The following is a 288,358-nucleotide window of genomic DNA, read 5'->3' as shown; positions in this document are numbered from 1 at the left end:
TAGGGCACTTACACCCTCTGGAATTAACAGATTGAGGCGAGCAAGATCATTTAAGCGAGCAGCTATTTCAGACTCCGTTGTTCTCTTGTTCTCCTCCATCTCGGGATAACGTTATAAAATGTCGTATAATATGTCGTTACAGTTTAAACAGGATTGGCATGATATGCGCACTGATACACCTTCACTGTACATGTTATGTGGTTTATTTTGATAGGTAAACTATCTTTTTAGTGTTAAGAGATGGACAGGTATGGGTGTTTTTTTTTTTCACCTTCACCGAGTGTGAGATAAATGGTAGCATTAGAGAAAAATATAAATTGCTATTTTTCTGCACTAAACAAAGGAATTTTGTCAAGATACTTTCAGAGATAAGAGTCAAGATGTTATAAAATAATAATTTAATGAAAAAAATAATAATTTTGACAAGAAACTGACATACCCAGCGTGACATCTGTTTTCCCAGATCGTATCACAATTGGTTTGGCAAAATGAACACTGTTATTTCACTTTGTAATTTTTGTATTATTATAACTGTGAAGCTGCTTTAAAACAATCGGTATTATAAAAGGTTCAATATAAATACATGTAAAATGGAAATAATGATTGTTTCCAAACAGTACCCTAGTTTAAAAAAAAAAAAATACAGATAGCCCTGCCAAATCAGCCCATTGGTTGCCCAGTGTTGCTATGCTGGGATGCCCAATTAAACAATGCACTGTTTTAAAAATGCCAGTGCTCAGACTTTTTTTTTAATAAATCAGCATGCAAATGGCTTAATTCCAATCATCTATGCATATTCAGGAAGAACAAGGTAAAGTATTTAACAATTAAAACCTTTAATTTTTCATTGTGTTCACTATGTAAATAGCCACATTGATGAAGAGACTGAAAAAGAAAGGCATCAACAGCAGATGTAAGTACTCGCACAGGCTCAAAGGTAGATGGGAAGAGGCAAGAACATTTAGAGGAAGAGGAGGAAGGAGAGAAAGCCGGAAAAAACATCAGAGGAAATTCAGGGGCCACACAGTGGGAAAGTTTGTTCTCTGTGGAAAAAAAGAGGATAGATTGGAGCGACGCTGCAGTCATATTCCACCCTGGTGACATTGTTCGTGGAAAGCAATAGTCCGCAGAACATAGAGGCATTTATGTCAATATTTACACTCTAATGTAATTTTCCTGTGGGCCAAGACTTTCAAAAGAGCTCTACAGAGTGCTGACAGTGTCTGGCCTCCATGTCAAACCCCTGCTATGATACTAATTACACTCCTTGCAAATTGGTTTAATATGCATAAAGTGTCTCGACTCATTATCCACAGGGTTTTGCTTGCCCTGACCAGGCGGAGAACATCTCGGTGTGAGCCGTAAACCAGCGTTACGTGCCACACAAAGCACTTTGTTGTGACATTTACACGACAAGGGGCAGGGAAAGGGAGTTAAAATGGGTCAGAGATGAAAACGGAGCTGAGAATAAGATGGATTCGTACATACGGTATATGGTTTGTAATGCATTTAGTGATGTAAGTGAATAAACAAGGTTTTATAGCACTGGCAACTGGAGGCAAGCTCTAGGAAAATTGTGACAACAGAGAGACAGGCAGAAACGGAAAGTGGTGAGTGAGGGAAATTAGAAAGACAGTGGAAGACATGGAGGAGAGTCCAATTTGGCACTGTCCTCCTGTCAATGTGTTGCCCTACGACTTTCTGTGACGGCTTCTGTTTGTGTGTGTATGTGTGTGTGTGTGGGGGCTTCAAATCTCATTCCTCTCCTGTTAACGCATGACACCTCAGCGAAGGATTTTGCACCCTCTTACCCCACCATCCTTACTCCTGACATAATGACTGATGAAAATTCCTCAGGAATTATTCCTCATCTTCAGTGGAATAATGCAATTAGAGAGAGAAAGAGGGCGAGAGAGACAGGAAAGACCTGAGAGGAAGCAGCAACTAGTGCTGCTGACAGCAAATTATGTCCCTGCCCCGACCCATAAGGTACTGATGCAAGACAGGGTTTTTTTTCTTCCCTTTTATTATCATCGTAGTTGAATTATTCAGCAGGGCCCATTAGCGTTAAGAGCAAGACTATTTTATATTTAGTCGGCTGTGTTGACTGCATCAACAGCTCTCTTCTGAGACCCTCTGTTAACAGCTCTGACAAGAAAAGAGCGCAGTGACTCAGAACTGACTGCAATTAAAGACCGAGAAGGGAGACGGAAGACCTCTGATAGGTCCTTTTTCCTAAATCATCACCGATTTGCGCAAGAGCGCATGGCCTACCATGCGTTTCTATAATGCCGTCGCATTAGCTGCAAGAAGAATTCTTTCTTTCGATGCACTGACATGATTGTTTAATAAAAACTTAAAGGGATAGTTCACTCAAAAAAATACATTCTGCCATTATTAATAAGTCTCGAATTATCGTATGATTTCAAAAGACTTGTTATATAGTGTACAAATCCAGCAGACTGTTTTTATTGTCCTTTTATTGTGTTTTTGATCCCTTTTCTTCCAGACACAGACACTGTCATTGTATTGAAAATGGCTAAGACTTTAAAATTCTCCTTTTGTGTTCCACTAAAAGTCTTACAGCATATGGGGTTGGAAAAACATTGGGCTGCTGAATATTGAAGTATTAGGGAATCTTGAATGATGTATAAAAAAAAAAACAAAAAAAACCTGACTTCATAATTTATAATCAAAATATCACACATCTATATTCCATTAAAACGACTGATGACCCGTATTGCTGGACATCATTAATCACTTAAGTTTTTTTAAACTCCACCCCTTTCTTACAATCAACTCACATTCAGATTTTACTCCATCCAATCAACAACCGATGAATAGATAAGGCCATGTGTCCAACATTTTTCTTTTCGCGGCAAGTGTTTTTTTTTAGGGATTGCCGCATTTTTAAAACGTCAGGAGGGTCACAGGGTGCTGAGCGTCTTTTTCCCGCTGAAGCCCCTTGCTTTGGTCGCAGAGAGTTGAAGAATGTTCAACTTTGGGTAAAATGCAGCGCTCATCACGGTCACGTTTTTACCCAGCCATCCAATCATAGTGGAGGAGGGGCGGGACAAATACAACACCGACCAACAACCACATTCTGCTTGTACAAAGTCAACAGATGACGACGACAACAACAACAAGCATAATAACGGAACAAAATAATTTAAAACAAGAGCCAGAGCAAACACTTTACATTGTATCAACATTTTTATATAGAAACAATACAGAAACTAATGAGAAACTAATAACACTTCCGCGGATATTCCGTATTCCATACCAACCAAAGCGTCTCAAGTAGAATCGAGTATCGATTGGAACCGAGACTAACTTTTCGTTTTTCCCGGAATGGTTCAAAAGTTAAAATTTCGATTCCTAGTTTCGATATTCACAGTCCGCCGAGCGGAAGAAGAAACCGCTGAACAACACCAACGAAGAAGTGTCTACCGGAAGTGTTGGCATAATCACGCGAGTCGAACATGAGTACCCTACGTTGGCGATGCAAAGTGTGGCTTCACTTTTCTAAAAATAACGATATCTCGGCAAAATGCAAAATTTGTGACAAAAGGAGTATTTTTACAGAAGGAGTATTTCCTTCAGAAAGGCTGTTGGCTAAACTTTTTTGACCCTGCCTCTTAAAAGAATCGGAATCGAGAATCGTTAGGAACCGGAATCGAAACAACGAATCGGAATCGTTCGAATTCAAACGATACCCAACCCTAGTCTCAAGTGAAAAAAAACCCGCTGTGCTGCCAAAACGCTCTCAAACGCCCACAGCTTGGCGTTTCCAACAGTGCGCCAAGTGTTTTCAGCTGGCTAAAATCGCATTGGTGGACACAACGTTTTTTCTTTTCAATAATCCGCTTCATTTGGATTTACTCACGAAACGACATTACGTCACTACCTCAGTTTCAACAGGAATATTAATATTTAATGTTTTTTTTTAGTGTTGATTGGCTTACAATAGAGAATAGAGTGAGTTTGTCATACTAACTTCCAGCTAAAATTAAATGTGCTTGTTTGAAACGTGACGATAAGGCTGATAAGCACATGTGGCCATTATTTGAGTGACATGGACCTCTATTTGTGAGTGTGTCTCTGCTTTGTCTCTATCCCCACCAGCTGTGCCCTTTGACTGGCTCCAGACTTTGATGAACTGTCATATCAGCCAGCTCATCACCTGAAAAAAAAACTAGCTTGTGAAGAAAAGGCAAACTTTCTCAAATCTCAAACAGAGAACGGCTCCAATTCACTCCTGAAGAGACCACTTGGAAATTGCAACATATCTCTTGATTTTATTTTATTTTTTTTACCAACATTTCTTTTTCCCCCAACATCCATTGCATTTTTTTTTTCAGAGCTGAAAAACAAAAAGGATCATGCTTTAAAAACCCTTACTGACACAACTCACAGGAGACCATTAAAAAACAATGCCCTGATATCAGAGCTAGTTTGACAGCAAGGTGATGTTACACCATTATTCGTAAGTTCTCAGCAAATCACACCAAAACCAGTCAAAACCACCAATGCGGTTCTTATTTGAGATTTTAACATAGCTTTTATAATTTTTAAAGCTGTGAAACAGGAATGGCTCTTCCCACACTGTCACATGATATTCAGATATGGCAGATTATTTATGATGAGAGTAGTCTGGCTGTGGGTGGAAGTGAGATGGTGCTATAGCTCTCCATGTCTCTTAGGAATAAGTGTATAAAAAAATCTGGTTTCACTTTATTTTGATGGTCCCTTTAACTCATTCTGTTGACTATATTTTTTAACTAATGTTGCACCTACATGTCTACTAACCCTCATTAGAGTGTTAGTTGAGTATTAATAGACTGGTAGGGTTAGATTAAGTTGACATGTAGTTGCAAAATTACTTATAGTCAGTAGAGTGTCTGTTGGAGGACCATCACAATAAAGTGTTTGCAGATATTAAGCAGAGAACAGCTTCTGTCATTTTAGAGTGTCTGTGTGAGGAAATTGCAGCTGCTAACACACACGAAACCCCGCCCTCTGCAGCCGCTCATTTGCATTTAAAGGGCCAGGCACAAAACGGTGCGTTTTTGCACACCCTCAAAAAGTGACAACTGTAACATGCTATATAAAAATATCTATGGGGTATTTTGTGATAAAACTTCACACACACACTCTGAAGACACCAGAGATTTATTTTACATCTTGTGAAAATTGTATTTTACCACCCCTTTAAAATGAAGTGTTACCAAAAATCTACAAAGTGACTCTCCAAGACTCTCCAAGGCTCTCTCACATATAGTCAGACCACTGCGAAAAAGTTTTAGATGACAACCAAGAGGTGTTGTTATCTGAGTTACAAGAATATAAGGCAGTGCTATACGGGATCCATTTAGTGTAATGTTTCTTCTGGAGAATCAAATCAAATCAGATTATTGGGATAAAATATTGTCTTTGTGAACAGTGTGAACATATTAGTTTGAATTTACACTATTTCTGGGTATACTAGCTGTGCCCTTTGAAGCTTTTAAACGTAGTAAAAACAGCCTAAAAGAGTATTTTAACATCTCAAAGGACTTATTTACAAGAATCATTTCCATAGGGAATGTATGGACGAAGTGAATATACTTTATGAATTTTGTGTTTCAGAAGTCACTGCACTTCCCTTTGAACTGTTCTAGAGGCTACTGATCTTCAAGTGACCTCTTGATGTAGAATCATTATGCTTTACGTTTCTCTTTCAGAAGAAGATTTACCCTTTTTCTCTTTTTGAAAATCAGCTTGGACAAGGTCATATATTGTTGCAAGCATCTTTCGTTGATATGGGATTCAATGTCATACCATTCCAAAAGCAACACACACATCTAGATGAAGGGGCTAATTGTAACACAGTATATCACTTAAATGGTTTTATATTATGCACCACTATTCTAAAGTTTAGTGTCAGTATGTTTATGAAATAAATGAATACTTTTATTCAAGGATGCACCAAATTCATAAAAAGTGAAACTAAAGAATTTTACATTACAAATTATATCTATTTCAAATAAATGCTGTTCTTTTGAACATTCTACTCATCATAGACATTTCCACAAAAACACACTTTTTTTTAACCTTGATTAGGTTAGACTTTATTTCAATAGTCCACTTTAGACATTCTGCTAACTATACACACATTTTAAACAACATCTTAACTAACTCTAGACTGACTGCTTAATATCTGCTAACACTTTACAATGATGGTCCAGCAACAGAGAATCTACTGACCCTAAACCAAACCTATCAGTCTACAAATATTCTAATGGGAGTTAGTTGACATGAAGTTGCAAAATTAGGCAGAATGTCTAAAGTGGGCTTTTGAAATAAAATGTGTCTTGCATCAAATCAGCATACTTCAATGATTTCTGAAGGAACAATTATTTAATATATAGTATATTATAAGGGTATAAAAAATAAACTACATACGATAAAATGTAATCAAATAGTAAATGGACAAAATGATTTAAAAAATGATAAATGTAAAAGAATCAAAATTGTAAAAAAAAAACAGTAAGCTTCTGCCTAGCATCCTTCAGGTTTGGTAAAGGGCTCTCGAAGGGCGGCGAGTGAAACACCTCCACATCCCTCTTAGAGTTTAACAGGGAAGTTCTCTTCTGCCCTGAGCAGCCACTCAGTCTGGGGTTTGTGTTGAGTGACAAAGAGCGCTTTTACACTGTGACACATGTCTGATAGGAACAGCCACAACTCTCCTATGACATGTTTCTGTGTGCTTCAGAGCACCCAACTCTCTTCCACAATCCACCCACAGAATGCCAATGATCGGAATAAGGGTCTCAGCTACAGAAACAGCCACTCAGGTATGACTGGATGTCAGGAATCAGTCTCACAAGCTGCAATTACACTATTTTCCTCTTCCATTGGCAGGTCCTTGCTAGCTCCAGACCGATGCCCTCATTTACATGACCTTTGAATGGGGTGGTTCGTATTCAACAAAGGCCCTGTACCAGAACCGCAGAGGCTGCGAACGCTAGCTGTTATTATATCCTCTACTGCTCTCCCACATAATACGTAATGAATATTAATACACTCACAATACAGTACAGACTGATGGGTTATTAAAGGTAATTATGGGTAAACTTTGCCAATACCAAATCATTGTACTGCTCTCCAGTGTATAACAGTCTGTTGGAAAAAATCCTGCCACTTCTGCCATCTCTTACAGCAAAAATGAAAATTCTGTCATCGTGTACTCACCTTCATGCTGGGGGTATACTTTATTAAAGACTGTAACACCAAGGTTTGCTCAAAAAACTCACAAACCTACAAATCTACAGCTGAGGGGAAGGCTAATTAATCATTATAAATTATTAATGAAAATGCAAAGCTATTGTACCAACTGGTGTGCTTTATTTTATTTATCGATTTTTTGTTATGCATTTATTTGTTTCTAATTAGTTCAATTTAGTTAGATAGATGACTGGTCACTATTCACTTTTATTGTATGAAAAAGAGCAACATTAACATTCTGCGAAATATCTAATTTTGTGAACAAAAAAATCTTTTGAGTGAAGGTGAGTAAAGGATAAGATTATATTTTGGGGAACAATCAATATGAATCAAGTAACAAAATACAATAAACTGTCTCTAAAGCCAAATAACAAGAACCAAACTTGGGTGTAAACATAATATAAACTGAATTAAATGTAGCTGAAGCATTATTAGCATAGCTATTTAAAAAAAAATCTGAGCGAGTGCCACAAACTAAGTGCGACAGATCAAAGATATTTTCTTAAAATTTGTATTCTTTAAAGTTACAAAACTAATATCAACGAAATGCCTGATAACACAGAGTTTAACCAAAAGAATTGTATTAGCAAAAAAAGCTAACTGATTACAGAAACCAGCAATGCTAATTTGAAACCAACTAAACAGAAATAGGGTTTTTGCACGACCCCATTTATGTTGTCTGACTGCATTAGAGTTCTCCTAGGAAGAGCCTGCAGGCTTCCTGTACATCTGACATACAGCAGCCATATGAAACGTTCACCAGGAATAAAATCTGGAGCCACAGCCTCAAAGGAATCCTCACAGAATACATTACTGAAAAATAAAACTGACTTTTCAAAGTATTACCAATGTCAGGTAAGAAATTAATAAGCTTCAAAACCGCAGCATTTGAAGATGGTTTCAAGGTAGCAATGTTTCTTTCATTTGACACTTTCCTTCATTTCGAATGCTCCGGTGCATATTAAGGAAGAGACGTCAAGAAGATCGATGGATCATGTTTGCATCCACCCAAATTTCCACAAAACAGCCATGTCGCGTTTAACTCGTCAAAGAAAATCAGATATAGCCATGCATTGTGGAATTGAGACGAACATGGGACTAGATCGGAGTGCCGGTCCTAAAAGACATGGACCTGCAGGGTTTGGCTTTCAGCTTATGTTCAGAAATACCCACACATTCAGCAGGATTTGTGCATAAAGAATAAGAGAAAAAAGCCACGAGAACGAAGGAGGGCTAGTGCTGAGAAGTAGAGGAGGGGTTGCGGAGGAGCTGTGAACTCCAGAGGCAGGGGGTACTGGAAAGAGAAGGATCACACAAAGTATAGCGAGGGCGGTAGACCTGGAGCCGGCTTAATTTGAGGGGTGCTCAGCTCGGCCCTTCTTCTCAAGAGCCATGGAGAGGTCTCGCGGCAATCCACTGATCATTATGGAAAAGGAGCTGGAGAGGTACAGCTCAAACATAGAATATCAATCATCCATGGGTGAATCTGATGCATGTGCGAATGGTGCAACATGATTCTTAACAAGTGAAAAACATTTAAAAACAAATGATAATTCTGAATAGCAAGCATGCATTCAGTGTCAGGTCACACTTTGTTTCCTGCACGTTCCTCCTTGTGATTCGTTCCTCCCTGCAGAGGAAGGGGAAACATGGGGTCGGCACTCCTGTTCCCATTCCTCTGTTTCTGTCTAGCTGACTCACCTCGTCACAGGCCGTAATTAAAACCACAGGTGGGAGTTGCAACACTCCCGGTCTCCTCCCGGCACAGAAGGACACCATATGGTTCAAAGGAAGGTTATTTATTCAAAGAAAAAGAAGGGGTTAAAACATCAAAAGGAGCTAACTTTTGATCAGACTGAAAAGTGCAGGCTGGAACAAAGGGGATCACTGTCCTTCAAATCATTCTGCAACATAAAGCATGAAATCTGAGTTGATGTCCAGCATGGCCATGCTGTGATTGTAGTTGGACCGGACTTTACCCTTAGAGGGATACTCCACTGTTTTTTCATTTTAAACTGTGTTATTCCCTTAACTAAGACGAATTGATGCATACCTCTCTTGTCTCAGTGCGCGCACTTAATCCCATTTAAATACAGATACATGAGTAGTGTAACTCGACCAAGAATGATGACTCAAAATAAAACGTTGCGCTTTTCTAAACATGTAAAGTTGATAACTATAATGTATGGTGGAATACCACAGCAAGTGCTGTTCTCTAAGCAGCATATACCCGTATGTTATACCAGTTCCCAAACAAGCGATTTATAGACTATCATGACGGAAATGACTTGTGAAAGAAAACCGGAGCATGAGCTTTTGAAGCTCCGTCTTCTTCTTGAAAGAGGGCTGGGAGCACCAGCTCATTTGCATTTAAAGGGACACACACAAAAATGGCACTTTTAACATGCTACATATATATGTGGAGTATTTTGAGCTGAACCTTCACAAATATGCTTTGGGGACATTTTACAACATAAACTAACCTTGGCTTATCATAAAAATGTCAAACTTGACATTTTAAGATGTAGTCATTTTAATATTTTGATATTTTAAGATGTAGTCAGATTCATTTTTGTTTTTTAAATATTGATAAAGCATTTTGTTAAAATATTACATCAGCTTTCAGTAAGCTACTTAAGATTTTTTTTTTAGGGAGGGGGGGGGGGTTAAATTAATTAATTAATAGGATTAATACAATCAATGTCATGTTATTAACTAAATAGTACCATGACAAATCAACAATCTGCCTCAGATGGTGAAGCAACAAGCCAGTGCTAAATTTAATCTTTTTTTAAAAAATCTGCATAATTAGTTTAATATTTTGTTTATGAATTTAAGCACAACAGGGGGAGCTGTTATACACTCTTGTAAACATGGAGAGCAATGCTCCCTTGTAAAAGCATCATTTAAAAAATTTGTCTCAATGGGATGATAAAGAGCCATCCAATGTGCTCCAGTTTAAGCTTCCATGAAATCCCATTGTTCTTAGACCAGTGATGATAATCCCAGCTGTAAGAGTAGAGAGCATTTCCTCCAATGAGATAAAACCCATGCTGGAGTTTTTCTGTTGTGTTTTCTCATGTAGGGCCTCCAAGGCAGTTAGTGTTCAGAAAGCATAAACAGAAACAGAATGCTTCATCTGCTGGATTTATTCAATGTGTCTGCAGCATCTGTTAAGGCCAATAGCAAATCAAGAGCTTGTGGGAGCAAAGAATTTTCCTAATTTTTATGTGAAGTGATTTATTGTATTTCTGTAAATAGGAATGGTTTGATTGCATCAACATCCATGTTTAGCACATGACATTTGTGAATTATAAAGATTGGCAGTCACCCACGGATAAGACCTAGAATACCAAATGGATATTCCAAAACGTATCTTCGGTTCTCTCTAGAAGAGAGAAAGAATATTGCATAAGTTAGCTTACGCTACAGAAAGATTAATCTTTTCGAGATACTGAAGCCAAAAATTATCCTTAATTCGTATATCCATTTTCAACGTAGTGCAGCAGATAGCAGATCAAGAGCAGGCTGTCTAGCATGGACAGTTTAGTTAGTTTACGCTACGCCGGGAACCCATTGTCAACTCCGTTCGAGCCAAGCATTCAAGATTTCCCAAGGAAACCAGATAAGTGGGAAAATAAGGTGGCCAGCAATGCGGGTCAACACTTGTACATAAGCATTCATAGAGAAGAAAGAGCAGCGGAACGAGCCCTGATGCCCAAGGGGCATTGCAGACCTTTTGACGCGTAAGCAGCTGCTATAGCACGTTTGACTGATGACAGAGCAGTCAGAAAAAACGGTTATGAGTGACAGGTACTTTAACTAAACGGAATCTTGTGGTTCAAAGGGAAAAGCTTTAAGGGTCTTGAAAACCAATGAAAGATCCCACATAGGAACCGACGGGGGCGCAGAAGTTTCATCCTTCTAGCTCCTCTAAGGAAGCAGATGGCAAGCTCGTTTTTCCCTAGTGATCATCCACGCGTTAACTTTGCGAACGCTGCAATGGCCGCCACAAAGACTTTAAGCATAGATGGAGACCTTCCCTTATCCAACAGCTCTTGTAGGAAACTGAGACCCCACATGTCCGTGAGTCCAGATTTTTGTCGGTGCACCATTTGGAGAACACAGACCATTTAGATGCATAAAGCTTGTGGAGGGAGCTCTAGACTGCATAATTGTGTTCATCACTCCTTCTGGCAGGGCAATGGGTACCCGTTGATCAACCATGCGTGCAGAGACCAGAACCTTGGATGGGGATGACAGATTGAGCCGCAAGCTTGAGAGAGGAGATCTTTTCTCACCGAAATCGGCCACGGGGCTGTTTGAGACAGCCGTGTCAGCTCCGGGAACCAAGTCTGATTCTCCTAACACGGGTCTATAAGGAGCACCGAGTGGCGTGTTTCCTTGATCCTCTTGATTACTTGTGGTAACAGAGAGATCGGAGGGAAGGCATACAGCGGGCGACTGGGGCAGATTTGGGCCAGCACGTCCTTGTTCTTTGAAAAGAACATCGGGCAGTGAGCGCTATTTTTTGACGCAAATAGGTCAACTTCCGCTTTGCCGAACAGGCGCCATAATTTCTGGACTGTTTGGGGGTGCAGGGACTATTCCCCTGGATAATTTGCACATCATTGCACTTTTGCACAAAAGTCATTGAGGAAGGTGGCATGCTCAGATTCCCTCATGTCAGCAAGCTTCAACCAGAGGTGCTTCTCTGTGATGGTTAACACAGCCATAGACCTTCTGATGGCTTGAACTGCAATCTTAGTAGCGCGGAGTGAGAGATCCGTCGCGCTTCTCAAGTCTGTGATGGCAGAGCTGATCCCGGCCCTTGTTGGCTTGTAGGATCTGAAGTACAGCCATCGAATGCAGGACGGAAGCGGGCTGTCAAGCCGACAAGGGCGGATGTGGCTCTGCAGGCTTTAGACGGGAAGGCAGACCTTGAGCGCCATCTCGCGGAAGGCGGACAAAGATGCACTCCGACCGCCTCTTCCACAGGGGGAATGGCAGTGTATCCCTTCTCGGTGGCGCCATCCACTTGGGAGAGCAATGCGGAGAAGTGGGAGTGAGGCCTCGTGGAGAATGCTGCATTCCAAGAGTTAGCCAGTTTCATGTCGAGTTCAGGCAGAAACAGGGCTTGACAGCGGCGACTCTGAAGAAAGCAGCCGTCAAGTGTTCAGTGCGGGCTCCTTCAGTGGCGACTACTCGAGCCCGAATCGCTCAACAGCCTGAGACAGAAGGCGCATCAGCTCAGTGTCCACTCCAGCACGGGTCCTGGATCGAGGAGGAGGAGGAGATTCCTGGATCGAGGAGGAGGAGTGATGAGAGCCCGGCCACTCCTTGTTGTCCGATGCCAGGTTAGAAGAGCAGTCCCCCTTGTGGCATTTCCTTCAGCCTCTTCATCAGAAATGACGGCAATGCGGCTTGTGGGAGGCAGCTGCGCGTCTGTGAGGGGAGATGGAGAAGGTGAGACCGAGGCTCGAGGGAGAGAGTCCGGCGAGCACATCGCTGTGGTTACAGGCTCCGGCGGGCTTTGAGAACGGCGGCCCGTTTTGCGCGGTCCTGCAAAGGGTGGAGTGTGAGGGTTGAACACTTCCAGCCGAGCCCGCAGGGTCGACATCGGAAGTGCATCGCAGAACTTACAGCCCCCTGACAAGAGGGTGAGAGCTGCGTGTTCCTGGCCCAGGCAGAGAGCGCAGATCACATGGTAGTCTCCGTCGCTGAGCGGGGCACAGCACGAACCCCCAGAAGTGCGAAGCATCTTGAAAAAGACACTTGCTGCTCTTTTAGGAGTGAGTTTGCAAAGAAAGGATATGTCACTGGATAGCTCACACAGATGGCTAAAGAGGGCGAAGACGGCCGGCTTCTTCAGGTGCCGTCCTAAGCTGGCTTGTCGCTTTCCTCGATGATGGTGGCGGCTTCTCTCTAGATCCAGCGATGCGGAGAGCTTCGCTGAAGAAATGAAAATCAGAGAAACAGCCTTCGAGCCCCTGCTTATATATGCTAAGCCACGCCCATCCTGGCGGGCTGTGATGCGATGAGGGCGCAACGTCATGCCGGGCTAAGTGGTAGGCTTCTGCAGTTGGCGCAGGGCAGCCAATGACCTATCTCAGGTTGCTACACAGCCTGCTCTTGGTCTGCTAGCTGCTGCTCTGCGTTGACAATGGATACACAAATTAAGGATAATTTTTGCCTTCAATATCTCAAAAAGATTAATCGTTCCGTAACGTAAGCTAACTTACTCAATACGAGAGAACCTCTGGTAAGAGAACAGATTTATTAGTAGATTTTTAATAGATCCCAATAAGATCGTGACGCTCTTCCCATTATGACATCACCACCACATACACAATAATGAACCCACACCCACTCAATGTAGTTGCTTTTTACTTCAGGTTGAAAATAATTGTTTCTAAATGAGCAAAATTCTGTTCAAATCTGTATATTTTTGCCCCTATTTTGGACCTCATCTTGCTGCTCAAATGCTTATATGCAGGACGCAGAAGCCAAAACCGCAGAATTCTGATCAGCCTGTTACCCTGTGACCCTGGCGAGGCAGCGTTCACATAAATCAATATGTCCATTTGCTCATGGTAACACCCTAACTCAACTCAGGGTGGCAGCTGTAAAAATATTATAAATAAGGATTCAAAAATAACCCATGCATTTCAATATCTGATTCTGGAGCATGCATTTGAATAAATATGATCCAAGTGAAGAGGAGTCATATTTATTACAATTGCAATAAAAAAGAGTGATATTTGTTCCTAAAATAGTTTTCAAAGCTTTTTGCCCACAGTCCCAAAACCAATATGTTTCAATTGGTGGGAAAGCTGTTCTGAGTTTCAAGGCTTTTCTAAGTTCATTAAGTGCCTTATTTGCATGAGGTAACTTCATGTTAAACATTTTGAATAAATAAACCAAAAACCTATATACAAGCATACATAAATAGCTGATATAACAGCTTCTGATTTTAACATGGTGTGAATGCTGCTCTTTCAATAGCTTTTGATCAAATAAAAAGCTTTTCCCCTCAACAATCAGACTGCACCTGGTCTTGTAGCCTATATACCGTCTTTGAAACTATACTGCACGACAGAGACCATTAAATCACAACAACAAGAATATCTATCTCAGGTCCCATATGGTTTACAGCTAGCTCTATGAATCCCAGCACGGTTCTACTGCCTGGATGAACTCCCATCAGATTAAGCCCATTCTCTCTGACTTTAAACCCGTGAACTCATCCCTCACCTCGCCTTTCCCCACATGACCAAGCCAGTCCCTGGAGTCCTAAACTCACCCATCTATCCACCCCTCATCTAGCTCACAATTCTGACAACTTTACAAACTCAAATTTCAGCCCAAATAAGCATGCTATACAACCATTGTGCCCTTGATAAAGAAACATAACCCCTGCACCATGCCTGCAATGATGATAGTAGGGTTCGTTCACACAGAACTCATTTTCTCCATTCCACTGTGCTAAAGGGTGTGTTATGCAGTGTATCGTATATGACAGGTTCTAAAAACACAGTTAAAAGAAATTCAACTTTAAAAAAACATGTCTCTAGACCTAAATAAAATGCATCTGTTAGGTGCCGTTCATAGAACATGTTTTTGTATTCAACTGTGCTCAACTGTACGGACACATTTCACTGATGCGTTTGTGGCTTTTGTAGCATCTTGTGCATGACCTGGCTTTGTGCAGGACTGAAGTTTATTAAGATTTCGTAAAACGAATCTATATGAATGAAGCAGTTTAGTCCTTACAGGTGTCCACCGAGCAAAGACACCTGCAAGACACTTAAGTATCTTATTCACCCATTCCTTTCCCACCTTTTCTTATTTCACTTAATCAACATGTGCTTTCAATACATTCCTGTTGTCTCTCGACAACGATCTCTCATCATGCACAGAAGGCAGCGCAATACTGCTAATCTGTGCCGTTCTCTCATCCTCACACTCGCCTCTCTGTCTTTCTATGGGACAATGGAATTGTCAATCAGTAGTAAAAAAAAGCTGACTTCATTCCAGCCTTTGTATCTCATTCTACTCTTAATATCTTGGGCTTGACTGAGACCTGGATACATCCAGAAGACTCAGCAACCCCTGCTGCTCTCTATTCTCTTTCTCTCACACCCCTCACCAGTTGAGGAGGGTGGGGGTACTGGTCTTCTCATTTCTAACAATTGGCTTTATGCACAGCTGCACTACTTCCTGAACGTAAGCCAGCTCCTTGTTTCCTGTCTGCCATTATTGGACAAACTGATTAATCCTGGTGTGCCTGACCTCAGTATTCATGGCAACAATAATCAGACACACCTGAATTAATCAAGTTCGGCCAATAATTGCAGATTTTCAATCTCTTTAGGAACTTTTTGAAGCGTCAAAGTGTCATTTGTGTAGCTGTCTATGGAGGGACAGGATCTTCATTTGTGTTTGGAAGATGAACAAGAGTCTTACTGGTTTGCAACAACATGAGGGTGAGTGATTAATGACATAATTTAAATTTTTGGAATTTAAATTAACCCTTTACATGCCAGTGGTGGTGATGGACTCGATTATGTTTTGAATTTGATCATTGTTCTGAAGTCTTTGACAAAAATGAGATTTTCTCAGCTTTTTGTGGAAGCGTTGTTATGACGACAACAGCGTCGTCTAATAAGGTGTGATGTTAGGCAAGATACCAATGCAAGAATCAAAGATTATATGAATGATTGATCACTAACGGACGAGTGTCCAATGCTCATCAAGAACAGGATGACAATTTTGTGTATTATTTTAGATGTTGCATATATAGCTACCACATAACATCAAGGCCTTAATAAATGAATTTCATTTAAAATTCACTGATAGTTGTTAGGTATTGGAGCAGATTTTATTTTTAAACATTTTTTTTTTCTTACTATAAATCTTTAGTGGTGCGATTCAGGGCTGTCTGGGTGATGCTGCACATCAGTAAAATCACGTAGAAACATTTGAAAACCTGAAAAATATCCTGACAGCTGGACAGGAAGAATGACATCTGAGAAGTCCTTGATATGAAACAGAATGTTTGCATATAGATAAAACTTTTTCAACTTTGAGAGAAAAATAAAACAATATAATGCTTTGCATTTCTACCCTTGGCAAATCTGATATAAAGGTTGCAACATCAATGTCTTTGTTTTCTTGTGGTTTGAAGTGAACATTCAACAGAAAACAGGCTGAGCTTTCAAATAACTAAGACTAAACGTCACACGTGAATTGAGTGGAGCATTGAAATCAAGTTGATAATTAGAAATGTTTTAATAATGAATTATGAACTAGACATTTCAACAAAAACATTTCAAATTACAAAATAGGCCTAATCAATCTCCCCCCAAAAATTGTATGCACTGCAGTCAAAGTAACACAAATTGATTGAAGTATCTATAATGTAGACAAAGCAGCTTCCAACACACCATTTACATTCATACTATGAAACGCTCGATTGTCAAATACTGTATTTTATTTAAAAGATGAAAGTTTTATTTCACTGGTGATAAGTAACTTCACCATTCACACTGCCCTAAGCGCCCTCTTTCAAAATCTGACAAGGATTACAAAAAGCATAATATTATATCCACATCAAGGCCTAATTAATTAAAATTTATTTGGCTACAGTGTCTCAAATGCATGCCTGCTAAAGATTTCTAATTTATACACAAGGAGAACCGACAAACACTATTGAGAGGAGATACAATTCAAATAAATAAATGAGTAATGTTACTGTTATTCACTTGTTCATGGCGATTCACATCTCCTATTTCTTTTTAAACCATAGATCATCTTCCTTTGGTCTCCTCGGGATTGTCATGAGCCGTCATCAACGCCACTGAACCTTGAACCAGTCTGCAGATAAGGGATTTCAGTCTACTGCATAAGTGCATGGCACCCTCCGACTGCAAATGAAGTCTGACGAGACTTAAAGGCTTCCGTGTCAAATACTCATCAGAAAACATGACACATGTCTTTTCCTTGAAAAGGCCATCAGCTCTGCTTTAGATAGATAGATGTTTCGGTTTCATTCCATGCCTCTTGCTAAAATCAATTTGGTTTCATATTTAGAAATATTGGAGAGGAAAAATTTGCAAATGTGAATTGCACAAATCTGAGTGAACAGCAAAGACACTTTTATGGTAAGAATTATGTAGTTTTCTCCCTGATTACTGAACCACACATTTGCCGTCTTTGCACTTTTTTGGCACCAGAGATACAAATGGAAATCTACCCCTGAAATCTCAAGAATAATCAACTGTGATTGGCCCATCTGATCAGCATGTGTTATTCTCTTTTCTATTTCAATGACTTGCACTCAACACTCAACGCAGCAATTTCTTTACTGCCATGTGACAAGAAGGATAGAAAGGATTACTTGTCCATGGAAAGCAGGGTGGATGTATAAAACAAAGAAACAAAAAATGAAAGAATACAAGGAAGGTAAAGAGTGAAGAAAGGATGGGGGAAACGGATGGAAAGAATGATGGCTGTATAGAACATGAAAACAAAAAAATGGATGGATGGATGATAAAGAGTGAAAAAATGATGGGGAAAACAGATGGATGGAAAGAAGGATGGATGTACAGAACAAGGAAACAAAAAAATGGATGGGGAAAATGGACGGATGGATGGATGGAAAGAAGAGATTAATGAAATAAAAACAGACCGATGGATGAAAAGAAAGGAAGGAAAATGGAAAGAAGAGATTAATGGAACAAAAAACAATGGATGGATGGATGGATGGATGGAAGAAGGGTTGAATGGAACATAACAAAACAGGAACAAATGATGGATGGATGGGAATAAAAATTAAGAAAGGAAAGATGGATGGAAAAAAGAGGAAGGGATGGATGGATGAATGGAAAGAGGGGAAAAGTGATGGATGGGTCAAAAACAAATGGCATTAAGATGGATGGATGGATGGATGGATGGTAAAGAGTGAAGAAAGGATGGAGAAAATGGATAGATGGATGGTAAAGAGTGAAGAAAGAATAGAGAAAATGGATGGATGGATGGACGGTAAAGAGTGAAGAAATGATGGAAAAAATGGATGGATGGTAAAGAGTGAAGAAAGGATGGAGAAAATGGATGGATGGATGGTGGATGGATGGAAAGAAGAGATTAATGGAATAAAGATGGATGGATGGATGGATGGATGGATGGAAAGGGGAAAAATAGATTAATGGAACAAAGAACAATGGTTGGATGGACGGATAGATGGGTGGAAGGAATAAGGGTTGAATGGAACATAATAAAACATAAACAAATGATGGATGGATAGAATCCATGGAGATGTATAGAAAAGAGGAAGGGATGGATGGAAAGAGGTAAAAGGTGATGGATGGGTCAAAAACAAAGGGCATTATGATGGATGTATGAATTTATGGATTAAAAACAAAGGAAGAAAGGATGGAAAATGGAAAGAAGAGATTCATGGAACAAAAAACAATGGATGGAAGGATGGATTGATGGAAGGAAGAAGGGTTGAATGGAAAAGAACAAACTAAACAGTAACAATGGATGGATGGCTGGCTACATGGGAAAAAAATGAAGAAAGGAAGGATGGATGGATGGAAAAGAGAAGAAATGTTGAATGGATGGATGGATAGAATGGGGGGAAAAGTGATGAATGGGTCAAAAAACAAAGAACATTGATGGATTAAAAACAAAGGAATAAAGGAATGATTGATGGAGGGATTAAGGATGGAAGGAATGATGGATAGATGATCCAAAAAGTAAAGAATGTAGCAGAGTGGAAGAAAAGATGGATGGATGGATGGATGGATGGATGGATGGATGGATGGATGGATGGGTCAAAAAACAAAGGTAGTAATGAAGGATGGATGGAAAGAGGGAAAATGGAATGGTTGGGTCAAAAAAACAAAGGAAAGGATGTAGGACGATGGATGGGAGGAAAGGTGGAAAGGGATGGATGGATTAAAAATAAAAGAGGGATGAATGAATGAATGAATGAATGAATAGGAGGATGGATAAAGGGAAAGAAGAGATTAATGAAACAAAAACCAAAGGGATGGCTGGATGGATGGATTATAAGCAAAGGAAAGAAGGAAAAATAAATAAATGCATGGATGATGAATGAAAGGAAAAGAGGGGGAAGGGTTGCATGGGACAAAAAAACAAATGAAAGATGGAAAGACAGATAGACTGATGAATGCAAGGATAGGAAAAAGAAATGAGGGAAAGAAGGGTGGATAGAAAAAGTGGCAGATGAATGTAAATGGGCTGAAAGAAAGAAAGAAAGAAAGAAAGAAAGAAAGAAAGAAAGAAAGAAAGAAAGAAAGAAAGAAAGAAAGAAAGAAAGAAAGAAAGAAAGAAAGAAAGAAAGAAAGAAAGAAAGAAAGAAAGAAAGAAAGAAATTATTTATCCTGTCACAGCAATACTTTGTCAGTGTGATGCATCTGTCTTGAGGGTTCATGAGTCTCAATGACTTCATCAAAGCCTGCAGCGTCTGCTGATAGAATATTCATACACACTCATTCCTGGACTCCTGTACCCAGAGTTTTTACCTTCCACCAATTCCCTCCAGAAGAGAACTCCATATTAGTCATGTGTTCCTGGTACCCTTACCACTGGCATCAATAAAGCAGTGCTTGCAGCAGCCTGTGGGTATAGAGTCACTCTGAGCTGTCATGACACACACTTCACGTGTCAAAGTCCTCCAGCACCAGACACATTCCTCACTTAGCCACATCAACTGGAGGATTCCTCCTGAGCAGAAACTGTGCCTTTGTCACCAGCAAAAATGAATGACAGGGTTGGAAAATTTTGACAATAAAGACCACCGTTTAAGGCTTCAAATTTATAAATGCAGATTTTGAATATATTTTTACTTGTCACAACCAGTTTATAACTATCCACAGTGGGAAAATCCTGAACAAATCACAGTTAAGGGACAGTTCACCCAAAAATGAAAATTAGTCCATGATTTACTCTCCCTCAATTTTTTTAATATTTCTTCAATATTTAAAAGTCTCTTCCAAGCTTTAAAATGGCAGTGAACTGCTGTTTCTGTTAAGAAGTTCATAAAAGTGCAACAACCAAACAAACATACTCAGTCTAAAGCGCAACTCAACTTGTGACGTCATGGCGTAAAGCTTAAATATCAGCAGTACGCTACATTACTCGCATAAGTTGCACTTTAAAATTAAAGCTTGAATATGTATTTTTTTTCCTCGCTAGGGGTTGCTAACCTCTTATACTACGTTCACACCGGACGCGAATAGCGCGTCAGGCGCGAATGATTTCAATGTTAAGTCAATGCAAAGACGCTTTACGCGCGTGAAAAATTCCTGCGGCGCGAATGAGGCGTGGAGCGAGGCGCGGAAGACGCGAATACGCCTCGTTCGCGCGAATGGCGCGAATTGAGCGTCTGGCGCGTTAAGCGCGTTACGCGCGAATGATTCAGTTAGTGCCATTTGTGCATTCACGCGTTTGACGCGAATTCGCGTCTGCCGCCCGAGTTGAAAAATCTGAACTTTGGCGTGAATTCGCGCCGCGTTAACCAATCAGGAGCCTAGCTGCTTGCTCACGTGGTGAAGTGTCTGGATGCTTCAATAAATTATTTTGTTAATATGACTAAATGCATGGTGGGATTATGCACAACAAAGCAAATGTTTTATCACTTAAAACATTATTTCTATATACGAGACATGTTCATTTTGTATTGAATGTTATTCATTCCAGCTAGAGTATATGAAATAGTATTAGGCTATGTTGTAAAGACAATCAACATATGTGCATAAATTCGTGTCTGGACGTGAGAGAGAGAAAAAAAAAAAAATCACAGGACAGGTTATAACTTTTGAAGGCTGGCTCTATTTATCATCAAAACAAAAAATAAATGACAGCTAGATTAGATGGATGAGGGCGAGGGTGATCCTCGCTCCGATGCGGGACAACATGTCATCAAACTGGGCACGGGACAGGCGGAAGTACCGCTGACAGCGTCCGTCATCCAGCGCAGCTCCTGGAGCGAGCAAATGGTGAAACTCGCCAAACGGTTCGGCTCTGAAGGGTCCGGTGGACACAAATATACGGCGACGATGATCCCCACGCCGCTGTTCTGCTCTCCAGAGTAAATACAGAGCAGTAACTCTCTTGATGAATGCTCGGTCGACATAAAAACAATGGCCGCCAACGGATTTCGATTCTGACGCGCGTAAATTTCGCTTCAAACTTTTGTTTTTACACGCGCCAGTTTCGCTCTTGACACGCGAATTAACACAAAGTGGTCAAGCGTCAAACTAGACGCGTCAGGCGCGAATTTGACGCGCGATTCGCGTCCGGTGTGAACGTAGCATTACAATAACAAAGGCGTAGATTGATGACCCATATAATTATGGAACTTGTCGTCATGCCGATGGATCTAATAATGTTTATGGATGAGTGATGACATTGATGTTTTAAACATGACACTGTGGTATGAAGCAGATCACGATTGCTAAGGAGAGAACACTATTAGCGCCACACGCGAGTCCCGCGGATATAAAGGAATATGGACATTTCATTCTACCGAACTACAGACAAGTGCTGAATTAGGCTGTGTGTCCACCAAAGCCTTTTTCCACACGCCTGGCGTATGCTTTCAAATGTTTTCAATGGGAGCGCCACGTTTTTTAAACGCCATGAGCGTAACGAGTTGCTGAGCGTTTTTTTCACACTGAAGCGCCGAATGCCCACCGTTTTTTACTGGTCGTCGAGAGTTGAAAAAATGTTCAACTTTGGATAAAACGCAGCGCTCATCACTGTCACTTTTTACCCACTCGTCCAATCACAGTGGAGGAGGGGCGGTACTAAACCACACTGCTCAACTGTCATAACATTCTTTCTGTCACAACATTCTTTCTGTCCACCGACATCAACCAACAGATCTAACCGAACAATATGGTTGAAAAATACATTTTTAGTAAGAAACAATTTATCTGCGAAATCAGTTTCAAGCAAACTGTGCTGCAGATATTCTGTATCATAGCAACGAAACGTCTCAACGGAAAAAACGCTGCGCTGACAAAATGCTCTCAAGCGCTCAAGTCACGGCGTCTTCAGCAGAGCGTCTAACGTTTTCAGCTGGCTAAAAACCCTTTGGTGGACACACGGCCTTAATACTCACAATGGTCAGTATATTTGACAAATTTAACTTGTGAGGTAATGCAACGCTTTTTCACTTAGTCTACATTATCATACTAAACTGTATTTGTAATAAGTTATAATGTTATTCTATGTGTTAGTTTGTTGGCTGTATGAGACTAGCAGTAAGCTAGATCAACATTAGAATAACATACTCATATTCTAACATTTCTCATTGTCTAATAAAATACATGCAAGAGCAGCAACCCCCATCAAGTCCAAGTTAGTCGCGGATGTGGAGGTCTTGGCATCTTGAAAATGCCATGCTGGTTTTGATCCTCGTTTTATTTCTCTTTTGTCGCAGAGTCTGCCTGCCATGGCCCATTATGTTTTAACAAACAACAACAGAGTGTCGCCAGAGTTACTATAGCAGTACAAGCGGAAACCAGAAATAATGCGAATATTACGCCATTGACAGGCGACAATTACCAGGGATGAACCATTTTTTTAAAATTGGAATTTCTCTGAAATTAAAAACCTTTGCCAACTTTTGAGATAGTGTAAATACACAACTGCAGGAAATATATCACACTGTGCAAGTGACTTTTTGATATTTTATTATAAAAATCTTTTATTTTTATCTTTTATTACAAAAATCTGTATTTTCGTTTGACCAGAAGCTAGTTATTTTACTTTAAAAAGTTTTAAATAAGGATAATTATTATCATCTTATACAAATGCATCGTTTCCTTGCAGAAGGCCTTTATTAACCCGCCAGAGCCGTGCGGAGTTCGTTTATGATGGATAGATGCGCTTTTACGCTGGATAGATGCACTTTTATGATGGATAGTTGCACTTTTATGATGGATAGATGCACTTTAATGGACTCCAAAACAAAAACAGCCATTTTACTTCCATATATAAAGCAGAACCGGAACTGTTTTTTAATATAACTCAGATTGTATTCGTCTGAAAGAAGAATGTCATATACACATAGGATGACTTGAGGGAGAGTAAATAATGGGCTAATTTGAATTTTTGGGTTAATTTATCGCTTTAATTCTCCCCCACATATCACTAGCCTTCTGTTGTGCGTTTGTAAAATTGCTCGTGCCCATTTTCTTTATGATGTCCACCAGTGAGTAAATGGTTTTCTTTTTATGTTGACATTTATGTGCAGGCTTTCCACAAGTTAACGTTCAGCACTAGAACTCTTCAGCGTGCTCATTTCTTCCACCCCCTTGGTGAACTTGACCTTGGGACCTTTCTATGCTCTGGCATGGCTTGCCAACAATCTCCTTTTATTGAACTCAATACTGCAGTTCTTTAGAAGCACTGGAGACAGGGAGAGCAAACCAGACTAAATTGGGCATCAATATTTAATCATAACAGACTCAATATCTGGAGCAATATTTTTAGATCAAGAAAACACTGATGACAAATGGATAACTTAATAGAATGTTTTACTGGAGCAATTATCCTCAACACCATATAACAAATTCTCATCCATACTAGACTAAATGCTGGACTTTAGCGAGTAAGAAGTCGTCTTCGTACAAACCTACATGAAGAAAATTAATTCTAATGAGAACATTATTCAAATATGAATGAGTCGGTTCATTTTCAATGCACTCTCCATTGCAGAATTACATGTTTGTGCCTTTCATCAAATGCAGCACAATAAATAAAATGTGACTGTGGCACTTTTTATTAGGTTATGAAGGCATTAATATTTGATGTATATTCTGAATACAGACACACACTACAAGTCAAATGTTTGGACGCAGGTCACTTAGGTTTATGTTATGCAATTTATGTTTTCAGTCTAAAAGCTTATGGTCAAAATGCTTGAAATTAGTTTTGCAAAGAAATAGAAATTGTGCATACATGCACATTGGATCGAAAAATGAAGGAATGTGAACTCTAAAGGATGAGAAAATATTTTGAACAAAATTGGACAGTCTATGAACTTGAGTTAGTATTAGAGGAAAGACACACCAAAAGATACTGAAATGGTTACAGCTGACTAAGTTACATAGATGAATATAATATTCCTTTAAAACAGTCTTCTTCTTTTTTCTTCCTCTCTTTTTTTGAACCAGTCTTTTTTGAATGATTTGTTCTTTATTTATGCAGGCACTGCTAGCTAGTCTGTGCATATAAACAGGATTTGAAATTGTCTTTTTCACTTACCGGCCAATCTGGCTACTACATTTTTAAGTTACCGGCCATTCAGAACTTCCAACTAGCCTAAAAAAAAGGACCAAAATTAAACCAGATTAACTATTTTAGACCTTGGGCCCTATCTTGCAACTGGCGCAAAATACTTTATACACATACGCATGTGTCATTCCTATTTTGCACCCGTGCAAAGCGGGCTTTTCCCTCCACAGACGCACATAGGTAAATGGAAAAAGGAAATGAACTTGCGCTCCCTGGGCGGGTCGGTGCCTTTGGAATTATCCACCCAAACATTTTCCAAACTGCTGGTCCAATATGGGTACAGCGTAATATCATACAGGGATAAATTCCTTTTATTTGATTAGGAAATTGTTTAATTAAGGTTTATACATGACAGAGTTCAAGATACATCTTTTCATTTTACTACTGGAGCTGCCAGTTTTCTGGTCGGCGCAAAAAGGAGGCGTGTTTCAACGCAAACATTCTCTAGTGCTATTTTGCAGTTCCAGAAAACAATTGCGCCACTCACCAGAAAAAAACTGGTCTAAAGTCAGAGGCGTGTTGCGCGTTGTTCATAATGCCATTTTAAGCGCGCATGCTTGGCCATAATGTAGAGGGTACACAACGCACATACACTTTGATTCTCTCATCAACACAGATGCAGCAGTTTTTACTTTTGCAAATCATACATTTTTTCATTTCATGTATGATTTTTTCATAAATCATACATGACTGAAATCATTGTGGTGTCCATGAAGAAAAATGTAGGCCTAAATCCAGCTTACACATTTATCCAAATTTTTCAGGCTAATTGTAGTACTGAAGGATCAGACCTTGCCCAATACTGGCAAGACACATAAGGACATCTGACAAATTAATTTGTCCGTCAAGAACCAGGAAAAAAAATCTCCCATGCCCATTCAACGTCACTTCTGTCTTTCACTGCTCTGAGAAGAACATCGCTCTCCTCGGCTCTGAACCGCTCCTGGCACACTCTTATTACCAGCCATAATAATAACAATCCGCCATGCAACATGCGCACCTGCTCTTAAAGGGTATGTTGGGTGACGCTCTGATTGGTTTATTTCACATTACGCCCAAACCACACCTATGAATAATGAAGCTACTTCAGACCAACCCCTTTTAAACTTGCGTCGGGCGCAAGAGTCATTTATCCTGCCGGTAAAATAGCAACAGCACCCAAGACCCGCCCACAAAGTTACTTGCGCTTCACGCTAGATACTTGCGTTTCAGATCCTTAAAAAAGGGCCCCTTATGTTTTTAGTATAAAATTTTTATTTCATACATTAATTTCTTATTCAAACAAAATCCTGTCATCCAGCCATCTCACTTGCTTTTTCATCCTCGTCACCACAAATGTATTTTAGGTGGACAGATCAATACAGTATAGAGAACATAAAAAAAAATTAGGTTGTTGGAAAATAATGGATTTTCTGAAACCGAATTGCTTTTTAATATTCGCTAATCCTTCAAAGCAAATGAACAAGCATGCCATTATTTGTTGCGTAGTGATGTAAGTAAACCAGATGTGTGCAGATTTGGATTACACAAACTTCCCCAGCAAAGTGAGTAAAAATAATAAGTAATCTGCCACATTGGCTAGTGATTAGACAGCGTTATCCGCCACAGTTGATTTTTACACATACTTGGCGAGTGTTAATTTCAAACCGAATAAATAAATATATAATAAATATCACACCGCTATTATCTAAACTCTCCCTGAATATCAATTAGAATTAAAATAAAGGCCTTTGTGAAATAATTAGTATGCTGAAAGCTATGAAATACATAAACCTGGTGTATATGAAACCTCTTAACGTTCTCTCAAACTTGCACATCTTCCACATATCCCACAATTCTCTGCAGATAAGCCATGCGGGATGTTGAGGTTTTCTGACAGGCGCTTGTTTGCAAACTGAAACCGTTATAAACACCATCACAAGCGTTGCACCGCCACTGTTGTGACAAGCTGTGGCAAATATAACATGACATGACACTGTGGATGTGATAACATGACATTCTCCTTCTGGTCCCAGTGAAATCACCTGATGTGTGGCCGGTAATGAGGGCATGCCTGTGATGCACGGTGTCATGCCGCAGAAAAATCAATTGTCAGGATCTCTAGTGTATGTCAAAATCATTCGTCATAATGCGCCGGAGCTCATTGTCTCTGCTCGCAGGTTCTCTGCTTCCAAATTTCTGACTCAAAATGTCAGCCCAGGTATATGCACTGTAAAAATGGGTTGAAAGGCTTTAAGTCATATAAGTCATATTTAAATCACAAATAAGTGGGTTTGTTTCAGGGTTAACTTGGAAATACACATCCTAAAGAAACACAATTTTTCCTTTTTTGCATGTAGCTGACGACAAAGCATGTCAGTGTAATTTACCATGACAGACAAGAAGTCGTCAAGCTTTCATGAGTTATTCCCAGGAGCACCAAGCTCTTGAGTCTTGCATCCATTTTACTTAATATATCAAACTACATCTCAAAAAGAAAACATAATGGCTGCTACTGACAAGTCATATCTGTCAGTGTGTTCGCCAAATGTTGGAAATGCCACCACCAGCAGAGCAATTGTTTGTTTTGAGAGAATAATGTTTTGGGAGTATGCAGAAGCAAGTCACAAGAACTGAGTTTTGATGCATATTTTCTCATTCAATCCTGGTTTGTTTTGAAGGATAATGAGGAATGTAGTTCTGTGTACAACACCTACAATAATCTCATTTTTATTTATTTCCGTACTGTATAGACCATTTCACAATATGTAAACAACACTGGTCAAGAAGCACTTCCTATTTCAGTTTTTTAACACTACATAAAAGTTGGGATAAAATACAACCAACAGAACATTTAAAACTGAATCAAAAAGTTAAACAAACATCTTTAAGATGTTTTCTTTACATGTAAAATAAAGAAAACAGTTACAAACTGAAAACAGGAAGTGCTTCTGGACCAGTGTTGTTTACATCTTGTGAAATGGTCTATAGAGAATGTAATGTTCATAGCTGTTAAAAACTAGCATACAACATACATACAACCTGCAAAAGGCATAGACTAATTCTGATAGGTTTGTGTGAACAGCTAAGGGTTTAAGGTGAGAAGCGCATGTGCATTTGATGTAATATACCATATCCCTACATGAGGAACAGCATATGTGCTGTTCGTGTTTTGTAATTTCAGGTAAGAAATAACTGCAAATACATGCGCAAACTATGTTAACTAAGTTAAATATACGCAAACAGCTGTGAATCGTTCAATATAAGTGTGGGAATCACCAGATCAGCACGCTCCGCCCTCTTGTTCACTCTCCCCGGACTTCTGATTCACCGCACCTGGCTGCACATCATCATTCACCCTCACTATAGAGACACTTCCCCTTCACTTCCTTGTCTGGTCTTGTCCTTGCGTTGCCACACAGACTCTCACCTATCCTTACCTGAATATTCACCTAGAAGATCCCGTTCCTGTTCATCAACTCTGATGTCATCATCTCCTGCTGCTTATTCATCTGCCATCTGTTGTCTGCATGCTGTATCCAGCCCGTATCTATAACAGAGATATCCAGTTAACCTTCATCATTGCAGTTCACATCCGTGCCTTTTTTCAATAAACACTGTTTAAATTACTACTCACCTGTCTGCTTCTCTCTATAACCGTGACAATAAGTGTGTTAATCAGATCAATCTGTTAATATAGCCTATGCGGAAATGTGTCTGATGATACACTCTCCATATTCTGGAGTGTCACTCTCGCTATGTCTGGAGTAACCATCAGCTTCTTCGTCACTACTCTAACCATCATTTGCTCAGTTTGGCGAGGAGGCCAGCTCTAGGAAGACAGGGGCGGCTGGCCGATAGAGGGTGCTAGGGCGCCGCCCTCCCCCTCGATGAGCCAGACCACAGTTTATGAGCCAAATGCAATAAATAAGTAAATACCTAAATCATGTATACAAGTTGTCAATATTAGTGTGTTTGTGATGTTAAATGCACCCAGTATATGTGAAAAATAAAATATAAATTCAAAATGTCTGTTTTTTCTACACGTCCCCTTCCTGCAGTGCAAGTGATCAGCTCTGGGGCGCAGCTCTGGAGCAGCTTAGCCAATCTCTGATTTAAGATATAAATCTAGTCAGCTATGGGCAATGAATTTTTCATAATATCCACACTTTGTTTGTTATAATTAGAGGATTTGCTTGCAAAAAGTCAGCTTTGAGCGGTATGGGGGGGGGGGGGATCTATCTTAAATACTTCTGATTGTCTGATGTCTGTGATTGGCTATATCGCTCAACGCTGCAAACATGTTAAAAACAAAAACTCTAGCCTGTAAATTGTTTCTATTTTGTTTTAGTTGTTCTTTTTGCTTTTATGCAACAGATGAATACAAATCTATTAGTTTTCATATGTTTTATTCATAGATATTTCTAGTTTGAAAACAGAGTGAGTGCATTACCGCCCGTGCCCGCGTCCGCAATTGGCCAACAAATCTAGTCCCGTGCCGCACTCTATTGCGTTGGGACCCGGCCCAAGGGTAGCGTCGGGAAATATCGGCCCGACGCGGTCCGCGGATCAGATTGGGTTAAGTTCGGCAGAGAATCTAAGCTCTAATCCCTGTGATCGGCTTGCTTCGGCAATTTTCGAAGCAAATGCCGGTTTGCACCGGATTCATTTTTATTACTTCCAGGTCATGACGTCACCCGCCCGTGACGATCATTCTTTCCATTGGACTAGTTGACATAGATGCTTCAGACGCATTCACGCTGGGGGCGTACCCAAAGCGCTGTTGACGCGTCTCATTCCCTTTCTCTGGGAACTATGGTTACAGACGTTTTCACGGATTCGTGTGAATGGGGATCGTATTGAAAACGTTGACATATTTACAAATAAAAAAAACGTTTCGGCTTTAGAACATTGTTGTCGTGTAAACGTACCCTAACACAAACATGTTTTTTTCAGATGCATTTCTAAGAAGAAAAAAAAAGAACACTGTCTTATAATCGGAACAATATGGTAGGCCTAAAGCTACATAAACACCTGTGATATGTGAGGTTTTATTCATTTAATATTTATTTATTTGATCAGTAATTCAATTAAATATTTGTTAAGTTACAAGAGTTTATCTGTTATGGTAAGGTGCAAGTATGTTTTTACGCATACTTTTAAAGTTGTCTTAGGCTCCACTAGTTGATAGAGTTTTATAACTCTAATAAAATGCTGACTGAATGTGTTTGTCATATGTGGTGCCAGCATTACTTTACCTTATGGTCAGTTTAATTAAACACAATGTTTTATCTCTGTTATTCCAAACATTTAGCATACCCTAGGGGTGTAACGGTACACAAAAATCACGGTTCGGTACGTACCTCGGTTTTAAAGTCACGGTTCGGTACGTTTTCGATACAGCAAAAAGAAAGAAATGCCAGAGAAATTTACTATTTGTTTAAAGAAAAAATATTTTTAAATAAGTGTGAGTTTTCCTAGATCTTGAAACTTTCAGGTTTATAAATGGGTCATCTTTGAAGGATGAACAAATAATGTTTTGGTCATCACATTAAAAATAACATTTAAATATATATATTTATTTATATAATATTTGAATTTTGAAGTGCTGGAAAAAGATGTGTGAAGTACTTGAAAGCATTTCACCATTCCAGCCAAACTGGTTCCAGTTAGTGTTACTACATTAAATCCATGGTGAATTGTACATTTAGTACAAAGTGTGGGTATGTGTAAAGCTGTTGACTTATGTTATTCATACAATACCACAAGAAAAAACAAAAAATATTTAAAGTTGTAAATATATACTGTAGATACAATATAAATACAATGTAAATAAATACAAGCAGTTCCTTACTTTATGGCTTTTTTTAACTGGAGTAACCATGTGATGGCAGCGTGCACATAATGACATAGGCACGTAGGGTTATAAAAGATAACGTAAGAGTAAAAGATGCACGCGCGTGCACAACTATCACCCCTGCGCTGGGTGCGCCCCTTCCCCTTTAACCGAGGAGCTAATGCATCTGTGTAAAACACGCATAGGAAAAAAAGAACGACAGAAAGAACGGCTCCCCTCCAGCCGCGACTCGGCTCCCATCGTTCGTTCATGTTTATGAGCTGTTCAAAAGAATCGGTTCGTTCGCGAACGTCACAACTCTAGTCCGAACTGATAAACGATCCATGAAGCACATAACGAGTAGCGCAGTTTTGTTCTGCTTTCATTACGCTTACCATTTGATGTTGCGCAACGTTGTGTTGGCCGCGTCAGCTCGAATTTTGCCGGCAGGAAAAATGGTCCAAGCAATCGTTCGGTTTGTATGCGTACCGAACCGGAAGCCTCGAACCGAAACGGTTCAATACGAATACATGTACCGTTACACCCCTAGCATACCCCTAATGTCTGAATATTTTTCAATATTTCTACAAATTTGTAACAGAACATTTGTGGGTGGGGGCAAGAGTGGGTGGTAATGGTCAGAGAAGTTTGGCGGGATTAAGAAAACAGTCCCGTGTAGGGCTGTACTGTGAACGTTCAATGCAGCAAAATATTTTTGTAGTCATCCTCAGATCTGTGTCTCAACACAATCCTGTCACTGACCACTGCAGGCTGTTCCTTTGACCTCATGGCTTGGTTTTTGCTCTGATATGCAATTTCAGCTGTTAGACCTTTTATTGACAGGTGTGTGTGCCTTTCAAAATCGAAGTGTATAAACATCTCAAAGATCCTCCAGCCAAACTGGAAAGCCCCTGAGCATTTTTTTTATTTAATTATTTCAATTTTTTACTTGTAATACATTGATGAAGATACTCAAATAGTATATAATCCAAGAATAAAACAATAAACAGGAGAATAACTCAGAGGAAACACAATAACGAACACATTAACATCGAAAAATGCAAGAAAAGGAACAGACTGAAACTGAGGGCTTAAATGCAGGGGCAAACAAAAGAGCTAAAGTGATGGGTTAACATGACACTCCAATCAATCAGAAACCGTGCAAACAGGCAGGAAACAGAGGAGAACTGAACTAAATAATCTATATTAACAAAGAAACTCAGACATGATCAGGACAGAAAGTCCTTTGGTGACATGTTTGCATCACCACTGATAAGCAATCAAGGAAACATTAGAGTAAAGATTTGAAGGATTTCAGCAATTGATAATGATAAGGTTCAAATTAAGATTGCAATTAACTGAAAATATATATATATATATATTTATAAAAGGAATAATTGACGACAGACCGTTTAATTATTAGAAAAATAATGCACACCCGAGGTGGTAATACGGTCACAACGCGAAGCACACTTACAATTCGCTGAAATATTCGAAGACCGACTGTTTCCATCGACTGTAACTTAGCAAGTCTTAGTAAACACCAACTGTGTGAACACAGACTGAACGCATGTTTGGGCATGATCAGTCAGAAGTATCAAATTACATTCATAACTGGCCTTACAAAGGCAAAGTGCAGTAACTACGCAAACAAAGAAACGGAGAAAAAGGCCATTAAAGTTTTTATACCATGCCAGTCAAACATGTTATGGGTAGATTATGTGGTAATGCATCTCCGAAACGGGACATCATTTAACCCAGATATTTTTTCACAATACAGAACACTTCATAAAGCCCATTGCAAGTCTTAACTCATTTTTGACCAAATGTGTAGTGCATGCGCTTTGCCTTTGTCCTAAACTAGTCTGTCCCGGCTTTATGCAGTTATTAATGCAGTTATTAGAGAGAGGAAGAAAGAGAGAGAGAGACGCGAGGATGTGCGTCAATATTATTATTTATTAACTTCGTTTTAATTAATTTGTTCATTATTGCTTTCTATAATTGACAGTAGATAACCCAATAAATGAAAAACACAACGCCCTTTTAACAAGTAAGCCTATCAATAATTATTTATTTGTTATATTATCTGGAATAATTACGAAAATCTAAAAAGTTGAATTTTCTATTTAGCCTATTATAGATAGGACTATACTTTATTTATTAAAATTAAACTGTATGTGTCAATTGATTGTGAAGTTAGACATCGAAAATTGCAGATCAAGCGCATGGTGCTGCATGTCTTCTCTTGTTATGAATTGTATCCTATTTTCTGTTACCCTGCGTTTCCCTGAAAATAATTGCATACCTTTAGAACCTTCTCAACCAATCAGAATCAAGCATTCAACAGCCCTGTAGTATATATATATATATATATATATATATTATCCAGCCTTAAAAGTCATTATATTTGACAAAAGACAACAAATTCCTAAAAATCTCAAAAGTCAGACTACACTCAGTCCAATAGCGAGGCATATTCTTCCAATTACAGCGGTAAGATATAGGTATTTCTCTGTAGGGTATGTGTTCTTTAACCCAACTGATTTGACACAGAGGAGCTAGCTTTCAGCCAAAACAAGGAAGGGCTATTTGAACCAGGATATGTCTACGAATTAAACAGGAGGAGGGTGGAGGACAATGCCTGGCATGCTCTCAAACTCTCAGTGGGGACCCCACACTTTTCTGCGAGAGCTGCCGTCTCCCACTGCACCTTGACGTGGGCTGAAATATTGGTTTTCACATTAGCGGCTAATAAGGAGCAGCAGCACTAGCGAAGCACCCTACTTGTGTCTTTCATGTGTCCAATTACCGACAGATCCCCACAAAATCATATTCACCTTTTCCTGTCTTTAATTACCTCTTCATCACTCCTCTTTTCCCATGTGTCAGACTCAGGCACACCAGCCCTCATTCACTCCTACCACCATGCCTGAGATTGTGGCTTTAATAAAGAATAACAATGCTTACAGAAACATCAACCCGTGGATCTGTGTGGAGGCTTTTGGCTTAATGTGTGACGTGTCTTTGTCAAAGTCACACAAACATATTTAAGCACAGCGGCAAGGATATGTCAAGAGACAAAAGGTATATATTTGAAATCTCTTACGCTATAGATGCGTACAGTATTTCAAGAGAACGTGTGTAGGGGTCTGATAGCTACAAAAGATGACAGTGCAGGTGATTTATGAATTATTAGGCAGAGAAAACCTTGTTCGTAAGCAGAAACAAGAATATCAAGTAGATCCAAATCTATAAAAGATCAAAAACACTCCTCAACGCTTCAGATTACTGAAAAATCACATCAGATTCTGGATGGACAGCAAAATCAAACTGTTGCCGACAATGCTGGACTATAACTACTGTAAGTAAAGGTAACAACTACATTTGGTAACAACCATTTTTTTTCCTCAAGTAGGGGTGTAATGCGACAAACACACGATTTGTATGTCAGATTGTATTTGGCACACAATGGCTACGTTCACACTTTTTTTTGCCCCTATGAGACTTGTATCTGATTTTTTCATGACAGTCTGAACGACACAGATCCGATCTTTTCAAATGCGACCCAGGCCACTTGGGTATGTGGTCTAAATCCGATATGTATCCGATCTTTTGAAATGCGACTTCAATCTGAACGGCCAGGTCACATATATCCGACCTGCACGTCATTGCACGCACCTGTAGCCAGCCAATATACGCTAACTCCAACGCGTTTCCTCACTGTTATGGGCCACTGCAGATGTGTCTCTTCCCCAGTGTTGTGCCTGAACGCGTTCAATGAACGATAGTGCATGAACGCGTTCATATTTTCGTGTATCATATTATTCACGTTCGCCCAAAATAAACATACTGTATTACTGCCTGATGAACATTACTGTGAACACGTTCATTCTGGTGTCTGTGAACGTGCGCTCTCTGTCAGTATAACTTTGTAGGGTGCCATATAGAGCCTTCCAGGCGCAAACCTGGCTAAAACACATGTAAACATGGCTTAAAATGTAGCGAATAACCACCCAATCTGGCAACACCAGCCACCAGTGTCGCACTGTGGCCGCCGGTGACAAAGCAAGGAGCGCCGCGGACACGCACTATCAATTAAACGGGTTTATGACGAGGTCGGTGAGGATCGGAAAAATCTTACATTTATGTGCAAACTTTGCCCGTTGATAAAATTATTGTCTGTGTTTGTATATGGGCTGTGGCAATAATAATAATAAAACAAAAGCTCGCAACATATGAAAAAAAAGAACTATTCTGCAAACAACAAGTGACGTCGTTGACCGTTGTTGATTACTATTCTGCGCATGCGGGTCACTTCTGGGTCATTTCACTTTCACACAGGAGATCACAAAAGGTCGCATTTATTTGGAAATGTGAACGGCCTTGCAAAAAAATCGAATATTTTCCAAAAATCGGAATTGAGCATTAAGCCCTGCAGTGTGAACGTAGCCAATGTTTCTGTAGTTTTGAAGAGATCAATTACGCTCTCCTAAAAAGTCCTATCTATCATATAGCGTTAAAACATCGTAGTCATGCTTGTGAGTGAGATTGTTCATGGTGTTTATGTAAACTACCAGATTAGAAGGCATTAGTTCAAGCAACAACTTGTCAGGATTTGTTCTCATGTTGTGTGTGCAAACACATGGCCTGTATTTTGGGCTATGTGTTTGCGTTGTCTTGTGTTGTTTACCATGCCCCCTTGTTCTCCTCTTTAGTCTTGATTGTTCATTGTTGTCACCTGTGCCCTGGTGATGTCCTTTATTTAAAGGGTTAGTTCACCCAAAAATGAAAATTAAGTCATTAATTACTCACCCCCATGCTGTTCCAACCCCGTAAGACCTTCGTTCATCTTCGGAACACAAATAAAGATATTTTTGATTGAATCTGAGAGCTGGATCAGTCCTAGATAGACTGCCTAAGGGACTGGCTCTTGACGGCCCATAAAGTCATTAAAGAAAAGGTTTAAATATTCCATGTGACTACAGCGGCTCAATTATAAGTTTATCAAGCGGCGAGACTACGTTTTGTGCGAAAAAAACATAAATAACGACTTTATTCCACTATTCCATTACTTCCTTATGGGCGCATGCGCGAGAACTGAGACGAGGACGTTCTCATTCGTCTACTTCTTGTTACCGGCTGCTCACCGCTTAGGAGTTTTACCGCCACCTACCGTATAAAATGATGATCCATATATAAGGCGCTCCGGATTATAAGGAACACTGTCGTTTTTTGAGAAGATTAAAGGCTTTTAAGTGCACCTTATAGTGCGGAAAATACGCAAATTGAAAAGCGTATGTACAGCGCGCATCTTCCTCTGCTTGTAAACAGAAAGTTTTGCGCTTCCAGCTATATCAGCACATCATCTTATACGGTAGGGGGCGGAAAAACTCCTAAGCGGTGAGCAGCCGGTAACAAGAAGTAGACGAATGAGAACGTCCTCGTCTCAGTTCTCGCGCATGCGCCCATAAGAAAGTAATAGGCACATGGAATATTTAAACCTTTTCTTTAATGACTTTATGGGCCGTCAAGAGCCAGTCCCTTAGGCAGTCTATATAGGACTGATCCAGCTCTCAGATTCAATCAAAAATATCTTTATTTGTGTTCCGAAGATGAACGAAGGTCTTACAGGGTTGGTACAGCATGGGGGTGAGTAATTAATGACTTAATTTTCATTTTTGGGTGAACTAACCCTTTAAGGTCCTTGGGTTTGTTACTCCGTGTTTGTTCGTTGTGTATTTTGTCATCCTGTTCTGTGAGCTGTATATTCCCGTGATCAGAGTTTGTTTCCTGCCTGTTAGTTCTAGTCTCATGTTATTGTCAAGTTTATTAGTCTAGTCTTGTCAATGTTCGTTTGCCCCCTTGTGGGTCTTTGTTTTCTGTCTGTTAAATAAATCCGTGTTTTATTTATAACTGTTTGGTTTGGGTTCACACAACTAGCCAATATACTATGCATAAAAAGCCTGAATTGTTTCGGCTCTGATTCAGTTAAAAATGGCACATAGCTTCAATGTATTGTAGTGTCGTGACTTGCCAACCGCTGCCTTGACTGTAGGTATACTGTAGGTTATGGGTAGTGTGTAGATAAACTAGCCTCCCCAACAGTGGTTGCTCTATAGCCAATGCAAATGTAGTTGGCATGGGCAGTGTGCTGTGACAATGCATTCTTCCTACAGCATGGTTTTAAATAGTAAGGAACCTAAGATTTGTCAGTGATATTAAAAATGGCATTAAAAATCCACTGTCTGATAATTATTGTAAACAAGATTTGCAAGAATTGGTGCAAAAACACATCGACATCCTTGTATGCACCCTATGGACAGCCAGTATTATTTCTATCCAGATTCCTTTTTTGGAAATAAAACATTAACTATGTCTCTTTGATTTTATTTTTCTTCCAGAAGGAACTGACTTTGACAGTCCATCTAAATGAGGTGATTATGAGCGGTCTCATTGGTATTCTATTGAGTTAAAGCAGGTTGAAGTTACTATTTCAACGTTGTGAATAAGGTGAGAATCATCATGCAGAAAGTTGATTCAAGGGCATGCACTACAATGAACATGTTCTGCACGTACTTGAAAGTGTTTGTCAAATTATACAGAAAAAAGGTGTTTCCATTCTGTTTTAAGGTGACACAATTGCTTTATGTAAAGTCAAAGGCTATCCAACAACTCTGTCTTGTTCTGGTGAAAATATCATGTCTTTCAATCACCCTATCAGCTGTAAGCGGTGATGAAGGATTGACCTTTTCCTGTTCTTTACCTTCGTTTTGCTCAGGTTTCTGCTGAAATGAAGCTGATGGTGTGATTAAGATGCACACGCTCAGAATGAAGGATCTGGACAATTCTGGGAAATGGAAATTGACACAGCAGCCAGAAATAAAGATGCTCTATTTCGACAGAGGTGACTAAAGAGACTTTAGACATTGTAACTCATATTATTTATACTGCAGTTTAAGTGAAAGTGTGTCATTATCTTGATGTTAAATTGCTTTCTCCTATCACAGTTGAATATGCAGAGACAACTAATAACTACTAGTAAGCCATTTTTTGTATGAAGGCTGAAGGAAATGCATATTCAGTAACAACACAACACACAATCAATTAATTAAAAACAATATAAGGACAAGGACAAAAATTTTAAATAATGCGTCGCTGACGATACAAGGCATGTAACAGTGCAAGTATATTTTTTCTGCACACCAATAATTGAATCTTTAACTGAAAAAGTGCAACTTTATTCCACAAGTTGGCAATGTTTGATGCACAATGATGAAGTGACGTTTAACGCATAGTTACTGCAGGCAGAAAACACAAGTATCATCAGTAAAACTTGAAATGGTTCAGCGATTTACTGGAGAAAAGAACTGAACGCAAAAAAATATTAGTGTCACTGTCAAAATAATGATTTTTGAACATGTTGAAAATGATAGTTTTCAGAATTTGTTTGAGATTGCAAATAAGAGCCAGATGCTGAATGTACTAGCAAATGAGCTTGAAAACAGAAATGCCGTTCATCACAGCAGAGCTATCGCTTTCAATGCTAAATTAAAGCGAAGACACGTCATCAAACTTCTTCCGGTTGCAAAATTATTAATTTCTCTTAGAAAACTTTCTCTTAGAAAAACATTTGCGTACTACGGAGCCCCCCTAATCCCACTTTGGCAAAAAAAAAAAAAAATTATACCTATCTTGTGGCCTCAAGATAGTAACCCGTGGCCTCAAGATACCAACCCGTGGCCTCAAGATACCAACCCGTGGCCTCAAGATACTATCTTGTGGTCTCAAGATAGTAACTCGTGGCATCAAGATAGAGTTAGTATCTTGAGGCCACGAGTTACTATCTTGAGGCAACGAGTTACTATCTTGAGGCCACGAGTTAGTATCTTGAGGCCACGAGTTAGTGTCTTGAGGCCACGAGTTACTGTCTTGAGGCCACGAGTTAGTGTCTTGAGGCCACGAGTTACTGTCTTGAGGCCACGAGTTAGTATCTTGAGGCCACAAATGACTATGTTGAGGCCACAAGTTAGTATCTTGAGGCCACGAGTTAGTGTCTTGAGGCCACGAGTTAGTATCTTGAGGCCACGAGTTACTATCTTGAGGCCAGGAGTTACTATCTTGAGGCCACGAATTACTATGTTGAGGCCACGAGTTAGTATCTTGAGGCCACGAGTTAGTGTCTTGAGGCCACGAGTTACTATCTTGAGGCCACGAGTTAGTGTCTTGAGGCCACGAGTTAGTGTCTTGAGGCCACGAGTTAGTGTCTTGAGGCCACGAGATAGTATCTTGAGGCCACGAGTTACTATCTTGAGGCCACGAGTTACTATCTTGAGGCCACGAGTTACTATGTTGAGGCCACGAGTTACTATGTTGAGGCCACGAGTTACTATGTTGAGGCCACGAGTTAGTGTCTTGAGGCCACGAATTACTATGTTGAGGCCACGAGTTAGTGTCTTGAGGCCACGAGTTAGTGTCTTGAGGCCACGAGATAGTATCTTGAGGCCACGAGTTAATATCTTGAGGCCACGAGCTACTATCCTGAGGGCACGAGTTACTATCTTGAGGCCACGAGTTGCTATCTTGAGGCCACAAGTTACTATCTTGAGACCACAAGATAGTATCTTGAGGCCACGAGTTACTATCTTGAGGCCACGAGTTACTATCTTGAGGCCACGAGTTACTATCTTGAGGCCACAAGTTACTATCTTGAGCCCACGGGTTAATATCTTGAGGCCACATGATAGTATCTTGAGGCCACAAGATAGTTATTATTAATTTTTTTGCCAAAGTGGGACTGGGGGGCTCCGTAGCTTCCTTTAGCGAACTCCAAATGTAGTTGCTTTGCTGGGGACATGCCCGGGACAGCCAAATGTGACATATCTATGACTATAACTTTGTGTTTTTCTGACGGCAACAGTGAATGGAGTCAGAGGTCATTGCTTATTATGTATTCACGATATTCTGGAAAGGCACTCTAATATCAATGCATTCCCTCGGCTTTGCTTTCTTGTCTTTCTGTGTGTGTATTGAATTCAGACATTATGGATACAATGTATCACTGCGTTGTTCTGCTTTTTTCTCTTTATACTTTCTATAATATCTACAGTATTTTTAAACACTGCACAAATCATTGACAACATACACTGAGTGCAGGCACTGTCCGATCTCACAATGTTTCATCGAGCTGAACACGCTAGCATTCAGATACTATCCCGCATTTCTGCCATTAAAAAAGTCCAGAACAATTTTCTAATTAAAGTGCCAAGGACCTACTTGCACCTGCAAATTATTAAAATGAAACAGCCATAGTCTGTATAATTTGCACGGTCACGGATGTATTAATTTCATCTCTGTGGACATCTGCATATTCATAACACACCATGACTCAAGGGAAATGATAATGTTCCTTAAATGCAGACATTGCAAAATTTGCACAATTAACAAATGTGTGTGTAGAATCAAGGTTTAGTAATATCAGGGAGAAGGCTTGGAAACTACCTTTGTGAGCTGTGTGCCAAGATTATATATAGACATCATGAAAGCCTGTGCACTAGGAATGGGCCATTCCACTTATATTCATTTTGATCCTACGAAGGCTAATACCGATACCAAAATGATACGGCTATTAAACAGAACTTCTGATGATACATACAATATTCACACACATATTCAAAATATATATGCGTGTGTGTGTGTGTGTGTAACTTACATAAAATGTATTTTTAAATGTATATATCCTTTGACTGCATTACAGTATATGATCACGCTTTTCAAGTGCATTCAAGTAAAAATGAGAGCTTAAAGGGATAGTTCACTTTAAAATGATTTTTTGGTGTGTTTTAGCTTACCTCAAGGGGATCCGAGATGTAGGTGTCTTTGTTTCCGCAGTATATCATATTTTTATGTTGTCAACCCACTCTTGTCTGTCAGTCATATAATGCAGGTCTATGGTCACCACCTCAAAGAGCATGAACAGAGAAGTCCAAATTAAACATGAAATGTTAGTTACAATCCTTGATTCTTATTGGTCAATAGTTGTGCTTTATTCATGATAAAACTAAGCAGCAACATTCTAATCTGAAAAATGAGTCTACCCGGAAGTGCGAAAAACTGCAATACATCGAAAATCCGCTGGAGGGAGGTCCCATAAAGGAGCAAATATCCATAGACCCCATGTTAAAATGTTTTCACAACATAAATTTATGTTTTTACAGGTTGGTCCCATGAACTTTTATTGTATTTTTCGATAGGTTCTGAGTGCCTGACAACTGTGAGGGGGGTGAATTTTTTTCTAACTCGTTAGTTTAGATCGTATTTAGATATAAAATCTATGACAAATAAGGGCGTGGTTAACTTTGAATGACAGCTTGATTGACAGCTGATAACGGGCTGCGCTGAGTGGAATTCCGGAAATTTGACGTCTCGACCATGATCTGACACAACACATCATACCACCTCTGTATCCTTTCTGAACATTTGTATTGAAATATCATACATAAAATGGGTTGCTCTGCTATAAACTAGTGGTGGCCAGATCGAGGCTTCGTGAAGCAATGAAACAGTTGAACCAAATGTGCCAGATTGAGTCGAGGCATCGAATCAATTTCGAAACCTGTCTCAACGGCAACACCTAGTGGTCGCTTGAAGGTGTTGATCTAAAACAACCTTGACTGTTTTATTTTATTATTATTATTATTATTATTATTGTAGCTTTTTTTCTAATATGTGAAGTCTTGTAACCTGTAGGTGGCTCACTGTGCAGAATGTTATTTTGGTCCTGAAAAATTAATATTAATGAAAGAAATAAAGCCACAATGTCTAACTTTTTTAGAGATTCTTCTAATATTAAAAATATTAATTAATCTTCTATGGAAGCACTTAGCCTACTTTTTTAACAGATAATTTATCCAGTCTTTGAAAAAATCATCTCACAAAAGCCCACGAGTTCAAGATGAGTCGACTTCACTTTTATACAGATGTGCGATTGTGTGTTCTTTACTAAGTGACATTCCACTATTCACATAGTTAGCTATTCACATAGTTAGCACTATTTAGCATCAATGTTTGTGGGTAGCGGCACTGCAGTATAATATAAATCGCCTCATATAAGCTAGTGTCCGAGGTACTTTTCCTTTGGTTCTGACGTTTGAAACGATGTAAATGCGTCTGCCAAATGAATAAATGTAACATAAGAATACTGATCTGCGAGCTAGTTGGTCGCCCATCAGAGGCGCATGATGTCTATGCTCGCGCCATGTGCAGTTGCCGCAGCACAGCCTATGAGCGAGCTATGCAGCTGCAAATGTGTTTTACAGGCTTCAGTAAATCGAGGAAAAGGATTTTCAACATAAGAATGATACTTACTACAAAAGGTAGCCTAGTCTGTTAGTCGATCTTGTAACGTTACAGATAGCTGAGGCTGCTTGGGTGAAGAGGTGCGAAGCTGCAGACTTCCCCCACCCATTCTCAGACCCCTCGTTTTTCGAGACAGCGCCTCCTGCTGTTGGGAATAACTTATAACACCCACACACAATGCACCCTATCTAAATACAATTGAAAACAATAGGACGCAATATTATGGTCTTCTTTTATTTAGTTCATCCAAACAAATATTTGCGTATCCTGCTTAATGCATGTGCCAAAAAAAACTCTTGTGCTAAATTGTGTTACTGATGGAAGGGATAGGCTACAATTACAGATTGAACTATCTTCTGAAAAATAGTATGTGATATTATATTACTACAATGTTTTGCTTTGGGTTTTTTTTTTTTTTTTCAAATACCAATTTTTCTTCCAGTTCAACCTAGAATGGTCTAATTAACATTACCATGCTAACATTACAGAACCTGTTTTTAAATTTTTGAATGCGAAGCAAAACAAATAAGAATAGAAAAAACACCAATAATAACAATTCTGTAATTTATTTAACCATCACCTAAACATCATCTTGCTGTAAAGAAAAAAGGAAGTAGGAAAAAATACATTCTAAAGGGGAATGAGATCTGTTTGATTAAAACATTCTATCTTCCTTTCTGTTCAGCAGAACAAATAAACACATAGAGGTTTGAAACAACTTGAGGGTGAGTAAATACTGACAGAATTTTCATTTTTGGGTGAACTAACCCTTTAAATCATGTTTAATTTGGACTTCTCTGTGCATGCTCTTTGAGGTGGTGACTATAGACCTGCATTATATGACTGACAGACAAATCAGGTGTCCCATACAGAGGGGACACAGTCGACAAGCAGCCATTTTTAACACCCTCAGCAAAAACTTTATTTTAATGAACAAAATACAAACAAGGCCCTCCTTTTATAATAATTCAAGATAAACTCGCCACTTTCTTGGGAAATTAAGACTGTTTGGATTTTTTGCGTTTGTGGCAGAATTTCCCAAACCTGAATTACAGAGAAATGTGCAACGTTTTTGATGTGGTAAATATAAGGCCTTGCTGAAAAATATACAGACTGCAGGGTAAAAGTGATCAAGGCTGCTCCACAGCAGAAAACACAGAACTGGAGTTTGCTACCGGGCTTCCTTTAGTGCAAAAAAAAAAAAAAAAAAAAACTGCTTAGATCAGAGTCCAAAAGCATCTTCATCTGCTTCGATTATACCACTGTGGATAGAAAATTTGATGACTATTTAGGAGCAAAACTAGGATGCTGACGTGGTAACCTCCAAACGAGGGATGGGGCATTGTGGGAGGAAGGCCATGGGGGTGATAGACATTCTAATGAGGGGATACTGCACACATTCATCTCTGGATGTTTGGCACTTTCTTCTATGAGCTGATCAGCGAGCCTGCTTTTCCTTCAAGTAGTTAAATAAAGCACATTTTTAGATAAACACTGATGGATTTGTTGATCTTTTGTGTGCTTTTTAATACTTTTATGAATTGTTTTCCTGTTTGTGACTTGGTGTTGTTGCGTCAGCACTGAGCATGGATCTATCAGGAGAATTTGTGTTATTACTGTCGATCAATAGGGGCTGCTCTATTGGTGAGACACTTTGGTATGGATGACAGGGCATGGCAGTTGTTGGGAATTAAATTAGGGGGAGGAGAGAGAGAGGCCGGGTGATGAAGAGTATCAATCATCCTGTCTCGCATGTGAAGTTATTTGTGGGTTAGACAGAATCGGCAATAATGAAAGTTCACTTGTTTTCACACAAAGGGTTTGTGGACAAATTCATTTCTCTGGGAAATGCGGTGTGTGTGGGTGTTATTTAGCTATAGATTGGGAACTAAATCATCCCCAGAAGTTTACTGAAAACAAAGCCTTCTATTGTGAATTTTCTCAATTGGAAATTACTTGGAATAAAGAAAAAGGTATAAAACATAATATTTAGAAAAATGATTAAATAAAAATATTTGGGCCAACTTTAGATTGTATTTAAAGCGACACTCCACCCATTTGCATTAAGCTTTCCATTGTTAGAAACCCAGTTATACTATTGAATGGTCATGCAACACTCTCTCATTTTCACCTGAGACAAGAGAAATCTGCTATTTAACATTTCACTTCCTCTCTTATCCCTTAACCTACCCATACCAATAAACCTCTCGAACCGCATCCAAATCCCACCTAAGTAGCAGCAAAATGCTATAAAACATGAAGACAATAAGTACTGTACATTGTAACAAACATTTTGTTTTTTCTTGATTTAGAAAGTCCACTTTAGTCATTTTACTAACTATAAGTAACTTTGCAACTCAATGAACATCAAAAAGCACAACTTTCCATAAATGGTCCTGGACAGAGTTTTGGGGCTCTGCAGCTGAGTGGCTCCCCCTTCACTGTAGGAGGTTCATTGCTTAGACATTTTATTTTTATTTTATTTTTTTAGGCAAGCTCCAGCTGCAGAGCTTGATACAGACGCCATCACAGTACCGTATACCATCATTAGTCTCAGGGTGGAAAAGACTGAAATCCAATGTGGCAGATCTCCCGCTGATGTCGGCACGAGCAGCTGGCATCCCTGGTATAAGTTCCCAATAGGCTTGTTCGGCTTGAACCGGCAAAGCACAGACCGATCAGTTTATGACATCAAAATACCACAAGAGCGATTCAAAAACATACGAGCCGTCTGCTCTCTAATTGCTCTCGCGGTACTTTGACATCATTCACCGATCGGTCTGTGCTGTGCCGCTTCAAGTTGAACAAGCCTAAAGTCTTGTTTGGACTCTTCCTGTGTGGTCTCCTTTTCGAAGTCTGATTGTAGTTCTTTTGTCATTGGTTTTCCTTGATTTTATCCCTAGGTGTGTCTTGTTCCCTTGTCATCTTGTTAGTTCCTCTGTGCATAAATAGATTAATGTTTCAGTCAGTGTTTGTTAGTTGATGTTTGATGTTTCTTGTGTGTACCTGCCTTCAGCTAATACACTAAAGTTGTATTAACTGTGGTATGAAGCAGGGTGGGCCAAGAGCCATAGGAGCGAAACGAAGCCACTGGAGCAAATGCTGATGAGAGAATCCAGAGGTTTTATTATGCTTATGCTGCAGTCGGCCACTTTTCATTTCGCATGCAGGGTAACACAGCGCTGTTGGCAGTATAGTGCGAGCCGACTGCCATTTTGCCCGAACTTAATTTTATTGTGTTCAATCTACCTAAATCCACGAACAACTTAAGTTCACTTAATCCGTTTGTGTTGGATTACATGATTGATTTGTGTTGCATTAACCGAAACTGGGCAGAGCTTTTAGTTCCCAGCATGCTTTGCATATGGTTGAATTAAAGTCCCTATGAAATCAAAATTGACCATACTTACTTTGTTTGCCTAAATTGATCGTTTTGTGGTGAACAATTCATACATGCAAGTCAATCCACACAAAAAAAATGTTTGGCTTCGTAATCTTTAATCAAAGTTTGAAAATGCCCCTCCCCTCTGCATTGGAGGACCTTGCCCGATGACGTAGGCTTTACGGTTTGGGTGTCTCCTTAACATCCATAACCACGCCCCTCCAACTGACAGCTGCTGTGTGTTTGCGAGCGCCGAGCGAGCATTGATTGACAGCGTGTGTAAACTTGCATTCTAGATCCAATCAGGTGCTAGTTAGAAAAAAAGCCACGCCCACTATTTTGCCTCATTTAGTATTCCGTTTCTCTCCGAAATACGTCACAGCACTGGAGAAAAGTCGTTTGCAACTTCCAGTTCACGGGGACTTTAAGAGAGAATAAATGTTAAACTTAAGTGTTATTTTGTTGTTGTTGTTTTTTTTGTGTGAGAAATTTAGAAAAGGGGGAGACTTGATAGTGTGTAATAGTGTTTAATGTTAAATTACATTTATTATTAATTAAACCATTTAAGTGACAGTGGGTTACCATTGTGGAGAAGAGTGGAGCATTTTGTTTGGCTGTCGACTGATTTCATTATTTTCTATTGCTTTGGATGAAGGAGCATGTAAATCTTAGCATTCAAGATGCTAATATGTGCTAACAAATAGCAAGCTAAAGTATATCAATTTAATTAAATGTCACTGAATCAAATGAAATATAAGTGGATGAATGAATATAATAAAATGCCTACAAAAAAATCATGTCAGGAAGCCTTTAAAAATTCACGTTGAGACTACTTAAATTGGGTAATTTAAAATGACATAATTCCATTATGTTGAAGTTACATGAACAAATTACGTTTGTTTAACGCAATCCAGTTATGTGGAACCTGTTGACAAAAAATATATATATAATTTTTTTGAGTGTACTAAATATATTTGAGTGTGTTGAAAGTTAATGTTACTCTTTGCGTTCGCTCGGTGGCTGCAATGAGAGACTTGTTGAACTTTGCAGTTAGCTAGATTGATACTAGAATATCATATTAATAAAGGCTGGATTACTTGTGATGCTAAATGACATGCAATTCATTTTAAATTTATTGTATGATCGAGAAAGCTCTCTCTGATCATGACATGTTAGCCACTTGACAACATAGTAGTGTCTCTGAGACATGGTAAAAACATGGTACTCGTGTTAAATCATGAAAACAAATGATTCAAACTAAGCTATAGTTAAGCTATAAAACAATGATTAGTTTGCTGTTGACAAATGTGTCCAAACAGTTGCTCACCTGTCTAATAAAACATAATATATTAAAGTGTCTTTGGTGTTTACGCATGTTCTCCAAAAGAAAAATTGGAAATCGAGGGTATAACTTGGATATGACAGGTGACAAAATGACCCGGTCCGTGTTCTAGTTCAAATTGCTGATTTCTCTGGATTAAAACATTGTTGGAAACATTTGGGATAATGCAAGTACAGAACTCAGCAAAATATATAATATTGTTCTAGTGGCTTTTGGATATTAAAATCTTACATAATGCGCCTTTATAACAGACACCTAATATACGTGTACTAAAATAGTCTATAATAAATATGAAAATTAATACTATATGTATAAAAATCTAGTTAGGATAAAAGTACACATTTTCTTCAGAAAGGGCTTAGATTTAGAGTAGGCCTTTGTTAAATTAGGACATTTAAGTAGGTTTGTTTTTAAATGCGCCTTTAAAAAATAACATTACTGATGTGCTTCTTGAGACAAAACAATGGAAATGACATATCTTAAAATATGTCAGTGTGAGTTGCTTTCAGTTAAGATAACTCAATCATCCATTTTAGTCTCGGACTAAGCTTAAAACCGGGCACTAGATTGGACCTTGACATGAGTGTAAAAGAAGAAATGAAGATATAAAGTGAGAGAGAAAATAACCAACTTGCTGCAAAAAGTCAAAAAAGCTATTGTCAAGTTTTAAGTGTTCTTTTTTATGATCTCTGAGGGAGATGCCCTTGTTTCCCCACAACAAGCACCACTAGCTTTACTCCATAGGGTCTTATGGCATCACTGCTTCCAGGGATAAAGACTACTGTGTCAAAAGTTTGTTTAATGACACAGGAGAGCAGGATCTCTGGCAGTTATTTTGTTTCTTGAACAGAGCATTTCTATGGCATCTGTTCAATATCTTTCTGCCCCTGTGGACTTATCAAAAACCGTTTTACATTCGCATTAGTATAATGCAATCTGTCCACAGATATATACTGTCCTATTTGTATGACATTGTATGAAAAACTTATCAAAATTTTCAAAATTGTAAAATCATTTAAGAAAAAAAGAAATCTGCTGTTTCTACATGACACATGTTATAAATAATCTGTTCTGTTTCATCTCAAGCTCTTCACTGAGCTCCTTATAAACCAAGTAGGCTACACCATGTTGGTTGTGATGGAAATGAGGGCAACAACTGAGTAAAAGTCGTAAATTGTGTTTTTAAAAAGTTTTTACATAAAAATGTAAATGGTGTATGTTTATTTAACTGTTGGCTTAGATTATCTGCATTTTTATTTTTTTACAAGGGATTTTCATAATTTAAGCGCGGAGATTAAAAAATCGATGTCTGGGAGATCTAAAATAAGAGATCCAGAAAATCTCTATATAAAAGACGAAATAAATGAAAAACGAATGCAGCACTTTTATTCTGACCTTTATAGACCACCGTTCAAATGTTTGGGATAATTCTTTTTTCTCGATTCTGTGATGAACTGACAGATAACAAAACAGCATTTATTTGAAATCCAAATGTGTTGCAACATCATAAATGTCTTGACAGTCACTTTTGATCATTTTAATGCAGTCTTGCTGAATAAAATTTTCCCTTTGTTCAACACATTCTCACCCCAAGGCGTCACCTTTGACCATGCTTCAATATTTGACGCTTTAGGCGCCCTTTAGCATCAGTTACATGACGCGATCCTACGTCACAGGAAAAAAAAAAAAACAAAAAAAACAGACCAAACATTTTAATATAATATTTGAAATCTATCAGTTTTAATGAAAATTCATGTTCTGTTAAGTGGAGAGAATCCAAGTGCAAACATCCATTTAATAAACAGGTAATCCAAGGCAAAACAATAGAACATGAACTCAGGAAAGGAACAAGAAACAGCTACAAACAATAACGACCACAAGCCACAACTTAGGCCCTGTTTACATGAGAACGCTCGCGGGTGAAAACGTAGAAATATTTGATCGGATGTGCCTTTCGTTTACTCGGCGACAGCGTTTCTGAGGCTTAAAAACGCAAAAAAGTGAAACCACCCTCCAGAGTGGAAATTTTAAAAACACTTCACTGCCGCGTTCCCGTGTAAACGTTAAAAATGCAAAAGTTTGCTTGACAGTGAAGGTTGTACGCAGGCGCGTGGACTTGGTGTTGTATGCACTCCTAGCCGCCTGAAGTGCATACTACATTGAATTTAACACACTTTTGCGTCACCATTTGCACGCGGATTTCCCACACAAAACGCTCGTCTAAACGCAGAATAAAAAGTGATGACGCAACGCCACTTTTGCGTTTTCTCTTCAGAATCGTTTCCGTGTAAACATAGCCTAAAACACAGAGGTATAAATACACAAGCAGACAAGCTATTCAAGATAACAAGGGGCACGGTACATCCAAGACACCTGGGAATAACCAAGACAAGGAACACCTGTGGACATTGAGGAAGTAATTAAAAAAAAGACAAGACACATGGCAGGATCACATGACAAACAGGGAATCACTTGACAGACAAGAACAAGGAACAAGACACAAAACCCACACCGTGGCACTATGTGCACATTATTTGAAGAAACACCCACATACAAGATGCAATTCCCTGTTCAACATATGGCAATGAATGCTTCTGTCAGGCCCAGCTCCTCCTCTAATGAGTTAAAGTGGCTCAATTATGCTTTTCTAATATTACCTTTCTTGTAGTGTGCAAGCTATTTGTGAAAGTAAAAGGTCTGCAAAGTTTTAAAGATCAAATAAGCTCCTTAAAACACAAACCTACACATGTTTGAAACAGATTTGCATAATGCTGGCCTATGGTCTTTATTGGCTGCCTGTGAAAATCATCTACTTTGACCCACCCTCAAACACTGTAGTTGTAGCTGAGGCCTGGAAGTGTTCGGTTTGTGTTGTCGAAGATGCTGAGAAGACACTTTTTCTGCACTGTGAATCCACTTTGCATGCACTTCCAAAGGATGAGAACACGCGCTGGAAATGATAGAGTGCAACACAGTCTCATGAAGATGCGTATCTATACCACGAGTGTCATTTCTCGTGGCATTATAATACGCCAAAAGTGTTTTTTTTCGTGTGTATATGGTACGCACTAAAAAACCCTGGGTTAGGTTTAGGGGGGAGGGGGGTGGGGAGTTCGTGCGTATTATACGCAAAAAAGTGCGTATCATATGTACGCGAAAATCGGCTGTTTTTGGCGTATAAATGCCACGAGAAATGACATTCGTGCCATAGATACGAACTTTCATGAGATCGGGCTGGTAAAACTGACGACATTGTTACTGTTTGTATCTATACAAATGCTGATGAAGCCTGTTAAAATTCACATATGGTAATAGGAGTTTCATTTCTGACACAAGCTGTATGTGGTAGACCAATCACAACAGACTGGACCTTCTGACCAATCAGAGCAGAGTAGGCTCTCGGGAAAGGAGGGGTTTAGAAAGAAAGGATCTTTTATCGAGCCATTCCAGACACTGTGAAAAAGATGTGATGTGCTATGTATATTATGAGAAAATGTAAATGTTTTTTGACCTTGTGTGCATGTAAACCTGTTGTAGGAGACCTCCAAAACAAAATTAAGAACTATTAAAATTGCAAGTTTAAAGAGATCCAATCACAATCTTTCTCTTTTAAAAAAGATTATTTGTGGCATTAATGTTTAATTGCTTATGAAACCAAATTATATGTCAGTGTTCTGTGGAGGTTGGTGATATAACGTTTATCTCAAAGTGATTGACCCCAGGATGCCAGATGCCTCAGATTTCCAAAGTTGTGGAAGTGGATGGAGACAATGAATGGATCAGAGAAATGCTGTGAGAAGAGAAAAAGGAGGGAAGGAAGAAGAGATGGGGAAGCTGGCTAAATACATTTGAAAGGAGGGGCCATAGGCTGTTCATCCACCCTTGGGTCTAAAATGGGATTCTGACAGCTGGGTGAGAATGTGACGTCTGACAGCAGAAAAAGTGGCGATATGGGAAAAGCAGCTGTTCAAGACTAGGAGCACAAGTGAATCTCATAAAGCAACTTCAAGGGTTAGTTTACCCAAAAATGAAATTCTGTCAGTATCAACGCATTCTCACCCCAAGGCGTCACCTTTGACCATGCTTCAATATTTGACGTTTTAGGCGCCCTTTAGCGTCACTTACATGACGCGATCCTACGGCGTCATCTAACTGGGGCTAAAGGAAAGCGTCAGTTAGAGGACGCGGTTAGGTTTAGGTATGGGGTGGGGGTAGGGTACACGCGATCCCAGGGCGTCATCTAACTGACGCTAAAGGGCGCCTAAAGCGTCAGATATTGAAGCATGTCCAAATGCTTCCCAAGGCATCAGTTAAGTGACGCCTTGGGAGTGAGAATGGGCTGTCAGTATTTACTCACCCTCATGTTGTTCCAACCCCGTAACACCTTCGTTCATCTTCGGAGCTCAAATTAAGATATTTTTCGATGAACTCTGTGAGCTGGATCACTCCTGCATACTAGTCTAGATATCATATAGTTACTTTTTAACATTGTAGTGAAGTGCCATGTCTGGTTATCTATCAACCAACTCTGTCAACTCAAGCTACTGTCAAATGTGCATTTCCAAGATACACAACATGTAATATTGTTGATAGTATATGTGCAGTGCTAACAAATCAGGTTCTGGTTTCACTGGACTGGTCTCAAATGTTAGTCCCTGTATATAAATTTGGACATCCTGCCGTAAACAGAACAAATGAACCACTATCCCTGGTAATGCCACCCCGGAGAGGGGCTTAAAATGGCTTATAAACAACCGGAGGTGGATAGAGGAGAAGAGGAATTACAGGAGTGTTTTAAGAACAAAAAATGCTCAGTAAAAGGGATCCACAGCAGAATCTGTGCCATCAGCAGTCTGTTAAGTTAGAGCGCTAAGTGACACCTGAACACACAGAAGATGAATGTTGCAAACATTACACACGAGCCCAAATAATAAAACGAAAATGTGTTCTGCTATTTTATCCACGGTGATAAATTGGCGTGTGTTTATGAAACCAAGTAATATTAACAAACAATGTTGCGTTTTCAGAGCCATCCACCTAATAATTCGGGAGTATGCGATGACGAGCAACTTTCTTCCCAAGGGCACTTCAAAAATTGCACTTGATAAATTAGTCTGACTGCCACATTAATACAGAAGAACGAAAAAATTGTGGAAGTGCGGGAGGAAAAATCACTTTCTTTTTTTCAGGATCTCTTGACACGCCGCCTGGTGCTTTCTGACGTCCACAGAATCAATTATTATGGAAGCTAATCGAATGGAGATAATTGGTCACAGTGTATATTAAACAGTCCTACACAGGCTCTTGTGGGGATGGATCCAGAGTCAGGGGCTGAGGGGCCACTCCAGGGCCAGAGGGCGAGAGGGGAGAGGGGATGACGCACTTGGCAGTGCCAGAGAGTGGGAGGCTCAGCTTGCGGAGAGCGGCTCGCTGCACGACTTGAACACTTCTCAAAGCTGGAGAGGGGCTCGTTCGGAGTGTGTGTTTAATAGGATATGCAAATCTCTTACAGTCAGAGAGCATGTGAGCTTCTGGGTGTGTTCGGGGTTTAATGATCATCATCAGACTGAAAATCATGGCAAAAAATATAGAGCTAAAGTCATTCTTTAGTTCACCCAAAAATGAAAATTCTGTAATTAATTATAGCCCTCGTGGCTTTCCGAATTCGTGAGACCCAAAACACAAATTACGTTTTTTTGATGAAATCCGAGAGCTTTCTGATCCCTCCATAGACAGCAACGTTACAAAAGGCGTTTTAAATTAAAGTCGGCATGAAACGGAAGTTGAGATTTTTTTCCTTGTTGTGACGTCTATCCGAGTAAAAGGGCTTCTGAAATTAGAAAAAAAATGTAGGGCGGGGCTTGATTTCATCCTTCGGGAATTGATTGGATCGTTGGAGGTTAGGTGTTGCAAACAAAATGGAGGCAGATTTGAATGCGATTCTCTGAGAGGCGGTGCACCAACCCGGTCTCATCCCAAATCGTCATATAACTGACGTTTTGGGACGTCTTTTGACCATACGTCAATATTCGCCTTTTTAGGGCCCCCTTAAACGTCGGTAGATGAGGTTATGGGATCCTAACTCTACCCCATACCTAAACTTAACCCTAAACCTAACCCGTCACCTAACTGACGTTAAAGGTAAAGCGTCAGTTGTATGACGGCCCGGGATCGCCATCTACCGACGTTTAAGGGGGCCCTAAAAAGGCGGATATTGACGTATGGTCAAAATACGTCCCAAAACGTCAGTTATATGACGATTTGGGATGAGACTGTGTTAGATGCACCGATAGCCATGGCACGTGACCGAAAGAGAAGAGAGGTCGTCTCGATGGGGGAGGAGAGTGTAATGTGTTTGATTAAAGATTTGAAGGGTACATGAATTAAAAAAAAATAATGAAGTGCACAGATAAATCCTTAATAATAAACACTACAATATTACATATAAAACGAAGATTTGTCAAATTTGATTTCATGCCGACTTTAAGATAGTTCATGTGACTACAGAGATTCAAATTTAATGTCACGAAGCAACTTTATTGAACAATCTGTTCTCTTTCTCTGACGTAGAACCCGGAAGCACTGCACTGTGTTTACTATGCGAATTGTGTAGGAGATCTGACATCGAAGAGAAAAATTTGTTGAATATAACAAAAAACGGTCGTTATTTTTGCACAAAATGTATTCTCATCACTTCATAACATTACATTTAATCCTCTTTATTTATTACATGGACTATTTTAACAATGTCTTTCTGGGCCTTGAAAGTTGCAATGACGTTGTGGTCTATGGAGGAATCAATCAATCAATCTTAATTTGTGTTCTAGAGATGAACGTCTTATGGGTTTAAGTAAGGGTGAGTATAAATAGACAGAATTTTTTTATTTTTGGGTTAATGAACCCTTTAAAATATTTTTTTTAACATAAGGTAACAGTTGATGAATTTACTGTTGTATTTTTATGGTATTTCCCTTTACAATAACAACAAATTTTAAGTAGATCCATCTTTGCCACAAAGTCTTGGCTCTTTTCTCTCTCCCCTTTGTTTCTACCATAAAGCAGACACAATTTACCAATAAAATAAGATTGAATAATCTTATTTAAATGCCATATGTCCTTTTCCTTACAGTGGATAAACAAAGAACCAGTTAAAAGTAATGTGTGTAATTTTTCAATGTTAAAATACTTTCTCCCATCCCATCTTAGCTTTAAGCAAGCAATTTAAACCACCTTTTCACTACTTACAGCAAACAGCTAGACACCAGAAGCCAGTCATCTCCAATGGAAAGCCACACTCTAATTTGATGAATGTGATGTATTCTGATCAAAATTATTAATTTGTGACAAAGTGAGAATCATCAATAGTTCATCCAAAATACACACTGAATGGACAGCTAAATAATTATTTAAATTGTTTAACATTTTATCCTTGGGGAATTCATAATATATTCCCTCCAAAACTAGTGGCTGTCATTTGTTCTGTATGAATAATTTATTCATGATTATTTATTGATAAGCAGAGGGTAAATGCTCCTGTTTTTAAGCACCTTTAGTGTAAATCTATACGCGTAAAAATGCGTTCATCTTTTGGTGGGCGAATTATGACCCATTTGTATCTGAAGATTGCTGTTCAGGAAAACCTGTTTTAAAACACTTGTGATTTTAGCAATTCTGTTTGTTGACACTGTAGTGGCACCATTGAAATGTAAAGGAAAAATGCTCTTAATATTTAGAGGGAAAGGTCCACTATGAATTACCATGCAGAACTTTAAAATAATATGACATGTTGATGAAATATTAGTGCAGCTAATAATTATAAAATAAAATGTTAAATGATTTGTTGTTTTAATTGTGGTGCAAATGAAATGGTTATCAAAATGCTGCATAATGAAGAAACATTTAGAGAGTACAGTATAGTACAGCTGAGAATGGTGAAAGGTGCCCTTATTAATTTAAAGCTGTACACACACAGAGCCTTCTGGGACACTATCCCTTTGTATCCTCCGAGTGCAACGTTCTCTGCATCCCATAAAAAAATATATATACATATAACACCGGGTCCCCTGTAACAGAGACGGGAGTCTCCTTGAAATTGTTGTTTGTGACTCGTGAGAAACGAGAAAGAGAACAGCTTGGCAGCTTCCCCGGGGACAGACATTCATGCTATTTACAGCTGGTGGTTGTTTTTAAATACTCACATATTTAATCAGCACAAACATCTCTCACAAGCAGGCTCAAAGTCAACATTCTGGCCAGGTGTAAAGATATGTGTAGGTGAGGATGAAGAAGCATCTGTAGAATGAGGAAACATTATGGTTAGTGAGTGATATTACTGTATTTTTTCTGAATATCAAACTAAATCAAGGAGAAGGGATTTTTAGACATTTATTTAGAGCTGTCAAATGATTAAATTAAAGTCAGTCAAATTAACCCTTTAAGACCGACGGGAGCGTCGGCGCTCCGGTTTGCGTGTGTCTGTTTAACAGCCTATAGAAACTGAAACCAAGTGGCTAGCTCAATCATTCTTTTTGCATACAAAACCAGAGATGTAAAATTGTCAGATCAAGCCTCCAACATGCGCATGTTGCGTTGTTTTCACCCTCTAATGAGTCTGTACAAAATGCGCAAAATGCGTTTCTCAAAAAAATCACAAAAATGCATTGCACGTCTTTGCACACATGATCTGTAGATCTGCGATTGATAGTAACGCCTTCCGATGGCGCATTGAGGTATCACGTTCGGTGCACATGGCAGATCAAGCCTCAACATGCTCATGTTGCGCGGTTTCCACCCTCTAATGAGTCTGTAATAATGCGCGTTTCCAAAAAAACACACAAAAATGCATTGCACGTCTTTGCACACATGTGCTATAGATCCGCAATTGGTAGTTGCGTCTTCCGATGACGGATCCATGGACTGATCACGACATCACTTCCTGTGCACTTTGACCCCAGCTTGTGTCGCATGTAGTGACGTCAGAAGCAGCGTCTTTTGGCCATGCGTTTGACTGAATATATAATAGGTTTGACTCGCACTTGACTCCCATCTGCTATATGTTCCTTCTTATCATTATTGTCTTTTTACCATTGCTTCATTCTATCATTTCTTTCTCGTTTATACACTCGCAAATACAAGCACATTCACACACACACACGCACCCCCCCCCCCCCCCCCCCCACACACACACGTGTGCGCATGCGCGCAACGTTATGTCAAAATGAAAGTACACGGACGCACCGAATTCCTTCTGCTCATCGCCTTTATTTATTTATTTTATATTTATTTTATTATTAATTGTTCTGACAGGGTCTATTTAATTTATATTCTAACCAATTCAATGTTTAATCAATGTTCAAAAGCAAAATGTTATCTGTTTGACCACAAATGTAATTGAATATTTTACATATGGCATTTTATTCCCCTTTTTTAAATGAGTGTATCTTAAAAACTAAGTGATGTAAACAGTTCAAATCAATTCTGTATAGTTTTAAACTGTTTTATGCACATTTTTCTCATTGACAAGTTTGAGGTTTACATTTATCATTTTTTTGTATTGAATAAAATATGGAGATTTTTTTTCAAAAAAATTGTTTTTCTTTTTGTTTATTGCATTTTTGAGATATTTATCTAGGTACTATTGATTTATTACAAACATAGCCTTCAAGTAGAGAAAGTAAGGATTATTTTGATGTATGGCATGTGAAAATGCTCAAAAGAATGACAGCACAGCATGTAAAAATAGAAAGATATACTCTGGTGGAACTGTTCTATGGCAGGTCATAAAGGGTTAAATACATGATATGTAAATGAATATAAATAGCTCACAATTCTGAATATTTGCTTATAAAACAATAATGTAAAGCACTGAGTAAACAAATAAGAGCCTGCACTGGCCACGACAATCCAATCCACGTATGTCATTTAAACATTTTCAGTGCAATTGTGTTTAGATTAATATTAATTAATGTACACATCCAGACTTTTTTTTGACAGTTGATTTTTTTTTTTTTTGATGCCATAAGCAGTTAAAGCATGGCGTAACCCAGGGGTCAACACTGAAAATAACCTCTCCTGCCTATAGCCTTAGTAATCCTGAAGACATTGATTAGTTTGTTTAGGTGTGTTTGATTAGGGTTGGAACTAAATTCTGCTGGACAGCAGCTCTCTAGGACCATACTTGCCTACTCCTGGCGTAACATAATGAAATCTACAAATTAAAGAAGGACCCTAGTGTTTTTTTTTATTTTATTTTTTATGCATTAGCCGTTTATAATAACTCTTAGGCTACATATTCTATTCATTTATTTTATTATTTTTCAGGAATAATTCAGTTGTTCAATACAATAGTACACATTTAATTGACATCGTCCTATCCAACCACTAACCCTAAACGTACTGGTTTGTATATTTTTAACCTAATTGTTTCAATATATGCAACTATTCTGGTTTTAAAGAAAGACTATTTTCTGTGTAGGCCTACATGCAAGACTTAAAATTCAGTAAACAGTAAAACAATTGCTCTACAATGGTGTGTTTATTAGTAATAAATGAAAATAATTCGAAAACAAATACCAGTTTACAGCATCCAGCAGCTCAATGAACTGTTTTGGCATAGCTAAATAATAATTGGAGACTGCTGCCATTAAATAAAAAGAGAATTAATATATATATATATATATATATATATATATATATATATATATATATATATATATATATATATATATATATATATGTTTGAATCAGGTCTCCACTGTTTGAATAGAGTTGGCTAGTGGTGCTATAAATATAAAACTATAGGGTACTATGCAGTTATCAAACTGCAGCCTCCTACGGGACGTGGTGAGCCTTGTATGCTCGGACAAACACTTCCTGTTCGATGTCCCGCTGGCAATATTTCAGACAGCTCTGTATATGTTAACATTGGAGTGTATCATAGTGTTTGAACTTGGACTCAGATACTGATAACAAGGATTGATGCTGTAATTACACATTTAAATGCATTTTTTTTGCAAAAAAAAGTTACATAGTGTACCTTTAAATGTATTAATCCCGTCATTTCATAATAAATTCATTTATAATATTTAAATAAATTGTTGTTAATTAATATCTCTAATTTAAAAATAAATGAAATTAAAAAGAAGTTAAAATCATTATTCTTAATTCCACATGCAGTTGAAAACTGTGTAAGGCAGGAAAGGATAGTGTCTTTTAATATGATTTTGGAAGGGGAAAAAATCTCTCCCACTTCAGATCTTTCTCATCTGCATTTCAGTTGATTCCTCAAAGAAGAAAAATCTAAAAATATTACATCAGGTTGTCATACCTGTGACAGACAGGAGCTACCACTGAATTATATTTGATTTAAGATGAAAAAAAAAATATCTCCAGAGCAATACATGACATAAATTTGCCCAGAACCGGCCAAGCCACTAAGCGACCGTTGCATTGGCATATAGTCAGGGAGCCAAAGTCTCAAAAGCTCTATAAAATGGGTTGAACCTGACATGGTCTGCCATACTTTTTATTTGTGTTTTTTCTGTTAAATTTGACCCTAAGAACAAATAATTGGAGGGTCTGCTCTGCCGGAAATATTGCGAAAAAAAAATTGTGGCCATTTTAGTGTACGCACCCTTTATTTTTTATCAGAAAAATGTGAAAAAATATTTTTTTCATCAAATCCTTAGTGGGTTGGGTAGGTTATCAATAAATGCATTCCAGATACACAGAACACATGTGCGGACAACATACACTGAAAAAATAATTCTTAAAACACATTTCTACATGATTTTGCATCAATTTAATGCAAAAAAACAGGCGTTTTTTCACTTTTTTCCACTATTTTCATCTTTACTTCATTGGCAATCAACTATTCCATTAAGTTATGACATCAGGCAATATGCCATTCTTTTCACCAAACGCTATACTCATTCCACAGAAAAAATGATAAAAATCCAAACAAAATCAATGGATCTGTGATGATTTCACTACTAGTTGGCGATCAACAGGCTCAGAATTTCAATAGAATTTTAGACTACTCTCAAAATTCTTAAAAACATGCTGTATATTTAGCATCATGGCTCACTTACAAACACACACACCTCATTTCCACGACAACGGCGTTCGGGGGCCCTCAAAACACAAGGTTTTGAAAACGGGTTTCAAGCAAGGCTTTTAAAAACGATCCCTTTACCGTCATCGTGTAAACAACAAAGACTTTGTAAATTTGTGAAGACGATGATGTCATGCGCATACGTACATATGCGACAGTGACATCACCGACTACTGGCCTGGCATACAGCCTTTCAAGTCATTTTCACTAATCAGTGTGAAACATTGTATCATTTCTGTGTAAAACATACCCGTAAACTGCACACACTCACACCTCAAACATATCTAGTTACTCATTACAAACATAAATTCAAATATAAACAACTACTTCCTACATTTTCGTTATGGGAGTTTGTAATTTAAATTGTAGACCAAAACGTTAAGTTATGTTTACAACAAGCTTCATTTTACTCATAAATTGAAAAACCCATAGGAAAATCTCAATGGAACCAGTGGTGAATTGTTTTTTTGTCATCCCTACACCACTCTATAGTGGTGATCAAAAACACTTTAAGGAATGTGCCTACTGATTTTCTTTCCCCCTGAGAAACATTCAATGAAGTGAACAACTGTGACAATTAACCCCGGTGTCTTCTATACAACAAATAATATATTTTACAGCATACAGTAACATTCAAACAGTTTCCCCGGGATGCCACCACATCTGAAGTGGAAAGACAATGTGAATAAGGTCTGAGTGATTACTCGTGATATCAGGTTTTGCTGGCAACCTCACTATACACAAGACCTCACTCCGGGGAATAAGATAAGCGTACACTAACGAAATGAATATGAAATAATATGAAACTCACAAAATCTCTGATAGGGCAGCGTGAATCTGAGGCAACGTCAATGATTTGCGGGTTTAACCTGTCAACAGGATGTCATAACAGCTTTTATCATCGTGCACACTGTTGAGTGTGAGAGGCATCATATTTAATCATGCTCTCCCTCGCTCTTTCCCTTGCTTTCTTTCTCTTTTTTACTTTTTTTCTTTTTTTTGGAGTAAAAATATGTCCCCGTGCAATGCAAACTCCCCAGACACAGTGTTGTTTACTGCAGATTAACAAAGGGGAGGCAAGATGAGTTTCTGACACCAGCTCAAGTGAACAAGCAAGGAAGTATTTTTAAGCAAAAGTTGGGCTGCATTTGGGGAAACTGTTTACTTTTTTTTTTTTTTTTGCTTGTTCGTCCTCCCTATCTTGGGCTTTATTTATTTATTCATTCATTCATTTGTTTGTATATTTATGAATCTATGCAAGTGTGGTAGAATAAAAGTTCAGCTTTTGACCTCACAGTACTGCAGGAGAACTAGATTTCTGTGGGGCTTGGTTAACTGAAATTTCCGTCAGCATCTGCATCTACTGAATGAGTACACATTTAAGTGGATATATATATATATATATATATATATATATATATATATACCACATTTAAATGGAGATAAAAAGAATACAAGATGCATATTCATGAAAAAAAAATGGGGCATGAAACTGTGTAAATGAGCAAAAATGCAGGCGGTAGCTGGGAACTTTTTTTTTTTCAAAAACGCTGGCGGGGAAAGAGTTAAGAAAGCTATCCGTGTAGTAATCCATAATAAATAAATAAATAAAGATAAAAAAAAATTGCAATGTCAGTGGCTTAGTGTTTTTCAGAGCAGAAAGCATCTGATATTGTGTACTCCTATGGGAACAAATGTAAGAACTCATCCTTTAGGACTTACACATGACGGAATACGGTTGTGTTGGTAAAATAGCAGCATGTAACGTGACAACATCCTCTAAAGATAAATGACTTTTTTATTGAAAATTATGGGTTGCTTACTTGCTTTTATTAAAAATGTTCCAAGAGCAAATGCATAAATTTTAAACTGTACCAGACAAATAGGATTTGTGGACAAGACTGCTTGTTTTATAAAGTCACCATGAAATCAAAATGGACAATTGTATTTTTAAATGGAATATTGCTGTATTTATTATAAATGATTTGTCCGTGCACATTATGTGCTGTTGTAATCTTTAATCAAAATAACATCCACTCCCTCTAGCAATGACATCTCTTTTTTGATGATGTGTTTTTGGTGTGAGGGCAGGGCAAACTGTCCCTCACATGACATCACAGCAATTAGCAAATGACAACGATCCAATGATCCAGTCAATTCCCCGTGGACAAAATAAGTCCTACCAAGTCTTAGGAACAATTGCATTGCCTGCTAATGTTCCCAGCAAGCAATAAAACACACATATAGCCTAGCTCTTGTGTCCACATGGGCAGACAATAAACAACACTTCATTTCTGTTTAAATTCAATACCAATACCTTTTTCCATGGTGCACCATATATATGAGCTCCAAAAAATGCTATAAGATTGGATATATTTAGAAAGCATTAAAGGGATACTTCACCTCTGGAAAGATGAATGTGTATTTATGTAGAATATAGGTCATGTTGAAGAAATGTGAAATTATTTTTGAATTTAGAGCTTTCTAGACTGAGAAAAGCCAGAAAAATGTATTTTTTTGGCTTATGTGGATGAAAGACAACAACTCCCAGAATGCACTTGCTTCGCTGCCCTAAGAGGACCATGCCTACCGGTAACAGAGCGCAGTAGTTAAACAACAAGTCTACTAGTGAGTCTCTGTGATGAGTCTGCCCGAAAATGTGTTTCGAGCTCTCCCAAAAAGTCCGGGATTCGGCTTTTGCGTTCTACAGTCGCCATTCATTATGTTTACTGTGGCGAGCAGAACGAGACTGAGGGACGCGGGAGAACGGCGCGAGGCCGGTGGCGTGATTACCGTTGAGCGACACCTGTGAGACGCACTGGTCTCGTATCTCTCACAGAGGAGTGGGAATTTTCTTAGCAATGTTAAAACGTACATCAACCGTTCACTTGTTTAGCGTTCATGTAAACACTACATTCAGATTCACCAATCGGAATGAATTCAGTTAGATTGAAACAAAAAGCTATAAATGTAAACGATGAATGGCGACTACAGAAAGCAAAAGCTGAATCCCGGACATCGACGGCCGGACATGTCGGGAAAACAAGGATGGTAACCCCTACTACTCAGCTTTCTCCACAGAACAAGAGCCTGCTAGCTCAGCTTTCAAAAAAAAAAAAAAAAGATGTCTTACACTATGTGTACATTCTCTGAGGAAGATCCCACCCTCAGAACGGTTGAAAACATTCGGGACAGCCCTATTGGCTGTAGTCTTCAGCCTCTGCATGGCCAAAAAAAACCTCTGATGATGCAAAATGAAGATTTTTGCAAACAAGGAATAACATGACAGACATGAACAAACCAAAATGTGACAAAGACCAAATCATGACAACTGGCCACCAGGGTACCAAACAGATTTTAACAAATAATTTTCTGTCTTTCTATCAGAACTAGTACTGGCTGTAGATAAAAGTCCTGAATGTTGGTGATTTTCATATTCTTGTAGATGACAAAAAAGATGCTTTGGGATTGGTATTCAAAGATATTCTTAACTCCATTGGAGTTAGACAACACGTCACGTGTCAGGACCTACTCATTTTCGTAATCATACTCTAAATCTAATATTACCATAGAGAATCAATGTTGATGCCACTGAAATTCTGCAGCAGATCTCAGATCCTTATCTAGTCTTGTGCCGACCCAGTGTTACAAATATGTTAGACCTATCACTTTTACCACTAAATTTAGCTTTATTAATAATTTTCCTGATCAGTTTCATCATCTCAGCATCCCAGATAGCTTAGAAGAACTCGACATTGCATGAACTCTCTTTTCCAGTACTTTAGGACACAGTTGCTCCATTGCGCTTTAAGAAGATTAAAGAAAATGGACCGACACTGTGGTAAAACCAGCACAGGCTCTTAAGAGCGCAGCCATAAATATAGAGCGAAACTGGAAGAAAACAAAACAAGAACTATTTCGCATTTCATGAAAAGAGAGCTTGATTGCATATAGAGGCCTTAAAGGGATAGTTCACTTTGAAACTAATTTTTGATATGTTTTAGCTTACCTCAAGGGCATCCAAGATGTAGGTGTCTTTGTTTCCACAGTATTTTCAATTTTGTTATTTTTAGGTCAAACTATTCTTGTCTGTCAGTCATTTAATGGAGACCGATGGGGTCCACCTCAAAGAGCATAAACAGAGAAGTCCAAATTAAACATGATTTAATGACTCATAAATGTAAGTACACATTGATGGCCTAAGACACGAAACAAGTGGTTTGTGAGAGAAAACGAAGAGTATTTATATTGTTTTACCTCTTGTAACCACAGCCACGTCCAAGTGATCTAAGTGCGCGGACGCTTTCGGTCTGCGCATGCGCCGGAAAGCGCCGGAAGAGATCTCTCGCGTGGTTGCGAAAAAAAATTCTACGTTGTCTCTTAGAAATCATCTTCCATTGCGGTTTCCTCTATATACATAAATATGTTTAGATCTTCACAGTGAAAGATAAAACTTCCAAAATCTCTGTGTAAACAATAAGTGACGTACACGCGTGAGACGTTACAAGAGGTAAAACGATTTTTTTTTACCGTTTTTGCCTGCGGTATTTCAATGATGTTGTCTCATATTTAAACGTAGCATATACGTTTATATTTTCAGATATTTTCAAGTACAAACTCTTAGATTGTCACATCTGCCTGTTGTTTTTTGTTAATCTAAAGCAAATCACTTTATAATTCCATTCTGGTTAAAATTCCATCAAAAAATTGGATATTGTGGAGATAAGTGGAGCTAGCAGCAGGCCACATACTGTACTTCATTGCATTGTTATTGAGGAGCAGTAGGCAAAGTCCAATGTAAGAATAGCTCCTTATATCGGGCTATAATCTAAATTAGCCATTGAACACATCTAAATGACATGAGTACAATACTTCAATACTTCCTCCACTGGTATCAATGCTTTTCGACCTGTCAAGCCACTTCATGGAAATGCACTTACAAGAATGTAACCCGTGAATAAAAAGAAAGTGCTGCAGAAAATGAACAGTTTTTCATCCAAAACGATCCAAAGATTGAAATCAATTTTCATAATTTGTTCAAAAGTTCTTTTGTGCTTCACATAAGTGTTTTAGAAAAGACGGGTGAGTCAGCCTGGCCGTTTTGTATTGCCACTATATTTCACCATCATCAGTCCACTATTCATACCATGTCGTTCTTCAAAACCTCAGTTCTCGTCAGTTTAGGGATTCATTTGAATGACCTATAAACGTTTGCTTCATGAAACAACTGTTGTTGTTGTTGTTTTTTTCTCTAAAAGTCAATAATATTAGTCCTTATTTAGTAACTGTAGATATACACAATCTATCAGCTCGATGCTGAATTATTTATTCCTCTAAACACCACCTACGCCTGCTCCAGATTTCCATTCTCTCTTCTTTTCATTTTCTATTTCTCTTTGCATCTATTTCTCTCCCTGTCTCTTCCACGGCGCAGTTGCGGGCGCTCATGGTGCGAGATGACAGTTCTTCTCCGTAGTGATTCATGGATCCAAATGCTGCACATATTGCATATTTTGCATTGTAAAATCAAGTTTGTCAAGCAGAAAAGAAAAAGTATGTCTGACAGGAAGTATAAGCATTCATTCTTTCCTTCTCCCTAAAGCTTGGTTCTTTTCAGCTGCAAAAATATAGAAATAAACAATTGAAGGAGGCTAAAAAATATATATATGACAGACACCAGAGTAGTAGTTAGACAGAATACTAATTCTTGGAAACAGCACTCTTGATTTATACAGCTTGGTGAAATGTTGCATATTCTGTTTTATAGACTACTATATATATATATATATATATATATATATTTAATATCTATAAGTATTTAACCCTTAAACAGAAATGAGTGGAAAATGCTTAGCAAAAAAAAAAAATTTCAAGTCATTTTTTATTTAATCTGGACTTAAAACATATCCAGCAGATTTTTTTAAAAAAATGATATTTTTAATTTTAAGAGTTGTGTCATTAATCTGTTAACTGTTACTGCCACTGCATGTTTAAAACAATTATATCCCAGACTTCACCTGATCTAATGTTTACAAAGGATATATCATTCGAAAGCTTACGAACTCAAGATCCAGCCTGTGAAACCCGTTTTGAAATTGGAGGTTGCGTTACCATAGAAATGGTACTCTAAATTATTTTATCAGGCTCCTCCCCTTTTGGGCATCGCCATGTTTTAAAATTTATGATCAAAACCTTTTCTAATCTTGTCAAAACACATATTGTCAGAAAGGTCTCACAAGGTTCCATATTTTGTGACAGAAGTGACATTTGGACAGAAATGTATTAGTTTGTTATGGCAGAATGCATACACTTTCAATGGAAAGTTCAAATTCACAAATTCAATGGAATGTGTGTCACACGGTGGCTATTTTTTTTTTTTTTTGGTATCATGCCTAGACAAAATCTCATGGGAACTTCAATTTTTGTGATATCAACTTCAAATTTGAAACAGAACTTAGTTAGATACATGGCTTTGATTTTATAGCAATTTTATAGAAAAAAATATTTTGTAAAATACATATTTTATAAAAAAGGAAAATATTAAGTACAGCATAGACCATTTCACTGGATGTAAACAACACTGGTCCAGAAACACTTCCTGTTTCAGTTTGTAACTGTTTTCTTTATTTCACATGTAAAGAAAACATCTTAAAGATGTTTGTTTAACTTTTTGATTCAGTTTTAAATGTTCTGTTGGTTGTATTTTATCCCAGCTTTTATATAGTGTTAAAAAACTGAAACAGGAAGTGCTTCTGGACCAGTGTTGTTTACATCTTGTGAAATGGTCTATATTTGATTTATTGTAAATTTAAACTTCAATAACTTTTTCATACTTTCATTTTGAAGTGCTTTCACTTCAGCAATTATCTGCTGACTGTTTTCTTTAAAACAAGACCAAACTTAGGTCTATATTCCAAAGCATTCTTGAATTACAATAATTTAAGTTTGAATAGTGAGTTTTAAATAGAGCTAGTTTAATCCCTTTTTTATGCCCTAAACAGGCAACTCTGGAGACACATGCATTTCAAAACGTGCTAAATAACAATATAACCACATTACTTAATTATCTCCTTTTAATTACTTTTTAGAAACGTTAAATATATATTTACTTATCTCAAAATATGAATGTTCTGCACCACTGGAAGCCATGTTGGATCAGGCTGATAAATTGACAAAAAAAAAAAAAAAATCATGTGACCAGCATACTCAAGACAGACCAGGCTGTCATAAGTGATAAAAAAAATTTCACCCCTCTCACAGTTGTCATGAAGGGCAAAATAAGCTATAAAGACCAAAACCACATTTTGCTCCAGGCTGTAAATTTGGGCATTTTAACAAGGGGGAGATGCAAATTTGACTCACTTCTGCAGCCTGCCTCAAGCCGTCAGTAGATGAATTACAGTTTAATTCACTTTCAAGAGAGAGACAGGGAGCTGCCGCTTGGTTTAAACAGCCTTTTTGAATGGCGGGTGCTGGGGTTTTCGCGTGCGTTCAGCCAATCAGGGTATATTACTTCACTATTCCTATTGTGCTGGTTTAGACCATACACTTAAGTAGGAGCTAAATTAGTTTCTCCATAAGGAGTTCCTAAAAATAGTACCTAGATGCTAAGGTGTGTGTAGCAAATAGGGCTTGGGCGCCGCGTTGCATTCTGGGACGTGGTTTCAAGTTTCAAGTTTCAAGACGTTATTGGTCAAACATGACCATCCATTGGAAATGAATTGACGAGATCGAAAATGATGATAATTTAGTTCAGGAGCATGTTCATCATGTTCATGTTCACACATGCGTGCTTTCAAAGATAAAGTGGACCTATGTGTGCGAGGATGTATACTCGTGCTACTGCACACACACAACCACACACACACACACACACACACACATTAAACAAACAAACTATTTTGAGTATTGGGCTTTCTTTTCACAGAGATGAACTTATTTTGTTGAATATTGATAAAATTATCCACAAAAATGTTGTTGTTTTTTTTCACTCAAAAACTAAGGTAAGCTCAGAGCAACGAGGCCTATGATCAATCACTTCAAAAAGAAATACAAAACCTGTCCAAAGAAAACAAGCTGACAATATTTGGAGATAATATAGCGTATCAAATGCTTATGGCACATTCTGAGTTTCGTAATGTTACAGCAATGCATTTGTTAAGTATAGCATTTTACATCACAATATTGTATTAAAGTCAATGGGAATTTCATGTTTTCTTCTATTATAGTCCTCAGAGTGAGCCCATACATCTGTGTGTCAATTTTGGTGAAAATATCGCACTTTGCTATAGACATTTATGTGAAAAAACCCGTAAAAAATGACTGACACGTGACTTTGATTGAATTTTACTACCCCTTTCTATCAATATTTTGACATTTGAGCATTGGTGTATTGCCAGTGACATATGATGTCAAACTTCTGATGGTGGTTTCATCTCATTTGGACTAGCGGTTTCGAAGATATCGAATGTTTTTTAAGCGCTAAATTACAACCATTTGCCGAAACCTGGCAAGTCTGGTATCGTTGGATTCGGCAAGGATGGTATGACTGTGAAAATAGGTCAACCACAGCCAGAGTTATAAGCGTTTGAAAATGTAATTTTTTCCACTAGGTGGTGCTGTTTCGGAACTTCTCAAGCTCCTTCTTGAAAATGTTGCTGAGATACAGCCTTATGTCTGTTTTTGCAAGCGCTACATAAAATTAGTTTGTGCGTTTATCGAAAACGGTTAGACGAATTAACTTGAATTCCATAACTTTTTTTCGGCACTGCCTGGAGATGATCTGGTGCAATTTTGGTGAAAATCGGACAAACCGTCTAGGACGAGTTTGCAAAAGTCGGTTTTATGGACAGTTCAAAATGGCGACCATTTTTTTATGACGGAAAATGACGTAATAGGGTGCAATCAAATTGTCATGATAAAAAATGTTCTGTATATAGGCCTTACTGTTCATTAGTTATTAGCGTGAAACTTGCATAATATGAGTGGACAGGTGGTGGCACAAGAGGCAATGAGTTAGAGACACCAAAATTGTATTTAATGTTGGTAAAGTCCTCTATCAGAATGTCAAACCAAAACAACTTTTGCGCAAACGGTTCTATGGGCTGCCAATTGGAAGAAGAAGGAAACGGAAGAATAATAATAAGAACCGGAACAGATGCAATAGGTGCCTCTGCACCTTCGGTGCTTGGCCCCTAGTAAATTAAACCTATAGTTGAAGAAACAACAACATGTGTGGCATAAGAAACTTCCACAGCCCATAATCCCTGTCAATCAAAACAAAAAGGAGCTTCAACATTAAAAGTGAGACTAAAGACTAAGATGTCAGCTTAACTTTTTCCTAAAATTTTAATGAGAACACCCTAACAGAGGTCTCCGTTTAGTGCAAAGTCTTTTTATTTTTCAAAGAACAGCATAGCTATTGCCTAATTTTCAGCCTAATTTGATAAAAAAAAAAAAAGTTAACTCATGAAGCCTCTGGTTTCAAGAGAATATATTCCACAGTAAAATTAATTCATCAGCTTTTTTTTTTCACCAGATGGATTAAAGATTCAGATAAATGCTGGTAATGTAACATCAGCACACAAAAATGGTTACATACCTCCCATTATCTTGTTTTCTTTCTTCTCAAAATAAGGTTAAAACATCACCATGATTTCAGATCAGCTGACAGTTTGTGAAATAAATAAACCACATGCATTCTTTTATCTAAACGACTCCCCGTAGATGCAATTCGACAGCTGTAGATATTTAACAGTCATCCTCAAACAGAATTATTTCAGTTCTGCACAAGCCAGCTCCCAAAGTTCATTATTATTGCATAGCTTGTGGCTACTCCTCTTCATCAAGGCTGAATTACATTATTTACAAACTGAAAACAATTGTGGGAAAAGTATAATACAAGGCCAGGGACGCAGTTAAAAAAGCAGTTTGCATAATGGATGGAAAAAAAAGTCATTTCTCATGCATGCGTTTCATAATGAAAGTGTTGAGGTATTGTAGATTCAAGGAAGCAGCACTTCCTAAACTCATCTATTTGTTTTACGAGGGAAGTAAATGGACAGATCTAGGGCAACCTAAGTGGAGTCTCTGTGCTGAAAAATGGTGCTCCGTTGCTTTACACCCCTAATGGGAAGACAATTTCATAGCTGGTGTGTGAGAAAAAAAAAGGGCAGAAATAGACATAAATGCACTTAAACAGCTGATCAAGGGAAAAATACAAAGCAGTAGATATCTTTTCCTTTTTATGTTTTTTTTTTTTTTTCTGTATTGCTGCAGAGCTATTTGGGAACCAGCAATCCATTACGAGTCAGGGGAAAAGATGAGACACAACTAATAATCGACCGCTTTACTGTAGTTCGCTCTGGTGAAAAGACCCAGAGGAGAGATGTTTAGGAGAGAAACATTTCACACAAAACCAGTTGCATGATGTTCCAATGCGTTCATATTTTGCCCACAGCAAACTGGACTTTTTTTTTCACAGGGTGATAGAATTAAAATATCAACGGCAAAAACACTGGTTGCTTTTCATGTTCTTTTTATGTTTGTTTGCAAGCAATACCCAACAATCCCATGTGACACAACACTTGCTGACGGCTTTTGTCAGAGCTTACTTTTGAATCAACTTCACAAATCTCATAAACTATCGTTCAAAAGTTTTGGGCTGGTAAGATTTTTTTTTAAATGTTTTTATGTTTAAAACGGAATTTTATTACAATTTAAAGTATGGCTAACTGTTTTCTATTTTAATATGCTTTATAATGTATTTTATTTCCGCGATGGTAAAGCTGAATTTTCAGCATCATTACTCCAGTCTTCAGTGTCACATGATCCTTTCAAGAAATCATTTTTATTTGCTGATTTGCTGCTTAAGAAACAACCTCGAAAGGGAACTTCTCAGGCTACAGTCCCTGAGTTATAGTTCCCTGAGAAAAGAACGAGACGATGCGTCAATTAGGCTTTGGGAACGCTCCTTCGTGATTGCGTCTGAAGCACTTATATCAACTAGTCCAATGACGAGAGTGAGTGTCACGGGCGGGTCACATCACGACCAGGAAAGGATAAAAGCCCATCCGGTTTAGAACCGCGCTAGCTTCGAAAAAAAGCAGAATGTAGGAAGTATATGGCAAAGTGACACATCATCTCGTTCCCTTCTCAGGGTTACAGTCGTAACCTGAAACGTTTACTTTCCAGGGAACTTGTGATGCGCCAATGACACTTTGGGAACGAGAATGCCCAACACACCATACAAACAAGAACTGTCTCTTCCCTTCTTTTTCTACAAACTGCTCTCTTATGGCCTACTTCCCTTTGTACACTATACATGCCTACCTTTTCGCTTCTTATCCCACATTCCTTTTATTGTTTTTTTATTAAAGCTTTGATTTTGAATTTGCTTGATTAAATATTTAGTCCTATTTGTACATTTTCCAAGGTCTTCTTGGCTAAAGCATCTGCTTCCTCTTTCCCTTCCAACGCTACATGAGATTAGCCTGGGTTTCCCCATGCTGCCTTGCCGCAGTGCGATTTTATTCACGCTGCTAGGCAGCCCGAACACCATGAACCAAATTTTTGCCTGAGATAGCAAGACGATGATGATGTATATGCGACACACCGAAGTCGTTTATAGTTTGTTTATATCTATGGATCCCTCTTGGCAGGGGACAGGAAGTTACCTTTTGATACAGCCTTTGTGTATACATAAATCGCTCTACATATGTCATCTGGTATAATTGAAATGATTGGCTAAGAGCTATGTACAGGCACAGACATTCATAGAACCCAATAATACGGCTCTGGGCATTCGTAAACCATGCCTCAAATATGAGAAAATGAACATGTGGTTTCCAGACTACGTCTCATTCTCAATATAAGGTGGTCTGGCGTTAGCCAGGCTAACATGAGATGGTACTCATACTAAGAATGTTGTAACCTTGTTGTTTGTAGGATTTCAAATAATATATGTTGTCTTGATGTTGATTTCATAGAATATTATTATTAACACATAATAGGAGTCTTAGTTGATCATTAAGCCAAGCTAATTGCAATCATCTCTGTAAACAGATAAATTATTTGTTGTCCATTTATTATTGTGACCACTGCTGGAGTTCATCCAGATTCTGGATCTTTTGACTCATCTGGATATTAGATTGTACTATTTCCTGTACATCTCCTTTGAAACACATCTTTGTTTATCCAGAATTATGTTTTTCAACTAAAGATCACCTGAAGTATAAGGATATAAAGCAGAAAACTGAATGATCTTCTCATAATATTTTTAAATATACTTTGTCTATACAATTGCTTTTGACATTTCTATTTTGCAATCCTTTGTTCTTGGTCAACATACAGTATATATTCACGTTGTTCATTATTGTATGAAAACAGTGTCATGCATTTGAATTGGTGCCTTGTTGTCTATGTAGTCTTTAAGACTTGGGCTACATGGAATTTTGTTTTTTGCTCTACAATATCCATAACAAAGGATTTTCCACAGCTGGAAAGCAAGTTTAAAAGTTCCTCCTCTCACCCAGATGTATCATCCAAGCTTTCCTCTAAAATGATAGGCATGTTTTATCCTTTATTTTTAAATCCGTTCAGACTTTTTAGGATTCTCAAAACAGACATTTACATATAAGTCGATGCACATACAAGTAAGCCCTTTCTAACCTAAGGGTTGACATGTTTAACATACAAGATTTTTTAATTTAACACACTGGCATACATGGCTTGAGGCTGTCTGTGCCACAATAATTTGTCATTATTTGCTGTAAAAGCATATAGTATAGAGAAATAGTAAGCCACATTTAGAACAGCAAACAGGTAAATGCACAGCATGCTAAACAGGGCAATGTCTGCTGGTTCAGAGCATCATTAATCAGAGCCGCATAGCTGGTAGAAAGATTTGCAGATCATGTAAACGCTGGTGAGACAAAGCGGCAACGATGCAGAAAGGTAATACAGAGAAACACTGCCTAGAGGATTCACGCACACTTTGTGGTGTGAAGGCTTGTTGGTGAAGTATGTGACATGCTGATAAGGAATATAGGGACACAAATTGTGAGAGATACAAGCAGGTGGGACCAAACTGTGAGGGATAAAAGTGTATTGCAATTAAATCCCAAAGCAAATTTCAAGATTTTTGGTAGTGTTGTCATAAATTATGCAATTTCATTAATAGATGCGTTTTATTTAGTGCTATGCTGAAAAATTAGATCAAACTTGATAGCTGAAAACACATAAACCTCTTATTCATATAAGTTATAGAATTAAAATTCGAATATTAGTGAAGAACATTTAAAGGGATATTCACACACAAATTAATATCCTATCATCATTCAAATGTGTTTGCCCCTGTGATATAGCTTTAAAAGGTGTATTGAAGAATTTTATTATTAGATACTTTAAAAGAAATGTGATTTCAGACACTTAATCGGCCATTAATTACAATTAAAATAAAAAAAAATATTATAGTTTAAATTTATACTAAATTAATTTAACTGAACTTTTAGTGCTTTTTGACTGACTTACTAACATATATATATATATATATATATATATATATATATATATATATATATATATATATATATATATATATATATATATTTATGTGTGTGTGTGTAAATTCAGAATTCCTTCTGAACCACCGAAGATTCAAAGAAAGGATACAAAAGCACCATGAAAGTGGACCATGTGACTTGTGTGCTATATTCCAAGTCTTCTGAACAGACTGAGAAAAAAGAAAAAGGTTTGGAATGACATAAGGCTGAGAAAATGATAACAGAATTCAAGTCTATCCCTCTAATAGATAATTCATTTGTCACTGCTACTAATTTGTTAATATGGGTACTATGTAAAGTGTCAACAAGTGTGACATGGCATTTCATATAGATTAAGAGTGGTCGCGCAATAAAAAAAAAAAAAAAAACAGTCTTGGCTTCCATCAGTGGTGTGGTGAGAAACAAACTCTTTGGAAAGGTGCAAAGGGAACATATGCCAAAGATACCTGCTCCTGAGACTCTATCAGAGACTAACTTGACAAAGGAACACCTGCTAGGATTTTATATTTCTCTTCTAACAGTATGGCTAGGATTTTAAAGGACCAATAGTGGGGTGCTCTTCCTTGAAGTATGGCTACAGAGAGTTCTCCCCAACCACTTCCTGATGGGCGCCACCTGTTCACTTTGCCACATGAGGATCTGTGGATCATTGGGGGAAGAGAATATTGTCACATAACACTGCTGGAGCCTCCTCTCTCTCTTTATTCTCTGTCACCTGTTGTCCTTCAGGAACCAGATGTGACTGTTTGTGCAATAAAGGCGGGATTCCAGCTTGAATGACTTTAGTTTCTCATACTTAAAACGATAGTCCTAATAAAAAATGAAAATTCTTTCATTGTTTACCCTTGATGTTAAAAAAACCTTCATGCTTTTCTTTCTTCTGTGGAACACAAAAGAGAATATGTGAGGTCCAATGTTGTTTTGTAACCACATTAACTTTCATTGCATGTACAAAAGCAGTTGAAAGAAGAAGCAAGCCAAATCTAGTGACTTAAGACATTGGACTCTTTTGATAAGCAATCAAGCACCTAGCAACCACCCAGAACCGCCTAGCAACCATATATTATCAACATACAAAAAAAAAAAACAACAACTCACTTACCAACCACTTATCAACATCCGATTTTTTGCAAGATACAATTATATTTTTTCTTTAAATGTAGTTTATTTTAGTCTTTTACAAAATTATCTTTCTGAAATAATTGTTAGGGGGCATTCAAAATGGGGCATTTTCTGCAGATATTCCATGCAAATGTCAATTGGTATGCAAATCATTGGAATATATTGACTTCATTTCATGACTCATTCATTGACTTCAGTTATTGATGATATATATATATATATAATGATTTTACTAACTCTCCATTGTATTAAATCGACTTAAAATTAAGGCAACCAGGTTACTTACTTTTTTAAGTTAAACCAACAATATTTTTTACAGTCTACATACACTGTAGAAAACCATTTTCAAGGTTTGTTATCACAACATTTTTTCTTTTGTCAAATCAACTTAAATAATTTATTTAGTTCAGATAACTTATTATAATAAGTTTCTGATGATTAAATCAATCTCCTTCATTGTATTAACTCACTTTTTCCAGTTCAATCAAATTTTAAGGCAACCAGGTTAACCCCAGAACCAAGTCATTGTCTACAAAAAAAAAAAAAAAAAAAAAAAAAAAGGCATTAATTGATTAATTAATTCTGCTCAGTAAATAAGTTATGAGTGCAGGTTACCCATAGCTTCAGTGGTGATTAGACCTTTGGCATGGGATCACAGTCTATTCTCAAAAGTGAACCTTTAGTACCCCACAAATAAAAACATCTGGTGCCAGCAGGCACTTTGGGTCTCATCATTATGCTGCAGACCAAAGTTCCTTCTGCCGTGTCATTTTAGAGCGTGTTCACTGGGTAATTTGAGTTGTCTTCATCATCCGCTGACAAATGGAACTTCATGCAGAGGACCAGATGGCAAGGCTAAGTCATAAATCTACGAAATAAGACATTTGATTGATGACTAACGGGATAAAGAAACACTCCCAGTAAAAAACAAACCGAACAGCGATTCTTTTCTCTAATTGAAACTGACGTAACACCAGCAAATCTGGAGCAATTCAAATTTAATTTGGGCTTCTCAACAGTATAGCTAATGAAGTCCAAGTCATGCATATTTTTTTAGATAAATCAGTTTTTGTACTCAGGACAAAAATTGCCCCAACTGTGTGTGAAACACATATTAAACAGTATTGAAGTTCTTAGCTAAACAATGGGAGGATAACAGACGGAGGCTCCATAATAGCAACTGTATCCTGAAGCAGAAGATAGCTGAATATCAAAACAAACCTACTCTTCTTTTCACACAGAAAGTTTGACTCACTTGGTTTGGCACATTTAAAAGGACGTGCTATTTCATGAGGGTGGCATATAGTGTGACAAGTTATCATCACCTTACCATGAATAAAACATCTTGCACCCTGAAACAGAATAAATATGTGCCTGTTCCTTAAGAGTCCACATTGAAGAACTAAGTATTCTTTTTTAGAATAGGAGCGCAAACTGTACAAATACACCCCTAACTTTTGTCTGACCTAACAAAACTTAGCAGAGTTCAAAATCATTGGTCAACGATATATATATATATATATTTTTTTTTTGAGAAACAAACAAAAAGAAATGACTTACAAGCCTATATAAAAGGGGCATGTAAGGGGGCGTTTACACACTAACTAAAAACGGAAAACTTTTAATGCGTTTTGGCCAATTCATTTCAAGCATAGAAAACAATAGCGTTATAGTCTCCATGTAAAAAAAGCGATACATATACATATTAGTATTCAGTCTATAGATGCATATAGCGTTACTTTACAAATTGACATAGCCAACTATGGCCATTAAAGGAGTAGTTCACTTTTAAAAAAAACTTAAAAAAAAAAACTTTTGCTGATAATTTACTCAGCCCCATGTCATCCAAGATGTCCATGTCTTTCTTTCTTCAGTTGAAAAGATATTAAGGGTTTTGATGAAAACATTCCAGGATTTTTCTCGATATAATGCACTTCAATGGGAACCAAACGGTTCAAGGTCCAAAAGACACTTTCAGTGCAAACTATTCAAATGATTTCATACGTTGAATAAGGGTCTTATCAAGCGAAACGATCGCTCATTAAAAAAACAAAGTTTAAGTTTTATAAGCTCAAATGGTCTCCTTGCTCTGTTCTGTGATGTGTGTTCGTGTCTCTCCTGTTCGAACTCATTCATCAAAATGAACGAATATTTTTTCGTGTCATTTGGTTCATTCAATGAATGATTTGACTTGGGAAAATATTCGATCATTTTGAAAAAATTGAGTTCGAACAGGAGAGTCACGAACGCGCATCACAGAACAGAGCAAGGCGACCATTTGAGCTTATAAAACTTAAACTTTGTTGTTGTTTTTTTTAAAAAATGAGCGATCATTTCGCTTGATAAGACCCTTATTCATCGCATGAAATCGTTTGAACAGTTTGCAGTTTGCACTGAAAGTGTCTTTTGGACCTTGGACTGTTTGGTTCCCATTGAAGTCCATTATATGGAGAAAAATCCTGGAATATTTTCATCAAAAACCTTAATTTCTTTTCGACTGAAGAAAGAATGACATGACTATCTTGGATGACATAGGGGTAAGTAAATTATCAGCAAAAATTTTTTTTTTAAAGTGAACTAAGCAAAATACTGCATTTTCAGTAATTTTTGCTGATGTGAAACATTTGTTTTCAGTACATTATCATCATAAAAACATCTAAATGGAATACAGTAAAAAAATATTTAAAGCTGTGTCCTGTAATATATCATTTTACCAGTAGATAGAAACTTTTAATGTGTTTTGGCCGTTCATTTACATTACAGCAGCGTTTTTGAGGCCTGAAAACACAAACTTTTGCAAACGGATTTCAAAGTGCAAGATTTGTACAAGTGCAAAGTACAAGTGTTCAGTCTATAGTGTTTCTTTAAAGTGACATCGCCAACTATTGGCCTGGCATGTGTCATAGTATTTTTTGTCGTTTTCGTGGATCTGTGTAGACAAGGATTGTTTTGACAAATTACCTGATTCACAGACCACCTGTATGTGACGCAAACGAAAAACATTTCCTTTTTCAGCGCGTTGTAGTGTAAACATAAATGAAATACAGTAAAGAATAAATATTTGAATAAGTTTTTTATTCATAATTTATACCAGCAGATACAAAAATGTTAACTGTATCCAAATGTGCAAGAAAACACTATTGGTACTTTCATTAACTCAACTTAACAACAAACAAAAACTGACTTTGGAAAACTGACCATGTAAACTGGAGCGAGCAGACCCTTTTCAACAAAAAGGACTGAATTCAGAGCATTATCATCACGGATTAAAAACGTTGACAATTTTTGCATCTGACTTTCTCAAGACTATACCAAAATCATTGTGAATACACAGGCCTATATCTAGGTGACATTCTATCTTCCCCATTTTGTAATTAAAAAGGCAATCATAATCGTAAAGCAGCACAAATGTGTATGACACATTAAAGAAATACATCGGTAAAATTGTACCAAGATGTTTAAGAAAGAGATATAAACAAAGAGAAACTAATTTGTACTAAATACATCATGTAAACATTCACCTTCATTCGCAGCACAAGGACAACAGAACATGGATCAGAAAAATAGATATTTCAGTGAAGCTTGTTAAGTGCTCAACTGTCATCGGTTCAAAATACTTCAGCAATCCGAACAAGAGACATCTAACGACATACAAACAAGGTCATGAAAATGATATTGAATATGATGGAGTCCCGGCAACTTTTTTTCCTTTTTTGAAACATGCTCACACACACACACTGAACATTTTCAGCGTTTATCTAATTATGCCACACGTCTGGGAAAAACAAAAGAAATTCAATGTACATTGCGGTCAAACACTCAAGTTCACATTTATTTTTTGCATCAGTCAACTTCCACATTCTGGTAAATGCATTTTCAACGGACTGAAAATCTTGTGCCTTGCCTAAGACATTCCTCTTTGTTGCTTGTCCACACTCTCAAAACACACAATTTAGGCAATTCTTCTGAAATCCAACAACCGATTAAAAAAAAAAACAACAACCTTCATTTAATGGGAAAATGGCAGTTTTTGCCCATTCAAATACAGCAAGATTCAGCATTTAAAATAAGCTTCTTTCAGTTGTGTAATGAAGCGATTCACATCTCAAACTGTTCCCTCATACGCATCACATAAAACATTTTTACTAAAGGAATGGAATATGGGTTCTCTTCACTAATAAATAGTAAAGATGGCAAACTGTTTATTTGACAGCTAACCTTCAAAGTCTCCCCAATGTGTCTCACAAATACTTTCCGCGGCATTGTTCACCAGTTTATGTGAACGCCACTTGGCACTTAAAAAAAAAAGGCCCTTAAAAGCCTTGGACCATGTGTGGTGTGAAAACCGCAAATAGAAAGATCTGGCTGATTCACACACATTCAATATGCCAGCTAAAGAGACATTTATAATCTCCCGTTTGCTGATTATCCCAATCTAGTCCAAAGCCAACCAGGGCCGACCTGTATGAGGACAGAGCACATGCAAAACCATTTTATATCAAATTTATCCCAGCAATAAACAAACCACTAACTCTCACAAAATATGAGCTTCTAATGACTGACGATATCTCCTATCCAAAGCCCTCTTTAAAGGTCCCCTTACATGGGTTATTTTATTATTTTATAATGTTTCCTGGGTTGCCCTTATAATGTTAGTATGTTTTTTTAGATCAAAAATAGTCATCATTTATAAATAAAAGGCATTTTTCCTAGCCTGATTTTAGCCTCTGCTTTGAACGTTCCGTTTGAAGGGGCGTGTCTGCTGTGGGATTCAGTGTAACCGCCCACTGCTGTGATTGGCTGACATGCTTGCATATGAAATGTGAAACTCTCTCGAAAACTTTTACTACAGCTATCATACATTTTTACTATTACAGCTATCGAGATTAACGAGTCGTGAGACGTTTTAAGTATTTAGATCTATTCCCATCTCATAAAACGTTGCCGTGATCATTGAACAAGCAGTTGACAGCCTGTTGATCGCGGGAATGAAGATCTTATCATTGTAATGCAGTTTCTGCACTCTCTCTAATGCTTTCATCAATGCAAACAGGATGATGTACACAAAGTAAGTAACTTGCGTCATTGATTTCATAACGAGTTGTCCAGATAAACTAGCGCTGTGTGGAAAGTTTGTTCTTTGATCGCTTTCCAGATTATTTTCATCCTACTAGAAGAAACGATGTGAAGTTGATATTTGAAACTTAACTTACTAATGCATAAACAGTATTGAACGATTTTGAGAGAAAGATTACCTGTCTGAACTTGAACAATTAGGCTACACATCAGAAATGGTTGCTTGGTAGCTCGATCGATTTATTTTCAGACGTTCATCGAGGCTAGATCTGTACTGGCCAAAGTGAGGAAACAGTCGTCGGTGAAATGTTTGCACCATACAAAACTTTGGGATTTCTAGAGAAAATAAAATGAACCCATTGTTTCTTCAGAGGCTCGGATGAAGGAACTAAAAAAAAACTTTTGGGTTCAATTTGTACATCCGAACACTGATCAACTGCAAATTGCGCTAACGTGTTCCTATTTTCTCATGGCCGAGCCACATTCTCTGGGCGGGGAGGTAACCTTTCCCCTGTATGATGTCATACAGGGGAGATTCAAGATCAGCGCATCTGAACTTTCATTTTCAAGACAGCCCAAGCTCGGCTCACACCGATTGAAATTTCTAGCCCCCGGGGACCATATACAGGCTAGGGGAACTCATATTAATGTTAAAAATAATACTCTAGAAGTGAAAATTTCATGTCGGGGGACCTTTAAAGGATAGATGAGCAACACATAATTCCCTTTCAGGTGACAGAAAAGAGGATAGGTGGTGTGGGGAAAACAATGCACCACAGAATTCTCAAATATCTGAATGCAACATTTTTGGCTTGAAGCAGTGTTTATGGAATATTGACAGGCTGCCATGCTGCTTTTATGGAGGGCAGAGGGTCAGGAAAGCCTGCTGTCGGTTCTGCGAGGGGGGGGGGGGGGGAATCTCCCATAATCACTCAAGAATTTATGAATGCATAATTCCTTTGGGATATTTTAAGATTAATTAAATGCTTGGTTGTGGTTGAAGAGTAAACAAGCCATTTAAGGTGAAATGTTTCTAAAAAAAACCCTGTGCTTTTGGGTTTGGTAGGTTGTTGTTGCGAACAAATCTAAGCATTATTTTCTTCTCTCAACCAGAAATTTTACAACAACGACTGATGGCAATCATTCCAGCACTAGAATATGAAATACTCGAAAGGCTGTTTGAAAAAAAAAAAGTTTGTGAACCATTACAAATCTTTACTTAATGTAAATGAGCCAAAAATGATTTAGACAGAATAGACTACTGTGAACCACATATACAATGTAAAAGTGAAAAAAAAAACCTATTTTGTTCATACCTGCTCCCTTTTTGTATAACATCACAGATTTGTAACATTCTGCATGTATTTTTCTATGACATTTGTTTTAGATGTGATTCACAGTCCTTTCTTTCTGGCCTTCTCATACCTGACTGACTGAATTTGTTGTTGCACAGACCTACAAAAGACAAATTAATTATCTACTGTAACCCTCCAATAAATGTAGAATATTAAAGAGCATATTGCAGGTAAAGAGCATATTGCAGGTAACTTGTATGAAAATACCATATGAAAAGTTAATGCAGGATTTAAAATGTTTTAAATAATTTAGTAGATAAAGTGAGCGTTTCTTGTACTTCTCGTAAACACAGCTTTTTTTCAACATCGCATCATTTTACGTCACGTTAGGGAGCCTCAGCCTCGGCTCAGTGCAGACTAGGCTGGTATTCAGTGAGAGCGGTCGTAGGTCAGTGTGCTTTCAGTAATTTTTGTATTTTAATTTATCATCGTCATGGTAAATTATTGTGTTTGTGGAGTTTGCAAAAACTCCGGCCTGTAAGGAATTCAAGATCGAGTCCACAAGTTTCCATTACAAGAAAAGGGACAGTGCTATAGCCCATTTTTCGTTCCTGGTGCGGTTTGTGCAGGTGAAGAGACGGGATTTCTTTTCCGCATCGGCTTCGGAAAACGCGGTCGTGTTTAGCGTTCACTTCAGATCAAATGATTATCATCCCGGCTATATGATGGAGTTCAACATGGGATGCGGAAGCAAGAATATTGATCGTCGTAAACTATACCAATAATGGCATCAAATAGTGTGATAAAGGTAACTTAGTCATGCCCTAAATAGAGGCAACCTGTAATTGAAAAACAAAATTGGTTGTTTAAATACTCAAATCTTTAATTTTCTGTTTGTTATAACCCAGGTGAAAAATATGTATTAAAAATGTACCTGTATGCTTTTAGTACAATAGAAATATACTCAAGTATAGTTTTTATACATTTAATAGTATAAATCTACCCTAAACATGGTAATGTCTGCTGGCCTGTAATATGATCATAATAATCTGTACAATATTGTGAGCACAGAGTATATCATTAGCGAACGTGTATATAAGCACGTCTCTCACCTAAAAGACACCTGCCATGTCCTGTTCTCCACTGGTTCTCTTCACACCACAACTCAATTTGTCTCGGACTGTTCTGTCTAACATTATCCTGGCCTGTCCCTGCTTTCTTTAGCATAGCAGGCTCATAACTTTATGGCTTGGTCCATCATACGAGTATTTCCTCAGCGTCCGAAATGTCATTGCCATCCATTGTTTTCCTGTTGTTTGAATCGACCGCTCTCCCGCTTGTTTCATCACGCCAACCACACCCATTTTCAGACACGGAAGTAACATTTTCTCTCAAAAACGACTCCAGAAGCTTCTGTAGCGTATTTATATGTATATTTTAAAGAAAATCTAGTTCCTACATTATTTTTCTATGCATTGACCCGTTAGGTCCTCTAACCTGCAATATGCCCTTTAATGCTAAATGAATACTTATTCTCTTACGAGAGTTGTCTACTGATATTTAACGATAACTGTATTCCACTAAAATTCTGTCATCCAGCATATTCACAAATTTCATTAAAAGTACCGATTTGTAGAAGAAACCTGACAAAAATGTGGCTGACATCATATTTCTAGAAAGGAGTGAGTTCTTTTTAAAGGTGTAGTCACATTTACCATTGTTCGGCAAATTTTTGCAGGGCGAAATCCAAGCTTTGATAATAGTATTAGCATTACAGTCATTATGAATACGTGTATTAGGCATGACATCAAAAATCCTGACTGGTTTTTGAACATTTGGAGCCTTGCAAAAGGTAAAACACTGAATCTGAGCAACAACAAATGTACTATTCATTTCTGTGGGAAGATCGGATAATCAACTTATGCAACTCATCACTTGACCTCCATACATGTAAACTGTTTTAAGAACGCGTCACTAAACAAAAAGTGCAATTTACTACCATATCCCACTGCAGTCCGTTCAGTAGTGCTTCTCCTGCAAATAATCTTTCATTTTGTTTGGTAAAGGCAGTTTCTGAATGAGATCTATCCGTGTGTACTGTCGAATGACGAAGCGACAAAGATATTGCAGCGAACGGACTTGCATGAAACGCGAGACCGGATTGGTCAACCGAACGGGGTACGTGGCGGACCCCGGCAGACGGGATCTGGAGTAACAGAAAGCGCCATTTTCTGAGTCTTTTATAGAGTGCTCGATGAGATCTACGATGGAAGTGTGACCTTCTACGTCAGGCTGCTCATAAAAGCTAAATCTGCCATTCGAGTGTTCGATCCTGGTGTGAAGCGTCTTTCCCTGTGACCGAAAGCTCAAACTGAGGAGATAGCGATCGTCTGAACTGTCCCTCACCAAAAAAGAGCCATCTGGAAGGTTGATGAGCTTCTCCTCTGCCTCCCATCGAGTTATAGGTCCCCAGTACCAACCCTGCTTGGCGAGTTTTTTAAGTTCCTCCGTAAGGCTTGTTACAACCATGGGTCCGCTGGTTTGGAAAGAATCGTACACCCTGCTAACACCAGGAGCGGAATTGGGGTCAAAGTTCAGGTGATGCCTCACTCTCTCGACAACATGAGAGTCTGCACCACTGAACCCAGAGAGGGTTCTTGGAATATCGTTGGTGGAAAGAGGTGACAGTGAGGGAGAAAATAAAGGTGTGTCTGCTCTGGAATTGGACAGGACCATTGACGGACTACCAGGAAGGTGTCCGTTCACCGCCTGCTCCATGAGCATGTCTGGTGGCAAGAGATTGTGGTCATCCGGGCACTGGTCCACGTGCAGAGAGTCAGATTCGACCTGATCGACCACTTCCATTGGCGAGGGGCCATCCAAGCAAAAGGACTGGGACGAATTTGGGTACATTCCCTCATCTAAAGGCATTGTGTACTGGATGTAGTCCTGAGGTGTGAGTCCAATAGGCACGTGATCCTCAATGTTCAAATGCAAGCTACCACTCGGAGTCTCCATGTCCTTCATAGACTGGCTCTGATCCTGGAACAGACCTTCCATTTGGATGTCATGGAACTCCTTTCGGATGCCATTGAGGGAGGGACTGGGGTTGGGGGAGTGGACCATAGCTTTGACCTTCACCTCCATCTTGATGCAAGCCTCCTCTGAGCTGACAGGCCGGAAAGGCCACGGAGAAGGGCTGTAATGATGGCTTCGGAGGGACGAGGATCTTAAGGGACGCTGGGCTTTGACTTCATTAAAGCTAATCGGGACTGACGAGGAAGAGAACGTGTCATCATCATCAGAGCCTACCGCAGAGGAACCTCCTTTGACTTTCGCTTTCTGTTTGGTAGACAGTCTCCGCTTTAGAGTGCCCATAAGAGACTCGCTCTTTGATCGGTTCTTATGACCCTTCTCATCTTCACCATTAAGATCACAACCGACCAGCCCTTTGGTGTAACATCCTCCAAAGAGAGAGTCATCCTTGGCAAACTCAGCTGCTAAAGATGGCTGCTGAAGCATGACGAAATCACCATCTTCTTTGCCCTTTATGTTCAGTGATTTTCTGATCGTCTTCAGACTGATCTTCTTCATCCTTGTACACCCCAGGTGAGGGCATGGGATGGTCTTATCTGCTGACCGATGAAGGCTAACCTAGTCCGGCCATGTGACTTGGGAACGTCAATCATGTGAACGCCAAGCCTTTGTCATCTGCAAAAGGTGAGATAAAAATAAATATCATGAAAAAGTGAACCAACAACTAAACATGCAGAGTACTCACTTTTTATTTATTTATCATGACATTTATAGTTATCTGTGAAAGTGGTTGACCCATAAATGGCATTTTTTCCAGTTTGGTCAAAGTGCCGTAAACGGGACTTTTATTTTGACAGTGCTGAGAACCCAGCACCAAAGCGCAGATACACGACATTAGCACCCATTTTAAGTCTTCATTAGTTTTCGGTAGTGATGCACCGATGTAAAAATTGTGGCCGATTTGCCATTTTTTAGGTCATGTTAAACGAATGACTAAAAATAATCATGCAAACTAATATAGTTTTGTCTAATTTTGCCATTTTAAACCGAAAATAGGCCTATAACATGACTCATGTAATGTAATAATTAGTTTACTGTCATTGTACGGGGACAAGAAACATTAACAAAGCCGTTTTAATCATTTTAGGCACAAGAGTAATAATGAATGTAAACATATTGAGAATATAATACGAATTGTAACGTTAGCCTTTAGTGCATTAAAAAAGCTCAGCCTTCGGAGGGGAAGAGAAAGGGATGAAGAGACTGAGAAAAAAAGAAAGAGAAATGGAGATGAGGAGAGAGCAGGTATTGACAAATAATATACTGCCTATTGATATGGTGTTAAAGCTATTTCTTATCCTTTTTTGGTCTTCAAACATCTTGCACATATCAGAGGAATAAAAATGTGAAGCGCCTACTCAAATTTAGAACATCTTTGATTATAAAGCCCTGTCTATGGCCCTGTATTAGGCATAATATCAATAATGAATGTGTAGCCTACATGTTGTGAATGCATTTAATAAAATGAATTACCTAGCTTTAGTAGCTTTCAGTAAATAAACGCGTCTGAGAAAAAAATATTCAAAGGCAAAAATCAACCTATCAGTTCACCCTTTGTTTACTTTCTTCACTGACAGACAAAAATAAAAAGCCAGTATATCAGTCAAAGCTCAGCTTTAGGAGGGGAAGAGACAGGGCAAGATAAAAACAAAGAGAAAAAGAGGGTGATGCTGATGAGGAGAGAAAAATAATCAGCTGCCCACTGACATGGTTTTAAAGCTGTTATGCACTATTTTTGGCCTTCAGAACATCCTAAAATGCACATATGTAGATCAGACAAATCAAAATTTTCTCGGGGGAACCCTGAACCCCCCTAACTAACCTACCTCAAAAAAACACCCATTATAATATTTTGTTTACGTGCATATCTGCAACATTTATCAAGTTAACAGATAATTGTGCATGCATGTATTAATCATTATGACACTAATAGCATGTTTAATTTGGCTTAATGCAAATAAGATGTTTTGATTTTTTTTTTACCATGTGGCTCAGGACTTCCATAGAATACAGCCTGACAGGGAGCTAACAGGGAGCTTTGGTCTTTCTTGGGGGCTTTATTTCTAGCCCCTCCCTAGCGCCATCCATGCATATGTCTATCCATTAACAGGCATTTCTCCATAAATATTCAAAATTTTGATAAATGCATTACACATTTATGGAATTATATATGGCATTATGCATAGTAGAACTTTATATAGGCGGCCAACACATTTAAGAACAGATATTGGGTTCTGCCCAAAGTCAAGCAACATTAAAAGTAACAAGTAACATTAAAAAGTTACTTTCCATATGGGTTAACTACGTAAAGTAACAGATAACATTTTTTTGAGAAGTAACGAGTTACACTACTTTTTAAAAGTAACTTCCCCAACACTGTTAGCGAATAAATTTCAGGTGGTGTGACATCAGGTCACATGACCAGGAAGTTAATTGGATTAGCGCATTTCAAAAATTCACAAAAAAATAGACAAAATTACGTTTTCTAAATCCAAGTCGTGTATGATGTGTTCCAAAGGTTAGTGAATGAATTCCAGGGGGTGTGACATCATCAGGCCACATGACCAGTAAGTTATAAAGATTTCCACATGTCAAAAATTCACTAGAAATAAACGAATTACATTTTCTAAATCCAAGTCGTGTATGATGTGTTTCAGGTTAGCGAATAATTCCAGATGACGTGACATCATCAGGTCACATGACCAGGAAGTTAATTGGATTTGCGCATTTCAAAAATTCACTAAAAATAGACAAAAATTACGTTTTACAAATCCAAATCCCAAGTCGTGTGTGTTCCAAGGGTTAGTAGTGAATAAATTCCAGTTGGTGTGACATTACCTGTCTCTATCTGGTAAAATGTAATTTTGTAGTACAAAGTAATGGCCTACAAATGTTGTTATAGTGAATATCCCAAAAATATCTAGTTCATATTTGACAAAAAAGAGAAGGTTTTCCACTTAATTCACATCTTTACATTTTATGCTTTTGCATACATGCTTTGCATGGTTTCGCACATTGTAATGAATATTTGTATGTGGTGAATTTGCTTGGCGACTGTCTAACGAATGTCGAACATAAAGCCTAATTAACCCCACCATCCTTGGTGTTCATCAAAATCAGCAGTTTACAGCAGAACTGACACAGGCCTTTATCAACACACTTAAGTTAGCCTGCTAAATAAGTTACAGCAGCATCTAACTCAATAATTATAGAGCAACATAGAACCAAACACTAAAAGGCGGAAGTTTAATCAATTATAAAAAAAAATAATAATAAAAAAAACCGTTAGGACAATCAGATAAATCTTTATAACTTTGTCTCGCACAATAACAGGCCTGACTGGAGTGAGCTGAGCTGAATTAGCTAACTTAGCAGGCTATGGGACATTTATAGTGTCCGACACAAATAGGTGTAAATATGCACATTCAACAAATTACGTCCACTTACCACTTTAAACAGTTGAATTCCCCTCTCTCGTTTCAGAAAGATGGATCTGGGTCGAACATGTCCGTAGATCTGACGACGAGGGTTGCATTTAGCATTAGCGTGCCAATAATAGACTGCTAGCTGCTAAGCTAATACAGCAACAGCTCCCTCATTTGAACAAGAGCTGCTTTACTACATTAAAACCAACTACTCGTTGTCTGTCATCATCTCATGCACGTAAGGAGCCGAGGCTGTTTTCTCCTCATTGGTATTTGCCTGTTTGATGAAAGAAACATTCCTTTAATTTTTCAAGACAGCTCCATTTCTTTCTTCCTCTTTTTTGTGCTAGCTAGCTAGCCACTTTCACTACAGCCTGTCCCCCTGTTCCTCTCCCTCTTCCTTTGTTGACTGTTGCATTATGGGAAAAGACTCTGAAAGGAAAACAAGAGGGAGGAGGTTGTCTGCTGGTCCACTTACCTAAATAAATTTATATAGATTAGTGGTCTGGACTAAGATTTATTTATTTATTTGTTGATTGTGAAATAACCAACACAAACATGTAAATCACATTTGTTGTGCAACTAACCATGACTTTTACAACACTGGCTGCAGCAGATTATTACTTTATATTCAAGTGCTTATGTATTATCTTAATTCTGATAATATATAAGATTTAACAAGTCAGAAAGGAATATTGTGGTGATATCATCATCAATGTCATACACTCGCATCACCTTTTTGAGCTCATAGGAGAAGTGGTATGCGGCTGTGAGCAACATTGTACCTTTTATGACCAAAAAAAAGGACAGTAAATATTTACTATTAAGATTTTTTTTTCTTGCAATCAGGGACGTGCACAGGAATTTTGAGGGGCAGTTGCTCTGACCTGAAAAAAGGGCACCCCCCCCCCCCTCCCTCACGGGCTATATGAAGGAATATATTCAGTTGAATTTGTCACCTTCCAAATTGCCTTATCTGGCCATGTTTATGTCCAAACGCAATGCCTCATCTTATGGTATTATTATTATTTATAAAGATTGCAAAATGTCAGAGATGAGACAAATGAGCAAAAGAGTTCCTCATATTGTTGTTTATTGTTTTTTAAAATTATTATTATTTATTTATTTATTTGAAAAGAAATAATCTGGATTGAATGGAAAAACTCGAAAAAATAAAAAACGCTTAGATTTCGGGAAAAAATACAATCCTTTTTTGCCAATCCTGACCTCCCCCTGGGGCCCTGCAAAATTCTGCTATGGGGCCCTCTACCTGATCTGTGATGCCGTGAGCCATGTAAACCATTTGCCATTGCCACTCAATACCGCCCAATACAATCCTCCCTCCTTTAAACAAAACAGTCAAAGAATAAGTACAACAATATAGAACAGAATGAGGATCAAACAAACAATATTTACTGAATAAAGCATTTTTATAGAATGTTAAGATAACAAGTGAATGTTAACGTAAACATAAATAAGAAGAAAATAATAAAGTACAACCCTGAACTTTGGCTTTTGGGATTAATTTTGATTCACTCTACAGCCTGGGTATTTTTCGGAATCAGTAGCCTATGATTTTTATTTATTTATTTTTTTTATGCATGTTGAAGCAAATCTTGATTTATTGTTATTTACTGAGGGATTTGCATTCATATTGACCAGAATGTCCAGCTAATCATCATTTTAAATTCAATATAGCCTATAAATCAATAGTCAATCAATGTCAAATTGCCAATACATTGGTTTCTTGCATAATTAGTGCAGTTGTTTAGAGTTTTTAACTACACTGAGACTAGATAATCAGTGTCTTTATAATGTGTACTTTGATTGGGAGTGCCATCATTCACGTATTGTACAGTATTTCTGGTCTCCACATTTCTGCTTGAAAAATGCGAGTTTCATTTCGTGCACGCGCATATGAACGCAACACACGCGACGCGGTTATGTTTTCCGAGCTGTAGTAAACAAACACTGTTGTTGCACTTTGTCGTTTATAAAAAACAAAACGTAATAAATAATGGTATTTTACTCTCACTTTTGTCAGGCAAAAAGTGATGCAAGAGATGCACTGTCTGCCCAGATAGGTTAGGAAGACCAAAAACCATCAAACTTTGCTGACCTCAAACTAGAGAGGAGAGAACACAAGTTTCATGACTGCTGTTCCCGCAATTCACTCTCATGTTTTTCTTCTTCCTCTTTTCGTGACGAGAAGGATAGTTTCGCTTCATTTTGTCATGGACTTCGTACACATTAATTAGCGCGCGACACGAGATGGAGGCGCGGCCTGAGTAATTTGCAGTGCCTTACACCGGTCGCGTGCAGTCTATGCTATGGTCGCGTGCGGCACTGCAGCCACGTAAACAGTTTGACTTTCCCTTTCAGTGCCCGAATGGAAGTGAATGAGGCTTTGCGATTTTTTGTATTATTTTTTTGTCTAGGCCTACGTGAAATTCTACATCCATTGTACGATTTTTTTTTCCTCGGAAGGGCAAGCTGAGTCGAGAAGGGCATATGGGCAGTTGCCCGGGCAACCTGAGCAACCCCCCTGTGCACGTCCCTGCTTGCAATTGCATTATAGATTAAATTATTTGACTTAAGCTGTTTGTAGTTTAAGTTGATACTTTGCGTTCATGCTAACATGCTACAGTTATGTTATGGCTGCTTGGGGTGGTTGTAACAGTTCATTAAAAATGTTACAACCAACTTAATGATTCCAATTATCAATCACAATCTTTTAAAGCAAAGTCACATTTTTTTTGTTGCGCATCTGTATGTGGCGAATGTGCTTTCATCGTGGTTTATGGATGCCGTCTTATCAGATGAAAAACATCCACCTCCACCTCATCCACCTCATAAATTGCATCCTTTTTTGTGGGCATATTTTCTGAATTTACGTACCTCTCAGTCTTACATCTATCCCCATGCTAGTTTTACAACGTACACATGTGGTGAGGTATGCAGATTGCAACAACTAAACTCTTTGTATTTGGCATTTACTCTGTGGTTGTATTACTCGTCCAAGTGAGTTTTATTTTGTAGTTGATGTGGCTATGGTGTATCAAAGTTTGAGAGATCTAGCACAAACAACCATTGATATATCTGTCTGTCTTTTTGTCTGTCTGTCTGTCTGTCTGTCTGTCTGTACTACAGATGGACAGATGTCCATACTACAGACTCTGTCCATCCATCCATCTATTTAGCCACCTGCATATTTATTTAATGTGAAATAGCCAAGTTATATATGCCTATGTACATTTACATTTGTTGTGCATTAAATCACAAAAATTGACTAAGTTTGACACTTTGAATTGGCTAGCAGATTATTTATTACCTATGTTCAAGTATTTATTAATGTGTATTATTAAACGGTGTATCCATTATTTACGTATTATGTAAAATATGCTATAAAGAGTGTCTTACACATCTGCAGATTTAGTGGATAACACATCTATAACAGAGTTCACAGAACAATATATTCACAGAATCTAAATCAAATTAAGATCCAATCAAATAAGAAATTGTGTCAACCATTAACAGTTATATTATATTGTGCAAGTTAATTATTTGGGGAATTCTGAAATGTGAATTCATGCTAATGTTTCACTCAAATTGTAATGCTAATAATAAGTATTTTTTTATTATTATTTAAAAAAATGGAAAACAGAATCATTTTCATTAAATTATTCTCAGAATTTATTTAATAGTTTTTTTTTCCACAGTAGTGTTGTGTTATGTTCTGAGGGTGGGTTTTAAAATCACATACAAAATCAGATTATGTTTCTAAGCATTTTTTAAAATAGTATAATTTATTTAGCCTATAGCCTATTTATGAATATTTTGTCAGATAGCTATCTCTTTTTCTAAATGCTGCAGTGTTGTTAGAGACAAAGCATGAACTTTAAGTAATTCATCGGTGGCCTAATTAGTGTCAGTGTTGTTTTAGAGTGGGTAATTGTGTTTATTGCTGTCGGGCTAATTTGAGCCTCACACTCTGAGATGCTGTGTTTCCCCCTCCCTTTAAGTTAACCTGTCAAGTTAATAAAATGCAGTGGTGAACCTGCTGGAGCTCTTTGTGCAGAGACAGCCTCAGCAAAGTGTCTAATACATGCCCCTATTAAGGCTTATCAAGCTGAACCATATTATATCCAGAGAGGAGGAGAGAACCTGTTTTGTTAAAAGAGCACAGGCATGCTTATAAAGTGGTTTTAGAAGACGAATCCAGATCTTTATATAAAAACAGAGTTTTTTTAATGCACATTGCATGCTTTCTATGTTTTTCAATAGCAGGAGATTATCATTTCTCATATCTTATATGATTTTTCCCTATTTTGTATGAAAGCTGCTTGAGCCAGACATGTTTTGCTCAATATGTCTGTAGCATCTCTCACATTGATTTAGTCCATCAGCTTGACTGTTTTAGCTAGGGGGGTGGTTGTCAGAGGTCCCTCGGTGCCCACCCTAATATCTTGAACACTTGCAGTGGAGCGGAAGACGTGTATTACAGACATGTCAAACAGTGATGGTACCAGTGGGACCACTTGGGTTTTTGTTGTCTGAGATTACTTGGCTCTTGCTCTCCAGTCAGGGGTCATTTATTGGATTGATCATGTTTACCTCTTTAGCGTATGCCTTCTTCCTTTCCTTTCAAGTCAACAAGTGCATGCTTCGGATGCATTAGCATGCAGGAAAGGTGATCCACAAGCTAGTCCTTCAAAACCTCTGCTGGCTCTACATGGAGAGTCCTTAAAGGATCTGAGAGAGTTTGCATTAATTGCACCTGAAACAGCTGGAGCCGCACTGAATGTAATGAGTTGGCTATAGTACGACTCAAACTGAATGCAATTACCATGTGCTCTATATATATATATATATAAAAAAAAATTCTATATTTAACCTACTTTAGCTTGAAAAGCATGTTTTGCTCATTGTCTTTAAACTGAGTCTATCCTTTTTGGGTCGTTTGGGTGTTAATGTGCTTTGAAGAAGTCTGAGGATTGTGTTGGGAATGAACTCTTTGAATAAGCGTGCTTATAATAATGATGGCCTGGTTGTGAAATGTTAAAGTATGATGTGCTGGAGGCATGAGTCTGTTATGTAACTTTAACATGCACTTTCTGTTTCTACTTCAGCCTTTTTGTCTAGCTTTACTGAGCCACTTCATCAACATCAAACTAGAAATGTGTCTCTTTTTACATTCATGTAATGCTGGATATTGTATAGGATCATTAAAATAGCCTTTAACTGAAATCATGTATGGTGCGTTCAAAGTCTGTTTTCATGTATAATAATATGTTCCATCCACAATATTCTTATGTGCATTTTGGGATATCGGATAAAAAAAAATCCTGGATGGACATAAATAAAACAAACAAAAAACAAAATGTGCACATATGATGGAAAGACATTACCGAATAAATTTCTTGATGCGCATCAAAAAAGTAATCTGTCTGCGCGATGGGATGGCATAGAGGTGTGTTCACACCATTTCGTAATTACCGTAACTATTCTGAACTGTAAAAAGCCTTCATGTGCTTGTAAAACTTGAAATTACAACATGCAAACTTGTCATTTTCTGATAGCTACGACCACGTGGCCGCTGTACCACCTGACCACTACAGATTAAAGCAACGCGTTCTCATCCCAAAGCGCCATATAGGACGCTTTTGCAAAAGCGTAAATATCCAACGCACATGGCACCCTTTAACGTCTAATGAGACGCTTCGGTTAATGGTTAAGTTTAGGTATGGTGTAGGGTAAGGGTTAGACCACTAGGGGGCGCCTTCTGCCCAAATATATCTGCGTCTCATTTCACGTTAAAGGGTGCCATGTGCGTTGGATATTTACGCTTTTGCAAAAGCGTCTTTTATGGCACTTTGGGATGAGAACGAAGCTGTGTTTGACTTGAAGCTGCACTGTGCAGACTGATCGGGTTTATGTACTGTGAAAATGATTTGAAAGCATACAGAGCGTTATTAACGGAATCAAGACATGGCGTGAATGTAGCATAAAACCGCATTGACAAGCGGACTGATCTCGTTGCATATCTGAAATTTTGTTTTTGGTCATTCTGAAATGTCTTTGGTTTGGTATAATTACCTACTAGAACTGTCTTACATGATTGCATTCCCAAACAGCAGACATTCGTATACAACTGATGTATGCTTAACAGAGAATACGTAATGCACTGTGAGAGTGAATGAATTCGCTTGTCTGACCAGAAGATGGCGCCCGCAGCTGAATTATCCACCCAAACGTTTTCCAAACCGCTGGTCCAATGTGGGTACAGCGTAATGTCATACAGGGATAAATTCCTTGTATTTGACTATGAAATTGTTTAATTAAGGTTTATACATGACAGAGTTGTTAAATCTATAAAGATAAGATCTTTTCATTTTACAACTAGAGCTGCCAGTTTTCTAAGTTTCAAACGATTATTAAACAGCAAGCACAAAAAATGCAAAAGGACGGCACACTCAGTGTCCGAATTCACTCACTGGTTTTAAATCACTCCCTCAAGTCAACAATGGGAAGAGCAATTTCGAACACAGATTTCCCAATTGTTTCTTTAAAACGGGTCTCTGAATTGCAAATGCCGCCTTTGAGGGAGATGTAGATGTTAAAATCATTGAAATTAAAATGTACAATTGTTTTTTTATGCAATATTGCAGTATATTTATTATAAATGATTTATCCATCCACATCATTATATTTTTATTTTTCAAATCATGTCCCCTCTTTGATAGAAATAACCTCTTCTCTTCACTGATGATGTGTTTACTGATATGAGGGCGTGTCAACCTGTCACTCACATGACATCACAGCAATATCAAACCACAATGATCCAATTCCTGATGGACAAAATCAAGTAGTACATTTTTTCTTGTTCGAGAAGCCGTTTCGCTCAGACGTACAGATAATAATAATAATGACGTACAGATAAATTATTTATAATAAACTGCAATATACCATAAAAATAATAACTGTACAGTTTTTTTTCTTGACTTTAACAAAGCAAAATTCAATTTTTTCCAGACACACCCTGAAACCCGCTCACTGTCATATAGACACCCAAGTATTTCAAAATAACCAAATAAGAAAATCCAAGTTTCTAGGTGTTTGCGATATCAAATGTGTTTGGGTTATGTTCCATATTGGACTCTTAGTGTGGAATATTCATGATGAGCCCGGGCAGGAGCACGGGTGCAAGCCAGGGCGATAGATTTGGTTCATCAGCCAAGCACTTTATCTCACAGTGGGAGAAGATGCAGAGCGATCCTCTCGGCAATCACAGGTTCGCATATCCGAAAGAGACAGCCATGCGGAAAATAAAACAGGGAAATCAGTCCAAAGGTCTCCAGGTCAGGGATGTGCTGAGAGTCATATCAACCGGTCAGACTGCTCAGGGAGGAGACCGCTGCACTGAGGTATTTTAGACAAATAGAGTGATTTGGACAGTGAAGCTTCAGTATACCAGAGGAGTTGATGAATCATACAGAACCCAGGACACATTCATCTGAAGGTGCAGTCTGTTTCCTCAGGCTGGAATGCTTTGAATGACTGATCTCAGATCCAGACTGATTACCAGCAGGATCTATCACAGTGAGCACATGGTGAACATTTAGGTGTTTAAACCATATTTCATCCGCCGCATACAGGCCTTTAGTTCATATATAAAGACAGATGGAAGAGGAGAGAAAACTCGTCCAGTGCTATCCTGAAGACCTGTCAATGAAATCAACTAAAATTGTTTTAATCAATCTTTTGTGGATTGTATAGGCTCATCAGTAGAACGCTTTGTGTGCTATTCAAGATTATTAATAAATAAACACAGATACAGAACGTCAGTTTCGGTTTATTATAGTAAAGAAGGACACTGGAAATGTCTGTTAAGGACAACATAATAACAAACATGGCATAACAAATAAGTGTTAAAATAACAGATAGCCTATACAGTAAATGGCTTTTGTATTTTTCTTTTTTTAAAGTCACCATGCAACAGATTTTATGATAGCATAGTCTTTTCTTCCCTAATATATTGTGATGTATATCCGAGTGAAACGGCTTCTGGAGCAAAAAAAGGTAGGAAGGGACTTGATTTTATCCATCTGGAATGTCCATTTGTCCATTTTAAAATTTTATAACACTGTTTATCTCCAGATTCAAATTAGATTTTTTTTTTTTTAAATATAGCCTTCAGTAGGCTATGACTTGTTTTGATCCCAACGCATATGAAGTTTTTAATTTTCTGGTAGTTTTCTGGTAAACTAGCAATGTCTTGATCCTTATCTTTCCTGAGCATGTCCTTTTTGACGTATATTAGGCCTACACGGTAAAAAAAAAAATATTTTCAAGATTTGTTATCACAACATTTTTTCTTTTGTCAAATCAACTTAAATAATTTATTTAGTTCAGATAACTTATTATTTTGAGTTTCTGATGATTAAATTAATCTCCTTCATTTTATTAATTCACTTTTTCCATTTCAATCAACAATTTTAAGGCAACCAGGTTACTTAATTTTTAAGTTAAACTAACAATATAATTTTACAGTGTAGCCGATGTTTTAAATCTACTTAAAATTAAGATAAATTAGGCTTTGCCTGTTATGAAACTGCACATCTATTATTTGTAATAATGATAATAAAAAAATATTCCTGAAAAATAATTGTGCTGACATCTTGGTCAGTATTTGAAACACACTGTCTCTCGTTACCTACCGCTTAAGACCATTTTTAAGTAAAAAAAAAAAGGTGCATACAGAGCCATCTATCAAAATATAGTCTTTTAATTATCACTTTTGTAGGATCCCACTGTGTTATCATATGTCACCAACCAGAGTGTGAAAATGTTAGTCACTGACTCACCAAATAAATATGAACTGCAAAAGCCTTGTAGCCTAGCACATTTAGTGTATTTGCACACGTTAGGCTATAGCCTAATCCACTATAATTTTTGATTAATAAAAATTGGAAAATAAAATAAGTTTGAAAATAAGATCACTGTACTCATCTCACTGTATTAAATAAGATTATTTTTCTTGTGTGTAAACATTGATAAAGGTATCCGTGCTGGAATAAACAGTGACATTTCTAGCTGAAAAGAGTCACAGTACAAATGCCACTAAGAAATCAATTAAATACACATCCCAATCCTCTAAAATATGCTCTTCGTCGTGGCTAGATCAACATGAGAGACTTCATGGAGATTATTTAGTAATCTATACCTTGCAACAACAGAAAAAGTTCAACAGTGCATGGTAGCCTACTATCTATGGCAAATTTTACGAAGCTACAATACTTTTCACAAGGGGACAATCAGATAAATTATATCAGAATACAATTATTGATGTGCTAATTTATTTTGCAAAACATATCTTTGTTTCAAGCAGTTGTGAAGTTTGAGCATACTCAGTTTGGCACAACATTTCACTGACATAAACCGGAAGTGCCTGACAGTGGCGCGCTAGTTGAAAACAGACCCGCGATGCCAGCAATGATGACGAGGATGTGACGTTCAAGTTAACCGAAACCTCCTCCGTTGATCACAGTTAATGTTGTCCTTTTTGTTTTCCACCTGTGAGATAAACTATGGAGTTATCATCACTCATAAAGAAAATCGGTAAGACGCTTAGTACAACAGACAGCCGACTTTCGGAAGTTAAACAACAAACATTTGATTTTGAAGTAGCTTGATAAGCTAAACAAGTGAAGCTACATGATATGTTTTGATCAGTTATTTGAGATAAACATGTGTACATCATTATCAGTCGTGGTAATATTGTTATCGTATTTCGCAAAAACGTCATGCCTTATTTTGTTGAAGTCATATAAAGGCTAACGTTACTGTGATGTTGCGCGTGCATTTTGAATTTGATAGCTTTATTATGCTCGCGAATAATCTGTCGAACCTCTTTTTGTTGTTTACTTTATGACAATAACATCCAAATGCACTTTTTTTGTAAATTGGATAGTTGATCTGTAATCTGTGTTTGTGGCATTATGAAAATGCATGTCACAACTGAGATATTTACACGTTGCATAGTTTGTTGCATTGTATAATACAGTATTATTCATACATCATTGTTTTTTTTTCTCTCCATAAGGACACTCCTTAGTGGAAATCAGAGTTCGGGCTCTTAAAAATATCAGAAGTAAACTGGATCATGATCTCATCGCTGTTCCTGATCTGGTCCAGGAAAAGATGCTGTTTGTTTTCCTTCTGGAATGGTTTAATTTTCCAGAAGTTCCAATGCAGGAGGAAGTTCTGGACTTGATCAGCATGCTATCCAAGGTAGATAAAGTTCAGAATGTATGTAAAATGAATCGAGTGTCGTTATATTGTCAGGCTGCGTTTAGTGATATGACAGGAAGTGATGTTTTAATGGGCCTAGTGCAGTGACACTATTCATTACCAATCAGTTCGGGGAGAAATAAAGTACATGGGGTGTCAGCATTCACACAAAGAACCAGCCAGATTATTCTACTGTGGCATATTTTGAGTAGTATCCAATTTTGGTTTCCCTGTCATGTCAAAGCACCCGACCGGAGCCCAAATGCTACGAGAGGTTGGGGCTGTCGAATTCCTAACACAGCTCTCGTCTAATGTGGATCTTCGCCTCCGAACAACCGTAGACGGCATCTTCGATCAGCTCTTCCACCTCCCAGAAGCCCTGCCTGGTTGTCCACCCACCACCTCCTACGAGCCACACTCTGTTCCCGCACTGCAGACAGGTATAAAAGCATTACATTGATTTTATATCCGTCTGTTCTGCAGATTACTGTAGATATCGATGTCATTATAACCAATGTCAAGGTTACCACATGGTCCTTTTGAGTAGCTGTCTGCAGCAGCTTCGGCAATGAACATGAGTAGACTGTCTGATTCAAAGCAGAGAAGAGCTTGAAAGTGCTGGTTTCTGATTTGCTTTTCAACTACAGATGCTTTTTGTGTTCTCAGAAGAGGACACGTCGGCTAGGGGATATTTCCAGTGCAGTAAACCCAAGCAGACAGATGCTCCCACCCCCAGAGGATCATGTAGGTGACATCAACATCAAATTACTTTTTGTTTAACTAACTTTCAGGGAGAACTTAAACTCATTAAATCTTCACTGTAGAATGTATGTTAAAAATCTAATATCAACACCGGTGTGAATTGTCAGGACATGCAAGGTTAGACCAGATTTGTAGAATAATTTGAGCAATTTATCTTTATGCCTGTCTTGTATATAATTTATTTCTTAATTTTACATGCACTACTAACCCGAACTGTTTAAAAGTTTGGGGTTGGTAAGATTTTTAATGCTTTTGAAAATATATAATTCTCACCAAGGCTACATTTAATATACTGTCAAAAGTTAATATTGTGTAAAATTGTTACAATTTAATACAATTTAAAAATAGTTTTCTATTTTAATATGTTTTTAAATGTAGTTTTTGTTGCGTTTAATGTTTAGCGGCCATTACTCCAGTCTTCAGTTTAACAAAAATCATTTTGATATGCCGAATTGCTGCTCAAGAAATGTTAAAACATTTATGGAAACTATGATTTTCTTTTTTTTTTTTTTGGATTCTTTGAGTAGAATACTCACAAGAACAGCATTTATTTGAAATACGTTTTTTGGTAACAATTTAAAAGGCGTTACTGTCAATTTTAATCAATTTAATGCATCATTGCTGAAGAACAAAACTACTAATTTCTTTAAAAAAATCATATTGACCCTCAACCTTTTGAAGGTTAAATGGGAGTATATTTTTAATTAATCATTCTAGTTTCAAAAAACAGGAATTCATTTATTTTCACAGACTGATGCTTTTAAAAATGTCAAATCATTTTCGCTATTCTTTCAATCTTAATCTGTTATCTAGCCATAAAACCCTGCTGATATATTTGAGTATTTTAAGATTTTAGATCCATACAATGAGGGTCAGTAGGGTCTAATGTTGTTTGGACCTAAATGTTCCTCAAAATATTATCTTTTGTGAAGAAAGAAAGTTGTACAGATTTTTTCCATACCTTTCAAACTCTTTCAAACGGGGCCTGGAATTTTTTTTTTTTTTTTTTTTTAAATTTGGCCTTGTTTGAAGTCTTTAAACTTATTGAAGATCTTTATATCTTTTATTTCTTTACCCCGCAGTCATTTCTTCTGTTAGATGCTTGAAGTTCTCTGTTTTTCCATGGCTGTCTTTGAACACAACAGATCGACATATCTTGTCATCAAATGAAAGGTATTTGCACACTCTGCTTCACTGTTACCATCCAATGTATGTCGTATTGTCAAAATGACCTGTTGCTTGCTCAATCTTAAGTTCCCTCAGAAGCGGCAACCCCAACTTGGTACAAACCACATGTGAGTTGCTTCGTGACGTCATCATGCAAGACTTCCCCGCTGAAATATTCCTGCAAAGGCCAAGTACAGTTCAAGTAAGATTTAAATTTAATTTCTGTCTTCAATCTGTCAGTTGTTTTAACCGCTGATGGGAGCTTCACAAGTTGAGTGACAGTGATGAAAGTGATATTGTGGGCTCCGTAATCCCCATTCCGTTCTATGATTGAATGCCACGGAATCTGATTGGTCGTACAATAGGTTGAAGTCCTGAAACTATTGGAATGACAGTGGAAAATCATGTCTTATGTCTAGGACTGTACCGTGATGATTAGCTGGCAAGCAGACACTGGCCATTTTAGTTCTAGCATTTAAAACCAAGCGACAAGCATTGCTGTATTTCTGTCAAAAATGTTTTGGCGTGGGTGTGTTTGAGATCATTTTTCTGAGATATGTCTCAATATCCTCAATGAAAATGAATTATTCATCATTCTGATGTGCTAGAATAAAGCTTTGAATTGTCTTGCAAGCGTTCTCTTTGGGTCTTCTTAATGCTCTTGATCTTTTGTCTAATTGATTAAAAATTGAAAGTGCCACTGATTCTGACTCCGTGATCAGTTCAATTAAGGTTTATTGAATCACCCTGATTCATCGGCATTGTTTCGGTACCACTGGAGGGGTAGTGAATTTTAAATTGGTACAAATTACACAACATAAAAGTCAGTATCTGGTGGTGGCCTTTTATTTAGTGCCTAATTGAATGTCCAATCACTGCTCTTAAAACACTTGGACCATTTTGGATCAGTTGTAATGTTATAACAGTTCTACACATGTTCTGGTAGATTTACAAGACAACATCAACAACATTCTGTTTTCATATATTGCTGTTTTCCCCTCTAGAGTCTGCTGTCACTTCTCGGCCTGAATGTTGATGGTGATGTCAGTTACCTGACATTGCAGGCATTGGCCTGTTTGGAACAGCTTTGTAGGAACTTGAGGAGTCGCCTACGTTTCTACAGAGATCCAAGCTTTTGCTCAGCCAAGCAAGGTACCCAACACCATCTTTTTTGTATATATTAAAGGAACACTCCGACTTTTTGGGACTTTAGCCTATTCACCTTACCCCCCAGAGTTAGATAAGTCCATACATACCTTTTTCATCTCCGTGCGTGCTATAAGTCTGTTTGACGCACCCACCGCTAGCCTAGCTTAGCACAAAGACTGGATGTGACTGGTTGCAGCTTTCATACTAATCCAAATGAGTGACAAAATAACGCAAACGTTTTCCTATTTACATGTTGTGGTTTGTATAGTCACAGAGTGTGCAAATATCAAGGCCATATGAGACACAGACATCTTTTGACCGTATAAATACTATATTTTCTGAAGGCGAAGCACTGCTACTTGAGCAGAGTGATAACCATCACCTGAGACGCACCGTGACGAGGAGCAGAGTGTTCGCTCAGTGTTGGAGTAATAAAGAGTCAGCAATTACTATAACGTTAGATAGAAAAGCATAGTTTATCATGGGTGTTTGCTTTATTGTATGAGCTGTGACAATAAACAGGGGAGATACAGTACCATGTTTCATTGATTTCCAACCAAAAACGCACCCAGATTTATAAATATCACATGAATAAATAATTATTATTACAGGAATCAATATATTTTAAATGCAATTTATTAGCGGAACCAAATGTATTCAACAGTAGCCTATATAATATACAGTATTGCATTACTATAGGATAGAATAAGGGGAAAGTAATAGCACAAATTGTTTTTGCACAATGAACTCACAGCCTATCGTACCATTTTGCACGCTCAAGTTCGTTATTTCCATGGATATTTCAAATTTAGGCTACTAGGCGCGCCGCGCGCAGGGTGCAAGTTCAACGCGGTGAACGCGCTAGTTTTTTTTCCAAGCGCGTCCGCACTGCATCAAGATAAAAACATATTCATACCCTAATCATATAATAGTGTCACTAACGTTACACTAGATCTGGCTAATGGCACTGTTACAGTAGGTCATCTAAAAACATAACGGAACACTTACCTCAGCCGCAGGTGATCCACTTGTCCTGTCTGTGCTGTAGATGGGATGGCCGTATCCTTCAGCACATTATGGTCCGTGTGGCAAATTCCATTTTTTCAAAATAGTCGTCCATTGAAATGTACCGAGCAAACATAATGTCCCTTGATAATCTATTTAGGTGTGTTTGGATAAATATCCAGGGTAAGTTAGCCATTTCTTCATCCAGTCAGCGTTTTTAGTTGGAATTCTGTGAAACATGGTTACCTCCCCTGTTTACAGTCGCAGCTATTTACAATAGAGCGAAAACACATGACTCTAAACTACGCTTTTACTAAATTGCTGACTCTGTTACCCAAACACTGAGCGAACTCTCCGCTCCTCACCACGGCGTGTCTCAGGTGATGCGGTTATTACTCCGTCAAGTAGCAGTGCTTTGCCTTCAGAGAATAGTTCCCAGGTTTTATACGGTTAAAAGATGTCTGTGTCTCATTTGACTTTGTTATTTGTACATTATGTGACTATACAAATCACAACATGTAAATAGGAAAACGTTTGCGTTATTTTGCCACTCATTTGGATTAGTATGAAAGCTGCAACCAGTCACATCCAGTCTTTGTGCTAAGCTAGGCTAGCGGTGGGTGCGTCAAACAGACTTATAGCACGCACGGAGATGAAAAAGGTATGTATGGACTTATCTAACTCTGGGGGGTAAGGTGAATAGGCTAAAGTCCCAAAAAGTCGGAGTGTTCCTTTAACTTGTCCTAATGTAGAGGTTCACTCTTAAAGGACAAATTCACCCATTGCAACATTAATCTTTATTGAAAGTGGATCATATATGTAGTCGAAATGTAAAATCATTTTTTAATTTGGTGCCCTTTTGACTGAGAAAAGACAGAAAATAACCAAGGGGCGCCTTTGTGTTAAAAAACTACAGTTCCCAGAATTCCCCAACATTGCACAGCTCCGCAAGACACACCCACTAACCCACCCACCGGAACAGCGCAAACAGAGACGCAAACACACTCTTCCGTCTACAACGCTAACATTAGCTGTTACCAGAGTAAGAGTTTGAAATTCATTTCAAACAAAATGTCTAGTTAGTTGGCTGTGGCGAGCAGGACGATCGAGGGCGAGGGATGTAAGAGGACGGCGCGCTGCGCGAGGCCGGTAGCATGAGTGATAATGAAAGACACCTGTAACGGCGCGCGCCGGGGCGTCTCTCACGAATAGAAGGAGCGAATGCATAAAACGGGGAGCGACGACGGCAGAACGAGAGAGAAACAGGCCTGATTTTATGTTTTGTTTCTGTTGTGTGTAACGCTGGCTTACTTTCGTTTTGTATTTGTTCATTTTACTATTAAAATGTTTAAATGTTCGCCGGTTCATGCCTCTTTCTTCCCACAACATCAAACCCCGTTCACGTTACATTTGTAAACACATTAACGTTAGTGAATTACTCCGCGTTTGTATTTAATTCTGTATGGTGAATTACTGCATGATACCTGGATGTTTTGAAGGCGAAACTATCACAACACAAACGTCCGTGTGCTCGTCTGATTCAGAGATTTCCTCCAGGAGAAATTGCCATCGTTGAAATTCTCTGCAGCAGACGGACTCTGTGGCCGTAGGCCATGACACGCAGCGAGAGTACAGGCAACAGCAGGCCGCCGAGCTCGACCCAGTCCGGGCGTCTCGACCGACAGCCAGGCGCCTCCTGCTCCTCCATCAGCCTCAGCTGCTCTAAACTATACTGCAGCTCGTAAAAAGATCGGATTCGAGCAGCAGACTTTCAAAACCCTCTTCTTCCATATCATGTTTAGTTTCTTCCATTATCATAACTTCATATCTCCACAGGGCTTGTTAGCTTAGCTTCCAAACAAGATGGCGGATATTGATTTCAGTTTCTGCAAGTGAAGTCCCACCCACTGATCTGTAATAGGCCTGTGGGTGAGTGGGTGCCACACCCTTGAATAATAATGAGCTAATCATTGTAGTCTGTTGACATTTCAATGAAATGTGACTTCCTGCTTATCGTGACGCAAAATGACGATTTTTACGTCACGATAAGCAGGAAATAAAACACTTAAATCCTTATTTCTCCCATCTCAGGGGAAAATAAGGGAATAAACCATGACCATTCAAAAATATGACTGGGTTTCTAAAGATACAAAGCTTAATGCAAATGGGTGAAGTGACCCTTTAAGAACTTATTTGATACATTTTTTTACATGATTAAAATCATACAATACCACCAAAAATTTTGGGATCAGTAAGATGTTTTTGAAAGAAGTCTATCATGCTCCTTGTACAGTAAAAACAGTAGAGATGCACTGATTGATCGACTGGTGACCTGAATTGACCGGCCATGATCGGCAACCGGCCATTTAGATAATTTAGCTTTGCTATCACAGGAATAAATTACTGTTTTAAAATACTGTTTTTACTGTATAAACAAACACTTTAACAGTAGTGTACATCTAAGTGGACTTAATATAAATATATAGTGTGCAATATGGCTTTTTAATGACGAAATTTAGGTTTATGTTGGAAAAGATAAGAACTAAACAAATCTATTTTTTATGCCAAAACTTGTTTTTGTTATTTAGTTTGGGTAAAAGTATATGGTATTTTATAAATAAAAAAATATATAGAAAATAAACATTTGTTTTATTGAAAATAAAAAAGTGGTTAGAAAAAATAAAATCAGAATCGACTAAAATCGGTATCGGCAGGTCAAACTCTATGAAAATCGCAAATCGGAATTGGCCTAGAAAATTGTAATCGGTGCATCTTTAAAAAACAGTAACACTCTGATATATTTTACAATTTAAAATAACTCTTTTCTATTTTAATATAGTATGAAATGTAATTTATTCCTAATGGCATGGCTGAATTTTCAGCATCATTACTCCAGTCTTCAGTGTCACATGATCCTCCTTGAATCATTACAATATGCTGATTTGGTGCTCAAGAAACATATATTATTATTATTGGAAACAGCTAAGAATTTTTCATGAATGGAAAGTTTAAAGAATATCATTTATTTTATATCGAAACCTTATGACATTTTAGTTAATTTAATGTATTCTTGCTGAATAAAAGTGTACATTTCTTTGACCCAAACTTTTCGAAATGTGATTTTTAAACTTGGATACTTTTCTAACTGCTGAATCAATCTGTCTTTTTATTTAACCCCTTTAGACCCTGTTTCTCAGAACTCGTCTATCTCCTACCCTCATGAGGTGAGGGGTACCCAAAGGTCTGGGGTTTCTTCTCCAGAGGAAAGTTCCCCCAGACCCTCTGTGGTGGGCCGACCCGTTCAGCGGGCACGTGGGGATGGCCAGGACGGAGATGCTGCCTCTTCTAGGTGCTTACTAAGCTTTATTCTCTACCTTTAAAATAGGATTTTCTGGATGGATCTGTTAGACATAATGTTCATAACACAAAGCTCCCTGGAAATTGTGTTTTTAGGCCTTGAAAAGTCAGGGAAATTTCTAGTTAGTAAAAGCTATAAGATATTTAATTGGATAAATTGCTCTTTGAACATACAATAATTTTTTTATTATCATGGTTTTATATATTTATTTTTGTGCACCCAAACGAAGAAATCAAAAACAGCCTGTTTAATTCTAGAGATTTAGAGAGGGGTGTGGGAAAAGTCATGCTATGCAGGATTTTCAGGTGCTGTTTGTAAACACAACAGTCAAACTTGTCAATATAGAGCAGCAAAGCGCTTATGCACATCCCGTGCGCAGCGGCCCAGATATGTTCAGAGCACAGAAATTTAAGAAGAAAATATGAAAGTACAGGCACAGGGTAATGTCACTGTAGACACAGATATCACTGCATACTTCTAATGGACCATAAGTAATGATTGACAGGCACTACTTTTGTATGAGTCTATATATATATATATATATATTCTTTTTTTTTAATCCTGCATAGTGCACCTTTTTAATGTTCAACTGTTTGGGGTCTATAATATTTTTTTTATAATTAATACTTTTTTATGCAAGGATGGATTAAATTGATCAAAAGTAACGGTAAAAACGTTTACATTGTCACAAAAAAACGTAATCAATAAATGATTATATTTTCAGCTATTTCTTTCAGGGTTTTTTTCCCCAAAAATATTAAGCAGCACTGTTTTCATCCATAATAATAAGTTCTTGAGCTGGAAATCAGCATATTAGAATGATTTCTGAAGAATCATGCGACACTGAAGACGCCGAAAATTAAGCTTTGCTACCACAGGAATTAATTACTTTTTAAAATACAGTTTTTACTGTAAAAACAAACACTTGAACAGGAGTGTATATTTTAAGTGGACTTATATATAAATATACAGTGTGCAATATGGCTTTTTAATGACTAAATTTAGCTTTATGTTGGAAAAGATGAGAACTAAATATAGCGAAAGTATTCATCACTGCCTTAAGCTTTTTCATAATTTTTTTTTAAATATTGCTCACAACCATTCACGTCGTTTGCAATTAAGGATTCTTTTTGATATGTGTGGTACAGCGGTAGCAGCAGTCAGAGAGGGGCTCCCCCCAGGCCTTCCCAGCAGTCTCCGCTCCCGCAGCCCCACCCGGAGCTCCCCCCGGAGATGGAAGCGGAGGACTCGCTGGAGCTGCAGCTGCAGCAGTGGAGCCTGGCTAGATTCGCCGTGGCGGCCGTCGAGCACGCGCTCCCTCTCATCAGGACAGGTGAGAGTCCTCTTAAACCCTCTTTCCTGCTTCCAGCTGCTGCTGTTCCCCTCACACGTGCGCTTCCATCGCTCATCATATTCCTCTCTTCTTTTTTTCTCTCATCTCAGAGAGCCTAAAGGTTTTCCAACGGGTGCTAGAGCTGTTGGCAGAGGCACAGGGCCTGCTGGGAGACAGCGTAGCCCCCGAGGTGTGGGACGAGCACAACCTGACTGCGACAGAGCTGGCAAGTGTCTTCGATTTTCAACAGCACTCCTCCATGGTGCAGATCCACAGCCATAAGGCTGATGTCTGCATTAGTGCACACAAACACACACCTGTGGTCCGCTCCATCTCACCCACTTCACTTACTCTGAGGGACAGATGCTCATCGTAGAATGTTAAGCTATCAGCGCAAATCAGTCATGGCACGACCGTTGTTTTTTTAGGCCAGGTTCAACACTTAGTCCCTAAATACATCTGCTTTTTCAATCTAAACAATTTGCATTGGTTAAAAAAATAAAATTTGCTGTAAGTCGCTTCAATAATGCTCTATTCAACAGCATTAGGTCATGCAATAGCTAACATGGGATAACAATGAACAATCATTTTAGAGTATTTATTAGTCTTAATGTTAATGTATTAAAACATTTTTAACATTTCAAGTTGTATAGTTTAACATTAATGTATTAGGAATGAACATTAAAAATGAAAAATACAATATTTATAAATTAACTTGGATTAATAGATTCTTTAAAGGTGCTAAATGTAGTTTTTAGCAGCCTCTATCGTTGATTTTTCAGATTGCAACCAATTTTTACAAAAGCACAAGAGCGAGCACTCATGGTACACGGACACACTGAGACTTTCGACACACTGGAGAAAGCACCACACAACATGCTGGAAACGTATGTAAACTCCCACTGCAACGTTCCAATTATAGGCTACTTTAATCAGCTTGACGTTGAACTAATGCTCCATGCTCGTACCATGATCACGTTACATTTGTGTTGCTATATGGTGATAAACTATTCGTGTATCTCACAATCAGCAATGTCAACATGGGTGAATGTATAACATAACGAAAATTATTAGTGAACTAGACTGAACAATTTCAGTGTAACAGTAAGATCGTAGGAAGTAAGAATACTTTAGTGAACGTGTCTGGAAATGTGCATTATAAACAATATGATAGTAGTGCGTTGAGTGATCTAACGAAGGTCTCTCCATAATTCAAACACTCTTCCGATGTTGAATCATGTTTTCGTCTAAGTCGATCCGAATCACGTTTGGCCTGATGAGCATCAGCAGATACATTTTTGTTTTTTTATATTTCTGTGGAGTTTGTGTTGGAGTGTGTGTTGTGCTGGAGGCAGGAGTTTTGGTGTTATTATCAGACTCATGTCGTTCGCTGCAGTGCCGTCGCATAGACTATATAAAAAGGAGAGAGGCTCGGGAGCGCACATGCACGTCACATCCGATGGCTTGCGCAGAAAATCCGACCCGGAGACTTCACATAGAAATAGCAAAACCCGACAAGTGGATCATTGTAATGTGTGATTACAACCCCTTCACACTCATGCAATAAAAGAAAGGGTTCATTTTAGAAGAAAAGTTACATATAGCACCTTTATGTAATTTTATTTATTCATTTTACCTAATACATCAGCTAATGTTAACGTTTTTTGAGCTTTATTTTTAGCGTTTCCCCATTACCATCTATATGTCAACATTTAGGTATAATGAACTTGCAATCTTTGTCAGCATTTTATTATCATATTATATTACATTACATTACATAAATGAACACTTTTCAAATACATGTTTGGTCATAATGCAAAAACTAATGTTAACATATGTAGCGTTCTTATTGTAAAGTTTAACTATTCTCATTATGCTAAGTTTATCTCATTTCGTGTATGTGTATTTATACATAAAATTACACCAGTGCATTGCATACAAAGGATTATGTAGGTCGCATTACACTGATATCCAAATTTGCCTCGTCCAATGATGTTGATTGCCTGTAGAAATCTTTTTAAACAAACTCATTGTGCTTCGTGTGTGCGCGCACACCTATGAGAACGTTCCCCGCCGCATCTGATTATGCATATTTCAGGGCATGCATCTCTCCCTCATTGATCTTTAATACACGCTCATGGCATTTTATCTTGAAAAACTGCTGTCATCTGAAAACTTTCTTTGAAATGCACAGGACTCTTGCTGCCCCCTGCTGGCAGAAAAAAGACATGAGATCAATAAGTCTCTTTGTAATTTAGTTGTTTTTTTGTCTCATAAAAGAGGGAGAAATTACTGGCACGCATAGAGACGTTGGGAGACATTATGTGCCACCACCATGGCATGACTTCCTCTGAACAGCCAGAATCATCTGTGATCCACCACCGAATGGTCTTCACGGGCACTGCCATTTTCACAATACGTCTTCTGCAAGCCTTGTTACCTGTGGAGAAGGTGAGAGCATATGGCTGTGCCATTCTTAGACATTAATAAGCCGTGCCACCGTGGACATATGGCCGTGTCCTTCATGGTCATTATTAAAACAAATGAGAGTGTGAAACGCACCAGAAGTCGCTGTGAAAGGGTCAATTGTTCAGTTAAGCTGCAGACCTAAGGACAGCACTGTAATTATAGACAAATTCATTAGGGTGTGTGCTTGTTTACTGCACATGTGTGTTTATTACCTTATGTGTGTTGTCTTTACAGGCTGAAGATAACCTTCCGGAAAGTACAGTGGCTGCCATTTTCCTCTTGTGTCTTGACGCATCCTTCTGTGTGGCGTACCCCCTCATCCATGAGTCAGCTGTGGCGTACCTAGAGCAGGCTTGCTTTGAAAGATACAGTCTGTATCGTAGAGTATACCGTGTTTCTCACTGCATGGAGGCTACATGCACCTTTTTAAAGGATGCACAGGCTGAGGTAATGATTGGGAATTTTCAAGAGCTGCTAACATGTTGGATATCTGCTTGAAGAATATATTTCTTCTAGTTGATTCATTATTAAGACTTGTAGTCAATATTTAAACTCCACCTTACTAAATGAGTCAAAGGAATATTGCATTATTTACAGATAAACGAGTTATCTGTACACATCTTTTATTTTATTCATGCAGCCCTTGCAATTTTTAATCAAAATAACTTACCTTTCTACATTTACATTGTTTAAGAAGCTGTTTCATTTGGAAATACTTCACAAAAGAGAAGCTACCGCAACTTTTTTGTTTTGAGATTTTGTGATTTGCTTATGATTGGGTCTTTCAAAAATTACAAACTTGTAGCTAGAACAGTTTCTTGCAGTGCATGCCTTATTCAATGAATCCACTGGTATTAAAATATTGGTCTATACCAGTAAGCGATAATTATTTTATTTTGTTATATTCAATATTAAAATTCTACACTTATTGTCTAAATAAAAAAGAAAACGCAAACTGAAATATATTGACTATTGACTCAAATTGAGATTTGCTAAAATTTTTATTTATTAGTGTTATTAAATTATAAGTGAAAGGTAATATCTAATTATGAAAATAGAGGAAATGGGCATGAAATCAAAGTAATTAAATAATTGAATCAAAGTCTCTTAAATCATCTCTTCTCTTCTCTGATGACATGTTCACTGCCGAGAGAGCAGGACAACCTGCACGATTTGGGCCAGAAAATCGTTAATCACGATTATTTTGATCAATATTGAGATCACGATTAATAATCAGGATTGTTTGTTGATTTTAACTAAAACTAATTTTATTGTCACATTGGCTAATTATAACTGCTTTCACATCCATTGTGCTATATTCCTGCTAATGTACAATTATGTGCATAAAAATAAAATAGGTCCTCTTATTCACCAAAATTCAGTGCATCTCCTTAAAGAATAAATAAAAATAAAGAAAACAATAAATAAAATGTAGCAACTTAAACAGGGCACTATTTTACATTTACATTGTGTAAATATATTTTAGGAAGCAAAATATAAACTTGCATTGTACCTGCATATGGATGTGAATAACAGATATTTCTGATATTCTGATAGAACTGATATTTCGTAACAGATTGGCTTTGGAAAAAAAACCCTTTGAAACGGAGCGTTCTGTGAACGGAACGACGCATTTTAAATATTGCTCGATCACATGAATTTGATCGTGGGAAGCCAAAATCGTGATCGTGATTAAAAATTCGATTAATCATGCAGCCTTACCACAACAATTCACTCAATTCCCAATGGATATAATCAAGCTCCACCCTACTTTTTTTTTTGCTTGTTCGAGAAGCCATTTCACTCAGATATACATCACATTAAGGAAGAAAAGTGTATCACAATTTCCATTTCATGCCAACTTTAAAGGACTAGCCCACTAAAAGATTATTATTTTCTCAGCCATATGTCGAATTGCAAGTAGAAGTGTTTTCAAGTGGAATTTTTCCTTTACAGGGCGATAAGAATTGGCATGAGCTTTTGGAGCTTGCTGACCAAGGAATAAATGCTTTTCCGTACCATCAGCACCTACCGATGGTGAAGGAATGCATCCAAATTTGCTCCTACCTGTAAGTTTCTCACAATTATAGCAACCGTAAAAACACCATTGACATCTGCTGTTTTGTCTGGCACTGTGGAAGAAGTGTCATCGTATAAAAATCTGTAAAAATCGTGTCTGTTCGTAGGTGGAAATTTGCACAAGCAAGCCCGCTCCTGCAGTCGGAGAGTCAGAAGATATTTCTGAAGCTTTTGTCTCACCCTCTGTCCCAAGTGAAGGTGGAAACCTACTCCTGCACTCTGAGTGTTTTGAAGGTACAAGATGCGCAGTGGAAATTTTGGAGCTTATTTTTAACCACTTCCTGCAGAAAAAGAAAAAGGAACCTAGGCCAAACCTTCACCTATGTTTGGAACTAAAAATTCCAACTTAACCATCTGATTTTTTGATGGAAGCATATGGTTGTATGCGGTCAAACTTATCTAACATTCTTTAGGTGGTTGATTTGCTGGACTAGTACCTGCTAGGGCAAAAGATGACCCATTAATCCAGTGTTTCCTGCTCCGCAGATCAGTGTTGACTATCTAAAAAGAAAGGCCACTATAGATTCAGGAACAAATGATTTTTGTGAACTGGACTGGATTACACAATCCAATGTGTCCAACTAGAAATTAAGTTTAAACTGTTTTGTGTGTTTAAGATTCATGCAATTAAAATAGTTAAAGAGTTAAAGAGTTTTTATATATTATATAATTGTTATATTATATTATAATAAAAATGATGTATTTAACATTTTTAGAACCAAAAAGTGATGTAGGTTTGGTTCACTTAAACATAAATTAACATAGTCATAAAGAAATTCATAATCAAAAGAGAAATGCATTTATAATGTTGCAAAATATTTATATTTCAAATAAATGCTGTGCTTTCTATTCATCAAAGACCCCTGAAACAATTATATTAAGCTATTATAACTATTTCTACAATAATATTAAGCAGCACAAATGCTTGTGTAAATGTTTTTACTGCATCTTTGAATAAATAAATGCAGCCTTGATTATAGGGCAGGGACAATAAACCGTGATCGTTAATGCATCGTGAATCGAGAAATTATTCGAATGCATCACGATTCTCTCTCGAATCGATTCTGAGCTTAGTTTTGCCTTAGACACACCACTTGAACCTTCTAGAATCAATCATAAAGTTCAAAAAGGTTCAAGTGTATTAAGGGTGTTTGCAGCGGGCTGTTTACTTTAATCTCGTGCCATAAAAGCATTCGGTGCTAGTACATTCTCAGACTCAGCAGAACGCACTTCTTCGTGAGCATTTGAGCGTGTGGTTAAGTCGATTCGAAATAAAATATTGTAAAATTCCAAAATATTGGAATCACATTGCGGTGAATCGATTTATTGTCCCAACCATCTAAGAGACATATTTTAAAAACATAAAAAAAGAACCTGACCAACCCCAAACCTCTGAACAATAGTGCATATATTTAAAATTATACAAAAATCTTGTTTATATTCCAAAGCATCTTTTGGACTAGTTGGCAAGCTTGACCACCTGATGACCTGGTACTTCCAGCCAGAAATATTTTAGTTAAGAGTTCTTCCTTTTGCAGGGGCTAAAATGCACTTTTACCCCTTGCAATTACACTTCCTAGCAATTCTATTACACTCCACATAGGGTGTTGGTGACCCTTGAACCCTGTAGACGGTAATATCCCCACCCTAACTTGCTGCTCTCACCCCCACAGGAGTGCTTGGGAGTTCAGAATGTGGCCAAACCGGCCTCATCCATCTGCAACGGAGTGCATTTCTTGCTTCACTCCCGTGTCCTGTATGAGATCAGTGTGTTTGGCCTTCAAGACCAAGCAAGAGAGGTGAATAATTCATCTTCCTGTTTCCAGCGAGACTCCAAGTAATGCACAAAGAAGAAATATTTTGATATGCCTTTACACAGTTTGCTAATAAATAATGTATCCACGTTTTATGTTTAATGGGTTATTGAGGTCATGCTAAACAAATGATTGACACTGGAAATGCCCCCGTCACATTGCTGCAGGTGACGTTTGGTGGATTTGGATGAGGTAGCTTGTTGTAAGTGCAATATCATAGCGCCATCAACTAACTTTATGTGTGATCCAAAGGTGAGTGCTGCTGCCAAGGATATACTACTCTATCTGCTGAAGGGACGATTGATGATGACAGCCGCAAGTTGGAGCAGATTTAATGAGGCACTTTACCCGGTCATTCCTATATTACAGGTGCGAACACTCTTTCCTTTCTCCACATCTCTATTCTCTCTCACACACACACACACACAAGCGCATATAGCAGCAATATACCCATCAGACTTGGCTGAAAAAATAATCTCCAATGTAATATTAACGTGTTTGCGAGATTCCCGAGGCTGTATGGTAATATCCATGTTACGCCGCATTCTATTTTAAACATGGTTATCTTGTACTTTTCAACTACAGAAGCTGCGTTTCAGTTCAGCATTGAATATTCATAAATCTTGTCAAGGTCATCACATTTGATTCATTTTAGCTGAAGCCTCAGTAATTGGTTTGTGCTGTCAATAAAGTAGTGGTGAATTGTGTGTTTGTTTATTGTTGTTCCAAGTTGTATTTAGGTTTTGGAGGTCTATTTTAAAGCTTTGTGCGTTAATGTATATTAGAGTTACGCCAGTACTGATGACGCCCTGGGAAACTGTGTCTTGCTGTTAAGTGAAGCATCTGCTGTGAAGGAAGATGAGGTTTGTTCACCGCCTACCAGACTACGGATGGCCCTCCGGCTTCTGTTCACCAAGCATCACACGTGAGTATAAAGTGCACATAAATTTGGATTTCTTCCATCTTCTTCTCTATGGCAATAATTACCAAAGGATGAAAATTCTGTCATCATTTACTCACCTATATCATTTTCTTCTGTGAAACACAACAGGAGATGGTTTGTAGTATTTTATCGCTGCTCTTTTACAACAAAATGAAATGGGAACTGTGAAAGTCAAGGTTAATAAGCATTGTAAAAGTAGGTCCACATGGATATATTCCAAGTCTTCTGAAACTATACAGTACCGTAGCTTTCCCAAGTGAAAAAGAAGTGCCATACATTGTATTTTATATGCACTTGTAGTCTACAAATAATAAAATTATATATAAATAGTGTTCTTGCATGAAATAATATTAATATATTGTAATGTCTAATGAATCAAAAGTCTACCTAACTTGCACTTTTAGTACGGTTTCTTTACACAATCACACTATAAAAAGTGTACTTTGTAATCGTTGTTTTAATAATCTTTTGTTGTGCTTTAAAATCTGTTGACTAACATACTAAAGCACTTGTAAAGTACTTGATCATGTAACTAGTATTTGATAATTTAAAGTAAATATATTTTATATGTATTAAATTGCAACCTCATCATTACAAATGTTTAATCACAGACATATTTAAATACCTGAAATATATAAAAAATAATAAAAAATAAAAAAGTTTATTAAAAAATATTTTAAAGGAATTAAAGGATTAAATTTAATTTTGTTTTACCATTAATGGTTGTTGGTACATTCAGCAGTGAAAAAAAAAAAAAAATATATATATATATATGGTATATATATATATATATAAATTTTTTTCCCCCAAAAGACAATAGAGTTAATTATGAAATTACATTAAAAAAAAGCACTCAAGGTCTGCGAATTGCATTTAATATAAGGTTAAACTATTTAATTGTAATAAACATTCAATTAATTGTCAGAAAAAATACATTAATTTTTCACTATATTATTATTCTTTTAAACTGTATTATTTTGGTAACACTTTACAATAAGATTTGTAAACGTTAGTTGATGTATTAACTATTTAACATGAACAATGCATTTGTTACTCTATTTTTTTAATCTTTGTTAATGTTAGTTAATACCAATAAACTGTTCATTGTTTGTTCATGTTAGTTCACAGTGCATTAACTAATGTTAACAAATACAACTTTTGATTTCAATAATGTATTTGTAAATGTTGACGTTAACATTAACAAAGATTAATAAATGTAGAAGTGCAGTTCATTTGAACTAATGCAGTTAATTAATGTTAACTAATGAAACCTTATTGTAAAGTTGTAACATTATTTCATTTTAAAAGTATCACAAAGGCTAACTGACTGAAAGTTATGTTATTCACTGAAAACATTGCTGGACAGTCATGATCAGCATTCACTTTCATTGAAAGAAAAAGAGCAGCTTTGACATTGAGCTTAATAAATTCTTACCAAAGTTTGTAAATGTTGTTGCTCTGTTTGCAACTTTTAGGGTGAGGAATAAAGCAGTCCAACATCTGCTACCACACCTGACCAGCTCTGAGGGAGCCAACAACTCCAGACCAACCCTGGACAGCTCCACATTGTCATGTTTACCAAATCTCTATGTTCTTAATAAAAGTGTGGACATAAAGTTGAGCAATTCAGAAAAGTCATACGTGAAGGTAAAACGCTGCTCCCTCACTCAGCAGCCTATTAATAATACACTCTTGTGTTACTATTGGCATTGACACCATGTAATATTTTGCTCTGTTTTTAGTGGCCTTGACTAAATCTTCAGTAAATGTTTTTTTTTGTTTGTTTCTACAGGTGGAGTCTGTAAATAAATTGTACAATATCCTTACATCAGACACGGTAGATCTAGTTTTGCGGAAATCTGCGGCTGATCAGTTGGCTATTGTTCTGCAAGGTGAGGAATCCATCTGTGCATCCCATTGGTTTTATCATTAACTAAATCTAAAATTAAAATTTAAACTATGGAAAAAAATGCATTACTTGGATGCAAATCCTTAAACTTAATAATAAAAAAAAAACTATTAAAAATGACAACACTTTAACTGAATACTACAAATTAAATCTAGTTCAAAATCTTAACTAGATTTCTGTTTTTTGTTATAGCCAAATTATAGTATATCAGTTATACTATTCATCCAAATTAACCTTAGGCTGAGAAGACACCATATTTAATTTATTTATGTTCAATAGATTTGTTTTTCCTGTTTTTACACTCCAGATTTTTTTGACCTTTAGATTAATTTAGACATTATAACCTTATGAGTGAACTTCATCAAATTAAAGAGCCCCTATCATGGATTTTTGAAAATGACTGTTCATAAGGTGTGGAATATAGCTCTAAGGGAATGAAAACATCCTGCAAAGATTTATATCTGAAAGTGCACCGTATATAAAGTTATTGTCTTTCAAAGTGAGAGTCGACTCTGAGTCTATGAAATGAATTGTTTTTGAAACGAGTCATTAGCTGGTTCGTAGTGACGTAGATACATATTGGCCGTGCGCAGACGGAAGTGTAAACTTGAAGTCTAGAACACATTCAAATACTTCATCATAGCATCATGTCGAGAAGACGCTGTGTTCAAGAATGCAAAGATAGTTCAGCCACTTTGTTTTCATTTACCAGGGACGAGCATGTGAAGAATCGGTGGTTAGAGTTCATATTTGCAACGGTACCACAACAGTATAGCACGATTGTGTTCTCATCATTTTATTGACGAATAACGTTAGTTCAAAAACATAAATGAATTCAAATGTGGATTCGCAAGCGGTTGTTCCTGAAGGAGGGCTCAGTATTACTTACCCAGTGTATATGGATCAGCTTCCTTCTTCGAATCACAACCTGTAAGTATTAATAATAATTGTTGCTTTTATGGGTTTTGAACGGTTTTGTAGCGTCGGGGCGCGAGGAGGGAAGGCGCAATAAGTATGTGTGTGCGCGTGTGTGTGTGTGTAAGTTACGCTCAGCGCAACTTCTAGGTCTCCAATGTCAATTTTTTTAAATATGTGAAATGTTTTTATTTTATTAAACATTTCACATATTTTTTTAAATATGTGAAATGTTTGTCGCTGTTATTGGAGTTGTCATAAAGAATAAAGCGTCTTGTAGTACTGCAGTGCTTTATCAATATGTTTATGCGTTATGCTAACAAACAATAACTGACTGGGTCTGTCGTCTGACCAATCACCGCCGATTAGCGTCACGCAAAGGAGTGGTTTGGTAAAATGAGTCTTGTATGAATCATTTGGGAGTCGGTGAGCAAATCAGTTAAAAATAAATGCGTATGATAAGACAAATAAAGTGTTTTTTATCCTTGCATGCATTTTAAACTGTTTTTGGGAACTCTTAAAACAAAAATAGGAACATTTCAAATGCTATGATAGGGGCTCTTTAACACGTTAACACGTCCATTTCTCTTGAGTGTTTTTAAGTGTTTTGAATAATGCTTTTGATCTTTGAAACATAAATTGACAAAGCAAATAAGACATATTTCAACATGTTCTAGAAACAAAGCCGGTCTTGATTTATTTTTAATTATGTTCTTTATAGATTCATCAATGCATGTGGTGCTGAAGGCCTTGGGCTTATCAGACAAGCTCATATCTTTCATCACGGAGTGCGTCAACAACAATGTGGCGGTAAACCTCACATTCTCTTTTGTTCAGTGAGCCTTTTGTCCTGAATGAATTCAGGAAACTGGTATCTGGGCATGATGCTTGAGTAAATGGTTTCAGTCAAGAGTGAGTCAGTTTTAATTCACATCTATTGCATGATCTCTGCATCCCTAGGCTGAAAGCTGCCAGCTTTGTTGAGTATTCCAGCCTGCTAATATGGCTAATTAGCGAGAATTATGCACAGAAATGTCTGGCAATTTACGCCATGAGCAGAATCTGACACGTCTCCTCCATTTGCCATGCCTAGTTAGTGCTGTTACTGTCAATTACGTCACTGCTTTGCCTGTTTGTTTTGACTACTTGTCTAACTTTTTGCGTAGTTGTAGTTTGACTGTGAATGTTATGACACTGTGGTTGTGATTGTGTTTGTGTAAACACTTCTAGACTCAGTGGTGATGAATTACGACTTTTTCCTCTAAAGCTATGGCATAGGACCACTCCAAACAGCTTAACAGTGCAGTAGTTTATCGCAGATGTGTGGTTTTTCCTAGGGTCAACTAGAGATGGGAGAAACAAAAACAAAAAGTTGAATCACTTGTTGATTGATGACCAAAGTGATGATTTTTTTTTTCTCCATCTTTTGAAACGACTCATGTGGGTGGGGGATCTATTGACACTAGAAGGTTTTGCATTCAGGCTTTGTATTCATTATCCAGAGCATGGATTGCATGTTGGAGCCCAGCATATGCATGCTGAGGAAGCTGGTGTTTGCAGACCCCTCTCTGCGTCACAGTCTGGCTCAGCAGACATCTCTTCTCATCACGCTTCTCAGAGGTATGGCATGTGAAACATCCCTCTGACCTTAATTCATTCAGCCTACTGTAGATATTTGGTTAATTAGTCCCAAGAACCAAAGTTTTGTAGATACCTTTTTTCTTATTATTTTTCATGCTCTTTGAGTTTATGTCAGCTCCTTTGACACAGTGATTGAGAAGGCCTTCAGTGTTCATGGTGCCAGTTTTGGGGTCCTTCTCTCAATCTCTCTAGCGCCATTAACAGTTCATAGTTCATTGCAATAGCATGTACACTACTGTTCAATATTTTGGGATCGGTACGTTTTTTTTCTTCTTATCATCTTTAAGTCTCTTATGCTCACCAAGGCTGCATTCATTTGATCAAAAATACAGTAAGAACTGTATAGAATTTAAATTAACTGTTTTCTTTTTTTATAAGTGTACAGTATTTTATTCCTGTGATGCAAAGCTGAATTCTCAGAAGCCATTACTTCCATCTTCTCTTCAGTGTCTGTCACATGATCCTTAAAGTCATCTTCATGCTCAATGAAGTATTTAAAAAAACAAACTACCCCAAACTTTTTGGATTGTTACAATTTTACAGGAACAAAATAGTTATCATCAGTAAAATCAGCATCATGCTGATTTATTTGTCAGTGATCTTCAGATGATGGCCCTGAAAGCTTTTTAAAAATATATATAGTTTTGGAAAATAGGTTAAACTCATCTTTCTCACCATATTTTTGAGAAGGCTTTATTTTCAAGGTCTGTAATCTTTCATAAAACTAACTCAGATCTCTAGACCAAACCTCAAAAATATGATGAAGTGGATTTTTGATTTTTCAAAACTTAGTTAATGGCATTTTTTTTTAAACAGTCTGTCATTTCTCAGAGTTCTCTAGTCTAGGGTGTGTGCAAAGTTTGAAGTCAGCACCACATACCAGTCATTTGTTACAAGAAATAACATAACTTCTAGCCTTTTAACCAAAAAGAAAATATCAAAAGATCACACACAAGATCCACTGGTGTTTTTGGCCACTTAATTGCTGCTTGCAGTTGCATTTTGTTTGTTTACTGCTGTAACTTCAGAGATATTGACCTGATCCTTCCAGTTCTCTAGATGCATGCTTTATGCATGTCCCGACATTTAGAAATGTCCGGTGAAGAGCTCCCCGATAAGCTGTTTGCAAATGTTTGTGATCGTCTGGAGTACGGCTATGTAAAATTAGCTTTCTGACTTGAGCTCTTTTTGTTTTGTTTTTTACTTTCACATCTATTATGGATGAGTTGTGGTGTTTTCCTTGTTATAGTTTTGTGTTCATGTTTTATTCCACCTCGGTCCCAGGATGCAGCCCTTAAAATCTGTTTGCCACTATGCCTCAATTAACCATTTTTAATGTGAACACATGGTGTACAATTCATTCTATGACACATTTTTACATTTAAATGATTGCTTCCCTGGCCATTTAAATTGTCTTTTCTTTTTAAGCATCTCTGTTGATTAAGGAGAGTCAGGGTGATGTGAGCGAGGCTGCCGCATTGATGTGCATTCTGCTGTTTGATGAAATCGCACAATTGGACGTTTGGTAAGTTTTCTTTGTTGTATGATCTTACACTCAATTGATCGGAAAATATCTGCAGCTGCTTTCATCAAACCCTGTAAGTTAAAAAAAACCCTGTAAAGCCAGCTTTCCACTATCTCCGTTGTCTGAAACTTTCTATTTCAAGCAGTCTGTCACTAAGATGAATCACTTGTTGTATTCTTCAACATGTAGTTGTTTGTTTCGATAAAAGCGTCTGCTAAATGAATTAATGTAAAAGTGATGTAAATCTTCGACATTCACATACAATTGTCACATTTCAACCCCTAGTGGCAGTTGAATGGAACTGTGTCACAGACAGCCCCGTGGCCAATTCCAGTGAGGGCAGATCTCCTCTCTCAGGCTCGCAGCTCGATCTGGCATCCCCATCCAGAGCGCTGATCTCTGCATGTTTGGTTGATCAACGGATTCCTGTTGCCCTGCCAGACCCAGTAATGAACACAATCACTCAGTCTCCTTCTCCAATGGTCTGTGTTCTCCAAACGGTGCACTGACAAAAACCTGGAACCATGTAGGCGTGTGGTGTCACGGTTGCTTAGTTTCCTTCAAGAGCTGCTGGATTCGGGAAGGTCTCCTTCCATGCTTAAAGTCTATACGGCAGCCGATGCAGCGTTCTTAGAACCGATGCACAGCCAGTCAATATGAAGGAATGAGCTTATCCACTTCCTTAGGGGAGCCAGGAGGATGAATCCGCGTCCCTCCTCTGTTCCTATGTGGGACCTTTCTTTGGTTCTCCCTGAAAGAAACCCCTTTGAACCTTTAGACTCTGTGGATCTAAAATACCTATCACTCAAAACCATTTTTCTGATCGCACTGTCATCAGTCAAACATGTAGGGGACTTACACGCGCTGTCGTGTCTTGAGTTTGGACCAAATGGCTCAAGTCATCTTCAAACCTAGACATGGATATGTTAAAGTGATTGGCTCTCGTTCAGAGCACAGGTCATTTCCCTATCGGCTTTGCCAGCATCCAATAGTGAGAGTGATGTTAATCTCCTCTGCCCGATCAGGGCACTGAAGGTTTACATTACGCGCTCTGCTCCTTTCAGGTGCTCGGAGCAGGTTTTCGCTTCATTCGTAGGCGCACCAAAGGTCTCGCCGCCTCGAAACGGAGCCTATCTAGATGGATAGTGGATGCTATTGCAGCTGCTTATCCGTCAAAAGGTCTGCAATGGCCTTTGGGCGTCAGGGCTCATTACACCAGAGGCATGGCCTCTTCGTGGGCATGGTCCAGCGGAATTTATATTCATGACGTGTGGCGGCGGGCTGGGCGTTCCCGTCCACTTTTGTCAGGTTCTATAACCTGGAAGTTCCCGCCCTGCAGGCTAAATTGCTGTCAGTTTAAGTGAGATGTCAGTTCTGTCCAGGTATTATCGTGCGCAGGCTACTCTCATATGATTTAGCTCTTCTGGTTGAGCTGCACTGTATCAGGTTGTGTGCTATATACGTATACATTGACCAGCGTCGCCGCTCTGTATTCCCTGTGAGTGCTTCTGTATTCCCGCTTATCTGGGATCCCCGGGCTTCTCTGGGACCCATGAAGTGGATGCTGGCACGCACGGTGTTGACAAAGGGTTCCTGTAGGGTAAGCTAAACTTGCGTAATACAAGAGAACCTCTCGTAAGAGAATGAATTGGTTACCTAACGTAACCTCGTTTCTTTCTAGATGAGAGAACGAGTATTGCGTAACCTGCCGTGCTCACGCCACAAGCGCTATTTCGTTTCAGTCAACAAAAACCAGAGATTCAGCCTCCGAGCCCCGCTTATATGTGCTAAGCCACGCCCTTTCTGGCGGCCTAGGATGTGTTGAGAGCACGAGCGCCCTTCATTGGACGTGACGTCACGTCGGGCTCACTGGTAGGCTGCGACAGTTGCTGCAGGGCAGCCAATGGGCACGCTAGACAGCCTGCCAGCTGCTGCACTGCGTTGACAATAGATTAAAAATTAAGGATAATTTTTGGCTTCAATATCTCAAGATGATGCATCTTTCCCGTAGCGTAAGCTAAACTTGCGCAATACTCGTTCCCTCATCTAGAGAGAACTGAGGTTCGTTTTTAGAATATATCACATCGGAAGCTCAAATCAGTTCTGAAATTTCCATGCATATGGTCAGAACTCCATGAACCTCTCATACTACTCTGCATTGAAAACGAATGACTTCTGGTCTTTCGCTTGTCGGATATAGTGGAAAGGCGGCTTAATAGTGAATACACTCTTATAATTATTATAGTATAATAAGTAAGGGTTTTGTTTAACTTAAAGGGATATTTAAACCAAAAATGGAAGTCAATGGGGTCCAGTGTTGTTTTGGTCTCCAATGATTTTCATTATGTAGATAAAAAAAAAAAACAGCTGAAATATGGTTAAAAACCAGAATGCTTTGGCTCACGTTACATTTCACCATCTTTGTGCCCCGATAAGGACTGACAAAGCTGGCTCAGACACAGGCCCGTCTTCCTTCTCACTGCCTGCTGCTATTATACGAAGGTAAATCACACCCATTACGACATTCTAGCTGTGCAGAAACGGCCATTTAATTCCCCCATAACCTGACTTTTATAGGTGTCGTGGGAAAATTAAATGGTAATTTAACTATTATTTGACAGATTAACTGTATATGAAATGTGTTAAATCTCATATTTTCGTACAGGTATAGTCTTCCGTTTCAAGCGCCCTCACACCATGCAGTGAGTCCCTACTGTTCAGTTCTCCCTCCATATTCAGACCTGCTAAGTCTGAAGCCTGCCTGGGAAGCACTGCAGATTACCTGGAACACAGCATGGCATTCTGGGATTGATGGACTGCTAGAGCATCTGAAGGGTTTTAGGAGTGATGTACTGGAGTAAGTAGAATTTACTTGCATGTTTGTATAAGTTCATTGTGGTGAGCGTTTTAAGGTCAAATTTAATTTAAAGTACCCCTATTATGCCACTATTATGTTATATTGCGTTTCATGTGGTGTGTAATATAGCTGTTTGCAAATGTAAAATGACTGCGAAGTTTCAAATATCAAAGTGCATGGAGGTGAAACGAGCCTGAAACGAGCCAGCAGTAAGTCCAGCCTGTACTTCCTGTACGAACCCAAATAGGTATAATAATTTGCATAATGCCAGCCTTTGGTCTTCATTGGTTGCCCGTGAACATCTAATTTGACCTAAAAAAATCTGTAGTTGTAACTGAAACCTGGAAAAGTTTGGTTTGTGCTGTTGACATGTTGGGACAGAATCCTTGATTGAACGGTTTCAGACACTGTGAGAGATGCTTCAATGTATATCATGAGAAAATGAAAGTATTTTTGGACTTGGATGCATGTAATCCTGTTTTAGACCTCCAAAACAAGAATAGCAATCTTTAAAATAGCAAAATATGTGCACTTCTGACTTTCTCAAAGCCTTTTATTTGTTTTCAATGACTCAAATTATATTGAGCTCTAGGAGATTTAGGTAGTAAATCTGTATCATCTTAAGAGTTAAGATAGATAGTTTTTTATTGCTGAACTCTTCGGAAACTAACTTTTGCAGTTGAACTTATTGTCATTTTAATACACAGAAGCTGTTGATTTGTTATCAAGTATAAAATGATTACAGATCTGCTGGCAGTGAACTTGTCTGGCCTCCCTAAAGGAATAAATGAAAAAATAAAAATTGTCATAATTTACGGTTGCCCCAAACCTCTATGCTGTAATTTATCTGTGGAAGAAATTTTTTGTTTTTATTTTTCAAGCTTTATGCTTCTGATACACTGACCATCTGTGTCAAACTTCAAAAAACAAGAAGGTGATAGCATAAAAGTTGATTTTTGCACTGTTCCAAGTCTTCTGAAGCCATATGATAGTTTTGTGTGAGTAACCGAATACGTGTTTTAAAATAGTTATTCATTAATAATCATCACCGGGGCTCATAACACGCTTGCATCCAGAATTTAAAAAAAAAATAAAAATATGACACATGCAAGAACTAGTGACATTTGGCTTCTGTGACTTAACCATGCCACATGGGTGACCCCTCGTTTTCTGCTTCCTCCTCACCCTAAGGTTTCATGGTGATCTGGTGCTGTCCGAATCTCAGGTGGTGGTGTTAAGAATAAGCAATATAAGGTCCGGGTTAAGTGACTGCATTCACGGGGTCCGTGATGCAAGCTCCCACAGCAACGTGACCTTTGCCTTGACCAGAATGCACCTGTACCTTTTTGCTGACCGCCTTGCACTCAAATCCACTGCCCAGAGTAGCAAGCACATCCTGCAAACCCTAAGCTGGCACAACGCTGTCGAGAGGTAAACACAATGTGTGTGATCTATACATTTGTTTTCTGTATACCTCCAGATATGTGATTTGTGATAGCCAGGCATGAGTTTGATGGAGTGCGCCAGTGTTACACAGCCTTAAACAATGAATGAGCTGACACCTTCAGACACAAAGGAGAACGATATTTTATTTTGTCAAACTGAGCTTAGAAATGACTCTGAAACTTAAATATAGTAGTAGTACCGTTCAAAAGTTTTGGGTCAGTAAGATTTTTTTAAAGAAATATATTATTCAGCAAAGACGCATTTAATCAATTAAAGGAATGTTCACTTAAAAATGAAAGTTCTGTCATAATTTACTCGCCCTCAAGTTGTTTCAAACCTGTATGAATTAATTTCTTGTTTATTTTGAAGAATGTCGGTGAACTGACAGTTGATGGACCCTGTTGACTTCCATAGTATTTTTTTTTTCCTACTATGGAAGTTAATGGGGCCCATCAACTGTTTGGTTACTGACATTCTTCAAAAAAAGACAAAATATATTCATACAGGTTTGAAACAACTTAAGTAGATGATGACAGAATTTTAATTAAGTGAAATCTTCTTAACTGTCCTAACCTGTTTCTAACCTGTTAAAAAGTTGTAAAATATACACTACCGTTCAAAATGTCTGGTCAGTAAGAGTTTTGTCAATACTTATTGAGTAAGGATGAATTCAGTTGATCAAAAGTGACCGTAAATGCAGTTATAATGTTACAAAATATGATATTTCTAATATAAATGCTGTTCTTTTGAACTTCCTGTTCATCAAATAATTCTGAAAAAATGATTCACAAAATATATTTAGCATCACAACTGTTTAAACATTGATAAGAAGAAGAAATAATTAGATAATTAATGATTTGTGGGGGATCATCTGACACTGAAGACACTGCAGTTTTAAAATGTATTAAAGAAAACAGTTGTTTTAAGTTGCATTTTGCTACAATATTGCTGAAATTACTGTATGTTTCATAAAAGCACACATATAGACATGCGCATAAGCGACTTCTTTCAAAAACATTTTCAAATCATACCAAGACCAAACTTTTGAATGCCAAAATTAATTCTTCTTCTTTTTTTATTAACATAACAGATTTATTATGGTACGTCCAGCTTGCCGTCAAGATGAGAGGCTCTTGGTGGACATTGTCTCATTCCTCAACACCTTCTTCAAGCAGAATCAGTCTGAATTGGATCACCAGGACCTAAAATGGCTCCTAGAATTACTCCTAAACCAGGTATTTCTGAATAAACCCATGCCACATACTACAGCCTGTTGAATCCTGTATGGAGTGCTTTTATTTCTCTTTGGATCCCTTGTAAAAACAATAAAGAGACTTATTGTACCTTGATAATTAAATTAGCTTGCCCTCCTGCCTCAAATGAACCCAGTGTGGTGTATTTATTAAGAGATGCTGAAATAAATCACACTGCGGAGCAATACAAATACATTAATATTGAATTAACGCTCGTAACGGAAAGACGTTCTTCGGCTGTCATTGTTTTTGTTTTTTACACTGGAGAAGAATGGCTTTATTTACTAAAAATCTATTCCTGACTTACCTCACATTATGTATGTATGCAAACAAACCTGCCTTGACGCTTGACAGAACGCTGGGTTTGATGAAACGCCTGGTGGGGGAGGTGGTGAAATGCAGAGAGCATCCACAGTCGCTGGAGTGTTCCTCAAACATCTGTGCCGTCTAAATGAAACGGGCACAACCATGTGTTTTTTTTTTTCCAGTGGTGCCTGTTGAGACAAGCACATGCTTATTAATATTCTTTTGCACAAAAATTTTGCTGCATCATTAGAATTTTGTACATGAATGATTGCTCAAATTAAAAAATCCCATAGACTTGCATTGAAAAGAGACCACACAAATATATAAGGAGAGGAATATCATAGAGAATTATGGGTGGGTTAAAAGCAATCACTCATAATGTCTTAGCAACCACCAAACACCATAGCAACCACCTAGCAATGCTTTAGCAACCATCTCTAACCCCCTAGCAAATGATTAGCGATGCACAAGGATCCTTGGAAAACCCTCTTTCTTCTATACAAACAAAAACACCTAAGCAACCACAGATAACTCCCAACAGCAACTTCCCAACAGTTCCTGAGTAACCACCAAGACCACCAACTAGAACAACCCACACACACATCTCACTATTTTTTTTTTATTTACCTGCCCAACAACTATTCAGAACATTCTAGCGATCTCCACAGTGATTCTAGCAATTAGTGGCTGCTCACAATTCGGATCATAGCACGTTTTTTTTAAATCACGGATTCGACAATTTTTCAGATCAACAACAACAACAAAAAACCCACAATTATAACCATAGATAAATGCAATATAACAAAGCTACAATAACTAAGTTCTAAGGTCTAACAGTAGTATTTAGGTACATAAATGCAATCATTAAATATAATATAGTGTTCACTGTATACATTTCTCTTAAAATTTTCTCGTTTTAGACTTATTACAAATTACAAAGCTTGGAAGAGCCAAGATATATATATATATATATATATATTTTATGTATGTAACTCAGATTGTGTTTGTCCATGTTAAAATATCCGTTTTCACAGCATAAATTCATGTTTTACAGTTTGATCCCATGGACTTTTATTGTAATCTTCAATATGTTCTGCATGCCTGACAACTGTGAGGGGGTAAATTTTATTCTAACTCGTTGGTTTAGATCGTGTTTAGATGTAAAATTTATGACAAAAAAGGGCGGTTAACTTTGATTGACAGCTGATAACGGGCTGCGCCGAGTGGAATTTTACGTCTCGGCCATGATCTGACACAACACATACCACCTCTGTATCCTTTCTGAACATTTGTATTTTGTATTTCCCAAGATTTTCCAGTATGGCGCCGCTCATACCCCCCATAAACAGACTCAAACCCGTTCTTCAGAAAGTCTATGGGTGACGTAACAGACGCTTTGTCCATATTTTTTACAGTCTATGGTGTGTGCAGCAGTACACTCAGATAACATCATGCAATTGAGTTCTCTTTCGCCTCTTGTGCTTGAATGGTTTAAAATCGCGTAAATGTCGAAATTGTCAAGAAAAGACATACAAATGATAAACTTTTACTCTATGATGGTTAAACTTATCCGTGAATCACGTGTGACGAACTGTGTGGCCTGATCCGTACAGATCACAAATCAACTGCGATTCATTGCACCCTTACAAGCAACTAGCCAGAATGCCTTAAAAATCACACGAACCCCCTAGCACAGCAACCTCCCAAATATTACAACAGTGGCTTTAACATGGGGATCTCCACACATATTTTCTTCAAAATATATACAATGTACTGTGTAAGTTTGTAGGTAAATTATATGCACGATTAAGATTTCAAATGTTGCTGAATGAGGAATTTGTAATAAAGCTGCTGTTTTTAGTTGTCGTTCCTGTGGAGGATAAGGATGGGGTCATCAAATTGTGTTCAGCTGAATTAGGAGGTGTAAACTGGCTGTAATTGACAGATCACATTGTTGACTAGATGTGTATTCATGTGTATAGGAGTCACACACCCTGCTGAACTTGTTGCTGAGTGCTGAACTGCAGACCCACACACAGATCCAGTCACAGGGGGAAGCGGGCAAGCTTCAGGCCCACCTCAGTCACCGGCTACAGAGAGAACTGACAGGCCTCTTCAACACTCTGCTGCTTCGAATGTCACACACTTCTGACAGGTAACACACACACTGTGGTTGGTGACACGTGACTCACAAACTCAGGGACACTGAATGAGTCACTTTCACACCTACACACACACACACACACACACACACACACACACACACACACACACACACACACACACACACACACACACACACACACACACACACACACACAATTGACTCATTTAACAACAGACCCACACTTACTGACTCACTCATATTCTTTAACACATGGAGTCAACCATCAGACCGCTCTATCTATAGAACATACCCACACACACACTGGCACCTGAAAATTGACTTGGACCTATTTCCTGTTTGAAGACTATAGAAATTAAAGTTCTTCAGTATCTCCTTTGACTGATAAACCTTAATACACTAGTACTACCAACCAAAAAATACGGATTGGTAACTTTAATTTTATTGTTTAAAGAAGTCTTTTCTGGTCAGTAAAAATATTGTAATATGTAATATTGTGACGGCTAAATTTTAATATTTAGCATCATTATTCCTGTCTTTAGTGGCACCATGGTCCTTCAGAAATCATTCCAATATGTGTATTTTGTGCTCAAGAAACATTTATTAATAATATTGATGTTTGAAAAGTTTACTCATACTTTAGTGGATACAGTGATTGGGCTGTCATGATCATGAATTTTGTGCTGATTAATTGGCATAGAAATAATTGTGATTGATGATTTAATTCTGTTTTGTATATAATATAATATAATGCATTCTGATTAAACCCACAAGCCTTTAAATCTCTTGAAGTCCTTTTAAAATAGTTTTTTATATTTTTTGGCAAAATGTGAATGAAATATAAATGGGAAAATTATTGCTGTTATCTGAAATAATTTCATTTAGATCAAATGACCACAATCAGGCGATTAATCAATAATAATGACATGCCTAACAAAGATACTTCATTAATACTTTGAATAGAAAGTTGTAATAGAAAAATATTTACTGTCACTTTGGATCAATTTAATACTTTCTTGCTGAATAAATGTTTTAATTTTTTTTTTTTTAAATAACTGACTCCAAACTTCAGAACTCCAAACGTTTCCTCTTTCATTGGATAGTTATGTAGTTAGAGAGATTTTGTGAAGCTCAAACCCGTCACCCACATGCACACCGCAGCTCAATGTGCCCAGAACATGTGCGTTGACCCCCAAGCCATGGCACCAAGAAGCTTCTAAAAACTTTATGAAGTAAAATCGATATCCCTTTTTGGATTCTGGTCTTTTTTTCTATCAAGATCATTGGTTTGCAGGCCTCTGTGTATTTTAATTAAATCTTCAAATGTATTCAAGAGCCGTAGCATCTATTGAGTTTTGCATGCACCTGTGGTTAGTGAGGGTGCTAAAACACTCTGTCACATCTGTTTACTCCCCAAAACACACTCATTGAAACCATTTAGACCGACAAGGCAGATTTGTTATTCATAAAACACTCTTCCTTTTCTTCCTCCTGCACATGCATAAAATGTTTAACTATCCTCATTAGGAGATTTCTGCTTCTACCTGCCATCTGGGGGAAGTACAAATCTAATGATGCTTTTGATTTAATTTTGTTATTTATGGAATAACTCTTCTGAAAACACCTTAAGGGATCCGTAAATTGGAAACTCCCACTGTTAGTTGTTGATGTGTCAAGGCTCTGTAATGCAAATCTGATCTACTAAGACATTTCCCTGCATGCATTTTCAGTTTATGAGCAGCAATCTAACATTTATCGGTGCTTTTTATGATCCTTCTATGTTATGAAATGATCGTTTTAGTGTGTAATTCTTCCATAATTCAATAAACTTAATTTAAAATGGCATGAATGTTATGCCATAAAATGTTTCTTTGCAAAAAAAAAAGTATACTATAGGTTTAAACATGAAATGAGTGATCTGATGTTGCAAAAAGAATAGAAACCATCAATTATTTTAATAAAAACAACAGATAATTTAAAAATTAAAACACAATCAGAATAGAAACCATCAATTATTTTAATAAAAACAACAGATAATTTAAAAATTAAAACACAATCAGAATAGAAACCATCAATTATTTTAATAAAAACAACAGATAATTTAAAAATTAAAACACAATCAAGGCATTCAAAATCTGCAAGTTTTTGGTTACTAGCCCTGATACTACTCATACTGCTAAGCTACTTTTATAAATGTCTTTACTGTCATTTTTGGTCAATATAATGCATCCTTGTTGCAATAAATCGTATTGACTCCAAACTTATGAATAGTGACCAATTAGTGTCACAAAGTTGACAACATAGCGGAATCAAGCCCCGCCCCGAACACAACAGAAACAAGCCACAACATAATCAAACCAAAACACAACAGATCAAGCTACAAAGTAATGGAATCAAGCCACAACCTATCAGAACCAAACCACAACGTAACAAAATCAAGCCACAACACAAGGGAATCAAGCCACAGCGTACCGCAATCAACCCACAACATACTGTACCGGAATCAAACATTTTTGGGAGTGTGTAGCAGCCACCAAAATCAAAATTTGTTGTTCAGTAAATCACTGAAAATCTTTGCACTTTTTTCAGTTCAAGTTGAAAGAGAATTAACAAATGACAGATTCTTCATTTTAATTGCATTATACAAAATGTCCCAACTTTTCTTGATTTGGGGTTGTATTATGATGCATTTTTCGTCTACTTTTAAGGATGTGTGGGGTTTTGTCCGGACCGTTTGCTTCTGAGCTGTCTCTGCGCCTGCTACAGTGCCTGCGCGTGTCCGACGCTCCTTGCTTCTACGGCCTGCCCTCTCTTGAGCGCACGCTCAGGACTATGGCCCATGTGACCGCACTGCCTGGCTGGAGCACACACGCACCCAGCATGGAGCCAAACACACTCTGCCTCAAATACCTCAGTGGCCTCTTGGAAGTATGCATACACACATGTTCTCAAGTGCTACGCAGATTATAAACAAGCTTCATGTTTCTCTCATCCAGACAGAACACATTAAACGCACACTCATACAGGGTCAAAGATGTTCCCAAACACTTGAGCATGAATCACTTCATGCAAATCAGCCGAGTCTCAGCTATATCTTGGGTTTTTCTTTTTCTTTTTTTTTTTGCATCAATATTGCTCCATAACGTAATCAAAGTAGGAATAGTTCACTTAAAAATGAAAATTCTGTTATCATTTACTCAGGCTCAAGTTTTTTCAAACAAAAGGAAGATATTTTGTAGAATGTCTGTAACCAGAGAGTTGATAGACCCCCATAGTAGGAAAAAAAAATACAATGGAAGTCAATGGGGTCCATCAACTGTCTGGCATACTCGAATATACCTTGATATCTAGGTGGTTTTATAAAAAAAAAAAATAGCAAATGAAAATATGTAATTCAAGCACAAATGATACTTATTCATCTCCCAGACAGCTAATTATGATCGTGTTCCTATTTGACTGCTCTTCCCAGGTCATCTCTTCATTCTACGTAGATTTGGGAGGAAATTCAATGTCCTTCATGGGCAAAGGAGTGACAAAAAATGCTGTTATCTGCCTGCTTCACCTGTCACATGAGATGATGAAAGAAACCAAAAATGAGGTCAGAAATGCCTTTGCAATTGAAAACGATATCATAAGGCTTTGAAACTGACACAAGGGGGTGCTAACACTTCTTCTAATCAATTCAGTAAACATAATATTGGTCGATTATTTTAGTTTATCTCTAGAAACCGGTTTAAAGGGGTAGTTGAAATGAAAATTCTGTCATCATTTACTCCCCCCTCATGTCATTTCTTCTGATGAACATAAAATATTTTTGAAGAATTTGGTTACCAACATTCTTCAGAAGATCTTCTTTTATGTTCATCAGAAGAAAGAAACTCGTTCAACGCTAAGTTTGATCATTACACTACCAATTATGTATCGGTTCCATTAGTACAGCAGTTTTACGCTCCACGTTTTGTGTGTTGATTAAGGACTGGATATCCTTGTGGTCTTTGGGACGAGAGCAAAGTTCTGATGAGCAGAGTGCTGCCCAGCTTGGCTTGGCCTGGTTAATTCCCCTGTGGGTTGACCGAGACCCTGAGGTGAGACCTTCACGTCTAAAATAAACATTGGGACATCATACAGTAGGTACTCAACATGAAGTATTGTTTTGAATAGTTGACATGAAATACTTTTGTGAAGTTTACGTCTCCTGTGATGTGACATGCTAAGTGTTTTAAACAGTTTTTGCTAATTATTTGATTCTCATTATGAATTCAGCTTTCCTGTACATGTTAATTGAGACTACATTGATGATATTTTTAATGCATTTTTACATCCTAGGACCATTTAAAATGAACTAATGGGGAAGTTAACTATTCTGTATACTTTTTTCTATTTATTAACATTTTGAATTAGCTTAGTTTTATATTTTCAGTTTTCATTTTAGTAATTTTATATGCTTTTTTCTATTTCACTTTCGTTTTAGAATTAGTAATTTTGATACCATAACTTAATAGTTGCCAAGGCAAATTTCTATGACATATTTTCCCATATACATTTATATAAATGTTAAACCAAAAATTATTTTGTCTAAAGTCCATGGACATGAAATACATGAAAGTTGAATCAGTTGAGTTGTTAAAAGATGTACATTCACTGTACATTGGTGCTGAATGCAGTCATAGTCGATGTAAAATGATTAAATGTGTCTGTAATTTTGATGAAAACCTTATCTAGCAATTTGTGTGCCTTGGCCCTCTGTTTTGGATAGTTTTCCCAAGTACCCGTGCATGTCCAGGCCTCCCTCAGATCAGCAGATGCTGAGCACTGAAAATATAATGGGCATGATAAACACAAATTCGTGCCAGTGCTACACGCCAAAGAGCCCATGGCAGTTAGCACTGCCAAGCACATGTGCAGGGTCTGAACACAAGTGTGTGTGTGTGTGTGTGTGTGTGTACATTTGTCTGGCTCTAGGTGCGCTGTGCCAGCCTGGCTGTGGGTGCGGCTCTGAGTTCGCTAGAGAGAGGGTGTGTGGTGCTGTCTGAGAGTTGCCAGAACATTTCAGGTGGCCTGTGGGCCACGGTACTCAACATCCTGCTGGATAGACAGGAGTGCAGTATGGTGCGCCGAGAGGTGAGTCCATCCAACTTCAGCTTGAACACAACACAAAAAACTTAGTGTTTACCCAGACTGAAAGTCTAGGGACCGGCACTCTGTCCGTTCATTGGCCATCTGATGCATATTGAACTCTAGAGAGTGTTGGTTGAAATCAACAGTTTAAAACTGACAGGGAAATTTTTCTTTGTGGTACAATTTATTCCAGATAAACCTGCCCTAGGTCACATATAATCAAATTAGTAAGGGCTAATGTAAATCCAGCCTGTCCTGATCACCATGTCAGGGTTTCATTTGCTTTAACAACCAACTGGATTTACATTATCTCGCTTATTACACAGCTACTTGACTCATAAGTGAATAATAGACATGAAATATTGATTTGAATTGAAATATTTTATTAGCTTTCTGATCAAGCAGATTTGAGCCTAGATGAATGAACAAGTTCAAACAAAATGGACATTTAAGGGATAATGTACAGTCATGCCACTTATTATATAGCTTTTCACAATATAAATGATGAGAGGGACATAAAAATATTGAGTTGAGAGAGAAGAAAGTGCTTATAAGATAATAAACCGGTAAGATTTTACAGTGTGCAAAACAAACAATCACAAGAAGATCGCTTCAACAATATTACCATTGGCCTACTATTTGTACAGAAGTCCTCTGGTTTCATTTTACAGTAAATGCAGTCGGTACTCTATTACTGAGGTGCAAGATGGCACCAGATGCGTTGAAATGAAACGAGAGAGCACATCTGTGGTGTGATACTGGAGACATGAAAGAAGCGCCGGCCTTTTATATTCGGATATATCGGGCGATGTTTACTTTTTGGGGTTTGTCGCACCTGCAAACTCTTTGCATTTCAGTGAGGAAAGTTTTGATGGCATTATCTTATCTGTATAATGCCTAAAAGTAGTGTTTATAAGAGCAGTTCTGCTTTGTTAACAGGGGTAACAGATAATTTTTTACTGCCTTATAAGGGCCATCTGTCAACGAGTGAATTCGCATTTTCATTCAAAGCATCTGCTGTTTTTGTTCAGAGTCCAATGTGAAGATTGACCCATTTTTCACAGGCTTACACTGGAATGTAAGGCTAAAATGTTAGGTTCATAATTTTATAAAACTTGTTTTTGTCAGCTTTGGTTTGGACAGTGTTTCTTAACTCTGAATTGAGACTTTTTTTTGAAAGACATGCGTGAAAGCTGTTGACTCTTAGCACAGAAAAGAATCTTAACTATTCCTCAGTCAGAGTTTAAAAGGATTGTGTTTGCATTTCTCTTTTGAAAGAATTTGCCTGCTCTCTGAGATTCCACTGAGAATTCAACCAGCATGCATTTCCATTCATTTGCAAGAAGATGGCAGTGTTTCTGACTTTTATGTTTCCTTTCCCTATAGGCAGCGTTTATTTTGCAAAACCTCCTTGTTATGCCAATGCCTGCTAATGCAGAAGAGGCCAAAGAGTGTGCCTGGCAGGTATGTTTACATGTGAATAAACTTTGAGAACTGAATATCAATATCACAGCCGGTCTTAAAAGCTCTGTAGACATAACAAATCTGTCTATGGTGATTTCTGGTTTCCTCAGTATTAAATTTCCCCCTTTTTAAACATTTTATCTTGTGTCCCTTTCTTGTGTCTCCCAGAGCCCCTGCGTGCATGATGAGGATTCAGGACTGTGTCTGGTCGGGCTTCCTGCCCTGCAGGCTCTGTTGTACCACTGCCAGTTTTTTGAAAGCGTGGGCCAGATGGTGAAGAGCTGTTACATGGGCAGACATGCCTTCACCCTCAGCCCCCCTCCGCCAGCCGATGTCACCCGGGGTACGGCGTCCACGCGCCCAGAGCACTGCCAGCTATTAGTGGATGTCTGACTCTTTGGCATCCATATGCTTAGACACATTATTAATACTTTTCTGTGCTAGAGATCATGGCGGGTGTGCCACATATTTTAGATGATGGTGTTTATATTTGTCATTCTTGTTATAACAAAATCTTCATGTTAGTACACTGTAATTATTCCAGTGCATATAATTTAGTTGTAAATATGACTGTTTTATTTGTAAATGAAGTGGTCTGTGTTTCTTTATGTTCGTGTAGAGACCGATCTGAATGATTCTCTGAAGCACTGGAGAGAGATGCTTGCTCCTTTAAACCAAACTCGAGGCTCGGGATCCATGTCCACCTCCAGTACTCTGGTTAGTAGACCATTTCACTTGTGGTTGACCTTTTTTTTTTACCAATATGTTTTTTTTTTTTTTTCTAGTGAATATCCTGAACAGCATGACAGGAAGGCTGATTTAATGTCCATAAATTGTTTGTGGTCGTTAAGATTTCCTTTTTAAAAGAAATTAATAGTTTTATACACATTTAATGTGTATAAATGTGTAAGGATATTTAATGTGTAAGGACACATTTAATATCAACAGTGACACAGTAAATACATGAATTATCTTAATAAGATTTCTTTCTCAAATAAATGCCGTGTTGTTGTACTGTCTATCATGTTATATTCATAACTGTTTTCAAATTGTTATCATGCCGGTTTGTGTTCTTCAGATTCCATCAGGAAGCTCTAGTGGGACACATTCTCCAGTTCCGACCTCAGGTGTTGCTGGAATCCAGGACACTCCAGTTAACAGACTCACTGCTCAGGGTATGACTTTTTTTAGGGGGAGGGGAATTTTTACCAACTGACAGTTTGGTCTTAGTTTCTTTCAGTCTTTAGTGATTTGAGTCTTTCTGCTGTTAATTCTTTGTGTTGTAGGTCAGAGTGACACGGACAGCTCAGACTCCGCCCTCACTCAAGAGTCCCACCCAGGGGGAAGGACCGAGCCTGTTGCTATAGTAACCCCTCACCTGTTGCTGTCCGTGTGCGGTCTATTGGAGAACCTGCTGGCTGTGCTTCCTGAGTTTAGTCTCTCTGCCCTCAAGCACAACCACATACTTCAGAGCATGGCCAGGTTAGAGAGACATGTGAAGACAAACAGATATTCTGCAGAATTCTGGGATTATTTATATACAATCTTCATACTAACGCCTTATTAGTCAAGTCACCTTTATTTATATATGCATTGTTTCAAAGCAGCTTTACAGTAATAGACTGGAAAATTATTAAAAGCCGCTCTACAGAATAGCGTAAAATTGTTGACTTTATTGTCACTTATATAAATGTTTACTAAAAAAATATAGTTAATATTAGCAGTTCATCACAGACTCGCATGTATGACATGCAGACCTGTGCACCAATACAACTATTAAAAGCTTTTCTGTTAATTGAAATAAAGCTGATATAAATATTAGCTGCACTTTATTTTTCAGTACATGTATTTAAAGTGTACTTACAGAACATACTGGGTAATATAAGGTAAGGTTGATGTGTAGGTTTAGGGTTAGTACCTAGTTATTACCATTTATTGTAATTACTATAATAAGCACATAGTATGTACATGGGGTACAGGACTGTAAAATAAAGTGCTACCCAAATATTAGTTGAAAAACAAAAATTAGAAATGTTGCTTTGGCAATAAACTGAAATAAGTTTACGTTAATGCACTAAAATTATTAACTGGAAATAAATAAAAACTATAATGAACTAAAACTGAAATCTAAATAAATTAAAATAAAAAAAAACACTAAAAAGGACAAAAGCACTTAACGAAATTACTAAAAATGAAACAAAAATTAATATGAAAACTAAAAATATATATTTAAAAAAGCGAATTCAAAACATTAATAAAACTAAAATAACAATGATGAGCTCATCTCTTACCTTATTTTCGTGCACACTCATAATTAACCTTCAAATGGTCTTCGTTTCCTGTTTACACTTCTGGGCTTCGGGGTCTATACGACCCCAACAATTGATTGAGTAATTGTACAAAAAATATACATTTTTAATCATACAAATAATATATCATTATTTTGGTTTACTTCTCATCTATTCATTAATGCTGTGTTTTTGGAGATATAAAGTACTTTTGTATTCATATACCACACAATTCCTCAACTACATCATTAGCTTGCATTTGAAATATTATTTTTTTATGATACATTGCATTTATGCTCTAGTACTAGGCCTTCCTTTCTGTGTAAAAAATTTCAGATTTATGCTGGATTTTTTTTTTTGTTTGTTTTTTGAACACATGAAGAAAATATATTTATCTTCACATTTCTCATTCATTTCAATGTGGGGTCATATTGGCCCCAAAGACCAGAAGTGTAAACATTTTTTTTACATACCTTCAGAACAACCGAATCAAGCCCAGTTTTTTTTTGTTTGTGTGTGTGTGTTTAGATAGATAATGTATAAAAAGTCACAAAATCGTATTCCACTGAGATTTTTTATTTTTTATTAAGTAAAAGTCAATTGGGGTCATATAGACCCCATGACCCGATTGAGGGTTAAGTATAAATGAATTTTCGTGGTTTACCTAACAACACTTTAACATTAGATATTCATCTATTTAGACTGGGGAAAAACCCTGTGAGCTCAGCTGCATGACTTTCCTGTTGGTTGTGTGCTGTCTGTTTCAGTGTGGTGGATGCTGTGACCATATCTCAATGTGTCAGTGAGTTAAGGACACCTCTTCTGCCAGCTGCTATGGAAGATGCTAGGAACCAGGTGCATTATGGGATTTTTTACCTCCACTTAAACACCAATCTGTCATAAGGGAATGTGCGCCTGCAGAACGCCACTGAAAGCTCAGAAAATATCCACAAAATTGGAACACAAACCCATTCACAAACTTCTATACGCCCTCCAGAACATGCATGGTTTTTTTTGATGAATACTTTTAAGTAAGAATATAGTACTGTTAAGGTCAATTCACACCGCCCCAACAGATGGCACACCGCCCCAAACAGGCACTTCATCAGGTTTTGTCGAAACAGTGTGGTACCTGTCAGAGCCTGTTGCCGTCTGTCTTTCGTGGATTGAACATGCTGGTTCGGAATTAAAATGTCTGAGAAGTGACGTGCTGTAATCTGCTGACTGTTGGTGTTGGTCTGCTTCTGTTCGTACAGTGTGAATTGGTCTTTAGTGGTATCTCACACATTTTACCATGAATAAATCCCTTCCCCTTCAAAATCTACACATTAACAGTAAACATTTTAACATTTTTCTTCAGAAGTTATGACTGATAAAAATGTCTTTAAACTCATTCAAACCAGAATTGCGATATATCTTAAGCAGTAAAAGCTAACTTAACTTACTTAATGCTTAAAGGGGCGGACGATTATGATTTCACTTTGTAATGTTGCTGTTTCAGCATAAACAACATCTGCAAAGTTACAACGCTCAAAGTTCAAAGCAAAGGAAGATATTTGCTTTTAAAGAAATCATTTTTTTAAGGACCACAACAAACGGCTGGTAGGGATCACATGACATTCCTCCCTAAAATTTACATAAACCGGGAACACTCAGTCCATGTTGAGAAGACCTGTTGTATTAGAGCACATTTGTAAGTCTTTTCACATGCAATATCACTGTATCATGTCACTGTAGGCATCTTCCAACAGTTCCCACACTAGTGATTTATGATAATCATGACAGAATATGCTAATTGAAGATAGTTAACTCCACATCAGCAACATCAATTCATCAACTAAACATTCAGAAACGTCCTGTTGCATTCTACACGTTATCACTTCTTCTTGAGTCTCTCCATCATTGTCCGACTCCATTTTAAACATAAAGGGCTGCTAACACATACACACTTGTGCTTAATGGGGTAGTACATCAAAACGGAAAATTTCCAAAAAGGTCATTAATTTAGGCTTTTATTCACACAAACACATGCAACAAACTTCATTGGTTCTCGTGCATCAAGCACGAACGTTTGAGCTTCTGTGTTTACCAGGTTTGATGTGCTCTATGTATGCGTGTCTCATTAAGATGTACATAAAAAAGCCTAAATTAAATCTGATTTTAAAGCGATTAAATCTGTTCACAAGAATTAGATTAAACTGAGCTTTTATGACCTTTTTAGATCCTTGACTTTCAATGGAAGGGCAGAAACCCGTCAGGTTTCATTAAAACATCATCACCCATCATAACCTTTTTAATTTAAGTACACACACTCATGCTAGAAAAATGCTATTCTACCTCAAGTACAATAAGGGCATCGTAGTTTCTGGTTCAGTTCCAATTAGTCGGCTATTTGTTGTCGTTTAGGGTTGTGAAACCAAAGTGCTGCATGTGGGTTTTTTTTCACAGGTAACTCGCCACTCGTTACCACTGACTCTCTCTTTCCCACCCATCACCCCCTTGTTTCTCCCTCAGGTGCTGAGTAGCTTGTATTATGTGCAAAGTTTTTGTAAGCTCCTCCAGTCAGCAGCAATGCACAGTGAGGATGCGCCAATCCACCGAGAGCTCTTCAAACCCCTGCTGAACAACCTAATTTCCATCCTCACGCTGTCTGTCGCTGACTTGGGTAACACGCAAAGTCCACAGCAAATCCAAAACCTTCCAAACAAGACCTTCAAATGAAAGAAAATTGTTTTTAGATGAGTGTGTGGTTGTTTTGGTCCTTAGATGCGCAGGCCCAGGGTGCAGTGCTCAACACCTGGGCTGATGTGTTGATGCTCCTGGCTACTCTGCTGCGCAGGAACCAAGCTGCGGTCGGCCCATCTGTCGGTGTGGCACTGGGGAAACACTGGCAGTGCTTTTCAGGTGACGCACACAAACACACACACACACACCAAAGTGTGTTACAAAGGGTAGAGACAGGCAAATGGAGCGAGAAGGCAGACGAGTACAAAGAAAAAATGGTGGCAAGCCTGATGAAAGTGCATAGGGACGGAGGGGAAAGAAAGATTGAGGAGTTTAGATGCAAGATCCTCTTATGCTGGATAGATGTTGAGAATGGAGGAGACAGATGGAGTGGGAGGCTAGCTCATTATGCTTGTATATGTGGATGGGTGTCCCTGCTGCATATGACAGACTGGGACAGAGACAGGAGGAACAATCCGCCTGCTTTAGATCTGATGGATGTGGTAGAAAATCCTAAAACAGGTGGGTGGGCAGTAGACTCGCTGACTTGCCTGCAGGTATCCAAGCTTTGGAAGCCCTTTTTAAAAGCTTGCGAGTTTGGAGAGACTTGACGTCAGATGTTCCCTTGTGGTGAAGATTGTTTGTTGCGAAGTTTTGTATATTTTGCATCTTCTTGTCTCGAAGTTGGAGTTCGAGAAAAGCTCTGAAAATGAAATATTAGGATTCTTTGTTTAGTCTTTGCCTTCTCTTGTGACAGATACCATCCGTGTGTGTTTGAACCAATCGGGCGCAGAGTCTTCTCTCTACACGTCGACCCTGCACTTTCTGTGTGTGTTGTTCACAGAGGAGGCTAAGAGGAGATCGGGAGGCCACGCTGAGGATCTGACCAAAAGCTCCTCACTAACAGCGGTCTTATCTTTTGAGCCTGGAGAGGTCATGTGTCAACTATTATTAGAGGTAACTGATTTAGTTTAGGTTGTGAATGGTAACAGATACAACTTCTGTTGGCTGTTCATTGACAAGTTCCATGGACAAAATTTGGCAAGCACTTTGACAAAATGGCAATATCAAATATGATTGGATGACTATAAAACATGTGACAAGTGCAATTGTAATGTCTATTTATTTTTTAAGGGAAAATGCATTTATGTTCTCAAATCTGATTGAGAATGGTGTGTATGTACAAAGGATGTGTCCAAAGCATGTGTTTCAAAGATAATGTCTTTGAAACGAATAACGAATTCTGCCAAATAACATTAAAAAATATTAGTCACTCCGCCTGTTTGCTGGATAGCAGGTGAGCCAAGGGATAGTATGGTATTATAGCTATATAATTATTTTATATTTATAGCTATATACATCACTATACAATATAATGAGTGTGTAAAATGAATGAGTGTAAATTCATGAGCACAAATCAAGCTGCCGTCTCTGTGTGTCTCTCAGAAATCAGCGCTTGGCGAGAGTAACATCAACTAAAATACTTCATTAGAGTTGTCAAAAAGTACAGAATTTGGTACCAAGTCGGTACTGAAATTTTAAAATTGTAACGCTGTTGAGTGGAATCGTAAACACTTCTGATTGGCCATTGTGTTCACTTGCTCATCGTTTATTTCTATTATTGGCTACAATGATCAACACACAGATGTGTTTGAAAGTGTTTTGAAAGCAGGAGCATTTGAGAGCGCTATGCTGAAGACGCCTGCATTCAAAAGCTCCTGTCTTTTTCTGTGTAAGCCATCTGTGAAGAGCGTCACAGATGTATATTTGCAACATGTTTTTGAAGTGCTGATCATTGTAGCCAATCACAGACATATCCGATGTGACGTTAGTACAATGGGCAAACAGAGATGTTTACAGTTGATTCCGCTCGACAGCGCTCCGTGTCACAGTTATTAAATTTCAGTACCGACTTGGTACCGAACTCTATACTACATAATTTTCTACTATTTAATACGTGTATTTCAATTATTTAAACCTTGTACAACATGAGCTGCTACATGATATTTCTCTGTCTTACTCTCGGAGATGGCAAGCATATTCTTTTATGTATTCTTTATAATTTGTTCAGATTTGCATTTGTATGCTTAGTAGTTGTTTTAGATTGGTAGCTATTTAAAACTATTTGCTTATTTGAGATTGTGGATGATTCCTGACAGAACTCGTACACAAAGCTCCTCTGGAAAAAAAAAAATAGCATTATTATTTTAATTAAAACATTTTCAGGATCTGGAAAAGTCCCAGAGCCGGGACTTGAACTCGGATCGCCCAATAATTAGAATAAATGATACATTTTTTTAATATATTTTGTAATAAACATAATTATTTTATGAGTTATATTAAGGTATCTTTGTTGTTTAAAAAAATGAATATGATTTTTTTTTTTATTTCGTATAATAAACTATTCAAGATTATTATTATTTTTTTCAAGATCCAAAATGTATCAAAAAAAAAATGTATTTGTTTATTGTTTCATTTACAGCAATATGAGAAGATTCTGTTCCAGGATCCTTTCAAAAAGGTGATGGCCAAAACGTTCATGTCTCTGTTAGCCTGTAGTGCCAGTGCTCAGAGTTACGCATGTAAAGGTAAAGATCTGTTCATTGTTTTTCAACATTACACAATGAGGAACTATATGCATACGCTGAATGCAAAGCGCCCTCCCCATTCCCCTCAAACCATTTATGGAAATGATCAAATCACACTGTTTTGTTTAACAGAGAAATCATAGGTTTGGTGTCATAACATTTGCTTGTTTCCCAATTTCCATATTAATGCATATTCGTAATCGGCATCCTAAATGTACAGTAGCATAAAGAAGTCTTAAAGGTACAGTAGCATAAACATCCTGTTTTATTCTTTTAGGATTTTATTCCTATCAAAGAGGGTGGAGAATTATAATGTATAATAAATTGATACGCATTACTTGCGTAACATAAAAAGTAAACTTCAGGTGGGAAAGATGCTACATAGTGTAGAAAATGGCCCCCTTAATGCATAGCTGTTAAAAAGGTGCTATAACCTCAACTAGGAGGAAATCTTGCATACACACATTCGTTTAAGTCCCAGGTTACATTATGTTTGTGTTTAATGCCTGATGTCACTGTCTGATTGATGAGTACATACATAGACTGATGCATGTCTCTTCTCCCTCTTCAGCTGGCGTGATTGACAGCTGTGTGGAACGCATGAAGCACATTTACGCAGAGCTTCACCTGGAGTCTGTGAAAACAGGCAAGAGCACTCACAGGAGGAAGGTACATAGGGTTCCAGCAACATGACAGACAGATTCAACATCAGAAACACTGAAAACCTGTTAAGAGGGAGGAGGGAGGTAGAGGGGGAGACTACTGTCACAGATGTGACAACACATCAAAACTGAAGCAATCCTTTGGTTCAGTTGATATAACCAGTTGATTTCCTATTGGTTACACTTTATTATAACTTATAATAACATCAACACTCATTATTGCTTATATAATGCAGATCATTGGTAAAACTCCATTAAAATGTATACAAACTTGATTCACGTATGGGTCAGTGACAAATATGTCCAAAATGGTCTTTTAAAAAAATAATCTGATGTTTTATTTTATATATTTTTTTATTTTAAGAAATAATTTTGCCAAATTGTTCTTTCATTTAGCCCTTTTAATAATACTTTCTTTGTAATCTTAGGTTTTTAAATCACCTTGGCCATTTTATTATTATTTTTTTTTTATGTATAAATACAGGCACTAATTACTGTCATGTCTTTAACCATTATTTAGATTAGAAAATATGGGAACTAATCTATGTGTTTAAAGTAAGACATGTTCCTGGATCGACATCCTTTGTTGGTCCTGGATCGACAAGACTATTAAATAATCACTGCTGTCTAAATTTAGAGGTTGCGTTACGGTTGAAATGAGTGTATTTCTAGACATAACAAAAGATGCTGATCCAGGAACATGCCAAACTTCAGTAAATCACAGTGTGCTCTGTGAATTTGTTATGTACTGCAATTTTGGTTAAGATTTATTACCTTATTATGACGTGTTTGGAATTATAATTAACACAAACAGGGAAAATACAACATAAATGTATGCATTTACAAATAAGATGGTATCAAAATTTCCATTAACAGCATGATATCCTGTTCTAACCGTTTTGTCTTTGTTCAATGTCAGCAGGTGGAGAACAGCATGAGAGAACTTAAGATGATTCTAGAGATTCTGCGAAATTGCCTATATCAACATAATGAATGCAAAGTACGTCATATCAAATAATGTTCCCTGTGATTATTATTTAAGTAGTTGTATTCATCGTACAGTATCCGCAGACGTTCTCAAAAGGTGGTCTTGTGGGTTTGAAACACTGTGGGTTTGCATGCAGATTTTCTTGTAAGGACTGAGATGCAGTCTTTACAAGAAAACCTGCATGACACCCAGCAAGATGCTTGTGTGCGAATAATGAGTCGTGATCATTTCTGTGAAGTACAAAGGAAAGTGAATATTCTACCGGAGAGCTGTTTTAACTGTTTTACCTATTAAGCAGCCTAATTTACAGCCTTTCAATGAACGTTCGAACAAAAACCCTGTAATATTTTTCTACTTTTGTAATTAACGTTTTCTACTCAAGGGGTGTGTTCACACTTAACATGTTCGTTTTGATTACGGTAAAAGGACCCCTGGTGTGATTGCTCTGGAAACAGTTCTTCTAAACCTAATTGATGGAGTGTGTAACTTTCCCTTTCATCCAGAGTGCTTGACTTTTGCATTGTCGAGACAAAATCTTGACCCAAAATTGACGCACTTCTTGATGGATAAATAATAAAATAATAGCCAAGTACTCTGTAAAGTCTGTTCCAGCGCATTCCCAAAGACTTTCTCTGAATTTAAGGTCTGGACTCCATGCTCCCCCCTAGTCATTCTTTCACAATTTGACCCTGATGAATCTTGACATTGTCATACTGGAATATGGCCATGATATGTCTTACATGGTTGTTTAGAAAATGAAAATCTATACACATCAATTTGATTTGAAGAATTGTTGCCAAACATATAACATTCTATAGAAATATAATAATAACTGCAATAAAGATTGAATCATACACTTAAAGGTGCAGTCTATTAGCCTGGGAAAACCCAGACAACTTCCAGCAAATTTAGATTTGCTCTGAAAGTTAGTCTGGCAAAGAGCTCATTCAAGCCCATTTCCAATCCTTCAAAATCGCGGCACCAATCAGAAACGTTGGGGAGGGCTTTACACGATGACGACAGCGCTGCAGATTTTGTAGCCTACATTACAAAGATGGATGCCGGCGTCGAACATCACTCGTTCGAATCAGCTAACGCGTCTGTTTTAAGTGATTTGAACGTTTCCTTTTTGTTAAAAAAACTAGCAAAGAACAACACTGAGATGTTTCTCCGCCGGCCGCCGCTCTGCATACGTCATCTCCTTCATCGCTCTGATTGGTTTAAGGTCTACCCGCGACGTCCGTTGGTGACGCCCCTCTGGAAATGATTTGTCTATGACGCTTTGCCACAACTGAGAATGGTCTGGTTTTAACCAGGCCAACAGTCTGTGAGAATGATGGGGCAGCAGTGGCTCAGTGGTTCATGTGGGTTGTCTACAAACCGAAAGGTTGGTGGTTCAATCCTCGGTTCCACCTGACCAAGTGTCGAGGCTGGCGCCTTGCATGGCTGACACCGCCGTCGGTGTATGAATGGGTGAATGTGAGGCAAATGTAAAGCGCTTTGGTGGCCATTAGGTCTATGAAGGCGCTATATAAATGCAGTCCATTTACCATTTAATGATGGCTAGTGGTTGAAATGGGTACTGCAGTCTAAATTCAAAATATCTGAGATCGACGTTTCCCCCATCTCCTCCTCCTCAGACTCGACGCTCACGTAGGTTGCCAGTTTAAGGACACGCAACAGGAACGAGCGCAATTGACGATAAAGGTTTAGGAGACTTGCACACTGATTAGTTGATTTATCAGTGTTTAAAAATGCTCTCGTTCATAGAGATTTTTAGTTGGATACAGAGGCTTTTTAGGTTGGGTAGAATCTGCAATCTCTGACCCAGTTTGTTTGCTTGCTGCGATATGCTGTGTTTCCTGCCAACTAGCATCCTGGGGTGTCAAAATACTTTTGGGTGAACTGGCAGTGGGTGAGATCAAGTGTTTTTCAGAGAAACGAGTATTGTGAACTCAGCATGTTCTCTAACCTTTTATGGTATTTTTATGCTTTAGTAGAGTGAAAAAGTTACATATAGCACATTTAAGCATTTGCCCATTTAAATCTAAAACGTAACTTTTTGTGTGTTCTAGCATATGAATTCATTTCCAAATAAAATCAATTTTGGGATTTACTAGTGATTACTAGGGATCTTTTTAGCGATTACCTTACAGCTAACACTGGCTTAAGTTTAATGTAAATGTTATAAATTAGCATGAACAATTAAATATCCAACATTGACTGATTACGACAAATGTCATCTCATTTGATTAATGCGTGAATAATTTTCTCCTCACAGACTGTGGCTACAGAGCTGCGTCTGGCAGCGGTGCTGTTGGCCCTGTGGCCCTGGTTCCTGCTGGACGACCTCACCATGACTTCAGCTCTGGAACTGCTCTGTGTCTACACTGCTAACTGCACAACTGGTCAGTCCTCTGAGAGGTGGAGAGGAACGAGAGTGAGAAAAGGGGAATGGCCGAGAGAAAGAGGATTGGAAAGTCAGAGACAGGGTGCTGAGATAATGTATAAGCTGTGTTCTCACTGTAACTCTCTCATGAGTCATGTACTGGTACAGTGGGAGCCATTGTGTGCCAAATGTAAGGCTGACATGAGCCCGACAGCTACAGAAAGGATTGTGTCATAGTTTAAGTCTGCTGCCAGATTACGGGAAGGGAAGCTAGGATGGAACATTTGTGTTAAGGGGAGGTTCTTCGGGCACAAATGCTTACTTTCGCTGGATTAAGTGGTTTTGGAGCTATATATATATACCAGTATCTACACAATCTACACTATATCGGTGATATTAGTGGGTACTATTTACATTTGACGTGATTCAATACGACGCTCGCATCCAGTGTAGGCAAATGTAAGCCATTAAGCGATTAAATACCTGTGGGCGGGTGATGATGGTGTGACGATTCGTCAATGTCTTGCTCTGGAGGGAGTCATATGCAAATGTACTTCATAGATCAAGCAATATCAAAATGAGCTTGATTGAGGAGGGTGTTTATGATATTGAACTTGGAAGATGTTTTAATGGTACAAAGACCTCTTATATGTCAAAACATCAAGTCAAATTTGATTTCTCATGCTATGACCTGTGGTCCGTCCTTCGGATGAGACGGTAAACCGAGGTCCTGACACTCTGTGGTCATTTAAAATCCTGTGGCACTTCTTGTAAACGGTAAAATTTTAGAATTTTGCCTTAAGTTAGAACAACCTCAGAAGAAAAGGGTCTGACAATTACCAACCACTGTTGATTATACTAGACAAGATTGTTAGCTGTAGTACCTCCATTTTCTGTAAACATTATGTATTAGGAAAAATAGAAAGAAATTCATCCTTCAGACACTAAAAAAATAAATCTGTACGTTAATCTTTAAAAAAAAAACTGCATTGTGTGTGTGAGAGCAAGACGGTTACACATGAAAGCTTTTGCACGTGTGTGTAAGTGAGAGAGACTATTCGTGAGTGTGCTTACTTAAACACAATGATTGCTCAATGTCACATATCTGAGCTCATGGAAAGCTGTGTTTAAGGCAGCACAGGATGTGGCTTCACACCTGTGAAAAGCCAGAAATGCATGGGTGTATAGTCAGTTTGTACGTATACGTCTGTGTGTGGGTTCCCATGCGTTTTTCTTTCGCCTATATTTGTGTGTGCGTTTGGGCTGTCACTATAGTTTAATAGCACTAGGCTACATAGATTGCTTCATGTGTGGTGTTTCTGAAGATATGTGCTTACAGCAGGTGATGTTTAAAGTTCATGAGCTTGGTTCATCAGTTATGGAATCAGCCCTCCAGCAATTTTCCTTCCCATCATACTCTGTCCTGTGTCACTTTTTATTGTATAATTCATTAACCTGCAACACACAACCTTGATTCTTTCATCTGGCCGATTAATATTGGATTTATTCTGCAAAGGAAAACCCTGCTGAGTTCTCTCAATAATCCAGTAGAATAATGTTAAATGATTCACCCACAGCCATTCTATTCTTAAAAATATGTCTTGTCAACTTACCCAGAAGTGGGACATTTAGTGGTTTTGACGCTGTACTAAATGCAGCATTGTTAGATCTGGAGGAAATACATTTTTATCTGGATATATTTAGAATTAAAATACAATGGAAGTTTCCATTGAGTTTCCAAGCTCATTGTTACACAACTGCACATGATGCGTTGAGGCAGCACAGATGGATAGATAAAAAAAATGGTGAAAAAGGGTTGTGTGGTTTTATATCACCGGTAGTATTTCCTGTAGCACTATTCTGCAGCACCAATATATACACTCACCTAAAGAATTAATTAGGAACACCATACTAATACTGTGTTTGACCCCCTTTCGCCTTCAGAACTGCCTTAATTCTACGTGGCATTGATTCAACAAGGTGCTGAAAGCATTCTTTAGAAATGTTGGCCCATATTAATAGGATAGTATCTTCCAGTTGATGGAGATTTGTGGGATATACATCTAGGGCACGAAGCTCTGGTGACTGTGGGGGCCATTTTAGTACAGTGAACTTATTGTCATGTTCATTTGAAATGATTCGAGCATTGTGACATGGTGCATTATCCTGCTGGAAGTAGCCATCAGAGAATGGGTACATGGTGGCCATAAAGGGATGGACATGGTCAGAAGCAGTGCTCAGGTTGGCCGTGGCATTTAAACGATGCCCAATTGGCACTAAGAGGCCTAAAGTGTGCCCAGAAAACATCCCCCACACCATTACACCACCACCACCAGTCTGCACAGTGGTAACAAGGCATGATGGATCCATGTTCTCATTCTGTTTACGCCAAATTCTGACTCTACCATCTGAATGTCTTAACAGAAATCGAGACTCATCAGACCAGGCAACATTTGGGGAGCTCCTGCAAATTGTAACCTCTTTTTCCTATTTGTAGTGGAGATGAGTGGTACCCAGTGAAGTCTTCTGCTGTTGTAGCTCATCCGCCTCAAGGTTGTGTGTGTTGTGGCTTTACAAATGCTTTGCTGCATACCTCGGTTGTAACGAGTGGTTATTTCAGTCAAAGTTGCTCTTCTATCAGTTTGAATCAGTCGCCCATTCTCCTCTGACCTCTAGCAATAACAAGAAATTTTCGCCCGCAGGACTGACTGCCGCATACTGGATGTTTTTTCTCTTTTCACACCATTCTTTGTAAACCCTAGAAATGGTTGTGCGTGAAAATCCCAGTAACTGAGCAGATTGTGAAAACTCAGACCGGCCCGTCTGGCACCAACAACCATTCCACTCTCAAAATTGCTTAAATCACCTTTCCTTCATTCTGACATTCAGTTTGGAGTTCAGGAGATTGTCTTGACCAGGACCACACCCCTAAATAAATTGAATCAACTGCCATGTGATTGGTTGATTAGATAATTGCTTTAATGAGAAATTGAACAGGTGTTCTTAATAATCCTTTAGGTGAGTGGATGGATGGATACCTGAATATGGTACCGTGTGTGTGTGTGGCAAAGTTGTTTAAAGCTAAAAATTGTGTCATGTAAGGGGTTTGGCCTAATTTTAGGGTTTTGGATGATTTTTGATAAGAAACACTGATCAACAGTTCTGTTTCCTTAACACTCTTATATAATCTTTCTGAGATAGTAACTTGGTTTCTTTGTATACGTTATAGTCTTTGTACATGTGCTATTTTTCCATTGTCAAGTTATCTCTTTCTCTGTCTGTCCCTCATTCTCTTTCAGCATGCAGTGCTTTATGTAGCAGCAGCAGTTGTAGCTCTGGTTCAGTTCAGGCTGTTCTTCCTAAGACTGCGGTCACAAACTCACTGATGCATGGGTTGATGAAACTGGCCTCCCAGGTTGCCCCTGACAACAGCAGCATCCAAAGTCTGGCTTTCTCATTGCTGGCCAACCTGGCCATCTCGAGGGACTGCAGAGGGGCACTGCTGAAGGTAACTCACTGGCCAATGTTTAAACAAGACAATTCAGGGGAGACATCAATAGAACCACTTGAGTCTGTAAATAATAGAGTTGAGAACTTCTGGTTGCAAATCCACTTTTTAGTTTCATAGAGAAATTCACAAAGAGAAGTGTCAACAAAAGCTTCTTTCTTGCTCTTTCCCTAGAGTAACTTCCTGCAGCACTTCCTGTCTCTACCCATGCCTAAGGCAGGTGCTCGAGGTGGCTTTTCGACAGGGGATCTTCTGTCCCTGTGGCTCAGGCTGCTGCTGAACGTGTCGTTCGGGGAGGACGGACAGCAGATGATCCTCAGGCTCCGAGGGGCTTTGGAGCTGCTGGTCGAACTGGCCCAGTCCAAACACTCCAGCACTAAACCCACCATCCTGCTCATTCTCCACAACATCTGCTTCTGCTCCGCTAACAAGCCCAAAGTCTTAGCCAATGGTATGAGCGCTGGATTAACAGGGTTTTAGATGTTAATGGTCCACCAACATGTTTCTTTTCGAGTGGTTGATGCCAATGCCAGTCTCTAATAAGGCTCAGCAGGCATGGTTTACAAAATAGCCAAATGTTGTCTGAATAATTGGCCTTGCTGATATTATATCAACCTGTTTTTTCCCCCAAAATTAACATACACTTTACAATAAGGCATTATTAGTTAATGCATTAACTAACAATGAACAATACATTTGTTACTGTTTTTATTCATCTTTATTAATGTTAGTTAATAGAAATAGTGTTCTTTGTTCATATAAGCTCAATATTAAATATTAAAGGGCTAATTCACCCAAAAATGAAAATTCTTTCATTAATTATTCCCCCTCATGTCATACAAACCCATAATACTTTTGTTCATCTTTTTGATGAAATCTGTGAGCTTTCTGTACTCTCCATAGTACTACCACTTTGATGGTTCAAAAAGTTCATAAACCGATTATAAAACTAATCCACGTGAATTAAGCGGTTTAGTCCAAATCTTCTAAAGAGACTCGATCAATTAATATGATAATTTATTTAGACTTTTATTCGCATATTAACATTGATCAGTGAGCATAAACAGAAGCTCAACTGAACCTGCTTGACACGCGAGAATGAACCTCATTGGTTCTTTCTGAAGTTCAAATGTGCGTTGGACAGAAAGCTCTCAGATTTCATAAAAAAAAAAATATCTTCATTTTGTGTTCTACAGGTTTGGAGCAATGGGGTTGAGTAAATAATGACAGAATTTTCATTTTTGGGTGAACTATCCCTTAAACAGATACAACTTTTGATTTTTTGATTCACAGTTTCACACTTTTTTATGAGTACATTCACATAATGTCAAGTCCATCATCCCTTTCTTTTGCTTTCTATAAAAAGAAATTGGGCGGAAACGTTGGTGTAATGTGTAAAACTTTTATCACTCCATTGCGGCTGTTGTGACACATCTGTACTTTAGTGTGTGTATGTGTTGCCACAAGTGTTTGTGTGGTGGATCACTCTTTCACAGGGAGTGTTAAATTCATATATATATATATATATATATATATATTAACATTAGAAACTAATAACGAAAAATATTTTTAAAAAATAACGAAAAATTACTGTTTATTTATATCGACAGTGAGTGGCTGCCATTTTTACTTTCATTTAGTATTAATTTATTAAAGTCTTTAAATGTTTCTTCCTTCCGGTTCCCGCCTCCTCCTCCAAACAACGAACTACGTCACACATTAGAAGTATTTTTCGTTATTAGTTTAACTAATGTTGTGTTAACAAATTAAACATTATTGTAAAGTGTTACCAAAATAGGAATAATGTTATTATATATTATATATTTTTTTGTTTTGTTATTTTTTATTATTTTATATTTTATTTATTTTTTTTTTCTCTATTTTTCTGTGACGGACTCCAGCATGTTCAGATGAATTTAACACTACCTGTGTAGAAGTGATCCACCACACACAAACACTTATGGGAACACATACTGCACACACACACACGCACATGCACACACTGAATCACGGATGTGTCACAACAGCTGCAACGGCGTGATAATAGTTTTACACATTACACCAACGTTTCCGCCCAATTTCTTTTTATGGAAAGCAAGAGAAATGAGATGATTGACTTGACATGATTTGAATGTATTAATAAAACAGTGTGAAACTGTGCAAATCCACACTACCAATAATGTAATTTTTATTAAAAATAAAAATGAAACAACTTTTTTAAGTTAAACATTGATGTATGTATGTGTGTGTATATGTTTGTGTGTGTATGTCATATTTACATTTAACATATGTATATATAAAAATGAATGTCTTTGTATTTCAGATAAAGCTGTTGAGCTATTAGTCTCTTGTTTGAGTTGTAGCTCGTCGGATATACATACCATAGGAGCTTCAGCACTTTGGGCTTTATTGCACAACAATCAGAAGGTAACATTTATTCAGTGGCATTCAGTTGTTATATAATGCTTTTTACAAACAGTTAAAGGGGTAGTCCACCCAGAAATGAAAATGTTGTCATTTACTCACCCTCATATTGTTCCAAACCCAATCATCTTTTAAACACAAATAAATGTATATATACATTTTTTTTTTTTAATGAAAACTGAGAGCTTTTTGGCCCTCCATTGACAGCCTGTGCAACTACCACTTTTAAGCCACAGAAACGGGTTTGGAACGACATGGGAAAAATAGTTGTACTAGATTCAAGGAACAGTTCTTTGGCAGTAGGATGTGAAATATGACACTGTTCATGATCATTTTTATAAGCACAAATTACATGTGAGTCACACACTTGGAGATCCGTCTCACCCTTTATCTTCCCATCCTGCATGTCTCCTCTTGCAAAGGCAAAGGCCACTTTGAAGTGTCCTTCCATCAGACTGAAAGTGGAAGAGGCGTACGTGTCCGCCAGGAAAGGTGTGAATATATTCAGTTTGATCATAGGAGAGCCTCTCGTTTTTACTCTTCAGATGATACTACAGCAGTAGATGCATAGGGGATTGGATCGTTTTCTGTGAGTCTGTGGTAATTGTCTGTTTGTTTGTTTGTGTGTTCGTGTAGAGGAAGAGCACAGAAGTGACAAACCCCTGAACATCTATCTTCTGAAGTGCCTGAGAAATCTCACACACATCTTCAACTCTTAAGTGCCTCACTGGTGATTGGAGGTCATTGAATTCACCTAATAATGTGAATGTATATTTATGTTTTGGTACATATGAAACAGTTTTTGTATATTTATTTTTTGTAGCAAATCAATAAATGAACTGGTTTTACAGTAGATGCCTCTCCATTTTCCAGCTGTCAGATGATGAAATCTCAATTATTTATCACAAGCACTGCAAAGGACTAGCACATCCAAATTTTATTTCATTTTAGGGTGTACTATGCGATCATGGACGAATCACGTGAGGTCGTTATTTTTGTTTTACTTTTATTTTGATGTATTCTTATCATAGGGGAATTCAGAGATATAGGTTTCAAATCCGCTCTTTCAGTTAAAGTAGAACAACAACAAAAAAAAAAAAACTGTGTGGGCTAGAAGTCTGGCCATTGTATGTTGGTGAACTTAACACCTCCTCTGTTTAACCGCTGGTTGAGGAGGTGATTGCAGACTCTTGCAGCTGAACACAGATAGTGCCTGTGGTCGCCTCGGTCCTGTCAATGCTGTATTCATTCTGTCTCAGAGGAGCAAGATGGTGGCAGTACAAAAGGATTACTGGTACTTCTTGGTACTCATGATGCCGCTCTGTTTTCTGAAAGGTAATGTAGTTTTTTAGCAAAGGTAGGAACTTTCGGCTGTAGTTAAATGGTTTGTTATAAGCAATTGTTTGTGCATTGGTAATTTATACATATTTAGGGACGCATAAGCATGAATGGCTGTTCTCTTGCATTATAAACAGGGTTCCTGTTTACGTACGAGTTGAATTGACTGTTTATTGATGACGAATATGAATTTTAAAAAAAAGTTTTTCATAGACTATTATTGAAGGAAACATCTGCAGTTATGCAGAGGATATGTGGTTACATTGAAAGTAACTTTCATTTCACCAACAATTGTTTGTTGATGTACAGTAGCCTGGAAAATGTATATACATATGTTAATAATATATGAATAATTTATAATACACACAATACTGTATTTATATAAAACAGTTAGAATGAGTTAAATTTATACAAATCTGAAAAAAAACATCATTTAAATATTTATATAATAATATAAGAGTCTACTGTCACCTTTGAAATATTTCATTTCCTCGTAGAATGTTACAGAAAATTCTATTCAACTTTTTAAAAAATAATCTTAAAGTCAGTTTTAGCAAAAATATTAACACCACTGTTTTCAATGCTGATAATAATAATTAATGTTTCTTGAGCAGAAAATCAGCATATTAGAAAATAAAGTTACAAAAATACAGCTGTGCCATTTTAATATATATTTTTCAATGAATAATCTTTCACAATATCAACGTTTTAATCTATTTTTGATCATATAAATGAGCTCAGGGTGTGTTTCTTTTGTTTTTGTTTTTTTGCAAAAACTACAATTCTTGCCTACCTCAAACTTTTGTATGGTAGTGTATTTCAAAAATATTTCATTAACTTCTTTGCAAAACCTCTAACAAATTAGTTTTGAAATCTATTATAACACAAAAAATGTAAAATTATGTCTATCTTTGAGATGGTTTTGTATTCCAAATTCACAATAGCTTTACTGGCATTGGTGTAAGTATCACAAAATTCCTACTTAATATTCCTCCTATTGTGTCTTTTTGTTTTAAATCTGTGTCTGCCTTCCTACATTTCCACAATGATCTTCTAGGCTCTGTTCAGATGAAAGCCCCAGAATCAACAGTCACACTGCAGGAGGGAATGATATTGGACTGCCTGTGTCCGTGGACTGGCCAGCTCACTATGGTCTCTTGGACTAAAAAGTCTCTTTCACAACCTGTAGCTATTTATCATCCCCAGTATGGCACCAACTTCGAATCATCTTATGACGGTAGAGTGGAGTTTGTGAAAACCACCCAGATGGATGGGAGCATTTCCATAAGTAACGTCACAGAGGATGACATCGGCCAATATCATTGCTCTCTGCAGACATATCCTCAGGGGTCATGGACAAAAGACACATTTGTCAAAAAAACAGGTGATTGAAACCATTTCACTTTTGCCATCTTCAGCATTGCTACTCCAGATAAAGACACATGAGCTAATTAGTGATCAGACAATATATACCACCAAGGACAATATTGTTAATTTTTTTTTAAAATTATGGAACCACATTGGTTTTTAAAGTGTCAGAAAATACTTATTTTAACAGTGTCAAGAACGCAGCACCTATTATCTGACTTCGTTAGTATATCTAGAACATTCAGCATGAGAAGCAAGTTGTGATAGTCTTTTCTTTCCTATTGTAACATATTTCCAAGTAAAACTGCTACTCGAACAAGAAAAATATAGGGTTTGATTTGATTTTGTCCATCAGGAATTTGTTGGATTGCTATTGCTGTGATGTCATGTGATTGCCCCGCCCTTGTGCCAGTAAACACATCATCAGAGAAGAGATATCGTTGCTTGAGAGAGGGGAAGTTGTTTGGATTAAAGATTATGAGGGCATATGAGTTAAAAAAAAAATATGTGCACAGAAAAATCATTTATTTAGCAGTGACAAACACTTTATCACATAAATATACATGTATACCATCTAAGCAAGTCTTAGAATATGTAATAGACATTTAATTTCACAGACCCCAATCTTTGGTAAAAAAAAAAAAAATTAAAAATAATCCAAATAGGATTACAGAATTAAGATGTTCTGTAAAACATATAAATCTGTATTTTACAGAGTTTTACAGTTTTTTTGCGTATGGATATAATTTTTTTCTAATTTAGTAAATATGTAAAAAAAATAAATGTAATTACATTTTTAATTGCAGCAATTGTTATCCATGTATTTTTTAAAATGAAATGGAGTGATATCACATATAGCCAATCTGCTTTATGTCGACCATCCTGCTCTCTGAGATATCAGCCGAGCAATAAATTCAATAGGTATAACCTCGATATATTCTGTTTTTGCGATGGATCTGTATATTTTTATGGCATCGCTGTCGAAGAGTATGTATTGTAGCAGGTTTAGAGGATTTACTAATGGTATGAGTTAATAAAGTAATGAGCATTGTAATGTTTGAGGAGGATGTCAAAATGAGCAGTTCATTCATAAATCCATACACTTTTAACTTCATGCTGTGCAAATACAAACTGGAAGACAGAACACATAACATACATAAGGTTTATTGATCTTGTATAACATTTCTTCAATTTTTTTTTCTAGCAATGACCACCCCCATCTCTATTCAACCCGACACTAAGTTGGTGGTGGCGGAGAACGACAACCTGACCATTAAATGTGACCTTGTCCACAACGGTGAGGTTTTACAAGTAAGCATAGAGAAACTGAACACTGAGGAGGGCAGTAGCAATATTATAGCAACGTGTCAGATGCTGGACGAAGGAGTGGAGCTGAATGAGTACGACAGTAGGGGACGTGTGAACTGCAGTGATGCTATGGAGGTCAGTCTACACCTCACCAGCATCGTTAAAGAAGACGCAGGATTCTACCGCTGCAACTTCAGCACAGACGCCGGTGTGCAGTCCACCACAGTCCTGCTGACCACTCTGCCTGCTCAAGGTAGGACAAGGATGGGACTGCTTCAAAATCTTACTTTCCACACGGAATGACCAGTACCAGTCAAAGGGCATTCATGTGCCCAAACTTTTGAATGGTAGTGTTTGTAAGTAAAAACCCTATCATGCAATCATTTACTGTTAAAAAAGGATGGACCGAGAACTAGTCATGCAAAATTTCTGTAAATTTGAGAGCAGTGTCACCAGCACCTGATTTGGTAGCACCACACTGCATGTGTAACATTACATATTTTGTCTCTTGGAAATGCACATTTAGCTTGAGTTCACAGTAGCAGTAGCTTGAGTTGAGACGCAGATTTATTTTCATTAAAGGCACAATATGTAAGATTTTTGGATTAAAATATCCAAAAACCACTAGAACAATAGTACTTGCATGAACCCTAATGTTTAAATCCAGAGAAATGTAAGTGTCATACAGTATTTCTGCTTTTACTTCCATAGAAAACACCAAGATGCTTTGTTTTATTAGACATGCGAGCAACTTTTTCAAAACCTTTATCAACAGAAAATGAATCATTGTTATATAGTATGGTAACAGTAATACAGCATTTTCTCCACCATATTTTGAATTGATGCGATCTCAGGCATAATACAGCGCAGTGATTGAATTAAAAAGTGAATTCTCATGAATAAATGCAGAGAAATGCTCTGAAACTGATGATGTAGCCAATCACCTCTTAGAATTAACACATATCTCTTTTTTCGTGAATTTGCTTGTCTGGTTTAAACCAGAACGAAATTGCTCCAAAAAAACACTTTTCCCATAATGAGTGCTATTGTGGTTTTCATTGATGTGCAACCTGTACATATCAGTTGACATTTAAAAAAAAAGGTGTTTTAGGATTCAGTGACCCTTTAAATTTGTCTCTCATTTCAGATTTACAGGGTCTTCATTACATGCTGTATGTGTATATTGGAGGAGGGCTGGTTGCTGTCGCTTTTCTGATGATTTTATTAGTGACGTGGCTGAACAGGTATGTCATCTTACTTTATTAATCATAAAGATGTTTTTTCACTTTTCGTGAAAAAACATGGATGATAAACACAGCCAAAAGCATAATTACTTATTTTTTATATGGAAGTAATTAGAGGTTACATTTCTAAATGGTAAATATGAACAGATTCATTGCTGGTATAATAGCGCAGACTTGTGTTCTGTTCATGTTGTGAAGGTTGAAGAACAATGCATTTCCCATAGCTTTCATTAGGTATGAAGATCTAAGCATCTGGTTTGAGAAGAGGTCTCTCAGATAATTGGCTGTGAAATCCCGTCCCCTTTCTCATCTTCACCATATGTCCAGCACACTTGCTGCCAGCCTCATACAAAGTTTTATACTGAATGTGCAGTTTATTTTCTCCATACGGCAGTGTTTGCTTTGCTGCTCCTTAAAAAAATGATTAAGTGGCCTTTAATGTCTGTCATCTAGAGTAAACAGTCACTCAATTTCTAAACTGGTTTTCACAGGATGAAAAGGAAGAGAGAGGACTACAGAATCAAACTGCACCCTGCCAAAAGACAGGTAAATATGTCCATTAGTTTTGCTAGACCCACAGCTGACCATGTGTTGTTGATTCTCATGGAGAAATGTCCAATCAAAAGTTCAAAAATTATGATTTTTTTAATTTATTTTCATCACAATGAATCGCATTACTCCTCCAAAATTGTAGTGATTAACAATCCTCTTTTTTTATTACTCTGCTAAGGCAGTAATGTATCATCGTGCCCATACTAAACATTTTATTAGTCAACAAATTAAATTCAATACAACAAATATTACCATGAAATGTAAATAATTATTCAATATATATATATATATATATATATATATTAGGGCTGTCAAAGGATTAATCGCATCCAAAATAAAAGTTTGTGTTTACATAATATATGTGGGTGCACTGTGTATAATTATTTTATATATAAAAATACACACATATTCTTGTATATATTTAAGAAATATTTTCATATATACTGTATATAGATAAATAGATTTATATATAATTTATATTATATATAAATATTTTATATATAAATAATTTTTTTCTTAAATATACATGCATGTGTTTGTAGTTATATATACAAAATAATTATACACTGTGCACCCACATACAGTATGTTATGTAAACACAAACTTTTATTTTGGATGCGATTAATCGCTATTAATCGTTTGACAGCCCATATATATATATATATATATATATATATATATATATATATATACTTAAAGACAAGATATTAATTATAACAAGATATTTTTAAAGATATTAAAAAATATGTGTCTTAGTTTATATATATATGTGTGTGTGTATGTATGTATATATAAACAAACTACAACAAATTATTTAAATTAACAAAAAAATATTTTTAATGGTATTTTAGTTGACAATAAAAACACATTTAAGTATGACCTGGGGCCTCATTTATAAAACTTAGCGTAGGATTTGCGTCAGAAGTGGCGTACGGATGAAACATAGGACGTGCGTACGCACAGAAATATTCAGATTTAGAAAACCGTGAGCACGCACATCCTACGCAGTTTTCCCTTAATAAATCACAATCAATTCTAAATGCATCACAGCTTTTGCGGCTTTATGTCCTGCCCATGGTGCCCATAAATAGTCCGTGAAACGTGAAAGTTAATATTCGTCGATTGCGAAATCATGGCAAACAGAGAGGAAAACCAAGAAACGTAACTTCTAGTGCGTCATTACGCATTGTGATGGCATCATGGCATTTTATTACCATCCATTTGATTGCATCTGAAAAGCTACAGATGTGTTATGAGCAGGGCCTGAAGTTAACTTTTTCGGCCACCGGCCACTGTGGCAGGTGGATTTAAAAATTCACCTGCCACAGAGACTTTTTACCAGCCATTTTTTTTTTTTTTTTTTTGCCTCATAAACGTAAAAACCGGGAATTTCACTATATTGTTCTTTAACTTGCTTAACTTCTTTAACTTCTTTAAAGTGCTGTCAAGTAATAATAACTCTAACAACATACATTTAAAAAAAATCTTTTTATTCATTGATTTTGACAGACACAAACACAACAGGCTAGCTATAATATAGTATATAGGCTACTCAACAGATAGACCTACCGCAGCTCGTAAACAAATCACACGCGGCTGTGTTGATGGCGGATTTATTCACGTAGACAGGTCTTACTCTTAACAGCTTTTAGTTATAGCGTTCAGGAACCGTTAAATATTAACTAAATTAATACTGTTATTACTGGTAAAATTACCGGGTACCGGACATTTTCTCACCGGTTCCCAACTCCTAATATGCACAGTTGCACACGCACACACATCTGTGCAACTGTCATTGTACTGTAACATACGTCAGCGTTACATTATCTCATCCCATCTCACCAACAGTTTAATACTCGCACATCCAAACGTAGTCAGAAAAAGGGTCTCATCTTCTTTCTGATCGCATGAACGTTCCGAAACAACAGTCGCTGTCATAAATCAGCCGCTCACGAACCTTGCCATTGCCGCCGATTGTTCACTTTGTATTAAAATGTCTTCTTTACTTTTCTTTTCCTCATCCTCATCTTTTTATTGGCTGTTTGTTTCAGCTGGCCTCTTTACCCCAGTAATGTGCCGCCACATTTTAGCTAAAGTCCAACGCAATAGCGGACTTTGTTGAAATGTAAAAATCGTAATGAATCACTCACAATTCTCATTGGCTACCTGCTAATGTGGCAGGTAGATTGACAGTGTTACCCGCCAATAGAAAAATTCACCCGCAGGTGGTCGGGTGTTAATTTCAGGCCCTGGTTATGAGGATGAATTGCATAACACATCAAGTTTTCTTTTTATTAATACCAATTATTGCATAGAGAGCACCTTCTTTTGCGCGTACGTAACGTTTATAAATGAGGCCCCGGGACATATTTCATGAAATTCACCCTGCTACAGTATATTATACAGTATACAGTATAAACATATGGCTGTTCATGGGACATTTTTCATTGTTGGGATCAAAACATCATGACAAAATTCCAGTGTGTCCACTGTAAAAACACGAGGCAAAGCAATTATTATACTTATATCAGTATCCAATCTCTCCTGAATCCATTTTCACTTGACAAAACAGTTCTGAGAAAATCTGCACTTTATGTTCTCTATTAACTAGTTTATTATTTTGTATTGAAAAGTGGTGTCATGTCCTTGCAGCAGCCTTCAATAAATTCTGCCGCATTCTCCTATACTAATGAAAAACTCTTAACACAGATGTTTTGCTGTAGTACTAATGCTTCTTTTATTCATAACTCAAACTGAATGTTTTCTTTCTGTGGCAGCGTAACCCATATGATCATGGCTGTGTCTATGACAGGATGAAAAAAGGGACCAAAAGTGGGGCCAGAGATAAAGAAATATATGTTAACTTTCAGATAGTGAGGGCTCATAAAAAACAAAAACAAAAGAGATGAGACAGCCCCACTCAATAGAGTTCAAACGGATAAATTGGCATCTACGTGAAAGAACTAGCTTTGGCTGAAGAGCAGAAATCATAAAACACAAACCAAACATCAGTGCCAAGAAATGCTTTCGCACCCGAATACTAATGGATGGATCAGAGGGGAAATTCCTAATAATGCAGAAGATTAATGGAGCCGTGCGTATGACTTGTCATTTGATGAACCACTACCACCATCATCGTCATCTTCATCAGTGCATTAACCATTCAAGCCTGGCCCAGAACCCACATTTCATGGCATTTCATTGCATAATGGTGCTGGATGTTTGCTGCTCATGTGCACATTGTGGAAAAATGTCCTCTCTGCTCCTCGGTGGAGTCTGTTTGACAGGTAATCTGCTTAACAAGCTTTCTGGACTGCATCAAAGCCAGATATAAGCCAAGCACGGTCACTCTGAACAGACACCGAAGCAACGCTTTAGCTTGAGTGACTCTAATTATCAAATGATTGGATCTCGGAGAGATTTTGAGTGGATGAATCTTCTCAGATTCACATCCTTTGTCTCCTGTCTCAGTTTGAGCCTGAATGCTTTCTCTCTGCAGAAATGGACGTACCAGCCTCACGAATGAAATCGAGGATACGGAGGCTTCATTACTCATAGGTCGAACTGACAATGCTCAGCTTACAGGTTTGCATTGTGAGGAATAATGACTTTCAATGATTCGGATCATTCAAGAGTTCAGATGTGGTGTTTGAGCACAGGGCACTTAACAAGTACAGGAAGAAAATGAATCACATTTTGATGCTCCTATTCTGTCCTTGATCTCACAAATCGATCTGTATTTGATTATGAATCAAAAATTAGGCTTGGTACTCTGAAAAGACCTGGGATTTGGCTTCATGAGACTGTGTTATGCATGAATGATGGTGTTCTTTAAGACTTATATAAAGATATTAACATTTAATGTAGACTTTGTGCTTTTCTTATTTTTTTAATATGCTCATTTAAATATTAAAGGAGTAGTTCACTTTTCAAAAAAAAATTGCTGATAATTTACTCATCCCCATGTCATTCAAGATTTCTTCAGTCGAAAAGAAATTAAGGTTTTTGATGAAAACAGTCCAGGATTTTTCTCCATATAAATGTACTTCAATGAACCAAACGGTTCAAGGTCCAAATGACACTTTCAGTGCAAACTGCAAACTGTTCAAAGGGCTTTAAATGATTCCAGATGATGAATAGGGGTCTTATCAAGCGAAACGATCGCTCATTTAATAAATAAATAACAAAGTTGAAGTTTTATAAGCTCAAATGCTCACCTTGCTTTGTGTGATGCACGTTTATGACTCTCCTGTTCGAACTCGTTCATCAAAATGAACAAATCTTTTTCCGAGTCATTTGGTTCATTCAACGAACGAAACAAACGAATTGACTCGGAAAAAGATTCATTCATCAAAATGATAAGACCCTTATTCGTCGTCTGGAATCGATTAAAGCCCTTTGAACAGTTTGCTCTGAAAGTGTCTTTTGGACCTTGAACCATTTGGTTCCCACTGAAGTCCATTATATTGAGAAAAATCCTGGAATGTTTTCATTAAAAACCTTAATTTCTTTTCGACTGAAGAAAGAATGACATGCACATCTTGGATGACATTGGGGGTGAGTAAATTATCAGCAAAAGTTTTTTTAAAAGTGAACTACTCCTTTAAGTATGAAGGGAAAGATCACATCTACATTTCTAAAAAAATTTTTTACTTGTATAATAAATGAATTTATTTCTTAAAGTAATTTCATTTTAAATAAACTCTGTTCTTTAGAACTTTCTATTCACCAAAAAAGCACTTTTTTCAATATTGATATAAGAAATGTTTCTAGAACACAAAAATCTAAATATTAGATGATTTCTGAAGGTAATGTGGAATATAGGAATATAATCAGCAATGTACTTTCACAATATTACTGTTCTCACTGTATTTAAGAAATATATATACAGTATTCACACATATACATATTTGTGAATTATTTCTGTCACAGACGCATACTGTATTCAGGGTTTTCTGTAAAGTCCATTTTATTTTACTCAGTAAACATTGAAACATCCACACAGGACAAAATCTACTTAATGCCTTAAAATAAAACATGGATTAAAAACAACATACAATTACAAATAAGCATACACACAAACCAAAACTGGTGTAAATGCTATAACACAACCAGAAAGACATCTTACAAGAAATGATATCTGGAAAATCCCAAAGGGAAATTGATTATCATGGTATTAAACAACAAAGTGTTTGACCAAATATCCCTTAGAAACCTCCTTGAGAAGGACATTCCCTTTTTAAAGACATTTTTAATTGATGTACAATGCATACTGTAAGAAAACAGGTTTGATTCACATTCAAGTGCTACTAAACGCTGCCAAGAATGAATTCTGAAGTATTAGCAAATAATTACATGTGGAAAAGGGGGAGGAAACAAATGACCATTCATAATGTGCTTCTAAAACATTTAGCTCCACATCATGACATATGTTATTATTCTGGAGAAATCAGGTTTTTCTACCACGATGAGACAAAAGATCAACAGTCATTTAAAGATATTTTATGGTCAAGTTGTAAAGTAAATTGATTGTCTCACTGAATGCATTATTGTTTCTGTGCACACTTCTATCATCCTATCTATACAAGACCATTTGAAAGAACCCAAAGACATTCAGAAGCGTTAAGCATTTTGCTGTACGGGGAGAGAACAGATATTTTGTTCTGCTTTTAGACAAATGCAGTGTCAACAGATAAACGTAATTCGGTTATACACATGTTGGATGGTTGGAGGGATGCTAATTGAATCAGCGTTCCAGCCAGAGTCTCAGTCTAGCAGAGTCTGAAGGCACTTCTTCTGCAGTGTGAGAGGCTACAGATGAACTGAACCTCCCATCCAGTGTGTAGACAATAAATACATAGAATTCATATAAAATAAGATTGTTTTTGGAGAATAGAATAGTTCATCCAAAAATGCAACTGACCATTTTTTCTGCTCCTTGTTATTCCAAACCTGTGTGGCTGTCGTCGTCTTAACCGCTGTGACCAGATAATTGACTCCAGATCACTCCGATTAGTAAATTAATCAGTCGGACTGCGTTTTTCAGCTAAAGGGACGGTCTCACTACATTTTTCATTAAATTGATTTCTATTCAAGAATGCCAATGCTGGAGTCTGGAAACTCTAGTTTCACATTTCGTTGCGTTCCAAAGTTCAAGTTTAGGCTACGTCTACATTTATACGGATACGTTTGAAAAAAAGCTCTCCGTCCACTCTAGCGTTATCCAAAGGATTCTCATCCACACTGAAACGTCAGAAAACGCTAAATTCACCTTACTACGCATAGGCCTATGTAAAACCGCATAAAAACTCAAACGATACAGACGAAACGGGCAAAATTTGCTCTGTACTCAACCGTATAGTGTACGAATTCTATAAGGTTATTTTGCCAATCAACATGGGAGTCTGTGACAGTTGAGTGCATGAAGTGTCCAACACATTCACTGATGCATCCAGGTCGCACTCACTCACCATTTTGTTTGGTCTAAAACGCACCTGCTCATGTTTTGCCGCAGGACAGCAATTTCGAATAAATTTCCCGTCATCTTTGCAGGACTGTGATATGAAGTGTGTATAGTTTTAGCAACTGTGTGAAAGTGAATGGCACATTGCAGGCACAATAGCAGTTTAAACATGCATATCTATCGGTTTACGTCACATGACATGCGTCAGCTTTTTCAAATGCCTCTAGTTTCAACACTACAATGCGAAAATTGCGTTTTAAATTTATCCTCTTGGGAAAGCGTTTTCAAAAAGCTGTTTCTGCAGGACAAAAATGCCATCTCAGTGTGGACGGAAGGCCAAAACGGAGAGAAAAGATGCGTTTTCAAACGAAAATTAGTGGACCAGGCCCAAGTGAACTCTGACATGCAAATTCGTCTTGACCAATAGAAGATTGATACGCTCTTAGCTGAATCAAAAGAACACAAACTTTGAATCTCCAGGACTGCACTGTTGTAGTACATTAGAGTAAAGATTGCATATTTGATGTAGAATATGTACTTATGAAGACGCCACAGGGTGTGACGTCATATTGCGATAGTTGCAGCGTCCGTAGAAATTTGCTCAAAGTGATTCATTGAAAAGATCTGATTCAAAAAATTTAGAACAATGATTTGTTCAGACGTGATGGTTTAGACATGATTGGAATCTGATCGAAACTGAATTGACTGTCCACAATGTATATCGAAACTGTTCAGATATGATTTGAATGCCCCATGGCGCGCTTTCATTTTCTGGAATATCTGCATTGGTTTATGCGTTATGTTGCGTTGGTCCGCATACAGCAAAAACAGCATGGAAGGGTTTGCAGTGTTGCATTGCATATGCATTTTGATTTATATAGTATATTATGTGTTTACGTGGTGTGAGAAAGAAAAAAAAAAGCTACGATCAGAGCGGTCAGACTGAAACCGATTTCCAGAAATGAGACATGAATGTGATTTCAATTACATTTGAATGTAGCTCAAAACGGATTTGTAAATATCAGATTTCGTGTTTGTTTTTTTTGCAGTTCATACTTCAATATGATCAGATTTGGACTGACAGTCTAAACAAGTCTTTCCAGATTTCATGGAAAAGAGCAGCCAGCACATTCTTTGGAATATCTTCTTTTGTGTTCCACAAAAGAAACAAAAATATGCGAGTTTGGAAAGTGAATAAATATTGACAGAATATCCATTTCTGGGTGAACTATCCCTTCAAAAATAAGCTTTTTCATTATCGCCAAAGCACCACACAGCACTTACAGATATCAGGGCGTAATAAAACCCAAAGAAAACAACAAAAGTGCAAAACAAGCTATAATTTAAAAGTGCAGGGTGCTAAACACAAACATATTCCTTGTTTGATAGAAGCTAAGGGTATCCCATTAAAGACAGACAAAAATGGATGTAGACAAGCGCTACAGCGCTTTAATATTTACAGTATATCTGAAAAATAACTGCGAAAAGTCAATTTGTCTTAAACTACACAAGGAAAAATAAAGTTTATGGTACAACTTTTTGGCATTTGTTGTTGGGGTTTTTTTTTTTTTTTTCTTCAACGTACAAAAAGAGGCTCCTAGAGTTCTTAGTATACACCCTGTTCTACAAATAATTATTAAGTCATACATATATAGAGAGGGAGAGAGAGAAAGAGAGTTCATACTATTCATGTGTCTATGAGTTTCCTAAGCTTTGGAATGTCCGGGAGTCGTGGCTTTCATCAAGCCATGACAGTGCATGTCAACGGAGCGGCGATGCGCTGCAGTTCCTATCGTGGCCACTAGAGGCCGCTGTTGCTTGATCCTGGTTCTGCTCCTGCTCAGTCTGCTCGGAAAGGAAGCTTTGAAACGTCTGAGCCCGTGGAATGAGTGTCATAGTCAAACTCGTACCTTGAAAGAGCCAGAAAAAAAACATTACGCATGTTATTGACACGGTACTGATTCGAAAAGGCATTCGAGTGAAGCTAATAAGAACTTTACAGCAAAACACATTCATGCGCATTGATTAACTTGCGCTTTTTGAACGCAGCATTGATCGACTTTGTGCATTAATAACACTGTTCCTCAAACTAGAAGGGATTCAGGGAAAAGAGATTTTGGCAACTCTCCACCTATCAGTGTTTGGCACGCTCGCGGGAGAGGTATATGGCTTAACTCGATTTTCTAGAGGTTATTGTGTGATCAATTATGGATGAGGAGGAGTAGAACACCCAGGGTGAGACGAGGATGCCTGCTCTCCAAGTAGGCGAATCACACACAACTTGTTTCTTAACAACAGCGAGCACGTATAGAGCACTGACTCAAACAAATTCAGCGCACGACACACACCTTATTTAGAAACCAAGCGAACCGCTTCGGAACGCTTGCATTGAAGACTGTCACTTCATAATTTAATCCTACAGGTGGAAGGGTGTTTTGATAAAAAAAATATTTCTATAGGTTTATAAAAATCAAATGCATTTTTTGAGCTAAACAGGTGTGCTGAATCCTTCTGTGTCCTAATTCGCATAGTCTACTATCCATCATAAATAATAATGCGTCCCAAATCGTGTTGATCCTGAATGTCTACTATTTCCACTGGATTCAAACATCCAGGTGATCATCTATATCACCCCACAACATTTGGCAAAAAGGACCAACAGTCAGACTCAGGACACGAGAATGTAATCTTGTTTGGCGAGGACTGTGAGGGAGGACAGTTGGCATAAAATAAATTCACCTAATCTATTTTATAAATGCAGGTTATTATTGTGAACGTATCATCCGTATAATTTTATTTTTTTTGTGCATGCAATGTTTAATCAAAATGTCATACTGCTGAAATGCCAGATTTATCCAATCATTTTCTCTGTAAAGCTGATATTGTGTTTTTATGGGTCATCTAGTATGATATGGAGCTCAAAATCAAGGAGGACAAAAACCCCTCAGGCAAACTGAGCCAATTTGGTGCAGATGTTGTTATATTTGACCAAACCCAAACATCTCCAAAAACTATATTGTACTTAATGATCAAAGTTCTGTCATTATAAAAATGTAAAAAAATATATTTTAAATTCAGAGCAAAAATACCAGGGGCTATTTACCGGGCTTTCATATATTGTTTTTATAATATATGAAAAGTGTGGCATAAGTTTTATTTGAACATACACATGTGTGAAGACAGTTTACTTTTTATACTATTGCTAGGACATTTCTTTGTGTGTATAATTGAAGTGTTTGTTAATATGCTGATTTTCAGCAGATATATTGTGTTCATTTAAGGGATGATATGCAGATATCTGAGTGAAACACGTGATTTATACTTAATTTTACTATCCTTGATCTTACTTCAGCTTTGCTAGCAAAGTAAAACATGCCGCAGCAATGCCTTCGGAGTCCAGTCCCTGCCTTCCACCTCGGTGCCCCTGACCATTGGTACAGTCTCTCGAAGCCTGGCTAGCACTTCCGAGGCCGTCCCGCTGGCTCATTCATACCATCCGGCTCGGCTATGCAATTCAGTTTGCCCACCGGCCCGCCAGGTACAGGGACATCCTCTTCACTCAGGTACAGTGTCGATCCCCCTGACTTGAGAAAAGAGATCGTCGCCCTGCTGGCGAAAAACGCGATTGATCCAAGATGAGGTTTGGGTTCTACAGCCCTTTCTTCACTGTACCCAAGAAAAGCGGTGGGTTATGGCCGATCCTGGATCTGCGAGTTTTGAATCGGGCTTTACACAAGCTCCCGTTCAAAATGCTCACGCAGAAGCGCATCTTCGAGTGCATCTGTCCCCAGGATTGGTTTGCAGCAATCGACCTGAAGGACACATACTTTCAAGTCTTGATTCTTCATCGACACAGACCGTTCCTTTGGTTTGCGTTCGAGAGTCGGGCATATCAGTACAATGTCCTACTCTTCGGCTTGGCCCTGTCGCCCTGCGTCTTCACGAAAGTTGTGGATGTAGCTATTGTTCCCATGAGAGAACATGCCATTTTCGGTCAACAAATCGTGCCTGGAGTTAGGGCCGGGTCTTTCTCACGTTGTCCTGAGACCTCGGTTCGGATATGTGCCCAAGCTTCCTACCACTCTGTTTGTAGATAGTGAACCTGCAAGCGCTGCCCCCAGAGGAGGCAGACCCAGCCCTAGCTTTTCTCTGTTCCGTACGTGCTCTATGTTGTTATGTGGACAGAACGCAAAGCTTTAGGACCTCAGAGCAGCTCTTCGTCTGTTGTGGAGACCAACAGAAGGGGAAGGCCATCTCCAAGCAGAGGTTAGCCCACTGGCTAGTGGATGCTATCGTCCAGACTTATGCGTCCCAGGACGTGCCTTGACCACCTAAGTTGACAGCACACTCCACTAGGAGTGTCGCCTCCTCCTAGGCGCGGGTGCAAGGCGCCTCGCTGGCAGACATCTGCAGAGCTGCGGGCTGAGCGACACCTAACAAGTTCGCTAGGTTTTATAGCTTACGTGTTGAACCTGTTTCCTGCCGTGTACACCAGTAGTGTGAGGAATTAGGTCATGTCGGCTTGCTACACCATTCCCGCCCTATGGGCTGGATACGTGTGCTTTTTGGTCCATTGGTTCCCTAACAAGGGACTAACCTCGTGAGTTCCTCCATCACTCCTCTGGAACCAGGTCTATTACCTCTCGTAAGAGTTCTGTTTAGACTGGGTGGCCTTAACAGTGGTCCCTGCGATGATCAATTTCTTCCACCTTCTAGCTACCCTCCGTGTCTTCCCCACGACAGACCCGTTCTGTCGTCCTTGCTGAATACGCTCCCACCCCTCAGGTTGGGATTACCTCAAGGACTGCTGTATGTTTCACAACCCTACGGGTTAGTACATACGTGTATTCCATTGCCTCCCTTCGGGCGGGCAGGGGCTCCACAGCATTTCCTCCTACAGGCTGGGCATGCTTCCCCAGTGTCATCCAAATCCACTGAGCGGGTCTTGCAGAACAGCCGTGTGATTCTTCTCAGCTAGCTCCTGCCGTAAAGAAACCTAAGAAACTGCTTTGGCGGGAAGCTAAGCTAGAGACGTAAGAGTTCTTGAACGAAAGGGAATGTCTTGGTTAAGTATGGTAACCCTCGTTCACTGAGGAGGGAACGGAGATGCCTCGTCCCGTTGCCATGCTTGCTGTACCCACGCGGAGGACTGGAAACCGTCTGGCTCCTCAGCGTAAAGCATGTGTGTGCACTCGCTTCACCTTTATACCCGCACTGCTAGATGGGGTGCGGAATGCAAGTCCTGCATGCCAATATTCATTGGCTCGTTTTAATTCATTCAAAGGCAATTGGTCTCCCTAGCGTGATCCCAATTCCTTGGAAACTCCTCCCACGAGACATCTCCATTCCCTCCTCAGGGACCGAGGGTTACCATATGTAAAAGGGACGTTAACATTTAATTTATTTTAACCAGCAGAAATATTCTCTTTTTTTATCGTTTTGGTTTTAGTTTTAGTCAACTATGATAGACCTGGCTCTAAACCATGACAATGTCTCCCGTTGCCCATATTCATTGTCATAATTCCTCATGCTTAAAGAGTCTGCATCTTCAACTGTGTGAACTACAGTAGGAGCAGTTTAGTTCCAGCCCTCCTCATCTGAATGGGTTTTCTCGAACACTACAGGCAGGTGTGTCCGAACCTAACCTCTGCATTGAGGGATCCTGTAGCAGAATCGAACACTCTCACTCTGGTACATGATTCACACAACACAGAGGGTGTCCTCTCATCCAGATGTCACACTTTTGATGTAAGCGGATTTACGAGAGCCATATGAACCCAGGGGCAGTTGGAGCACTGCTTGTCCTGCATGCTTGGTAAACATGTTATGCTTCTGCAGCCCCTGCGACCTGCCAACACACACCATTCACATGCGTGTTTTCATCACCTTAGGAAATTGCAGTCAGGGTTCTGGGCCACAGATGATCTGAGCTGCCAGTGAGCTCTACAGGATGGAGGAAATGAAGCAACGGCCAGATAAACAGACCTGGATGACAACACACACACATACACAGCAAACCTCAATATTTGCCATGTCTAGAGTCTACAAGCTGTATCACTTTCTTATAACAAAGGCAATACAGTGTACCTAAACAACCAGGAAACTATATCTTGATCAAATACTGAGTCAAACCATGAGGAAAAATCAGACTGTGACTGTAGTCTGCAGTATGAATCCATTATTCATTTCAACAGACAAAAATACAGCAATATGATATGCAAAAATATTATTTACATGAGCACAATTTTTTTTTACGTGAACTCCATGACAAAAAACAAATATTTTATAGATTATATTTGTATATATTTATATTGTGTAACAATAAAAATTAATTAAACAAATTTCTTAGTATTTTATTTGTCTTTTATGTGAATATTTGTTCATTTTATATTGTATCTTTTCCAAAAATCTCCAAAATGATAGTTTTATTTTCTTCAAATGTTTAGTAAGCCGCATCTTATTTTTCCTCACTAATATTTATATTCGTAAAAAAACAGTAATTTAAAGAGACACTATTGTTGTTAATTGCTATATATAAACAATTGAAAATGTTTTGTTTTTTGTATTTGAAATCAAATGATTTATTTTATTTCAAATACAAAAAAAACAATTTAATGATAAATGATCATTGTTTTTTTTTTTTTTTTAATGAAAAAAAAAAAATCCCAGAGCAGATTTTCAGTAAATGGCAATACATTTTCACTAGCTATTAGTTAACATTTTTATTAGTAAAACTGGTTATTCAATGTGACGGTTCAAAATTAAAATTAACTATTAAAATAATTTATTTTATTTCAGCTTCATTTTCAAATACATTTTTAGCTTTAAGTTGTAGTTAAACTATAGTTACTGAACGGAAACCTTAAAAAATAAAGATGTTATCTTGGCAACTACCTGAAATTAAGTATAAAGTTTGGAAGATTTTAATAAAAATAAAGCAAAATAGCAATACTTAAAAATATAACACATATGCATATAACAAAATGACTAAAAGCAAAACAAAGTTTAAAATGTTAAACTTTTTAAACACCAAACACTAAATGAGAAGGACACAAGACCATCTCCTCTTTATATTTGTCATTAAAGGGGTAACATGCACATAAAATGTGTGGCGATTTATTTTCAAACACTGACATGGTGTTACATGTATTCTAGCTAATGTCATCAACAGAAGTGCTGCTGTGTTTGACTCCTAGATTTTGACTGCAAACAGCCAATTGGCAAACACCATCAGATCCCACTGCAGGGGCTCGGACTAACAACAACCAGAGAAGAAAACAAAGTGACAACCTCTCGATTCTTCTTCCTTAGTTCCTATGACAGAAGCCAAACATGCCTTTCATACCTCACTTGAAACAAGCCAGCCTTTAGAAAAAAGCCATTATACTGCAGATCTGTTGCTCAAAGTTCTGGCCCTGTTTCAGCTTGGTAGGACAAAAAAAAGGAGGAGGAATTATCGTCCGGGATGGTAAACACGCATATTTGTTGTGTGCAAGACAGCTCCTCCAGCGCCAGGGCACCAGGTTGGACCACAGCTGTCACACACACACACACTCTCTCTCTTGCGCATGAGGCTGCAACTATCTAACCTGGTGGGACAAAGATAATTTGTCATTGGCTTGACATTAAAGCAAGAAGGCCACACCAGTCTGACAAGAGAATAAAGAGCAGAAACTTGAGTTGTACTTGCTTTATCCGCAATTCATACTTTGTAATTAGTAATTGCAAGTTTGTATCTTACAATTGTGAGTAATGGTTAGAATTGTGAGATTAAAAAAAATTGCAATTGCGAGAAACAAGAAATAATGTTGTGACTTTTTTTCTCGCAATTCGTCAATCATGCTATCTCACTGCTCAATCTCACAATTTTGATTTTATTTTGCGCAATTCCAACTTTATAACTTGCTATTCTGAGCTTTTTTGTAGAATTGAGAGAGAAATTTGGAACTGTGAGGGGAAAAAAGCAGAAAGAATTTCAGAATTGTGAGCAGGCCCCGATTCGCTAGTTGCACCACAACGGAAATGGAATTTCCGGTTTGTCTATGGTAGGCTGGAACACTTCCGGTCACTGCTTCTGTCAATGGCACTCGCTTACTTAACCGACCGTTCAGCGTAATGTAAAAGAAAAACACGAGTCTTTTTGGTATTAAAACAGGTGTTGTACCGAATTCCGACTCGCTGACAAATCGCACGCCCGTTCGCGTGCGCGCGCCTCTCATTAATACGTGCTGAAGCAAGTTTGAATGCACTTTATTTGCCATATGCGTTTATCGATTGATTTTTTTAACGTTTTAATACCAGAAAAACTTGTGTTTTTCTGGTAGGCTGGAAAAACAGAAAAACTCGTGTTTTTCTCTTACATTACGCTGAACGGTCGGTTAATTAAGCGAGTGCCATTGACGGAAGCAGTGACCGGAAATGTTCCAGCCTACCATAGACAAACCGGACATTCCATTTCCAGTGTGGTGCAACTAGTCTATTGGCCATCTGGTAATTCTGGCACATTCCTGAAGGGCCGGTGTGATTTTCTATTGTTTTAGGCCAAGACACAGATAGTTGCTTGTTCTGAGTCAGTTAACACAGTCAGAGCGTAAAAATACGGGATATTTTTATGGATGGCTGACGCGAAACAGACGTTTCGAAGCTTTGCGAGATCCCGAAGCGCAGATGATTCGAAACACTGATCCGAAGCGTGATTCAAAACACGTACGTCACGTGACTACGGCTAAACAAAGCTTCAAAGTGTTTCATCAGGTGGAGTGCTCCGCCTAATCAGGGTTGAAAGGGTTACAAAAGTGTTTGGGAAGTTTGGGGATCCAGAAGGATGTCCTTACATTGATCTTGTTGTTACACTCAAGGCCCTCAGCGAGAAAGACAACATGAAGCCGACTGTGCGTGCGAAGGCCGACGGTTATGCAGAGGCTCTGTTGAAATACCAAACCACCCTCACTGCCCAGGCGTTTTTACGCATCTTCCAACAAACAACTCCACTTTCCAAGTATTTGCAAACTAGTATAATGGATTTGCTCACGGCCCATCGCATTGTCACAAGCACACAAGACAATCTGAAAAAATATGCAAGGGATTTTAAGGGGGTAAAGACAGCAACAGACGCATTTGTGCAATGGGCCAATGGAGAGTGTGAGACAGACGCAGAGGTGGAACATGCGCTGACCAAAGAAGACAAAAAAGATGCCAGGCGAGTTATGTGATGACACAACCATATCAGATGCTGACAGCAAGTATTAGGTACAAGTGCACAATGTCATTCTGGATACCATCATTGAAAGAATTTCCTAACGTTTTGCTAAAAAACAGAGAACTATACACAGATTTCGCCCTGCTTGATCCCCAGTATTTCAATGACTTGAAATGTAACGGTGTACAGTACCTGCAGGCGCACTCAATGCCCTGAGCGCCAAACTGATCAGACACGATAGCAGAGCAACTCCTGAGGCCTTACAGGGTGAAATACTTAGCCTGGCTATGCACTGGGATAAGCTGAAGGTGTCAGTGCGCGAAGAGTATCTGACCGAGATGAGTACTGAGGATGGAGATGATGAGCAGAGTCCAGATGAAGAATGGGATGTTGTGAACAAAACCTGCCAATCTTGCAGAAAATGTTGTTATTATGTCCTACAAAGGTATAACCTGCTATAAATCAGGTCAATAACTAGTTGGCATGTCTGTTCTTTCTAAGTGGATAGCGTATCAAATTAATGAAACCCTTTGGTTTAAATGTGCCCATGTGAATGCTCTGTTCTGGCAATAAATACTACATCAAGGTCATTTTAAATAGCATTCTGTGCATGCGTCATGTGTACTTAAAGCCTGTCAAACAACATGAGAGCAAGAGGAATAACGCCACCTCTCCCAAAAGTGTTCTGTATGTGTTAGAAAATGAGAAAATAAAGCTTACAAAATGTTTGTCATAAACAAGCTGAAGAATCCACCCAAGATACATTCACTGTCAGGAGCCGCTACTGGGTGCATGTATATATATATACTGTATATGAATGATGTATGAATGAATGAAATCAATTTGACTGGGAAAAACATTTTTCCACTATGTATTTCTATGCATTAGTAAACTCCCATTTTCCTGCTCTGAAAGTTAATTTCCATCAAGCCCAATCTGCTGCTCACATATAACCTGCCATCACCAGACAACCACTCTCCGCAAGGTGATTACAAACTGAAAGGCCAAAGTAAATGAGCCAAACTAATGAAGGCAGAGGAAAAGGTTTTAAGCAAAAGCCTTCATTTTCAAAAATCTATAATTGGGTAGTTGACAAATAAGCCATCATTGATCCATGAATTTTCCCCCCAACTTCTAGATGTCACGGTATATTTTTGTGTTTATATCTTCTAGATGATATACATATTTTAGATTTAATTCATTTATTCATTTGTTTACTCAGTGTATTTAAATAACCATGTGGTGCAACAAATGCATTGTTAAAATGACAAATATTTAATTTCATCTCTCAACTAATATGAGTAATAATGTATAATAAAGAAAATAATAAAATAGTTAGTTGGACTATAGCATGCCACACTTGTCACTAGACTAATTTAATGCCAGCTACCCAGTTATGTATGTAAACTCATTGGCTTTATACGTTGTTTACATGATATATCAGTCAATGGCCAATAGGTGTGGCCATTATCAGAAAAGGAATGAGTAATACTAGTTAACAAGAACAGCTGTAGCTGTTGTCCATTAGAGCAACAGAACAATTGTCTCTGCAAAAGTACACCTACTCATATTTTGCTGAAGGAAAGTTTCAACACACACATATATACATACTGTCGCACAATCTTTGACAGGGAACAGAAGAGGCCCAATCAGTAGAAAAGCAAGGTGCAGCTGGTCAAAGGGACACACACGGGACTGATCAGGCTTATCAAACCACTCCAGAGCGTCCCCAAGACCTGAGCGCAGCATGTGAGCATGTTTATATAATAAGAAAAGCTCTCTCCATTCTAACCTTGTCTGAATCTTCCAGAAAAGCCTCTTTATATTATCACTGCTAGGTTGGAGGTGCTGGGAACGTGCTGTCTGGCAGGGATGCACACAGATTGGGTCTGTTGTGTATTGATTTCAGATTAGCGAGATGGTGAGGAATGCGAAGATGGGCATTTTTGAGTCTGTATATGGACTGGACTCACTCAGCTCCAACCCAGACAACCATGTGCTTAGTGCAGGTGTCCTAGGGAAAGTGTGGAACTAAAGTGTGTGTGTGCATTGCGCATGCGTGTGCATTCCAGGTAAGGGGTATAATGGAAAGTTTGTATAGTATAAGAATCATATCTTCACAAAAACCCAATGTGTGTTTGAGTGTGTGCGTGTCAGGAAATTTGTCATATGAATGTGTGTGCATTTGCTCTCTGCTCACAGTTCATTGTAACTGTGATTATGCTATTCTACAGTATATAATCATGATACATGGGGAGCTTTCTATAGTGGTGTCATTTAAAGCTACACAATAGAATAGTACAGTATGTTATAGTTGACAGTAGCCGTTGACATCCATAGGGGAATAAATGGAAGTAAATGGCTACCGTCAACTGACTGGTTACCAACATTCATCTAAATATCTTTTTTTTAATGTTCAACAGAAGAAAGAAGTTGAGTGATAGTAAATTATGACAGAAAGTATCCCAAAAACTATCCCTTTAACATGCCGCTTTAGTGTCTTTAGCGGGAGAGAGAAGCAATGTGTGAGGTTTGAGTGAAGCAAGTTTGGCTCTAGAATAAAATTAATTAGAGGATATAGTACTGAAAGATCATTACTATAAATGACATTAAACTGTAGAAAAGGTAAAACGGTGTTCCGGTTGAAACTGGAAACGGACCGCTATGAGGATGCCTGATGTATTGCGTATATAGTATGTGACACAGCACAGAAAATAAAAATAACTTTACACCCATGTTTTCATTTTTACAAACTATGTATTTTTTTTTGCAAACATTTTTAGAATTCCAAATTCCATTTTTTTTGCGTTTTCCATTTTAAAGCTTTAATCAAATTTGAATAAATCAAAAAGCAGGTCAAATGAAATGAATTCATACAATTGTTGAAAGTATTGCACAACAGTTTTACAATTTATAAAATGGATGAAAAAGTGTAAAATAATATTTCAATTTTATTATGATTTTTATCATTTTTACATTGAAAAATACATTCTACTACACAATGGTGATATATTTCTGTCATAAATTGGTGGGTTGTAGTGAATACCTGCGAGTTTCTGTGTGTGTATGATGATAGTTTTATTAGATGAAATGGTCAAATGCTGGTGAAGTGACTCAGATCAGCTCTGGAGTTGAAGTTAATTTGTTTTCCACATCGCAAAATCATAGGGCCCTAAGTATGACTCTAAATAGGGCTGTCAATTATTTAAAAAAAAGAAATCTAATTATCATCAAGTACTTGCACATATCAAAATAAGACATTATTATGCCATTATTATTTCACCTAATCTAACGAAGTTAAAGTCATATATAAGAACTGCAAGGTTTTTTTGTGACAGGTTAATTATAATGTCTTGGAAGGAGCAGAAGGAGTGATCCATTTTTAACAGAATAGATACAGTATGACTCATATTATGTGAGTCAGCAAATCCATAGCTACCGACTAAAAATTTATCTTGCCAGTTCGGCCCCCGTTTTCTATCTTTCACCTGAGCTGTGTGAATGTGATGAACTGAATGAACATCAGCACGACATTTTCCATGCATTATTTCTCGTTCACAAAGTGACAAGAAGTCATGTTCTTTCCTGCAAGTTGTGGATATTAGCTGAAGAACTGTAAACAATTAAAGAGCAGATATTCTTCTTACTATTGTGGTTCATACATCAGTATGAGGGAGAACACACATTCTTTCAATGTCTTATACTGCATTACATTATAATAACCTTCATTAATAATATCATCAGATTTTTTTTTTTTTTTGGTTGAACAATGTAAATGTGTTGATGTACTGTAAATTCTAATAGTTACAAATGTCATTAAACTGATTTACACACTACTGTTCAAATGTCTGAGGACAGGTTAACTTTCATTCTACTAAGTAACTGTGCAACTACATGTCAACTAACTGTCATTAGAGTAGTAGACTGTCTGCTTAAAGCTGCAGTAGGTAAGTATGGTCTAGAGACTCCATATTTGCACTCAGGGTTAAGTCTCATGGCCCTCTATCAGAATCCAGAGTTTTCAGAAGATTGGGGAAACTTTTTTTTTCGCCCAAAAAAAAAAAAAAACGTAAGGGGTAACACTGTCGTTTTTTTTTTTTCGGGTCGAATTTTTGACTTTCTATATCTCAGCTCTGGAAGGGTCTAGAGCCTCCATATTTGCACTCAGGTTTAAGTCTTATGGCCCTCTATCAGAATCCAGAGTTTTGAGAAGATTGGGGAAAATTTTTTTTCGCCCCAAAAAAAAAAAAACGTAAGGGGTAACACTGTCGTTTTTTTTTTTCGAGTCGAATTTTTGACTTTCGATATCTCAGCTCTGGAAGGGTCTAGAGCCTCCATATTTGCACTCAGGTTTAAGTCTCATGGCCCTCTATCAGAATCCAGAGTTTTAAGAAGATTGGGGAAACTTAATTTTTCGCCCAAAAAAAAACAAAAACGTAAGGGGTAACACTGTCGTTTTTTTTTTTCGGGTCGAATTTTTGACTTTCTATATCTCAGCTCTGGAAGGGTCTAGAGCCTCCATATTTGCACTCAGGTTTAAGTCTTATGGCCCTCTATCAGAATCCAGAGTTTTGAGAAGATTGGGGAAAAAATTTTTTCGCCCCAAAAAAAAAAAAACGTAAGGGGTAACACTGTCGTTTTTTTTTTTTGGGTCGAATTTTTGACTTTCGATATCTCAGCTCTGGAAGGGTCTAGAGCCTCCATATTTGCACTCAGGTTTAAGTCTCATGGCCCTCTATCAGAATCCAGAGTTTTAAGAAGATTGGGGAAACTTAATTTTTCGCCCAAAAAAAAAAAAACGTAAGGGGTAACACTGTCGTTTTTTTTTTTCGGGTCGAATTTTTGAGTTTCGATATCTCAGCTCTGGAATGGTCTAGAGCCTCCATATTTGCACTCAGGGTTAAGTCTCATGGCCCTCTATCAGAATCCAGAGTTTTCAGAAGATTGGGGAAAAAAAATTTTCGCCCAAAAAAAAAAAAACGTAAGGGGTAACACTGTCGTTTTTTTTTTCGGGTCGAATTTTTGACTTTCGATATCTCAGCTCTGGAAGGGTCTAGAGCCTCCATATTTGCACTCAGGTTTAAGTCTCATGGGCCTCTATCAGAATCCAGACTTTTCAGAAGATTGGGGAAACTTAATTTTTCGCCCAAAAAAAAAAAAAAACGTAAGGGGTAACACTGTCGTTTTTTTTTTTTCGGGTCGAATTTTTGAGTTTCGATATCTCAGCTCTGGAATGGTCTAGAGCCTCCATATTTGCACTCAGGGTTAAGTCTCAAGGCCCTCTATCAGAATCCAGAGTTTTCAGAAGATTGGGGAAACTTTTTTTTCGCCCAAAAAAAAAAAAACGTAAGGGGTAACACTGTCGTTTTTTTTTTCGGGTCGAATTTTTGACTTTCGATATCTCAGCTCTGGAAGGGTCTAGAGCCTCCATATTTGCACTCAGGTTTAAGTCTTATAGCCCTCTATCAGAATCCAGAGTTTTGAGAAGATTGGGGAAACTTTTTTTTCGCCCCCCCAAAAAAAACGTAAGGGGTAACACTGTCGTTTTTTTTTTCGGGTCGAATTTTTGACTTTCGATATCTCAGCTCTGGAAGGGTCTAGAGCCTCCATATTTGCACTCAGGTTTAAGTCTTATGGCCCTCTATAGGAATCCAGAGTTTTGAGAAGATTGGGGAAACTTTTCTTTCGCCCCAAAAAAAAAAAACGTAAGGGGTAACGCTGTCATTTTTTTTTTCGAGTCGAATTTTTGACTTTCGATATCTCAGCTCTGGAAGGGTCTAGAGCCTCCATATTTGCACTCAGGTTTAAGTCTCATGGCCCTCTATCAGAATCCAGAGTTTTAAGAAGATTGGGGAAACTTAATTTTTCGCCCAAAAAAAAAAAAACGTAAGGGGTAACACTGTCGTTTTTTTTTTTTCGGGTCGAATTTTTGAGTTTCGACATCTCAGCTCTGGAATGGTCTAGAGCCTCCATATTTGCACTCAGGGTTAAGTCTCATGGCCCTCTATCAGAATCCAGAGTTTTCAGAAGATTGGGGAAAAAAATTTTTCGCCCAAAAAAAAAAAAACGTAAGGGGTAACACTGTCGTTTTTTTTTTCGGGTCGAATTTTTGGCTTTCGATATCTCAGCTCTGGAAGGGTCTAGAGCCTCCATATTTGCACTCAGGTTTAAGTCTCATGGGCCTCTATCAGAATCCAGAGTTTTCAGAAGATTGGGGAAACTTAATTTTTCGCCCAAAAAAAAAAAAAACGTAAGGGGTAACACTGTCGTTTTTTTTTTTCGGGTCGAATTTTTGAGTTTCGATATCTCAGCTCTGGAATGGTCTAGAGCCTCCATATTTGCACTCAGGGTTAAGTCTCAAGGCCCTCTATCAGAATCCAGAGTTTTCAGAAGATTGGGGAAACTTTTTTTTCGCCCAAAAAAAACAAAACGTAAGGGGTAACACTGTCGTTTTTTTTTTCGGGTCGAATTTTTGACTTTCGATATCTCAGCTCTGGAAGGGTCTAGAGCCTCCATATTTGCACTCAGGTTTAAGTCTTATGGCCCTCTATAGGAATCCAGAGTTTTGAGAAGATTGGGGAAACTTTTCTTTCGCCCCAAAAAAAAAAACGTAAGGGGTAACGCTGTCATTTTTTTTTTCGAGTCGAATTTTTGACTTTCGATATCTCAGCTCTGGAAGGGTCTAGAGCCTCCATATTTGCACTCAGGTTTAAGTCTCATGGCCCTCTATCAGAATCCAGAGTTTTGAGAAGATTGGGGAAACGTAATTTTTCGCCCAAAAAAAAAAAACGTAAGGGGTAACACTGTCGTTTTTTTTTTTCGGGTCGAATTTTTGAGTTTCGATATCTCAGCTCTGGAATGGTCTAGAGCCTCCATATTTGCACTCAGGGTTAAGTCTCATGGCCCTCTATCAGAATCCAGAGTTTTGAGAAGATTGGGGAAACTTTTTTTTCGCCCAAAAAAAAAAAGTCGTAAGGGGTAACACTGTCGTTTTTTTTTTTTGGGTCGAATTTTTGACTTTCGATATCTCAGCTCTGGAAGGGTCTAGAGCCTCCATATTTGCACTCAGGTTTAAGTCTTATGGCCCTCTATCAGAATCCAGAGTTTTGAGAAGATTGGGGAAACTTTTTTTTCGCCCCAAAAAAAAACCGTAAGGGGTAACACTGTCATTTTTTTTTCGGGTCGAATTTTTGACTTTCAATATCTCAGCTCTGGAAGGGTCTAGAGCCTCCATATTTGCACTCAGGTTTAAGTCTTATGGCCCTCTATCAGAATCCAGAGTTTTGAGAAGATTGGGCAAACTTTTTTTTCACCCCCCCAAAAAAAAACGTAAGGGGTAACACTGTCGTTTTTTTTTTCGAGTCGAATTTTTGACTTTCGATATCTCAGCTCTGGAAGGGTCTAGAGCCTCCATATTTGCACTCAGGTTTAAGTCTCATGGCCCTCTATCAGAATCCAGAGTTTTAAGAAGATTGGGGAAACTTAATTTTTCGCCCAAAAAAAAACCCGTAAGGGGTAACACTGTCGTTTTTTTTTTTCGGGTCGAATTTTTGAGTTTCGATATCTCAGCTCTGGAATGGTCTAGAGCCTCCATATTTGCACTCAGGGTTAAGTCTCATGGCCCTCTATCAGAATCCAGAGTTTTCAGAAGATTGGGGAAACTTAATTTTTCGCCCAAAAAAAAAAAATTAAGGGGTAACACTGTCGTTTTTTTTTTTTCGGGTCGAATTTTTGAGTTTCGATATCTCAGCTCTGGAATGGTCTAGAGCCTCCATATTTGCACTCAGGGTTAAGTACCATGGCCCTCTATCAGAATCCAGAGTTTTCAGAAGATTGGAGAAACTTTTTTTTCGCCCCCCTAAAAAAAAACGTAAGGGGTAACACTGTCGTTTTTTTTTCGAGTCGAATTTTTGACTTTCGATATCTCAGCTCTGGAAGGGTCTAGAGCCTCCATATTTGCACTCAGGTTTAAGTCTCATGGCCCTCTATCAGAATCCAGAGTTTTGAGAAGATTGGGGAAACTTAATTTTTCGCCCAAAAAAAAAAAACGTAAGGGGTAACACTGTCTTTTTTTTTTTCAGGTCGAATTTTTGACTTTCGATATCTCAGCTCTGGAAGGGTCTAGAGCCTCCATATTTGCACTCAGGTTAAAGTCTTATGGCCCTCTATCAGAATCCAGAGTTTTGAGAAGATTGGGGAAACTTTTTTTCGCCCCCCAAAAAAAAACGTAAGGGGTAACACTGTCGTTTTTTTTTTTGGGTCGAATTTTTGACTTTCGATATCTCAGCTCTGGAGGGGTCTAGAGCCTTTATATTTGCACTCAGGTTTAAGTCTTATGGCCCTCTATCAGAATCCAGAGTTTTGAGAAGATTGGGGAAACTTTTTTTCGCCTCCCCCCCAAAAAAAAACGTAAGGGGTAACACTGTCGTTTTTTTTTCGAGTCGAATTTTTGACTTTCGAAATCTCAGCTCTGGAAGGGTCTACAGCCTCCATATTTGCACTCAGGTTTAAGTCTCATGGCCCTCTATCAGAATCCAGAGTTTTCAGAAGATTGGGGAAACTTAATTTTTCGCCCAAAAAAAAAAACTTAAGGGGTAACACTGTCGTTTTTTTTTTTTCGGGTCGAATTTTTGAGTTTCGATATCTCAGCTCTGGAATGGTCTAGAGCCTCCATATTTGCACTCAGGGTTAAGTCTCATGGCCCTCTATCAGAATCCAGAGTTTTCAGAAGATTGGGGAAACTTTTTTTTCGCCCAAAAAAAAAAAACGTAAGGGGTAACACTGTCGTTTTTTTTTCGGGTCGAATTTTTGACTTTCGATATCTCAGCTCTGGAAGGGTCTAGAGCCTCCATATTTGCACTCAGGTTTAAGTCTTATGGCCCTCTATCAGAATCCAGAATTTTGAGAAGATTGGGGAAACTTAATTTTTCACGCAAAAAAAAACAAAACGTAAGGGGTAACACTGTCGTTTTTTTTTCGGGTCGAATTTTTGACTTTCGATATCTCAGCTCTGGAAGGGTCTAGAGCCTCCATATTTGCACTCAGGTTAAAGTCTTATGGCCCTCTATCAGAATCCAGTGTTTTGAGAAGATTGGGGAAACTTTTTTTTCGCCCCCCCCAAAAAAAACGTAAGGGGTAACACTGTCGTTTTTTTTTTGGGTCGAATTTTTGACTTTCGATATCTCAGCTCTGGAAGGGTCTAGAGCCTCCATATTTGCACTCAGGTTTAAGTCTTATGGCCCTCTATCAGAATCCAGAGTTTTGAGAAGATTGGGAAAACTTTTTTTTCGCCCCAAAAAAAAACCGTAAGGGGTAACACTGTCGTTTTTTTTTTCGGGTCGAATTTTTGACTTTCGATATCTCAGCTCTGGAAGGGTCTAGAGCCTCCATATTTGCACTCAGGTTTAAGTCTTATGGCCCTCTATCAGAATCCAGAGTTTTGAGAAGATTGGGGAAACTTTTTTTTCGCCCCCCCAAAAAAAACGTAAGGGGTAACACTGTCGTTTTTTTTTTCGAGTCGATTTTTTAACTTTCGATATCTCAGCTCTGGAAGGGCCTAGAGCCTCCATATTTGCACTCAGGTTTAAGTCTCATGGCCCTCTATCAGAATCCAGAGTTTTGAGAAGAGTGGGGAAACTTAATTTTTCGGCCAAAAAAAAAAAACGTAAGGGGTAACACTGTCGTTTTTTTTTTCGGGTCGAATTTTTGACTTTCGATATCTCAGCTCTGGAAGGGTCTAGAGCCTCCATTTTTGCACTCAGGTCTAAGTCTCATGGCCCTCTATCAGAATCCAAAATTTTTAGAAGATTGGGGAAACTTTTTTTTCGCCCAAAAAAAAAAATCGTAAGGGGTAACACTGTCGTTTTTTTGTTCGGGTCGAATTTTTGACTTTCGATATCTCAGCTCTGGAAGGGTCTAGAGCCTCCATATTTGCACTCAGGTTTAAGTCTTATGGCCCTCTATCAGAATCCAGAGTTTTGAGAAGATTGGGGAAACTTTTTTTTCGCCCCAAGAAAAAAAACGTAAGGGGTAACACTGTCGTTTTTTTTTTTAGTCGAATTTTTGACTTTCGATATCTCAGCTCTGGAAGGGTCTAGACTCTAGACCCTTCCAGAGCTGAGATATCGAAAGTCAAAAATTCGACTAAAAAAAAAACGACAGTGTTACCCCTTACGTTTTTTTTCTTGGGGCGAAAAAAAAGTTTCCCCAATCTTCTCAAAACTCTGGATTCTGATAGAGGGCCATAAGACTTAAACCTGAGTGCAAATATGGAGGCTCTAGACTCTAGAGCCTCCATATTTGCACTCAGGTTTAAGTCTTATGGCCCTCTATCAGAATCCAGAGTTTTGAGAAGATTGGGGAAACTTTTTTTTCGCCCCAAGAAAAAAAACGTAAGGGGTAACACTGTCGTTTTTTTTTTTAGGCGAATTTTTGACTTTCGATATCTCAGCTCTGGAAGGGTCTAGAGCCTCCATATTTGCACTCAGGTTTAAGTCTTATGGCCCTCTATCAGAATCCAGAGTTTTGAGAAGATTGGGAAAACTTTTTCTTCGCCCCAAGAAAAAAACGTAAGGGGTAACACTGTCGTTTTTTTTTTCGGGTCGAATTTTTGACTTTCGATATCTCAGCTCTGGAAGGGTCTAGAGCCTCCATATTTGCACTCAGGTTTAAGTCTTATGGCCCTCTATCAGAATCCAGAGTTTTGAGAAGATTGGGGAAACTTTTTTTTCGCCCCCCAAAAAAAAACGTAAGGGGTAATACTGTCGTTTTTTTTTTCGAGTCGAATTTTTGACTTTCGATATCTCAGCTCTGGAAGGGTCTAGAGCCTCCATATTTGCACTCAGGTTTAAGTCTTATGGCCCTCTATCAGAATCCAGAGTTTTGAGAAGATTGGGGAAACTTTTTTTTCGCCCCCCCAAAAAAAACGTAAGGGGTAACACTGTCGTTTTTTTTTTTCGGGTCGAATTTTTGACTTTCGATATCTCAGCTCTGGAAGGGTCTAGAGCCTCCATATTTGCACTCTGGTTTAAGTCTTATGGCCCTCTATCAGAATCCAGAGTTTTGAGAAGATTGGGGAAACTTTTTTTTCACCCCCCCAAAAAAAACGTAAGGGGTAACACTGTCGTTTTTTTTTCAAGTCGAATTTTTAACTTTCGATTTCTCAGCTCTGGAAGGGTCTAGAGCCTCTATACTTGCACTCAGGTTTAAGTCTCATGGCCCTCTATCAGAATCCAGAGTTTTCAGAAGATTGGGGACACTTTTTTTTCGCCCAAAAAAAAAAAAACGTAAGGGGTAACACTGTCGTTTTTTTTTTTCGGGTCGAATTTTTGACTTTCTATATCTCAGCTCTGGAAGGGTCTAGAGCCTCCATATTTGCACTCAGGTTTAAGTCTTATGGCCCTCTATCAGAATCAAGAGTTTTGAGAAGATTGGGGAAAAATTTTTTTCGCCCCAAAAAAAAAAACGTAAGGGGTAACACTGTCGTTTTTTTTTTTCGAGTCGAATTTTTGACTTTCGATATCTCAGCTCTGGAAGGGTCTAGAGCCTCCATATTTGCACTCAGGTTTAAGTCTCATGGCCCTCTATCAGAATCCAGAGTTTTAAGAAGATTGGGGAAACTTAATTTTTCGCCCAAAAAAAAAAAAACGTAAGGGGTAACACTGTCGTTTTTTTTTTTCGGGTCGAATTTTTGAGTTTCGATATCTCAGCTCTGGAATGGTCTAGAGCCTCCATATTTGCACTCAGGGTTAAGTCTCATGGCCCTCTATCAGAATCCAGAGTTTTCCGAAGATTGGGGAAAAAAATTTTTCGCCCAAAAAAAAAAAAAAACGTAAGGGGTAACACTGTCGTTTTTTTTTTCGGGTCGAATTTTTGACTTTCGAAATCTCAGCTCTGGAAGGGTCTAGAGCCTCCATATTTGCACTCAGGTTTAAGTCTCATGGCCCTCTATCAGAATCCAGAGTTTTGAGAAGATTGGGGAAACTTAATTTTTCGCCCAAAAAAAAAAAAAAAAAACGTAAGGGGTAACACTGTCGTTTTTTTTTTCGGGTCGAATTTTTGAGTTTCGATATCTCAGCTCTGGAATGGTCTAGAGCCTCCATATTTGCACTCAGGGTTAAGTCTCAAGGCCCTCTATCAGAATCCAGAGTTTTCAGAAGATTGGGGAAACTTTTTTTTCGCCCAAAAAAAAAAAAACGTAAGGGGTAACACTGTCGTTTTTTTTTCGGGTCGAATTTTTGACTTTCGATATCTCAGCTCTGGAAGGGTCTAGAGCCTCCATATTTGCACTCAGGTTTAAGTCTTATGGCCCTCTATCAGAATCAAGAGTTTTGAGAAGATTGGGGAAAAATTTTTTTCGCCCCAAAAAAAAAAAACGTAAGGGGTAACACTGTCGTTTTTTTTTTTCGAGTCGAATTTTTGACTTTCGATATCTCAGCTCTGGAAGGGTCTAGAGCCTCCATATTTGCACTCAGGTTTAAGTCTCATGGCCCTCTATCAGAATCCAGAGTTTTAAGAAGATTGGGGAAACTTAATTTTTCGCCCAAAAAAAAAAAAAACGTAAGGGGTAACACTGTCGTTTTTTTTTTTCGGGTCGAATTTTTGAGTTTCGATATCTCAGCTCTGGAATGGTCTAGAGCCTCCATATTTGCACTCAGGGTTAAGTCTCATGGCCCTCTATCAGAATCCAGAGTTTTCCGAAGATTGGGGAAAAAAATTTTTCGCCCAAAAAAAAAAAAAAAACGTAAGGGGTAACACTGTCGTTTTTTTTTTCGGGTCGAATTTTTGACTTTCGAAATCTCAGCTCTGGAAGGGTCTAGAGCCTCCATATTTGCACTCAGGTTTAAGTCTCATGGCCCTCTATCAGAATCCAGAGTTTTGAGAAGATTGGGGAAACTTAATTTTTCGCCCAAAAAAAAAAAAAAAAAAAACGTAAGGGGTAACACTGTCGTTTTTTTTTTCGGGTCGAATTTTTGAGTTTCGATATCTCAGCTCTGGAATGGTCTAGAGCCTCCATATTTGCACTCAGGGTTAAGTCTCAAGGCCCTCTATCAGAATCCAGAGTTTTCAGAAGATTGGGGAAACTTTTTTTTCGCCCAAAAAAAAAAAAAACGTAAGGGGTAACACTGTCGTTTTTTTTTCGGGTCGAATTTTTGACTTTCGATATCTCAGCTCTGGAAGGGTCTAGAGCCTCCATATTTGCACTCAGGTTTAAGTCTTATGGCCCTCTATAAGAATCCAGAGTTTTGAGAAGATTGGGGAAACTTTTTTTTCGCCCAAAAAAAAAAAACGTAAGGGGTAACACTGTCGTTTTTTTTTTCGGGTCGAATTTTTGACTTTCGATATCTCAGCTCTGGAAGGGTCTAGAGCCTCCATATTTGCACTCAGGTTTAAGTCTTATAGCCCTCTATCAGAATCCAGAGTTTTGAGAAGATTGGGGAAACTTTTTTTTCGCCCCCCCCAAAAAAACGTAAGGGGTAACACTGTCGTTTTTTTTTTCGGGTCGAATTTTTGACTTTCGATATCTCAGCTCTGGAAGGGTCTAGAGCCTCCATATTTGCACTCAGGTTTAAGTCTTATGGCCCTCTATAGGAATCCAGAGTTTTGAGAAGATTGGGGAAACTTTTTTTTTGCCCCCAAAAAAAAAACGTAAGGGGTAACGCTGTCATTTTTTTTTTCGAGTCGAATTTTTGACTTTCGATATCTCAGCTCTGGAAGGGTCTAGAGCCTCCATATTTGCACTCAGGTTTAAGTCTCATGGCCCTCTATCAGAATCCAGAGTTTTGAGAAGATTGGGGAAACTTAATTTTTCGCCCAAAAAAAAAAACGTAAGGGGTAACACTGTCGTTTTTTTTTTTTGGGTCGAATTTTTGAGTTTCGATATCTCAGCTCTGGAATGGTCTAGAGCCTCCATATTTGCACTCAGGGTTAAGTCTCATGGCCCTCTATCAGAATCCAGAGTTTTGAGAAGATTGGGGAAACTTTTTTTTCGCCCAAAAAAAAAATCGTAAGGGGTAACACTGTCGTTTTTTTTTTCGGGTCGAATTTTTGACTTTCGATATCTCAGCTCTGGAAGGGTCTAGAGCCTCCATATTTGCACTCAGGTTTAAGTCTTATGGCCCTCTATCAGAATCCAGAGTTTTGAGAAGATTGGGGAAACTTTTTTTTCGCCCCCCAAAAAAACGTAAGGGGTAACACTGTCGTTTTTTTTTTTGGGTCGAATTTTTGACTTTCGATATGTCAGCTCTGGAAGGGTCTAGAGCCTCCATATTTACACTCAGGTTTAAGTCTTATGGCCCTCTATCAGAATCCAGAGTTTTGAGAAGATTGGGGAAACTTTTTTTTCGCCCCCCTAAAAAAAAACGTAAGGGGTAACACTGTCGTTTTTTTTTCGAGTCGAATTTTTGACTTTCGATATCTCAGCTCTGGAAGGGTCTAGAGCCTCCATATTTGCACTCAGGTTTAAGTCTCATGGCCCTCTATTAGAATCCAGAGTTTTGAGAAGATTGGGGAAACTTAATTTTTCGCCCAAAAAAAAAAAAACGTAAGGGGTAACACTGTCGTTTTTTTTTTTCAGGTCGAATTTTTGACTTTCGATATCTCAGCTCTGGAAGGGTCTAGAGCCTCCATATTTGCATTCAGGTTAAAGTCTTATGGCCCTCTATCAGAATCCAGAGTTTTGAGAAGATTGGGGAAACTTTTTTTTCGCCCCCCCCCCCCCAAAAAAACGTAAGGGGTAACACTGTCGTTTTTTTTTTTGGGTCGAATTTTTGACTTTCGATATCTCAGCTCTGGAAGGGTGTAGAGCCTCCATATTTGCACTCAGGTTTAAGTCTTATGGCCCTCTATCAGAATCCAGAGTTTTGAGAAGATTGGGGAAACTTTTTTTTCACCCCCCCCAAAAAAAACGTAAGGGGTAACACTGTCGTTTTTTTTTTCAAGTCGAATTTTTAACTTTCGATTTCTCAGCTCTGGAAGGGTCTAGAGCCTCCATATTTACACTCAGGTTTAAGTCTTATGGTCCTCTATCAGAATCCAGAGTTTTGAGAAGATTGGGGAAACTTTTTTTTCGCCCCCCCAAAAAAAACGTAAGGGGTAACACTGTCGTTTTTTTTTTTGGGTCGAATTTTTGACTTTCGATATGTCAGCTCTGGAAGGGTCTAGAGCCTCCATATTTACACTCAGGTTTAAGTCTTATGGCCCTCTATCAGAATCCAGAGTTTTGAGAAGATTGGGGAAACTTTTTTTTCGCCCCCCTAAAAAAAAACGTAAGGGGTAACACTGTCGTTTTTTTTTCGAGTCGAATTTTTGACTTTCGATATCTCAGCTCTGGAAGGGTCTAGAGCCTCCATATTTGCACTCAGGTTTAAGTCTCATGGCCCTCTATTAGAATCCAGAGTTTTGAGAAGATTGGGGAAACTTAATTTTTCGCCCAAAAAAAAAAAAACGTAAGGGGTAACACTGTCGTTTTTTTTTTTCAGGTCGAATTTTTGACTTTCGATATCTCAGCTCTGGAAGGGTCTAGAGCCTCCATATTTGCACTCAGGTTAAAGTCTTATGGCCCTCTATCAGAATCCAGAGTTTTGAGAAGATTGGGGAAACTTTTTTTTCGCCCCCCCCCCAAAAAAAACGTAAGGGGTAACACTGTCGTTTTTTTTTTTGGGTCGAATTTTTGACTTTCGATATCTCAGCTCTGGAAGGGTCTAGAGCCTCCATATTTGCACTCAGGTTTAAGTCTTATGGCCCTCTATCAGAATCCAGAGTTTTGAGAAGATTGGGGAAACTTTTTTTTCACCCCCCCAAAAAAAACGTAAGGGGTAACACTGTCGTTTTTTTTTTCAAGTCGAATTTTTAACTTTCGATTTCTCAGCTCTGGAAGGGTCTAGAGCCTCTATACTTGCACTCAGGTTTAAGTCTCATGGCCCTCTATCAGAATCCAGAGTTTTCAGAAGATTGGGGACACTTTTTTTTTCGCCCAAAAAAAAAAAACGTAAGGGGTAACACTGTCGTTTTTTTTTTTCGGGTCGAATTTTTGACTTTCTATATCTCAGCTCTGGAAGGGTCTAGAGCCTCCATATTTGCACTCAGGTTTAAGTCTTATGGCCCTCTATCAGAATCCAGAGTTTTGAGAAGATTGGGGAAAAAATTTTTTTCGCCCCCCAAAAAAAAAACGTAAGGGGTAACACTGTCGTTTTTTTTTTTCGAGTCGAATTTTTGACTTTCGATATCTCAGCTCTGGAAGGGTCTAGAGCCTCCATATTTTCACTCAGGTTTAAGTCTCATGGCCCTCTATCAGAATCCAGAGTTTTAAGAAGATTGGGGAAACTTAATTTTTCGCCCAAAAAAAAAAAAAAACGTAAGGGGTAACACTGTCGTTTTTTTTTTTTCGGGTCGAATTTTTGAGTTTCGATATCTCAGCTCTGGAATGGTCTAGAGCCTCCATATTTGCACTCAGGGTTAAGTCTCATGGCCCTCTATCAGAATCCAGAGTTTTCAGAAGATTGGGGAAAAAAATTTTTCGCCCAAAAAAAAAAAAAAACGTAAGGGGTAACACTGTCGTTTTTTTTTTTCGGGTCGAATTTTTGACTTTCGATATCTCAGCTCTGAAAGGGTCTAGAGCCTCCATATTTGCACTCAGGTTTAAGTCTTATGGCCCTCTATCAGAATCCAGAGTTTTTAGAAGATTGGGGAAACTTTTTTTTCACCCAAAAAAAAAAAAAACGTAAGGGGTAACACTGTCGTTTTTTTTTTTGGGACGAATTTTTGACTTTCGATATCTCAGCTCTGGAAGGGTCTAGAGCCTCCATATTTGCACTCAGGTTTAAGTCCTATGGCCCTCTATCAGAATCCAGAGTTTTGAGAAGATTGGGGAAACTTTTTTTTCGCCCCCAAAAAAAACCGTAAGGGGTAACACTGTCATTTTTTTTTTCGGGTCGAATTTTTGACTTTCAATATCTCAGCTCTGGAAGGGTCTAGAGCCTCCATATTTGCACTCAGGTTTAAGTCTTATGGCCCTCTATCAGAATCCAGAGTTTTGAGAAGATTGGGCAAACTTTTTTTTCGCCCCCCCAAAAAAAAACGTAAGGGGTAACACTGTCGTTTTTTTTTCGAGTCGAATTTTTGACTTTCGATATCTCAGCTCTGGAAGGGTCTAGAGCCTCCATATTTGCACTCAGGTTTAAGTCTCATGGCCCTCTATCAGAATCCAGAGTTTTAAGAAGATTGGGGAAACTTAATTTTTCGCCCAAAAAAAAAAAACCGTAAGGGGTAACACTGTCGGGTTTTTTTTTCGGGTCGAATTTTTGAGTTTCGATATCTCAGCTCTGGAATGGTCTAGAGCCTCCATATTTGCACTCAGGGTTAAGTCTCATGGCCCTCTATCAGAATCCAGAGTTTTCAGAAGATTGGGGAAAAAACTTTTTCGCCCAAAAAAAAAAAAACGTAAGGGGTAACACTGTCGTTTTTTTTTTTTCGGGTCGAATTTTTGACTTTCGATATCTCAGCTCTGGAAGGGTCTAGAGCCTCCATATTTGCACTCAGGTTTAAGTCTCATGGCCCTCTATCAGAATCCAGAGTTTTGAGAAGATTGGGGAAACTTAATTTTTCGCCCAAAAAAAAAAAAAAACGTAAGGGGTAACACTGTTGTTTTTTTTTCGGGTCGAATTTTTGAGTTTCGATATCTCAGCTCTGGAATGGTCTAGAGCCTCCATATTTGCACTCAGGGTTAAGTCTCAAGGCCCTCTATCAGAATCCAGAGTTTTCAGAAGATTGGGGAAACTTTTTTTTCGCCCAAAAAAAAAAAAACGTAAGGGGTAACACTGTCGTTTTTTTTTCGGGTCGAATTTTTGACTTTCGATATCTCAGCTCTGGAAGGGTCTAGAGCCTCCATATTTGCACTCAGGTTTAAGTCTTATGGCCCTCTATAAGAATCCAGAGTTTTGAGAAGATTGGGGAAACTTTTTTTTCGCCCAAAAAAAAAAAACGTAAGGGGTAACACTGTCGTTTTTTTTTTTTCGGGTCGAATTTTTGAGTTTCGATATCTCAGCTCTGGAATGGTCTAGAGCCTCCATATTTGCACTCAGGGTTAAGTCTCATGGCCCTCTATCAGAATCCAGAGTTTTCAGAAGATTGGGGAAACTTTTTTTTCGCCCAAAAAAAAAAAACATAAGGGGTAACACTGTCGTTTTTTTTTTTTCGGGTCGAATTTTTGACTTTCGATATCTCAGCTCTGGAAGGGTCTAGAGCCTCCATATTTGCACTCAGGTTTAAGTCTCATGGCCCTCTATCAGAATCCAGAGTTTTAAGAAGATTGGGGAAACTTAATTTTTCGCCCAAAAAAAAAAAAACCGTAAGGGGTAACACTGTCGTTTTTTTTTTTTCGGGTCGAATTTTTGAGTTTCGATATCTCAGCTCTGGAATGGTCTAGAGCCTCCATATTTGCACTCAGGTTTAAGTCTTATAGCCCTCTATCAGAATCCAGAGTTTTCAGAAGATTGGGGAAACTTTTTTTTCGCCCCCCCAAAAAAAACGTAAGGGGTAACGCTGTCATTTTTTTTTTCGAGTCGAATTTTTGACTTTCGATATCTCAGCTCTGGAAGGGTCTAGAGCCTCCATATTTGCACTCAGGTTTAAGTCTCATGGCCCTCTATCAGAATCCAGAGTTTTGAGAAGATTGGGGAAACTTAATTTTTCGCCCAAAAAAAAAAACGTAAGGGGTAACACTGTCGTTTTTTTTTTTTTTTGGGTCGAATTTTTGAGTTTCGATATCTCAGCTCTGGAATGGTCTAGAGCCTCCATATTTGCACTCAGGGTTAAGTCTCATGGCCCTCTATCAGAATCCAGAGTTTTGAGAAGATTGGGAAAACTTTTTTTTCGCCCAAAAAAAAAATCGTAAGGGGTAACACTGTCGTTTTTTTTTTTCGGGTCGAATTTTTGACTTTCGATATCTCAGCTCTGGAAGGGTCTAGAGCCTCCATATTTGCACTCAGGTTTAAGTCTTATGGCCCTCTATCAGAATCCAGAGTTTTGAGAAGATTGGGGAAACTTTTTTTTCGCCCCAAAAAAAAACCGTAAGGGGTAACACTGTCATTTTTTTTTTCGGGTCGAATTTTTGACTTTCAATATCTCAGCTTTGGGAGGGTCTAGGGCCTCCATATTTGCACTCAGGTTTAAGTCTTATGGCCCTCTATCAGAATCCAGAGTTTTGAGAAGATTGGGCAAACTTTTTTTTCGCCCCCCCCAAAAAAAAACGTAAGGGGTAACACTGTCGTTTTTTTTTTCGAGTCGAATTTTTGACTTTCGATATCTCAGCTCTGGAAGGGTCTAGAGCCTCCATATTTGCACTCAGGTTTAAGTCTTATGGCCCTCTATCAGAATCCAGAGTTTTGAGAAGATTGGGCAAACTTTTTTTTCGCCCCCCCCAAAAAAAACGTAAGGGGTAACACTGTCGTTTTTTTTTTCGAGTCGAATTTTTGACTTTCGATATCTCAGCTCTGGAAGGGTCTAGAGCCTCCATATTTGCACTCAGGTTTAAGTCTCTTGGCCCTCTATCAGAATCCAGAGTTTTAAGAAGATTGGGGAAACTTAATTTTTCGCCCAAAAAAAAAAAAAACGTAAGGGGTAACACTGTCGTTTTTTTTTTTCGGGTCGAATTTTTGAGTTTCGATATCTCAGCTCTGGAATGGTCTAGAGCCTCCATATTTGCACTCAGGGTTAAGTCTCAAGGCCCTCTATCAGAATCCAGAGTTTTCAGAAGATTGGGGAAAAAACTTTTTCGCCCAAAAAAAAAAAACGTAAGGGGTAACACTGTCGTTTTTTTTTTTTTTGGGTCGAATTTTTGAGTTTCGATATCTCAGCTCTGGAATGGTCTAGAGCCTCCATATTTGCACTCAGGGTTAAGTCTCAAGGCCCTCTATCAGAATCCAGAGTTTTCAGAAGATTGGGGAAACTTTTTTTTCGCCCCAAAAAAAAAAAAAACGTAAGGGGTAACACTGTCGTTTTTTTTTCGGGTCGAATTTTTGACTTTCGATAGCACAGCTCTAGAAGGGTCTAAAGCCTCCATATTTGCACTCAGGTTTAAGTCTCATGGCCCTCTCTCAGAATCCAGAGTTTTGAGAAGATTGGGGAAACTTTTTTTTCGCCCCAAAAAAAAAAACGTAAGGGGTAACACTGTCGTTTTTTTTTTTTCGGTTCGAATTTTTGAGTTTCAATATCTCAGCTCTGGAATGGTCTAGAGCCTCCATATTTGAACTCAGGGTTAAGTCTCATGGCCCTCTATCAGAATCCAGAGTTTTGAGAAGATTGGGGAAACTTAATTTTTCGCCCAAAAAAAAAAAAACGTAAGGGGTAACACTGTCGTTTTTTTTTTTTTTGGGTCGAATTTTTGAGTTTCGATATCTCAGCTCTGGAATGGTCTAGAGCCTCCATATTTGCACTCAGGGTTAAGTCTCATGGCCCTCTATCAGAATCCAGAGTTTTCAGAAGATTGGGGAAACTTAATTTTTCGCCCAAAAAAAAAAAAGTAAGGGGTAACACTGTCGTTTTTTTTTTCGGGTCGAATTTTTGAGTTTCAATATCTCAGCTCTGGAATGGTCTAGAGCCTCCATATTTGCACTCAGGGTTAAGTCTCATGGCCCTCTATCAGAATCCAGAGTTTTGAGAAGATTGGGGAAACTTAATTTTTCGCCCAAAAAAAAAAAACGTAAGGGGTAACACTGTCGTTTTTTTTTTTCGGGTCGAATTTTTGACTTTCGATATCTCAGCTCTGAAAGGGTCTAGAGCCTCCATATTTGCACTCAGGTTTAAGTCTTATGGCCCTCTATCAGAATCCAGAGTTTTGAGAAGATTGGGGAAACTTTTTTTTCGCCCAAAAAAAAAAAAAACCGTAAGGGGTAACACTGTCGTTTTTTTTTTTGGGTCGAATTTTTGACTTTCGATATCTCAGCTCTGGAAGGGTCTAGAGCCTCCATATTTGCACTCAGGTTTAAGTCTTATGGCCCTCTATCAGAATCCAGAGTTTTGAGAAGATTGGGGAAACTTTTTTTTCGCCCCAAAAAAAAACCGTAAGGGGTAACACTGTCGTTTTTTTTTTCGAGTCGAATTTTTGACTTTCGATATCTCAGCTCTGGAAGGGTCTAGAGCCTCCATATTTGCACTCAGGTTTAAGTCTCATGGCCCTCTATCAGAATCCAGAGTTTTAAGAAGATTGGGGAAACTTAATTTTTCGCCCAAAAAAAAAAAAAAACGTAAGGGGTAACACTGTCGTTGTTTTTTTTTTTCGGGTCGAATTTTTGAGTTTCGATATCTCAGCTCTGGAATGGTCTAGAGCCTCCATATTTGCACTCAGGGTTAAGTCTCATGGCCCTCTATCAGAATCCAGAGTTTTCAGAAGATTGGGGAAAAAAAATTTTCGCCCAAAAAAAAAAAAACGTAAGGGGTAACACTGTCGTTTTTTTTTTTTCGGGTCGAATTTTTGACTTTCGATATCTCAGCTCTGGAAGGGTCTAGAGCCTCCATATTTGCACTCAGGTTTAAGTCTCATGGCCCTCTATCAGAATCCAGAGTTTTGAGAAGATTGGGGAAACTTAATTTTTCGCCCAAAAAAAAAAAAAACGTAAGGGGTAACACTGTCGTTTTTTTTTTCGGGTCGAATTTTTGAGTTTCGATATCTCAGCTCTGGAATGGTCTAGAGCCTCCATATTTGCACTCAGGGTTAAGTCTCAAGGCCCTCTATCAGAATCCAGAGTTTTCAGAAGATTGGGGAAACTTTTTTTTCGCCCAAAAAAAAAAAAACGTAAGGGGTAACACTGTCGTTTTTTTTTCGGGTCGAATTTTTGACTTTCGATATCTCAGCTCTGGAAGGGTCTAGAGCCTCCATATTTGCACTCAGGTTTAAGTCTTATGGCCCTCTATCAGAATCCAGAGTTTTGAGAAGATTGGGGAAACTTTTTTTTCGCCCAAAAAAAAAAAACGTAAGGGGTAACACTGTCGTTTTTTTTTTCGGGTCGAATTTTTGACTTTCGATATCTCAGCTCTGGAAGGGTCTAGAGCCTCCATATTTGCACTCAGGTTTAAGTCTTATAGCCCTCTATCAGAATCCAGAGTTTTGAGAAGATTGGGGAAACTTTTTTTCGCCCCCCCAAAAAAAACTTAAGGGGTAATGCTGTCGTTTTTTTTTTCGGGTCGAATTTTTGACTTTCGATATCTCAGCTCTGGAAGGGTCTAGAGCCTCCACATTTGCACTCAGGTTTAAGTCTTATGGCCCTCTATAGGAATCCAGAGTTTTGAGAAGATTGGAGAAACTTTTTTTTTCGCCCCCAAAAAAAAACGTAAGGGGTAACGCTGTCATTTTTTTTTTCGAGTCGAATTTTTGACTTTCGATATCTCAGCTCTGGAAGGGTCTAGAGCCTCCATATTTGCACTCAGGTATAAGTCTCATGGCCCTCTATCAGAATCCAGAGTTTTGAGAAGATTGGGGAAACTTAATTTTTCGCCCAAAAAAAAAAACATAAGGGGTAACACTGTCGTTTTTTTTTTCGGGTCGAATTTTTGAGTTTCGATATCTCAGCTCTGGAATGGTCTAGAGCCTCCATATTTGCACTCAGGTTTAAGTCTCATGGCCCTCTATCAGAATCCAGAGTTTTGAGAAGATTGGGGAAACTTTTTTTTTGCCCCAAAGAAAAACCGTAAGGGGTAACACTGTCATTTTTTTTTTCGGGTCGAATTTTTGACTTTCAATATCTCAGCTCTGGAAGGGTCTAGAGCCTCCATATTTGCACTCAGGTTTAAGTCTTATGGCCCTCTATCAGAATCCAGAGATTTGAGAAGATTGGGCAAACTTTTTTTTCGCCCCCCCCAAAAAAAAACGTAAGGGGTAACACTGTCGTTTTTTTTTCGAGTCGAATTTTTGACTTTCGATATCTCAGCTCTGGAAGGGTCTAGAGCCTCCATATTTGCACTCAGGTTTAAGTCTCATGGCCCTCTATCAGAATCCAGAGTTTTCAGAAGATTGGGGAAACTTTTTTTTCGCCCAAAAAAAAAAAAACGTAAGGGGTAACACTGTCGTTTTTTTTTGGGTCGAATTTTTGACTTTCGATATCTCAGCTCTGGAAGGGTCTAGAGCCTCCATATTTGCACTCAGGTTTAAGTCTCATGGCCCTCTATCAGAATCCAGAGTTTTCAGAAGATTGGGGAAACTTAATTTTTCGCCCAAAAAAAAAATTTAAGGGGTAACACTGTCTTTTTTTTTTTTCGGGTCGAATTTTTGAGTTTCGATATCTCAGCTCTGGAATGGTCTAGAGCCTCCATATTTGCACTCAGGGTTAAGTCTCATGGCCCTCTATCAGAATCCAGAGTTTTCAGAAGATTGGGGAAACTTTTTTTTCGCCCAAAAAAAAAAAACGTAAGGGGTAACACTGTCCTTTTTTTTTTTCGGGTCCAATTTTTTGTCTTTCGATATCTCAGCTCTGGAAGGGTCTAGAGCCTCCATATTTGCACTCAGGTTTAAGTCTCATGGCCCTCTATCAGAATCCAGAGTTTTGAGAAGATTGGGGAAACTTAATTTTTCGCCCAAAAAACAAAAAACGTAAGGGGTAACACTGTCGTTTTTTTTTTTTTTCGGGTCGAATTTTTGAGTTTCGATAACTCAGCTCTGGAATGGTCTAGAGCCTCCATATTTGCACTCAGGGTTAAGTCTCATGGCCCTCTATCAGAATCCAGAGTTTTCAGAAGATTGGGGAAACTTTTTTTTCGCCCATAAAAAAAAACGTACGGGGTAACACTGTCGTTTTTTTTTCGGGTGGAATTTTTGACTTTCGATATCTCAGCTCTAGAAGGGTCTAAAGCCTCCATATTTGCACTCAGGTTTAAGTCTCATGGCCCTCTATCAGAATCCAGAGTTTTGAGAAGATTGGGGAAACTTTTTTTTCGCCCAAAAAAAAAAAAACGTAAGGGGTAACACTGTCGTTTTTTTTTCGGGTCGAATTTTTGACTTTCGATATCTCAGCTCTGGAAGGGTCTAAAGCCTCCATATTTGCACTCAGGTTTAAGTCTTATGGCCCTCTATCAGAATCCAGAGTTTTGAGAAGATTGGGGAAACTTTTTTTTCGCCAAAAAAAAAAAACCGTAAGGGGTAACACTGTCATTTTTTTTTCTGGTCGAATTTTTGACTTTCGAAATCTAAAGCTCTGGAAGGGTCTAGAGCCTCCATATTTGCACTCAGGTTTAAGTCTTATGGCCCTCTATCAGAATCCAGAGTTTTGAGAAGATTGGGGAAACTTTTTTTTCGCCCCAAAAAAAAAACGTAAGGGGTAACACTGTCGTTTTTTTTTTTTTTGGGTCGAATTTTTGAGTTTCGATATCTCAGCTCTGGAATGGTCTAGAGCCTCCATATTTGCACTCAGGGTTAAGTCTCATGGCCCTCTATCAGAATCCAGAGTTTTCAGAAGATTGGGGAAACTTAATTTTTCGCCCAAAAAAAAAAAAGTAAGGGGTAACACTGTCGTTTTTTTTTTTCGGGTCGAATTTTTGAGTTTCAATATCTCAGCTCTGGAATGGTCTAGAGCCTCCATATTTGCACTCAGGGTTAAGTCTCATGGCCCTCTATCAGAATCCAGAGTTTTGAGAAGATTGGGGAAACTTAATTTTTCGCCCAAAAAAAAAACCGTAAGGGGTAACACTGTCGTTTTTTTTTTTCGGGTCGAATTTTTGACTTTCGATATCTCAGCTCTGAAAGGGTCTAGAGCCTCCATATTTGCACTCAGGTTTAAGTCTTATGGCCCTCTATCAGAATCCAGAGTTTTGAGAAGATTGGGGAAACTTTTTTTTCGCCCAAAAAAAAAAAAAAAACGTAAGGGGTAACACTGTCGTTTTTTTTTTGGGTCGAATTTTTGACTTTCGATATCTCAGCTCTGGAAGGGTCTAGAGCCTCCATATTTGCACTCAGGTTTAAGTCTTATGGCCCTCTATCAGAATCCAGAGTTTTGAGAAGATTGGGGAAACTTTTTTTTCGCCCCAAAAAAAAACCGTAAGGGGTAACACTGTCATTTTTTTTTTCGGGTCGAATTTTTGACTTTCAATATCTCAGCTCTGGAAGGGTCTAGAGCCTCCATATTTGCACTCAGGTTTAAGTCTTATGGCCCTCTATCAGAATCCAGAGTTTTGAGAAGATTGGGCAAACTTTTTTTTCGCCCCCCCAAAAAAAAACGTGAGGGGTAACACTGTCGTTTTTTTTTCGAGTCAAATTTTTGACTTTCGATATCTCAGCTCTGGAAGGGTCTAGAGCCTCCATATTTGCACTCAGGTTTAAGTCTCATGGCCCTCTATCAGAATCCAGAGTTTTCAGAAGATTGGGGAAACTTAATTTTTCGCCCAAAAAAAAAATTTAAGGGGTAACACTGTCTTTTTTTTTTTTCGGGTCGAATTTTTGAGTTTCGATATCTCAGCTCTGGAATGGTCTAGAGCCTCCATATTTGCACTCAGGGTTAAGTCTCATGGCCCTCTATCAGAATCCAGAGTTTTCAGAAGATTGGGGAAACTTTTTTTTCGCCCAAAAAAAAAAAAACGTAAGGGGTAACACTGTCCTTTTTTTTTTTCGGGTCCAATTTTTTGTCTTTCGATATCTCAGCTCTGGAAGGGTCTAGAGCCTCCATATTTGCACTCAGGTTTAAGTCTCATGGCCCTCTATCAGAATCCAGAGTTTTGAGAAGATTGGGGAAACTTAATTTTTCGCCCAAAAAACAAAAAACGTAAGGGGTAACACTGTCGTTTTTTTTTTTTTCGGGTCGAATTTTTGAGTTTCGATAACTCAGCTCTGGAATGGTCTAGAGCCTCCATATTTGCACTCAGGGTTAAGTCTCATGGCCCTCTATCAGAATCCAGAGTTTTCAGAAGATTGGGGAAACTTTTTTTTCGCCCATAAAAAAAAACGTACGGGGTAACACTGTCGTTTTTTTTTCGGGTGGAATTTTTGACTTTCGATATCTCAGCTCTAGAAGGGTCTAAAGCCTCCATATTTGCACTCAGGTTTAAGTCTCATGGCCCTCTATCAGAATCCAGAGTTTTGAGAAGATTGGGGAAACTTTTTTTTCGCCCAAAAAAAAAAAAAACGTAAGGGGTAACACTGTCGTTTTTTTTTCGGGTCGAATTTTTGACTTTCGATATCTCAGCTCTGGAAGGGTCTAAAGCCTCCATATTTGCACTCAGGTTTAAGTCTTATGGCCCTCTATCAGAATCCAGAGTTTTGAGAAGATTGGGGAAACTTTTTTTTCGCCAAAAAAAAAAAACCGTAAGGGGTAACACTGTCATTTTTTTTTCTGGTCGAATTTTTGACTTTCGAAATCTAAAGCTCTGGAAGGGTCTAGAGCCTCCATATTTGCACTCAGGTTTAAGTCTTATGGCCCTCTATCAGAATCCAGAGTTTTGAGAAGATTGGGGAAACTTTTTTTTCGCCCCAAAAAAAAAACGTAAGGGGTAACACTGTCGTTTTTTTTTTTTTGGGTCGAATTTTTGAGTTTCGATATCTCAGCTCTGGAATGGTCTAGAGCCTCCATATTTGCACTCAGGGTTAAGTCTCATGGCCCTCTATCAGAATCCAGAGTTTTCAGAAGATTGGGGAAACTTAATTTTTCGCCCAAAAAAAAAAAAGTAAGGGGTAACACTGTCGTTTTTTTTTTTCGGGTCGAATTTTTGAGTTTCAATATCTCAGCTCTGGAATGGTCTAGAGCCTCCATATTTGCACTCAGGGTTAAGTCTCATGGCCCTCTATCAGAATCCAGAGTTTTGAGAAGATTGGGGAAACTTAATTTTTCGCCCAAAAAAAAAACCGTAAGGGGTAACACTGTCGTTTTTTTTTTTCGGGTCGAATTTTTGACTTTCGATATCTCAGCTCTGAAAGGGTCTAGAGCCTCCATATTTGCACTCAGGTTTAAGTCTTATGGCCCTCTATCAGAATCCAGAGTTTTGAGAAGATTGGGGAAACTTTTTTTTCGCCCAAAAAAAAAAAAAAACGTAAGGGGTAACACTGTCGTTTTTTTTTTGGGTCGAATTTTTGACTTTCGATATCTCAGCTCTGGAAGGGTCTAGAGCCTCCATATTTGCACTCAGGTTTAAGTCTTATGGCCCTCTATCAGAATCCAGAGTTTTGAGAAGATTGGGGAAACTTTTTTTTCGCCCCAAAAAAAAACCGTAAGGGGTAACACTGTCATTTTTTTTTTCGGGTCGAATTTTTGACTTTCAATATCTCAGCTCTGGAAGGGTCTAGAGCCTCCATATTTGCACTCAGGTTTAAGTCTTATGGCCCTCTATCAGAATCCAGAGTTTTGAGAAGATTGGGCAAACTTTTTTTTCGCCCCCCCAAAAAAAAACGTAAGGGGTAACACTGTCGTTTTTTTTTCGAGTCAAATTTTTGACTTTCGATATCTCAGCTCTGGAAGGGTCTAGAGCCTCCATATTTGCACTCAGGTTTAAGTCTCATGGCCCTCTATCAGAATCCAGAGTTTTAAGAAGTTTGGGGAAACTTAATTTTTCGCCCAAAAAAAAAAAACCGTAAGGGGTAACACTGTCGTTTTTTTTTTTTCGGGTCGAATTTTTGAGTTTCGATATCTCAGCTCTGGAATGGTCTAGAGCCTCCATATTTGCACTCAGGGTTAAGTCTCATGGCCCTCTATCAGAATCCAGAGTTTTCAGAAGATTGGGGAAACTTTTTTTTCGCCCATAAAAAAAAACGTACGGGGTAACACTGTCGTTTTTTTTTCGGGTGGAATTTTTGACTTTCGATATCTCAGCTCTAGAAGGGTCTAAAGCCTCCATATTTGCACTCAGGTTTAAGTCTCATGGCCCTCTATCAGAATCCAGAGTTTTGAGAACATTGGGGAAACTTTTTTTTCGCCCAAAAAAAAAAAACGTAAGGGGTAACACTGTCGTTTTTTTTTCGGGTCGAATTTTTGACTTTCGATATCTCAGCTCTGGAAGGGTCTAAAGCCTCCATATTTGCACTCAGGTTTAAGTCTTATGGCCCTCTATCAGAATCCAGAGTTTTGAGAAGATTGGGGAAACTTTTTTTTCGCCCAAAAAAAAAACCGTAAGGGGTAACACTGTCGGTTTTTTTTTCTGGTCGAATTTTTGACTTTCGAAATCTAAAGCTCTGGAAGGGTCTAGAGCCTCCATATTTGCACTCAGGTTTAAGTCTTATGGCCCTCTATCAGAATCCAGAGTTTTGAGAAGATTGGGGAAACTTTTTTTTCGCCCCAAAAAAAAAACGTAAGGGGTAACACTGTCGTTTTTTTTTTTTTTGGGTCGAATTTTTGAGTTTCGATATCTCAGCTCTGGAATGGTCTAGAGCCTCCATATTTGCACTCAGGGTTAAGTCTCATGGCCCTCTATCAGAATCCAGAGTTTTCAGAAGATTGGGGAAACTTAATTTTTCGCCCAAAAAAAAAAAGTAAGGGGTAACACTGTCGTTTTTTTTTTTCGGGTCGAATTTTTGAGTTTCAATATCTCAGCTCTGGAATGGTCTAGAGCCTCCATATTTGCACTCAGGGTTAAGTCTCATGGCCCTCTATCAGAATCCAGAGTTTTGAGAAGATTGGGGAAACTTAATTTTTCGCCCAAAAAAAAAACCGTAAGGGGTAACACTGTCGTTTTTTTTTTCGGGTCGAATTTTTGACTTTCGATATCTCAGCTCTGAAAGGGTCTAGAGCCTCCATATTTGCACTCAGGTTTAAGTCTTATGGCCCTCTATCAGAATCCAGAGTTTTGAGAAGATTGGGGAAACTTTTTTTTCGCCCAAAAAAAAAAAAAACGTAAGGGGTAACACTGTCGTTTTTTTTTTGGGTCGAATTTTTGACTTTCGATATCTCAGCTCTGGAAGGGTCTAGAGCCTCCATATTTGCACTCAGGTTTAAGTCTTATGGCCCTCTATCAGAATCCAGAGTTTTGAGAAGATTGGGGAAACTTTTTTTTCGCCCCAAAAAAAAACCGTAAGGGGTAACACTGTCATTTTTTTTTTCGGGTCGAATTTTTGACTTTCAATATCTCAGCTCTGGAAGGGTCTAGAGCCTCCATATTTGCACTCAGGTTTAAGTCTTATGGCCCTCTATCAGAATCCAGAGTTTTGAGAAGATTGGGCAAACTTTTTTTTCGCCCCCCCAAAAAAAAACGTAAGGGGTAACACTGTCGTTTTTTTTTTCGAGTCAAATTTTTGACTTTCGATATCTCAGCTCTGGAAGGGTCTAGAGCCTCCATATTTGCACTCAGGTTTAAGTCTCATGGCCCTCTATCAGAATCCAGAGTTTTAAGAAGTTTGGGGAAACTTAATTTTTCGCCCAAAAAAAAAAACCGTAAGGGGTAACACTGTCGTTTTTTTTTTTTCGGGTCGAATTTTTGAGTTTCGATATCTCAGCTCTGGAATGGTCTAGAGCCTCCATATTTGCACTCAGGGTTAAGTCTCATGGCCCTCTATCAGAATCCAGAGTTTTCAGAAGATTGGGGAAACTTTTTTTTCGCCCATAAAAAAAAACGTACGGGGTAACACTGTCGTTTTTTTTTTCGGGTGGAATTTTTGACTTTCGATATCTCAGCTCTAGAAGGGTCTAAAGCCTCCATATTTGCACTCAGGTTTAAGTCTCATGGCCCTCTATCAGAATCCAGAGTTTTGAGAAGATTGGGGAAACTTTTTTTTCGCCCAAAAAAAAAAAACGTAAGGGGTAACACTGTCGTTTTTTTTTCGGGTCGAATTTTTGACTTTCGATATCTCAGCTCTGGAAGGGTCTAAAGCCTCCATATTTGCACTCAGGTTTAAGTCTTATGGCCCTCTATCAGAATCCAGAGTTTTGAGAAGATTGGGGAAACTTTTTTTTCGCCCAAAAAAAAAACCGTAAGGGGTAACACTGTCGGTTTTTTTTTCTGGTCGAATTTTTGACTTTCGAAATCTAAAGCTCTGGAAGGGTCTAGAGCCTCCATATTTGCACTCAGGTTTAAGTCTTATGGCCCTCTATCAGAATCCAGAGTTTTGAGAAGATTGGGGAAACTTTTTTTTCGCCCCCCCAAAAAAAAACGTAAGGGGTAACACTGTCGTTTTTTTTTTTTTTTGGGTCGAATTTTTGAGTTTCGATATCTCAGCTCTGGAATGGTCTAGAGCCTCCATATTTGCACTCAGGGTTAAGTCTCATGGCCCTCTATCAGAATCCAGAGTTTTCAGAAGATTGGGGAAACTTAATTTTTCGCCCAAAAAAAAAAAAGTAAGGGGTAACACTGTCGTTTTTTTTTTTCGGGTCGAATTTTTGAGTTTCAATATCTCAGCTCTGGAATGGTCTAGAGCCTCCATATTTGCACTCAGGGTTAAGTCTCATGGCCCTCTATCAGAATCCAGAGTTTTGAGAAGATTGGGGAAACTTAATTTTTCGCCCAAAAAAAAAAACGTAAGGGGTAACACTGTCGTTTTTTTTTTTCGGGTCGAATTTTTGACTTTCGATATCTCAGCTCTGAAAGGGTCTAGAGCCTCCATATTTGCACTCAGGTTTAAGTCTTATGGCCCTCTATCAGAATCCAGAGTTTTGAGAAGATTGGGGAAACTTTTTTTTCGCCCAAAAAAAAAAAAAAAACGTAAGGGGTAACACTGTCGGTTTTTTTTTTGGGTCGAATTTTTGACTTTCGATATCTCAGCTCGGGAAGGGTCTAGAGCCTCCATATTTGCACTCAGGTTTAAGTCTTATGGCCCTCTATCAGAATCCAGAGTTTTGAGAAGATTGGGGAAACTTTTTTTTCGCCCCAAAAAAAAACCGTAAGGGGTAACACTGTCATTTTTTTTTTCGGGTCGAATTTTTGACTTTCAATATCTCAGCTCTGGAAGGGTCTAGAGCCTCCATATTTGCACTCAGGTTTAAGTCTTATGGCCCTCTATCAGAATCCAGAGTTTTGAGAAGATTGGGCAAACTTTTTTTTCGCCCCCCCAAAAAAAAACGTAAGGGGTAACACTGTCGTTTTTTTTTTTTCGAGTCGAATTTTTGACTTTTTCTATATCTCAGCTCTGGAAGGGTCTAGAGCCTCCATATTTGCACTCAGGTTTAAGTCTCATGGCCCTCTATCAGAATCCAGAGTTTTAAGAAGTTTGGGGAAACTTAATTTTTCGCCCAAAAAAAAAAACCGTAAGGGGTAACACTGTCGTTTTTTTTTTTTCGGGTCGAATTTTTGACTTTCGATATCTCAGCTCTGGAAGGGTCTAGAGCCTCCATATTTGCACTCAGGTTTAAGTCTCATGGCCCTCTATCAGAATCCAGAGTTTTCAGAAGATTGGGGAAACTTAATTTTTCGCCCAAAAAAAAAAAAAAAAAACGTAAGGGGTAACACTGTCGTTTTTTTTTTCAGGTCGAATTTTTGAGTTTCGATATCTCAGCTCTGGAATGGTCTAGAGGCTCCATATTTGCACTCAGGGTTAAGTCTCAAGGCCCTCTATCAGAATCCAGAGTTTTCAGAAGATTGGGGAAACTTTTTTTTCGCCCAAAAAAAAAAAACGTAAGGGGTAACACTGTCGTTTTTTTTTCGGGTCGAATTTTTGACTTTCGATATCTCAGCTCTGGAAGGGTCTAGAGCCTCCATATTTGCACTCAGGTTTAGGTCTTATGGCCCTCTATCAGAATCCAGAGTTTTGAGAAGATTCGGGAAACTTTTTTTTCGCCCAAAAAAAAAAAACGTAAGGGGTAACACTGTCGTTTTTTTTTTCGAGTCGAATTTTTGACTTTCGATATCTCAGCTCTGGAAGGGTCTAGAGCCTTCATATTTGCACTCAGGTTTAAGTCTTATAGCCCTCTATCAGAATCCAGAGTTTTGAGAAGATTGGGGAAACTTTTTTTTCGCCCCCCAAAAAAAAACTTAAGGGGTAATACTGTCGTTTTTTTTTTCGGGTCGAATTTTTGACTTTCGAAATCTCAGCTCTGGAAGGGTCTAGAGCCTCCATATTTGCACTCAGGTTTAAGTCTCATGGCCCTCTATCAGAATCCAGAGTTTTGAGAAGATTGGGAAAACTTAATTTTTCGCCCAAAAAAAAAAACATAAGGGGTAACACTGTCGTTTTTTTTTTCGGGTCGAATTTTTGACTTTCGATATCTCAGCTCTGGAATGGTCTAGAGCCTCCATATTTGCACTCAGGGTTAAGTCTCATGGCCCTCTATCAGAATCCAGAGTTTTGAGAAGATTGGGGAAACTTTTTTTTCGCCCCAAAAAAAAACCGTAAGGGGTAACACTGTCATTTTTTTTTTCGGGTCGAATTTTTGACTTTCAATATCTCAGCTCTGGAAGGGTCTAGAGCCTCCATATTTGCACTCAGGTTTAAGTCTTATGGCCCTCTATCAGAATCCAGAGTTTTGAGAAGATTGGGCAAACTTTTTTTTCGCCCCCCCCAAAAAAAAACGTAAGGGGTAACACTGTCGTTTTTTTTTCGAGTCGAATTTTTGACTTTCGATATCTCAGCTCTGGAAGGGTCTAGAGCCTCCATATTTGCACTCAGGTTTAAGTCTCATGGCCCTCTATCAGAATCCAGAGTTTTCAGAAGATTGGGGAAACTTAATTTTTCGCCCAAAAAAAAAATTTAAGGGGTAACACTGTCGTTTTTTTTTCGGGTCGAATTTTTGAGTTTCGATATCTCAGCTCTGGAATGGTCTAGAGCCTCCATATTTGCACTCAGGGTTAAGTCTCATGGCCCTCTATCAGAATCCAGAGTTTTCAGAAGATTGGGGAAACTTTTTTTTCGCCCCAAAAAAAAAAACCGTAAGGGGTAACACTGTCGTTTTTTTTCGGGTCGAATTTTTGACTTTCGATATCTCAGCTCTGGAAGGGTCTAGAGCCTCCATATTTGCACTCAGGTTTAAGTCTTATGGCCCTCTATCAGAATCCAGAGTTTTGAGAAGATTGGGCAAACTTTTTTTTCGCCCCCCCCAAAAAAAAACGTAAGGGGTAACACTGTCGTTTTTTTTTCAAGTCGAATTTTTGACTTTCGATATCTCAGCTCTGGAAGGGTCTAGAGCCTCCATATTTGCACTCAGGTTTAAGTCTCATGGCCCTCTATCAGAATCCAGAGTTTTCAGAAGATTGGGGAAACTTAATTTTTCGCCCAAAAAAAAAATTTAAGGGGTAACACTGTCGTTTTTTTTTTCGGGTCGAATTTTTGAGTTTCGATATCTCAGCTCTGGAATGGTCTAGAGCCTCCATATTTGCACTCAGGGTTAAGTCTCATGGCCCTCTATCAGAATCCAGAGTTTTCAGAAGATTGGGGAAACTTTTTTTTCGCCCAAAAAAAAAAAAACCGTAAGGGGTAACACTGTCGTTTTTTTTCGGGTCGAATTTTTGACTTTCGATATCTCAGCTCTGGAAGGGTCTAGAGCCTCCATATTTGCACTCAGGTTTAAGTCTCATGGCCCTCTATCAGAATCCAGAGTTTTGAGAAGATTGGGGAAACTTAATTTTTCGCCCAAAAAAAAACAAAACGTAAGGGGTAACACTGTCGTTTTTTTTTTTTCGGGTCGAATTTTTGAGTTTCGATATCTCAGCTCTGGAATGGTCTAGAGCCTCCATATTTGCACTCAGGGTTAAGTCTCATGGCAAAAAAATATTTTTTTGTGTGTGTGGCTCAGCGCTGGCCAACGCGCGAGAACAAGTTTGAATTTATCAGCTGATCACATGATGCACTGACCATTCTAATCACACCGGTGTGATCGTACACGTGAAAGGGTTAATGACAGTATTTTTGTTTACCAAAGTTACCTACTGCAGCTTTAATATCTGCAAACTCTTTATTTTAATGCTCCACAAACATACATTCTACTTAGTTAAGTAACTGTTAACTTATTCTAATAACCCTAGCCTAACAGTCTACTAATACTCTAAGGAGAGTTAGTTGACATGTAGTAGCAATGTTACTTATAGGATGTCTAGTTGCTGGACCATCTTGGATTTTAAATATTTTCGAAAATGATATGCTCAACAAGACTGCAATTATTTATTCTAAAGTAGAATTTTCAGCATCATTACTTCAGAGTCACATAAATGCATCCTTTTAAAATCTTTTCTTACCCCAAACTCTTGAACAGTAGTGTACATTTTTAATTTATTACTTAATACCTATTATTTAATACTAATGTTTAATTTCTTTATAATTAACAACTATACACAAAAATTCAATAAACATTTAATTAATAAACATTTTTATGATTGAAAACATTCTTATTTTATTCAAAGGTTTTTAAAAGCTTTCCAATGTAATCACAATCTAATGAACATTGCACATTGCTTCTTAATGACCAGCTGTCACTGATTCATCTTTGTTTATTGATTTAGTGCCCATTCTTCATGTGTGAATGATTAGATTTATGCCATGAACTGTATATTATCGCACACAGCAGTGTAGTGGGTTGTTCAAATGCATGCTGATTGATTAAAAAAAGCATGTTATGCTGTACATGCCATCTTACACAGGTGGCAAATTCCTCTATTCAGCACAATTCGTAAGAAGTGTGCTTTTGCACAGCAGAGATCTTTATAATATTTCCATTTTCCTCTCACGGAAGGCGCACGCTCTTCTCATTGACTCTTCAACCTAAACACCGTCCTTCAACATGGTGATGCACTCAATTTATTCATTGGAGAAAAAAAAAGCAGCATTCTGCTGAATTTGTATTTCTGAGGGAAGCTGATGAGGAGGGGGAACATTCACTATATCAGTCTAACATCTCAACAATGGGAATGCCACAATGATGAACGAGACAGAGGTTTTAAGGCTGGCTGCCTCAGAGCCAGATACATCAGCATCTGAAGCTGGCTCAAAACATTTTTTCACTGATTAGGGACGCAAATATCTCGCCATTATAGCCAATAATCTTTTTGTATGTGTTCATATGTTCAAATTTCCTGCTTGTGTCTTGTGAAATTGGGTAACAGTAAAAACACAGGTTATTCACATATGAAAACTGATGATTTTGACAGCTTGACAGAGTATTGAAGCACCCAACTGCCTGTGGTGTCCAGGCAGATTAACTCATCTCTCTCCCAGCAGATGGACACATCATTTCCCTAATAATACATGTCTCCAGACCACATGGACCTATACACACGCTTTCAATCCAACCCTCAAAAGCATTAGCTAAAAAGGAGCCATGGAGAAAAAAAAAAGGAATTCAGTGGTGCCCAAATAGCAAGATGCAAAATGTATTTTTCTAACATTGATTTCAGCAGTGAGTGGTTTACATGAGTAGAACAAATGTGTGTTTAAAAGAATAGTTCAAAAATAAAAAATAAATAAATCTGTAAATATTTCCCAAATCTGTATGGTAGTTTTAGTTAAACAAAAATGAGTATTTACTATAGAGCAGAACGTCCAAGACATTTAGCTTTTTATCATACACTGAATCTTAACTTAAATGTGGTCTTTTCCTCACACAAAGCTATTAAAGAGCTTCTGAAGACTTAGAAAAAAGTCAAACAAACTACTTTTATGATAATTGTATGGTGCATGTCATCCATGCTGCAAGACTTTATATTTTAATGCTCCTATTTTGAATTTTACGGTGTACATTTTAGGACATTCTCAGACATATGAAGACAAGGCATCATGCCTCAGACTAAAAGGCTTCAGTCAAAATGGCATCGCATCTCAGACTGAAAAGCTTCAGGTCTCAGGAAAAACAATGTCAGGTGTCAGGTCTCGTACAATTAGGCATCAGATGAAACAGCCTCAAACAAAAAGGCATCAGCGGAAGAAACGGCGTTGGACAAAACAGACTCTGACAAAAAGGCAGCAGACGAAATGGCATCAGACAAAAAGGCATCAGACATAAAGGCATCGGACGAAACGGCGTCGGACAAAACAGACTCTGACAAAAAGGCAGCAGATGAAATGGCATCAGACGAAATGGCATCAGACAAAAAGGCATCAGACATAAAGGCATCGGACGAAACGGCATCAGACGAAACAGCCTCAAACAAAAAGGCATCAAACATAAAAAAAGGCATCAGGCATCGGACGAAACGGCATCAGACAAAACGGAATCGGACGAAACGGCATCGGACGAAACGGCCTCTGACAAAAAGGTATCAGACATAAAGGCATCGGACGAAATGGCATCAGACAAACAGCCTTTGACAAAAAGCCATTAGACAAAGGCATCGGACGAAACAGCACCAGACGAAAAGGCACCGGACGAAACGGCCTCGGACAAAAAGGCATCAGACGAAACAGCATAGGCCGAAACGTTTCTTAATGGTTGGTTAACGTAATGTCACTTTGATCTATTTTTGTATGTGGCAGGGTACGAGTATCTCAGTAGTGAGATGCGAACGCTTTGTGTTTACTGCTGTATAGGTTAGTTCGTTGACAGATTGATGTTACAGTTAATGGTCACGAACAAATTTTTTTTAGCGATTGGCAAAGATTAATATAAAGGTTAATAAAACGTTACACTGACTTCTTCTGGAGGTGCAGTAGTCGGTACCGATTCTTTTTTTCAGGAGCAGCTTCTTAGCAAAATCAGCTTTATACTAACCCTCGTTTATAAAGCAGTCTGATGAGTAATGACGTTGCTCGTGGGGAATATTAATTTCGAAAACAAAACTCAGCCACTGCGTCTTCAGCGGTTCAGATTTAGGAACATCAAAATTACTGTTCATTATTAAACCCAAGAACATAACAACACAATCGCTTAGACGCCATTCTGCTGCAGTGTACCAACAATAGCGGACTATGATGACAGCTTGCTCAGTGCGGGTCTGTGTTGAAACGTGTTGAAGTCTCGTTTATTGCTGCTGTCAAACAATAACCGTGGGAGGGGCGTCCGATTCATTGACGTCACAAAATCGAACGGCTCGATTTGAGACAGAGGAAAACATAAGGAGATTAAAACAAAAACACTGGATTTTTATCATTGTATGATGGTCGTGTACAGGCACTGCCAACACACATTTCAGTACAATCAACTTGTAAAAGTTCAAGTAGCATTATATGACCCCTATAAATGTAATTGAATCTGGTAAATTTGATACATATTATATAATTAAACCTCAGAGTCCTCAAAATTATACATCAATGACATGATCTTTTCACATATGAGTTACCTGCCTTACCAGCTTGACGCAGACAAGGTAGGACTACATTGCAATCAACAGATAGACTTTATAAACTAGGAAAATGTGATTACATTTGCAGATATTTTACTTGTGGAAAACTACAAGTAAATAGTTTTACATACCTGGAATACTATGCCTACATAATAAGAAATATTGCATATTTTTCTGCATCGATAAAACAAACAGTGGTTATTTGATAATCAACCATGCCTTCAGAATTTGGAGTCTTGTTTCCTTTTATTGAAAGTAATTTTGTGTTAATATGCTCTGGTTATGGCTGTTTGCATCATTTTTTTGTGTTTTTACATGATTTTTCATGGTTTTATATACTTATGCACTCTCTTTACCATTAACCTGCCAGGAACTACAGATGGAAATAAGCTTGTACAGCTAAATCTGGCACATTTACATCATGGACCTGAGTGCTCATCATGTTAATTAATGTGCATTGTTTATTTTAAAGAATAAAGACTACATGCGCCGTAAGCATATTTCACTTTAAAATGCAGTATTAATTTATTTGTTGGCATAACAGGAGAAGCATCAACATGTTTTAATAAACAAATACAGTAAGGTTTTGCTGACACAATTGTTTTAATAAGATGAATTCATGTTCATCAGCTACTTTATGCAAATCAACTCCCTATGCGGAACACAGCTTTACTAGTAATTCAAAATCACTATGGAAACCTTCCATGCTTAATTTATGTTCACTTAAAGTATTGAATTAAATCCACCAGTATGATTCCCAGCTAGACTAATGCAGCACCACATTCAAACCGTCTAACAAAACACTAATTGAGGAAGGGCAGCGGGATGTAAAAGAGCACGTAGAGCTAGTACATGCACAACAAATGTGTTGCCATATTATTGCTTTACACATTCGCCAGATTGATTTACTTTACCCAAGTGAAAGGGTCAGTGTTGCTCTTCGATTTATAAATGTACCAAATGGAGCTTCAGATGAAATCGTCACCCTCGTAAGTACGGCGAACATTTAAAGATGCTGTTTTAACTGATCTGTGGAGTGGGAAAGAGCTCTTTCTTACCTTGGTAATTGCAGATGTCTCCCACGCTGTTCTGACGTGTGATGTGGTGCCAGTAAGCGCTTCGCGGGAGAGATATCGACTTTGTTAATGTGTTCTCGTTTGAAAGAGTCTGTGAGGCAGAGCAGAAAATCATTGGGTTACATTGGTTATATTTCCAGTCAAATTATGCGGAAAGGCCTTGCACTGAGAAGATTTCAAAGACCGAAACTCACAGTAAACAGCATTAGGCTGTTTTGACCAAAGATGACAGGTGGAGTGTGATGTCATTACAGCCTCTTTTCGCAGCATTTTAAGAGAATTTCGTAAATTCGAACAAATAATACTCGTAGCGGGTCTCTAGATCAAGATTTCAGAGCAAGCAGCATTTTTTGGCAAGGGTCCTGAATGCGAGATCTGAGCGGAGGGCCATATGGTCAAGTCTCATCAGCCTCCACTGAAGGCCTTAGAGATGACAGCACAGATTCACTGCCAGCCAGATTTAAATAGTGCAGGAAATACCATCCGCACCACACGACTGAACGATTCATCAACCTCGCTAGCTTCAGGAGGTTACAGAGAAATAACCAAAATGTGATTTCAGTGATATGCTGACAATAAAAATGACAAGATCACATTTCAAGGCATCACTGTTTAGACGCAGAAAGCTTTGAATGATGAAAAACTCTTGAGGCTGTTATTTCTGTTGTTATATTGCATCTCTAATCCATTTACATGTAGATGCTTTCATCCAAAGTGACTTCAGTTGCAGCTGAAGATATTCATTTTATCAGTATATGTGCTTGGGAATCAAAGGGAATCTTGACCTTGATTTTGCTAATAACGTGATACTTTATAGGAACACATAAGCACATCATTTTTCAAGGTATTCGACCAACAGTGTTCTGTGACCTGCGTGCTGTACAAGCAATGTGGGAAAACTTTGAAGGAATTCTAGTATTAGCATTCATTTTATTGATTTTTTATGTTTAAGATGCTTGTAGCATACAAGAATCTGAAATAATCACATATACGATACCATTCGAAAGTTGTTTTTTGCTTTCTTGAACTTTTTGAAAGCCCCTTGTGCCCATCAAGTCTGCATTTGTTTTTTGCATTTAGTTTTTTTATTTTATATATATTTTGAAAAGTAATTTATTCCTGTGATAGCTGAATTTTCAGCATCATTACTCCAGTCTTCAGTGTCACATGATCCTTCAAAAATCATGCTAATTCTAAGAAACATTTCTTATTGTAGATGTTAAAAACAGTTTTGCTGCTAAATTATTATTATTTATTTATTTAGGAAACCGTGATGCAGCATTGTCACTTTTATCAATTTAATGTCCTTTCTAAATAAAAAATCTTACTGACCCCCACATTTAGACAGTAATTAATTTTTAAGTATTTAAAAATATTTTTAATTAATCTATGGTGATTGAATCCATAGTTTTTCCAGTAACTGTCAAAAGTTAAAAAAGATAAGAAGTAATACTCTGCATTTTCTGTGCTCATGGAGGTTATCATTATTATTATTATTTTATCAATGCAAAATGAATAAAGAACGCCAGAATCCCTCCAATTTGATCACTACAATTAAGACTCAGTTGTGAAATATGCTTGTACTAATATTACACAATAATACACACAGCAAATTGAGACCCCAAGAATGCCGGGTACTCTGCACTGCCGTTTGGCCCGTAGGCGCACATGACAGTGAGAGACGTATCCCCGACCAGAAGGCGCAGGGAAGCAACCCTCTCGATTACCGGGGTGAACTCCAACATATGACGGCTGAGCTTGGTGTCTATAAGCAAACCCACACCAGCCCACCACCTCTCACCATGGACAACTCCAGAGTGGTAAAGAGTCCATCCTCTCTCAAGGATGTGTGGTTCCAGAGCCCAAGCCATGCTCTCAACCTTGCGCTCAGGCTCCTTCCCCGCCAGTCAGGTGACCTTCCACATACCTAGAGCTCATTTCCATGTCCAGGGATCAGGTTGTCGAGGCCCACGCCTTTGGATCCACAAAGCACCAGCCCCTTATGGTCTTTCCTGCAGGTGGTGAGCCCATGGGAGACGGCCCCATGTCGCTCTTTCAGGCTGAGCCCAGCCAGACCCCATGAGGAGAGGGGTCACCAGGCGCTTGAATACAAGCCCCAACCCCAGGCCTGGCTCCAGGATGAGGCCCTGGCTGTGCCATGCCATGCGACGTCACAGTACTCGATTTTAACTCCATCACAAAGGATTTTTAACCCTTTGTTATAAAATTCTAAAGAAGAAATGCCTTTTTGCCCCAGTTTGCCCTATAGAGTTTTGAGATGTGAAGTTTTACTATACCTGTGAGCTCTTCTCCATCTCCATCATCATACGTTCATGTTGCTCAGCGATGGACAGTGTGGCAGAGTGAACTCTCTGATAGATCATCTCACCTTCTCTGGTCTGGAACGTGAACAAACCCTCCCCTGTATCACACATCCTGTAAAAGCACAACACACATGCACACACACACACACATCTAACCATTATTGCTTCCATTAGATTTCAGTACACTCACACACTTCTTGTAATAGGCTGAACAGAAGAAGTACACTTTAAGGGCAGCCTGTAAGAAAGCTTATGTTAAACGTGGAGCACCTTCATGAATCAGCAAACCAATATGCAGAGCAGCAGAATCAGGACTATTGGATTTAGGATGAAAACATCTTCTCAGACAAAAGCACACCCAACTAGAATCGAATGGCGTTCACACACCTCCCGGACTCAAATGTGAACCAGGTTGAGTCTCTGCCGTATCTCCTCAGGGAGTTGAGCGGCCACATGACCAGCTTGACTCTGGCATTATGGACGTCCCAAAGGTAGATGTTTTCATGGGTGATCTGCATTGTGCACTCTCCATAGATATCCAGGTTTGGGGTAGGCATCAAGTAAACATTAAATCTCTCTGGGAAAAAAAAGGAATAAAAAGAATAGAAGTCATAAGTACTGCAGATTGGGGGTTTGTTGAGATAAAAAAAATTAAAAAACACAAATTAAAGCAAATAAATGTTAAAAGACTGGATGTTTGTTGATTTGAGAAATAAATAAATAAATAAATAAAAACAATTAATGGTTTACTTATTAAATAAACAAGAAATTTTAGACTTAACAAAACTTAATTTGTTCTTATACAAAATTATTTATAAATATGTTTTAATTATTTGGCATTAACAACACAAATAATGTGACCAGACTGGGGGTTTGTTGATTATGAATACAGATAAAATAAATAACTATAACCACTAAAATGTACATTTTAGTTTTTTTTTTTTTAAATGTGATCTTAGAAATGGGATTTATACACTTTTCAATTAATTTGCTTTAACAACATCCAAATACAAGACAAGACAGGGGGGTTGTTAATAAAAAAATATATAATAATAATTTAAATAAAGGTAATTAAAAAAAACAAAAAAAGACAATTAACCATTAAAAAAGAACACTTCTTTAGATCTTACAAAAATAATTTAAATACCTATTTAATTATTTTGCATTAACAACATGCAAATAAATTGACAAGACTGGGGGATTATTGATTTGATAAAAAAAAATGTATGTATAATAAATTGAATAAATAAACAAACAAACAAACAAACAAACAAACAAACAATTAAAATCATTAAAATATCAATTTTAGACTTTAAAAAACTTAATTATATTTTATAAAAATTGTTTATATACATTTTAATAATTTTTCATTAACAACATGCAAGTAATGTGACAAGAAAAAAAAAAATATATATATTATTATTAAGACTGGGGGATTGTTGATAAATAAATAAAATATATTCATAAAAAAATCATGAAATCAATTTATACAATTAAAACTATTTAAATAAAATACTTAATTTCCTCTCATAAAATGATTTATATATGCTTTAATAAATGAATTATATATGCTTTAATGCTGTATAGTATATGCTACCAAGTAAAACAGGATATTTAATGTGAGAAAAAAAAGTAGAATAGGACCTGACTTTTTTTTTTTCATTGGGAATTGATTAAATCACTTAAAGTGGCCATTTTTTGCCAGAATGGAGCCATGAAGCTAAAGCTGAAGGGGTTGAGGTTGTCAGAAAATGTTGGACTATTTTGCAGTAACGTTATTTAATATATTTTGATTCAAGCACAGATGAAGCTCACCCAACAAACCTAGGGATTTATATTACGTAGGTTGACAAAACTAAGTGGTTTCTTTAAGTAAATGACTCATAGAAGTTTGTGTGGAAGAAAATTCATAACAGGGTAAACAATTTCTTTAACAGATATGAAAAGGTTGCCGGCTGCTGTTTGATTGGCATTTCTTTTAATAATAATTACATTTGCTTAAAAAAGGGCAACCACTGTGGCGGTACAGTCCATTCAGCTGTCATATTTACAGACATCTAAAACAGCTTGGGTAAATGCAGCTTTTATTTGCGCTGCTGATAGATCCTGCTCTGCCTAAAGATGACAGAGAATTAAAGGGTACGGATGGAGAGCGAGAGAACATCTTAACAGAGCCATCTAGCATGATTATTATTTTTCCGACGGACTATTTTGCAGATGCAGCTCTTGCAGTGCACAAAGGTCAACAGATTGTTGCCATAGAGCCTCAGCCGAGCCAACCGTGGCTGGAGTAACCACACCATCTCAATTAGCTTCGAAAAGACAAGGGTGCACTTCATAATCCAAATTAATAGTGCCTAATTATACCTAATGCTTCAAAATAAGCTATGTGTCTCTCCGGAGGAAGAGGCATTGTAATGTGGGGTCTATTTTAGGGATTGTGAAAATTAACTCTGATTTAATTATCGCAGCCCGCCGTTAGAGGGTCTAATTGAAACGCAAAATGGCAAACTCTCCGCTCGTTATTTCTCAGCTGTCGAATAGCTCAGAAACGATCATTTCGCTGACCTCCAGCTGATATAATCATATACATATTGCGCTCTCGTATGAAAACAAATCAATATTTGCCTGTCATTTGATTGAAAAAAAAAATATGATGATCACGGCACGGTGTCTGACGCAGCGTAATGCTCGAATGCTTTAGCAGCACTACGAGATGAACTGATATTGATTTTTGGAATTATGCTTAAAAAAACACTCAGATAAACACAGTCACAAGTCAGATCTCAGACTGAAAGTTGCCTTAAAAAGCAGTCAGTGGAACATAAAAAGAAGATATTTTGAAGAATATTGGTAACCAAACTGTTTTGGTTACTATTGACTTCAATTGTATGAAATAAATAGACATTAGACAAATAAACATCTTCTTTAATGTTCTACAAAAAAAAGAAAGTCATCCGGGTTTGAAGTTTCTTTTTAAAACTATCCCTTTTTAATATCCATTAATCTCATCTCATTATTTATGCAATTGCAAATGCATTCACACCACCTCTGATCTGAAATAAACAGTCTGTAGATGTATCTAAATACTAATTCAGAAAAGAAAGAAAAACCATGGCTGCTGTAGCGTAAAAAATTACGTGCAATAAATTCTATGTTGAAACAAATAAAATATTTTTTTCTATAGCTACTTTTTGTCTATTTCATGCTTCTCATTTAACACATTAATGACTTTGGGGGTCATTTCTCAGCCACATTTGATATGCGATTAATTTGTTAAAAATTCGAATTGCTTGACAGCCTTTATACATTTTTAGTGATAATTTTATTTGTTTATATACATAAACATAGGCTATATACGTATATGTTATATATGAGCAAGGATGAGCATGTGAACAATCAGTGGTTAAAATTCATCCTTACATACCACAGCAGAGTCCAATGTAGGATTCGCAAACTGCTTGCTTTTGAAAGATACTTAATTTTGAGTTTTATATTGTGTTGGTTAACTCACATTATTACTGTCTTACTTCTGCCATTCAGTTGTGGGCCACTATTACTTAAAACTATTAATGCAGATTGTCAGTTGTTCTCTCTAATTTGAGGAAAGATTGAGCGTGGAGCAAGATTTGTTTTACCAACGTTTATGTTTCATCAGTCATTCACACTAGAGCTCAGCTAATGTATGCACTGTTATTGATACAATTTCCGCATGTTCACCGCAATAAACTTGAAAATTCTCTGTAAATAAATAAGTACGAGTAAAATAATCTGTTTGTTGATGGAGATGGACATGCTCTTGATGGTGAGGAATTACAGTGCAACATCTTATAATGTACCTCAAACTCAGTAGCACATCACTGACAAACGTCCTGCTCGAGTCGTGCTTGCGATGGAGGTTCGGGTGGAACCACTACATGTTTCTACACATTATAATATAAATAACCTGAAAATACTACGTAGTTTACAACACACATGAATTGTTTGTTCATGTTACTTCACAGTGCATTAAAGGAGCCATATGCAAGATATGCAGTTTTTGTGGCCAAATCTGGTACTGCAATCACTTGCAAATTACTGTAGAGCGGTGTATGTATAAACATTTAAAAAGACATTTAAAAGCGGGTGTTAAACATCTAAAAAGAGAGCAATCCATCATGGTTGTTTAAAACGATAAGCTTTAAGCTGTGTAGTCAGTAAGTCGTTTCCCATCGTGCTTTTGATCAGACTGCAGAATCCGACACTTGCGCCTTGCGGTCGTGAGAGTTTTTTGACATACATCTGCGTGACATCAGAGCAAGTCAGACCGCACTCGGACACATTTCTAACCGACATACATCTCGTGCTTATCACCGGTAATCGGTTCAGCACAGATTTTGCTCATCTCAAACAAGCCTATTGTTGATCAGCAGGCGGTCTTTTGTGGATGTTCGAACGCACATGAACGTTTACACTACGAAAGCAGTCGAAGGAGTTTTCCACTACCACTGGACAAGCTTAAAACATTTTACTCTTTTTTATCTTAATACCAGGTGTAAATAAGGCCTTACTGGCAGGAAAGTGTTTTTTTGTTTTTTGCAGAGGTGCTATGTATTCATCCAACTTTCTTCAGCGTCATAATCTCATCCATCTCTATGACAAGCTTCATTATGGGCCGACGCTCTGATGCACGGCAGTACCCATTAGTGCTTAGTAAAGATCCTTGGCCCGAGCAGATCATTTATAAACATGAGAACAGACCTGGAGGGACTGTGTTTAACAAACACATTTGGTCCTTGTAATAGAATCATTTAGGGAGTACAAGAGTAAAAAAAAGAAAAAAAATCACCCAAAAAGCTGGGCTCTAATTGGATACTGACCGTTCTGTTCCCTCTGCACCCCTGCTGCTAACAAGTCCGGTTCTCCCAGGCTGATGTCATTAAGTCTGCTGCCCAGACACTCCAAACACAATAACTTCCACCACTCTTCAGCCTCCAGCTCTGTGGACACACACATCCATTTCATCATGTTTATATGCAAACATACAGGAGAAGCTACTGAAGAGACAGCGGCAAACAGGGAACAAGTAGCAGAATTTACAAGATATAACACTAATGCACAAAACAAGCAATTTGCCAAGGCTATAGTGGTGATGAATGTTATTTTTCTAGTCATCGACCAGCTTAGCCTTTCTATGAATATTTATTGAATGTTTAATGTTACAAGAGATTTGTGTTTCAAAACTAAAATAGCCAGTAGTCATATCCAAACAGACAGACATACAGAAGTGACAGACAGACAGACAGGCAAGTTTATAGGTCTGGACACAGTCTAAAAATACTCGCCAAGTGCCAAATGTGAGGAAAAACCAGCTGTCAAGAATGAAGACAAAATTGTTGGACATTTTTAGGAAGCACAATGATGGAAGAAAGAAATTCATACAGGTTTCCAACAACATGACAGGTTTTCTTTTTTAGGGGAACTTTACTATTTATTACACTTACACTCATATATAAATACTATTTTATATAGTAATGTTTTTCTTTTAATATTTTTTTAGATTGCATTTTTAATTAAAAAAAATACAGCAAAACAGTAATATTATAAAATATTATTACAATTTAAAATAAACGTTTTTATTTTGAATATCTATATACCGTGTATACATTTACTGTTATTTTTTTTTTATATTAAAAATGCAATCTTGGTGAGCATAACTTCTTAGTGATTTATTTCACACAAAAAAAATCCCCCAGAAAAATCATAATTCTTCCAAACTTTTAACTGTATAGAGTGATATAAATAATGCAGAGCTCAATGCACAGTAAAAATAATATTTATGGGTGACACATTTTCTCAGTTTACACATTATTGGCAGGTGTTGCAATAGTTATTTTGGCCCCTGTTTGCACACAAAAGAAAAACACAAATAGCACTCTGTAGGAGTTGAGCATGTTGAGTAAGCCTTTGTGTATTTATGTGACTTCTTGATTTTTTTTTTTTTTCTTGGCAGGCAGTTTCATGGGATTCTTGAAAAGCTCCCGGCTAATCTAGCAGACTCTGAACAGAATCTTTCTAATGAGTAAACCTTGCAAATGAACATTCACTCAGAAGCACCTAATGCAGTTAAGCACAATGACACAAAGGGAGCACAAATTATGACTACGACAACTACAAAATGAGCTCCGTCCACACAACTTCTCCTTGTGACATGCGTTTGAAAGCTCAACATTATGCGATTATATTTGTCTAATTATGCGCCAAGTACAAGTAGTTCATGACCTGGTCGAGTTTGCGTATTCAGCAGAGCTTGTTTGAATAACAATGGCTGTCTGCTTGATGTTTCCATAAGTATATTTCAGATGTAGTAACTGAAGCTTAAAATTAATACTGTGTCTATTCACATTTTTAATTTTTTGCTTAATTGAGTAATGTGAGCAGGCACCATTCAAAATATTGAGATTTTTTTTTTTTTTTTTTTTTACTAGAATTTGTTTCAGTGCCAAATGCATCAGTGAATAAGACAAAGTCCTATCAAATAAGTTCAGATGAGTCCAAAAGCTGGAAATAAAACCACAATGCCTTGGATTATCTATAACTTTATTCAATCACACACAAAAAAAATCATTGTCTACATTGTCTCTTTTTTTAGTTTTTGCATGGCCTCTCTCCTGAGATGGTGACCTTTAAGTGTCTAAATTCACACACACACTTTTGGGCCCACTGAGTGGAAAATTGGATAAACAAATACTTTATCAGCATGGCTAACTCTTAAGTGCTCAGGCGGCTATGTGCACAAACACAAAGATGCCCAGTGGAATCACAGCAATTTACAGCACAACATCTTCACATGCTTAATGGTTCACTCAGAGCACAGGAAATGAGAAGAACTATATGATGAATAGTCAGGAGAGAGAAAATGGGTCAGGATGGATGAAAATAGATTAATGTGGCAACACCAATTTGATAATGAAAATAATCATCGATGAATTTCATCGATCTGTAAGGTCTCTGAGCCCTGCACTGAGAAGGTGAAGCCACTTTAAAGCACTGAAAAATGCATTTACATGGGAGGGGGCCAGTTTAATTACATTGTGCTGCTTTATTTTTATAAGGTGAGCATTTTCATTTAGCAAAGTAGAGCATCTTAAAAGCAAGAAAGCGATCGTTTTAAATTAACATTAACATTTATGCATGTGACCAAACAGAAGGTATACTTCTTTTTTTCCCCCCTGAAAATAAATTCAAGACCTTGGCATTGCTAATGTTATGCTCTACTGAATTTTTATATTAGGAATATCTACACTACCATTCAAAAGTTTGGGGTCAGTAAGATTTGTTGTTGTTTTTTTAAAGAAATCTAAAATGCTTACCAATTTACTGAATTTATTTGCACATATTAATATTGTGAAATATTATTCAAATGGTTTTCTATTTCAATATATATCAAAAAATGTAATTTATAGCTGTGAGGCAAAGCATAATTACTCCAGTCTTTAGGATTCTTAAATGAAGTTCAAAAGAACAGTACTTATTTTAATTAGAAATATTTTGTAACTGTCACTTTTGATCAATTTAATGCATTCATTTCATTAAAAAAATAAATAAATAAAAAATAATAATGACCCCAAAACCTTTGAACGGTTTATTATTAAACTTATATATTTTTTTATTTTATTTTAGAGCTCATTTGTTTTTGGGTGCAAAATGTATACATTATAAAACAATTAAATTTCCACATTAAGAAAATATTGAGCAAAATGTGAGATTGAAATTAACTATAAATCACAGCCCTCATAGTCAGATATGATAATTCTAAGAGAGAGGGAGACAGTGAAAGGGAAGAAAAGGGTCGGACCAGCACAAGCGTAACCCGACAGACTCAGAGGGAGGTGAGGAAGTGGAAGTGAAGGATCAAGGGAGGTCGAGTTCCTACATGTGGCGGACATGTGAGGGACACAAGCTCCATATGGCCGGAGTTAGTGGGAAAGGGGAAGTTCGAGAGGGGGCGGCTTGTGGACATGTACCTGTGCCAAAATTAAAAGAGCCACAAGGAGAGTTTAGCACACTCACACACGCGCATGAGGTCCACATTGACACAAAGGTGATTTTCTCCCAAGGACAACAAGGTGATCTAATACAGCAGGACACATTACAAACAAACAAGCACAGAAAAGTCTTTGAAAGCGTCACAGAAGCAACACCGAAGGACTGAAGACTTCATTTAAATGGCCTCAAGGCAAACCCTTGGTGTACGCCCCTATATCTCGCACAGCTCTTCATTTATGCCCTATGCCCGCACTACCCGTTTCCCATTAATATCCTGGCTCTGAAGGGAGTGGAAGAGAGTCGAGGCAGAGCTGGGGGTGGGGAGGTTATTGAGGTAAATGGATTCAGGAGAACATTCCTCGCCTCCCCCTGGCAGTGCGGAAGACCCCAGAGGTGCTAATGATATCCCAGCGGGTCCACCGTGCTGCTCACCCTGTGCAAAACCACTCCACTGCCTCTCCTTCCCGTCTTCCCCTTCTCTCATTCTCTCTCCTCTCCTATCCTACCCGGGAATTTTGCTCGACAGGAAAATGTGAAGGCAAAGGACAAATTCAGTGCTAGATTAAGATTTAGTTTTCTCTTCTTCTGCTCTAATAATGTTTTTGTGACAACATTATTGTGGATGGAATTCAGAAAGAATTATTTGGACCTGCTGTTATTATGGTTTATCAGCACAAACTCGCTAAAGAAATTATATAAAAGTCAGGTCGACTCAAAAAAAGACTGTACGTGTTTGTCTACATTTCACCGCGGATGTACTGTATGCCTGGGTATCGTTCTTTTCAGTGATCTGATAAATAACTGCTGCGATGATCACAAGAAAATGTATACAAATGTCAATTTTTCAATGAAATGCCATTCAATACTCATTACAAATAATAAATATGTTTAAAAAAGGTGTTTTCTGATGTGATTGACAATTTAAATACTCATTGTTCAGCATTTTATCTGTGCATTTACTACGTTAAACTAGATGCAGGTTATCGATTCAAAATATGATGTGAAAAAGCGGATAAAGCATATTTATTAATTTACATTTATATATATATATATTATTATATATTATATATACACACACACACACTGTGATCAAAAGAATAGCATTTATTTTAAATAAAAAATGATTTGTAATATTGTCCTTCTGGTCACATTTGATGAATTTAACGAGCCCTTACTGAATAAAACCATTAAACCATTTCTTAATAAAAAAGAAAAGAAGTCATATTGACGCCAAACTTTTAAACGGTGTTCAAAAAATCTCCCAAACAAACAAAATGTTACATTTAATCAGGGACAATAATGCTTTATTCGACCCGGTAAAATGTCGATTGTGGTAAACCCCAGAACTGAGTATTAAAACTATTCTAAATTCATTTCGCAAACAAGTTAGTGCTAACTCATCTTTGTATTCTAGATGTATTTTTTTCCCCCCTGCGAGAACACTTTGATCAGTTTTGACACTGTCGTTTTTCCACTACAAGATTTTCAGTGTGAGAGGAGAGAAAACACATGGGAAAAGACACTTTCTGCTGCCAAGCTAATGGTGAGTAAAGCATCTCATTCATATTTCAAATGCGTGTTTGTGTTTTAAGTCCTTCTTTTGTTGTTTTGTTTTCTAACTGCAGATCTGTCTGTTGCCTTTGGCCATATTCATTCTCTTAGACACAAGCTAAGACACAATTTAAAAAAAAAAAAAAAATCCCTGTATATCCCAATGGGCTCTTCTAACCTACTAGCCTTAATGTTTTCAGCACTTTCTCCAGTTTCAAGATAAGAATAAACGATTATCCCTGATTTGGGAAAATCAATACTTGTGCGTCTTGAAATATAGATTAATGAAGTCATTTTGGATACAATCCAGCACTACAACAAAGACTTTTCTCATAGCTGGAGACAATGCTTACCTGACTCACAGGCAAATGTCTTTGACGTCTCATCACAGAAAATAATTGCCACTGCGTGTTTCTTGGTCTCTCGTGGCATTCGCGTAATGTTCTTAATGTTGTGGAGCTCAGTAATCTGCGGAAGAAAAAGACAAAACTCATTACCAAAATTAACAAACTCAAGAGGAGGAGGAAACGAAGAAAGGAGGATGACATTGAGGTAATGTAGTAACTGTTATCTGAAAATGAAATGATTTGAAATTACTGCTGTGCCTGGATTTATGGAGCAATGGAGATGAGAGTTAATGCTTGCCCGCTCTATATTGTCACACTGATGACAAACACCAAAGAGCAATTGGACATTGGTAATTTAAAATAAATCTTAATGTTCATAATATTTCTATACGTTCAAGTATGTTTTAGACAGGGTTACATCATTGTGAAAACGTGCCACGGTTCCTTGTCCTTGCAATACAATGTTGTGACCTCAAAAAATGTAGTTTAGTGCATGATTTGTAAATGTGTACATTTAGACATTTGTGCAGTATCATTTGTTTGGCTTTACTAACAAAGTAAACTTGCTCAGTAGCTCACCTGGTACAGCATTGCACTTGTAATGCAGAGTGCTATAGGAGTAATAAACAAAATTTACCATAAAAGAGATCAATGACTTTTAGCAGCAAAAATGGCATGGTTGCATTGCATTATGTCACTTCTGTACACATAAAGAAGGAGTCTCGGCAAGTAGGCTATATTGTGTGTGAGGATGTTGGAGGTGGAGATTTATAGCCTTTTCTCACAGCACTTGATATAATTAAACTTATCAATTTGATGGCGGATCCAGAAAGGTAACAGTGGCTACAGAAAAAAAAAGAGGACCCATACGAAAACATGTATTTGATTGTTTAAAGGGGCACTATGCAGGAATCCCGTTTTTGTCAAACAGCGACCCCTATAGTTGCTGCGGAGTACTTGAATTTAACGTCACTGTCGTAAATACCACTCACACAGAGCGTGACATGGCGTGTTACATAGTATACAATAGTACATTGTGTTTAATTAGTTGTTTAATGAGATCTAATATATGTTGTTAGAGAGTGTTTCATGTGATTAAGTACATAGATCCGAAAATTATCCCCATGGACTTTAATGGTCCAGAGTCCAGAGGTTCTGGGTTCTGATCCCTACTAGTTGTATAGGGACACGTTTTTTGTGCATTAGGTTTTGTGATTTCACCGTAACAAATAGAGGGTCTCTCAGTCTCCGCAACGGATTGAAGCGCGCATCCGTGTGTGAAGACTGTGCGCGTCACAACAGAACACTGTATTCGTGCCACTGATCGCAGCGGCAAGCACTTTAGTCACTTGATTTCAAAAACACATTTCAGATCGCCTCTTGATCGCCGAAGCGGCCACCATTCAACCCGAAAGAAGTCATATAACCATTTCAATAACTCTGAAGCTGTTCAGTTAAGCTAAAAAAACTGCATAGAATCCCTTTAAGCGCAATGTAAGCGCAGAACTCAATTTTCTACTTAAAGCTACACTGTGTAACTCTTTTAGTTTATTCTTAGCTAAAAACACTTAGTTCTTTCAAAAATATATGTGCTCATTAATGTATATTTACTTCGTTCAAGTAATAAAGTATTCTCGTGAGTGTATAATATGCCATTGAAAATACATACGGGTAAGGGGTTCTAATGTCGGTCGCCATGTTGCCCCTCCATCTTGAAAGTACATTAGCCAAAGAGGGACATACCTGTTAATTCAAGCTTCGCCTTTCGCATTTATGTTTGAGTTAACCCTCATGGACGAGGTCGAACTGGAAGCCATGTTAATCTTGGACTACATTGGCCACCGTAGGAGTTAAAACCAAATCGGAATTGAGAGGAACAGAAACTAATATTCACTGGATGGTCATATACCTTTTCACCGCTAGATGGGGGTAAAAATCACACAGTGTATCTTTAATGGCGGCTTTATATGTGAGCACAAATCTGCAGGAATGAGTAAAATTATGAGCAATCCCACGCCGAAATTCAAGCCCTGTAACACAAACAATATTTATCCGAATATTGAATAACTAGATATTGAATCATAAAACGAGTGAGTGAAGGGAGGCAGGTTTGTGTGTCAACTCATTAAAGAGCGAGAAAGTGCAGCTGCTGGATCTATTCAGCAGAAAATTACTATTTGTAGCATTTCAGATATGCATAATTGAAAAAATATATATTCTTTAACTCTACATTGCACTTAGTTTTATATTTCAAATGCCTTTTTAAAAGACAATTGAAAAATGTTGCCTATATATAATATATATAAAATTCAACCTGCCAAAGTGGCTAGTAGGAGTGACTGCATTACACTCCACTGCTGAAATCCACCTGCATTTGGCGGGTTGACGGATGTTAATGTCAAGCCATGGTGGAATGTTATTTTCAAACACAATAGAGCATCAACCTTTTAACGCCACTCACCAAACATTGCATTTCCAGACTGACACGTTACGTACAACAACCTACCCGCTTTTAGTGCCGCTGACTGGACATTTCACTTTGAAAGTGTTGCAAAACTTGCAAGACACAACGTAGTATAATTATACAGAAATGTCAACACAGACACATATTTCTTCACGCAATGCTTTATTATACTTAAGGAGATTGGAAAATGGCCTCAAGATGACTTAAAATTGTTTAAAATAAGACAAAACAATCATCAAAATGAGCCAAAACAATTAAAAATAAAGATGCTCCATATTTTAATTCACCCATCAGCATTTTAACCCTAATCTTAAAAGTGTAATTTCTATAAAGTATCAATAATAGTAGTGTTTTATATATTACAACCACATGGACATTTTTATAATGAATATGCCTTTAGTAAAGCCAAGCTCTAAAATAATCTATGGAGGTAGAAATTGTGTAAGTAAAAATATTTTAAAAAATCTATTTTCTTATCACGAAAAACGTAAAAATCATGGGGCCTTTGAATAATTGTTTTGGTCAAAATTTAGAGTCAAGATAATGAGATAATTAGCGATATGAGTAAGCTGTCACCATACTGCAATTAGAAAGAATGAATGCTGATTTTGTTTTGTGATTGCTTGCGCTTTAATAAATTAAGCTAGCAGGGATGTGAATTTGAATACAATTTTTCATCCATGAATTAAAATATTTTCACATCCATGACAAACACTATTACCTCAGAGAAAACCAGCCTACTTACTGACAGTACAAAATAAGCACAGTCTATATTTAAAATGCTCTTCATGGTACATTTCACTTCATCTAGCATCACACTCCTCAAAAAAGTTTTTACACAAAGTTTACCAACACTTCTTCCGAGCTTTGTTAAAATAGTTAAAATGTAGTCGAGACAGCAGACACTACACCTCACCTCTCAGCTTTGCCGGTGGCATTTCTTGGTTTGAGAGTATATGATTTGCCTGTGGCAACAGGGAAGGTGTTTGAATCTGAATGTGTTTGTGTTGTGCTTGAGTGTGGGCTGAAGATTTTTCAGTCTGATGAGGGCTTTGCTCAAGCCAAGGCTTTGAAAGAACTTCTCTAGCTTTGAGAATCACAGTGAATGGATGACGCGCTGATGATGCGTCTGTTGAAGCAACTTCTGAAAACTTCTTAGCTTTCAGCAATGTGCTAGCCTCGAAAAGCCAGACCTTTGATTAGACATCAAACAGTCAGACCCACACTGCATGTTATTCTGGCCAAGCAGTCGGTCCATGACGCCTGAGGATGAGACTAGTAATGTACAGTCTAAAGAATGTTTATACAATGGTGTTGTTATTGTTAACTACCTGTATTAAAAATGGTTTTCGGTAACTGAAATAAAACTGAACTACAGTAGTGCTGGGCAACGATTATTAGTAGAACTAGAATTATAGCAGAATTATTTTGTGTGTGTTTACTGTTTATATATATATATATATATATATACATACATGTATATATTTAACAAATATTTACATGTTAACTAGCACTTAAAGGAACACGCTGACTTTCCCCCAGAGTTAGATAAGTTCATACATACCCTTTTGATCTCCGTGCGTGCTGTAACTCTGTCTGACGCACCCACCAATAGCCTAGCTTAGCACAAACACTAGATATAAATGGCTCCAGCTAGCATACTAATCCCAATAAGTGACAAAATAACACAAACATTTTCCTACAGTATTTACATGTTGTGATTTGTATAGTCACTGCGTGTACAAATAACAAGGTCATATGTGAGACAGCCATTTTTTAACCGTATCTATATTCTCAGAAGGCGAAGCACTGCTACTTGGGTGGAGGGATTGCCGCAGCACCTGAGACGCACCGTGGTGTGGAGCAGAGAGTTCTTTCAGAGTTGGAGGAGTAAATGAGTCAGCAATTAGATAGTAAAAGCATAGTTTACAATGGGTGTTCGCTGTATTGTAAAGAGCTGTGAAAGGGGAGACCAGGTAATACCATGATATTTCTTAGAAGTCCAATCAAATACACTGACCTTATGAATCAATGGCTTTCTCTAGATATAATGTTAGATCCAAACACACCTGAAGAGATCGTCAAGGACCATAGTGTTTGCTCAGTACATTTCACTGAGGACGACTATTTTGAAAAAATTGAGTTTTGCCTCACGGACCATGAAAAGTGTGCTGAAGGATACGGCGATCCCATCAATAGCACAGACAGGACAAAGTGGATCACCTGTCAGCAGGGCCTGAAATTAACACCCGACCACCTGCCAAATGCGGGTGAATTTTTCTATTGGCGGGTAACACTGTCAATCTACCTGCCACATTGGCAGGTAGCCAATGAGAATTGAGTGATTCATTAGGATTTTTACATTTCAACTAAGTCCGCCATTGCGTTTGACTTTAGCTAAAATGTGGCGGCACATTACTGAGGTAAAGAGGCCAGCTGAAACAAACAACCAACAAAAGATGAGGATGAGAAAAAGAAAAGTAAAAGAAGACATTTTAATACAAAGTGGACAATTGGCGGCAATGGCAAGGTTCGTGAGCGGCTGATTTATGACAGCGACTGTTGTTTCGGAACGTTCATGCGATCAGAAGAAGACGAGGGCCTTTTCCGACTACGTTTGGATGTGCGAGTATTAAACTGTTGGTGAGATGGGATGAGATAATGTAACACTGACGTAGCATACAGTACAATGACAGTTGCACAGATGTGTGTGCGTGTGCAACTGTGCATGTTGGGAGTTGGGAACCAGTGAGAAAATATCCGGTACCCGGTAACTTTACCAGTAATAACAATATTAATTTAGTTCATAGTTCCTAACCGCTGTAACTGAAAGCTGTCAGGATCTGTCTACGTGACTAAATCAGCCATCAACACAGCCGCGTGTGATTTGTTTACATACGAGCTGCGGTAGGTCTATCTGTTGAGTAGCCTATATACTATATAGCCTATACTATATACTGTATATGTTGTGTGAGTGTCAAAATCAATTAATAAAAAGATTTTAAAAAATGTATGTTCTTAGAGTTATTATTATTACTTGACCGCACTTAAATGTGTATTATTACAAGTGAAAGAACAATATTGTGAAATTCCCGTTTTTTTTTTCACCTTTATATAAAGGTGAAAAAAAAAACAGGAATTTCACAATATTGTTCTTTTTACCAGCCATTTTTGGCTGAGGCAAAATATGAGGCAAAAAAAAAGTGGCTGGTAAAAAGTCTCTGTGGCCGAAAAAGTTAATTTCAGGCCCTGCCTGTCAGTGTTTCATTATGTTTTAGATGACTAGCCTACTGTAACATTCACTAGTTATTTTGTCACTTATTGGGATTAGTATGCTATAGCTGAAGCCATTTACATCTAGCAAAAGTTGGCATGTTACTTTAAATAAAGTAATGCTATTAAAATCAAGTTTTCAGTGTTTTCTTATAGAAATCTGAAGTCTTCCTTTTTGGGACTTTAGCTTATTCACCATATCCCCAAGAGTTAGATAAGTCAATACATACCTTTTTCATCTCCGTGCATGCTGTAACTCTGACGCACCCACCGCTAGCCTAGCTTAGCACATGGCTCCAGGTAGCTAATCACAATAAGTGACAAAATAACGCAAATATTTCAAAGTGAGTATTAAACAGATAATGAATCTCTCACCTAAACACCACACAAAAATAAGAGTTATAATAACAGTAACAACTGTGTATTTCCATTGAAATAAGTTGGCTTATTGAGGTCACCACCCTACATGTGATTTCATGCTATTAAATCGTTTAGAGTGCCCCTATTATGCTATTAAGTTTCCTAATGTTGTTTTAGAGTTAAAAAAATTATATTTGCACATCACCACATTTTTAATGATTCTCAAACAACTGGTCAGATGAAATCATCTCTCTAAATCCCTCCTTTCCATAAGCTACTTTGCTCTGATTGACCAGAAGGCTCAGTCTTTAGTGATTGGTCTACAGTGTACAGCACCTGCATTGAAAACAAAAATGCCCATTGCCATAACAACATCAGCTGTCCAGAGGTGTCCTACACCATAAACTAAACACTGTAACAAACAATGATTTCGATTTTACCATATTAATCCGAGCGCGAGTACATTGAACTCTGCTGTGGTATCGTGGTCTTCTCGACATGATGCTGTCCAGTGTCCACAGGAATCAGCTGTAGTGTTTGAGGTTCAAGTTTTCCCTGGTGTCTGCGTGCACAATAGGTGGGCAGGCAATATGCTAATGTTTCGTCTTCTTGACGTCACAACAAAGCGGCTTATGACTCGTTTGAAAAATGATTTATTTAATTGACTCAGAGTCAACTCTTACTCTTGAAAGACAATAATATTATGGACGGTGCACTTTCAGATTTAAATTTTTGCAGGATGTTTACATTCACTTAGAGCTATGTGACACACTACATGAAAGGTCATTTTCAAAAATCCATAATGGGGCACTTTATTTAACATGAAAATAATTTAACATTTTCCTAAAAAGAGCTTGACAGTTTAATGTTAAGATCAGATGTATCTATTATATCTAGTATCTATAATAAATAATAAATATATACTTCAATAGCAAAAAAACCTGAACTAGTGCAGAGTTACACACCTACACCAGATCTGCCGGTTACAGCATCTTCGTCACACATACTGAAAAGCCGGGATGTTGCTTTGTACCACATTTACTCATCTCCCTCATGTCTAATGTGTAATCTTATTAGCAGGCTTGTTAGAGCTGATAAAGGCACGTTCCCACAATGCAGCGACATCAAACCGCGGTGTCACGGCCATAATCTACAACCGCATCTTTGCTCATTATTCTAGAATGTTCTGCATGTTCGCCGCATAAGATCATCAGCCATCGCCCTGATAATGAGCCCTAATTGGAATATTTTCAAAAGGGCTTGAGGACAGGAAAGGGATGTAATGCTTGAAATTATTCACTTTAAAAGAGGGTCTGGTTCCTGGGCGGAAAGCTGGTGCAATTGAAAAAAGCCGTTTATGGATTTTAATTTGGCTGTACTATGTTATAAAACTACTTCAGATACTGCAAAAAAATCTGATAATTAGAAAAATAAAATCTCTAAAATTCTCAGAGGGTATATTAAGTAGACTATAAAAATGGTCTAAAACTATCAGGCATGATCAAATAACCATTCAAAAGTTTGGGCTCAGTTTTTTTTAAGGAATTAATACTTAATTCAGCAAGTATGCATTAAATTCAAGGTAAAAAAAAAGACATTTATAATATTACAAAAGATTTATATCTCAAATAAACTTTTTTTTATTCAAATAATCCTGAAAAAAAGTATATATCAACAATTATTTTTGTTGTAATGTTTGTTGATCAGCATATCAGCAGAGTGATTTCTGAAGGATCATGTGACACTGAAGACTGGAGTAATGATGCAAATTCAGCTTCACATTACATAAATAGATTACATTTTAAAATATATTCAATTAGAAAAATGTTTTTACAGTATTTTGGATCAAATAAATAAATATAAAATGCAAATATAAATGTGCATTTTTATCTAAATAATATTGTAAAGTGATAGTAATGTCTGTAAAGTCCAGACTCTTTTATATCTATATCCAAAATCTTTTATAAACCCTTTATATATATATATATATATATATATATATAAAGTAATGACCCATAAAGAATTAACGTAGCCTACAATATATTTTATTAACATTGCAAAGGACCAACAGGAAAATAAATGTGTGCCTGAACTAGCAGCATACTTGTAGTAAATGAATAATATAACAACGAAAGGTACAGATTTCACACTCAGCCATCGCGTGACTCGCGTCTCTGTTACAGTGCACGCTACAGACGGTCCGGGCACTGCACTTCCGTGCTTCAGAGTTCCGTCAATATTACGTTATTGTAAATATATATATATATATATATATATATATATATATATATATTACTTTTTTAAATCTATTTTTGATATTTGTGAATCAATTCAGAATCGTCCACGCATCGCGATACATCTAAGAATAAATTTCCCCCCACCCCATCCATCAGTTTCTGGGGGGGGGGGGGGGGCGCTACTGTATTGGGGCGGCTTGCTCTGATTGACTGGGTACAACGTCCGGTCAGGTGGCGGAAGTAGCATTACAATGGTATTTTGTGTGCTATTTAGTGAAGAGGCAAGGAGTTTTTCGGATAATATTTTACTATTTAAACTAAGTAGCAAACCTTTATGAGAGATGTCGTTACGGAGCTCAGGGACAACATGTGCTGTTCGCTAACTTCTGAGTTCTCCTACAAAGTGACGTCATAACTTCGGCACTCTATATATTTCAGCTTGGAGGGTTTTATTTGTGATAATGCATGATGCCAAATTGTGCAGAAATAATATTTGACCAGGCTGCCATACAAAGAAATAATGAACAGGCAAAAACAACCATGTTCCCTCATATTCAAAACAACAACAAAAAAAATATATATATATATATATATACAATCATTTCTTAATATTTTAAAGGTTTGATAGAACTCAAAAGGTCATTAAAAGCAAATTGGATGGATGGATGGATAAACAGACAGACAGATGGACAGAGACAGAAAGACAGAAATATTTCTTAAGAAATGCAGTAAGAAATAATCTATACTTTTTGTGCTCTATTTGTCAACCACCTGAGGAAATCGCAAACTCTTGCGAGCAATTTCAGAGCGGGTTGGGAGGAGGTACGCTCTAGACCATCTGATCAAATTCTTAAATGGCAGTGACTTTCAAAGCCATCGGAGCGATGTCAATATTAGATACAAGTCTCTGACTAACACTCCACAGAGAACACATCATATTATCAACTGACACAACACAAATAAACAGACATGTGCTTACGATTACACCTTTAACCTGAGCTACTGTCAGCTCCAAAAGTATCACACAATGATTGCTCTGGAATGCCTATGACCCCTGCTAACTAAATAATTAGACTCAGAGATCCTTTCCCAGCATGAACCCTTGAACCAGAGCCCTCATTGTCAGAGGAACTTCTCAAAAGGGACGTTGTGCAAATAAATGATGCAGGTAATGAATAGAGCTATCCTTGAGCCTGGAATGAACCGAGGGTTAGCATGTTAAACAGAATGGACCCAATTTGCTAATTTAGTGATTTGTAAACATGATCAAAATGAAGTTTTCAATCAAGATGAAACATGGAAGTCACAATTACCTTGTGAAAGCTTCTGAAGTAAGCAGCTTTTTCATCTGGATATTTTTCTAATCGCCGTGGTCCTTTACTGGACGCCTTCTTGAATACCAGCCAGCATCTTCTGAAGATCTGGTACAGAAAGATGCATTTGTATTTACTGCAATGTACCACAAAACAGCAATTCATAAATTCAATTAAAAAACAGCATTACGTGACAAGCCGAATAACAAGAACAATACAATGTGTGTATTATTTAAACATAACATATTGATTTAAAAAGCATATTTAAATATAGACAGCACACACAGACACATATATAAATAAAACTTCTTACGGTTATATGATGTAAGACAGCACACACACGTGTGCCGTTTATATTTATTATATTATCCAAATTTCTTTAAAATAAGTACATAGCATTTGGTAACACTTTAGTATACTTTAGTGTCCTTCCTTGTTACAAGTTAGCTCTAGTACTTACTATAGTAATGACAGTAAATTATTCATAATTACATCCACCTAACACTAATCCTAGTGGTGTTGTTACTGTAATTATAATAACTCAGAACTTAAATGTATAATTACACCTTAACATGCACACCTTACAATAAAGTGTAACCAAAAATTCTTCAAAAATAATGACAAGCAGTTTATTATTGACAGCATCTACCCGCTTATAAATGATTTTTTCAGACAAATAAAACACTCTGGCCATACTTTCTGATGTTACACAATGTACCCCTGAGCAATGAGCCACGAAAGAGCCTCTAGATCTCAATTTCATCACTCGTTTCAGTGTCCATTCGTCCGAGTTTGCCCCTGCATTCTATTTAAAGAAATAAAGGACTAAAATTCGCTCTGAAACATTCCTCCAAGCAACGTCTGAGACTTTCACAGATTAAACACTCGCATTCCCCCGACAGTGTTTCAAGGTCAACAGAAAAGAGAGTGTGAGAGAATGTGCACAATCTCTATTAAAAAAAGAATCCACAAACACTCACACATACTTATTTCAATCCATTTCCCCCGACACCTGTGTTTATTTTCTTATACTGGCCCAAAACAGACACAACTCTCTCCACAAAGGGCATGGGGAAAATCATAGCTTTGCCCATCAATAACCCAGCAGTTCCATAATTAACAAATGAGGTTTGAATGGCCTTTTCTCAGTGGGACCCTCCACATCTGTTTAATATCTCTGATTTATTCACATAATAAAACATGCTCTCTTCAAATGTAGTTGAACCTTTTACGATGGATATTTACTGAAGCTTAAGAGTCCACCTATATCAGTGCCAAGGTTCACTCTGTGCTGAAAAAAAAATCTGGGCTGTTTCAACCATGTTTGAACCTAACAGTTTTTTAACGGATTAGTTAGTCCATATTTGACCCAAAGATGGGTTGAAACAAGCGTGTTCATTTTCTTAATATTATACTTTAGCTTTCAAAAAGAAATTGTGCCACCTACCAAAAACAACCCAACTGTCAACCCAGCACTGGATAAATATTGGACAGAACACATGGGTTATATATATATATATATATATATATATATATATATATATATATATATATATATACACACACTGTGTATATATATATATATATATATATATATATATATATGTATATATATATATATATATATATATACAGGTAATTTAGGAAGTCCAGTTAATTCTCCTAGTCCTAGTAATTTTTAAAGTGCAGTAGTTGTATTTGATGGTAAGTTTATTCACAAAATAATACCTTTAGAAAGTGATATGAGCAAAAGGAAAAAAAAAAAATTAGACTGTACATTCTGTTTCGGGCCGAACAGAGAATTAAGTGCAACCCGCAATCACACTTAAAAACATAAGACCCAGCATGCTTTTTTAGGTTAGGAGGATCATCCTGTTTCAGGCAGCCAAAATTCATTTGTTGATGTATGTGAAATTCTGTTGGGATTCATATCCATGGGTGAGATTAATTTGTTTACTTCACTGATGTAGTGCATGGAAAAAGAACAATGCTTAATTTGGCACTCAACATAATTGATCTGGGTGCATTCAACGCCTGGTGCTCCTGATACCTGCTATGCGTGTCGACCCAAAAGGTTACACGCAAAATAGCTCCATTTCATCCACATTGTTGCAAATGAGACAATCAGAAATAATGAAACACTGTGCACGCATGCCATCTGTTATCAAATGTGGTTATGGGAATTTGAGATTCACAAGCCCAGGACGTTCTCTGCTATTTTCTGGACTTTGGGGATGCCGACCGTTGTGATAGACGGGGGTGCTGCTTATTGATGTACATTCATATTAACATGCATGCACCCACTGACAATTCACTAATATTCATTTTCATTTATGTTTTACAATAGCATAACCTATCTATAATCTCATCTTTTTATTGATTTTAGTCTAGGAATTCAATTTTAAGCAGAGCCAGCTAAAAGAAACCGGCATCAACCATTCATTTCGAATGAATTGTTTCGACATTATGACATTCAGCTACCTCTTGACCTTCTAGATGCAAACTTTCAGATTTTTCTCACACCAACACTGTTTTTATGACACTCTTTTAGAGTCCTAAAAAACAGCCAAGTAGATACCCTATATATTATATATAATACATTTTTGCATTATACAAGTAAATTATATATATTATATAACAATTTTTTATATAAGTAAATAGTTGTAGTATAATAATTAGCAAATAGTTAAATTAAATGCTAAAAAGTGTTTTGTGGTGTTTTTTGCATATATTTTTTAATTTACATTTATATATATTTGCTCTGCAAGTTAGTCTGGCAAAGAATGGGGTGAGAATTATTGCATTATTGCAAATAAATAGATTATGATCCACAAATAAATGTAAAGAGATTCACAAAAATATATCAAATTCACAATGAGTCCACTTATTTTTCTGCAACTCGATGCTAGAAGTGTTTCAAAATCCACAAATACGTGAGGGGATTTACAAATGCAAAGAAAGCGGTTCACAAATAAACGCCAGGCAGAGTTGTGTTTGTGGCATAAAAAAACATTTGTGAATATATATATACATATATATATATATATATATATATATATATATATATTAGCAAAGAGCTCATTCAAACCCATTTCCAATCCATCGAAATCGCGGAACCAATCAGAAACGTTGAGCCTTGTTTATATTTGGCGCGTCCACACGCACGCGAAGTTCCGCGCGGCAAAAATGACAAGTTCAGTGTGCAAGACCTGATTTCGTGGCTGTGTGCACGGCTTTATTTATTTATTTTTTAACAGCGTGCGCGACGCCGCGTCCGAGGATGACCCACTTCAAGCCCTGCCCAAGCATGTAGCCTACGTCTCAACGCACCCAGTTTGGATGTCAGAAACAAGTGCTGTGCAAAGTGTTTGCGAGATAATTTGCTCTGAGAGAAAATGCAAAAAAAATAATAACAATAATTTACCCGGTGACCTCAACCCATGCCTTGCTCTGATTGGTTGTAGCTCATGACATCACGAGAGGTTGAGTCGTGTGACAGCTCTGGATATCTAGCATGCTAGATATTTTTCTGGGCTGCGAGCGTCTTGAGGCATTGTTGGCTCTATCATACTAACAGATTGGCGAGCGTTCATCACCAGCTAATCCCCCGCGATTTGCACGTGATAACATCCTGACCTGTCGGCGAGCTCAACTATTTGCAAATCGGGCTTAAATCAAGCTTAAAATCATGTAGTGTGAACTAAGTTGTTCTATAACAGACGAACGTTGCTCTATACGTCATCTTCATCGCTCTGATTGGTTTTAGGTCTATCCAATTGCGCTAGGCATTTGAGCTATGTCTGTTGGTGACACCCCTTTGGAAATGATTCGTCTATGAAGTTTTGCCAGACCATAACTCAGTTACAACTGAGAATGGTCTAGTTTTAACCAAGGGTAAAAATGGCGGTAAATGAAACCTAAAATGTAGGGTGGGCAATTCTTGAAGAGGCTAGCTAGCTAACAGTGAGCTAGCTTTGAAAGCACAAAGCCACACCTCTTTCAAAACACATGAACGCGTGTACAGTAGATAGCAAACAAGCATTCGGTCTCAAAAAATATAATGTTACAATAATTACGATAAAAAACACAACTTAAAGAGTGACCTGTACCAGCTGACTGCAGCAGATTCCTTTCTCCATTGATAGTGTTGCCATTGAAGCTCATAAATTCGAGTCACGAACCGCTCTGAGAATAAAGTCAGGGTTTCCAAATTACAGTAGTTATGGCGTGAATGCAATATAAGCTCATTGTTTTGGTTCAGTTAGAACTGTAAAAGATGGCTGCTGTTTCAGATGGAGTGCATTTGCACTGACATCTGTCTAGCTATGTTTTGTCACATAACAAGTAGTTCGGAAATCAAACCAAACTTGTCAGTAAGTAAGGCTGGCACCAATATCTCTTAAAGTTCATCCAAACATGATTCAGTAAAACTGACTGATGTTTTTTTTTTCTTCTTTTTAAAAAAGCTGCTGATTTTCTGCAACAACCCAAATAGGTACCCACTGATTTTTTTTTAAGGTTGACACGGGTAAGTAAATGCAACTTGAGTGTGTAATTGCTTTATATAAATGCTAATTCTGACCATGGCATTTAGATTTTTTCACAGTATTATCCCCAAATAAACACACTATTCTTAGCCAATTTTCACTTTAATGCAACCATGGCCAAAGTCATCAACCCTAACTATGACTGACATGAATGCATTTGCAATCAGCCACCCTCTCCATCACTTAGTGAAGCTCAATGGACGGTAGGAGTTCCAGGCAGACAGTATCTCTCTGAGCTCTCTGATTGCAAACCGAAATTTCAAAGGCTGATTAATGAACAAGTCTTCTGTCTCTGAATTGAATTGTTTAATTATGAATCAGGACACTGTGTACCCTCCAAACCGTCAAAATTATATGTACACACACACACAAGGGCTCTTCAGTGGAAACACAGCCAGGTAAATTTAGCCACTTCATTAAGAACCAACCGTAAACAAGTGTATATAAAAAGAATTCTGCAGAGTTTGATTAGAATTGATGCATGCAATACAAGATTCAATAGAGCAAATCTTTCACTGTAGATCCTTGTACATGATTTTCCAATGAAAACCACCGCTTAAATTACTAGGTTGAAATAAGCCAAAATGGTAATAGTTACATCTGAATCATGCAACAGAGCAGTATTCAACCCAAAAGTGTAAAATAAACTAAATAAACATTTTCATAGGATTCTACATTCTTTACATTCGAGAATCACACCTGTTACGCATGTACTAATGTAAAAAATATGAAACTATGAACTGAATCAAGAGAATTCAGATATGATCCAAAGCAAATGAATGCTACCATAACCCTGTAAGCATGCAGGAATGTTTGTTCATGACATTGGCTTATCAAAAGACAATGCAGCTCAGTCAGAGAGATGGCTGACCTTATCATGTGCCAGCAAGATGATGTGAGCCACCTTGGAGGCTCCACCGTCTGACGTTTCACCTCTCTAATGAAATCTGTGTCTGCGGTGATCCACAAACCACCCGCTGCTAGCAGAGAAAGTTATCTGATCACTTATAAGACACAGCAATCATACTCACTTGGCATCCAGAGAGGGAAAAGACAGAGAGAATCAACACTTCCGTAACTTGATTTCTCTGTAAGCCCAGATAAATCTGAACAGACTGAATACACTGATGCATGCTACCGTGTGACTTAAAAAATAAATGATATGAAAATCCGTTTTCAATGCAAACATTTGTAGAAAACTCCCTTAGGTTGTCATCATATGTGTCTAGAAAAAAATATATTTACAGTAATAGTAGGTCGACAGAAAGTGACAGAAGTGGGGCTCTAAGAAAACAACACGTGCAACACATCTTTTTATACTTGGTACACTACCGTTGCGGGCTTTTTGATTATTCTACACTACTACTGTTTAAAAGTTTGGGGTTGGCAAAATATTTTAAATGTTTATGTTTATGTAATGTTTTTAAATATTTATTTGATCAAATATAGTAAAAACAGTAATACTGAGAAATATTACAATTCAAAACTAAAGTCTTTTTTTTTTTAAATGTGATGAATTCTTAAAGTGACAAAGCTGAATTTTCAGCAGCAACTACTCCAGTCTTCAGTGTCTCATGATTCTTCAGAAATCAGTAATATACAGATTTGGTCCTGAAGAAACATTTCTTATTATTACCAGGGTTGCTGCAGTTGTGTTGCTTAATAATTTATGTAAATCATTCTTTTTTTAAGGATTATTTGATGAATTGAAAGTTATTTACATGGAAACATAAATGTTTGGTAACATTATAAATGTCTTTACTGTTGGTAAATTCAATGTTTCCTTGCTGAATAAACATACTACTTACTTTAAAAATAATTATAGCTTCATGCTGCACGGATGATCTATAACGCCCACCAGTGTTGGGAAAGTTCACTTTCTACATGAACTAGTTCAAATCTATTTGTTTTTTAGTATTATTATTATTGCCACAACCCATATTAAAGCTACAACAAATATTAAAGCTACAAGAGAATTGCTAAAAACACACACAAAAATAATTTCTACTGATTTTGAGAAGCCGTGAAGAATGAAGCTGCAAGAATGAAGAGTACTGATGTTGTTGTCGGGAATATCCTGACACTATGAGTACCATTTTCCATACAAACAAAAAAAGGGCTGTTTTGACATGATTGCCAAGCTGTTTTGGGAGTTGGGACAGAGCTGTAGAGGATGCTGTGATTTGATTTGTTATCTGGACGAGTAGTTGCTAAGGCCATCATTACTGCAATCACATCCAGACTTCTGTTTGCATCCTGATCAAGATTTGATTTAACCCACTCAGATTGGTAGCATATGAGATATCAGGGCAAGCCCAGGATTTATATATATATGTACTGTATATATATATATATATATATATATATATATGTGTGTGTGTGTGTGTGTGTGTGTGTGTGTGTGTGTGTGTGTGTGTGTGTGTGTGTGTGTGTGTGTGTGTAAATGATGACAGGATTTTCAGTCTTGTGAACTAGCTCTTTATAGCTGTTAGGTAGGAAAACCATCAGTTTGACTTTGCCAGTAAAACAAGTACGTGTAAAAGTTTAATGTTGGGCCCTGGGTTAGATTTCACTCCCACTGGCTGCAATCCCAAATTTAGGTTGATGTATCTCAGATGTAGACATCATTTAATTTATTATTTTGCTCAGTGACTAGGGCTGCTTCCAAAATCTTTAAAATGCTGCCTTCGCAAGATGCTTTGCAAGGTAGGAAGGCATCAAGGCACATTTGAATCCAATGTTAGCTTAACTTCTTGTCTCCTGAGATACCTTCATCTGATCGATTTTGAAGGTAGCATAGATATATCTTTCTCTGCCTTTGATACTCCTCAATCTTGTGCGTTCCACTCCGTGAAAGTTAAGCTAAAAAGGAAAGATGGTGCCTAAAAGTTGCAGTGGGTGTTCAGTTTGTGTGTACCGGTAAATTTCCATTTTTAAACAACATTTTCCACATTAAATGTAGTGGTCTCTCTAGTTTGCTATAGATCATTAAACAATTACGTTGCCTTCGAACTCACTTTGAAATCAGTTTTGTGAGTTACCTTCCTGCGCAAACGCTCCCTGCAAAGTCACACTGCCTGATAGGGCAGCGAGGCAACAAAGTCAGCTGCCTAAGTTTTTGGACGCCGCCAACAACTGCTCTGGAAAGTGAAACCTCTCCCTGGTTAATCATAGATTACACTATCTGGGGCATTCCGAAAGCGAAACACACCGTTGCCCCAGTAGCAAGTAATCACAGTATAGCGCCGGCTCATTTCCCATGCACGGACACTCTTTAATAAAATATCCATGGGCTTCCACCCAAGTCCAGAAATTTAATATGGAGTTAATGGCATACAGCAAAGTGAAAAACCAGTGGTCGCCTTGTGAAATGAGGAGGCAATGTCTCTTCTCTGGGCTAAATCTCTTTTTTTTTAGTTCAATGCCTTACCTGACTATACCTGAAAGTTTTAACAAGCAAATAGACTAAAAGTCCATAATAACTAGAAGTCAAACCAAACAAACATTTTAAGCATCCTGTTGTCATTTTTGGCCTTCCTTACCTCCTAGAAGAAAGGACCACTGGCGCACATACACAGCGCCTCACACTTTCACATATCAAAGAGATGCACGCACACACAACCCAACAAGGTCAAGCTGTGTCAGCATAGGGCTAATCCAAAGCCAAGCCTTTCAAAGATCTGCATGGATGATAACACTGCCAGCAAGAACCAATGTCCAGCATAGCGCAGGAGGGACAGAGAGAGACATTCTTGGCTTATAGCATTAGCATAAGACTGTTTACTTATTTTTCTTGCACAAATTCGGTCCAACAGAGCACCCATGCCTCTTTCCCTGTTACTGCAGCCAGATCTGAAAGCTGCAGGAGGAAATAGAATTCAGGTGACATTCAGCAGGTGCTGATGACTCACAAACATTTGGGTTATCAGAGCCGCCACATCCCTGTTTCGTATCAGGAACAGAAAGTTCGCTAACACAGTTCAGATGTTCTCTCTATAGGACTAATTATACTGCTGATATCAACATCAAGTTATTATTTCTTTAACGTCAGTCGCATAATTTAAATTCTGAATAATTAACACTTCTTATTTCGTACATGCGTTCTAACACTTAAGGCATCATTTCGTTCAGGTGCAAGGAGAAAGAGGAGGGGAGAGAGAAAACTCCACATGGAGCATGTAGGTCACTCTAACCTTTTGTGAAGAACATTAGTTAAAATGTCAGGTTTGAGGCAGGTCTAACCGCCTGCCTCAGCTCTGCAAATATACTAGTACATTACCAAAATAGCTGCAAAATAATGTTGAAACAATATGTAGGTCAAGATTTCTCATCTTAAAGTAAAGCAGTGGCAGCGGGGATATTATTCGGATACTAAAAACCTTCACAAGCGTTAAAATCTACAGTTATTAAATATTGAGGTTAGAAGCTTTTTAATTCATTTTCAAGTTTGGTACCAAATCTTTGGTTTTACCAGCATGTTTAGTTCAAGTACATTACAGCTCAATAGTCAGTACGATTTTTTTCTTCTTTTTTTTTTCGGTAATGGTTTTTAATGCTTTTGAAAGTATATAAGTTCCAAGGCTACATTTACTTTTCAAAAAAACTTTATTATTAATGTTGAAATCAGCTATGCTGCTTAAAGTCCCCCAGTAGTCAATAATTTTCTCCTTTAAAACTCACCTTTAATCACTAAAACATATTTAAACCTTTCTTCATACCTTAAAATAGTTTGAATTTAGCTCACCCTTGCCTAATATAAAGGGATACTTCAGGATTTAGCATTAAGCTTTGTATTAGTAGAAAACCTGTAGTATTTTCTAATTACTATGCTTTCCACCCTCATATACCCCTGAGACGAGAGATGTATCTATTGTTTGTCTGGAAAAAAAATCCTCTGATGACGCAAAAGTGTAATTTTGCATCATCTGAGGATTTTTTGGCCAGAGGCTAAAGACTACAGTCAGTCATCGGGGCTGTTCCGCATGTTTTCAACCTGCCCATAGAGGGTGAGATCTCACTCACAGAATGTACACATAGTGTAAGATATCTTTTTTTTTTAAGCTAAGCTAGCAGACTCTTGTTCTGTGGAGAAAGATGAGTAGTAGGGGTTACTATCCTCTTTTTCCCGACATGTCAGGCTGTTGATGTCCATTCCGATTGGTGAATTTGAATGTAGTGTTTACATGAACACTAAACAAGTGATCGGTTGATGTGTGTGTTAACATTGCTAAGAAAATTTCCGCTCGTCTGTGAGAGATGAGAGCTATGAGACTGGTGCGTCTCACAGGTGTCGCTAATTGGTAATCATGCCACCGGGCTTGCGCCGTTCTCCACACGGCCCTCACTCGTCCTGCTCGCCACAGTAAACATGACATGATGTTTACTGCAGTGAGCAGGACGAGTGAAGGCCGCGTGGAGAACGGTGCGACCCCGGTGGCGTGATTACCGACTGTAGAACGCAAAAGCCGAATCCTGGACATTTTGGGCGATCTCGAAACACATTTTCGGGCAGACTCATCACGGAGCCTAGACTTGTGGTTTAACTACTGTGCTCTGTTACCGGTAGGCATTGTCTTTCATCCACATAAGCCAAAAATACATTTTCTGGCTTTTCTCAGTCAAGAAAGCAGCAAATTCAAAAATAATTTCACATTTCTTCTGAATAAATGACCCATTTTATATACACATTCATCTTGCCAGAGGGATGGACATGGTCAGAAACAATGCTCAGGTAGGCCGTGGCATTTACACGATTCCCAATTGGCACTAAGGGGAGCCAAGAAAACATCCCCCACACCATTACATCATCACCACCAGCCTTCACAGTGGTAACAAGACATGATGGATCCATGTCCTCATTCTGTTTACGCCAAATTCTGACTCTACCATCTGAAAGTTTCAACAGAAATCGAGACTCATCAGACCAGGCAACATTTTTTCCATTCTTCAACTGGAAAATTTTGATGAGCTCTTGTAAATTGTAGTCTCTTTTTTCTATTTGCAGTGGAGATGGGTGGTACCCGGTACCCGGTCTTCTGCTGTTGTAGCTCATCCACCACAAGGTTGTGTGTGTTGTGGCTTTACAAATACTTTGCTGCATACCTCGGTTGTAACGAGTGGTTATTTCAGTCCAAGTTGCTCTTCTATCAGCTTGAATCAGTCGGCCCATTCTCCTCTGACCTCTAGCAATAACGAGGCATTTTCGCCAACACAGGACTGTCGCATACTGTATGTTTTTCCCTTTTCACACCATTCTTTGCAAAAACTAGAAATGGTTGTGCGTGAAAATCCCAGTAACTGAGCAGATTGTGAAATACTCAGACCGGCCTGTCTGGCACCAACAACCATTCCACGCTCAAAATCGCTTAAATCACCTTTCCTTCATTCTGACATTCAGTTTGGAGTTCAGGAGATTGTCTTGACCAGGACCATGCCTCTAAATGCATTGAAGCAACTGCCATGTGATTGGTTGATTAGATAATTGCTTTAATGAGAAATTGAACAGGTGTTCCTAATAATCCTTTAGGTGAGTGTGTATATATATATTCTGTAATTATTATATACACACACCTTTTTTACTTTCTTTCCTACAAAGAACACAAAAGGAGATTTATTACAGTGTTTTAATACAATTACAATGGGCACTGGAACTTAATAGCAATGATGGAGAGACCATAACTGTAATTCTATTTCACCGATAATTTTCCACCCCAGTGGGCTGTTATCTACTGAAACTTGATCAAAGTCAGTAAGTTGATCCTAAGATCAGCTTGATTTGTGAAAGAATGATTAAATCTGGATTTGTGAAATATCATTCAGAGAGAATCACTTTGTAAACTCAAAGCAATCGATTCAACAATTTGCTTATGAAATGGACATGCCAAGGATAACTAAAATGTATTTAAAGATGCATACATTTTTGCTTGTGAGTCCAACGATTCAAAACCACAAACCTCACAAACTTTCCACTCACTAGCTCTTTCTCGACTCAGAAGCATTCACTAGCAGTCTGGGAACTTGTACAAAAAAATATTAAAAGTATTTTTGTGTGCAAGTTATCAGACAGTCTGTGAACAGTCTGTGGGTGTGCTGTCTGAGACTATAAGGCAGATAACTACCATATATACTCTTATCCCATTTCTCTAATGGGGAATTTCATTTTTTTAATCATGTACGTTTGCTAGCCTATGGAATCTTTTCTTTTATCCACTGCTTCTATTATGGGGCTCTCATACAAAAATCTGCCCAGGGACAAATACAAACCAGGAAACACTATGCTATGCACGAACTGTCAAGCTGGATGATCTATATGCCATAATAAAATATCAACAAGGGAACAATCAAACAAACAAACGCCACCTCAATTTTTTTCACATTTTTTTTTAGAGATGCATACCATGCATGAATAACCTGGGGGAAGGACAGGGGTGCATAGAGGATTTCACCAATTTCAGTGGACACTGTTGGTTGAATTGTTAATTAACAAAAGGCAGATACAGCAAACCACCCAGAAACCATCTAGAAAAGGTCATCTGTCAAAACCCTCCAACCGAACAAGTAGGAGATTTGTGAGAGATGCCATAGAGAGGCCAACAATCACTTTGGAGGAGCTAAAGAGTTCAGTAGCTGAGGAGGAAGAGAAGACGTATCCATGAAGTGTGAAGCATATCAAGCGTTCTGTAGTGCATCACTTTACAACAGAGAGGTCGCGGCCCACAAGGTGGCTTGTGGCACTAAATAAAAAAAGTCCTTAACTTTTTTCTGTTCAAAATTTACTAAATGTATTTAATGAGTGAGTTTATGTAAGGTAAGGTAAGGTAAGGCAAGGTAAGGTAACCTATTTATAAAGCACATTTAAAACAACGGGTTGACCAATTTGCTGTACAATTTGTAAAAACATGGACCAAGTAAACAATCTACCAACAAATCAGCATTTAGAGTTAGACAGAAAACCCAGAGAAAAAATATGAGTTTTTAAAGTCATTTAAACTTCCCAAAGACACATTATTCTGTTAAAAACGCAAGTTTATTATCGCTCCCTATAGGGCCAAAAGCGTAAAAAATAAAGCCACACAAATAACTTGCAAGTACTGAGGCCCCAGACAGCAGTCATTTAGTGATAGCCTATATATATTCTATAGCCTATAACCTACACACCACTGTGAATATTTTTGTTTTCGGATTTCAGATAGGGACAATATATAGGCTTCTCCTAGGCTTACGTTTTTAAATTACAAAGGGCCAACTGATGTTTTTGTTATTGTATTTTCAAATTATAGGCTATTGTTTTTGCATAAACATATCTGGATATAGTAAACATACCAAAAAAGGTTGGGAACCACTGCTGTAGTGCACTGAGGGTGGACATAAATTAAGCTATTTATTTCTCTAAAATAAATTAGTTGCACAAAAAGTTGTATGGGGCAATGCTAACGTTTTGCAAGAGAACGCAAAAGCACTGAAATATAATTTTTCCTCCCATCTCTTTTTTCTTCTTCGCCATGTCCCACACACAAATAGAAACAACATATTACAAATATTTATTTAATTTTGGATATTTTCTTACATGAAAAGTCATTTTTGAGATAGCGTTTTTGAAATAAAATAGTGATTAAAATAGAATGACGGTTTGTAATAAAATAAAACAATTGGTTTAGGGTCTGATTGCATTTTCAAAGGCTCTCTCAAAGTTATTCATGAGAAAAGCTATATCTTATTTAGACACATGGTTGAGAAACTCAAGGATGCTTTGATTTTCTGTCAGTTTAACTTGTTTACCTTCACGCCACCGTGACAACCATCTCCCACATGACAACATGATCAGTGGAGAATAATGAAGTGGAGTTTGGGGACACTGTTGGTTTGCTATTTTTGGGCTAATCACCAAGGCTAAGCACGTGCACTCAAGCATCTGCATTGGTAACAACCAGGGTTAATGCAAAATTATTGTTTGAAGATTGTTCCAAGAAATCACTGAGGTCCTTCCAGAAAGTCAGGTGCATGTCTATATATATATTTCTGGTAAAAGTATTCATCTATGCAACCTATGTGACACAGATTAGCAAGACCCGAAGAACTTAAATGCGCCAGTGCACAAGGAAAATATATATTCTGTGTCATTACATGCTTAATTTTATACTCACTTTTCTCTAAAAGAATGAATTTCATACATGATTCAGGATAGCTCATCCATAACAGCCTGCTTTCAAAAGGAAATCAAAGCCAAGTGTCTACAGAAACATTTTGAAAAGTAACCAGTGAATGACAAAAGGAGATCATTCACTGCAATCATTCAATTGTTATACTGTAAACGGAAGACTGTGGTCAAAAATCTATGGTTCAAAAGCCCTAAATGGAATAGAAAGGTCATGCAAACCTGAAAGGATGCTTTTATCAAGAACCACAGTAGCCTACAAAATTCACATTCTTATATGAATCTCCATTCCAGGGAATATATTTCATCATATTCATGACATATAATTTTGTTCCAGGCAATGTTCCCATAAATTGCATGTTGTCTTTACTGTCCAGGCCATTTGTCTTCCCTACATCTCCTACTATTGCCAATATATTTCCCTGGAAAATTATTTATTTTTTTATTTATTTTACCAAATTGAAAATTGTGCCTAATAAAAGGCAGGATTCATTCCGCTGTGCAATAAAACGCTTTATATTCATCAAAAAAAGATTCGGCTCAGCAGCCATCTCTTTGCTCATTATAGTCTATTGTACTTATATTGCGGGTGACTGCTATTTCTCAACATAATGCCTATGGCATATATGTGTGAGGGACTGTTCATCATTCTGGCAGATATGACAATGCAGAATGGGCGACCATTAAGTAAACTAGATTTGATGGAACAGAGCGGGCAGCAAATCTCCCAAATAAGCCATTGTGGGATCTGAAAAAAAATCATCACAAAACTAATTTCTGCTTGTAAGTAACGTATTATTAAGTAGCTGAACAACACTTCACAGATTATTTGGTCTTCTACTGATCCTTAGCTTTAGAGAAAATGACTAATTGTGACTAATGTGCTCATTGGCTGCCCTGTGGCAACTGCAGCAGCCTACCACTGAGCCCGGCGTGATGTCACACCCAATAAAGGGCACTCGCACCTTTTTCGCATTACAGCCCGCCAAAATGGGCGTGGCTTACCATATATAAGCACGTTAGTCAGCCTGCTCTTGATCTGCTAACTGCTGCACTGCATTGACAATGGATACACAAATTAAGGATAATTTTTGGCTTCAATATCTCAAAAAAATCTTTCCCGTAGCGTTAACTAACTTGTGCAATACGAGAGAACCTCTCGTAAGAGAACAGTCTCTATAATACAGAAGTTAATTTTTGTACACGCTACATCAATAAATAAGAAGTTAAGCATCTTAAGCAGTATATTTGACAGTTACTCTATCAATAAAATGTTTCTGTCTACAGATAAAGTTTCAAACAAAGCCACAGCAAGAACCATTATATGTCTCTCAGTGCAACACACAGTAATGGCGTTCCGAAAAGGATCACTCACTTGTTTAATTCCTGAATGAATCATCGTTTTTGAACAAATCGGTTGATTGAATGATTTGATGACTTTCATGAAGACAGTCACTTGCAGCCAATTCCAGACAAGTGACAAGCTTAGTTTCTAAGGTTAAATGAAGCTTTGCAAAACAACCTCCTCTCAACCTTTTTTTCATAAAAAGGTTCATTACTTGAAGCTTTTCAGCAGTCTACATTGTGGAAAAAATGACTGTCATAGTGAATAATTTGTGTCAGTGTAAACAAAACAAAAACAAATCAATAGATGAAATCTGTGATCTGTCTGTTTTTAACCATAACCCAGCCCAGTTGAATTGCAATTCCATAATAAACTGAACATTGAACTCTCCATTTATAAATTACATTATGTATTGTTAAAAACTAAACAAAAACTAAATACAAAGAATGGAAAGGAACACTGCAGACATTGTGTTCACGTGGTTCTCAGATCAACTAAGCTTCATATGAATCAGGCCCTGATAAAGTCACTCAATGTGAAAGAGAAATATTTCAGTCTGTAAATAAACAGACTAAAACTAATGAGTATGACATAACAATATGAAAACATTGTAGTCAACATAAGAAAAGTGGGGGGAAAAAATATCACTGGCCTTCCGCAGTTTATCTTGTAATGCAGAGACATATTATAGGCTAAACTTTGAAGCAGTCCAGAGGCACATAGTGTCCTTAAACTAGAGTCATAAGTAAACATAACTGTACATGGTCTACAAATTATGAGGAAAAGAATAAAGCCTAGCTATACTATGGATTGTGCTTTATCTGAGGGTGCATGAAAAACACATTTTTGCTTTTGGCAAAGGAAAGTAGATAGCATGTCCACATAGCAAATTCTCAGAGGCCTGAAGGATCAAGAACTTTCTCAGCTTGAGAGAGAAGGAGGGGGTATAAAAAGGAAACTGAGATGTTTTGTGGGAAAGAGAGTAATAGAACAGTGAAGTAAAATTGTCCTGCAGAAAACAAAACCCCCAAAAATGTGTTCAATGGGCCATGCTAGTGTGACTGGGGTTGGGTTGGCCAGATTGGGTGCCGTTGCTTTAACCAAAGCACATACTGTACAGTTCTGTGTTCAGAGACACTAGACAGCAGAATGACTAGAGATTAGCAAGACCCAGGAGACAGACATGATTAATGTGTGCCAAATGATTAGAAGAGACAGCGGCTGGGTGAATGGACCTATGGTAGATTCACTCAGAGGTGAAAATTGTCCATCCATACAAATTAAAAAAGTCTCTGAAGACTGAAACCATACAACTGTTTACAGGGTATGCTACTTAAAAAAGAAAGACCATTTGAAATATTCTTTGAGAATATATGATTTAGCTCTTAGATTAAGACAGATGTGACAGGACTGGTACATTTGGATACGGAGAGCTTGGGTAGTGAGAAACACATTACTTTTCTTAACTTATCTTATCTTTTTAACTTATATTTTTGGCTGAAGTTACTGAATACCAAATCCAAGACAGAATGTCACCCCTGTGGACATTCTAAGATTAACAACTTACACAAAAAGGATGGTCCATCCTACGTAGAAACGTTTTTCTGTAATGCACTTTTTTGGCCAAAATTTATTTCAGATATAAACTAAAAAAATTTAAAAATATATATATTTTATAATTTCTTTGAAAATCTTGAAACTTCATGTTAAAAAAAAAAATGTATCCCGCATTTTCATGTCACTACCGAACTTGTTTTAGTCCATTGGCTGAGACTGATTTTCCCTACAATTTTGATCAGAAAATATTGTTGTCCCTCTCTCATACATGCCAAGTAGATACTGTAGGTCCCATCATTTTAAGGATAAATGTGTTAAAAAGTCTGAAAATATGTGTGTAACTTTAAGGAACTTTTTGTAGAGTTTTGTTATGAGAGTTAAAATACTGTAACATGATGTGGCCGCTACCAAAACATTGCTGTCACTACCGAGAATGTACTGGCATGACCGAAACCTGGGATGTTTTGCCAAAAAAAAAAAAAAGTATTGAAGCATTGAATTATCAAATAAGATGTTATGATGGTGTTTGGTTCAATGTATATTCAAACTAAAGAATTCTTAACTTTGAAATCAGTATGATTAACTATTTCTTTTTCAAAATACAACAAATCTCACTGCCTGAATTCTTCATGGAATAGATTCAACAATGTGCTGAAAACATTCCTCAGAGATTCTGGTCCATGTTGACATGATAGCATCACTGTGGGCCAGATAAATGTTCAACAGCTCAATGCAAATGATCTAATCAGCCAAACATATGGCAGCAAAAACTACATGCATTTCGGCATATGGTCAAGACAATCTGCAGAAGTTCAAACTGGGCATCAGAACGGGGGAAGAAAGGTGAATTAAGTGACTTATGGTTGTTGGTGCCAGACAGACGAGTATTTCAGAAACTGCTGATCTACTGGGATTTTCATGCATCTATAAGGAATATATAAGGTTTACAGAGAAAAGAGAAAATATCCGACGAATGGCAGTTCTGTGGATGCAAATGCCTTGTTGATTCCAGGGGTCAGAGGAGAATGGCCAAATTGGTTTGAGCTGTCAGAAAGGCAACAGTAACACAACTAACCATTCTTTACAACCGAGGTCTATGAACTCACAACACGTTGAATCTTGAAGTAGAGATGAGCTACAGCAGCAGAAGACACACCAGGTGCCGCTCCTGTCAGCTCAGATCAGGAAACTGAGGCTGCAATTCACACAGGCTCAACAAAATTGGAGATTAGAAGATTTAAAAAAACGTTCCCTGGTCTGAGGAGTGTCGATTTCTTCTACGACATTCAGATGGTGTGGTTATAATTTGGAATAAACAATATGAAAGAATGGATCCATCCTGCCTTGTATCAAAGGTTCAGGTTGGTGCTGGTATAATGGTGTAGGATATTTTCTTGGCACACTTTGAGCCCTTTAGTACCGAGTGAGCATTGTATAAACACCACAGCCTACATGAGTCTTGTTGCTGATCATCTATCCCTTTACAACCACAGTGCATCCATGTACAGTATGTCAATGAGTTCACTTTAATCAATTGGCCTCCAGAGGACCGTTGGGATGTGGTGGAATGAAAGATTTGCATCATGGATGTGTAGCCATGGATGTGATGCTATCATGCCAATTTCGGAGGATTTTTTACAGCACCTTATTGAATCTGTCACAAAGAATTTAAAAAAAGTTCTGAAAGCAAAAGTGGGTCTAACACAGAACTAGGAATGTGTACCTAATAAAGTGGCCAGTGAGTGTATATCTGAAAACATATACATTACGTTTTGCCATAGTAGTACAGCAAACAGTCCAAAATTAAATTACCTTACCTTATTAAAAAACCTTCACCTTCAGTGTGGGTTGTTAAAATAGTCAATGAGTTGTTAATATTGAATAGTGACTTAGAAATGTCATTTTGTTCCTCGTACTTTATAGCTTTAGTAGTCTCTAAGGCTTTATTTCAAGTCTTCTGTGCTTTTGTGGTGTTTTTTGTAATTTTGGAGCTTGACATCATCAGCTCTGATTCACATTCATTATAGCGAAAATGGGGTCTCCTGGATATCCTACTGTCTAGGATATTGTTCAAATATTCACTTTTGTGTTCTACAAAAAAAGAAGCTTGAAATGACATAAGGGTGGGTAAATATTGACAGAAACTCTGTGTGAACCCTTTCTTTGTAACATGAAAAGGTGACAAGCTTCAGTCTAGTAGTCTGCACTCGACTAAGAAGTTGGCAAAAATCAAAGATAAAGGGCTCTTTTCAGATTCAACATGACTTTTCAGTCTGATGATTGGCTAAATGGCAGCTCTCAAATGACCTTGGATGAGAGACTTCTGACTATCATCAGCAGGAGAGAACAAAGCTTTTCCTCACTTTTGCTTTTGCTCTATCAAGATTATTTAACTTCTGGACAAGAATAAAGTAAGAAAGCAAATGAGTGAACGAGAACATGAAATGACACAAACAGCACTTGCTCACTCAACATTGAAGAGCCTGCACAGTCTAATAGTAATGTTCACTCCTGTTCAAAACAAAAGTGTGTTTTGTAATTAAAAACAGCAGGGATTGATGATGTAAAATGCTGGAGTGAAGACTGAGAGGAGATTTATCTGCCAGAGAAATGGCACAATAGCGCAGCATTTTTCACTCTGAATAACATTTGCTGCTTCTGCTGCTGCGGGGGGCAATTCATCAGCCCTAATAAGAGCCTCCAATTTGTCTTCCGCTCTTTGTTTGAATCAATTTGATGAAAGCTGGATAAACACTATTAGCATGAACATAAAAACAGCATTGGTATGGCATAGTAACGTAATGTATCTGTACTGTGCACACTAAAAAAGAATTATGAAAACCTGCTGTCAGATAATAGCATCCATACAGTACATGAGTGGTCAGTTGAGAATTGGTTTAGTTAGCACATATTTGAAAAAGTGTGAATATTTAAGGTATAGTTCCATAGTGAAATGACCCAAACCAAATGGTTTGCCTCGGTGGACAATATAATTACCTACTGGTAAATATACCTTCCATAAAATGTGTATTTTGAATATGTTTTAAACAAGTACGAAATACTTAAGATTCTGCATTATTTCTACCTCACTAATGAAATAAGTAAATACGTGACACTTATGTGACAATTACAAAGTTTTTTGCAATTATTTGTAATCGTTTAAAGTGCCACTATTACGCTATTTTAAAGGTTACTCATTTTGTTTTGGAGGCTATAGGTTTACATGCATCTAAGGTCAAAAAAAACATTTTAAAACGCTTTGATAAAGGATTCTAAACCCCTTCTTTCTGAAAGCCTATACTTTGCTCTGATTGGTCAGACGGACCAGTCTTTTGCAGCACGTATCGGAAAATAAATGTCCATAACTATATCTGAATTTCAACTTCAGAGGCTTCCTCAGCAAGATACACTGTGAAACGAACAGTAATAATGACATCGATTTTATCGTATCAAATCAAGGCTGAGTCCTCACTCCTCATCCTTTGGAAGTGCATGTAAAGTGGTTTTGCTTTCACAGTGCAGATGACAGCATCTTCTTGACATGTAGACAACGCAAACCAACTGCTTCAGCAACACAACTACAGCGTTTGAGGACGGATCAAAGTACTGTAGACTCCCTTTTTCTTTCTTTCATGTAGCCAATGAAAACCATAGGCTGGCATTATGCAGATTTGTTATAAAACTGTAGGTTAGTGCAGGAAGTAAGACTGAAAGTACTGGCTATTTGCTTCAGATAGATCAGAATCGTTTCTTTCTTTTGGAAGACAATTTCTTTTACATTCAGAAACAGATATTACACACTTCATGAAAGGGAATACCTGAAAAAGAATAATGGGGCACAATAAATAATCCATTTTTAAATTGAGAAATTCTTCTACACTGAAAATTTAAATTTTGTCAAGAATTTTCACTCAAAATTTAACTCTCAAAATCGTTATTTACAACTTTAAAAACATTTAAAATGTAGGCCTCTTGCAAATTGCCAGCTGTTTGACATGAGACCATGTATACCTGGACTTTACAGCTAGACACTTTCATTGTCCAGAACATCGTGTTAGGCTGATCTCTGTTAAACATTAATCTCTGGCATTACTAAACTGCCTGTACGTTTAGAGACAGATGACAAAATGCAGTTGTCGAATATGGGTCAAGTACTGGCTTGCAACAACAGCTTAAATAAGATTACAGTTCTGCTGAAAGTGTTGAGAGGAAGGCCGCTTTAAGTCGACTGCTCCAGGGTAAGCCTGGTTGATTCTCTATGGATTCACAATGCATTATAAGGCTGTTTGTAATTGTCATAAACAGTGGCTGTCAGTGCCAACAGAGACAACATATCCAAGGTTAAAGGGCATTTCAGTAAGGACAGAGTTTGCATGGACAATGAATACCATTCACTGTCTACTGGCCAGAGAGAAATTAAACTGATACATCATAGAAATAGGTGGAATAAAAATCACATTCCCTAAATATGGTACAGTTTGGCCTTTTGTGGAGCATTGTAGACACGAATCCAATGTTGTTTTTGGAAGTTCACACATTATATATTATAACATTAACCTGCAGTTTTAGCTTGAGTTGTCTTGAAAGCAACTTGCACGGACACATCTTAAAATCTGTCAATGCCAATGTTTTGTCTCAAGATGAACATTTATAAAAGCAACTTAAATTACTCATTTTAACTAAAGCGTAATCCTTGCTTAATCTAAACCCAGTCTCTGAAACATAGGCCTAAATGTTTGAAACCCCCTTAAAATAGTGATTTTGGCCATCCCATCTAAGATAAAAAAAAAAAAAACATTTATTCAGCAAGGATGCATTAAATTGATTAAAAATTACAGTAAAGACATTTACTGAAAGAAAATAAGGTTTCCACAAAAATATTAAGCTGCACAACTGTTTTCAACATTGATCATAATAACAAATTTTATGTTTAATTATTATAAATATCATTAAAATATTTCTTGAGCACCAAATCAGCTTATTAAAACGATTTCTGAAGATTAATGTGACAAGAACTCAGCGTAGCCATCACAGGAATAAATTATTTTAAAATAGATTAAAATGGAAAACTGCTATTTTAAATGGTAATAATATTTTACATTATTAATGTTTTTACTTTTGATTAAATAAATGCAGCATATACCAGGCTTATTAACATTAAAACATCGTACAGCTGTAACGGTTCAACTTTTGAATGCTATTGTATATTAACTCATTAAAAAAATACTTTAAATTGTGACACTCAAGCAGTGAAATGTGTATACGTCAAGTTCAAGCCTTCAATCATTGCTATTACAAAAATAAATATAAAAGAATAAAGTAAATAGAAAATTACACAGCTTGTATAATATTGACCTCCTGTGGTTGTACAATCAACATTTTCTTAAGGGTTAAGCATGTCCTTACTGAAAGAGAGAGAAACATTTTTTTTTTTGTCAGGCCCTATACCCTATTTGTGGAAAGTGATGAAAAAGTGACTTAAGTTTTACCTTTTTACCCCATTTTGTTTTTTAATTTGCATTACATTTCTAGGTCTCAAAAGATTGAGTAAGAAAGGAGAGGGAAAACAAGAGGAACAGAGAGAGAGAGAGATTGAGAGAGAGAGAGATCAGAGGGGAACCCTAAGCTGATCCTGTTGTTCAAAACATGATACTCGCACTAAAAAAAAGACTGTGCCAGCACTGATGAGACAAGTAGTCCTTCCTTTTAAAGCAGTCTTCAAAAGAGCAGCTGCCCGTTTCATCAGCATATTTTATCCAATGATCAGATCCCACTCAAATAGATACAAATGGCTGATAAAGACCAGTAATAGAGGCTTTTTGAATATGAGTAAAAGCATTTTAAGCCTTACTTTTCTGCTGTTTTCTATCAGATGGTTATCATCAACATTTATACTAATATTTATATAATAGATAAAGGTTATTACACAGATGTGTGTCCAACGGGAAAATGCCAAATGTGCAGAAGACCGTGAGTTCAAAGAGCATGGTGTCAATGTGAGAAGGTCAGTTAATGTCAGGTGCGTTGAACTGTAAATTCATATTTTACATGGATATCAAAGCAACTTTACTAACACGCTTATGCATCCATAAAGATGTACCGCACATAATGGGGGGGAAAAAAACGACATTATATATTTTTTCACAATACTTTTAGATGCTAATTCTATGCTCTACAAGCAAGAACAATGCAGTAGATGTAGCAATAAGGAGCAGTTTCCTTTATTTTACTTTCAATGAGATGTGACCACCGTATTTGAATCTGAAATGCAGCTGGTAAGTTTATATGTGACCAATAAAAATCTAAAAGCAATATGAAGCTGCTTCTTCAAAAAAAATGTATTTAGAGTAAGCCCACATTATGGAAGCAATATCTGTGGAAATACACTTTATCTCATGTCTCGTATCTCATGTCTAGGGGCAAAAACAAACCATCTTGGTCAAACATCCCTGAGACATCAAATAGAACTAAATATTGAATAGAACTAACTATGTTGTAGTGCTAAAATAGACATGTCTCAAACTTAAAACAAAAACAATGTTCATTATTTGTTAATTTATTACAGTGTAATAACATTAATTACATAAAAAAATACAATATAGTAGCAGAATAAAAACTGTTACCACTCATACTTTACCCTCATTTTTAAGTAAAATAAATAAATAATAAATGCAGAAATTATATATAAATTTCTTCATTTATTATATAAAATAAATAAATAAAACCAAAAATTATTGAGACACCAGATATAATTTGATATTTTTTTACTAGTGGGTGCAAGACACTATAGTTAATTTATGTGGGTGAGGATAGCAAAATAAAATAAACGGTGACATATTATAGCCCAAAATTCTTTATACAGTGGTCTACCAGTCAAAAAAAAAATTGGGACCACATATTACTCAGACACATTGACCTGACCATATTTTGCTGAAGTGTTTTTTCTTTAATTGCAAATGCGACCTTTTAACACCACAAATTGAAAAAAAATTAAGCATTGCTTGGTAATTGCTTGACCTAAATTGATATTATATAATTGTGTACTTAAATTTAACAGCTGACAGCTATTCAATCTAATTCATTTGTGAGAAGTCTCACAGAAGGATGACCAAAACCAGTATGACCAATATCAACTGATCAGATAACTCTGTTCTTGTCATATTTTATTACCTTTTTCTTAACTATAGCGAATAAACTGTGAGAAATTATGAAGGTGTCTGAATACATTTTGGTTTGACTGTGTGTGTGTGCGTGTATATATATATATATATATATATATACACAAGTTATATGTGTAATTAAGTGTATATAATGTATTGTGCATAATGTACTCCACTGCACTTGTTTATTGAAATTTATATCGTATTGCATTGTAAACTGCATTGCTACAGATAGCAACAATTCACAAAACTTAAAAAAAAATATATTTAATACATTTTAGCCAATAAACTTAAATAGATACTACATATTGTGGGGTAAAATCCTCATTAAACCCTGTACGCTGCTATAAAACTAATCAGTATAGATTTCGTGTTATCACACCATAGCATAAGAAAGTGAAATCTTTCTTGGTTGGATGACTTCACCTGCTGTATCACACAGACCTGATGACCTACAGTACTCACTCTATTCACAGCTGCAGAATCAGGAGGACAATAAACAGATGATGCTGCATCTGTAGACTTGACTAATGTATAGGCAAAGAAACTACTGAAGACAGCAGTTTCCTTAGTTAAATCTTTAAAATGTAATAAACTTCATCTATTTAACAGACATTGCAATTATAACTTTAAAAATAAAACATGTTTAAATAAATAAATAAATAATCATGCTTAAAGCAAATATTATGTTTATGGTAAAACAAGTTGACAAGGTTTTGTTTTAAACAACCCATCAAAGCACAAGCAATACAACAATGAATATTGTATACTTGTTCAGATGGATAACATCAGACCAGGATTTAAACTATAGGCTACATATGGTGAAAATGAAACAACTGGTTATTAAGAATAAAACATAAAGTGGAGTTGCTCGTGCACATTGATATGTTCTTGATAAGCGCGCGCTCCTGAAAGCCCCTTTTTAAAATAGATGCCCCAAAATTACTGACCACACTGAAACGTCCAGCAGATATTGACTATACTCACCCCCAATTTCTTACTCCGAATCCTCACGTAACCCTGCTTCACTATATCGTTGAAGTTTGAAGCCATCCTAACAGCCTCTCTGTCTTCGGCTGCGAGTCCCCTCAGAAGTCACCACGACATTCAGTCCTCAAACAACCTGCCTCGGCTCCTCAGCTCCTCAGTGTCTCAGTGCCTCAGTGCCGCTGCTGTTACTGCTGCTGCTCGGGCAACCGAACCGGCTCGAACGGCTCATTCCACATGAGAATAGGGAGACAGCGCGTTGCGCGCGTCAGATGATTTAATTCAGTAAAGAAGAGTGCAGCTTCCTGGAATGCACCATGCGAGGGCTGTCAGAGGGGTGGATGCAGTGAATTACATGCGTAAAATGGAACCATTTGTGTATTTACTTACCTATTTAGTAGGCTAGTATTGGGATTTTTTTTGGAAATATGTTAAATTTCATTGTCATACACATTTTCTCGAATATCAAAATTTAACAGCTGTATAACCTATTATAATAAATCCATATCAGCTAAGACATGTTTTTTATTATTATTTCACTGTCACACAGGCACAAGAAATTTCATTTTGATGTGGATATCAAAAATGAACACCTTTATAATAATAAAATGTAATTTAGGCTAACTTAAAAAACAAAATCATAAAATTTGGCCACAATTTATTGACTATGATGATTAAGAACAGATCTCTTTCTAAAATGTGAAAAAAAGAAAAAAGTTGCTGCCTTAAATTTTTAAGTACAATCAACTTGGAAGTCAATTCAACTTAATTTACTTTACACTGACTGTAAGATGAGTTGAATCTTATATGGTGACAAAAAAAGTTGAACATTGTTTAACTTATTTTGATGAGTTAAAGCAATGTAAAAACATATGTTGTCATAACTTTTTGATCTTTTTTTACAGTGAGTGAGGCGTCTAGTCTGTTTTAATTCTTAATCCTTGTGATTTATTTTATTTTATGTAATTATGTGATGTGTTTTAGCTCCACAAAAATCATTGATTGATTGATTGATTGATTGATTGATTGATTTATTGGTTGATTGATTGATTGATTGATTGATTGATTGATTGGTTCGTTCATTCGTTCGTTCGTTCATTCATTCATTCATTCATTCATTCATTCATTCATTCATTCATTCATTCATTTATTCGGGGAAGGGGAATTCTGCATTGAAACTAATGTCCGAGTCTAAAAAATCTTAATTGTCCTAAAACAGGCTTTATTTTCTGTAAGAAAAATATTTGTTCTGTAAAAAAAAAGTATTTTTTAATGTTAGTGTGAAATATGAGTTTTCTAGGTTGCATGTTATTATAAGCATGCCTCAAGCATAACACATAAAGTAATTAAAAAGTGCTGCTGCTTTTGATTTACATCTTACTATCTACATGAGATATCTTTAAACATTTAGAGAATACATTTTTATTCATTAGCAAAATACAGTTTTACTTTCATATGAGAATTATCCTACTATAAAAGGGTGGTGATATCTAGTGGATGGGAGATTTGTTTTGTTGATTGGATCCTTGGGATTAAAAGATCAAAGCAGATCAAAAGCAAATGAGGGGAAAAAAAGTGTACAGAAATGGATGGGATGCTATATTAGAGCGTGCTGAAGCTCCACTGACACAAATTCTGCAAATGCTTGAAAAAGCCTCCTCCTTTAATCCTACTTTATAGAAACGCCCTGCCTGTGTGGAGAAATGGCAAAACCAATTTGATACAGTTGATGACACAGTTACACGTGTGAGAGGGTTTTCTGCATCTCATGACAATGAAAGATATTACGTGAATAAAGATCTCTCACATTACTGAAGTCAAATGGTAAAATGGATCAGACATTCAATCCACATGGGTGATCACATAATTTTATCTTTTCAATGAAGTATATATATATATATATAAGAGTTCAGATGCAAAAGCCTCTAAATGCCATTTGAAATTTTCTTCTTTAATGATAATTTTTTATCAAACTTGTATATTTAAGTTCAGTAATTTCACTTAAATGGCTATGATAATTACCTATTAATTGTTATTTAAGTGAAATTCCTAAACTTAAATATACAAGTTTGATAAAAATCATCATTAAAGAAGAAAATTTCAAATGGCATTTAGAGGCTTTTGCATCTGAACTCTTCATATATATATATATATATATATATATGTATATAGAATGAGAGCTACAATTTTTTATTTGTTTTTAAGCACAACATTATACCATCTTGGCCATGAAATTACATAAAATTCATTCAATCATTTCATTAAAATGAAAGACAAAAACATAGTTAGAAAATATGTTGCAAATCTATGTTATCTATGCTCTGAAGTTTATATGAGACAATGAGTGAAACAAAAGTTGTCCAATGACATGACCCTCATTTTTTGAACCATTATTGAATTAGAAATTTTTTTAATTAAATCATTAAGAATTCATAAAACATTAAACATTTCATGCATATACAATGACTTGAAAACACCTCTCGAAGAACATGCTTAACCTTCCTGAATTGAAGTCATTTTTTGAGGTGGCATAATAATGTATATTCCCTTAAAATATATAAAAATGTTTTTGATAATGATGATTTCAATCAATCAATAATGATTGAGATGTGTGCACTGGATCCAACATGTATGGAAAGTATGTTAGTACTTTATACTTGATTGTTACAACATCTGGCTTTTTTTTAGAGGTAGTCAAATTCAGAACTGCCTTAATTCTTTATGGAATAGATCCGACAAGGTGCTGGAAACACTCCTCTGAGATTTTATTGAAATGAAAGCATTATGCAGTTGCTGCAGATTTGTCGGTTGCAAATCCATGATGACTCTGGAGGCCATTTGAGTATAGTTAAGTTGACTATATCAGTGTCATGAAACCATTTTGAGATGATTTGAGCACATGGCGTAGTATCCTGCTGGAAGTGAACATCAGAAGATGGACGCACTGTGATAGACATTAAAGGGATAGACATTATCAGCGACAATACTCAGGTAGGCTGAGGTATTCGATGCTCACTTGGTACTAAAGGTTTGCCAAGAAAATATCCTACACAATTACACTACCAACACCAACCTGGACCTTTAATACAAGGCAGGATGGATCAATGCTTTCATATTGTTTATTCCAAATTATAACCACACCATCTGAATCTCTTAGCAGAAATCGACACTCATCAGACCAGGGAGCGTTTTTTAAATCTTCTATTCACCAATTTTGTTGAGCCTGTGTGAATTGTAGCCTCAGTTTCCTGATCTGAGCTGACAGGAGCGGCACCTGGTGTGTCTTCTGCTGCTGTAGCTCATCTCTGCTTTAAGATTCAACGTGTTGTGAGTTTATAGATGCTCTTTTGCAGACTTCGGTTGTAAAAACTGGTTATTTGAATTCTAGCTCCAATCAGGCAATTCTCCTCTTGGCATCAACAAGGCATTTTCGCCCAAAGAACTGCCGCTCACTCAATATTCTTTGTAAATCCTAGATTTGGTTGTGGATGAAAATCCCAGTAAATCAGCAGTTTCTGAAATACTCAGTCCAGCCCGTCTGGGTCAACACCCATGCCACATTCGGAGTCTGTTAAATCACCTTTCTTCCCCATTTTGATGATCAGTTTGAACATCAGCAGGTCTTGACCATGAAATGCATTGAGTGGCTGCCATGTGATTGGGTGATTGGATATTTGCATTAACGAGCAGTTGAACAGGTGAACCTCCAGTAAGTTGTATTGGTAGAATAAAGCACCAATACCTCGACCTCAGGACCCTTCTACTGTGTTTTCGTCTCCGTCCCCACCAGCGTTTCATCGGTGTATGAAACTGTATGTTTCACCAAAGCGTTTTTCCGCGCGCCTGGGGTACGTTTTCAATTGTTTTCAATGGGAGCGGAGTTGAAAAATGTTCAACTTTGGATAAAACGCAGCACTCATCACTGTTACTTTTTACCCAGCCGTCCAATCACAGTGGAGGATGGGCGGGACTAAACAACACTGACCAACTGTCACAAAATTCTTTCTGTAAAACGACATCATCCAACAGAGCTAACCGAACAAAATGGATGAAAAATTACTTTTTTAGTATGAAACAAATTATCTGCGAAATCAGTTCCAAGTAAACTGTGCTGCGGATATTCTGTAGCAACGAAACGTCTCAACGGAAAAAACGCTGCGCTGACAAAACGCTGTCAAGCGCCCATAGCTCGGCGTCTTCAGGAGAACGTTTCAGCTGGCAAAAAACGCTTTGGTGGATGCACGGCCTTAGAATTGATCTCCGTCCACATTAAAACGGGCATGTGCGTGCCGGTGTAAACAGTGGCTGACGAATCAGGGAAGGATACGTCATGACTGATGACAACTAATCATAGAGCCGAGCGTCATCTGCGTCATCGTTTCTGAACACCTCTGTTTTATTTCGTCTACACTCAAACCCCCTCCGAAGATTCAAAACGCAAAACGGAGCTGCGGCGTTTCTGAACTTCTCCGTTTTAGGTCTTCGTTTTTTCTGTTTTAGTCTGGACGGGAGGTGCAAACGTAGCAAAAGGTCTCCATTTTTAAACGAACACGCAGTAGTGTGGACGGGGCCTCAACAAAACTTCAGGTTATTTATTATGTGTTAAGAAAGCAGATCATTCTGCATTCAAGTCTCAAAACTAACATTTCATCTTTCTTTCTTTTTTTAAACAGACATGCAACCCTTACATACGTTTCACAGCAACTTTATTTGCAAGCCTTCCACTTCCTGTAACGCATCAAAAAAGAAATATCCACCGTCCACCCTGAGTCGTCTGGTATCGTGGTTATGATTTATTCATAACAGTTAGGAAATGGTTTGAGGGCTTCCTTGACCTTCACTTTTGAGGTAACGTACTTTAGCAGCCCAGCTGCCTTTGAAGTAATTTACCGGTGCTGATGACACAGATAACTCACCTATAAATGAAAGCTCTACACAATGGAACCCTTGATGTATAATGCCGGCTACCGACTGCGGTTTCAGCAATCATATAAGATCATTACAAATCACACTGTACAACATGGATCTAATAAACTTGGCTATGAATGTAGACTGTACGATTATGACACCTCTAAAGAATAAAACATCATCAGCATGCACTAGTGGTAAACAAATAGAGCAAGATGAATCACACTTTGGCAGTTGTGGTTTTGAAAAAAAGAGGAGGAAGCGAAAGAGGAGACTATGGACGTGGCCATGGCCAGGAAAAAGGATGCGGGTTTTGCAAATGTAGCTTTAGGGCCATGTATCATTATGTATCATTAGGTCAAAGGAGCAAACACACCAAGATGATCATGCCAAATTCCTGACACTATCAAGCTATCTTTGGTCGCAAGACTGTGACACAGCCATTGTTGAACCTCTCTCACTGAACGACGTAAGGCAACCGTTTAGGAGCCACAGCCGCAGAAATCGATTGGTCATCTTTCGTCTGGGACAGTCCAAAATCGTACAATGCATAGCGGGCATGAGGAGTCTGAGAGCTGCTGTCACTGAAGGTGACAATAAAGTGTTCACTCGAAGATGGAACAAATAAGCCTTCCACTGGAATAAACTTCACACATTTCATTGTGCCGTGTGTGAAGTGTGAACTCCAAACTATTAATCACAGGCTGGCTGTGCTATATTGAGATTTATTGTCAAAAAATGTGTGCCTTGTCACACTTCTAACTGTCACACTCATTCACACAGGAACACAAATACACACTGCGCATGTGAAGTGTCACAATCTCGCTGCCACTGCATGTTTGATCATGCTTGATAACTCAGCTGAAAGCACATTCTAAACAGATGACTATTTTCATTCAACATCTAGTATTTTTTTTACGATTAAACGATTTCTTGCTGTATATGAAGGACGTCGAATGGTTCGCTCTCTTTCTATTCCTTATATGACCTTTCCGAGTCATAGGGCTGGAACCTTTCCAGTTTCTAATAAGGCCAGAGGCTGAAGAAAGCTCCCTGGACAGATGGCCAATCAATCACAGGGGTCTCTCATACACAGAGGAATTTTTTTTCTTTTTTTTTTTTGAGTGTTAAATTCACCTAACCTGTATGTCTTTGGATCGTGGGCAAAACCAGAGTAACCGGAGTTGCTGGTCACCATTGACTTCCATATGAAAATATATAAATATATATACTATGGAAGTCAATTGCTAACAGTAAACCACAACAATACAACAATCCTATCAATTCACGATGGAGAAAACCTACACTATTTTTTTTTTTTTCTTGTTCGAGAAGCTGTTTCACTTAAATCTCAACAGATCACAACTCAGGTCTCAATAGGGAAGAAAATACTTTAGCGACTTTAAAGATTATTCTTTAATATGAACTTTGGCAATAAATAAATAACTGCTGTCAGCTGTCACCGCAGCTATTGTCCATTAGATGGCAATGTTACATTTGATGCACACAGTAAAAAACCTAAGGGTCCAGTTAGTGGATACCAGTACTTGTCACATGGTCATTGAGCTGAGCTCCTGCCCAAATGGCAGTCCTTCCCTTGGATCACCTGATTATTAATATCTGAGTAAATTTCATATGCTTTCATTTGGATGCTTACTTTATATAATAAAATAACCTGGTTGCCTTTTAAGTTCATTGAACTGGAAAAAGTGAGTTAATACAATGAAGGAGATTGATTTAATCACAAAAAAATAAGTTATCTCAACTAAATAAATTATTATAAAGTTGATTTGACAAAAGAAAATATGTTGTGATAACAAATCTTCAAAATATTTTTTTACAGTGAAACTATTTGAAAATAGGCCTGTTTTAAAGCTTGTTTCTTGTCTTTTCTTCTTTTGTGAAATGTTTCCTGATGCTGTTTTTCAGAACCAAGAGCAAAATGTAGGCTACCACACAGGGTTATCATTGTTAAAAAAAAAAAAACCACACACATGTATACATAATATTATATATTATATACACATGTATACGCATATTATATATATATATATATATATATATATATATATAATTTATATATAAATAAAAATGTTGTCATATATATAATGTATATATATATATATATATATATGACAACCTTTATATTTTATTTTATATTTTATTTAATTTCAAATAAAGCATATATATATATATATATATATATATATATATATATATATATATATATATTCTTTATTTGAAATTAAATATTTAAATAATTTCAAATAAAGCATATATATATATATATATATATATATTCTTTATTTGAAATTAAATAAACCTTAACTGAAATAGAATATAAACTTATTTTATTTTTATTACACTGTAAAAAAGTTGCTGCCTTAAGATTCCTGAAAAGTCAGTTAAAATTAAATTACATTAGAATGACTGATAGCTAAAAATAAAATTTAAAACGACTTATTAAAATTTCTATATAGATTTTTATAATTACATTATATAATTATATATTATATAATTATATAAAAAAATATATAATAATAATAATAAAATATTTTAAAACAATAATAGTATTCCTGATGATATTGTTTTGTGTGAAATTATTTCAATATATAAGAGCTAATATTCATCTGAGAGGAAATAAATAAAAATAATCAAAGTTATGTTCATGTGACAATGAGCTTCATCCACTAAACATTTCCACAAGTGCGTATATGCACATTAAAATAAAACAACATGTCAACCCTTTGATGAATCAGGATTTCTGCATTAAATCGTTTGCAGATTTTATGCAGAAGTGCAGTATGTGTGTATGCAGATTTTATCCAAATTTACAGTATGTGTGTATGTGCAGATTTTATGCAGAATTATGTATGTAGAGTATGCACAGTTAGATGAAATCCAGCATAACAATGATTAGATTGGTTTTCTTTGCACAATAATGTTTGACCTTGAAATAAAAATCCAAACTCTATTTAGGCAACTCTGGAGCAGTGTAACTGAGCACAGAAAGTGTTCAGAGAGTGCAATGTCATTTCAATAAAACAACCCTCTCCAGAGACACAATTTGTTTGCTTTTTTGGAGTCATAAATATTTATACGCAATTAACAATGCTCTGGCTAATGAATTGTTTTGAAGACTGGAATCAATTATGAATTAAAACAGTAAGGCTTCAAAATTGGTCATCAAAATAAGTCATGCAAGAATAAACCATCAGGGTATTAATGCTGCAATGCCTGTGCTAATTATAGAAAACCGCTTACCGGCATCATTCTCTATCACACACAAGTTCTGCTGTTCTCAGTTGGGGTGTCTGACGTCATCACAGGCACACGTTTTGCAGGTGGGGTAATGTGGATAACTGCTAGATCTTGTTTTTCTGCTGTCCCGGATGATGTTGTTTTGCTGGGCCTGATGTGGACAGTTTGGTCCTCATGGGCCCCGGATAAGAATCAAGAATTCATCAGCTATCTGCATCCTCTTCTCACCTTGTTTTCAACAAACAATCAGGGTGCACTGTGTTTAAGCCGCAAGGACAGGGCACTTATGACATCAATTGTTTTATATAGTTGATCAATTATCCTCTTAGGCTAGATGGTGAATTCTCAACTGTGGATGAAAAAAGTTGATGAAATTTGCTTGGTTATTATTTTGTTCATTTTGTTTATACCAGAGTATCTCTGGACTTAAGTTTGTACTTAGATTAAAAAAAAAAAAAAAAAAAAAAAACATGACTCAGAGTTTATAATAATGTGTTAAAAGTGACTAAATTAGAACTAATATAATAAAATGTACAGTAGTGGGCAAAAAATAATGTCCTGAGGTGATTTTTGTTATTAATGAACCTACAAGTTTGAATATGAGGGAAGACTTAAGCTATTTATCTGACAAAATTATTTGGCAAAAACAACTACAGGTTTTATTTTACCACGCAAATCAGAAAAACAGAAAAAAAAATCTCACAGGAAAAAGCATATAGTACATTGACTACACACATTGGTTCTTTGTTCATAATTTTTTGTAAGTCTGCACAATTTGTTTCATTGTATTATCACAGATTATTAAACAACTGACTTCAAGTACAACATATGCTTAAAACAAATATTTTACGTTTTTTTTCTAATATTTCAGTAAAGTGTGAAGACTTTGATAATTGAATGTACATTTTCCAAGTGATTTTAAAACTCTCGCTCTTGTAATACGTACTAATTAGTCACAACCGCAAGATTTTCAGTTTCAGTCCTTATTCACTGTAATCTCATGAAAAAGAGCAATTGAAAAATTGTGGATTTAAAGTGGATTTTAAAGGACATGATGGTAAGATAATGACATGATTTTAATTTATGAACATGAATTCTTCCTTTAATGTTTTGAATATTTGTATATACTTTATAACACATCAAATTATAAATAAATATCAAAAGAAAATTAAGTAAGTAAAATTCATAAGTTTAAGGCTGCACTGATGCTGTACACATATTTAGGTATGGTTTTATGTGCTTTAAAAGAATCAAGAGTTTTCATTCCCTAAATAAAGGTTGGCTTTAAAGTAAAAATAAAATTATATAGTCAAATAACATTTGTATTTGGATATTGTTTTAATATTATTTGAGTTAATTTGATTTACTGTTGTAATTTATTATTACTATTATTATTATTGCATGCAACACGGGATTGTAAGACTTGGTTGAATAATTACCCCGTATTGTTGATTGCTGTATAAGTTATTAAATTAGACAGAAAATTAATTGATTAAGAAGCAACTGTTGTTAACTTCAAACCAGATTTCATTACACCAGCCCAGCTGTCACTGCAAGTGAGCTGTACAGAATCATTCATGGGATCAGCTGAAAACTAGGGCCAGTGAGGGGGTGGAGGCGTGTATTTTGGCTCACACTCTATTCATAAGTTTATCGGCTCACTCATTTAATCTGACAGATTTCATATAAAACAGGTGAAGTTTGTGGAGCTCTGAATCTTGGCTGGTTTTGGCAGAAACACGTGTGGCCGCCACTGCCATTTCATTAAGACAAAGCGACTCTTTTACCTCACCTTGGGGGACTGACAACGGCTCATGTGTGAACATGGAAAAAGAAGCGAAATGAAATCCATTTTATAAACAGAGAAAGGTCAGTGGTGACGTGGATGAGTGGAGCAACCCTAGTGCTTACCACAGTTTGTAACCTTAACTGTGTCCTGTATGTTGCTGTAACAGATGTGAACCATTTACCATGGTGGGAGAGAGAGAGTTGTAATCGAAATTATTCAACCCCCATTGCTCATGAATTCCCCAGAAACACTGCCAGAAGCCGGTGTCTGGTTGTACATCTCGTTTGTAGCAGGTCAGAACAGAAAAAGAGTATTCTACAAAATACAAAGATGCTTGCCATAAAGGGCCTGCCTTCAGAACTGCCTTAGTTCTACGTGGCACTGATTCAACAAGGTGCTGAAAGCATTCTTTAGAAATGTTGCCCCATATTGATAGGATAGCATCTTGCATTTGGAGATTTGTGGGATGCACATCCAAGGGCACGAAGCTCTCGTTCCACCACATCCCAAAGATGCTCTATTGGGTTGAGATCTGGTGACTGTGGGGGCCATTAGTACAGTGAACTTATTGTCATGTTCAAGAAACCAATTTGAAATTATTTGAGCTTTGTGACATGGTGCTTTTTCCTGCTGGAAGTAGCCATCAGAGGATGGGTACATGTGGCCATAAAGGGATGGACATGGTCAGAAACAGTGCTCAGGTTGGCCGTGGCATTTAAACGATGCACAATTAGCACTAAGGGGCCTAAAGTGTGCCAAGAAAACATCCCCGACACCAGAAAGTGTATCGAACCGAACCGTGAATTTAGTGAACCGTTACACCGCTAATACAGTATATATATATATATATATATACATATACATATATTGTTTATAGTCTATCTTGTCTTGCTTGACAAGATCCCATTTTTCCTTCATAAATTAATATTTTGCATTCACTCATTCTCAGCTTAATTCTTTCTAAATTTGATTAGAAAAAAATAACAGTATTCTTCCTCATCCTTTTTGACCTAGATTCCTTCTCACAGGAATGCCAAAATAGACAGCGCAATAACGTCTAAGGTAGTTCCTGTATTTAAAGGTATTTTCTCATTTCACTAATGTGGTGTTGTTTCGGTAAACTAAAACAGTGGGATTTACAGGATCGTAATAATAATCCATACATATTAGAAAAGTACACCATGCATATTCAACCATAATAAAAATCTGTACACAATAATCATAATAATAATCTGTATTAGAAAAGTAGGCTACACCATGCATATTCCAAGACTTTCATCATAAATCTTTCCTAGAATTAGATTTTTAATGCACGAATTTCCAGCAGTTTTCCAGTAATCTCTGGAGAATATCTTGCATATTGGATGTTATTGTGAGCTTGCTTTAAAACCTTCTACATATGGTACACACCTGAAGGAAAACTTTGTTATGGTTTTCCTGACATCTCTTGTTACATTGGTCAAATGAGCAAATGTTTTTCTTGGGCTTTTGTTGATGGAGTTTTGGCATGCAGGTAATACAATGAATGGCATGCAATTTGTTTTTTTTTTTTTGTTTTTTTCCAGGTGCAAATTTCAAGCAAAAATTATTATGAAGATAACAATAGCAATTGTGTTATTTCAACCAGTGATAGTATATTTGAGTAAAATGTCTTCCAAAAACTAACCATGGCACAGAATGCATGTTTAAAGGAAAAGTTTCACTCAGCACAAAATGACTGCATTAGTGTGGAAACAAGACAGCTCTATTTACTCAATACTGCCTGTACTGGAGCACATGTTCCAGATCCATCTAACATCTCATCTGCTGTAATGAATGTTCAGAGCGATCAGATTGCTTTCTTTTGTGCAATTTGAAGTATTTTCTGTTTTTCTGACTGGATACTTTAAAATATTTGTGGTTCTTAAATGGTCACTTCAAGAACCACAAATATCGAAATGTGAAATTTTGTGCAAATTGCATAGGGAACAGACTTGATGTTTTTGTATGAACAAGTGGGATGCTGACTGTGCTTATAGAGTGAGACCTGTTAATGTGACAGAAGTAATAAATCATATCACTCATTCAAGTCCATTTCACATTCATATTAATCCAAAACATGCAGAAACAAGCAGAAGCTTGTGTTTTCTAGCCCTGACAGTAATTAAATGATATTTAAAATCACATAGGGGTTTTGTCTAAAGAACTGAAATAGCTCATTTTAAGAGTCACTTGGCAGGTCAAGAGAAGTCTAAAAAGCTCCTTCCACTCAAAATGTATTCAATTTGTGTGTCATATTTTTAGTGCTTTCATCTTTAAATTCAATTCTGATGCCAAGGAAAAGGTGGGCGTAGAAAGGCAGACATTACCTCTGGTCACTATAATATTTCAATTCATCATCAACAACCTTGTGGTTGCCAGACTGAATCGTTTTCAAATGTTTTGGAAAATGCGACATGTAAATAGAAAAACGAATGAGTAAGATTGTTGAAGATGTTCCAAAAGACTGAAAGAGAAATTGCTAATTTTCCCTTGCTAGGCAGTGAATATATGCTGCTTTTAGTTCAGTTCATCAAACTGCAGCTTAGAAAGTTATTTATGGTGACTGTTATTTCAAATGACTCTCAGAAAACATAAGTCTTAAGGTTTGTCTTTCATCATACGCACAAACATCTTCAGTCTTCAATCTGCTGCTGCCAACAACTGCACGTGTCGATGGAAAGTTGCGGCAACTCCCAGCCTTATTTGTCCTGCATGAACCTCATGCCTTGCTGTCCAAAGGCAGCCCTTTATGCTCTATTTAGTCAAATTAACCGCACAACCTTCTGTTTGGGCTTATAAGAGCCTTTTATTTGGTGTAAATAAATGAAGAAATCCTTTATATATGAAGAGTTCAGATGCAAAAGCCTCTAAATGCCATTTGAAAGTTTCTTCTAGAATGATCATTTTTATCAAGCTTGTATATTTAAGTTCAGTGATTTCACTTAAATGGCAATGATAATTACCTATTAATTGTTATTTAAGTGAAATTACTGAACTTAAATATAGTTTGATAAAAATCATCATTAAAGAAGAAAATTTCAAATGGCATTTAGAGGCTTTTGCATCTGAACTCTTCATATATATATATATATATATATATATATATATATATATATATATATATATACACAGTATACATTGTTGGTTTAACTTAAAAAAAGAAAGTTACTGGGTTGTCTTAAATCTTTGAGTTCATTGAAATTAAAAATTTGAGAGATTGGTTCAATAAGTAGAAACTCAAAATATTATGTTATCTGTGAATAAGATTAATTATTTAAGATGATTTGACCAAAGATAAAAAGTTGTAGCCTATGTTTTTACAGTGTAGTTTAAAAACACTAGAAAGATTTCAAAAGCAGAGATTAGCTTTATAATCCATGAACCAAACCAACCAGCTACGAGGTAAAAAAAAACTTTACAAACTTTGATTTGAAGCAAAAAAAAAGTATTTAAAAATCAGACAAAAAGACAAAGATACAAGACTGTGTATACTTAAAGGGGTACTCCACCGTTTTTTTCATATAACTAAGATGAGTTGATACATATCTCTCTTGTCTAAGTGGGTGCGCTCAATCGCGCGAGACACTTTGATCGCACTTAACTAACCCAGTTCATTCAATATGGGCCAAGCAGAGAAGCGACCAAACACCTCCATATTTTCCCCTATTTAAACACAGTTACACGAGTAGTGTAACTCAACCTAGGATGGTGACACAAAATAAAACATTGCGCTTTTCTAAGCGTGTAAAGTGTAACTATTATGTATGGTGGAATACCACAGCAAGTGCTTGGGAGCACTTCGACTCGGCGCATATATATTAATGGACTCGGCACAGTAATATCATCACTCAAGGGAGGGGATATATCAGTGAGGGGGGGGGGGGGGACTTTTCACGAGTCATGATATTACTGCGCCGAGTCGAAGTGCTCTCAAGTACTTGCTGTGGTATTCCGCCACTTTTATAACCCTATTGAATGAACTGGGCCAGGGAAGTGCGATCAAAGTGTCTCGCGTGCCAGAGCGATTGAGTTCACGCACTGAGAGGGCAGAAGTATCTATCAAGTCGTCTTAGTTAAGAGAATAACATAGTTTAATATGAATGATGGTGGAGTATCCCTTTAACAACAATAATGAGGGAAAGAACTGCACATGAAACAATGAATAACAAAATCAAATTAACGACAGATAAATATTAAACTGTTTATTCAAAGATATTGATTGTGTATAGAACGATAATTTTACGTTTATGGCAAAATATGTAAATCTGTGCATAAATATACAAAATATTTAAGTAGTTAAGTAGGAAGCAGACGCTATATTGTGGGGAGTTCTTTTGGCGCATTTTGCTTGATTTCTTTCCCAGATAGCACAAGGCTGTCTGATCTCCTATTTACATCTGGAAGACGTATTTTAAAGAGTGTTTGCTCATCTGCAAGACGTCTATAGGACGTTTCCTGCAGATGTCAAATAGACATTTAGAAGATGTCTCTAAGATGTAATGATTTAGAATGCACGTTAAACTGACATCTTATAAACGTCTATTAGACATCTGCAGGAAACGTCCTATAGACGTCTTGCAGATGAGAAAACACTCTTTAAAATACGTCTTCCAGATGTGAATAGGAGATCAGACAGCCTTGTGCTATCTGGGTTGAGAAATCACGGGCAACGTTTCTCACAAGAAATTCTGCTGTTAAACCCAATTATTGAAAAAATATGTTTAGATACCATTAATTAACAACCTCACAACTCACAGGTCTGTCTTTAAAGGTTTATAAGTTATTATTAAAATAATTTGTCTATGGAGAAAATGTATTTTTACTTCCAGAAAGTGTCTGTTGCACTAGGCTTTAGTGAGCCTACATTACAGTTATGGACCTAATTACTAGTTCAGACGAGACCACTTTGGGAAGTTTACTTGAGTTCATTGAACACAATTTATCTTTGGTGGTGCGGTTCCTAATGGGGGTTCTTGCTCCATAATTAATGACATTTGTAGCTTTTAGCATTAACCCCCCTATGGAACCATCAGCTTGAGCAATATACAGATGATTAAGACAGTTAATAATGCCTTTAAAGGGGTCATGAACTGGCTTTTTAAATGTTATTATATTGTTGTCTGAGGTCAACTTATAACGTTCGCTTGGTTTTTGCATTCAAAAACATCAAAATTAACAAGTAATAGGCTATTTTGTACCCTGGTTGTGAGCCTACCTAAAAAACAGTCGGTTTTTATGGGCGTGTCGCACTAAAGACTTGGAAGTAAACACCCACTGCTGCGAGTGGAGAACAGTTTTGCATATTATAATGAGTTTCACTCACCCGTCGGTGTACGTGGGGGAAAACGTCCTATGTTGTCAAATGGCAACCGGATTCGCCCATACATGTTCAACCCAGAGTCCGTGTGTTGCACAATATTCCTGTCAGATCCAAGACGGCACAGCACCGTTCTTTACTCTTAATCGACAAAACAATCCTCAGTGAAATGAAGCGAACAGACGACGATGTTTTACCTCATCAGCTGGAACGTCATTAAAAATAAAGTTTATCCATGCAGTCCTATTGGAATCCACAGGAAGCTTATGCAGCGACTGTCTTCTTCCACAACCAGGCACTGCACAATATTTTGTATTGCTCGGTAGCGATCCAGTTTGTCATCACGAGGCAAGCATGTATGTATGATACTTATGTGTGTAATGCGCGAATCGGTGGGCGGGGCTAATCAGCAGGCGTTAATCATCTTCTGTGGGGGTGGTGTTTTATCCTCTTTGTCGTCATAGTTCCCCACTTTTAAAAACGAGTCGTTTTTAGAGGCTGTGTCAATAAAAGCTTTTATTGGACTAACAAGGACGTTTTCAGTTCTGAAACGTACAGGATATTCTTATAATATGATAACCTCTTAGATGTCAAAAGCTCAAGGAAAATTTGATTTCTCAGTTCATCACCCCTTTAAGCCGTGGTTTGTATCAGTGAAGTCTGGGACGGCATGCTGTAGCTTGCTATGAGGAAGGGTGGTGTCTCTCATGATGATGTCCGTGACAGGACTTGGAAGCCTTGATAATCTGAAACAAAGAAGACGACGGACAAAAATGTGCACAGAAAATTGTTTGATACTTATAGTGGTCAGGGTGGTGGGGGGCGAGCAGTTTAAGCATATTTCCCAGCTGCGTATATCCTTCTGGTTTAATATGGAGAACGGTAGTGGTCTAGCCGCACCCTTTCGCCATGGCACGTGACCGAAAGAGAAGAGAGGTCGTTTCGAGGGGGTAGGGAAGGGTAATGCATTTGATTAAAGATTATAAGGCTACATGAATTAAAAAAAAATAATAATAATGAAGAGCACAGATAAATCATTTATAATAAACACTACAATATTACATATAAAAAGAAGATTTGTCAAATTTGATTTCATGCCGACTTTAAGCAGACACCCAAACCGTCAAATCAAGGTCCTCCAATGCAGAGGGGAGGGAATTTTCAGATTTAGATTAAAGATTCCAAAGCCAAAAATGTTTTTGTGTGTGGATTGACTTGGATGAATTATTCACCACAGAATGATCAATTCAGGCAAACAAAGTATGGTCAATTTTGAATTCAAGGGGACTTAAAGTGGCCTCTGTCTGCTCCGTTCCTCTTCAATGATGTCTGCTGATTGGAGTACCTCGTTAAAGTAAGGTAAATACAATTACTAACCACATAGTGAACATTATGAAACAAATTCCATTGGTACTTTAGTGAGAACCTGTCAATCACAGCTGTCAATCATGATTGTCAGAGCACCGTTTTTATAGCATCAAATATCTTACTAAAAACAAACACTTGAAATTACATCAACATGATAGAAACTACATTAAATGACAGAAACTTTGGAAAAAAGACGTGAAGTGTAATTTAATTGTTTTGTTGGTCTCACGTCCCGTTGAATAACATGGGAAGGCAGGGTTTATGACCTATAATGCAAAGCATTCTCATCCCAAGGCGTCACCTTTGACCATGCTTCAATATTTGACGTTTTAGGCGCCCTTTAGGGTCACTTACATGACGCGATCCTACGGCGTCATCTAACTGACGCTAAAGGAAAGCGTCAGTTAGGTGACGCCTTGGGGGTGAGAATGGGCTGTATAGGACCGGTCACTGGGGGGCAATCGAGATGTTTTGACTTCACTTTTGAGGGCTTGTGCGGCTCCTGGTCTGAACCCTATGGTCTGGACTGACGCTGTGCTCGATTTGATTGCAAATGATATGTGGAGCGGGGCAATCTTATTCTAGAGACATTTTTGGACAAAAAGTACGGTATAAGTCATCAATAATTTTGGCCCATTTTACTACATTACATATTGAGGCTTTAAAGCTATAGACATGGAATAAAACCCACAAATACAAATGCATAAAGACCTATTTAAAGAAATGGCACTAAATAAGTAGAGTAGTCATTTGATTGTTCACAATCCTTCTAAGCAACATTTGATTGTAAATAAATATGGCATTGTTCACACTAACTTTACAAGCAAAATTATACAGTATGAATATTCAATAATACATTAGAATAAAACCTTTGTCATTCAACTATAGCTCCATGTGGTCCAATGGCCGTAATAATTCTGACATGCTCACAGGGTTGTTCTTTGTCTGTTCTCACTTAGCAGAAAAAGACAAATTGAGCATACATTTATGTATTTCATTTTCCTTTAATAAAGTGGGTGTGTGTATTTTTTTTTTTATTTTATTTTTTTTTTGTGTACATTTTGTCGATTACGATGTAAGAAAGCAGTGGTAACACTAATATTTCCATGTCCAGTGTTATTGCTTTTTTGAGTTATTTCCATCCAAAGGCACCTAGCTCCAATAAACAGGCAAAGTTATTTATCAAGGTGTTGGAATCATGTCATTATACGTTAGTGGCACTTTATATTATAAACATATGTTAGTGTGTTAGTCACCCTGCATTACTCTGTTTTGTTATGATGTCAGTGTGGTGGCTGGTAATTACACTTGAGTTGTGTTTCTGGACTGCAGGCATTCAGGTGGAACATGACCTGGATAGAGAATGATGTTTTGGACATTAGCTATAAATACTGGCTTTCTACGGCTCAGCAGGCTGCGACTGCGGCACGTCTGAAAATAATCAGGTTGCACTGACAAAGTGGACTTCTAACTAATAAACAAGTTATTTAAAAGAAAACTTGAGGTGTCTGGAGGTGATTAATATTCAGTAGTAGCACCCGGTTTAGTAGTCATTTACCCAAATTTACCATCCTTCTTACTGAGAAGACATTTAATTCTTCTACCAAATTAGATCTGCTGCATCTATCCACCTGAATGAATGAAAGTAATGTGGAAGTGTGTTCCTCAATAAAATGATTCTATAATCCATAAGGGATTTGTTTCAGCTGTTAGTTTGAGGGCGAGAGAGCAGTAAACACTGAAAATTATTCCATCTGGTTTTCGTTACAGACAGATGGCCTCAATCATTTGTCTATTCCATGCATTGTACTAGTCTAGTGTTTCTACAACAACAAAAATTCCCATTGTGAGCTGAAAACAGTTAAAAAGGCATACAAGAGACTGATTAAGTTTATTATAATATGTTTCTTAAACAATGTGAGGTAGAAAACAAATAATTTGTACAACCATATGCATTCATTATACAAGGCCATTATGATAAGACATTGTAAGGGGAGGACAATGTAAAGTGCCAATCGCCACTGGACAGTTTTGGAGATTTCTCTCTTTCCACACGGAAAGTGACTTTGAGCGGTGCTTCATAAATTGCTACACGTAAGACAAAGGACATTTTGACCATTACATTTCACTAATGTATCCCCACTTCAAGACAATGGTTAGCAACTGGTTTCTCAAATTTGATTGGTTGATTGAAATGTTGATGCCAGAACATGTTGCACTTGGTTAAATCGCGTTCACCCAATTATATGGTTAGATTTTTTCCCATTGGAACCGATCTGTGACTATTTTTTGGGGTGTGACCCACCAGTTGAGAACCACTGCATTAAAGCCTCCATGAAAATCCATTTTACTGGCGTAAGGATGGCAAATCTCTCACTCACATTACAGCAATAACACGATCCAATTAGTTCCCGATTGACAAACTCAAGTCCTGCCCTACATTTTTTTTTCTTGTTCGAGAAGCAGTTTCACTCAGATATACAGTACATCAAAATAGGGAAGAAACGACTATCACAACTTCCGTTTCATGTCGACTTCAAGGAAATACAAATGTTCCCCAAAAAAACTGCAAACAAAATGGCACCCCAAATTAATTTGGACATCATATAAACACTCGATTTTTTAAGTAACCTATAAAAAACATTAAATGATAATAAAGTTGCTTTATGATACAGTACACAGCACATGAATACAGAACCTCATTACAATTAAGACAAGCTATTCAAAACAAGCTATTTACAGTGTTTAATAATGTGGACGTTTCATATAACATTTTGTTGGATGTTTTTTATATGTTAACTCCTGCCCTGCAGGATTATATCCACATTCTTTATTTTCATCCAAATAATCAGAAAAAACCCTAAAACTTTATCAGCAGTCCTTTCTTGCCCATATATATATATATATATATAAATACAGTGAAAAAAATAACATGACAACATAACAAGACAACTTAATATGTCAACTTAACATCTAAAATATATTGTAGATATGCTATAATAGTCTCTGAAATGTTCTTTATGAAAATAATGGAAGCTTAAAACTTAACTTAAGTGCTTTTTCTCTACAATACAGACACCATATTCCCTGACGATCCTCTAATTACATGCTTTTTAGGCAATACAATGGCTAATCAGCTTGATGAATTGGAGAGGGTCTCAGTCTATACAGCAAATTCTTAGTTCAGGCAACATTTGTGTGAAAGGAAATATAGTATAGGCTGGTTAGAGCAGAAAAGGTCTCACAATGGCCACAATTACAGCCTAATCAACAGAACAAGTTGATAGTGGCCGCGATTTCAAACAACTGCGAATACTCTGAATGCTTTGCCACCCGCGGAGTTCGGCAGGCTGTGAGAGAACACAGAGGTTAAATAAGCAATGCCTCCCAACTCTTAAACATAATTGTGTTCTTAATGACCACTTTTGGTGAAAAGCTTATTTAGTGTAAGAAGATGTTTGTGATAAAAATCCTTGGTGTTGATTTGATGGGATAGATATGTTCATTTTGTCATTACAAGCCATTGTGAAGTAGCATAATTGTAACATGTCCATTCATCCATGATTTTGTCAACCATTAGCAAGCATACCTTCAAAGTGACTAACAAAGTTTACTACATCATGCTTGGAGTGGAACCACTGGTACAGCTCTACCCTAATCAGCTTTCTCAAAAAAGGCCTGTGATTTTAAAAGCTTAAGGAGAGACAGGCTGCCCCATACTCTGCCTTACACCAAGTGCACATGGGCCAGTTTGGGGATAAAACCTACCTTTCTGAGACTATGCCATTCTGGTATGAGGAAATGTACAGCTTCCTGTTGTCTGTGGGCATCACGTCAATGTAACCACCTGACCCGTTGCTTAACACGCCGGCATGAATTGCAGACCTGCATATACTAGATTTCTGCAAAACAAACACATGGTCTTTAGTGGGACGGCAATCTTTGTGCTTTAAAGGGATAATTCACCCCAAAATGAAAATTCTGTCATCATTTACTCACTCTCATGTTGTTCCAAATCTGTATGAATTTCTTTCTTCTGCTGAACACAAAAGAAGATATTTTAAAGACTGTTGGTAACCAAGCAGTTGATAGGCCCCTTTGACCCTCCATAATATATATTTTTTCCATACTATGGAAGTCAATGCTGACTGGTTACCCATGTTTGTCAAAATATCTTTTTTTCTGTTCAGCAGAAGAAATAAATTCATACAAGTTTGGAACAACTTGAGGGTGAGTAAATAATGATAGAATTTTCATTTTTGGGTGAACTATCCCTTTAAATTTGATTTTGAAAAATGAAAAAGCTTACATCTGAATAAATTCTGGTGCCTATGACTCGAGAAAGGGGAGTTTCTTGCTGGCAGTTGCGAGGACAGTAAATCCTTGTGGGAAGACAACACAGGTTGGAAAGTTTTATTTTTTCAAATGAAGTTTCAAATGCTATTGGCAGGTTTTATTTCAAAACTGTTAAGATAAAATAACATTTCAGCTGGAGATTTGGTTCATTACAGATTTGTACCTAGGACAGTGTCTTGCAGGCTTGTGGTAAGGGCACAGCACAGAAACTGTAGTCTCACATGTGATAACTTTTACTGCAACAGAGGAAAGATTGTGAAATTAATAGTAAAGGTACGTTATGAAACCCTTGCAGGGTAATACAAGACCCCCCGTTTCAAACTGTGGTCCTGATTACTCATAGTATGTCAGGGTTTATTTTGTGATAATAACTGACTGGCTGGTCATTGTTGTGCTTCTACTCAGCTACTTAGCAAATATATACACCACTGTTTAAAAGTTTGGGCTTACCGTATTTAGAAAGGATGCATTGATCGAAAGTAAAGACATTTATAAAATAACCAAGATTTCTATTTCAAATAAGTGCTGTTATTTTAAACTTTGTTCAAAAGAATATACATCCACGATCATATTAAGCAGCACAACCGTTTACAAAATTGACAATAATATGATTTTTTTCTTAAGCACCAAATCAGCATATGAAAATGATTTCAGAAGGATTATGTGATAGTGAAGTAATAATGCTGAAAAAACATTTTAAGTCCGAAGCCATTATATTAAATAAGTGACCTCTGAATGCTGCAGCTGACCAATCAAAATGAAGTATTGCAGAGTGTGAAAAACTAATTTAAAACTTACTTGTCACTTTGGATACTGAGAAGGCATTGGCACTCTGGTACTTCCTGTAACATTTTCATTATGTTAGATGGAGTTGTTTCTAATGCGCATGTAATTCAATCTTAAACAGATTGCTTACCCAAAGGACTGAAGTCCATTTTTGTATGATTTGATGAAGAAGTCTTTCCTGCCCTGTCTTGTGACATCCATCCAGCCTCCATCATTGTCAATGACACCATAATGGATGCCTGCCCGGCAAATACTTGATTGCTGAGGGCGAAGTTGTTGTTGGCATGAACTACACAAGACATGATAAACTGGAAAAAAAATAAATAAATCTTTATGCCACACTTACCATGTCATAATACACTGTTCCAATCACCTTTGCCATACTGTCTAAACAACCAGCAGGACACTCGTACCTTTGGAGAAATTAAAGATAAAATTGCATACAGATCTTTAGAATTATGGTACATAGATTGTGTGTAGTCAGGATCTATTATTAGTAGTACCAAATGGCCAAAATGACTTTTAAAAGGTACTGTGTATATATATATGTTTAAATTAATTATTTTATCTCACCTATTACATGTGGTGCCTTTACACTGGTCTCTTAGCTTTGTGTCACATGTCACAATCTGTGCTGCACAAAGGAGAAAATAAATGCAGGTGGTTCATTTGTGTTTAGACATGCTGTATAGTTTAGCAGCACTGCAGAAATGTACAGCTCTGTTCCTCCAGTTTTGTAAAAGCAAGCTGTGGAATTCCAGCAGGAGTTCATGGTGGCCAACAGCAGGAGATCTCAGCTTTCAGTCCAAACCCCCTTTCAGCAAAGGAAGCAATTTAAAACCCACAAGTATTCATCGTCCCCAAAGCAAACATGCTCAGCAGGGGAATCACGATTATGAGAAAAAAAAAAAAAAAAAAAAAAACCTCCCCGCTGCACTTCCAACATTAAATATACGTTTGAAAAAAAAAAAAAAATTCATTGACAGATTCATGCCTGGTGAACATCAAAACAATCTGAGTTAAACAAAAATAGGTTTAAGAGCCAGCAAATGTATTTTTTAGATGAAACAGAAATTGTTTTTCAAGCACAACTTATATTTCTGTAAGTGGTTCCCCTGTGACTCTGAAAAGCATAATCAGTGAACCACAGCTTACACATCTGCTCTTTGCTCACAACTGTATTTAGGCGTCTGGTAGGACTTGGGGGCCGTAAATGGGGTCCAGAACTGTGAGAGACCTCGGGTTCTATAGAATTTATTTCGTCTGTTTCCTCACGTGGGCTTTGTCTATTTGTTCCATCACCTGAAAATGAAACAAAGAAATGAGTCTTCCATTTTGCCTGGATCAAGTTATGGTGTATTTGAGAAACTGATGCTAATCATCAAGCAATCAATAAATGATTGATAAAATACAATGTATATACACTACCATTTGAAAAATAACTTTTTTGCAGCAATTTAAATGCTAACACATTTTACTGATCCTAAACTTTTGAACAGTAGTGTATGTATTGGCAAAGTTGGAAGCTCCTGTAATATAAGCTCCAAACCTTTATAACAGAGATTTTCTCTGCAAACTCCTCCATAGCTAGGTGGGCAGGCAGAGCAAGAGGGGCCATGTTTATATGGGGCATATCCCAACCAGTTACCTCTACACAGAACAAAACACAAAGAAGGAGAGACAACAATGACAAACTAGCATAATACAAATGACAGAGAATGAGTACAGTACTTAATCATGTATGAAGAATAACGAATAAGTAACTCACTTTGGTGAGTAGTTGCACACAAGATAAACTGCTTTTGCCCAAATCTGGCCCCACACATTCATGTTGTAGCACACGTTGATCGCACAGCCAATTCGACTACTAGTTGCCCAAACAAGCTGGAATAAGTAAGGAAGCAAAACAGTCAATCAAGTATATCTGACTATAAGTAATCTGGTTGAAATCATTTAATGACCTTAGGCATTATCATCAGCACAATGAATTTGTTCTATATTCAAATCTATTTGCATGGGTTACTCTTGTCTATACAATAACCTCAAGCAGTCTGTAGCTTTAATATCCATATGATTTGCTTATTTTCCCCCGTTATAAAGTCTTTCGAAACCATAAGATAGCTTTGTGTGAGAAAAACATTGAATGTAGGTTGCCTACTATATTACTGTCCATTCTTCTATTTGGAGTTTAACAGACTGGGATAATGGTGGCTATTAATTGTCATTGTATGGACAAGAGTTGAGTGAAGATTCTTAAAAATGTGTTAATTACAGATTTTTCATTTTGGTGAATTTATACTTTAAATTACACTTTAAAATTATGTCATTAATGACTCACCATCACGTCGTTCCAAACCCTTAAGACCTCTGTTCATCTTCAGAACACAGTTTAAGAAATTTTAGATTTAGTCCGAGAGCCATTGAAAATGTATACAATGTATAGATTTTTTTGCCCAGCCATATTTATTTGAACCTGAATACACGGACGCACCAGATAATACGTCACCAGCGTCTTACGTCATCAGCATCACAGCGGACTTTGATGATGTCTTTATTTTCTTTCTGGACAAAGACAGTATACCATGTATACATTTTCAATGGAGGGACAGAAAGCTCTCGGACTAAATCTAAAACATCTTAAACTGTTCAGAAGATAAACGGAGGTCTTATGTGCTTGAGACGACATGAGGATGAGTCTTTAATGACATAATTTTCATTTTTGGGTGAAGTAACCCTTTTTTTTTTGCCATTTGGGCACGGCTGTCACGCAATGGCGATGATGAGGATAAAGGTGAGTTCAAAAAGGTTTTAATGAACAAAAGGGAAAACAAGGAGGGGACTTAGGAGGTGGCCGAGGCGATGACACATTGGTATTAAAATTCCTTCACTGGCGATTTCAGAACTGTTTTCAAATTCATTTTGCAACTAGTTACCCACATGATATGCTTATGAGGTATGTTCCAGTGATTATATCTAACCTGAGTGTAGTGGGTACAGACTGGACCACTGCACCTAAAAGGACAGTGAGGGCTACATTCCTGGGGGTATGGGAATGAGTAGTCTTTGACCTCATCGTACCAGGCTTGTACATGAGAAGTAGGTGGACGATACCTGGGGTGAACATAAAAAAAAGCACAATTAATAATAACCTGAAATTCATGCTTTGTCTAATGCAGAATAAAACCACCCAAACATAGGCATGCATAGCCTGGTCTTAGACAAAACATCATATGGGTTGGTTGTCCACAATATACTCTAGCATAGAACAGCCCACAGAGACTGGAAGATTGTCAGACTGACATTTACACTACCAATCAAAGGTTTGCGAAAGATTTTTGTTTTGTTTTTAAGGAGTTTTTAATAGAGTAGTTTAGATATCACAATGTGTTGACTATTAAGCTCACATGCCAATAAAGAAACAAAGCACAATCAGACCTTCCCCAGTGCACTCCCAGGTTCTGACCAATCTGAGGCAGCAGACCAGCTGGGCCATGCTCCCACAGGCAGGTCTCGGCCCATTCCTCAGCGCTCCGCTCCAGTTCAGTGTCCCACACCTACAAGAAATACAAATACAGGGCTGAAATTCCGAAACGCATTACAAAAAACAAATCCCTAATCTTTTGTATGGGTAGTTGTAATTATGACCTGGTTATAAGGTTGTTAACATAAAAAAATGTGTAATCCTACTAAAGTCAATGGCTGTTTTAGTCTATGTGACATTCAGTATGATAGTTTTTATAGATTCAGTTGACCTTCAATACAATGAGTGCTTGCAGGCTGTACAAAGAACCAGATTTCTTTCTGGTCTACCTCTTGGTTTGTTTTTCTTGTGCACTGATTCAAAAGGCACAATAATTATTTTGGATACAGAAGTGTGGGGTGTGGCTGACTAGGGGTTAAAGCACACAGGTACTGCAAGGGATTGGAAGGGGAGGCATGACCAGAAAAGTTTGAGAATCACTGGACTACATTAATGTTCTCCATATACCTTTGTCTTCTGTATTTCCTGCTCTGTTCCTATATTTGGTTGCACATTACACCATTGAAGGCTACTCACAAATCTAAGCATTTCTATCTGACCCACATGGAAAAGCAAAATGGCACTTTCACCTTGAATGGAGAGCATACAAAACTCAAGGTTGGAGCCAGAATTGAGGCGGGGGTGACCAGGGAGTTTTCTGGCCTGTCACTGCCCATACATGTTACACTTTCCCCCTAGGAGGTCCCAAGAACAGTCCAGTGGAAAATCTGTCCCAAAAAGGTCCCCAAAATAGCTGAAACAATTGCCTGAGACATTAATCCTTGAAGTGAGCACCTGCCAACAGGATGTCAGCTTGGTTCGCTAAGCCACCCATCACAGTAGGCCTTTATACTTAAAGGTATATTCGGCATTTAATACAAGAAGCTCAAAAGTTGTTCTTTTCATTTAAGTTTTAGGCATTACATTGTCATGATAACAAAGATATAAAAAAATCTAGCACCTTGTATACAAAAAATGCAGTACTTGAAAAGTCTAAAGTAAAAAGAATCTAAATAAAGTTTTACCAGATATTAAGCACAGTCCATTAGTACTCTAATGGCTGGTAGTTCACATGTAGTTGCACAGTTACTTATAGTTAGAAGAATGTCTAAAGTGAGGTATCAAAATAAAGTGTTACCTTAAAAAAAATGACATACACAAAACACAACCATGCTAAAGTTGACTACAAAGGGGGAACAAAACAATATATCACATTTTGGAAATTGATCTTATTGCCTTAATTAGAAAAAAGAAGAAAACTTTTTTTTGTTGAAGAAAACAACATTTAAGGACACTCGTTTTCTTTGTGAATGAATAATGCATTGTAAAAAGTTACAAAGTAAATTTAAAATAGCCCCACACCCTCACATACCCTTCACCATAGCTAAAGATTGGCATGGTTTTGTTTCAGTTAGCCTAATAGCTGGTACGATTTGCATAGAGAGATGATCTTATGGAAAGTACCCCATGCCAATCTCTAGGTATGGTGAAGGGTGTTAATGATGTGAGGATATTTTAAATCCAAAAAGCCAAGAGAACTTTTTACAATGCATTATTCATTCACAAATAAAATGAGTGTCCTTAAAGGTTGGAGTTTTCCTCATTTTTTAATTAAGGCATTAAGGTCAATTTCCAAAACTTTATCAGGATGCATAGTCTTATGTCTAGTCTTTACTAGCCTTAGTCAAACGGGTTGGCGCGTATGGTTGGGTTTGCGGGGAAATTGTGAAATTGTGTTTTGTTTTTTTAACATCTACTCTCGTGCAATGGAAATCATTATGAACATCAGCTATGCTAATTACTTTCCATTTGCCTTTCTATTGTTATCTCTGGATGTGAGTCCCGAGAAAAATGGCGTTTGACAGCTCCAGTTTGTATCCAGCCTCCCATGGAGACTTCAGATCCCCCAACACCTGCGATGAGAGTGAGACGACTAAACGCCTGTGAAGAGACAGGCATTTAGTCGTACTTACAGTGTACTTACCTAGAAAGTACTGGCTAATATAAGGCAAGTACATGGTTTAGGGGTAGGTTCAGGGTTAGTACTTAGTTATTACCCAGTAATTATAATTACTATAATAAGTACATAGTATGTACATGGGTAAAAGGACTGTAAAAGGAAGTGTTACCATTTATTTTATAGTTACAATGTTAGTGTAATGGTGTCTAATATCTATGGAGATATTTTTTTTTAGTATTCCATTTAGCATGTGTATATTAATGATTCAAGGTGTTATGGTGTACCAACAAAATCAAACACCACAAATAGATTGTTCAGCTGCCCAAAACTGAAAAAGCTGCCCCAAAATAATCTGTAAACTGAAAAAAAAGAGGCTAAACTTATTCTGTTTATACAGCGTTCTCAGTATGGGAGGCCCTAAAGAATCCACACTTAGGCAGGACCAGTAAAGGAAAACACGTCCCGTCAGGGCAGACATGCACTCTTTCACACACCATTGTTTACATCTTTTGACACCTCATTAGCTGCACGTTTTTTTATCATCTGGTCACATTCCAAGAAAATGGAAAATTTCCAATGTCCCTCATGAGCTATTTTTTTCTGTTGAGTGGCAAAAGAGCCTCAGTTAAAGTATTAAATGAGAAATGTAGAGTAAATGTAGCCTCAGTACAGTGCATGTGTGTGGGAATAAGACCGGGTTCCTGTTGAAATGTGGGTCTGTTGATTGCTGGATTTCCCTGCTGCAGTCTGAAATTCTGCTGTTTTGCCTAGAATTCAGAATCGGTTATTGTAAGAGGCTGTGGAGGGCTGGAGGAGTGCATCATCACATTCCATGTCTCCACATCCATCACACCTTTCCTATTACTCTCACTCTGCTGAGCTGCCCAAACTCCACTCCCGACACCCAGTTAACAATCTCTCAAACCGCTACCCGTCTTTCTGAAAAGCTGCAGTATAAATGGTTTCTTACTGCTCAAGACTACTCATGCTGCAAGCACCTATTTATTTACTTATTCATTTTCTGAAGTAAAATTATAAGCTGGGTCAGTCTCATGGTCCTGTTCTGTTTAGCATGCAAGGAAATCCAGCCAAATCCAGCCAGGGGCCACGTACATCAAGAAGGTCCAACACATTGAACGTTTCTGGGATACTGATAACTACACTGAACAAAATTATAAATGCAATACTTTTGTTTTTGCCCCCATTTTTCATGAGCCGAACTCAAAGATCTAAAACCTTTTCTATGTACATAAAAGGCATATTTCTCTGAAATATTGTTCACAAATCTGTCTAAATCTGTGTTAGTGAGCACTTTTCTCAAGCTGTCTGGCGGACGTCTCGGCATGGATGAAGGAACATCACCCGCAGCTCAACCTGACTAAGACTCCCTGCCAATCTGTCTCTACAGCACGACTTCACTATCCAGCTAGATTCTTCTTCAATCACCCCATCAAGTTCGGTCAGAAATCTTGGAGTAATCTTTGATGACCAGCTGACCTTCTCAGACCATATTACAAAGACAGCTCGATCATGCAGGTTTGCAATGCACAACATCAGGAAGATCAGGCCTTTCCTAACTGAGCAGGCGACACAGCTTCTTGTCCAGGCCCTGGTTATTTCTAAGCTCGATTACTGCAATGCTTCCATCATGTGCAGCTAAACCTCTACAAATGATCCAGAATGCTGGTGCTCGTCTTGTCTTCAACGAGCCCAAAAGGGCCCACATCACTCCTCTGTTCATCTCTCTGCACTGGCTACCACTCGCTGCTTGCATCAAGTTCAAGGCGTTGACACTTGCTTACAGATTGACCATAGGATCAGCTTTCTTCTACTTCCACTCATTACTACAAGTAAGTATACATCCCTACCAGAATCCTACGATCAGTCAATGAGAGACGGCTCGTGGTACCATCACAGAGAGCCTCAAAATCACTCTCCAGAACATTCTCATTCACAGTGGTGGAATGTGACGAAGTACAAATACTTTGTTACTTTACTTAAGTACATTTTTCACGTATCTTTACTTCACTTAAGTAGAATAAATAGTCCATACTTTTTACTTTTACTTCGTTACATTTTGCAGCAATTATTATACTTTCTACTCCACTACATTTCTACAACTTCTATTACTTTTTCATTACATTTTCTGATCAGTGACGTTTGATTGCCATAGATATATCAACCCGGTCACAATAAATGCGTCTCGGACGCAGTGTGTTTATCGTGCAATTTATTCCCGTAAATTTGATTTTACGTGCATAGGAAACGCACTGTGTGTAATATACGTTTGGTTAGGATTATGGCAAGCCAAGAGGTTCAGAATTACACCATAAATTAATCGCGTTTACTGCCAAACATAGTTATTAATATATAGTAATGAAAAGCATGATGTGCATATTGCCTAATTGCAAGCTTGTTTCAGAAATGGTGACAACAATTTTTTTCCAGAATTATTGAACATCATTATAGGAGTATTAGGTTGAATGAGTTAGATTTAAATGTTTTATTAATCATTAGAAAATAGACATTAAGAGAATAAATTGTTATGCAAGTACTTTTACTTTTAATACTTAAAGTACATTTAAAATCACGTACTTTTTACTTTTTACTTAAGTATGGTTGCCATTGTGTTACTTCTACTTTTACTAAAGTAAATATTTATCTGGTTATTTGTACTTTTACTTAAGTACTGAGATTCAGTACTTCCTCCAGCATCACACCATCTCTTCCGTGAGCACTTTATAAATAAATCCTTACTTGTCTGGTTTATGCTACTCTGAGCAATGTTTGAACTTTGTATTTTGAGCACTTCTTGTGTTGTTATTGCCTCTTCATGATGATGTAAGTCGCTTTGGATAAATGACTAAATGTAAATGTAAATCTTAATGGGCTATATGCACGCATAAGTTCCGCATTTGACGTAAGGATGCTCGTCCATTTCCGGTTGTGTAGATTAAAGCGGAGGAAAACCGGAGAAAACGGGATTATGGCAGAGTCTTCAATATTTACTGTCCTCCCGTCTTTGAAACGAAACGTACATACGTTTAGATGTAATTTTATATATATAGTTATGTTTATTTAATATAATTTTAAAAAGAAGCATAAACACAACGAGGGGTGTCTGTTTTATCTGTTTTTGTGACTAACGTTTCATTAGTATAACCATGGAGTATAAAATTCAATATAAATTCTCGGTATTGCATTGGACTCTATGATCGGCGGAAGTTATCGAGCATCCTTAATCCTTCACCGGAAATAACGCCGTGCATAGAGCCCATTCGTGTTCCGAAGATGAACGAAGGTCTTACAGGGTTGGAGCAACATGAGGGTGAGTAAATACTGACAGAATTTTCATTTTTGGGGGAACTATCCCTTTAAGAGGGTGTTGTATTGACCTTGATTTATTGCAATGGTGAGGTGTTCAGTTTCTTATTTTCACTGGCATGTATCTTAGGTGTTGAGGACTAGTGCATATTATAGCCTAGTCAGCCTACATTCAGTACAAGTAAAATCAGATACTCTAAGGCCTGGTTTCACAGACAGGGCTTAGATTAAGCCAGGATTAGACTGTCATGAATAGTTTTCTATGCAATACCAAAACCACAAAGGTAACAGCTGACTGCAAAACAAATTAATGCAAAATAGATTGCAAAGTCTATGTGTACACTTACCACTAAACTAAAGAAAAATTTGAGTGGATAATACTTCCCAATACATGTTATTCACCATATTTGATCATTTGTAGCAGAGAAGAGACGTTTTACCATGTATTCCATATTTGAAGCTGGTGGGTAGACCTGCCCTCGAAGTTTGTTGTGAAGGTTCAGGATAGCCTGCATGTCACTGGTAGTGATGGCCCTCTTGCCTCGCTGTCTCTCCACCATCCAGTCTCCATCATCATCTTCCAGGTACTTATCCAAGAGAATGCCAAGATCTGTGGCATTAAACAACATCATAGTAAACACACATTGGGTCACCAGCAGGAGAGAAATCCCCCTCAGTAATGCAGAGGTTAAGTGACCCATGGTGGATGAGTTCTGATGATGACGAGGTGATGACGTCTGAGGGTCCTCAGGTAACTGTTGAGAAAAGGAAGAGCTT

At 37.6% G+C, this 288,358-nt stretch overlaps 5 protein-coding genes across 12 annotated transcripts in view; 2 read left to right on the top strand and 3 right to left on the bottom strand.

Annotated features, from left to right (window-relative positions):
* Positions 1 to 81,535: 81,535 nt before the first annotated feature.
* socs6a (suppressor of cytokine signaling 6a) lies at positions 81,536 to 86,520 on the bottom strand. The gene is made up of 2 exons (XM_039666747.2): positions 86,205 to 86,520; positions 81,536 to 83,372 (listed from the first exon to the last, which is right to left on the bottom strand). The coding sequence occupies exon 2, from the start codon at positions 83,253 to 83,255 to the stop codon at positions 81,681 to 81,683; it is 1,575 nt and encodes a 524-aa protein (XP_039522681.2). The 5' UTR covers positions 83,256 to 83,372; positions 86,205 to 86,520; the 3' UTR covers positions 81,536 to 81,680.
* Positions 86,521 to 95,657: 9,137 nt separating this feature from the next.
* rttn (rotatin) lies at positions 95,658 to 151,534 on the top strand. 2 transcript variants are annotated; one of them, XM_039666742.2, is made up of 49 exons: positions 95,658 to 95,800; positions 96,285 to 96,472; positions 96,717 to 96,912; positions 97,139 to 97,216; positions 98,317 to 98,407; positions 98,489 to 98,603; positions 99,406 to 99,553; positions 103,739 to 103,904; positions 105,062 to 105,246; positions 105,357 to 105,472; positions 107,527 to 107,697; positions 107,950 to 108,162; positions 109,672 to 109,784; positions 109,902 to 110,028; positions 111,468 to 111,593; positions 111,861 to 111,977; positions 112,394 to 112,533; positions 114,027 to 114,198; positions 114,344 to 114,443; positions 116,097 to 116,185; positions 116,878 to 116,995; positions 118,445 to 118,541; positions 120,978 to 121,043; positions 121,207 to 121,398; positions 122,590 to 122,829; positions 123,935 to 124,079; positions 126,386 to 126,558; positions 129,237 to 129,456; positions 129,998 to 130,126; positions 130,503 to 130,613; positions 131,491 to 131,649; positions 133,033 to 133,110; positions 133,279 to 133,453; positions 133,730 to 133,827; positions 134,189 to 134,285; positions 134,397 to 134,592; positions 136,166 to 136,253; positions 137,913 to 138,063; positions 138,165 to 138,302; positions 138,880 to 139,079; positions 140,605 to 140,710; positions 141,282 to 141,379; positions 142,295 to 142,372; positions 144,642 to 144,768; positions 148,049 to 148,257; positions 148,432 to 148,708; positions 150,581 to 150,684; positions 151,104 to 151,173; positions 151,318 to 151,534. In XM_039666742.2, exons 1-49 carry the CDS (start codon positions 95,770 to 95,772, stop codon positions 151,398 to 151,400), a joined length of 6,705 nt encoding a protein of 2,234 aa, XP_039522676.2. In that variant the 5' UTR covers positions 95,658 to 95,769; the 3' UTR covers positions 151,401 to 151,534. The 2 variants fall into 2 exon arrangements, with proteins under 2 accessions (XP_039522676.2, XP_039522675.2); XM_039666741.2 differs by having other exon boundaries at positions 142,292 to 142,372.
* A 128-nt stretch (positions 151,535 to 151,662) lies between these two features.
* Positions 151,663 to 160,353, top strand: cd226 (CD226 molecule). Of its 2 annotated transcripts, none has more exons than XM_039666746.2 (6): positions 151,663 to 152,016; positions 153,077 to 153,403; positions 154,592 to 154,948; positions 155,843 to 155,939; positions 156,431 to 156,485; positions 159,991 to 160,353. In XM_039666746.2, exons 1-6 carry the CDS (start codon positions 151,950 to 151,952, stop codon positions 160,015 to 160,017), a joined length of 930 nt encoding a protein of 309 aa, XP_039522680.2. In that variant the 5' UTR covers positions 151,663 to 151,949; the 3' UTR covers positions 160,018 to 160,353. The 2 variants fall into 2 exon arrangements, with proteins under 2 accessions (XP_039522680.2, XP_039522679.2); XM_039666745.2 differs by having other exon boundaries at positions 159,269 to 160,353.
* Positions 160,354 to 161,410: 1,057 nt separating this feature from the next.
* On the bottom strand, positions 161,411 to 257,261 carry dok6 (docking protein 6). 2 transcript variants are annotated; one of them, XM_089125665.1, is made up of 9 exons: positions 256,972 to 257,261; positions 232,222 to 232,329; positions 222,581 to 222,695; positions 217,508 to 217,627; positions 213,036 to 213,225; positions 212,622 to 212,760; positions 210,307 to 210,415; positions 168,841 to 168,939; positions 164,778 to 164,864 (listed from the first exon to the last, which is right to left on the bottom strand). In XM_089125665.1, the coding sequence occupies exons 1-8, from the start codon at positions 257,035 to 257,037 to the stop codon at positions 168,842 to 168,844; spliced, it is 945 nt and encodes a 314-aa protein (XP_088981791.1). In that variant the 5' UTR covers positions 257,038 to 257,261; the 3' UTR covers positions 164,778 to 164,864; position 168,841. The 2 variants fall into 2 exon arrangements, with proteins under 2 accessions (XP_039522674.2, XP_088981791.1); XM_039666740.2 differs by lacking the exon at positions 168,841 to 168,939 and having other exon boundaries at positions 161,411 to 164,864.
* Positions 257,262 to 275,516: 18,255 nt separating this feature from the next.
* Positions 275,517 to 288,358, bottom strand: part of crispld1a (cysteine rich secretory protein LCCL domain containing 1a) — a 16,739-nt gene continuing 3,897 nt past the window's right edge. For 2 of the 5 annotated variants that reach the window (XM_089125672.1, XM_089125671.1), the window contains exons 2-16: positions 288,279 to 288,336; positions 288,022 to 288,191; positions 282,213 to 282,331; positions 281,756 to 281,888; positions 280,546 to 280,661; positions 280,327 to 280,427; positions 279,933 to 280,079; positions 279,351 to 279,411; positions 279,124 to 279,190; positions 278,908 to 279,038; positions 278,790 to 278,833; positions 278,155 to 278,227; positions 277,945 to 278,017; positions 277,404 to 277,537; positions 275,517 to 276,985 (exon numbers count right to left, since the gene is read on the bottom strand). In XM_089125672.1, coding sequence (XP_088981798.1) covers positions 276,934 to 276,985; positions 277,404 to 277,537; positions 277,945 to 278,017; positions 278,155 to 278,227; positions 278,790 to 278,833; positions 278,908 to 279,038; positions 279,124 to 279,190; positions 279,351 to 279,411; positions 279,933 to 280,079; positions 280,327 to 280,427; positions 280,546 to 280,661; positions 281,756 to 281,888; positions 282,213 to 282,331; positions 288,022 to 288,191; positions 288,279 to 288,282 — 1,425 coding nt within the window. In that variant the 5' untranslated portion in view covers positions 288,283 to 288,336 and the 3' untranslated portion in view covers positions 275,517 to 276,933. Of the gene's footprint in view, positions 276,986 to 277,403; positions 277,538 to 277,944; positions 278,018 to 278,154; positions 278,228 to 278,789; positions 278,834 to 278,907; positions 279,039 to 279,123; positions 279,191 to 279,350; positions 279,412 to 279,932; positions 280,080 to 280,326; positions 280,428 to 280,545; positions 280,662 to 281,755; positions 281,889 to 282,212; positions 282,332 to 288,021; positions 288,337 to 288,358 lie in introns of all 5 variants that reach the window. The other 3 variants (XM_089125670.1, XM_039666753.2, XM_089125673.1) reach the window with 2 other exon arrangements.

The sequence above is a fragment of the Pimephales promelas genome, chromosome 22 (assembly GCF_988280905.1).
Source record: "Pimephales promelas chromosome 22, fPimPro1.hap1.1, whole genome shotgun sequence".
NCBI classification, from domain to species: domain Eukaryota; kingdom Metazoa; phylum Chordata; class Actinopteri; order Cypriniformes; family Leuciscidae; genus Pimephales; species Pimephales promelas.
Note: the sequence above shows the minus strand (reverse complement) of the source record. Positions and strands in the feature narration are given on the sequence as shown.

Bases quoted from the DNA above. Each gene is read 5' to 3' on its own strand.
- socs6a (XM_039666747.2), bottom strand. From the start codon at position 83,255: ATGAAGAAGATCAGTCTGAAGACGATCAGAAAATCACTGAACATAAAG.
- rttn (XM_039666741.2), top strand. From the start codon at position 95,770: ATGGAGTTATCATCACTCATAAAGAAAATCG. The intron at 111,594-111,860 runs GTGAATAATTCA...TGTGATCCAAAG, and splicing joins TTCAAGACCAAGCAAGAGAG to GTGAGTGCTGCTGCCAAGGA. The intron at 130,127-130,502 runs GTCAGAAATGCC...GTGTTGATTAAG, and splicing joins TGAAAGAAACCAAAAATGAG to GACTGGATATCCTTGTGGTC.
- cd226 (XM_039666745.2), top strand. From the start codon at position 151,950: ATGGTGGCAGTACAAAAGGATTACTGGTACTTCTTGGTACTCATGATG. The intron at 153,404-154,591 runs GTGATTGAAACC...TTTTTTTTCTAG, and splicing joins CACATTTGTCAAAAAAACAG to CAATGACCACCCCCATCTCT. The intron at 156,486-159,268 runs GTAAATATGTCC...TTTCTGTGGCAG, and splicing joins TGCACCCTGCCAAAAGACAG to CGTAACCCATATGATCATGG.
- dok6 (XM_039666740.2), bottom strand. From the start codon at position 257,037: ATGGCTTCAAACTTCAACGATATAGTGAAGCAGGGTTACGTGAGGATT. The intron at 232,330-256,971 runs GTGAGTATAGTC...TTTCTGTACCAG, and splicing joins TTCGGAGTAAGAAATTGGGG to ATCTTCAGAAGATGCTGGCT. The intron at 164,865-210,306 runs GTAAGAAAGAGC...GGCTCTTTCAAG, and splicing joins AGACATCTGCAATTACCAAG to GTACGAGTTTGACTATGACA.